This window comes from Pongo pygmaeus, chromosome 7, assembly GCF_028885625.2.
Source record: "Pongo pygmaeus isolate AG05252 chromosome 7, NHGRI_mPonPyg2-v2.0_pri, whole genome shotgun sequence".
In the NCBI taxonomy this organism is placed as follows: Eukaryota; Metazoa; Chordata; class Mammalia; order Primates; family Hominidae; genus Pongo; species Pongo pygmaeus.
The window spans coordinates 81,784,509-82,072,866 of NC_072380.2; the positions used below are offsets into that span (position 1 = coordinate 81,784,509).

The 288,358-nt window shown below is 40.9% G+C and overlaps 1 protein-coding gene, 1 long non-coding RNA gene and 3 pseudogenes across 4 annotated transcripts; 3 read left to right on the forward strand and 2 right to left on the reverse strand.

Moving 5' to 3' along the window:
* Positions 1-4,789: 4,789 nt before the first annotated feature.
* Positions 4,790-166,866, reverse strand: SLCO5A1 (solute carrier organic anion transporter family member 5A1). The gene is made up of 10 exons (XM_054498563.2): positions 166,683-166,866; positions 163,584-164,982; positions 97,536-97,668; positions 91,236-91,453; positions 73,883-74,047; positions 40,829-41,027; positions 19,963-20,122; positions 17,162-17,403; positions 14,426-14,490; positions 4,790-11,108 (listed from the first exon to the last, which is right to left on the reverse strand). The coding sequence occupies exons 2-10, from the start codon at positions 164,488-164,490 to the stop codon at positions 10,651-10,653; spliced, it is 2,547 nt and encodes an 848-aa protein (XP_054354538.2). The 5' UTR covers positions 164,491-164,982; positions 166,683-166,866; the 3' UTR covers positions 4,790-10,650.
* On the forward strand, positions 129,578-134,504 carry LOC129042864 (thioredoxin-related transmembrane protein 1-like; annotated as a pseudogene).
* Positions 165,947-186,363, forward strand: LOC134740016 (uncharacterized). 3 transcript variants are annotated; one of them, XR_010127225.1, is made up of 4 exons: positions 165,947-166,046; positions 174,683-174,778; positions 181,537-181,709; positions 186,068-186,363. It is a non-coding gene; the product is annotated as an uncharacterized LOC134740016 (long non-coding RNA). The 3 variants fall into 3 exon arrangements; XR_010127224.1 differs by lacking the exon at positions 186,068-186,363 and having other exon boundaries at positions 165,947-166,059; positions 181,537-182,191; XR_010127226.1 differs by lacking the exon at positions 186,068-186,363 and having other exon boundaries at positions 165,947-166,059; positions 181,631-182,191.
* A 3,310-nt stretch (positions 186,364-189,673) lies between these two features.
* On the reverse strand, positions 189,674-190,987 carry LOC129042090 (BAG family molecular chaperone regulator 4-like; annotated as a pseudogene).
* An 83,566-nt stretch (positions 190,988-274,553) lies between these two features.
* LOC129042475 (syntenin-1-like) lies at positions 274,554-276,265 on the forward strand (annotated as a pseudogene).
* The last annotated feature ends 12,093 nt before the right edge of the window (positions 276,266-288,358 follow it).

The following is a 288,358-nucleotide window of genomic DNA, read 5'->3' on the forward strand; positions in this document are numbered from 1 at the left end:
AAAATATCCCCAGGGAAGACGTTGCTAATCCAATGGGACGCTTGTCCGTTAAGCTAGAGCATTTGTGGCCTTACAAGCCTTCTCAACACAGCCAACTACTTCTCCAGCCAGCTCTGCTGTTGAACAAGCATTGGTGTGCGAGACAAAAACCAACTGTCCCTACCCAAATGAGATTATTTCTGAGACCCTCCTGGCCTTTTAAAAATAACCAAACAAATACATGATCATCAGCATGTGCAGTTTTGGTACAGAGAGAAGGAACGAATATACTCCATCCCTTTGCCAAATATATCTAAATATGTTGGCTTTTTAAAAAAAAAAAGTGTTTTACATACTTATTTTTCAGAGCTCGTTTAAAACCCTCCATTCCCCAAATTAGTCCAATTCTGCCTGATATTTCTGAAATGTATTTAACAGAAAACAAAGACCTTCAGTTGATAATTAAATTAGGTATTCATTAAGCAATTAATACCTGACTATGCCCTAACACGTGGGGCTTTTAGGCCCCCAGGATTCATAGAAGCGGCTGTGAAAGCTGCGATAGTCCCCAAGCCCCTTTCCCGCCTTCTCCCTCTCCCAACTCCCAGCACATCCCACACTCACTGCCTGGGGAGTCTTCCACTGCCTTGACTCAGATCTCAGCCTCCTGCTCAGAGGCCTTCAGTGCTTCCCGACGCCCTCCGTGTTCTGGACTCTAAGCCACAAGAAGCCCCAGCCTCCCACCCAGCTCCCACTCCCGCTCCTGCTCCCACCCTGCCTCACCTGTCTCTCAGCTGCTCCTGGGTTAGCGCCGCCTTCCCAGGCCGGAACTTTCACTTCTCTTTCCCCTCTTGTTTATAATATCTACCCCCAGCCCCACCTCAACGTGGAGAAATCTTGTCCCTCCTTTAATTCCCATATCAGTTCAAAATTTACCTTTTCCTTTTGTGTACACTTTCCTGGATAGTAGTTCCGACCCCTGGAACTACTATCTCCCCTATTTGACACTCTCCTCCCAGTAAGCAAATGCTGATGTTGTACCAAGTCTGCGGCCAATGGAAGAACAATCACTGGCCACACGTATCACCTCACCCTTCCCCACTGCTGACCAAGAAACTGACCCTCATGTGACCATCGTTGGTTGTGGTCTAGTTAACTCACCTTTCTCTCAGTGGTGTTGTTGACACTGGGCACGTTGCCAGCACGGTACCTTGGGCCTTGTGGTGACCCCACTGCTGTTTGAAGTTAAGTAGAGAGAATGACTTTTAAAAATCAAATTTTCTCTGTTGAGACCACAGAATCCCTGAGCCCTCGTGTTGGGGGAAGCACTACAGAAAGATTGGAGACAAAAGAATCCGCACTACCTCACTCTTCAGCTGGCGAAGGTGTTGCCTTCTGTCTGAATTTCCTGGTCCTCATATCAGTGGGCCTCCTTCTGGCACTCAGGTCCAAAATCTGCATCCACCACCGGGCTCCCCATTCCTTCCCTGACCTTTCCCCACTTTCCAGCCCCAACAGGGCGGATGACTCAGAACTAGAGCGGAACCAACCGAACCTCTAGTAAGTTTCAGCAGGAGAGGGGTCATGGACCGACCCTGCCACCCTAATCTGCTTCCCCATCACTAAGAGCATCACCCCATCAAGCCCAAGAACCAGAAGACACGAGATTAGCATGTGTTTTCCAAAATGACCACTAGGTGACAGTCTAGTTCAACTAAAGACATCTTTGGCTCCAGGACCTACCCCTGCAAAGCAGCTACTTTGATTTCTAAAGTAGCAGTGCACCTCTCGGTGCTACCATTTTGACAAGAATACAGCTAGAACAGCTTGATCCATGGCAGACTTGCCCTTTCTTCAGTGCTTAGGATCTTAGCCATTCCAGCAGGCGAAAGAACAGTTTTTGCTTACTTCTGATTTATGTTGGTATTTTAAATTGGAACTGCATCAAACTTTGACGTTTCAATTCAAAAGTGAGCACTGAATATCGATCTCCCTGCTTTCCAAAGTCTTTGTGCAATTAAAAATGTTTTTTAGCTCTTTGTGCAATTAAAAATGTTTTTTAGCTCCCATACACTGAAGCAACAGAGGCCATCTCTGCCTAGCTGGCAATTTTGCAAAGAAGAGCGAAACTAGATGCTTTTTAACAGCTCTTAAAACACTGAGGTTGTACCAAGTCTGCTGCTAAAGCAAGGACGACAAGTGACCATGTTCATAACCTTTCCCCCTCCTCATTTCTTAAAAAGAAACATTTTCTAACGTGCCTATTTAAAAAGCCCAATACCCAAGGACTTCATGTCTAAAACACCAAAAGCAATGGCAACAAAAGCCAAAATTGACAAATGGGATCTAATTAAACTAAAGAGCTTCTGCACAGCAAAAGAAACTACTATCAGAGTGAACAGACAACCTACAAAATGGGAGAAAATTTTTGCAATCTACTCATCTGACAAAGGGCTAATATCCAGAATCTATAATGAACTCAAACAAATTTACAAGAAAAAAACAAACAACCTCATCAAAAAGTGGGCGAAGGATATGAACAGACACTTCTCAAAAGAAAACATTTATGCAGCCAAAAGACACATGAAAAAATGCTCCTCATCACTGGCCATCAGAGAAATGCAAATCAAAACCACAATAAGATACCATCTCACACCAGTTAGAATGGCGATCATTAAAAAGTCAGGAAACAACAGGTGCTGGAGAGGATGTGGAGAAACAGGAACACTTTTACACTGTTGGTGGGACTGTAAACTAGTTCAACCATGGTGGAAGACAGTGTGACGATTCCTCAGGGATCTAGAACTAGAAATACCATTTGACCCAGCCATCTCATTACTGGGTATATACCCAAAGGATTATAAATCATGCTGCTATAAAGACACATGCACACGTATGTTTATTGTGGCACTATTCACAATAGAAAAGACTCGGAACCAACCCAAATGTCCAACAATGATAGACTGGATTAAGAAAATGTGGCACATATACACCATGGAATACTATGCAGCCATAAAAAAGGATGAGTTCATGTCCTTTATAGGGACATGGATGAAGCCGGAAACCATCATTCTCAGCAAACTATCACAAGGACAAAAAACCAAACACCGCATGTTCTCACTCATAGGTGGGAATTGAACAATGAGAACACATGGACACAGGAAGGGGAACATCAGATACTGGGGCCTGTTGTGGGGTGGGGGGAGGGTGGAGGGATAGCATTAGGAAATATACCTAATGTTAAATGACGAGTTAATGGGTGCAGCACACCAACATGGCACATGTATGCATATGTAACTAACCTGCACGTTGTGCACATGTACCCTAAAACTTAAAGTATAATTAAAAATAAATAAATAAAAATAAAATGTTGAGAGAGAGAAAAAAAAAATAATAAAAAGCCCAATACCGAACACAGATCTACCTATATGCTGAAAGTGTGGGAAATTTAAGAAATTTAACAGAGATCCTTTTGCCTAACTTATGCACACATAATTGAGCAGAAGATGGTAGATTCAGGCAGAGGTTACTACTTGCTCTTTGCATAAACGGCTGCCTTGATGAATGTAGAAAGCCATGCGGGGAAGTCAACACTGACACCTATACTCCCCTCCCCCAATAACTCATGTAGCTTAGGCCACTGCGACCCTTTAGATGAGCCGTGCGATGAGGGAATGAAAAGTGGAAATCAGTTATGCTGCTTCCCACCTACAAAGTGCTCAAGGCAGGATTCTAAATATACCCACGTTGTGCTTCGGTCCGTGAGTTATGACTTCCTTACCTCCTTCCACCTCTCACCCCAAAGTTTTAGATGCCATTGTGTTTAGAATACTCTGCTGCTAGTCAATAGAGACCCCAGATCCAGGGGTTTTTTTCTCCCTAAGTGGATCTGAGCTCAAGTTCTTCTTCTTTCTAACTTAACTTTTAAGTTCAGGAGTACGTGTGCAAGTTTCTTACTCTTGTCTCAGAGCACTGGCTTCTGGGCCACTTCAGCAATGAATGATTAGTTTGCTATTCAGTAGCATACTAGGAGACAGGAGGAAGGGAGCTTTTCAGTGCTTTCCGGACCAAGTTTTGATATTCACGCCTTTAGAAATTATTCCAGTTTTTGGAATAATGAGTTGGACTTCTTTGGAAATTATTCTTAACCTATCAAAGTCAATCATGTGGCAAAGAATTATACCCGCTGAATTCTTACCATTTACTCCTCTATATTTTCAGGACCTCAGGCTCTTAGGCAGAGCCATGAGACTACTTAGGGAGAATAGACACATGGCACTTCCAGGCTGAGAAAGAGAAAAGCTCTTTTGCCATTCTCTGGGCATTTCCTTTCTTTGCCCCAGCAACCAAGATTAACGATGAAAGTTCCAGGTGGTGCCACTTTAAGATGGTGGAGCCTCTGTCAGCCTGGATCCCTGAAAGACTATGTGGAACAGAGCCATAATAGATATGTAAGTGAATGAGAAACAGACCTGTGTGTTATGAAGCCATTGAGATTTGAGGGTTAATATGTTATTTAAGTATAACTTAACAAATCATATTCAAGGTACATAGCTCTGTGTTCTGAAAGTCTGTTTTGAATTTCAATAGGTAAGTGATGAATTACTTAAAATTATTCTCTTTGGAGACTCAATTAAAAAAAAAAAACACGCTATGGCTCTTAAAACTATACTCCTAAAACTTTACACATAGAACATTCTGCTTCAATGTAGAGTCAACAGTTAGGTAAGGAGTTAATGATGTAGGAGGGGTGGACAATCACATTGGTCTCATTGCTTCATCCCTTCAAACAACAAAGTTGTAGAAACAATTTCATTTCAGTCCAACACACTTTATTCATTTTTAACTTTTTTCTTAATTTTCAATAATCAAGTATTCAAGATGCTGTAAACCAAGATTTATTAGTACATCGACAACAGATTTCATTAAACACATGGAAATTATACATCTTTTAAATTACCTTAAGAAGTCTCCAAATAAATATCATTTTAAAAATCACAAAATCAAACTTCTTTATGCAACAGTGCAAAACAACCTTTCATCACAAACATACCTCTACACAAAACACACACACACACACACACACACAGAACACACACTCCACTAAGAACCTAATGCCAGTTTAGTTGACACAGTATTACATTTCCTTAAACAAAAGAGTCAGAGCCTGACCTGCCTGTTTCATGATTCTAAATTAACATTTGGGGTTTGGGGTAGAGGTATGTATTTTAAGAAAAATGCCCACTATTTGGTACTACTCTTACCAATTATCAATTACCAATTGCCAATAATTGGTACTAGTCTTACCAATGATTCTTATTTTTCATTTCTAGATACAAACTTTAAACCTCTTTTGTTCACCCCTTTGGTTTAATGTGTCCCTGCAATTACTTTAGTTTCAATAATATTTTCTCCTTCAATTTTAACATGTAATGATAGGATACCAGAAAAGATAACACCTTCAAAACCCCAATGTTAAAAATACCTTACATGGGTGTAAGCTTTTTGGAGAAGAAATAAGAAAAGGTTATCTGAAATATTTTTTCTACCTCTCTCTGAAATTATTTTTGGCGTCTGATTATTCTTGCTAAAATAAATATCAAAAGCACTGAGTATTCCATAGAAATGTATCCCCCCTTACACGCTTCATTTTTGCAGCATAGAGTTCATGGAGTAACTGTTGAAATGAGAGTAATGGATGCTTGTTTTCTGGAAAATTCTTCAGATTTCCAAACACAAATTACATGCAGCCCCTTAGCAGTGAAATACTGTGAATTCAGTGGCGCTTCTTAGTGGTGAACATGCATCATTAAATACTTTTTAGCACCAAGGCATTTTTTTTAATGTTGCAAAAGCAAACACCTAGGGAGGGTTTTTTGTTTTCTGTTTTTTGTTGCTGTTGTTGTTGTTGTATTTGACCCTTCCTAGAGCTGAGTAAAAATGAAGTCTTTAAAATAAAACCTCCTCAAACATACATAGATCTGATTCTAATGCAACAAGAAGTTTGGGACAGATACAGCCAGCAGCATCCCAAAAGATGAAGAAGAGAAAAAGACAAAAAGATAAAGTGCATGAGGCAACTACCTTTGCCTGCCAGCCGCAGCACTCTCTTATTATGGAAGAGAAAACACAAATGTGTGAAAGGCTACCTACTAGTCTGTATAACAGAGAACTAGCAAACCTGCAGTTTAGGCAATTCTGGGATTATAGAGTATTTTGGTATCTATCTGCTACTTAGAATACCCAGTATGCACCTACATATCAATAGTTATATTCATGTGCTGTGTCATCTCTGATGTTTTAAGTACATACACGATCACAAAATATAATTGGCTACCACCCGAGGCTTGGGCTTGCCTCCTGCTCCTGGGTGCACTAGGGAATTCCCATCAGTGCTTCAGCTCCATCTAAACTTTAAAGTTTCTCTTTGGTACATGCATGGTTTCTACAAAACAGGGCCAAAAAGACACTTTCTGGCTCCAAGTCCACCAAAGAGCGCAAGCTGGAATTGTGGACTGATGAAGAATTTTCTTGGTGGTTAGTGAACATGGAGGACCACCATGACATCCATGAGGCCTTACTCCAGGTAATTCCCCCTTCTCTGAAGGCTGACATTTCCAAGTGCATGCCACTAAAGGTAACAATGTCACAGCGACTAAAGGGAACAATCGGGATCAGTGGTTTGATATGTATTTTATGTGTTCATTTAAAACCCTTATTAGGAATCTTAAAACTCATATTCATCAAAAAACTAATAGAGATGTTAATATTCTGAAACAGGAAAATAAAAAAAAAAAATACACTTGAAATCCCTAAAGCTCAGATTCAACAAATCTGAACTACCTTTCTTCATAATGTTTCATTTCAGAAACTCTGCCGAGACCCGATGTTAACACGAAGACTGGATTTGTTCTGTATTAAATATGAACTATAAATAAATATTTGAGGTATGTTATGACAAATAACTTCAATATAACACTTAGCTAAATAAATGTAAATTAACCTTGAAAATCTAAACATTAAATCTTGATATTTCCTACAGATGTTTCCTACAGTTTTTTTTATTTACACGAAAAAACCCCTCTACTTTTCATAAACGGTAATATATCAAAAAATTGAAATGCTTTAATCTCACGATTTTATAGTCACACCTTGCCTTTGTTAACCAAAAGCCATTGTATACATTGCGTAGTGTAAAAAATGAATAATGGAGTGAGAGAAATCTATGTCTGAATCCTGACTTTGCCATTCTGTACAATCCTAAATGAGTTCTTTTACCTCTCTGAGCCTTGGTTTCATATTTTTTTAAAAAAATTATAAAATCAGCCAGGCATAGTGGCTTATGCCTGTAATCCCAGCACTTCGGGAGGCCGAGGTGGGTGGATCACTTGAGGTCAGGAGTTCAAGACCAGCTTGGCCAACATGGTGAAACCCTCTCTCTACTAAAAATAGAAAAAAAAATAGCTGGGTGTGGTGGCACACACCTTAATCCCAGTTCCTCAGGAGAATGAAACAGGAGAATCACTTGAACCCAGGAGGCGGAGGTTGCAGTGAGCCGAGATTAAGCCACTGCACTCCAGCCTGGGTGACAGAGCAAGACTCTGTCTCAAAAAAAAAAAAAAAAAAAAGAAAAGAATCAAATCTTTGCAAGGTAATTAAGAGGATCAAAATGAATGATGATGTATATTAAGTGCTTGACAAAATGCTCTACAAATCATCAACACTCAACAAATGCTAAATTGTTTCCTCTCTGTTCCTCCTTTCTCTCCATCCCCAACACCTTGATTCTGAATTACTTTTGAATATTTTCAAGAATTAAATCCACCTATAAAGAATAAGGACTTAATGCTAATGAAAATAACCAAAGAATGTGCTCCAACCACCCATCTTACCTCCTGGGAGTTTCTAAATTAATAGGGTGAACTCAAGGATATTGTATTTGCATATTAAAGCTAAATAATATATGAATTTACAATTTATAAAGGAACAAGATGACCTTTTCCAAAACAAGTAATTTGAAGCCTAACCTCATGGAGAGTCTTCATTAAAACTTCTAATAGGAGCTGTGACTACAAAGTAATGGGATCAATTTATTAAGAAACATATAAGACCCTATATATACAATTAAATGGTATCATCTACAAAATAGTCACTTCAGTTGGCTATGTAATATTCCAATGATGCTAACATAGCCCCAAGTATTTTGTGAACCACTCTTAATTGGTACATATTCCAAAGCTTTATTTTCTCATGATTTTTACTGCTTAGTCTACATTCACCAACAACACATTAATGAAATACCTGCTATTTATAAGGAGCAGATACTTGAGGAAGTACAATATTAACACTGTGGTGCACATTTCAGGCCCATTTCTTTGAGTTCTGGCCCAATCATCCCAAAGGATTTTATGGAGTGGCAGATGGTAATCAGGTAATATGACACCTGAAGATACCTGGCACTGATCAGTGATCGCCAAACTGGATGACTGTTCAAGGCAGCAAAGGGAGTAAGGGGGCTCTCTAACTACCCTGTGCTGAGTCCAGCAATCTTAGCTACCAGAAAAAGTGCCAATCCCACCAAAATTATCTCAATGCATTATCTTAATGATCAGAAGAAAATTAAGAAAACACCACACCTCTCCAACCCACATATCTTTAACTCCCACACCAAAGGAAACTTTCTCCTTTAAAGGATCAAAGCTCTCCCATAGAGGGTAAAGGGGAACCCTGAGGCCCCAGAGGAGACACTAGTTCAATCAGCAAGATTTTCTCAATCAGCAAGAATTTTTGAATACTTCCAACATATGCCACATTGGCCAGAGTCTGACAATTACCAGTGCAATTACAGTCTTAACCAAGCAAGAATCCTCACCTCCCTGAGAGCCAAGCCCAGGAGCCAGAGGGAAGTCCTCAGCCCCTGAGACCACTAGCTCCACCCCTTGTAGACATTGTTCAGTCTAACAGTGTTAACACAAACTGCATGCAACCAAGAGAACTGTTCGACCAATGTCATTCCTAGGAAGAGAGGGAAACAGCCTTATACCCAGGAATATTTGCACAATTCCACCTGTGCAGTCAAGCAAGGATGGAGAGCAGAAGCCTGAAAATCATGGAACAGTGTGTCAATCACATCTCTTCTGGGGATAAGGGTAAACCAGAAGAGAAAAACATTTCCCTAATTAGCCCTCCATGACCATAGGCTCCTTGGCAGAAAAAGTTCACAATTATATCAGCATTTGGCCCTTACACTCCCTCGCAGCCAGAACCCATGAGCTAACTTGCTATCAATCCGTTAGCGCCGTCAGGAAACATCTATCTTAAGAGCCATGTAGAAAGCACTCTCTATGATGCTTACTTCAAAGTGATGTGCTGCGAGGTACTGAAAAGAATGATGGGTAATGAACCCAAAGTGCATTTAGGAACAGAAAAATCCTCTCTTAGAATCACTGCCAGAAACTTACAGTAAGAGGGAATCAAAGGGTAGTGTAAAACGATTCTATCTCTGATAAAGTAGGGTTCTTTCGGATGGACTGGTTTATTTTACATAATTTTCAACAATTACTTAAGATCATATTCTATTCCAGAACACAGATCTCCCTCCTCCTGTATTCTAAGTGATTTTCATATCCCAGGCACAGATTTCCTGATATAAGTATGCATTTTCAGGAGCAACCACAGCAATTTTCTGTCCAGAAAAAAAGAAAACCACACAGATTTGCCAGTGCTTTCAAGATGTAACTAAAATACCCAGGTGGGACTTTTCCCAGTGACTTTGTGGGCCCGTAGAGCTAAAGAAAATTTCCGCAACAGTTTTCTTGGATGAGAAAGCCGTCATTTTCTTTCCTTATTATGCATTTCAAATTACAGTTTCTAGCCATATTGTTTAGCACACTAGTTTTAATGCTCCTTACGAAAGAATACTGGAGTACATATTTAAGCTACCAGATTTATGATTCAGCAGCTTCTTTATCTTAGGATGGAGCAGGCAGACTGAAAGAGAATGTGTCCTATGACCTGAAGTAGCTGTTCCTTCTATCACACTATGCCTATGGTTCCTCTGAAGCATTTGAAAAATTCTACCTGATTTATAACTGCTATGGCTTAAAATGCTATCAACAGTACTGGATGGAAAGTTCAGCTTCCTCTTTTCAGAAACATATCTGCTTTATTCCGTGAAAGTAAACGTAACATGCTGCACATACATTTTTCCAATCAAATTGCATAGTTGAGACAAATTCATTTGTGCTTTGTAGCAGAACTCACAGTAGGTGTTCACATCCAAAAACTTTGATTTGGAAATGCCAAGTCCTGGGCAAGCTCACCTTTGTTTGGAGTGTTAGTTAATGATATGCACCGCCATTCCCCTTCCCATGATTTTGCTAACCGTGTACCTCAGCCTATACCGTAGGGGAGCATGAGCTTTGAATTAACACAACGGAAATGGGAACAAATCTAGCTGAACGTCTCCTTCATGGAGAGAAGCGGGGAAAGGCTTTCAGTCTTGTTGAGGTATCCAGCCCTCAATGAATAGCGGCTGTGTATACTGAGTTTTGTTGGTTTGAGGATTGTGTCTGTAGAGGTTAAAAAAAAGAAAGAAAAGAAGGCACAGTTGTTTCTCAAGTCGCCATTTTCAACTCAACCAACAAAACTAAATTCTTCCATTTTCAAGCTTCAGGAGGGCGGCTCCAAGGCAGCGGGGCTCTCTTCCAGCCCCGGGTCCGCAGAGGAACTTATTGCTTCTGGGAAGGGCCCCGGGTAGGTCTGTGCTGCGCACTGGATCCCTTTTTGCAGACCAGTCTCTTCGTGGAATTCTCCCTGGGTGCTGAAAGCTGGGCAAGATCTAGTCCGGGCATTGTCGGGGTGTCCCACTCTCTCACTCACGGTGCTCAGGGGGAATTCTCTCCACCTCCGCCTCTGCAGTCCATCCTCCTTGTATTTTATGGAGTACCAGGCCAGAAAAATAAAAATAAACCCAACGAATTTGAGGCCGGCAGCCAAACCAAAATACACAAAACGAAACGACGTCACGTTGTACTCCCAGCAAGAACCCTGCACACCACATTCCTGTTGCCAGAGCATGCAGGTGGTGTCAATGACTGCTCCAAAGTAGATTGGAGTAGGAATGTATGCTAGAGGGGTGGAGAAGAAGGAAATACGAAGACTTAGCACATCTTACAAGGGAGAACAGATTTGTAAATTAGCAAGGTACTTGTGTGCTCTAAAATCAGTTGAGGGGAGGGATTTTCTTGTGTTACCAGATTTTTTTTAAGACACATCATATTTTATCACAATATATTCATCATAAAAGCATTCACTATATGATAAACACTTAAAGTCGAGTTTGCCACCCAGAATGCGCTGTTGATTTTTAGGATCAAATCAACATGTTGTGCCATTTAAATATATACAATTTTGTCAAGTATATCTCAATAAAGCTGAAAAAAGGGGTATTGCTAAAAATACAATTAGAGAATCCTTTTAATCTTAAAAATTGGATTTTGTCATTAAGTATTCAACAGGCTATACTAGAACGCTTTATTACCCACCAAAATTCAATACACTTAGTTCTTGTGGGTTGGGCTTTAGTCCTCAGATGCAGGAAGAGTACAAGAAAAGCAGCATCTCCTATGAGTCAGAAACCACATAAAATGGCAACTTTGTAAAAGCACTTATAAATCTAAGAAATTATATATATAAAGGAACTTTATTATGGCATAAATTTCATCTTTGAAGTTTATGAAACATCTGAGATGAATAGTAGCTTCATTGTCTGGGCTATGACATAGACATTTCCTTAATCCAATGAGAAAAAAAGTCTACCTAGTACATAGACTCCTGTATCACATGCTACTCCCTTTACCAAAATGTTCCCCCAACTCATTCACGTTGCAAATATCTATGCCCCCTTTAAATTCCTGACTTACTCAGATGCCATCATATTCTCACTGCATTTTGGATCTACCTCCATTTTATTAACTATCACATAGTATTTTAAATGTTTACAAATTTGTCACTCCATAAGCTTCTTCAAGGCAGGGGCCATGCCTTTTATTCTTTGCATCCCAAAGACCTCAATAAAAATGTACAGAAGATAGCAATGGGAGGGAGGAGGGAGGAAGGAATAAAAGAAAGAAAGGAGGAAGGGAGCTAGGGAGAGAGAAAGGAAGGCAGAGAGGATAGGCGGGCTGATAACCCAGGAAGCTGTGAGTGATGAGGATGGGCGGGCTGATAACCCGGGAAGCTGTGAGTGATACGTTTTCAATAAGTTGTTTTTATTTAAAATAAAGTCTATTGGTTTAATTTTAATATTATTAAAGTTTTTAAAACTCTTTTTCTGCTTCGGAATTTGGGGGAAATGAAAATTGGCTTATTGGCCCAACTAGACTTTTTCACAATGCATAGAAGTTAAAATAAAGTTGAATTAAATAATAAATGTCTGAAATGTTCTCCCTCCACTTATTCTTGATGCTGTGGCATACATCTGTTGACTCACCTTTACCTCCAAATCATATCAAATGACCCCAACTCCATGGCATCAGAGAGGGGCAAAGCAAAAAGAAGAAATTATCTTTTTCTGGCCAGGCATTGTGGCTTACATCTGTAATCCCAGAACTTTGGGAGGCCAAAGCGGGTGGACCACCTGAGGTCAAGAGCTCAAGACCAGCCTGGCCAACATGGTGAAACCCCATCTCTACTAAAAAAAAAAAAAAAAAATGCAAAAATTAGCCAGGCATGGTGGCAAGTGCCTGTAATCCCACTTACTTGGGAGGCTGAGGCAGGAAAAACACTTGAATCCTAGAGGCAGAGGTTGCAGAGAACTGAGATTGTGCCACTGCCCTCCAGCCTGGGCAACAGAGCAAGACTCAGTCTCCAAAAAAAAAAAAAAAACATATGTATATACATATATATTTCTTTTCTTATTCAATTACCCCTTTGGTTAACAAATCTCCTTATTTCTAAACCTTATTTCTAAATAATACTGTTTAACTTTTAACAAGATCTATAAGACAGACTTTTTTTTTTTTTTCAGACAGAGTTTTGCTCTTGTTGCCCAGGCTGGAGTACAGTGGCTCCATCTCGGCTCACTGCAACCTCCGCCTCCCAGGTTCAAGCAATTCCCCTGCCTCAGCCTCCTGAGTAGTTGGGATTACAGGCAGGCACCACCACACCCAGCTAATTTCTTTGTATTTTTAGTAGAGATGGGGTTTCATCATGTTGGCCAGGCTGGTCTCGAACTCCTGACCTCAGGTGATCCACTTGCCTCGGCCTCCCAAAGTGCAGGGATTAAAGCATGAGCCACCGCACCCAGCCTAAGGCAGACTTTTTCACTATATCTAAGTGTGTCAGGATTTCCTTTAAACAGCATGTTTTTTTAAAAATGATAGCCTCAAAGTTTTATTAGTACCCAAAAAAACAAGCCACTCATTAAATGGAACTAGAAGCATTTTCCTCCTGGGGCTTATTGAAAATGCTCATTCTTGGACTGGGCCATCAACCACAACATATGACAAATGGAGAATGTCAGGGGATTAATGCTTCAGGGGGTCAGAAGATGCCCTTTTTAAACATTACCTCTTCAAAACTGAAATAAGAAATTTGAATCAAAAAACAATTTTTTTGTCTTGTAGACAATGACACTGATTACTGAGGAGAAAATAACAGCTGAAGAAAATGACAGACTGCCACTTAAGAAAAAGAAATTATAAAAGGAAAAATAAGCTTGACGACAAAGACGTCAATTAAAAATACATTGAAATTGATCAAAGGAACATTGTATTTTACATGCTTATTCCCCATTGTCTCAAGAACTCACAGAGTGATGTGGTGTTTGTAAAAATAAGACCCATGTTCCACCTGCACAAATGTACTCTGTGGTTTATCACATGGACACAGCACTACTGAGCTTCTCTTGTTGATAAGTAAATACTTATAAGGCAGTCCATGTATGTCACTTTGGGGACCTTTCTTTTCCTTTCTAAAGTTTTTTCTTTTTCTCAGAAAACTTGATAGGTATACTCTTTGTTTAGTCCAGTAAAATTACTATAAAGAAGTAAGGAACTGAAAACTTCACAAATAAAGACCAATTTCTACTGCTTTCATAGGAAAAACAGCATAAAGGGGTCAAAATGCTAGGATTACAAATCCTTGACAAATTGTTTGATTTCCTATTTCTTACTGTGCAAAACTCTGGGGAATTTTGTCCAAGTTTATGTTCATAATGAAAAAGAAACTAACCTAATGTTGGTTTTGTTTTGTTTCATCAAACAACAGAACCTGTCAGCTTCTAGTTCAAATCAGAAAACAAGGAAGTTGTACCCTCACCACTAACCTGTAAAATCTTACTCATGGTAATAAATGATCATGACTTGCCATTTTTAAAGAACAGTGAAAATCTGCCATCTGCAAAGAGGAACTAAGAGGCACACTTGGAAATTCAGGGACGTACCAAGTGTTCGCAACAAAACAAACTGCATTCCCAGCGCAAAAGGTCTCTCCTCATCTTCTACGGACCTACAGTGAAGGGAAAGAAGGAAATGTTTTTTAAATAGTAGCCCCAAGAAAATGAATGTCAAATCAAGTCGGCTTTGTGCAGAGCCAGGGACTAAAGATGCCATGCCAAAATATTTAATTCACTATTTTTTACTAACAATAGCCACACAAGATTGCTGATGGCTAAATCCCTGAATAAAGGTCTTCCCAATGTAGACATCAAAGAAACTCTGACTAACTCTAATTGTTTCTACATAAATACTGGTAGAGGGTTAAAGGCTTTTGGCTGAAGAAGCTGAAATGCCTCTAACTGAGCTTCCAAAATCAGATCCATTTTTTTAAATTATAGAATTTCATCCTAAATACTGCGTGGTTGTTTTTTGTTTTTGTTTTTGTTTTTGTTTTTGTTTTTGCCTGTGTGCCTGCATCTTCCAGAGTGGTAGATGTGTACATTGAAAATTACTCCAATAATTCTTCCAAAACAGGAAGAAAGAAGAGTAAAGAATAAAAGTATATTAAAAAAATGTGTAGGAAACAAGTCAAACATCAGAGGAAGCATAAGCCCTCCAACCACGTCTTTTTTTCTTTTTTAAAAACTTATACTCCAAGTTATTCCCATGTGACAGGAAGATTGGAGTCTACTGGTTTTGTAATTAGCAAAGATTAAAGGGCTCCTTTTCTGAAATTTTAGGTTAGAAGCCAGCTGGAGATTTGCCATGTATGAACACTAAAAGAAAAAGTAGCCTATGGGTTATTTAACATCTCTTGAGGAATTAAAGTGCAAAGAATAAGATTATTTGAGTAAATTTATGAACGATTCATATGTCTTTTTAATGCTGCAGTACCTTAACCTCTCCATCGCATACCCATGAGAGTATAGTATATAATGGGAACTTTCCCAAGACCAGTGCCCTTGTCACCTTTTCCCCAATTTCTTTATTTCTCATAGCAATTTGCAAAGTGCTGCACACAGGTTGTTATTCCATAAATATCTGCTGCTGGAAGAATTGAGTAAACAAACCAGTGGGCCTTTCATGCGCTACTCTCTGGCTGTCAAGGAACAGCTTTGCTGGGAAATGCCTGATTCAGCATCAAGTGGGAAGGAAGCCAGAACACATCTGGTGCAGCCCACTGCCCTTGCTAAGCAATGACATCTCAGCAGGTGCTTCCTGCAAGGTGCCCAGCATTGTGGCATCTGAGGAGCCTGGAAGAAGAGTAAGAACTGACTCCCTTTCTTCACTCCTTCCCTGCACTGCACCCCCTAATCCCCCTGAAGCTGCCCAGACCCATGGGTGTGCTCTTCTGGCTTCACCACGCTGCCCAGTTCCTTTGTCCACTGCAGTCCTTACTGCAAATATCAACACACCGATGTGAATGTATCAGTGTGGCAGGCCTCCATAACAACTGTTTCAGTATAGACTGAGTGTTTAAGTTAAATATTAAAAGCCAGTGCCCTTATACAAATGCTGGAATGTAACAAAAGTCCACCAAGAGTTTTGTCCAGGTCTTTCCTGGGCCTTAAAGCACGACAAAATAATGAACAAATTCTTAACAGGATCCATTTAGGATTCAACAAGTTTTATTGGGGGTCTGAAAAAAACTCCCTAGGCCTCCATAAACAAGTTTATTGGGGGTCTGAAGGAACTCCCCAAACCTCCATGATTTAGCAGGAGACAAGATAAGGGTAATCACCCCAGCACCTGGGCCCATTTAGATTAAGTAAACTTACTGAGGCTCCAGAACAAGGTCTTCAAGATTCAGACCTTAGTTATAAATTAAAAGAAATTAATCACTTATGTCTTTAGATGAATGCACACTTACATGTAGACAGATAGCTTAGAATGTATATAAGCTCTAATAAACTTTGTAATTTTGAGTTGGTCTGTTATTTCCAGGCCTTCTCCCTGTAACTGGTTACAGAAATAAAAACTCTCTTCCTCCCCTGTTCATCTGTATCTCGTTATTGCAGTGCAAAAAATAGCAGTCCAACCCTCATTTTGGTCCAGGAACACCAGTGCCAACATTTTTAATAGGACAAAAGTAGCTTCCATGTCCTCTTATAAACAAAAAATCCAAACAAGGTATGGCAAAGAAAGCACAGCCTGAAAAACTGAAAAAAAAAAAAGAGAGAAATCACATTCCCCAATATGCCCTTTTCTTGACTCAACTCCGAAATTTTATATGATAGTGAAATTAATGATCTCAGCATTTCAAATTGCAGGCCCAGCATAAATCACCACTGATCCTGAAGGTAGTAACTATCTATAAGGTTGAAGATAATAGCCTTTGCTGTATGCACGACTTAGCAACTTTCTCAAATTACTTCCTGCCCTCCTCTGGGGTCCAGCTTCTCATAGCTGACAGAGTGATGACGACTTTCAACTCCTGAAGTTGAACCTCGTAGGGCAGAGACTTCAGGAATCAAAAACATCAAAAGACGTTTCATTATACAGTAAGAATATAATCCAACTGAATGAAGAACTTTCCAAAGTGTGAAATGTTACAACCTTCCTTTCCCTTCCCAACAGGGAAAAATCCCTCCTAAGTTCACCAGGCAAATATCTGAGCACCCTCCTGCACATGCTAATTTTGCTTTGCTCTCTGATTTACCACATAAGCCCTTTGTCCTGGATTATGTGCTCTGGAAATTATAAGTACAGAACCCACCCCAGAAGTTGAATGCTGTTCTCACCTGAGTGTTACTATGATAGCTGATGGTTGGGCACATGCTGTGATGAAGGTGACTATGAAGAGAAAAACTAAGAATGGGATAAGGGTATTGCAGGTCCGTTTACATTTCCCAGACACAGCATAGCCGTTCTCATTGAGATAAGTCTTGACAATAACCACACGGAGCTGACTGCGCTGTCCCACGGTGGGCGGAGTGATCACTTGTCGACTTTGGACACAGGTGCATTCTGTATAATTCCGTATCTAAATGAGCAAAATAAAGATGAGTTGTGTGCCCCTCAAAAGCTAACTGTGGCATAAGAATATTAAGACAAAGTTAAGTAAAAGTACTCTAAAATAGCTCGAATATTTTTTCAAACACAAAATATTTCATTGAAAGTACCTTCCTCATTGGTAACAGTAAGGATCTCAAGTGTGTATCTAACAGAATCAAAGTCTGCTGGTCAAAATTGTTTAAACCTAAACTTTTCTAAGAAGCTTTCAACATTCAATACCATTCACATTCCGCAGGCTCATTTTTGTCATCATTATATTCTGCCTCCATTGCTGTTAACTCTTGGGCTCTCCAATTAGAGAAGCCCCTCAAAAAACAGAACCAAACCTTATTTTTCTTTGTGCTCACAGAGCACCCAGCACAACGCTGGGCACACAGTGGGCCCTAAAGTAAACATCTATTAAATGCAGAGAATTCATAATGCAACCGTGATGACTTTAGCACCAATAATAGTGAACATCTCATTGGTGTTCCATTTTCTTTTCTTTTTCAACTTTTATTTTAGATGCAGGGAGTACATGTGCAGGTTTGTTACACGAGTCTATTGTGTGATGCTGAGGTTTGGTGTACAGATGATCCCATCACCCAAGTCATAAGCATAGTTCCCAACAGGTAGTTTTTCACACCTCCCTCCCCACCTCCCCCCTCTAGTAGTCTCCAGTGTCTATTGTTTCCATTTTTGTGTCCATGAGTACCCAATGTTTAGGTCCCACTTATAAGTGAGAACATGTGGTTATCTGGTTTTCTGTTCCTGCATTAATTCGCTTAGGATAATGGCCTCCAGCTGCATCCATGTTGCTGCCAAGGTCATGATTTTATTCTTTTTTATGGCTGTGTAGTACTCCATGGTGTATATTATCACATTTTCTTTATCGAATTCATCACTGATGAGCACCTAGCTCCATGTCTTTACTACTGTGAACAGTGCTGTGATGAACATACAAGTGCATGTGTCTTTCTGGTAGAACAATTTGTTTTCTTTTGGATACATACCCAGGAATGAGATTGCTGGGTTGAGTGGTCATTCTAAGTTCTTTGACAAATCTCCAAACTGCTTTCCAGGGTGTCTAAGTTAAGGTACATTCTGGTGCTTCCATTTTTAAACTTCCTTTTAGTCCCTTTAGTTAGCTGGTGCCCTACACCCTATAGAAGAGCAACCAGCTCCATGGATGTAACTTGGCTACTACAGCCCCCACCCAGTACTGCTCCTGGGCTCTGACAGAGTCAGACTAAATGGACATCAGCTGGCCTTCATTGCAACCTTTGAATACTTGAAGCAGTCATAAGAAAAAATATGAAGATGGGGCACTGTTTGGCTATCATGCTCAAAAGACTGTTGGCATATTTTAAAGGATGAACACTCACTCTCAAGGAAGGACTTAGCCACCAAGAGAACAGATCTAACCCTTTCAACATGGCGACACAGTGGAGTTCACCAATTATACAATGGGGAACAAACAACAGGAATTCTCAATTTATCATTGCAGTTTAAAACTCAGACATCAAAAACAATATCCCCAAAACATTCAGTGGATGGTATAATCCCTTATCACCTGCACAGAACAAGCACATGCATTTTAACCTTTTAGTGAAAGCAACTTCATACAATCTGTTCTTCACAAGGAATCAAAATGGGCTCAATAAGAAACTGTGTAGAGGCCGGGCACAGTGGCTCACGCCTGTAATCCCAGCACTTTGGGAGGCCAAGGCGGGCAGATCACCTGAGGTCGGGAATTCGAAACCAGCCTGACCAACATGGAGAAACCCCGTCTCTACTAAAAATACAAAATTAGCCAGGCGTGGTGGCACATGCCTATAATCCCAACTACTAGGGAGGCTGAGGCAGGAGAATCACTTGAACCTGGGAGGCGGAGGTTGAGGTGAGCCAAGATCATGCCATTGCACTCCAGCCTGGGCAACAAGAGCAAAACTCCGTCTCAAAAAAAAGAAACAGTAGAATATGAAAACCTTCTCCCATAGTATTACAGCCCATTTATAATCTACAGGAAAGGGAATTCTCAAAATAGCCTATTCTTGAACTGTCAGAAATATCTTTACTTTGAAAGTTTTTTTTAAGCCTGAACTGAACTGATAGTCTCTGAAAAATGGCCATCACCCATCTTCACAGACTCCAGTCAGGGGAGGTGCTCTCCTATACTCTTTTATCAGCACCAAATGTGGTCATCTTGACCTTCAAATCCATCACAAGGGCCCTGTCAGAGAAACAAATGGCAGGCCTAGAGCTCAACCTTATCAAGTTTCACCGAGTTGGCACAGAATATAAAGTAGGAGAAGGCTGATATGGAACCAAATCCCTGCACCCAAATGTTCCAGTCATCCCTGGAAAAAAAAAAAAAATAGCAATGCATAATTTTCTTTCCTCTAGGTTTTCATCAGAGGTATTTTGTAGGTTACTTGGAGCTTCTTGAAAAGAAAGACTGAAGTCATTGTAGCTGCATATGAATTTCATCACATCCTTGTCACAGGATGTTGGACTAACAGAAGAGGAACTTGTGAAATATACTCACCCCAGTGCTAAGATTACCACTATTAACACAGCCAGCCAGACAAGGGTTAAAGTATGTAATTCCATCTGATCCACAGACTGGCTCATACTCGTGTATTTTACAACCACAATTAACGTTGCAGCTTCCTGTCAGATTCCTATGGGGCATGGTGAGAGAAGGTCTAAGAGAGAAGAGAAGCAGATCATGAGCAACACTTACCAAAATAAAACTCATAGGAAAGGTCTTGAAATTAATAATTTGTCCATTTTAGAGAAAATATTCTTTCCATTGAATCAAAGCCATGATACCCGAAGTAGTCATCCTCAACAATTATTTTTGTGACTTAAAAACAAAACATAAAGAAAAATGTTTCAACTTTCTGGTACTACAGATTCAATGCTTTTTATCAAATTACTGCCCCACATCCATTTCACCCTCCCTCTTGGTGCTATGAACCTGGTCTCAACATCTGGGCTCTGCAATTCTAACCCTAATATAACTACTCACTTACTGTAGGCACCAGGCTCTACATCTTAACAAATCTGTACGTCAATTTCTTTATAAAATGGAGGAAATACTTTTTAGTATTGAATCAATAACATCACTGTGAGCACATGATCACAGTTAAAATCCACCTATCCCAGTTATTAATATACGTTCCTTTGACCAAAAACTTGTATTCTAGAATAAATTATCAAAGAAAAGCATGGGGCTCTAGACAATCAAAATGAAGTATTTTCAAAGATGATTAGGAATCACATTGCTAGTTTGATTTAAACAACCAGAGAATAAAGATTAAGCCGTTCTTCACTCAGGATTGCCCAGGTGTGGATCCACAATCAAATATTGTGGGTTTCTTTTCTTGAGATCATGGTGTCTGATACAAAGAAATGATACCATACGAAAAGTTTGAAGAAAATAAATTCAGGCAACAAATATACAGGGAAGGAAAGGCAGGTAAGGATATAGGCCTGGGGAGAGGAGTGTAAACAAACAGCGGTGGAAGAGCAGAGGAGCACCTGGGGGATCCACAGGAGAAGGAAAGGGGCTCTGTACTGCTCGTACCCCATGACGGCTTTTGCTTTTGTGACCACCAGTTTTGTGTATCACTGATAAAATGTTGTTCCCAAGACTATATGAGTTAGCAACAGCAGATCCTTCATCCAACCAACCATTTGTCCATTATCTACCCATTTAACAAATATTTTGGAATGTCTGTTATGTACCAGGTCTTATCTTTTTTTAAATAGATTTAGAGGGGGTAAAAGTACAATTTTGTCATGTGGATATATTGTGTAGTAGTGAAGTTTGGGCTTTTAGTGAACCCATCACCTGACTAATGTACATTGTACTCAATAGGTAATTTCTCGCCCCTCAACTCCCTCCCTCGCCACCAAGACTTATCTTTTTTTTTTTTTTTTTTTTTTTTTTGAAAAGGAGTCTCACTCTGTCGCCCAGGCTGGAGTGCAGTAGCGCGATCTCCGCTCACTGCACCTTCCGCCTCCTGGGTTCAAGCAATTCGCCTGCCTCAGGATCCCGAGTAGCCGAGATTACAGGCGCCCAACACCACGCCCAGCTAATTTTTGTATTTTTAGTAGAGACGGGGCTTTACCATGTTGGCCAAGCTGGTCTGGAACTCCTAACCTCGTGATCCACCCACCTTGGCCTCCCAAAGTACTAGGATTACAGGCGTGAGCCACCATGCCTTGCCAAGACTTATCTCTAATGACGATGCTAGTACTACTTACACAGTAGCATAGCCCATCCCAACCATGCGTGTTAATTGGTGTTTGTTCAAAAGTTTGTTCAAAGGTTTTTCTCCTGTGGCCTCTTTCCAACTTTGATAATGAGTCCTTAAATTTTAATGGGGGAAACAAATTCAAAACAATATTAAAGTCTTATCAAGAAATCCTAACAATGCAAAAAGCAAATAAATTCTGTTTTTCATTCATGTCACTCCACAGAAAAAAATTATCACAAGACTCTAATAATCATTACATTCACAAACTCCTAGTGTCATATCATCTTAAAGTTTGTATATACCTAAAAAAAATATTATTCTAGACTAGTGAGTCTCCACTGAGTCAATTTTGCCCCCCCAGGGGACCTTTGGCAACGTCAGGAGACAATTTGGTTCTCACAGCTGAGGGGGAGCTACTGGTATCTAATGGGCCACCAGTTCCTACTGAGGTAGAAGATCAGCGGGGTCTGCTTTCTGAGCCCTGGTCACAACCCTGCTGATCAAAACAGGATGTAGCAAAGAAACTGGCCAAAACCAGGAGAACCAAGATGGCAACCAAAGCGACCTCTAGTTGCCTTCATGGCTCATTACATGCTAATTATAATACATTTGCATAAGACACGCCCACCAGCACCATGGCAGTTTATAAATGATGCCATGGCAAATGGCCCAAAAGTTACCTTATATGGTTCTGCGAACTCTCTGCCCCTTTTCCAGAAAGTTTGTGAATAACCTTGCCCCTTATTTTGTATATAATTAAGAGTGGGTATAAATACAGCCAGCCAGCAATCCACAAGTGCTTCTCTGGGCTCTATGAAGGAGCCATTTTGCTGTACACTGCTGCTCTAATAAACTTGCTTTCTTTCACTGCCAGCTTGCTCTTGAATTCTTTCCTGTGCAAAGCCAAGAACTCCCCCTAGCTGAGACCCAATTTTGAGGTTTTGCCTGCATAACTACAACGCACAGGAAGGCCCCCACCACCTCCCATAATAAGGAATTATCTGGCCTAAATGTCAATAGTGCTGAGGATGAGACGCTCTGTTCTAAACAACTTTCACACTGTTCAAGGAGGCAAAAAGCTTTCCTGAGTGTAGGAAACAAGCACAGTCCCAGGTCACCCTGGGGTATGTTTGCTTTTCTTAGGAGATCATGGTGTCTGATACAAATAAATGCTGCAAAATGAAAGGCTCTAAGAAAATCAATACATGCAACAAATATAAATAGCAATGAAAGGAAGTGGGCATTCATGAAAAAGTTATTAGGAGAGAAGGTGATCACGGTACACACACAAAAAGCTGGTGACATGGTTCATCCTTTACACTGTGCTGAAAATCATTTTTAAAAATAATGATGTCCTGTCTGATTGTCATTCACTCACCAGAAAACATACTGGATTCTAATAATAGCACAAATGTTTAAACCTGAGTAACACTAAGCAATCTCTCATTAGCCCGAAGTGAGATTAGCATCATGAGATCACAAAATGCACAAGGGCTACTTACTGAAGGCTGCTCTCATCCTTGTGCAAAAGGACTGTACAGCACCTTCCCAACAAACAAAAAGCATTTCTGGCAAGACATAAAATGCACAAGGGCTTCTTACTGAAGGTAGTCCTCCAAATAAGAGGATCATGTTAACTCAAGAATCAATGTAAATGTTAATTTTGAGTGAGGCACGGGGCCTCGATAGCAATACTTTATAACTGGGTGGTCCACAATGTAAGCCTGAGAGTCACACATTTCATCTTACTATAAAAATCATGGAATTACAGAGCTAGAGAGATGGAGGGATCTCTGAGATTATCTGGCAAATTTGCTAACTTTAAAGAATGGGAAACTATAAGAGGTACCATGGCAAGCCCCACAATCATTGAGGCCTCAAGAAAACCAGCCCTGGGGAGGCAGCAAAAGAGAAAACAAGTAAAAACAACAACCTTGTTGTCCAATCTTTGTTAAAGCAATCACTCAGGGATCGATGCTTATGTAAAGTAATATATAACAGCAAGACAGATGATTGTTAAACATAATTCAAACACTTTCTTCTATAGGGTCATTATAGCTAAGTATGTAAGAACACAGTGGCCCTCAAAAATCACATTCACACCACAGCAATTGTGTCCCATCACCCTACCCCAAGACCTAAAGAACACTTGAACTTCCCCATCTAAATATACTTGTACTACATACTTCTACTGGTCTCTATAAATCAAAGAGAAGTCCCCCTTTTTAAGGGACTTCTGCCTCCTTTTGAGTTCCTCTCTATTAAAAGATGTGACAAGTAGAAATCCATACATACTATGCTCATGCCACGTGGACTAAAAGAGCATGATTCACACAGCAAAAAAAAAAAAAAAAAGAGAGAGAGAGAGAAAACCTCTTTAGCAAAATATACTAATAAACTAGAACAGTATCTTTCTCATAATTTCTTAATCTTCATCAATTTATCTCAGTCTTGAAGAAGACTTCAATGAGAATGTTTCTTTTCAATGCCACTTAAATTTTTGGCTTCATATTAGAACCCTTCCTTGTCTATACAGAGCTATGCAACTTCAGGTTTATAAATATTATCATCATCATCATCATCATCATTATCATTTAAAACTAACATCAGCAGAACCCTATTTTTATTCCATGTATTGCACCCTGAGATCTCAACATAAGTTGTCTCATTCATTCCCCATGAGAATCGTCATTATTATTGCCATGCTTCCATCTTTCAGACGAAGAAATTGAGGATTTGAGAGGATAGGCACTGCCAAAGTCACACAGCTAGTAAGGGTCAGAAATGGATTTAAACCCAATTTTATCTTTCACCACAGTGTGCATCTGTAAGCCCCAACACCGGCAGGGAAGCTTTGTGTAACTGTCCCTAGTTTTACTCCTCTAGCACAGGTCTTCTGGGTGGCTTATTTTGCTTTCTTCTTCCTGGAGAAAGCTCTAATGCAGTTTTTCTGGCACTCTGCTTTCAGTGTTCCTAAGTGTGAGTCGGAAAGAGCTGGGTTCGATTTCATATCCACAATTCACAAGTGCTGTGAATTTCAGATTTTATATTTGTAAAACAGATATCAAAATGTCAGTATCACACGGTTGTTGTGGGGGATTAGGCAGGTGAATGTATGGCCAGTGTCCAGCATTGTGCCTGGGACGTAACACACGCTAAGATATTGGTGTGCTATCTTTCCGCACTTAACAGAAGCATGAATGAATAGCAGTAACACAATCACAAACGTGAGGCGTGCAAAAGGTTACCATGACATTTTTCCTTTCAAAAAGGATAAAGTAGTTTTTAAATTTACTCTTACAGAGAATGGTGGGAAAAGAACTAGATGGAGATCTAGTTTCAGGCCTGCCATTTAGTAGCTATGTGACCTTGGGCCAAATCTTTTCATCTATGGCTATTAAATACCCCTCCTGACCACACAAAGGAGAGTAAGATTAATCAACAAAGTGCAGTATGTGATAGCATATGTGCTAGCATAGGTTTAGAAGAGGACTATATTCAAGGAAATTGTGATTACTGCATCTAATTGTTATTTTTATCATTAAAGCTCCCTTCAGCTTTGTAGACAACAAATTTAAACCAGGTATAACTTGAAGCTTACATGTAATAACCCACAATGTGTACAAACTATCTCTTTAAGTCCAAAATCATTTCAAATAAAATAATATGTCACTTATATGGCTTTTCAAAATATCCTTATTTATTATTAAAGTAATACATACTTATTGTAGAAATTTTTTAAAATACACAAAGACAAAAAAATTAAACTCATGCATAGTGCTAACACCCAGAGATATCCACTTTTAATGCTTTTAGTATATTTTGTTCTGGTGTTTTTTCAATGTACGTATAGATTAACATTAATAACATATTGCTACCAAGATTGTATGTAAAGTTTTAAATTCTATTTTATCTCCTCCTAACATTACATTATATTGTTAATATGTTAATATAACATATTTTAACATATATATAATTTTAACATACATATAATCATAATATAATATAACACAACATATGTTAATATAAGGGTATAGAAAGGTAAACTTCGTCCTAAATTTAATGATACTCACAGGCATTTTTGAAATAAAAACTTATCATGTTTTAAGGGTATATATCTTAAAACATGATACCTTGCAGACTTCATGTTGATTTGTTTAGCTCTTGGTTACAAAATTTCAAACTTGGCAGAAAGAAAATTTGCTTATACTTTTTATCCCCCTGATACTCCTAAAACGAAGTAAAACAAATGTTGTTTGTGTCTCCAAATAGAGCCAAAAAAAAAGATGAACTCATATATTTACATCTAGAAATGAACTCTAAGACTATAAATAAAAGGAGCTGGGATAATCCAAAAACATGTATATCTATGCTCTTTTCAGCAAACTTCTTTTCCCTCTAATTCTCAGAAACTTCCGTTAAAATTAGTAATATCTACAATAAATGATTTTGAATGGTGCTAAAATATTTAAACAATAGAGAAAAAACTCTTAAGTAGATTAAGCTACCCATGAGACACAGGCAAGGAGATGAATGGTTTGAATGATACAATTGGAGGATTTAGGAAGGACATGGCCAGAAATGCCAGTCAACTGGGAGGGCTGGTCAACTATCTAAAGACACCATGTTGTCCTATGGTAAAATTAAGTGTGGTGAAGAGGAAGCTGAGTTGTGCATGTGGCAAAGGTCTGAATTAACAGACTGTATTTATTTAATTTCTATAGTCTGAATACGATGGGGCAATAAAGCTATATTCAGAGAAGATACTTTAGGGAAATATTTTGGAGCTGGGTGGGACTGAGTGAATCATCCTGTCCAACAGTCTCGGCCAAGAGCAGAAAACTGAGAAAACTCTTCCTGGTCATTTGGTAGCTCAAGAATCACCCCTGGAAAAAGAATCACACCCTGAGCTCAGTAGCTCAAGTCACAAACCCAGATAATATAATAGATTTTGCTTTAAGTTCAAAAAGATGGTAATTGATAAATGAAAGATAGTCGTTGACAGTAAGTAAGTACTAAGTGATTTATCAGCACATAGCACTGGTTAAAAAGTCTTTACACAGACATCAGACTTAACCCCATTTAAAAAAATTATTTGAAGAAAAGGCAGAGTGAGGGGCAATAACTCACATTACACAATGGATTTATGTAAAGCATCACTTAACCAAAGTTTTCGTGGTCAATGCCAGCTCTTTTGGGTCCAAAGTGATTTGGACACACCTGTATGAAGTACAGTCTGGCAGCCACAGAGAGGAAGCAAAACACATTTCTTAATTAAAACTGGAGGAAAATTGTGGGTGCTAGGAACGTAATTATGTGAGTTGGAAATGGGCCAGGATTTTGCTAGAGCTCTCACGATCTTTCAAAATGAAAACTCATCATATTTTTAAGTCTGAAGTTTCTATTTTATTTTATGGTGGTTAGAATACCTAACATGAAATCTACCTTCTTAACAAAGTTTTAAGTGTACAATACAGTATTGTTGACTCTAGACATGATGTTGAACACCAGATCCCTAGAGCTTATTCATCTTGCTTGATTGAAACTATATGGCTCCTGATTAGTAACAACCCATTTCCCAATACCCCCAGCCTTGATGACCACCATTCTAACTCTTTGAGTCCATGAATTTGACTCTTTTAGATACCTCATGTAAGTGAAATCTGTGACCAGCTTTTTTCACTCAGCATGATGTCCTCAAGGTTCATCTATGTTGTTGCATATTGCAGAATTTCCTTCTTTTTTAAGGCTGAATAGTGTTCCATTGTATGTATATAGTCATGTGTCACTTAATGACAGGGACACATTCTGAGAAATGCATCATCAGGTGATTTCATCACTGTACAAATGTCATAGAATGCACTTACACAAACCTAAGTGGTCTAGCCTACTATACTCCTAGGCTATACAGTATAGACTATTGCTCCTGGGCTACAAACCTGTACAGCATGTTTGTGTACTGAATACCGTAGGCAATTACAACACAATGGCAAGGAGTTGTGTGTCTAAACATAGGAAAAGTACAATAAAAATAAAGTATAAGGCCAGGCGTAGTGGCTCACAACTGTAATCCCAGCACTTTGGGAGGCCGAGGCGGGTGGATCACAAGGTCAGGAGATCAAGACCATCCTGGCTAACACAGTGAAACCCCGTCTCTGCTAAAAATACAAAAAAATTAGCTGGGCGTGGTGGCAGGCGCCTGTAATCTCAGCTACTTGGGAGGCTGAGGCAGGAGAATGGCATGAACCTGGGAGGCGGAGCTTGCAGTGAGCTGAGATCGTGCCACTGCACTCCAGCATGGGCGACACAGTGAGACTCCGTCTCAAAAAATAAAAAAGTATAAAAATAAAAAATGATACACCTGTATAGGGCATTTATCATGAATGGAGCTTGCAGGACTGGAAGTTGCTCTGGGTGAGTGAGTGAGTGAGTGAGTGAGTGGTGAGTGAATGTGAAGGCCTAGGACATGACTGTGCACTGCTGTAGTCTTCATAAACACTGTACACTTAGGCTACACTAAACCCATTAAAAACCACTGTTGTTTCTTCAATAATAAACTAACCTTAGCTTACCATAATTTTTTTACTTAATACACTTTGTAATTATTTTTTAGCTTTTTGACTCTTTTGTAATAGCACTTAGCTTAAAGCACACATTGAAATGTGGTGCAAAAGTATTTTTTCTTCATATCCTTATTCTATAAACTGTTTTCTTTTTTTGCCGTTTTAAACTTTTTCTTAAAAACTATGACACAAACACACACATTAGCCTACACCTACACAGGGTCAGGATCATCAGTATCACTGTCTCCCACCCCTACATCTTGTCTCAAGATCTTCAGGGACCATAACATGCATGGAGCTGTCATCTCCTAAGATAACAATGCCTTCTTTCGGAATACCTCCTGAAGGACCTGCTGGAGGCTGTTTCCCAGTTGACTTTTTTAATAAGTAGAAAGAGTATGCATTAAAATAATGATTAAAAGTATAGTATAGTAAATGCATAAACCAATAACACAGGTGCTTATTATCAAGTACTATGTACTCTACACAACTAGATGTGCTGTACTATTGCAGGACTGCCAGCATAGTAGGTTTCATTACACCAGCATCACTCCAAACTCGTGACCAACGCATTGCTCTTCGACCTTATGACTACAATATCATTAGGCAATAGGAATTTTTCAGCTCCATTACAATCTTACAGGATGACCATTGTATATGTGGCCCATCATTGACTGAAACGTTGTTATGTGATGCATGAACATACCACATTTTCTTTGTCCATTCACCTGTCTATGGACATTTAAGTTGCTTCCATATCTTGGCTATTAAATCTGAATTTTCTAAGAAAACCACTAATAACACATCAGGTTCATTCTACAGAAAGACTGTGATTCCATTTTGGCTTCACAGGAAAAGCTCATTCTCCAAAAACATCCCAACCCCATCTCAGGCACTTAGGTGACTCATGAGTACTTGATACTAATCAAAGATGGGTCAGTCATTAAGTCCTTTTAATGTTAGAAAATTCACCATGCCCGTAAACCTGAAGCCCTTCACATAAACTTTAATGAATGGAACTGCCTTATATAGCATGCTTTCTTCTTTGTATTTTTTTCTTCTGTCAGAATAGTGTAATAATCAAAAGTATTGCAGCATTGCATCCAGAATCAAAGAAACCTAATTTCAAACCCTAGCTCAGCCATTTTCTAGCTGTGTGACTTCAAGCAAGTTATTTAACCTCTCTGAGAATTTATCCTCATTAATAAGGAGAAAAATATCATTAAATAGTTATTTATCAATTGCTTACAATTTATGCATTTTATCCCATTTTATCCTCCCTATAATCCTAAGAGATGAGTACTATAATTGATCACATCTTAATGTTGAAGAAATTGAGGCACAGAAAGGTTAAAGAATTGGCCAAGTATCTTACTCAATCCTCACATCAGTCCAACTAGATAGATACTATCTGTAGTCTCACCTTAAAGATGTAGAAACCAAGCCCAGAAAAGTCAAATAATTTGCCCATACCCAGACAGCCAGTATGTGGCAAGGCTCAGGTGAAAATCTAGACTGGCTGATGTGAGAGCCACAGAACAAATGCTGTAGGCATGCACAGCATGTAGCATGATACCTGTAACTCAGCTGCTTTGAAATATCAGAAAACCATGCAGTATTGAGAAGTAGATACATCCCCAATAGCTCATTCAGCAAGAAGGTTGTTTGTGCATGCAGGTGCATACATGCATGAAATACACAATTTAAAACAGCACCTCAGTGAGGTGTTCAGAAAGAATGCAAACTCTGACATAAATCATCTAGATCTGATTCAGCTCCACTCCTTATTAACTGATGAGTTTGTATAAATCACTTAATTTCTAAGCCTCAGGTTCTTTAACTAAAACATAGATAATAATATAAACAGTAGAGGGATGTTGTAAGCATAAGACATGTGTAAGTGCCAATCACACTGAATCAAACATGTACCTTACAAAGACTCCTCTCTTCTCTGCCACTCCCTTTGTCTTTCTCTTTATTGACTTGAAAGGGAAAAAAGCCACATGCAAGTCTTAAAATCATGCAGAACAAGGAACAGTTTTTACTAGGCAGGCAAGCCACATACTGTTGAGCAGGTTGTACACTGCACAAGGGCACGCAGACAAAGGAGCAAAGCTGAAATGTAGCTCACACCCTGCTTGGAGAAAGGATTCCATTTTTGTTCACACAAAGGTGTCTGCTACTCTAAAAGTGGCACGCCTATACAGCTGCACCACCCAGTAGTGTTTTCATTAACTCATTCTAGACTATATTCCTAGGACTTGGGAAACCAGAAAAATTCTCCATGGAAACTGAGTTATTCTTTTGCTACAATTTATAAACTTCCTTTAAAGTCAGACTGCAAATACTAAAACAATTGGGTCCTTGCAGCAGCTTCCAGCACTCTTAATCAGGTTACTTGTTCTAGATTGAATACAACTAAGTGAGAAAAGGTGTACCATAATTCATGGATTAGATAATAAAGATGTAAATTTTCGTCTAGTTCATAACAGTTGCAGCCTCACTATATGAGTAATATCCCTGAGCAGAGATAGGTGTGAGACATTCATTCATCTATTAAAGAAGAAAATGGAATTGTTCTGCATGATCCAGAAGGGAAGGGAGAAGAGATAAGAAACTAACTTTTTTCAGCATAGACAAAGTGCTAGATTCTGTGCTAGGAAATATGAGAACCTTCCTTATATCATCCTCATTATCAAAACTACAAATATTTGTTTAAAATATTCACATGATTTAAACTAAACGTTGCCAGGCGTGGTGGCTCACATCTGTAATCCCAGCACTTTGGGAGGCTGAGGCAGGAGGATCACCTGAGGTCAGGAGTTCAAGACCAGCCTGGCAAACATGGTGAAACTCCATCTCTACTAAAAAATACAAAAATTAGCCAGGCATGTTGGCGGGACCTGTAATCTCAGCTACTCAGGAGGCTGAGGCAGGGAGAATTGCTTGAACCCAGGGGGCGGAGGTTGCAGTGAGCCAAGATTGTGACACTGCACTTTAGCCTGGATGACAGAGTGAGATTCCATCTCAAAAATAAAAAGTAAAAAAAATGAAAGGTTGAGGATGAGAGAAAGAGACATTGACTTCTCTTTTTTTTTTTTTAACCCTTCCGCGCTATTTTAATGTTTTCAACCAAATGTATGAGCAATTATGCTGGTAACCAGGAGAGATGAACTTTAATTGTGCTTGTAACCAGGAGAGATTGACCAATTTTATATATGAGAAACCCAAGACTCAACAATGTTATGTAATTCTTTTGCAAGGTCACACAGTTAGGAAATGATGGAGCCAGTACTTGCCTTTGAAAACAATACTGTGTTGGACAAATGAGTTTGAGGGGATGGAAGAAAGAAGTTCAGAAAGTTCATTCTTCATAACCTCATCTGTAACTAACATGGGCTACTAGGTTGTCTGCTAAGAAAAACAAGACCAGGGTACGATAAAGGACTTGAAGAAATGGGTTTAAAAATAAAAACAGGGCCACCATCAGGGGCACGAGAAAGAAAGCTGACTGGGACGAAGTAAATGGATTGCTCAGCAAAGATGAGGGCCTGCTAAAATTGGAACTCATAAATTTGTAATGGAGCCAATCAGCACATTATATAATTTTTTCCCAGTAGTGCTGGGCAAGCCCAGCAGCAGTTGATTCAGGATGGATGAGGTAGGCGTGGTGGTAAGCAGGGGCTTTAAGAGTCTTGAGGAAATTTGCTGTTTAAAAGCAGGTGAGACATGGACTGTGCCTTCCGTTCCCTTCTGAGAACACACTTGAAATAAAAGCAGAGTAGGGTTAAAAGGAAAGCATGACACCAAACTTCACAAAAATGGCAAGTAGATAGGCATGGGTTTATGTGAGACAGGCAGAGGCCGCCTTGGAGAAAGAGGAGCCAGCCTGCCCGATCGAATCTCCACGGCTTCTGAGTTCAAAGTGAGCAGACGTGACAGAAGGCAAAAATGAGATGTGGAGAAAAAACTGTGAGCCTCCCTGGAGATCTAAGGAAGAGAAAATTGTATCAGTGAGCCCTTCCATTCTCATTTATCCATTGCCTCCCATCTCCAATTTACGGCCCAGAAATTCATCAGGAAGTGCTTCTTTAAGGAACCTGGAAGAAATTTCAAAAGCTAAACTTCTACTCTAGATGTTGAGAACTCTGAATAGAATCCCCTCATTCTTGTATTTGAGGTAGAGGGAGAGGAAAGACACCATCTGAGATATGCTAGGCTGAGTATTGTCACCTGCAAAGCCCAGAATAAACAAACAGAAAAACTGATTCTTTAAAACAAAATGATAAAATGCAAAGCATAAAAACAAAGTTAAAAAAAAGATTCTAATTATATGTGCAGAGAGATCTGAGAAGACATTACTCCATGAAACAACACCAGAATGCTATGAAAAGGGAACACTCAGAATACAGCAAAGAAAAAAATCCTCAAAATAAAAAATGTACATAAAGATAGAAAACGAGGCTTAAAAAAAATCTCTAATAGCAAAAGACAAAAGCATGCAATATGAGAGAATAAACTAAACACACAGGCAACCAGTCCATACGTTCCAACATCTGACTAACAAGAGTACTAGAGAACACAGGGAAAAGAGAAAACAAGTTTAAAAAAAAAAAGGCGTGTTGCATTAAAAGGGTCAGAAAGTGCCTAGTACAATGAATGAACAAAGCCCTGTGCCGAGGCATTCATTCATTCGTTCATTCATTCATTCACACAACAAATATCATACATGTTTTAGATGGTGAGGATGCAACTGTTATATAGATAGCTGGGCGGGACATGGTGGCTTATGCCTGTAATCCCAACTACTCGGGAGGCTGAGGCAGGAGAATCACTTGAACCCGGGAGGTGGAGGTTGCAGTGAGCCGAGACCGTGCCACTGCACTCCTGCCTGGGCAACAGAGCGAGATTCTGTTTCAAAAAAGAAAATTTTATATATACATATATATACAGATCTACGAACAGTGCCCAAGGAGCTCATATTTTAGACAGAGGGGACAAAAGCAAAGCAAATCATTAAATGAGATAATTTCACATAATGTTAAGAGCCATGAGGAAACTAAGGAGAAATAATGTAATCAAGAGTGGGGGGACAGCGGGCTCCCCTAGATTGGGCAGAGATGGAAAGCCTCTCTGAGAAGGTGGCATTGGGATTATAAGAAGGATCCAGCCATGACAAAATCTGAGGGTAAAGCATTCCTTAATGAAATTTCATAACACCTTGAAAAAAAGTATTCTGAAAACTTCCAAATAAAGTTAGCTACAGAGAAATGAGAACTAAGGCTGAAATTACATTTCTTATCAGCAACAGAACATGCTAGATGACAAAGCAATGGTTTCAAAGTCCTCAGAAAGATTTTTTTTTTTATTTTTACTTCTTTGTTTGTTTTAATTTTTCTTCACTTATTTTAGGTTCAGGAGTACATGTGCAAGTTTATTATATAGGTAAATTATGTGTTAAGCGGGTTTGGTGGACAGATCATTTCATCACTCAGGTAACAGCACAGTACTCAGTGGGCAGTTTTTCAATCCTCTCCCTCTTCCCACCCTCTGGTGTTGACCCCAGTGTCTGTTGTTCCCTTCTTTGTGTCCATGTGTACTCAGTGTTCAGCTTCTAAGTGGGAACATGTGGTACTTGGTTTTCTGTTCCTGTGTTAGTTTGCTTAGGATAATGGCCACCAGCTCCATCCATGTTGCTGCAAAGGGCATGGTCTCATTCTTTTTTATGGCTGCATAGTATTTCATGGTGTGTATATACCACATTTTCTTTATGTAGTCTCTTATTGATGGCCATTTAGATTGATTCCACGTGTTTGCTATTGTGAATAATACTGCAATGAACAGATGTGTGCATGTGTCTTTATGGTAGAATTATTTGGATATATAACCAGTAATGGGATTGCTAGGTTGAATGGTAATTCTGTTTTAAGTTCTTTGAGAAACCATCAAACTACTTTCTACAATGGCTAAACTAATTTACACTCCCACCAGCAGTGTATAAGCATTTCCTTTCCTCCACAACCTTGTCAGCATCTGTTATTTTATTACTTTTTAGTAATAGCCATTCTGACTGACTTGAGATGGCATCTCACTGTGGATTTGATTTGCATTTCTCTAGTGACTAGTGATGTTGAGCATTTTTTCACATGCTTGTTGGCTGTGTGTATGTCTTCTTCTGAAAAGTACCTTCTCATGTCCTTTGCCCACTTTTTAATGGATCTGATAATTTGCTAACCTAGAATTCTATGCCTGCTTAAACTTTCACTTCAATGTGAAAGAACAAAGATGCTTTAATATGCTCACAGGCTCAGAAATATTTCTTCCCATGTAGCCTTTCCACGGAAGTTATCTGAGGTTTTTTTCTGGCAAAATGAGGAGTTACCAAATAAATAAACAAACAAAAACTAGTGGATACAACTGAGGAAACTTCTGAAAGGAGGTCCCGGGATGTAAGTTATGTCAACTGAACAAGCAGTCCAAAGTGAAGCAGAAGGATGGAGTTCAGGAAAAGAGGAAGATTCAGTAAAACAGAAAGCGTGATTGAGAACTTAGAAAAACATATGGGCATGATCAACGCAAGTAACAAGAGAAAGAAGAGGCCCTTAGACCTCGAGGACAGTAACACAAGAAAGATATGGTCCATCTACGATACAATTTTAAGCAAATTCCCATCTCTTCTCTACTTAGGTAACCGCTCCTTCCCTCATACTCCCTGTTTTCTGGAGAAAATGAACCAAAGGCTCTGACATAAGAGCACCACACATAAGGGAGAAGTTCGGTGAGATGCTAGAATGATGACAGGGAAGTTAGGTAAAAGCCTGCAAAATGAACAGTGAGGACCCAGGCCCATTCCCCCAACTCTCAGCTCTAGGATGCCAGCAGCGAGGCTTACAAGCCTGTAGTCCTCCCCAGCAGGGCCCCAGCAGGAGAGAAAGGAGCATTAGTCTCTTGAGGAACTGAAGCACCTCAGAGGTAAGCCCTTGGGTTCTGACACTGCAGCACCCTGATGAAAACTCCAGTTGTATCCACCTCCCACAGCGAGACCCACCAGATGACAAGCCCTACCCTCACACACACACAGCAACTGCTCAACTTTTTAAGTTCTCATTCTTCAATACCAAGAGCAAGCTAAGGACCATCAGAAATTTGAACAGAGCTGCTAACACAATCAAGACAGCAAAATAAAGAGAAAGTTAGGCACTCATAGGACACAGAGACAAATTAGGAAAAAAAGGAAATCTAAATAATGTTGGAAAAGTAAGAGAAAATATTAAAATATTAATTTTAATTAATTAAAAATATTAAAGCAAGAAAATATTAAAGCAAGATGGTTAGAAACAAGGGACATTCTGAAATCCAGCAAGAATTTTGAAATTAAAAATATGATAGGCTGGGTGAGGTGGCTCACGCCTGTAATCCCAGCACTTTAGGAGGCCAAGGTGGGCAGAGTGCTTGAGCTCAGAAGTTCAAGACCAGCCTGGGCAATATAGAGCAACCCCATCTCTACAAAAAATTATCCCAGTGTAGTGGTGGACACCTGCAGTCCAAGCTACTCAGGTGGATGAGGTGGGAGGATCACTTCAGTCCAGGAGGCAGAGATTGCAGTGAGCCATGATCGTGCCACGGCACTCCAGACTGAATGACAGAGCAAGACCCTGTTTCAAAAAAATAAAGATGACAGCCAAAGTAAAGAATTCAACAGAGGACTTAGAAGATAAAATGCAAGAAATCTTTTTTAAAAGTAGAACAGAAAAGGACATATGAAATGGTGATAAATAATAAGGAAAGGAGGATATGAGAGTAATTTGGCTGTGACATCTGCCACCACATTGATTGTCAGGGTTGATTCAACTGATCTGGCTGAATAGACGGGTGTCCCCCTGCCTCCCTCACTGCTCCACCTGCATCCCTCCTGAAGCTGCACACTTGGTCAAAGAGGGCAACCTTCTCTGATAGAGGAGGATCATTCTTTGGTCAAAGGCATGCAAAAAGTTGCCAGTATCCCCAAACAAGAATAAGAAAAGGAGAGGTCAATGAAGGCGAGAATGAGAAAAAATGGCAAGGAGAAAAAAGAAATTAAAGTTTAAAAACAGACCTGAAAAATATAGTCTCCAGTCACAAAGAGCTCACCATGTGCCTAGCAAAAAATCAAAATGATCCATCTCAAAACACATCATAGTAAAATTCTGAAATACTAGTAATAAAAGGAAGCTCCCAGGAATGAAAAATACATCTCATACAAAGCATCGGGAAAAAGAAAAGCCAGACTTCCAAAAAGAGCATTAGAAATTAGATGACAACGGGGCAAAAACTTCAAAACTCTGAGTAAAAATGACTCATCCAAAATTTCAGCCAACTTGGCAATCAAAGGTAACAGTGTGTATGTGTGTGTATATATTTATATATAATATTTATCAATATATATAATAAAAAGTCTCCCAAGAAACCAAAGTTACAGCCCATACAGCCTTTTTGTAGCTACTGGAGGATGTGCTCCATCAAAATGAGGGAGTAAATCAAAAAAGAGGACTCCACAGAGTCCAAAAAACAAGGGATCAATACAGAGAGAGGCAAAGGAATTCTCAGGATGACAGCCGGGCAGCCAGCCTAGAAACATTGTGTCCAGATGAGAGTAGGGGGACTGTGGGCCCTGATGACTCCAAGGAGTGGGGAAATGGAACCCTGAGCTCATCAGATAGGTGGAAGGTCATGTTGAGATATTTTTTGAGCTCTCAGAGGGTGTGGGAAACTAGATGCAGATTCAAAGAAAACAAAGTAAATGAAAATAAGGCAATTATTAATTCCAGGAAAATCAGTGTTACACAAATAAGGAAATTAATCATGATGCTGTAAACCAAAAATAAAATTCTAAGGCCCCCCAACCAACTGAATGGACTTCCTTCTCAGCCAGGGCTATTTAAAATTTAAACTGAGATATTAGTTCAGACCAGGATGGGAAGTGGGGAGTCTGGCATGCCTCATTATACCTCTCCAACATTAACATCAACACAGACTTGAAGTCTGATAAGAAACATTTTACAGTCTATTCTCTCTGAAGCCTGCTACTGGAAGGCTTCCTCTGCAAATAAGAACTTGGGTCTCCACAGTCCTTTATCTTAACCCAGACATTCCTTCCTATGGATCCCAGGTCTTTAGATAAACTCAACCAGTTGTCACCCAGGAAATTTTTTAATCTACCTAAAAGCTGGAGGCCCCTGCTTCGAGTTGTCCCGCCTTTCTGGACCAAACCAATGTACTTCTTAAATGTCTTTGATTGAAGTCTCATGTCTCCCTAAAATGTATAAAACCAAGCTGCACCCCGACCACCTTGGCCACATGTTCTCAGGACTTCCTGAGGGCTGTGTCCCAGGCCATAGTCATTCATATGTGGCTCAGAATAAATCTCTTCAAATATTTTACAGAGTTCGACCCTTTTCATTGACAATACACATGTCATAAATTTAACATGAAAATACCAAAAAGGATTTGACCACAATTTGTAAAGATAAAGTGAAGCTCCTCATTTGCCAAGCTAGGAAGTCACAAATAACACCTTAGTTTGATTAATTTATATAGTATTTCTGAAAATACAGAGATACATTGCAGAAGAAACAGCTAAAAAGAATTTAAAATTATTGCCCCTGCAAATCAGAGTTAGTCATAAGACTGCTGGGTTTTTGTTATGAACTTTTTAATTCTATTTATGTTCTCTAATTTTAATAAAAAATAATTTGATAGAAATAGAAATTATTCTTAATTTATTAGTGATGACTAATGACAAGAGCTAGCCTTCAGTGCCTCACACTGAGCTGAGAGCTTTACATGTGTTACACACATAACCCTTGCCCACAACCTTCTAAGATTGCTGCTAACATCACTCCAATTTACAGAAGTAGATATTGAGGTTTAGCGTTAAGCAACCAGCCAAGCAGAGTCAAGATCCAAATTCTAATTCCACTCCAGAGCCTGAGTTCTTATTCTATACTGCTTTTCCATTTTTCAAGACTTTATTGTTTGTGCCATCCTATTAGGCACTATCAGGAAGCCACATACCCGCTACACGCATCTTACACACACACACACACCGATGTCTTCTGGCAGAAAAATAACTCCCAGGACAAAAGGTGGCACAGTATTCTGTAATATAAATAAACTCTGATTTGTTATTCCTTCTCCTCACCCCCAAACATACTAAATTGGCTAGATGAAATCAAAGCTTTTGTTATTCAAATGCAAAGTGGAACATTTTAGAACATAAAACTCCACTGAGAAAAAAAAGGAAACAGAAGTGTTTCTTGGCACCAAGCACCAAAACTTGGACAATGAAGCTCTGTTAAATGAACAGATCCTAACAAAATTACATGTGGTTAAGAAGTAAATGTTGGCTGGGCACAGTGGCTCATGCCTGTAATCCCAGCACTTTGGGAAGTGGGGGCGGGAGGATCATTTGAACTCAGGAGTTTGAGACCAGCCTGGGCAACAAAGTAAACCTCGTCTCTACAAAAAATACAAAAAATTAGCCAGACATGGTGGTGCATGCCTATATACTCTCCCTACTTGGGAGGCTGAGGATAGAGGATCCCTGGAACCTGGGAGGTTGAGGCTGCAGTGAGCCATGAGTACACCATTGCACTCCAGCCTGGGAGACAGAGAGAGACTCTGTTTCAAAAAAAAAAAAAAAAAAGAAAAGAAATAAAAGTTAAGGTTTCCATAACTCTCACAGAGAGCTTTCCACCTTGTTTTGGTGAGGGTGTGGGGAAAACAGCACTCATACCCATTGCTGGTAAGGGCAAAAATTGGTACAATACCTGTGGAGGTAATTTGGTACTATTTATTCAATCTCACTTCTGAGAATTTATTCTGCACATAGAGAGCACACAAGAGACACAAGAGAAGTGATAAATGCCTTGAAGTTATTTATTGCAGCATTGCTTTTAACAACTAAAAATTAACTGGGCACGGTGCCATGTGCCCATAATCCCAGCTACTTGGGAGGCTGAAACAGAAGGCTCACTTGTGACCAGGAGTTCGAGACCAGCCTGGGCAACATAGTGAGACCATGTGTATAAATACATAAATAAATAAATACAATTAAAGATTACGAACAACCCACTGCCCACCAAATGGGGGCAGGTTAAATACAAAGTGGAATACAATGGAACGTTATGCAGTGGTTAAAGGCAGTGCTTATGGGCACAGACACTGTAGCCAAATTGCTTGAGGTTAAGTCTTGGGTTCTGGGCAGTGCTGCACTGGAGGCAGCCACTCTGGGTGACAAGATTCTACTGTGAAATTCTAAGGGATTTTGTCAATTGTTTGTTTAACACAACTATTTTTAAAAATCAAATGATATAAACATACAATTAAATGATATTAAAGACAAGGATAATAAATATGTAAAACTCATCACCTTCTAATTATTTTACTATTATCTATGCTCTTGCCTAGGCGATTTAAGTCTATTCTACGTGTATGATAGAAACATTATACAATGGTGTGTGACTGAGCACCTCCTCCCAACTCGGTGTTCAGGGTCGACAAGTTGGTGACATGAAATCAGCCACAGGGATGTATTTACATCTCAGAATTGCCAAATGCCACAAATCAGGGCTTTTTTTTTACTTTTTACTTTTTGTATAAATGGGTTATCACTATGTTGCACAGGCTGGTCTTGAACTCCCAGTGTCAAGTTATTCTCCTGAGTCAGCCTCCCCCAAGGGCTGGGGTTACAGGTCTGGGCCACCGCACCAGCCATGAGCCTTTTTTAGAGAGCCATTTAAACATTTGTCAGCAGTCCACTGGTTACATGTGATCAGTACCTCCGTTTTGCTATCTGTAAACTCAGGATGATAACAGCACCTATTTGATAGGTTATTGAGAGGATTCATGGATTAACATATGTAAAGCACTTAAGAGAATGCGCAGCCTACAATACAGTCATGGTAAGGGGGAGTTATGCTTCAGATTGTTACTACCAGTACAGAAGGATCTCCAAGCTATATTGTTCCATTTTTTAAAAGCTTAGCAAAGCATGTACGAATGCTCTATTTTAGATACAAAAGAGGGACAATTGAAAATACATATCCACAACATCTTAAATAAAGAAGCCTTGGAAGGATATGCAAAAAAATGAATGAAAGGGGTTACCTGTTTCATCTTCGGTTGGAGGAATGGGAAGAGCTAGGTGGATGGAGGACTTGGGTAACAGCAAGAAGTTTCATTGTACCTTGTATTTTCATTGAATTTTATGTTTTTGAGCTACAGAAACACATTCTCTATTAAAACATTATAATAAAAACTGAAGAATTTTCATTAATCCAATAAGCATTTCATCCTCATCTGATGTAATTAAAATGCTATGAAAGTCCCTCTGTGAGGGTCAGAAGGGGCACAGAGGAAGACGAGACCCTGGCTTCCGCCCTGCAGGAGTGCATGCTCCACTTGGAGAGGCAGAGCACACAGAGCACACACAGGGAGAACAGCTTGGAGGGAGGGGTATGATTCTGACTGCAGATGCACAAACTCCATGGGGCTTTGCACCTCCATCGTGCAGACAACGACGCAGCTCTTAAGAGGTACTTACCCTGTTGTATAAGGGATGTTTATGCCCCCTAGATTAATGCTTTCACATCCAACAATAAATAGGGTTGAAAAACACAGTAAAGACACACCACTGCAGATCATTGCTAGTTTTGCAGATTCTCTGGCACCAAGTTTCAATTTTTTTATAATGTAGCCTCCGAGGACAATACCAACACCAGCACTGGGGACGATAATAACCCCTGGGGAGAAAAGAAGGAGAGGATTAATTTGAACTCGTGTACACTATTATTCATCTTATCTATTCTGTCTCTTGCTCAGTAGTACTAAGGTAAAAAATCAAAAATTACTATAATCAATACATCTTCATTGTATGTGATTTTATAGTATAATGTTATTTTCAACACACACAATCAACAACGGACTCACATCCAGATTTCAATAAAAACTTTTATACAGCAATAAAATAAAGACAAGCAATCCATTACAAAAGTGAGTAAAACTTGAATAAGTTCTTCACCAAAGACAAAATCCAGACAAACAATAAACATGTGAAAGGGGGTCAACCTCATTACACAGAAGGAAATACAGATGATGCACCTAACACATAGAAATGATAAATACTCAGTGACAGGTACCCTAAATACTCCAATTTGATCATTACACATTATATGCATGTCACAACATTCCACATGTACCTCATAAATACGTACGAATGTAATGTATAAAATAATTTTTTTAATTTAAAAACCACAGTGAAATACCACTACCTACCAATCACGTTCGTGAAAATTGTAAAGTCTGACAATACCACACGTTAAAGATGTAACGTATTGGGAACTCTCAACACGTTGGCAGGATGTAAATCTCAACACTCACTTTGAAAAACAGTTTGGCATTATCTGGTAGAGTTGAAGATATACACGCCCTGTGGCAATCAATTCCATTCTTGGATCTATACCCTGAAGAAACTTCTGCACATGGGTACCAAAAGAAGTGGACAAGATATTTGAAGTATTATAATAGTAAAAATATGGAAATAAACCAAATGTCCATTAATAAATATATCATATATGTTATGCCTATATAAAGGAGTGCTTTTATACACTCATTAAATGGAAAGAAACGTAGCTACACACAACTTTGTATGAAGAATAATACAAAGACAATGATGAATGGAAGGAACCAAATGCAACAGAATGCACATGACATCACTACATTGGTATGAAGTTCAACAACTTGTAAAACTAAACAGCATTGTCTGGGAATGCACAAACAGGTAGTACAACTATGAAGAAAACCCAGGAGTAATTAACATAAAAGCCAATAGTAGACGGATTCATGGTATCAGGAAGGGATGCAGGAGGTTCCTCTGGTGCTGAAAAATACTTCATGCCATGACCTGGGTAATAGTTACTGCTGTGGTCTGAATGTTTGTGTCCCCAGAAGGTTCACATGATGAAATCCTAATCCCCAGGGTGATTAGGAGGTGGGGCATTTGGAAGGTGATTAAGTCACAAGAGTGGGAAGCCTAATGAATGGATTCGTGCCCTTATAAAAGAGGCCTGAAAGAGCTACTTCACCTTTCCATGTGAAGTTACATGGTGGGAGGTCACATGTGAGAAGACAGCCTTCTATGAGAAATTGGGCCCTCCTTCACCACACAGGGCCAGGGCCTTGTTGTTGGACTTCCCAACCTCCAGAACTGTGAGAAATAAATTTCTGTTGCTTATAATCCACCCAGTCTATGGTAATTTTGTTATAGCCACCTGAATGAACTAAGACAGTTACACAGTGTTAACTTTATAATTATCTCTAAATTATGTTTAATGTACTTCGGGGTATGTTATTTTTCACTGTAAAAAAAATAAAGAAATTGGCCAGATGCAGTGGCTCACGTCTGTAATCTCAGCACTTTGGGAGGCCGAGGCTGGTGGATCAGTTGAGATCAGGAGTCCGAGACCAGCCTGGCTAAAATGGCAAAACCACGTCTCTATTAAAAGTTCAAAAATTAGCCAGGGGTGGTGGCGTGCACCTGTAATCCCAGCTACTCAGGAGACTGAGAACAGGAGAATCGCTTGATTGAACCCCGGAGGCAGAGGTTGCAGTAAGCCAAGATCATGCCGCTGCACTCCAGCCTGGGTGACAGAGTGAGACTCCATCTCAAAAAAATAAAGAAATCATCATGGTGCCTGCCCCCAAGAACCTTACAATCTAAAAGAGAAACAATCAACTTAATAGAAATTAGAATACAATAAAATAATTATATGAAGTGCAGAGAGAGAATCTTCCCTGGATGAAATCCGGGAGGGTTTTACACAAGTGGCAGTATTTGAGTTGACTCTCAATAGATGAGACAGAATCTGCCCAATGGACCAGCACAGAGAATATCCTACACAAAGAAAATATCTGCACAAAGGAAATACATGCACAGAGGCATGAAATAACGAAATTGAGGATTCAATGCAATCCAAAATATTGAGTATGGAAAGGAAGCAGCTGGGAGGTGGAAAGACCTGGAGAAGAGAGGTAGGGAAAACGGAGATCGTGAAAGACCATGAAAAGGAGCTCAGGTTGTATTTCTGATAATGGAGGCCACTGAAGAACTCTGAACTAAGGTTGACAGGATGGAAGCTGTGTATTACAAAGATCAATCTTGAAATGACACGCAAGACATTTCAAAACTCAAGTCAGAGAAGTGGTCAGGAGGATGACCGCAAAGGTCTTTGTGAGCCACAGTAGGGCCCTACAAAGATGGCCCAATAAATTAGATAAGGACAGGGAGAGAGGAAGGATGACTGCATGACACCAGATGAAGGAAGAAATCTGGAACATGGGGAGGAAATGTGTGTGCAGAGCAGCTCAACGGCCCCCATTGTAGACTTGTTGATTGTGAAGGGCCTGAGGAACAATCAGGTGAAATGCCTCACCCAGTTGTGTCTGTGGGCTGCAAGATCAACAAAGAGCTGGCTGGGGGATTTACAGCCAGGAGATGAATTCATGGCATAAATGAGATGTTCCAACAAGACGGTGCAGAGTAAAACAAAAGGGTCAAAACCACAACATTCAGACAAGCGCCAATGTTAATGGGGTATCATAAAAAGGTGAGCCCACAGAGCAAGTTGAAAATGAACAGCCACAGAGGCCAGAGGAAATGTGGGGAACAAAAAAAGTCAGAAGCAGGAAAAACTTGGGCTTTGGATTCAGAAAGACTGGAGTTCAAATCCTCACTCCATCTTTTGTAGCCATGTAATCATGCAGGCTTCCTAAACTTTCTAACTCAGACTTCTTTGCCTTGTCATGGAGATGTCTTCCTTTTACCTTAGCCTTAGAATGAAGATTACAGGCACTATCTATAAGTAGATACAGCATATAGTATTTGGTACATAATATAAATTGTAGTTATTAATTAGCCAGGCGAGATGGTGGGTGCCTGTAATCCCAGCTACTTGGGAAGCTGAGGCAGAAGAATGGCTTGAACCCAGGAGGCAGAAGTTGCAGTGAGCCAAGATGCGCCATTGCACTCCAGACTGGGCAACAAGAGCAAGACTGTTTCAAAAAAAAAAAAAATCGTAGTTATTACCATTACAACTGTGCCATAGAAAACCAAGGAGAGAGGACAGGCACAGTGGCTCATGCCTGTAATCCCAGCACTTTGGGAGGCCGAAGTGGGCAGATCATTTGAGGTCAGGAGTTCGAGACCAGCCTGACCAACATGGAGAAACCCCGTCTCTACTAAAAATACAAAAATCAGTGGGGCTTGGTGGCGCATGCCTGTAATCTCAGTTACTCCAGAGGCTGAGGCAGGAGAATTATTGCTTGATCCCAAAAGGCGGAGGTTGCAGTGAGCTGAGACTGCATCACTGCACTCCAGCCTGGGTGACAGAGTGAGACTCCTTCTCAAAAAAAAGAAAAGAAAAAAAAAAAGAAAACCAAGAAACTAAGGAGAGAGTTTCAAGGAGAAAATAGACAATAGTATCAAGTGCCTTAGAGAAGTCCAGTAAGAAAGACTGAAGTGAGACAATGTGTCACTGGACCTCTGACAAGAGCAATTTTAAGAGCGTCATGCAGGTAGAAACCAGACTGCAATGGGTTGAGTAGTCAGTCATGAGGCCCTAGAGTTTGAGAATCCAATCAGCTCTTTCTAGAACTTTGCATGTAAAAGGAAGAAGGGATATGGGTCTGGAATTAGACTGGGAACAAGGCAGGATTGAGGTTTGGAGGGTTTTATCTGTTTGCTAGGATGCAGAGAGGACTTAAGCACATTTATATACTGAGGAAAATAAACTAAAAAGGGAATGAATGGTTGAATGTGGAGGGGAAATTTCAGCTAATGACAATGCAAGATCCTTGAGAAGTCAGGATAATATAGAATTAATAGCACAGATAATCAACTTAGCCCTGAATAGGGGGAGAGAGACTCCTTTCTCTGGGCTAGAACAGGGGATAAATCCGTGGGTGAGTAGTAGCTTTACAATGTTAGTTTTTCTGTTTTATTTTTCCATTATTCTGTAAACATAATGTAATACATATTGTAACAAAACAGTTGAAAAACATAGAAAAGTAGGAAGGAAAACAGAAAAGCAGGAAGGAACAAAAATCCACTGATTGCATTCTGGCATATTTCATTGCAGACGTTTTTCCTCCGAGAATTCATAACATGCTGTAGATTCATTTTTTATACCTTTGATTTTTGTTGGTTTTTTTTCTGTACAATTGAAAACAAAACCACCTCTTAGAAGGAAGAGATATTGAGAACTTTAAATATGGCCAAGGGTTGGAAAAACCATGATGGGAAAGTGAAGTCAGCACTACTAAGAATATGTAATAGAGGGTAATACGGGTCCAGACGATATTGGACACCAGAAGCTTGCAGCTGCATTCACTTGCACGGTTGCATGCTCCGGCATGTTCAACAACTCACAAAGAGAAACAGAGGAAAACTGAGATTAACTTAAAGTCAGTTTTGCCTGGCAGCCAGTGTTCGTCCTGTAATCTTCACGAGTTCTGTGAAATCGGCAACGGCTTTTTTTTTTTTTTTTAGACAGAGTTTCACTCTTGTTGCCCAGGCTAGAGTGCAGTGGTGTGAGCTCGGCTCACAGAAACCACCGCCTCCCAGGTTCAAGTGATTCCCCTACCTCAGCCTCTCAAGTAGCTAGGACTGCAGGCGCTGGCCACCACACCCGGCTAATTTTTGTATTTTTAGTAGAGATGGGGTTTCACCATATTGGCCAGGCTGTTCTCGAACTCCTGACCTCAGGTGATCCACCCACCTCGGCCTTCCAAAGTGCTGGGATTACAGGAGTGAGCCACCGCGCCCGACCGGCAATGGCCCTTTTACAGATGAGATTGAAGACTCAGAGAAGTGGCCTGCTCTGTAGTGCACAGCACAAAAAGGGGAGTTTGGATTGAAACTGACATTTTCTGTTCCCAGCCCCAAGCTAGGCCCACATTACCACAGCTGCCTCTTACACCCAGCAGGTCCCTGGAATCTCACCCAGAGCTCTAGGGTGAGATGAGCTGGAGAATAAAGTACCCTCCTCACCAAGAAAACGTATACATGCTATCAATGTGATTAATTTACCTTTAGAATGAAAACGTTTTATTCATAAAATTTCAATTTCAACTAAGCAATTATGGAGTCGCAGATACTGTACTACAGCCTCAGGATAACAACAAATCTCCATGCTGGTAGCTGAGTCATAATTAAACAGCAGCATAATTTATTTGACTATGCATCCTAATCAGCATTAGGCTGTCAAAAATAGAACATTTGTCATCGGTAAATATGAGGGCACACCAAACTCAGTGAAGACCCATGAAAATGTTCTTCGGCGCCCCCATCATCTGGATCTCGCTGCACTATGAAAACAGAAAGGTCTGACCACTCATTTACGCGAATATGGACATCGCTCGGATCTCCGGTTAGAGAAAGATCGGAAGTTTGCTTTGGGGAATTATACGCGTCTTGGGACGAGCAGCAGGGATGGAGTCGGACAGTTCAGAACCTTCATACTGCCCCCCACTCAAAGCCCCTGGCTCCAGGTACAGCAGCTCTAGTAGTTCCGGGTGAGTTTATGGAGCGGCTGCGAGTCAGTTTCTCCACCCACCACCACGCGCCATCCAGGCCTCCCCGCCTGCCCACTCCCTATTGGGGGTGGAAAAGATAAATAGAAAAGATGGGTTCTCCCGGCAGAAGTTACGGTCCTGCCGCTAGCCCTCTCTGAGCTCAAATTCACATCCATGGCTGGGGCCCTCCTTCCCTTCCCTCTGTCCCCAGGCCCCAAAGAGTCAGCTCGCCGCTCCGTTGCCCCTCTCACCTCTGCGCACCTCACCTCTCTGCGCCTCTGCCCCGACCCTGCCGGGTTCCCAGCCTCGGAGGAACCCCCGAGTTCCTGCTCCACGCGCCCTCTAATGGCCAAGACCTGGGGAGCGCAGGAGAGAAGCAGGTGGGGAAAAGGCCATCAATGGATGGATACCCAAGGACACTTCCATATGTTCGGTGGGGAGGGCAAGGGGGGCAGAGCGTGGGAAGATGCACCAAGCCCAGGCACCCGAGGCCCGAGGTGCCAGCCGTAGAGGAGAGAGCCCAACGCAATTCCATATGATCAAGAAGCAGATCCAGGTAAGACTCTGGGCTATGTAGCCAGATTCCCTGAATTCAAATCTCAGCTCAGCCACTTACAAGCTGCGTGTCTTCAGGCAAGTTACTGAACATTTCCAGGCCTCGGATTTTCTCCTCTCTGAAATGTGGATTATAATAGTATATTCTTCATAGGATTGTTAGGATTAAATGAATTAAGACTTGTGAAAGGCTTCAAACAGTGTCTGACCAACAGCATACACTCAATAAATGCTGGCCATCATCATCTTCTTCATCATCATCATTTTAACGAGTATGAACTTCATTATCTGCCTAATATTATGAGTTTAAATTTGCACACATATATTGGAATTATAATTAGGCAAATTCCTATATGCTATTTAATCTATAGAATTGAATTTAAGCAATCTATTAGTGGCCCAACATAAACCTCTATGTGTTCTTTAAATATACAAATCTTTGATATTTACTTACTATGTGTTCTTAACACATAAAACTCTGTTAGATATTTAGCAGCAGGTCTTTTATCTGAATCTAAAGAACTCACTGCAACATTAAGTGCTGACAATGCAGAAGATTCTGCTTTGCTCATAAAAGGTCTGGGAATATCCTGCTGCTTTCCAGCTGGAAATCTTTTATCTAGTCATTTATCCAAGCAAACAGACATTAATTGTCCTACTTTCTTTCTTTCTCTGTCAAGCACTATTATGCCGCAACATTAGATTTTGACGTTTTTATTCTGGACCCCAATATTACTTTCCTTTTGTGGCTGCATGGAGCCAAAGGGTCTTTATGAAAAATTAATATTTATTTAATTACCAAATATAAAAGCTAATGACTGAATTTTTCCTCTTTCGCTCCAATTTTTGCCAATTTGTATTGTAAATAGACACAGAAAATATACGTGAGCTTAAAGCATGATTTGGAGCACAGGAAAACCTGAACCAAAGGAGAGAACAAAATTAGGCAACCCATTCATTATCAAGAATGTATTATAGGTTCAGGGAGCTTCAATTTTGCTGTTGTTGCTATTGTTAAGACAGCAACAATGTGCTTTTATGGTACCCAGCGCTAGCCCCTCTCATCACACCTGCCACTCCTATTGTGTTTATTTTCTATCTTTCTGTTATCTTTCTTTAAGGTTCTTGTCTATATTTTCAGTATCTTCCTATTTATTTAGCACTGACCAACGCCTAGTGTGTGTTTGGATGAAAGAACAAACATTCATTTTGAACTTATTATATAAAATCTTATATAACTTTGAATTTATTATATAAAATCTTCAAGCGATTTGCTCATTAATTTCTGTTTTCATTTATTCCTGGAACTAGGTTGCATCCCATTTTACAAATAGATAATCTAAGATCTAATTTGAGGTTAAAATAAATTGCTAAAATCAGTTTAAAACTGATAAGCACTAAATATCTAGATGGTGCCTGAAAAATCTCACTTTTACCAAGATTCTGAATTGAACATTATTAGCAAAAGTTTAAACTGCCAAGCCACCAAAGGAAATGCAGAGTACAATATCAGTCTCCGAAACCTCTTATCTGTTGTGAAATTACAGTGGTGCAGAATATCCCACCATGGTGACTTACATTAATAAAGACAGGCTCTTAGACTCTTAGACATTGTCATTTCTTTGCTCTAGTTTCACTGCCCTTTCTGTGTTTTCCATGTCCAAAGTTTTCTTAAGTTCTGTTGAAAATAAATGGCTTGCAAACATGAGACTATCAATAATTAAGGAATATCATTGTAAGCCATTATGACATGTGGATTCTGCTGTTGCCTGGCTGGGCACATGGGACGGACAAGAAAGCAGAATGAGTACCTAGAAAAGAATAAAGTGCCATTTATTCACTCATTCATTCTCTCTCTCTCTCCCTCCCTCCTCCCTTTTTCTTTTTGTGTGCAAGTGCACACACACACACCCACAAACAACTGCATACACACACAGATGTTGATTACATGCCAGGTACTGTGATAACTGCTCTAAATATAGTATCTCATTTAATTCTCAAATGTTACAGATTTTTATGCTCTGAACCCAAAGTGTGTCTTACAATCAATAGTATGCACGCCTTATGTCATAATCTAATTAGAAGCATTTTTCTTTCATAGTAACTCAAAATCATGGTGCACCTTGCAAGCAAAAGTGTGACAGATTGGAAGGAATACAGCATTCTCTCCACATCACAGAGGAAGAAACACCTAAAGAGTTCTAGAGCAAGGAAACTGACTCAAGGTTATTTCACTTCTCTAAAGCCTAAGCTTCTAACCCGATGATTCAAAAAACATCTTTTCCTCTTGCTCAGAATAAATAATTTTACCCTTTTAAGCTTCCATTTTCTCTTGCAAACATTTTCTTATAGGAAATAAGTATCAATTACTGTCAGAAGGAAACTACTAAAAAGATTATTTTAAAAACCCAAACCTTGAAGCTAGCAAATTTTAACTGATCTGAGAAGAGACAGTATGGTAAGTACACATTCTCACAAACTATAAATGACTCCACAAAGTTTAAAAGCACAGTATATCTCTTTCTCTTTCATATATCTCAATCTTACTGTTGTAAAAAATTTCAGCAATCCCTTCATAAACAATGAACAAGATGTATCATTAGAATTAATTTAAGGTACCTTTTTCTTTGAACTCAGTGGCTGTTTAAGGCAGAGAACAAACTTTTTCTTTAAAGCCATAATATTTCACAGCATAGCTTCAAGCCAAAACTTAAAGGAGGGATAGCAAATCCCTGTTTGGACTTAGGATTAGGAAAGGCAGCCTGCATGCGTTGAGCATTTGTTGCAGTCAAAGCTGCCAGTACCTGAAGATGCCTTTAGGCAGAGTAGAAGAACTTACAGTAAGTTCTTTTAGGAATTCTCTTGAGGCAGATAAGCTGGGGGCATAGCTCACCTAGCTCAAAGCTGCTGCACCCCAGCTGTCTCAAGTTTTGCCCCTCTATAACTTCAGTTAGAGAAGACAGAAGTAGACTTCATCAGCCTCAGTTTCCTCTGTCAGGTTCCCTGTGACAATCATAGTGTGGCTCCCATGGGATCACTTACAGCTAACCCAAAGAGAATGTCCTTGAATTTCTAGCGTAGCCTTGCTGAAATTTTTAGTAAAGGCTTTCAAAGGAATTACACACTTCTAAAAACCTTAGCCTTGATGACTTCAACAGGGAGATATTTATATAAAGCCCGTATTTAACTCCTCTTAGGCCAAACGGATCTCATTCACTCATGATAACACTTTCTTCAACTCTTTACCAACACAGGGAGACACTGTGCAGTAGGAGAGAAATATGAGAACCCCAATCTCAGGATTCAAGGTCTGGGGATCACTGAAGGAAAGGTAATAAAAAGGAACATTCAACAGTGAAAACAACTATGCTTTTCATTTCGGGTTTCTGTAAAGCTCTGGCTGAAATAATGCATAAAAGAGAATGCTGAGCTGTTTTATGAAAGGGATTCAAAAATCAAATCAAATTAATATTTCATCTTTGATGGCTTACAAACCTAAAAGAATTTTCTGCATCCACGCGATAAACCCACAGAGGGCAAAAACCACTTGAAACGATGAAATGCAAAAATCACAGTATTTACTTCCGTTTTCCCTAGTGCTGGGAAACTGAAGGTGAAAACCGCTAAGCAAACTACTGGAAAGGTGGGTAGGGGGCCTTTGCAGAGGAAATTTCGCAGGAGAATAATAGTACCTTATTAACTTTTTCAGCTATCAAAATAAGCCTCAAACGACGTTGGTATCAATTTTCTGTACTGGGTTTCCATTCATACAAGTAAAGCCCACAGATGTGGCCCATGCCAAGTACAAAACCCTCTTTGGAGGCCCTCTGGGCAAGATCCATTTTCTGTCAGCAACTTTCAACTTCTCCTCTGTCCATTGTTGTCCAAATCCAGCAGCCCTCGGAGCTTTTCCATCGAGACAATTCATCATCATGACTCCCACTAATGGCAGAACTGCAAAACCCTGACAAAGCTATCCTTCCCCTGGGAGAAGTAAGCAGACTTTTCAAATTCTGTATATGGAAAAAAATTTGAGACAAACGTCTGCACATCTGAACTATACCTATTAGAGCGCCCTTGCCCCACTAAGGCCAGGTGGAAATTTTGCTTTTGAGAAACCATATTAATTCTGCCGAGTGAATAGGGAAGACCAGAGCAGCCATTTCATAAATATAGTCAAATCACTAATTAGACATATTGTGTTTCTTTTTTTTCATTGACAGCTTCTCTGAGCTACAATTCACGTACTACACGATTTGCTTACTTAAAGTGTACAGTTTAATGTTTTTAGTATATTCACAGAAACATGCAATCATCACTAAAATTTTAGAACATTTTCATTGCCCTAAAAAGAAACGCCATACCCATTAGCTATCACACCCAGCCCTCCCTCGCCCTCCACTGCTCCAGCCCTAGACAATCACCACCTAATATCTACCTCCATAGGTTTGCCTATTTGAGACCTTTCATATAAATGGAGTCATACAATATGTGTGCCTGGCTTCTGTCAATTAGTATGTTTTCAAGGTTCATCTGTGTTGAAGCACTTGTGAGTTATTCATTCCTATTTATGACCAAATAACATTTCATTGCATTTCTAGATCACATTTTATTAATAATATTTACCCATGCATTGGTGGATGGACATATGTGTTGTTTCTACTTTTTGGTTATTATGAATAATGCTGCTATGAACATTCATGTACAAGTTTTGTGTGAGCATATGTTTTTGTTTCTCTTGGATACATGCCTAGAAATGGAATTACTGGATCATATGTTAACTCTGTGTTTGAGGAAGTACCAAACTGTTTTCCAAAGTGGCTGCACCATTTCACATTCTCAGCAGCAGTGTGAGAATTCCCATTTCTACACATCTTCACCAACTCTTGTTATTATCACAGATAATATTTGATTTTAGCCATCTGAGTGTGAGGTGGTACCTCATTGTGGTTTCGATTTGCATATCCGTGATAACTAACAAGGTTGAGCATCTTTCCATGTGCTTATTGTTGGACATTGGTACATCTGTTTTGGAGAAATGTCACTTAGATACTTTGCCCATTTTAATTGGCTTTTCTTTTTATTATTGAGTTGTAAGAGTTCTTTATGTGTTCTAAATATAACTGCCTTAGCAGATATATGATTTGCAAATATTTTCTCCCATTCTGCAAGCTGTGTTTTTCCTTTTTTTTTTTTTTTTTAAGACAGGGCCTTGCTCTGTCACCCAGGCTGGAGTATAGTGGCACAGCCATGGCTCACTGTAGTCGCACTCTCCCAGGTCCAAGCATTTCTCCCTCCTCAGCCTCCCAAATAGCTGGGACTACAGGCACACGCCACCACCCCCAGCTAATTTTTGTATTTTTTATAGAGATGAGGTATCCCTGTGTTGCCCAGGCTGCTCTCAAACTCCTGGGCTCAAGCGACCCTCCTGTCTTGGCCTCCCAATGTTGGAATTACAGATATGAGCCACCATGCCTGGCCCATTTTTACTTTTTTGATGGTGTCCTTTGATGAACAATAGTTTTAAATTTTGACGAAGTCCAACTCATCTTTTTTTTCTTTGGTTATGTTGTCTAATGCAAGGTCACAAACAGTTATGCCTATGTTTATTTCTGAGAGTATTATAATTTTAGCTCTTACATTAAGGCTTCCAATTTATTTTCAGTTGCTTTTTGTATGTGGTATGAGGTAGGGGTCCAACTTCATTCTTTTGCATGTGGCTATTCAGTTGTCCCAGCACCATTTGTTGAAAATACTATTTGTTCTTCATTGAATAGCCTTGGCACTCTTGTCAAAAATCAGCTGACAATAAATATATAAGGTTATTTCTGAGATCTCAACCCTATTTTACTGATGTTCTTGTCTGCTTTAATCCCACACCATACTGTCTTGATTACTGTTACTTTTCAGTAAGTTTTGAAATTAGGAATTATGAGTCCTCCAACTTTGTTCTTTGTCAAGATTGTTTTGGCTATACTCGGTACCTTACATTTCTATCTGAATTTTAGAAGCAGCTTGCCAATTTTTGCAAAGAAGCCAGTTGGAATTTTGGTGAGGATTGTATTGAATCTGCAGACAGATCAATTTAGGAAATATTGACATCCTAATAATATTAAGTCTTCCAATCCATGAACATGCAATATCTTTTCATTTATTTACATTTTCTTTAATTTTTTGACATTTAATTTTTTAATTGATAAATAAAACCTGTATACATTTATCAGGTACAGCATGTCATTTTGAAATGAGGATACATTGTGGACAGCTACATTGAGCTAATTAAAATATACGTTATTCCACATACTTATCTTTTTTGTAGTGAGAACACACAAAATCTACTGTTAATTTTCAGGAATGCACTGCATTGTTATTAACTATAGTCACCATGTTGTACAGTAGACCTTTTCAATTTATTCCTCCTACATAACTGAAATTTTGTATCTTTTGACCAACATTTTCTTTTACTTTTAAGCAATGTTTTGTGGTTTTAAGAATGTAAGTTTTACAATTCTTTTGTTAAATCTGCTCCTAAATAGCTCATTCTTTTGATGCTAATGTAAATGAAATTGTTTCCTTAATTTGATTTGTGATCCATTGCTAGTGTATAGAAATACAATAGATTTTTGTATATTGATCTTGTAAGATCTTGCAACCTTGTTGAACACATTTATTGGTTCTAATAGTTTTTATAATTAATTCCTTAAGATTTTCTCTATAGAAGATCACATAATCTGTAAATACAAATAGCTTTACTTCCTCCTTTCCTATCTGAATGCCTTTTATTTCATTTTCTTCCTTAACTGCCCTGGGCATAATCTCCAGTGTAACAAAGAATAGAAGTAGCAAGAGCAGACATCCTTTCATTGTTCCTGATCTTAAGGAGAAACAATCCAGTCTGTCACCATTAAGTATGATGTTAGCTGTGGGTTTTCCATAGATGCCCCTTATCACATTGTGTTTTTAATCTTCAATTACTTAAATGGTAGTTGAGCTAAAATTCATTTTTGGGTTATTTACAAACATGTTTTTTAAAACAACTTTCAGAAAACTTACAAAAATATGTAATTTTTAAAGTATATATTTAATTTAACAGAAAACATATATTGAGCATCCACTCTGTGCCAAGGCCTGTTCTAAACTCTGGAGACACATAGGGAATAAAAGTCACTAAAATTCCTGTCCGTATTGAGTTTACAATCTAACTTGAGAAACAGACAAACCAATAATTAAGCAAATTGTACAGAATGTTAGAAGGTAAAAAATACTACAGAGAAAAATGCTCAGCGGAGTAAGGAAAATGAGGAGTAGGGAGAGGAGTGGCATTTTTAACTGAGGGATCCTGGGTAAAGTCTCATTGACAAGGGGCCATTTGAGCAAAAACCAGAAGGAGCAACGTGACCACAGCATTAGAGGGATTACATGATACTCCAGTTGTACACTGTCCCCATCTATTCATTAAAGAAAGTTTACCAGGAGTCCAGGATAATAAAAATCAAAACATTTTGTAACAAGAAGAAACTTCAAAAATTAATCAGTTCACCTTACTCTCTGAATAAGATAACTTAAGCCAGAAAGAAATAACAACTTTGGACAAGACAGTGACAGACGGGTTGAAAATCTTAACCAGTATGCTAAATACTGCACTTTTAACCTGAAGATTTTGTTTGTTTGTTTCAAAAGACATGCACAATTCCACCAGATAATGAAATCCACAAAATAAGTTTTACAAACGCAAACATACTCTAGGAATCTAATGGTCGGAGCATCTGTGGAGAACATCAACCCTACTGTCTATGAGAACTTAGGTTTCAGAAATCCATTAATTAATCAACCTTATAGAAACTAGTCATTGTGAAGTAGGAAATTAAGAAAATAACAGAATAATAGCATAAGTAATAATAGTAAAGATTATAGCAATAGTAAGAGAAATAACAATAGCTCATAGAATGAATTGCTGTATTAACCAAGGCTAAAAAGAATTTAAGTAGCCCCCCCGAAGTTAAAATTAGAAGAGAATATTAACTGTCTCTCCCAAGAAACATTAACCATATCTACCCTCCTCATATTTTGTAGGCTCTGTGAACTCCTGTTCGTTTCTTCCCTGCACAGCTGCAAGATCACAAGACAGAGACACATAACCTGCAAACCAAGTTTTCCCAGACATGTAAGACATGTTGCAAAAGTGTCACAGCAGCCTTTGTTCTTGCTTCTGTAAGTCTGCTTCCTGCTTCACGTAGTGCCCGCCTCAAAGTGCTTAAATTCATTTTATTTGTTCTAGGCTCAGACTTTCAGGACATATGTCTGCAGAGCCGGTGTACACATTAAATAAACACTTTCTTGCTCTCCATTCAGTCTCTCCAATTCCTTAGTTTCCCGCAACAATTGCGTAGAAATTACTAGAAAGGAAACAGATGACATGGTTCCTGTGTGCCTACAAAAATTTAAATTTTATTAGACCCATCTCTAAATCTTTCAGCAAATCATCTAATCTTCTCCCTTTATTGCTCAGACCTTATTTATTCTTGGTTTTTAATAACAAAATCACATATTTTCAGATAAAACTTCTCTTTGGAAGACAACACTATAACTTGAAAAGCTATAAGAAGTAAATGCAATAAATATTTAAAATTTAGCCCCAAAGATACATGTGAACCAGCAAAGGAAGAAAATACAGTGTAGCAACTGTGAATGTAATGTACCCCCCACTGACAACCATGGGCTTCTTTAATGGCGTGATGGTCACTGGTTCACCAACAACCCCAGATATTATACTAGGAAGTCTTCACCAGGACCAAAGGTAGCCCTGAATCTTTTCACATTTTTATTTTCACCAAAATGAAGACTATATGAGGCACATGCCAAATAAAGTATTAATATTTCTGTACTCAACGTTGCAGGAGAGTGGCTAACATCTTAGATAATTAGATGGGAACTGAGAGCGGCCATGTAAAATCAGGAAGTGGATAGAACAAAAACAGGACAATTTAATAGGCACAACTCAAGTTTCAATCCACTGGAACAAGAGAAAACATCATGTTTTAGTATTTACTAACATTTTTAAATCTATTACTACATCATATGAAATAAAGTGTTTGCACTTTTTGTTTGTGTGTTATCACAAAATCATAGAATTTGGAAGAGCGCTAGAGCAGAGATTGCTACTTACTCTCCAATGACTACTCTTTTTTTTTCCTAAAGCAAGAGTTGACAAGTTTTTCTATTAAGGGCTAGATAGTAAATATTTTCTAATTTGTGAACCAGACAGTGTCTATTACACTAGTCACCTCTGTTGTTGTAGTGTCATGGACATGTGTAAACAAATGGGCATGATTGGGTTCCAATAAAGTTTTATGGCTAACTTTGGCCCAAGATCCGTATTCTAGAGTAACAGCTTGACTTATGGCTGCCTGGAATAGACTACATTTCCCAGCCTCCCTTGCAACTAGGTGTGGCCATGTGGCAAGTTCTGGCCAATGTGATGTAAGCAAAAGTAGTACATCCATGCTCTTTCTCCTTCCTCCTTCCATTTTGCTGCCTGAAATGCAGACATAATGACTGGACTGCCACTTTGGACTATGAGGACAGGAGTCTGTGATGGAGAAGAAATTGGAAGCACTGTGGGTGATTACAGTCCCTATACCAGCCCTGAGCTATGTCCAGAATTTTATGTGACAGAAAAATAAAGATCTCTTTTGTTCAAGCCTCTGTTCCTTTGAGTCTCTGATATTCTCAAAAAGTATATAATCTTAAATTAACACAAGAGCCCAGAGATCATGTATTTAACTACCTTGTGTTATAGATGATAAAATAAAAGTGAGACTCTGGAAAGATGAGTGATTCGCCTCAAATCATTGGCTAATTAATGCCAGAGCAAGGCCTAGACTGTTTTCTGATTCTAAATCCAATGCTTTTTCTAGATTTATATGAGGCTAGTGCTCCCATAAACATACATTTAAATTACAAATGTTTGTTATTTTCTTTGTGAGATCTTTTCAGTCATTTAAGCCACTTCATTTTTGAAGGAACAGGTGCTCAGTTTTATTCTAAAAATGAAGAAAAAATGTTTTTATTTATAGAAACTTACTTTAGGATCAATTCTTTCAAATCCTATTTATTTCAGAAAGGAAGATATTTTAGACTAATTTTCCACCTAAAACAGCAGGAAACTCAAAATTCCTTTCAAAGGGTTTATCCCCTTATTGTCTTCAATCCTGAGGTACACACCAAAAAAATAAGTGCTATGATTAAAAGATGAAATGTATTTATAAGCCAGGCATGATAGTTCATGCCTGTAATCTCAGAACTTTGGGAGGCCAAGGCGGGCAGATCACCTCAGGTAAGGAGTTCAAGACCAGCCTAGCCAACATAGCAAAACCTCATCTTTACTAAAAATACAGAAACTAGCCAGGCATGGTGGCACATGCCTGTAGTCCCAGCTACTTGGGAGGCTGAGACAGGAGAATCGCCTGAGCCCAGGAGGTGGAGGTTGCAGTGAGCTGAGACCTACCACTGCTCTGCAGCCTGGGTGACAGAGCGAACACTCCATCTCAAAAAAACAAATAAATAAAATAAAATAACAAATGTGTTTATGTTAGAGTGAGCTGACTTCAACTTTAACCAAGATTACCAACAACAACCTAAACCCATGGAGGGAAATAAGCCCTTACGACTTTTTCAAAGCACATTCACATCAATTATTTAATTGATCAATACAATAGCTCTATAAACAGGTATTATCTGCTTATACAGATAAGAAAACAGACTGAGAAAATGAAATGACAATGTAACGATCATAATAAATGTATGGAGTACTTCAAGTCTTGAAGTACACTTAATAGTATTTAATCTTATGGATTATTATTTATTCCCATTTTTTTGTATAAGGAAACTAAGATACATGAATGACACACCTTGTCCAAGATCACAAGCGAACAAAACAAAGACAGGACAAAAATCTGATTTCAAAGGCAGAGCTCTTCCAGGTCTGACATGAGAAATCTGTTGCCTAAGTTCCAGGTCCATTGTTCCTTCTAAAACTGAAACCTAGTCTCTTAACTCTTACTCATTTTTTCAGTTAGTTACACTGTCTCCTAAAACAAACTCAGATCTTCAAGACAAAAATGATGAGATTTGTTAACACGTGCATGGTGTGTGTATGTGTGTGCGTGAATATTTGTGTATGCATGTACGTATTGTGTGTGAATGTATACATACATATGTAGGAACATACATACCCATCAATGAATTTGGCTGAGACAGAGATGAGGTAGTGACTGACTATTCTTGATGCATAATTTAGCCACAATATATGAGACTATAGTAAATATATATTCTTTGGCAAGTTATTGGCATTTTAAGTTTACTCATGTTAGTATAAGACACAACAAAATAAACTTACTGAAGAATCTAGATTTTACATTGACCACAACATGGAAAGTATAGCACAAGACCAGAGCTTTTATTTTCAGCTATATTGAAGTATTTGTAAAGATGCATTTGTTTTGTGTAACATTAAAACTATTTTTTTGTTCTGTCTATGAGGTAGTTTTTGTTAATAATTTTAATGTTGTGCATGATGAATGTTTGAATACAAATTAAACACATTTCTTTTTTTATTTTATTTATTTTTTTTAGACAAGCTCTCACTCTGTCACCCAGGCTGGAGTGCAGTAGTGCGATCTCGGCTCACTGCAACCTCTGCCTTTTGGGTTCAAGCAATCCTCCCAACTCAGCCTCCTGAGTAGCTGGGACCACAGGCACAAGCCACCATGCCCAGCTAATTTTTTTTTTTTTTTTTTTTTTTTTTTTTTGTAGAGATGAGGTCTCACTACGTTGCCCAGGCTCGAACTCCTGGGCTCAAGCCATACTCCAGCCTCAGCCTCCCAAAGTGCTAGGATTACAAACATGAGCCACCATGCCCAGCCCAAGTTAACATCTTTCTCAAAATCAAAATTCACTTATCCTTTATATCCCGCAAAAGAAAAAAAAAATTTGAAGTGAGAGGAAAAGGTTCATACTTTAAAAAACATGAACAGGTTTATTAACTAATAGAAAAGGAAGCTAATGAGAGCTGTAAACATCTCTTTCCTTGAAGTTTTTCCCCAGGAAATAGGATAGGTGCTCATTTGTGTAACAACAATTTTAGTATGCATTTTTTTTTTTTTCAGAGACTGAGTTTTACTCTGTCACCCAGGATGGAGTGCAATGGCGCAATCTCGGCTCACTGCAACCTCCGCCCCTCAGGTTCAAGCGATTCTCCTGTCTCAGCCTTCTGAGTAGCTGAGGCTACAGGCATGCACCACCATATCCGGCTAATTTTTTGTATTGTTAGTAGAGATGGGGTTTCCCCATGTTGGCCAGGCTGGTCTCGAAATCCTGACGTCAGGTGATCTGCCTGCCTCAGCCTTCCAAAGTGCTGGCATTACAGGCGTGAGCCACCATGCCCGGCCCGGTATGCTTTTTAGAAACAGCACTATATGCCAGTTGACTTAAAGGATACTACAATATCTAAGCATTCAATTTTTGCATTTAATATACAAATACCTATTCAATTTTTTACATTTTCAAAAGGGTTTGGTATTTATACAGTACCTATTTCAAACAAATTTAAGGAAGATATTGCTAAATAATATCTTTTGAACTACTGAATAATGTATCACTGAATAATGCTGAATAATAATATCACCGAACTACTCTATATAAAATGAGCATACACAAATTGTCTCTTGCACAGGTAATAAGGGAAGTGTGCACCTATGTTTCTAAATAACCACTTTAATCAAAAATCGAACATAAATTATATTCATCTTTATTGCAAATAGAGATAGGAGAAGAATTTCAGTACAATGACTTGAAAAAATTAACTATTAGCCTGAAATCTAATCAGACTAACAGTAACATATCCAAATAAACCCAAGTTCTCCCTTCTGGACAATGGAAAGATGCCTCACCAGGAAGCTGAGCCTGGCAGCAAAGCTAATTTGCTGAGGTCCATTGTGAGATGGTTCAGCAAAAGGACATTACTTCCATTTCTAATAATGTCTAAGCACATGTTTCATTCTTTAGAAAAAAGAGTAAGGTATTTCCTGCCTGTGTGGTAATAACTCTATCCTGGCCACATTTAAGGGCCAGAATATTCATTAGCTCAGGATGTGATCTTTATGAGTAAACAGAAAGCATCTCTGGGGAAATAAGAAGTGGCAGTATGAGCTAGGAGTCAGAACAGTTTGTCACTAGCCGCAGTGTGCCACTAACTGTGAGGCAATGGATGCTTGAATTCACACCTGTGTCTTTATTAATTATCTACTTTGTCTCTTACTTTTCCCCTTCCCTCATCTCTTTCAATAATAACCCTGGTTCTCTTGTCATTTATATGGAGGATGGTCTATCTGATAAATAGGGAGAAAAGCCAGGGTCATTCTCATTAATAATTAATATTTGTGTTGTTCTTTACACTTAAGTAATTTTTAATTTTTAAAACTTCAAAAACCCTCTAAATGGATACAGTTATAGCATTTCACAGCCAGTAAAACTGAAGCCAAATTAGTTGACTCACTCAAGGCTACACAGATTGTAAGGGGCAGAGGCAGATCTTGAACCCAGAACTTCCGATGCCAAAACCCACAACCTTTCTCCTATATCATATTGGTTCAGTACAGAGCAGGTAGGGATCACTCATTTTAGCAGGTATGGGCCTGCTAACACGCCCAGTAAGAAGTTTCTGGGTTCTCAAAAGCAGAAATTTAACCATCGAGCTACCTTCCTCCTGTAAAGTACCCCCAGAAAGGCAAAAAGTGAAGCAATTCAACCTCAGTTCCATCTCATGTACCGAGGGAGAAAAAGAATAAAGATGTATGTATGTATGTATGTATGTATGTATACACAAAAGAAATTTTAACTGCCAGGAAAAGGTATAGATCCAAAGTAAAGTGGTAAGATAGTGATTAACTTGAATGCCTGGAAAAAGAAACTACTCATAAAAATCAGAGGATTTTGTAAGTCGTGGGGGATGGTGGGATGTTTGTTAGTTGCCCTTTAGTGAAACATTGTCTAATTCAAATCCTCATTGTAAAGATGCAAACCCTAAGGGTCAGGAAGATGAAAGTTTTTATTCATTACTTCATCAAATCTATTGGGCATATCTTTGTTGATTGAACCAAGGATAAGATGCACTCAGTAGCAGAAACGCTCCTACATCTGCTTCTGACTTCAGTGTTTCCTCTGGATTTTCAGTCTTTTTGAAAAGCTTTCTAATCTTTCTCAACCTGACTTTTATTCACAAAAAATCCTTCTCTGTGAACAACACATAATATTTTTTATGACTAAGGATCTCGAGGGGCTCTGGGCTATTCAGAGCACCGTGCTGTGAGCATAGATGTGGTAATATGGAGAGCACCGAGGTGAATGTCCTCAGAGCCCAGAATATATCCTCATAAGTAGGTCATGTTTGTCTTTGTTTTTCAGTTGAGCGTGCACACATGTGCTTGGGAAACAAATCCCAGACATACGGACTGTGCTATTAATCATCAAAGATAAGTGAAGCAAAAAACATTTTAGTTAATTGAAAGATTTAGTCAACAGACATTTTCCTGCACTGTGCCCAAATATATAAAATTAAAACACTTAAAATTTCTTTTTTCCCACTAAGAGTTGTGAAAAGTAGCCATTTATATTGGAAAAATAAATGCAGAGTAAATAAATCAGAGATATAAACATTTGGCCCTGACCCTACACTGATTCAGCTGATACACGTTTAAAGCAATTGTATTGTTATCATTGATATTACATCTCCTAGCCTCCTTCAGTTCAGATGAGATTATTCCTCAGCCTTTCACTTCAGTATCAAGTCTCTTGCTTTCTCTTTCATTTTCCTACCTCCTTTTTTTTGGGGGGGGGGGGCGGGGACAGAGTCTCACTCTGTTGCCCAGGCTGGAGTGCAGTGGTGTGATCTCGGCTCACTGCAACCTCTGTCTTTTGTGTACAAGCGATCCTCCCACCTCAGACTCCTGAGTAGCTGGGATTACAGGTGTGCGCCACCACGCCCAGCTAACTTTTATACTTTTAGTAGAGAATGGGGTTTTGTCATGTTGGTCAGGCTGGTCTCGAACTCCTGGCCACAAGTGATCCACCTGCCTTGGCCTCCCAAAGTGCTGGGATTACATGCATGAGCCACCATGCCCCAGCTCTACCTCCTATTAGCCACACTTTTTCTTCTTCCTCTTAAAATCCATTCCCTCCAGATAATCTTTCTTACGAATGTTTTCCACATGTCCTAAGTCCTGCATTTACTCTTCTGCCTTAGATTCCTCTTCCTGGAAGATCTCATAAAGTGAGCAATACATTTATTACTAATAGCTACTTTCCAGGCACTGTGTGAGGCCCACAACATACATTCTCTCATTTAATCCTCAGAGCCTTTGCTACCCATAGAGGTTAATGAGTTGGTCCAGGGTCACAGGCAGACTACAAGGTTCACTAGACTGTGAGGCCTTGAAGGTGGGACCCGTCTGTGTTCTCATATGGCTTCCCTGTGCATAGTGCCAGCATAGCAAAATCTTTATAAATAGTTGTGCATGGATGGGTGGGTGGGTGAGTGGATAGATGGATGAGTGGGTGAAGGGATGGCTGGATGGATGGGTGGATGAAAAAACAGAGGAAGAATTTCAATAAGATCTGTCTCCTAAACTGACCCTCTTAACTTCTATGCTATATGACTTATCTAATACATGAAAGTTGGAGAAGAAAAAATTGACACAATAAAAATTCCAAATTGCAAGCAGCTTCTCTGAGGACCCGTTCAATCTGTATAATATAGACCTATAATGGATTGTGAGGTGTGTTTCTTGCAAAAATTGCTCTGCCTGCCTCATTTTCATCAACTCTTCACTGGAGAGAGAAGGACTCCCTCCCACTGCAGTAATGTGGCGAAGACTGCAAAGCATGCACGGAAGGCACCTCACTAACGCCGTGCCTGGCTCAGAGTGGAAGCCTAATAAAGTTCACCGGTTTTTACCATCATAGCACAGGCTCCACTGAAGGAAAGATGTCAGTTTGCTTTGGATTCCCAAAAGCTGTAAGGCTTTTTAAAGTATTTTCACAAAGATTCATTCTTTTGATCTTTATAAGAATCTGAGGGTAAATGCTAAATCTTGGGCAGGAAAGAGTGTGGGAAGGATGAGGCCTGAGTATTATGTGACAAAAATATTCACAGCCTCTCAGTCTCCTTTCTCTTTCTGGAATCAGCTTCTCTGCCATCGCAAACGCAAACTATATGCTGGGCAATCAGATAGTTTAAAAGGAACCAGTATAATGTATTAGACAAATGGGTTATTTAGTATGAAGTGACTTATACCTATCACTATCATGTCACAGCAAAAGAATGAAAACAACCAAACCCCCATCATTAGGGGACTGAATAGACTTCACACAATAGAATACTGTGCAGCTATCCAGAAATGAGCAAGGTCTCTAGACTGTATGATACAGAACAGGGCATATAGCATGCCAACCTTTGGAAAGAAAGGTGAAAAACACTAATGTAAAATACCGACACATATATTATATATATTGCATATGTAATACATGTATTTACTTATGTATTTAAAAAGAAATAAAAAAAGGATAAACTAATTTTTTAAATGGCTTCCTATAGAGAGAGGAAGAGAATTGGAAGAAACTGGAATGGAATTGAGGCCTCTCTGAATATACTTTGTTTATAGTTTTGACCTTCAAACCATATAAATGTTTTATATAATTTTAAATACAAATTTAACTTTAAAATTTTAAAAAGGTAATTCTAAAATTAAAAACCAAAAACAAATTAAAACAAACATCACAATATATCAGATATAACCAAACAGAGAAGAATTACTTCAAATAACTTCAGAACAGTATTTTGCACATCTGCAGTAAGAAATGGCCTTTGAATAAAAGAAACTTCAAAAGTCTAAAGCTGTATTTAGTATTTTATGATTAACTTCTGTGCTATACGTCTTATGGTTTATGGTTAATAAATAATATTGAGAATTGGTTTGAAATTATTATACATACATACAAACACACACACTTGAATAAAATAATTATGTTAAAGTCATTAGAAAAAAGATTTTTATCATTAAACAAGAGATTAAAATATAATATCAGAAAAGGTAAGTAATAACTGTAATATTAACATTTGAAGTGCAAACATCAGTATAATCTCATGACTTTTTTTAATTAGAAAAAGTCCAGAAACAATGATGATCTTGTAGCAATGAGCAATGGGCAACCCGAGCGTCCAGATGATGGTGTCCAAGTACCATTTTCCTGTCAAAGAAACCAAGATTCCTTGTAGATATACGACTGATCCGAGGTCTAGGGCAGGAAATGTGGAAGGTAAGTGAGTCACCTTTTGTCATGACAGAAACCACAAAGACTACTGAGGTAGAGCCAAAGGACACAGGTGCTGACTTTAAGGGGCTCCCAATGGCCAAAGACTGGGCAACTGGAGCATCAAAAAGTATGATAACTTCGCTGGGTGCAGTGGCTCACGCCTGTAATCCCAGCACTTTGGGAGGCCGAGGCGGGAGGATCATGAGGTCAGGAGATGGAGACCATCCTGGCTAACATGGTGAAACCCCGTCTCTACTAAAAATACAAAACATTAGCCAGGCGTGGTGGCAGGCGTCTGTAGTCCCAGCTACTTGGGAGGCTGAGGCAGGAGAATGGAGTCAACCCGGGAGGCGGAGCTTGCAGTGAGCCGAGATCGTGCCACTGCAGTCCGGCCTGGGCGAAAGAGCGAGACTCCGTCCCAAAAAAAAAAAAAAAAATGATAACTGCAATGGAGTAAAGCACATCAAACACCTAAAAATGAGTTCATAATACTTTTAACAAATTATTGGCCACTACATAAATTTGCTAGAATATAAATTTTTACTCTGAAAACTAGTAAATAAAGAGAAAGAATCACATAAGAAATTATGGTCATAGGGGGAACTGGCCAAACAAGAAGCTGCTCATTTGGTGAACTGATTTGGAATAATTCAAAGAGAGAAAGAGAGAGCGTGTGTGTGTGTGAGAGAGAGAGATTCGTAATATGCTGCAAGCATGGACATCCCTCCCTAAACCTCCTTACTGTCTCCTGCCCCAGAAAGTTTCCGCTACTTTACTCCTATGATCAAGATGAAAATAGTCACTTCTTACCATTTTATATGACTGTATTACCTCTCTTCGCAGGTGGGATTTAACAAAAAGCCCTCCAATTACCACTGTAAAGTAGACCAATACAATTTGTTTTAAAATCAGAAAACCTAACAAGATTTCCTAAGGGAAATTTAAATTTAGCACAGTTTCATAACAGAAAAAGAGGAGAAACTGATTTTTCTTGATTATCTACTATATACCAAATGCTTTAAGATCTAATTAGCTCACTTAATATTTTACAGTAGCCCTGGGGAATGATCACTCACATTTTACAAATAAGAAACTGAGACTCTGAGTCGGTAAGCAACTTGGCTAAAAGCATACATCTAGTTAAGTCACAGATCTGGGATTCAGAGAGGTCTGGGTACTACATTAGGCTGTCCACAGCAAAACAAAACAGATAATATTGATTCTGGACATGGCCAGAGTTTGTGGGGATGAAACATTACTACAAATACCAGAGTGATGAATTGGTTAATAACTAGTCCCTTTTAAGAAAACAACATAACTCTATAGGGAAGGTAAGAATAAATGTGTATTTGGTACACACGGTTTTGGGAAAGTTATTTAATCTAAGATTTTAGGGAAGGAAGAATTATAGAGTTCATTTCAGTTCAAGTTATTATTTTCTAGACTAGAAAACAGACCTGGAGAGAAAAACACTGTCCACCTTATGTACTGCGAAAGCCCTAGGAATCCCTGTGAGGAGTAACTACACAGGCCTGGAATTAGCCTGAGCTGTCCTGCCGAATCATCAACGTGCATCTGCAGGGCACTGACTCCTAGTGAAGGCACAAAACATGTTCATGAACAGTGTTGCCTTATAACTATGGGTCCGAAGTGGTTGAGGATGGTTTGTGCCAGCTTGTCAACATTGTTTACTGACAAAAATGAGCATGAACTCTGTAATTTCTTCCTTCTCTAAAATCTTAGATGAAACCATTTTTCCAAACATGCTCATTTCATGTTTATCGTAACCGGTCTCACTAAGACCCCTGGGGAGCTCGGCTGTTGAAGCTGGTTACATAGCAGGAATCTATGGGACCAAGAAAATACTAAAAATATTTAAGCATTTTAAATATTTTAAAACATAAAACACCACTTTGGATTCTATGGTTCCTGGGTCATCCATACACACATATCAGTGGTGCCTGGTATAAGAGAGAAAGTGGGTCCTGCCACCCCCTTCTGAGGGGGACAAGTGGATCCTGCCTCTTGCTGTAAGATGGCCTGTGGCTGCAAAGTATTAGGTTGATGCAAAAGTAATTGCAATTTTTTTTTTTTTTTTGAGATGAAGTCTGGCTCTATTGCCCAGGCTGGAGTGCAGTAGCACAATCTCGGCTCACTGCAACCTCTGCCTCCCAGGTTCAAGCGATTCTCATGCCTCTCAGCCTCCCGAGTAGCTGGGATTATAGGCACGTGTCACCACGCCTGGCTAATTTTTCTATTTTTTGTAGAGACGGGGTTTCGCCATGTTGGCCAGGCTAGTCTCAAACTCCTGACCTCAAGTGATCCACCCGCCTCGGCTACCCAAAGTGCTGGGATTACAGGCATGAGCTACCACACCCAGCCAGTAATTGCAGTTTTTGTCATTACTTTCAACAGCAAAGACCGCAATTACTTTTGCACCAACCTAATACATCTTTACTTTAATGCTGATGCCATGTAGTATCCTTTCCTGCAAGAAATGCCAATGTGTTTCTTATCATTTTGGGTCCTCTGAGTCTTAAAGACATTGTTAAAGAGCAATTGAACCCTGTTTAACTACCATCATTAGAGCACTGGCTAAGAACCTGCCACATGGTAGACACTCAAACATTCCTTAAATTAGTTGATTGATAAATAAAGAGAAGCTGAGTGTTCTGACTTTTTGTCCACTATAAGCTCTTACAAAAGTTCTCATTAGCACTGAAGAAAAACAAATGTAATTCAGCATGATATTAATACATACCTCTCTCCCCAAAAGACAAAGAGCCTATAATTTTCACTTTTTGTTCCTAATAGCTTCTATTCATCTCAATAATGATTAAAATGATATAAGTGGGAAGACTTTAGCAGCTGCTACAAAATGTTGGTTTGCAAGTACCTTTCTCCTGTCTCAGAGCCACCATGCTTGAGTGGTGTCAGCACATGTCTCAGGGCGAAGTGTCATTACCTGACCTTGGAAATGGCCAGCGATAGTGGACATCTACACCTAAAACCCTTAGATTTGTATTTAAATGCTTAATCTCAACATTAAAAAGAAAAATCTGTGTATATGTTTACAAAGTTAGTACAAAAATTTTTTAAAATGCTCATAAAATTATATAAAAGCTGTTGATGCTCTTAGAAGAATGAAAAAATCAAAGCCCATTCATATGTCTCTTACATCTAAAGATGAAGTGATTCCCAAAGGCTGCAATTTAAGTTCAGTGGCACTGCGGCAAATCACTTCAACCAAATCCCAATTCAGTGGCTGAAGATGGATGGCAAATATTTGGTTATTTAGACAACAATAAAAATTACAGTAATTTTTTAAATTACACCCCAACCTAATTCTTTTACCACAGAAGTAAGTATCTCAATTATTCTACAGTGAAAAACAAAATGGAATTTTCCAAGGCTACTTCCCTTGTAAAGACAAACCAATAGCTCTAACTCTATAATTCTACACATCAAAGGGCAAGAGCCCAAGCAAAGGCAATGCTGAAAGATCACAGTGCTCTGAAAACAGACGTTGTGGACCATGGCTGAGTGGATGGAAGTGGAATCCTAAAACCTTTGGAATATTGTCTTCTTGGAAATAGTGAAAAAACTAAATCAAAATGATGACAACAGCATATACATATTACGATATTTCAGTAAAAATCACATAGCGAGGCCGAGTACAGTGGCTCACATCTGTAATCTCAGCACTGTGACCCCAAGTGGGTCAGCAGAAAGACCATGAGCAGGGAGAGGTGGGCAGATCACAAGGTCAAGAGACTGAGACCATCCTGGCCAACATGGTGAAATCCTGTCTCTACTAAAAATACGAAAATTAGCTAGGTGTGGTGGCGCATGCCTGTAGTCCCAGCTACTTGGGAGGCTGAGAGAGGAGAATCACTTGAACCCGAGAGGCGGAGGTTGCAGTGAGCCAAGATCACGCCACAGCACTCCAGCCTGGCGACAGAGTGAGCCTCCGTCTAAAAAAAAAATCACGTAGCAATATTTATGTACTCCAAGGAGTACAAGACTGTAGCATCCAGTTCTAACACTTACTATTTGCCTTTAAGCAAGTTACTTAAACCCCAATGGGCCTTTTTTCCTCATCTGGAAAATTGGCATAATTAATAATATCTACTTCATAGGCATTAGTTACATAGATTAAATGATGTTACCCATATAAAATTGCTTAGGTAGAGCCTTGGACTTAGTAAACACTCAGTACATGTCAGCAGTGTTTTTATTATCATCGTTATTATTAAAGAAATTTTATTCTCAGACCTATTCAAAGTGCACAACTTCAGATGTAAGGTACTATCATCATAAATAATAATTTTCTTTACTGTGACATGGTCAGGTTGTATTTTTCCATTTATATTGTTGTACCTATTTGAAGTTAAGTAAGCTTCAAAACAAATCACTATTCACTACTTCATTTGATCCTCACAACAATGCTGACATAGAGAGAGACAGGGGAGAGACTATCCTCAAGTTACAGATAAACTCCAGTGTCAGCTGAAATTTAAGGAGGAAAGTGACTTGACCAAAGCCATTCAACTAGTTACCGGCAGTGAATGGATTCCAAGGGCACCCTGTATAACTGCTCCTTCAGGGTTGATACGGTTTGGCCCTGTGTCCCCACTCAAATCTCATCTCAAATTGTGATCCCCATAATCCCCGTGTATCAAGGGAGGTTCCAGGTGGGAGGTGATGTGATCGTGGGGGTGGTTCCCCCATGCTATTCTCATGATGGTGAGAGTTCTCACGAGATGTGATGGTTTTATAAGGCAGTTTTTCCTGCTCTTGCTCACTCTCTTTCACCTGCCACTATGTAAGACGTGCCTCTTTCCCTTTCGCCCTGACTGTAAGTTTCCTGAGGCTTCCCCAGCCATGCAGAACTGTGAGTCAATTAAACCACTTTTCTTTATAAATTACCAAGTCTTGGACATGTCTTTATAGCAGTATGAGAACAGACTAATACAAGGGGTCATCCCATCATTTCAGGCTTCTCCAAAACACCAACTTCATAATATTTAACTACTTTCAAGAGAGAAATGTGACCCCAAGTGGGTCAGCAGAAAGACCATGAGCAGGGACAGTGCACTGTGACACAGACCCACTGTTCAGTAGAAACACACTATATACCAGAGGAGTGAAGTGAGGTTGACTCTGGTATTGCGATGATGTCCTCGTCAGACATTGTTGTCACCACCTCCCGCCAGGCACAAGCGTCCTCAAGTGATTACAGCATGAGAGAAGTGGAGCTGAAGGTCCCTGAGCAGATTTCCCACCCTGCATCTGCTTGCCTTTGGAGCTCTATTTCTGACCTAGGGATAAACTCTCCCCTCCACCCTCCTCTGCCACTAGAGTAAGCTTTATCCTCCCCTGCTGCTTTGCCTTTGCTCAAGCTGGTCCTCCACAGGAAATAAACACCTTTTCTCCAAACTGCAAATGGGCAGATTCTACTTTCCCTTAAAAACCTAGTTAAAAGCCGTTGTCCATGAAATGCAACTCAGCCACACTGCCCCATCAGCGAAAATAATCTCTGTGATCCAAATTTTCTGTTAATTTATTTAGACAGCTTTTTCTAATGTATTTCATAAGTTTTCTCTCTCCTCTTAGATGTGTAAGCAACTTAAGGCCCTGGTGCGAGTCTTTAGATTTCCCCAGCCACACACCAGGCACAGTGCTGTGCACACAGCTGGCATTCAATGGCAATGTGAACGAGTGAGCAATAGAAGGCCAGTCCTTCCGTAGGTGTTTGGTGCTTCCTCTCTATCCATAACACAACGCAAACAAATTGCAATGAAGGTCAGGGTATGTATCTAAATAATTTTTTAAGTGAAAAGAGAATTTGAACTCAAAAACTTTGTCAGATGATAAATTCTTTTTCAGATATATTTCTTAATTCCCCATTTCAGTCTACATGCATTAAAAAAGGGATTCAGAGAACAAAAGAGCTCAGATTTTAAAATTTCTTTGAAAAATGAAATCTATGCCCAGAGAGTAAGAATGATTAAACTGATAACAATTCGAAAAACCAAGAGGAGTTTTAACAAATTTACAAGAAGAAAACAAACAACCCCATTGAAAAGTGGGCAAAGGACATGAACAGACACTTCTCAAAAGAAGACATACATGCAGCCAAGAAACACATGAAAAAAGCTCAACATCATTGATTATTAGAGAAATGCAAATCAAAATAACAGTGAGATGCCATCTCATGCCAGTCAGGATGGCGATTATTAAAAAGTCAAGAAACAACAGATGCTGCCAAGGCTGTAGAGAAATAAGAACGCTTTTACACTGTTGGTGCAAATGTAAATTAGTTCAGCCATTGTGGAAGACAGTATGGCGATTCCTCAAAGACCTAGAACCAGAAACACCATTTGGCCCAGTGATCCCATTACTGGGGATATACCCAAAGGAATATAAATAATTATATTATAAAATACGTGCACACGTATGTTCATTGCAGCATTATTTACAATAGCAAAGACATGGAATCAACTCAAATGCCCATCAATGATAGACTGAGTAAAGAAAATGTGGTACATATGCGCCATGGAATTCTATGCAGCCATAAAACAGAACAAGATCACGTCATATGCAGGGGCATGGATGGAACTTGAAGCCATTATCCTCAGCAAACTAACGCAGGAATAGAAAACCAAATGCCGCATGTTCTTGCTTGTAAGTAGGAGCTGAATGGTAAGAACACATAGACGCAGGGAGGGGAACAACACACACTGGGGTCTGTTGTGTGATTGAGGGGAGAAAGAGAGCATCAGGGAAAATAGCTAATGCATGTAGGGCTTAATACCTAGGTGATGGGTTGGTAGGTGCAGCAAACCACCATGGCACACGTTTACCTATGTAACAAACCTGCACGTACTGCACATGTACCCCAGAACTTAAAATTTTTTAAAAAAGAAAAGAAAAATCAAGAGGAGTTTTAAAAATAATTATCATCTCTGTTTAATCTTACTGCAATTTGACAGGCCCCCCTCTACTCTTAATCAATCTTAATATCTCTTGACTATTATTATTTGATGCCTATCTATACAGGAAGAAAAAATATGTGACCTGGAAATAAAAAGCTTTTTATCAGAAGAAGTGGAATAGCAAACATTGTATAAACTGCATTGGCTATGATCAAAACAAACAAACAAACAAAAGTTGCTGATGACAAAATCAGAATGGAAGTGGCATTTTTGAGATATTGCTTCTTTAACTCTGACATTGGAGCATGGGATGAACACTGTGAGTTAGCCTTATTCAATCCTGCACTTCCCTGGCCAAGTGGGACACATTTAGTGGCCACTGCCTCAACCACACTGCTGTGGAAGTCTGCAGCCGACACCCCAGCTCCAGCTGAACCCTTTATTCTGTTTTTCCACAAGTTGTCTGTCTAGCCTCGGCCTCTACCAGTAACTAAGAGATGGCTTTAGCCATATGCATTCAAGGTGCATTAGTGCCCACGCAGCTCAGCACTGCACTACTCTCCCTCTAACTCTGGGGTGAAAATGGTGCATCTGCAGAGAAGTGGGATGATCTAGGCAGCTCTGCTCCCTAGTCTGGCTGGAACTGGGGCACACAGTATGGCTTCCCTATGTGTAACCTGGGAAACACTGTTTATGAAAAAGATGCCTCTAAAAACATCGGGTTTCATGGCCAAATGACTTTGGAAAAGGCCGTAGTCTTAGTCGTCTTCTGGGAGTTTCACGATGCATATCGGCATATTAAAGGAAATGAAACGGCCTGCAGTAAAGAATCCTATGATACTTTGTTTAACTCAGCAAGTTCCAAATTTATTTTATTATAAACTGTCTTCCCACTAACACCTTTGAATATTGAAACTTAGTTTGGGAAATGCTGGAGACTACCCTACAATTAACAGCTGTGTGGCTTTGAATCTAACTACAAGACAACTTTTGCTTTCCCTGTCCAAAAATCATTGCTCAAGAAAGGGTTAGGGGAAGAGTTAAACTACAAGTGGAAGGTTTAGATTTTCTCACAACCAAACTATAAAATAATCTGGAAATTTTACCTTAATATAGGAAAACACATATTTTTGCAACCAAGATCAAGAAAAACATATTTTAAGTCACAATTACAATAGTCCACAGCAGTGTATTCTTTATGAAAACATGTGCTAGCCACGGCCCACAACCCAATGCTGTATGTCTTTATATGTATAAGATGAAGTAAAGAACAAAGTGATTACCCAAATATTTCAAATCAATTTCTCTTTCTACAGTGATGCCTGTTCATTTTCAGATAATTCAAGTTTACTGGATTTGAATGTGGAATTGGAGAACGTAGGAGCCTAAGTCACCTGAAACCTTATATAATTCTACACTATTTAAATATACTTCAACTATTGAAATATACCTTATTAAATAAATTAAGCCTTTAGGAAGATATGGCCAATCAGCCATCTTTGATACCACTAAGAAAATATCTACAATATTACATGATATAATATACTGAAAATTCCTCCAATATCTGAGAATTAATGTTTCCACATTTCTAAGCATCCAATTTATTACGAAAGAAGATTTTAAACACTAAGTACTATGGGTATATGCATCAAAGTCTCCTAAAAATCAGTTTGCCCAGACATCAAACATCTAAAATAAAATTCATACATTTCCTTTTCAACTTCACACATCTCCAGTAATTCAAATAAAATCTGTTCACATTTCTGAAGGGGAAATCCTGCTACCATGAAACTGATCTATATTTCAGGTTATCAATTTTTTTAACTTAACACTTTAAAACCCATGCCAACCCATAAAAAGATCTATTTAGATGTAAATTTGAATGTCATTGCCTATTTCATTTTTTAAACTGAGAACCATAGAAATATAAATACGCAAAATTCTCTCCCTTCCCAAAACACAGTTGGGAAATGTGTCACATAGTAATACAATCTGAATCAAAGAGAACACTTTCCAGGATTTCCTCCTCCTAAAATCCGGGGGGAAAGGCGGCTGTTAATGAACTAGCTTAACACTTTGATGTTAGATTGAACTTTCTCTTCACCCATTGTATTTCACGGTCAGAATGATCATGTTTTCAAGCAGCCCTAGCGGCAGTGCCTTACCAGTGTAGATGCTGGCATTGGAGGCTGGGATACCAAACTGTGACTCGATGAACTTGGGAATGAAGGTAATGAAAGCAGTTACAATGGCACTCTCAGCTGTGTATGACAAACTCACAAAAAGGAATGTCATGTTGCTTAAGATCCTGACAGCTGCTCTTGGTAGGTCTACAAAATGACAAAAATGACAAATGAATGTTATAAACAATGGATGGAAAACAAAATAAAACTGAATTGTTTTTGAAATGAACTGGAAATAGCCATTCAGCAACATTTGCCACCAAAGAATAAAAATAGAAAGATCTGATGACGATTAGAAACCATCCTCTTTAAATAGATTTTGTTTTTGTTTTTTTTTTAACTTTCAACGAAGATATGGAAATTAAGTAAAGTACCTAAAAACATACCCATACACAAATATCCTTACAAGCAGTACCCAACTGATAGTTCCTGTTTCAAAAACTGTTAGAATTATTTGCATTTCTTCAGTAATTAACGCAATGTTATTTATTGTTAAGGCCTTAAAGTCCGCTAGATGTGTAAAGTGCCTGGAATGCAGCCTTAAATTACAATTTCCACTTCTCCCAAGTAATATTAAAATGTAGCTATTCTGCTTCTGTGGGCATCTACATGATGTTATAATTCTGATTGTCAAGTCTCATTATGAAACAGGAAATAGCCACAGTTTAAAAAGCTAAAAGAATGCAGCCATCAGGTCAGACACTCTGAGGTACTTGAATTGGGGAACAAAGATCTCCAAAGAGGAAGGAGAGCCGAAAGGTGGGGGTTTAGCACCTGCTGAGCTGCCTCCAAGAAAGAAAGGAAAGCCTCACCCTTGAGTCTAGGCATTTATTTCACAGAACCTGCCATCTATGCGCTTCAAGGTATATGTGCAAGTATTTTCATTGGAGCATAATTTATAATACCAAAAATGTAGGAGGGGGGAATCTACATTTCCATCAATGGGAAATGTTTAAATAAATGATGGCACAGCCATATAATGGAAAACTAGACAATAGTTAAAACTGAAATAGAGCTGTATGTACTGGCGTAAAAGAACTCCAAGAAATATTTGTATTAATGTGTAAAGCAAGCTGCAAAAATAGATGTACATATGTGTGTAATTCTATTTAATTAAAAATCAAACAAACCAAAACAATGTATTTTATATGGTCAAATATATACTTCTCAATCATACTCATCCTACAGCCTCTTGTAAACACTGTAAATTAAAATGTCATATCCAAAATTTAGAACTTAGAAAGTTAAGATTACCTATCAACATTTAAAGATTCAAATTAAGCTTAGCAGTATATTAAAAGCCAATGTGTTGACTCTAAAACATCTGGGAAAAATATATAACACCAGACTATTAAGGGTTTATGTTCTGTGAATTAATGTACAATTATGTAATCTTTATGTATCTTCATAGAAAAGATAAGCTGCATTATTTTCGGCAATACAGTCATCTCAGAACGGTTATCTCTTTCAACATAATAAAGCCATTTCATTAAAATTAGCCAGGAACTTTTATTAAAGCTATAATTCATAGCCTCCTATTGACCAAAATTTGAAACTTAGAAAGTTAAGACTGCTCACTACCATTTTAAAATTTAAACTAAATTTAATGTTCTATATTTTAATTTAATTTCTAAAGTTTAAATTAACAATTTAAAAGAAAAATTAAGATGCATGCTTTATTTTTTTACATGGATAAACACACCAGAGAAAAACATAATCAAAGTGCTTCATAAAATCATCCTACAGCCTCTTGTAAACACTGTAAATTAAAATGTCATATCCAAAATTTAGAACTTAGAAAGTTAAGATTACCTATCAACATTTAAAGATTTAAATTAAGTTTAGCAGTATATTAAAAGCCAATGTGTTGACTCTAAAACATCTGGGAGAAACATAAAATAAATTTTTAACATAAGAAAGTAACATACTATCACATGACTATTTTAAGAAATACTAGTTACATTGAACGGGTTTTTCTTCTATAGCCATTTGGCATGATAAAATAGCCTTCTAATTTCAAGGGTAACTAAAAACATGCATGATGGTTCTCTCTTCTTTTATTAAAAAAGTCTGCTGTTATCTAAGAAGAATTAGCAGAAGTTCAGACCTTCAACGACTCTAAGTTCCTTTCTTCTACCTTTCTCATCTGCTTTACTGGGGCTGAGCTTTCAGCCTACAGCCCTCCAGGAGTTGGGGTAGGAGAATAGTATACAGGGTTGTACCTTTGGTTGGTGGGACGGGGTGATTTTTTTACATCAAAGGAGACTTAGCAAGTTATAAACACATTGAAAATAATGGAAATCAGTTTTCTAACTGCCAAAGAAGAGAGTTACAAATATGGAAAGGGGGATCGTTCTACATCAGATTGGAACTGGAGGTACTGGTATGAATTCATGGTTCAGATAGACAGATAGATAAATAGATTAGAGGAAGATAGATACATGGATGATAGACTGTGTGTGTGTTTGTATGTGTCTATAAATATAGGTCCTTCTCTGTTTGCTCACAAGGCTTAGAAGTAATGACACCCTGGTAGGAATGCATCCACCTGGCACCCAATTCTTGGTTTCTAAAAACCATCTTCTACTAAAAGGAACAAGAGTTCCCTGGAAAAATGTCTAACTTTACAACTGGAGCAGAGATAATACAAGATAAGCCTAGAAAATCCTGTTGAACAAGAAAGCAAAAATGTGCTCATGGAATGGTGAGGACATGTCAGAAGGACACAGAAGACCGCTTGAAGGATTCTCAATAGCCCAATCTGGGACAATTTGACCTCTGTAGATGCTAAACCAGTAAGCAAAAATCTAATAGGAATGAGATATAGTTGGTTTTTATTATCCACAGATTCCATATTTGCAAAGACACCTACTTGCTAAAATTTATTTGTAACCCCAAAAATTAACACTCGCAGCACTTTCACAGTCACGTGCAGACCAGAGAAAAATTTGAGTCATCCAATGCACACATTCCTAGCTGAGGTGGAAAAAGGTGACACTCTGCTTTCTTGTTTCTGCTCGTGTATTGTAAACTCATGTCCTTTCCATAATACATTGTCTCACAGGTTTTGCATTTTTGTACTTTTTGTTGGTGATCTCATTGTTTAAAATCCCTTGTGCTGCAGTGCTGTCTAGGGTTCCTAAAGTGCAAAAGACTATGATGTGCCTTACGGAGAAAATACTCATGTTAGATAAGCTTCCTTCAGGCATGAGTTACAGTGCAATTGACCATAAGTTCAATGATAATGAATCAACCCTATATATTAAATAAGTAGTCTTTAAACAGAAAGATACATAAAGCAAGGTCATGTATTCATTGATTGGTTGAGGATTATGTTGTAATAGGAAGCCAACCCTGTACCCTCCGTAGGAGCGAAGTTCAGTCCAGGCTAATCCAGTGTTCACAGTGACTTTATAGAATATAGCTGCACAAATAATAGGTGTCAACTGTACTTACATTGCCTCAAAATATTTCCCCACAAAGTTCTTTTTAATTACTCATTGATTAAAAATATATTATACTTATTAACTTTAGAATGAAGGAACCTGGCAAATACTATCTTATCCCAGTGATAAAAGTTAGCCTACTAGTGATAGAGCAAATTAACACTATGTGTCTCTGTTCCTATGTACTGAGCATAGCATCATTTCAGTGGTGTGCCTGCAAACATGCATAAATCAGGAAATATCACCAAATCCAAATTGAAGGATAGTCAAAGTTAATGGATATACAAAGTTACTTGCTTGTACCTTTTTTAAAAGATCAAGGTCATAAGAAACAAAAAAGGATGAGTAACTGATTTAGGTTGAAGGAGACTAAAGGGCACAAAAACTAAACGCATGTGATCCTGGATTGAATCTTGGACATCATGGGCATTACTGGGACAATCAGCAAAATTTGGCTGGGGCCTATGGTGTAGATGGTAGCACCAGATCAATGTGAATTGCCTGATTCTTATGGCTGTCCTGTGGTTATATAGGAGAGTGTTCTTGTACTTAGGAAACATACACTGAAGTATTAGGGACAGTAGAGTACCATAACCCTCAATTTCTCAGAAATGTTAACAATTGGGGAATCAGGATGTAGGGTACACTGGTGCCCTGTGCTATTTCTATAGCTTTCATGTAAATTCAAAATTATTTCAAAAACACAAAATTTAGAAGACTAAGTTAGCAAAGAAATTGTTAAACCTTCCTAAATTTGCAACCAAATACTTAATTTTTATGCTACTGAATATATTTTAGATCAGTTTCTTGGTGTCATTTATAACTGTGTCATTGTAAAACCAAAAATGCAGTAAAAAGCATGATGAAGGAGAGATGATGAAATAATGACAGTGATTATCATTTTTTGATCATTTAATGCTAGGAAATCTTACAAATTCAAGCTGGCACTAAAACCAGGAGATGCCTTAAACAGTAGTAAAGTAGGAATAAAATTCAACACAAAGCACCAAAATTCAAGAGGTTATAATTTAAGGTGGTCTATACTCTGAAATCACCTTTAAAAGAAGTGTTAATAGCATTGGCAGATCATTTGCTCCTTCCAGGTGCACACTGATGACAGTATAGGCGGCCCCATCATCATGTGCACGGGGACCTGGTGTTAAATTGTACTCCAATCACAACAGAGCTATGCTGCAATAAATCTGGTGCACCCAGGTACCTCCAAAGCCTTTGGTCAAAATTCAGAAAATCTGAGATAGGTGGTGTGGGTGGATTCTTTTTTTTTTTTTTTTGAGACGGAGTCTCGCTCTGTCACCCAGGCTGGAGTGCAGTGGCATTATCTCAGCTGACTGCAACCTCTGCCCCCAGGGTTCAAGCGATTCTCCTGCCTCAGCCTCCCGAGTAGCTGGGATTACAGGCGCGTGCCACCATGCCTGGCTAATGTTTTATATTTTTAGTAGAGACGGAGTTTCACCATGTTAGCCAGGATGGTCTCGATCTCCTGACCTCGTGATCTGCCCACCTCGGCCTCCCAAAGTGCTGGGATTACAGGCATGAGCCACCATGCCTGGCCGTGACTGGATTCTTATGGAAGCTGATAAGGGATGGTGTTTAGAAGAGACTGGATCAGTCTCTCTGAAGGCAGAGGCCGTAATTTATTCTCCAAACCTGTTGATCACAGCATGATATAAGGCAGAAGGTATTGATATGTTTGTAATTTTTTGACCATTAGCCAAATGGGTTCCAGCATGTGTGAATATTTTATGATCATTCGTAAAATAAGTCATAATTTAAAGTCTGTATTTGATGAAGTTCTTTATTTTTGTTTGTTTGTTTGTTTTAGATAGAGTCTCCCTCTTTCGCCCAGGCCAGGATGCAATGAAGTGATCACAGCTCACTGCAGCCTCAAACTCAGGGCTCAAGAAATCCTCCCACATCAGCCTCCCAAGTAACTAGTACTACAAAAGACCTTTATTTGGATGAGCAAAGCTTAAACAAGCACCAACTTCAGCGAACCTGAAAGGTGCAGTCATCTTTTCAAGTGGGCAGAGAGATGAACTTCCTGGAAGTTTATTTAGTCTGATAAGAAGTATATCCCAGGCTGGAGAGGGCTCTGCAAGTCCCTGTCACACTGAAAGACCCATCCTCTGTGGCTCCTTATACAGAAGCTGCAAGGTTTTTACCATAGGACCTGATATCCCCAAATGAGCTGATTGGACCAGGGAAGGAGGCGGGACTCAGAGGTGCTATCTACAGGCAACCCAACAGCCACCAGAGGCCTAAGGCACCCTATGTGAGCAAAGACTGGCCAAAAACCACTTGACTTTGTTTCCCTTAGAGTGTTTGCATTGGAGACTATAAAGGGCTAATTAGGCATGGCGTATGAAGATTGAGTGAGAGATAAAAGTAAGAAAAACTGAGCCTGGAGCCACAGTGGAGTCTGCAGAGTGACTGTGGAGCTCAATGGCAATGGGCACATCCCTATCTGCCAGGGTCCCAGCCGCTGGGGCTTCTCCTCTCCCCTGGAGCCTTGCACCAGAACCCCAGTATCTCAGGTGGCTTGAACTGGCTTCTGCTCTTTACAACCTGAAAGGATCTATATCATGTGTTTTTGCTGTTGTGTTAGATTACTGAAACAAACTTTGTTTTAATGATATATTTGAAAAACATATGCCAACAAAGGGATTGACCAAGCATAAAAAGCATAAGAAGAAGGCCCAGCTACCATGAACACCACTGAGTGCACCATGCCTGTGAGACCGGGCTGCTGCCTGCCCTTCCACTCTGTAGTCCTACGGTTGCCCTGCCCCAAGCTTCATCCATAGCATGGTCTTCTTCATCTCCGTACTACTTGTGTTATTCCCCACCTGTCTCCTTGGCAAATGTCAAACTCATCCATCAACTTTCAGGATTGGCTTCTGCCCCTGTAGGAAGCATCCACAGCTTCTCTAGACAGTCTAGGGGGCTCCCTCTCTGTGATCCCATGTACTTGGTCCATAGCTCTAGTCATCAGTTCTTAGGTAGCTGCTTGTGTTTACCTGTCTGTTCCTTTCAGGAGACTATAAAAGCTATGACTGCAGGACCTTGGGGTATCTGTACATCTTCAGCTCCCAGCATTCATCCGGCCTATAGGAGGCACTCAAAAAATATACTTGGAATGCATTTACTAACATTCTTTATTATATCACTGCAATAATTTGTACTAAAACAATAGCCATATACTTGTGAAAAAATGAAGTCCATTCCAAAGAGGCATAATTTCCTCCTGGGGAGCAGGTTAGGAGCTAAGAAAGCATAAGTCATAAGATGAAAAGTGGTCCACAGTGGTGAACTCACTGAAAATAGAAAATTATGCTCCTTTTAGAACTATGGTTCTTTAATGCTAAAGAATCCTTAATGGCGTCAGATAAGATTATAAACTAAAATGTCCATTAAAGAAGAATTAAAATACTAACAGGAGAAACAGAAAATATACAACATTGTCCTTTATCCAGCATATCTGGGAAAGAGGTATGCTTAATTTTTCAGATATCTGAGTGATTGCCTCTTTAAGCAACAAAGCTTTAAATATTTTTGTTGTATTAACTGGTAATACTAGTGAATGCATAGCATAATCTGACATTTTCTTCAAGATTCAAAGTCATAATTAGGAATACTAATTTCTGTATGCTAATTAGTTTTTCACCATCTTTTCTAACCTTCATTAATTTTCTGATTTTTTTTTCTGGTTGCAAGAAAATTCCTTCCCCAGGATGTGTTGTTTGTGTGTTTGTTTTTACCCACCGACATTGTGCATCCACACCAACGTTTCTTTTATGTCCTTCTAAAGAGCCCTTCTAAAAGTAAACATAAGCTATTAATTTTGTTCCTTTTACATCTTTTTTTAAAATTTAAACTGGGGATGGGATGAGGACTAGTGCTTGTTTTATTATTATACAAAATAGATAAGTTAGTATTACTATGAAGCAGTTGACTAAATTTTATTACCTCGAAATGTACATTTCTACCCAGGTATAAATCATGAGTATTAAATACCAAAAAAACATACTGGCCCCTCTTAATGCTTTTCATAATTTTTGACATGGATATATCCAGACATACTAACATTTATTTAAAATTTAGTAGCCCAGGCAGTTTATTTTCCTAATGTTTAAATTCCACTAAAATACATACCCTTTTAAAAAAATAATTTATTGTGCCAAAACTCACAGAATATAAAATTAACGATTTTAGAGTAAAAATGTTAGTGGAATTTAGTACGGTCACGATGTTGTGCAACCACCACTTCTATCTAGTTTCAAAATATGAATACTTTCTTACTATTAAAAAAAGTTAAGCATTTTATTTTCAGAAATGGGATTGGAATTCACTTTTATTTTATTCTCTAAATTTTCTGTCATGAACATGTATTACTGTTAGGATCTTGTTTTAAAAGCTGCAATTTTAAAAGGATGCAGAAATGTGTCATCCCTGAAAGTCCTCCCTGACTCAGGCAGCCAACACGGATTCCTTCCTCCTCTTCTTTCCACCTCCTTAGAATGTGCATACCTCCATTTTAGGACTTAACATATTAATATTGTGTCTACTTTCCTTTCTGCCTCCCTTTGAGGGCAAGGTCTGTAACTTTTCATGTATGAATCCTGAGTTCTTAGTCCTGTAGTGATTGTCCAATAAAGATATTTGTGAAAAAGAAAGAAAAATTAAAAAAGAGAAATTTCCTTAGGATAGATATTGCCAGGCATTTATCTCAATAATTAAATTATTGGGTTCCATTTGGAAACCCGTCTAGTCCTTTCCTAAAAGTCTTAAATAACACCCATTTCTTATATAACAGTGCATTTTGAGAGAAGAGTGATCGAACAAGCAGATAAAGGCAGCTTAAAGGGACTAAAGTCAAACAAGGCATAAAATTCACACTGGGCACAGAGACCAAGAGTGAAGATGAAAGCAACCAGAGTGGAAGGTCATATTTATATAAAAGATGGGGATTTTTATTGATAAATTTTAAAAGAACGTGACACTGCCAAAACACAGGGTGCTTTGCAAAGCACATGGGCAGTACCAAGGCCTTTGCCTTGAGGGCATAGGAAAGGCCTCCTCAAGGGGGCGGAAGAAAAGTGGTGTAATAAAGAAAGACAGAGGGAACACCACATGATAATTATGGCTGAAGGAGGCCAGTGAGCAGATACTCCAGCTAGAACACATAAGCTTCTATATTAATCATGTTTGTAAATTTCTATATTTTATAATGCTTTGACTTCTTAAAAAGCTTGCCAGCCAGCGAGAGACTGCCCTCCCAGGACTATCGCCACTACTTAGAGATAGCATTGGGCTCAGCCACCACTGCAAGCATACCCTTCATAAGCAAACCAACCAATCCCAAGTTGGTAGCCCCAACCACCTCCTAATCTAACTCACACACACTTCACCTGTCCTAAATTGCCCAGGGTCAGGTACCAGACAACTGGAGATCATCCTTATAGCCCAGAGCCTATGGACATTATTCAAACTAGCCAATCCTAAGCTCTTTCGCAAGGAGATCCCAACAAAGGCTGTGGCCTAGACTCTGGCCTCGCTCCAATTCTGCCTCCTGACCAACCTGATGCTCCCCCCTGTGGCCCTGCATGGCAGGACATGCCCCCTTCTCTTAGGAAGTGTAAGTAATTTATTCTACCAGTGGTATTAACCTCGTCACATCATCACTCAGACATCTCTATAAGTTAAAATCCCATGGGTGCAAATTATTCAACAGCCTTTAACATCTCATGAAACTCCTTGATCCTCTTCTTTTATAAGTACTTAAAGTGCAGTTGGCCCTCCATATCCATGGATTCTGCATCCATGGATTCAACCAACCACAGATTGAAAATACTCAAAAAAAAAATGAATGGGTGCATCTGTATTGAACACATCAGACTTTTTTCTTGTCCTTATTCCCTAATCAAGACCATATAACAACTGTTTACATAGCATTAACATTGTATTAGGTATTATAAGTAACAAGAGATGATTTAAAGTATACCAGAGGATGTGCATAGCTTATATGCAACTACTGCACCATTTTTATATCAGAGACTTGAGCATCGTGGATTTTGGTATCCACCAAGGAGTTCTGGAACCAATCCCCCGTGGATACCAAGGGATGACTGTATTTAAATGTTCCATTATCTCTAATCTTGCAGTTCCTATCATTTTTATTCTTTAAAGCCTTCTGGTGCATCAAAAAGCTGGTGAAAACATATGATCGTCCTGCAGTGAAAACCTTAGTAACTTTTATGGCCTGTGAATCTCGCATGATCCTGTATGTTCTTGAGCATTTGGCAGATACAACTTTTCCATGCCTGTTATCCAGAAGAATCAAACTATTTTTAGTCAGGGTTTTCTGTAAAAGCAAAACCAAGACTGCTTATCATATGCAACATGGCCAACACAGGACCTACGTGCCCTCATTTCCTGCTCATTTTCTTTGAAAGAAATGACCCCACGGGTTTCCCAATTATAAGGCCCCATGAAGGTACTCTAAGTCCTCCCTCCCCTCCAAAACACACTGGCAAATGGCATTTGCTGCTTGCCTGGAAAAGACAGGAGCTAGATGGCACTAACACGCCACAGTCACCTCACAGCTTAGCACATCGAGCCTGAGACACTTGCCTACGACAAGGGGGTATACATGGCTGCCAGGGCCTAAAATACGTCATTAGTGGCTCCTGGCCACAGTACTACCTTGCTTGTTTAAATCAGCACTCATGAATATGTTCACATATCTTTCTAAGGAGATGCTACTTTGATGAGTCACCCCACAGTTATTTTAATGAGTATAAAGAAAGAGCTTTCTTTTTTAGGGATTCTCTGCCTGGACTGTTACCATTTACCTTTCACCTCCTAAGCTGCAAGTCCAAATCTAAAGATGTGGCTTACCACCAGAAATCATACATACAATAAAATAATAGTCAGACAGGAAAGAAACAAAGAATTCGATACACAGAAAACATAAATAGAGCAGAGCATCCAAACTGGGAGAAAGAATTAAATGTGACCATAAGACTTTTCCTGGGTTTTAGATTTGACTCTGACTTTCCTGGCCATCAAAGCAAAAAGCTGTATAATCATCATTATCAGAAACACAGAAGCATTCTACTTTCTTCCTGGAAAACAAAGTTTTTCCTAACTATGTTCTGGAGCTGTGGTTTTCACAGTGCAGTTCCTGGACCAACAGCTTCAGTATCATCTGGGAAATTGTTAAAAAATGCTAATTCTCAGGCCGCACTCCAGACCTACTGAATCAGAGACTGTGGACTGGGGCCTAAAGACCTGGGTTTTAGGGAGCCTTTGTGGTGATGCTGACGTAGGCTAGGTTTGAGAACCATTGATCCAAAGAAAGGGGTTTTATATAAAGGGCACTGAGCAACCATCCTATGGCAAATATGGGGAATTCAAGCAGCAGCTTTCAATAAAACTGCAAACACAAAATTAAAGTGTAATTTAGCAAAGGCAGTATGCAAGAAGACTAAGAGCACAGGGCCCAGGCATGTAGCTTTTAGTGATCCCTCTTTGCTGGGTCAAAAACTGACCTGAACACATTCATACTATACTTGTTCCAAAACACCTAGCAAAGGAGCATATGCAATGGTTCTGGGTGTTCTTAGGCAGCTCAAGTTCAGAATCTATTCCTTCTGCTTCTCTCAACTAGCTCCTCTCCCCATTATCTGAGGTTCAAACCCTATAATCACGTCTGGTATCTCTCTCTCCATCATTCCCATATCAGTTGTCACATCCTAAAGAAGTGACCTGTTTCACCGGGCGCAGTGGCTCACGCCTGTAATCCCAACATTTTGGGAGGCTGAGGCAATGGATCACCTGAGGTCAGGAGTTCGAGACCAGCCTGGCCAACATGGTGAAGCCCCATCTTTACTAAAAATACAAAAATTAGCCAGGTGTGGGGGCGGGCACCTGTAATCCCAACTACTCAGGAGGCTGAGGCAGGAGAATCACTTGAGCTTGGGAGGCAGAGGTTGCAGTGAGCAGAGATCATGCCACTGCACTCCAGAGCAAGACAGAGTGAGACAAAGCGAGATGGTCTCAAAAAAACAGAAAAAGAAAAAGAAATGACCTCTTTCTCTCATTCAATAATTCATTCATCAAATATTTATTATGTACCTACTAGGTGGTATAAACTTAGCAGGAAATGCAATGGACAAAAAAAAAAAAAAAAAAAAAAAAAATCCCTGTCTTCATGGAGCTCACTTTCTCATTGGGGAGACAATAAATAAGTAAGTAAAATTCATGGTAGGTGAGTGACGGGTGCTAAAGAGAACACTAAAGGCAGGATGGAGGTAGGAAGCCTTGGAGGAGAGGTCAGAGATTTTTAACAGGGTGGCTAAGGAAGGCCTCACTGAAAAGGGGCCATGTGAGAAGTGCACTGAGGAAAGTGAGAGAACATTCCCAGCACAAGTGTGGCAAGCGTAAAAGTCCTGGGGTGAGACTGTCTGGCACGTTTGAGGACCAACAATGAGCCCAGTGAGGCTGAAGCAGAACACACAATAAACAAATGGGACTGAAGGGAGATAAAGTCAAAGAGGTAACCAGGGGTTAAATCATAGGTCATAAAGGAGTGGACTTTTCTATGAATGAGCTGGGAGACCACAGAGCTTTGAGCAAACGAGTGGCATTTTAACATTTCTGGCTGCTGAATGGAAGGCAGGTAGAAAGGCGGCAAGGGTCGAAGCAGCAGGGCCAGTTTAGCAGGCTGCTGTCCTTTCCTTCTCTACTAGTCGAAACCTCTCCACTGGGCTCTGTCTGCAGCTGTCCATCTGCACCCCTTCCTGACAATCTGCTCCTCCTCCTCCCTAATCTACCTCTTTGAGTGCTACCAAACACCAGCTCAAACCTCCCCATTCCCCATTAGAAAAGAAATCGAAGAACGCACACTAGAACTCACGTTCTCCACCGTATGCCCTGCTTGACCTTCCCAACCTCATCTCCCAGGCCTCTGCCACATATATCCAACACACCAACCACAAAACGCTTGTTCAGCACTTTCAAATACATCTACACAGTCCCAGCTTCTGGCCTTTGCTCTCTCTGCCTGAACTTTCCTGACACCCGCCTCCACCTACTGAAATCCTCCCAGTCTTTCGAGGTTCATCTCAAATGCCACCTCCTCCATATAACTTTTCCTGATCCCTCAACTGGATGCTCCTTCTGCAGCCTTGAACCTCCACACCATTGCACCTGTTCTCTTTTTATGGCCTTTAATACATTTCCATCTGTATTTGTCCTGGCTCCCTCAGTGGACTCTAAGCTCTTGGAGGGTAAACCATGGCTCACTCAACTTTATAACTAAAGCATGGAGTACAGCACCCTCTTACAGAGTGAACATTCAGTGAATTCAATGATGCCAACATTATCCTTCCATGAGCAAAATTCTCCAACTTTCAGTGGCCTCTATAAATCAGTTTATCACCTCAGGGTAGCTATTTTATTTAGTTAGGATTTTAAGTATATTGCACTCTAGCAGACAAAATTCTAGCAGAGAAAAACCTGTTACATTTTATGCTTAATTAATAATACTAAGCAATTAAGCTTCAAAGATTAAGAAGTGGGCATAGAAAGTAAAATCATTCTTATGATTAACTGCCACCAAAAGTTTTTTAGATAGAAGGCTGCCCAGTTAAATTTGGAATGCTTTAAAATGCTGGACCTCAAACCTCAGGAAAACGGATTCACTTAGATATTTTAAGTGTTTATTTTTATTGGTAAGATTTTTGATGGAATCAATGTTAATTTCTTTGTGGAATGTAATGCAGATATACTGAGAATTCTACTTTCCCCTTTGTGGTGTCTTAAATCAGCGTTATTCCTGCATAATTTATAATAAGAGTATGAAAACACTGAGTCAGATTTTCTCAATGTCTGTCATTAAAATGTGGAGGTGGAGTATATTTTCTTCTATCATTCTCTGCAATAGAACTTCCCAAAAGGGCACCATTCTGTATGGCTCAAATAATTTTCTTTTTTTTTTTTTTTGTGAGACGCAGTCTTGCCTCTGTCACTCAGGCTAGAGTGCAGTGGCACAATCTCGGCTCACTGCAACCTCCACCTCCCGGTTCAAGCGATTCTCCTGTCTCAGCCTCCAAAGTAGCTGGGATTACAGGTGCTCACCACAACGCCCATCTAATTTTTAAATTTTAAGTAGAGACTCGGTTTTGCCATGTTGGTCAGGTTGGTCTCGAACTCCTGACCTCAGGTGATCTGCCCACGTCGGCCTCCTAAAGTGCTGGGATTACAGGCATAAACCACTGCACCTAGCCAATAATTTTCTGTTTAAGGAAGTATAAGTTACCAACTTCTACCTCCTCTTTGAAGGTACTAATATTGGTATCCAAATTTCAAATATAAAATAAAGACCAAAAGCCAAGCGTGGTGGCTCACACCTGTAATCCCAGCACGTTGGGAGGCTGAGGCAGGCAGATCCCTTGGGCCCAGGAGTTCTAGATCAGCCTGTGAAACATGGTAAAACCCCATCTGTACAAAAAATGCAAAAATTACCTAGGTGTGGTGGCACAGGCCTGTAGTCCCAGCTACTGGGAAGGCTGAGCCAGGAAGGATCACTTGAGCCTGGGAGGTTGAGGCTGCAGCGAGCCAAGATCACACCACTGCACTCCAGCCTGGGTGACAGAGAGAGACTCTGTCTCAATAAAATAAAATAGAATAAAAATTTTAAAAATTAAGACCAAAAGAAGCCCGACTCCAGAAAATAGAAGGGAAAAAAGATCTGGGACTCAAACTCAGTTTTAACTCAAAATGGACTTTTCTATGAATTATTTTTTAAGGCAAGACCTCAATAATAAATCTCAGCTTTGTTAAAAAGTAACCTCAATAATAAATCTCAGCTTTGTTAAAAAAAAATGTTAATAGCAGAATGATTCCTGGGGATTTAATTTGTCCTTTGGAAAATTATATTAAATATTAGTCACTTTCTTCAGGTGATATGTATTAGATACACTAAAGGAAATCAATGTATACAAGATAAAAATGAATTAATTTTAAATATTCTAATTGAACATCATTTTATATCATCAATGTCATTTTTAGCAAAACATTTTCAGTATAATTCAATTAAAACAGCATTTCTTTCTAACAAGATAATGTGTCTCTTGAAGTTCCAGTCTTGATATGATTAGAGAATCCAGTACAAGTGGAAATAAGAAAATGAATCAGCTGTGTGTCCTAGTCAGGAGGTTTGGCTGCAGAAGTAGGATCAGTCATGATAATCAAGCAATAGGGTAAAAAAAGGAGACTTTATCAAAAATACTAACAGGAAAATCAGAATATAAACAGATTTTATAAACCAACTACCCATCACCATTCAAAGACTCCTTTTATTCTTGTTTTTAAAAGAAAATATCTTGAACCATCAAATTGAGCATAGAGAAGACAGAGAAAAGCAACCCCTGGCAGTACAAGAAGATATCCCATAAAACAGTGTATATATTCAATTTCCAAAAATCATTTTTGGATTATCAATGGCCCTGATCGCTTTTGAACTTGCATATCTAAGTATGGGTTCCCCAGGAGTAGGCCCTGAGACAAGAGTTCGCATCTAAGTAATTTATTTGGGCAACTCAGGGAACACTGGGTAGAGAGTGTGGTCGAAGTGCACTGGAAGGGAGGAGAGCCCACGAAAGACACAGAAACACACCTCAGAATTGCCTCCCCCAAGAGGGGCAGGAGCTGCGGTGTTTATCCAGTCATCCAGTTAAGACTTGTCTGGGGCATGGGAGGCCAGGGGTTTCATTCCTTGGTACCTGAAAAGCCCCTCAAGCAGGAGCCAAGCAGTTTTCTCAGCCCACAGAGAAAAACCTTCAGGCAAATAATTTCAGTCCTGGCAGTTAGTGGGCCTCTGCCATGAAAACAGTAGGGTCCAAAAATGTGGACAGGGCATTGATAGCATTGTCTACACTGCATCTTCCAAAAGAACTTCATTCCCAGCAACAGTTGTATCTGCTGTTGATGTTTGATATCAATCTTCTCCCCGCTTTTTTCTACTGTCCAATAGATCATATATTTCATATTCAAGTCACCTAACCCTAAGCTATAAAACATATAATTTTATCTTACATATGACTTTATTTCTCCCTTTGAGTCTACTTTATAGTCTCCATAAATGAAGACTCAAAGGCTGGCCAGGTGCAGTGGCTCACGCCTGTAATCCCAGCACTTTGGGAGGCCGAGGAGGGTGGATCACCTGAGGTCAGGAGTTCGAGACCAACCTGGACACGTGGTGGAATACCATCTCTACTAAAAAAAAAAAAAATACAAAAATTAGCTGGGCGTGGGTGGGCGCCTGTAATGCCAGCTATTTGGGAGGCTGAGGCAGGAGAATTGTTTGAACCTGGGAGGCAGAGATTGCAGTAAGTGGAGATCACACCACTGCACTCCAGCCTGGGTGACCTATCTCAAAAAAAAAAAAAAACAAAAAGAATCAAAGATTATTGCTATGTTTTAAATTCTTTGACATCAACCTTATCTCAACTGAGTTGTGAAAAAAAAAATCACTCTTTTGATAGTAGCCATAATGGTCTACAATAGATTCACAAAAATGTTGGGCTGGTGCACATGGGAAGAGATCAGGCCATGCCAGCATCCAGAGGATGTTTTATGTTATTACAGCATAAGAAGTCATGTACAGTTCCAAAAGTGCACACTGTCACAAAATCATGGGAAGGGAGAGGGTCACATCTAAAATGTAACTGGAAAGAAGCATTTTCAATGAAATAGCACTTCATTTGCTTTCAAAAAATATAGTCTTTAAAAATGGTCCAATCTAACTATTATTGTTCTTAGGCCATAGGGACATGTCTGTAACATATGAGTAAATTTATTCCAGGCTGGAAATGTTCCTGTTTGGCCACACTGTGTATACAGTCAAAATGAGATGATAATGTGCCTAGGTAAATTTTATCTAACACAACCTTGACTGATGAAAGCACTTGATAAATATTATGCTTCATAATTTATATCAAAAAAATCAATTCAGAGAATGTTGGAAACAAAACTAAAACTAATGGGAGTGTCATAGATTTCTGGAATTGAAGGGACTTATTGTCATTCAACAGATATATGAAATACTGAACAAATATTGTCTGGTCATGATCACTTCAAATTGTTTAGGTTATAGATTGCCTAATCTAGTTTAATATAATCAGTATTTTTAAGAGAAATAAAAATGAAAAAAAAAATAAACCATATATCACCAAAACCTTCTGGATGCTTTTACACTGCATTTGGAAGTCCGTCCCCTGGCCACCCTTCTCTGGAGCCACATGCAAGCATTTGACACAGCTGCTAAGTGAGATCCCTTTCTAGTGGTAGGTATTATACTTATGTAGGCATCAAACCACACTGCCAAAGCCACTATTCCCCTGAAATAAACCCTCCATGGCACAATGCACTTGATTTTTAATATTTTAAAAATCAGACATCTCTAATTGTAGTAAATAACATATATAGACATCTGTTTCTTTATGATCTAAATCAGTGCTTCTCAAACTGTGTGTGAGGAAAAACCATTTTTTTTAATTATTATTTCTAGTCTGTCATCTACTAATACTTTTGCAAAATACACAAATGATGAATTATTTAAAAATTAATTTTTAAATAACATACAAAATATAACCTTAATTTTTAAATTATTCTTAGATGCAACAGACAAAAAAAATGACTCTGTCAAGTTTCTAAGAGTTTTGCAACACTTACTCTCAATCTTAGTACTTATCTGGCCACAGGTCAACCACAGACGGTGGGTAGACAGCATGGGCCTGGGACCACACTATGAGTAGCACTGATCAAAGCGCCATGCATGTATTTATTCAAGAGGTATACTTTACCTCTGACATCCTTTCCAAATCCCATCGAAGAAACTTTTTTGTCCACTTGTTCACTGTTGTTTGATTTCTCCTTCAGAACATCGTCATCACTAACAGCATCAACAGAAAATTTTTTCTTTTTCTTTTTCTTGTGTCGAGGTGGAAGCTTTTTTGGGAAAGTAAACATTGGGAATATCACAAGAAACATTGCAATGGCACAAAGGAGGAATCCACTCCACCTAAAAAATTGGAAAATGTGAATAGCATTTACGGCTTTTCTTTTGTGAGTGAGAACAAATTAGTAAAGTAGAAGTTTGTGGTGAAAAAATTCTGGAGAAAACTTTTTATAATCAACTGTAAAGCAGTAGGAAGTTGAGCAAACTAAGAAAATGAAGGAATTCTCCCTTTCTGTGATATAAATGAGAAATGTACTCAATAATTATACCAGTGTTATACTGAATATCATAATCAGCAACCTGATTAGAATTTCATTCAAGTATTTTTGAGCACCAATGAGTTAGTTCTGCTAGCATTGCTAACCTTCTACAATGTGTATTTTATGATAAATCCCTAAATTATAAATTCAATAGAAAAATAATGTGGACAATAGCATGTTATGTGGACCAATATAGACATTTTTTTCTCATAAGAAAAGCATTAATATCCCATGTGAAATATGTTTTAAATTACTGAGAATATTCAAATATTTTTCTGCAAACACTTAAGAATGTATTGACCCGGCCGGGCACGGTGACTCACACCTATAATTCCAGCACTTTGGGAGGCCAAGACAGGAGTTTGAGACCAGCCTGGCCAACATGGTGAAATCCTGTCTCTATTAGAAATACAAAAATTATCCGGGTGTGGTGGTGGACACCTGAACCCCAGCTACTCAGGAGGCTGAGGCAGGAGAATCACTTGAACTTGGGAGGCACATGTTGCAGTGAGCAGAGATCAGGCCACTGCACTCCACACTCCAGCCTGGGTGACAGAGTAAAACTTAAAAAAAAAAAAAAAAAAAAAAAGGAATGTATTGCTGCCCATTTAGCTGGCCTTCACAACACTTCACCAAGTATGAGGGTTACCAACAAAGACATTTAAACTTAGTCCTTGCCTTCAAGAACCTACAACCTGTTCATAAGCAAGCTAAAAATATAAGAAACAACCTCTAAGAAATGCAAAATGTATATAATTAAATATTAGATTATATGGTACAGATTATGAGTGCTATCAAAATTCAGAGAGGGGAAATTAATGTGTATCGGAAAGCTTCCCAAGAAAAGTAGAACAGGAGGTATTAGACTCAGAATTCTGTCTTGAAATTCACCTGAGGTTGCCACGTTGCAGAGCACTAGGAAGCAAATACAGGGAGTAGAATGAAATTGTAGTATTAGAGCCCTGGGCTTCTTGACTGCATGATGCCCCATGGGGCAATTTCTCAGTCTCCTTTCAACCTTTCCTTAGCAATCAGAGGTCTCTGGTGCTCCCTAACAGGGTAGCCATGTTCTAACTATGATTCCTCACCTCCAAACTCTGCCATTCAAGCTTCCAAGTTCATAAATGCTCAACACATTCCCATCAATTGTAACCAGAATGCAAGCAGCATCATAAGTATTAATGCTGAATTCAATCAAGTAAGAATATAATCCACTGCAAAGTGAAAATTCATTTTTTAAAATAATGTTTCTATTAAAGTGCTGTTATCAGCTGCTAAAGGTCACAGTTGAGAGAATGATTCCTACAATAAGTCATTAATAATTTAGTGCGCTATTTTCAAAGATATTTAAAGTTACATTAAATGAAGATTTTAAGATAGTCAGGAAAGGGCTTTATTTTGAGAAGTTTTTTCGGGGCAGACTTCCAGCAATCTCTGTTATTCAGAATGTAATCACCAGCCCAGTGCCTGACACAGATTAGGTACTCAAAAAAATCTGCTGAATAAATAAATTGAAAGAGACAGTTTTAATTTTTAAAATGTCAGCTGGTTGCGGTGGCTCACACCTGTAATCCCAGCACTTTGGGAGGCCGAGATGGGTGGATCACCTGAGGTCAGGAGTTCGAGACCAGCCTGCCCAACATAGTGAAACCCCATCTCAACTAAAAATACAAAAATTAGCCAGGCATGGTGGCAAGTGCCTGTAATCCCAGCTACTCGGGAGGCTGAGGCAGGAGAATGGCTTGAACCCAGGAGGCGGAGGTTGCAGTGAGCCGAGACCTTGCCACTGCACTCTAGCCTGGGCAACAAGAGTGAAACTCTGTCTCAAAAAAAATAAAAATAATTAAAAAGGTCATCTGTCTATAGAGACATAGCTATGATAATGCCTGGCCCCCCTCAATACTTGGCTGCTTATGAGGTCCTTACCCATCAGGCACTGCTCACTTGCCTCTGGAGCCTCTCTCCACGAACTCTCCATTCCAGTCCCCTGAATCCCTGCACCTCCCTGAGCTCTCACACTCTCTCCAGAAAAGGGCAGGCAGTGTAGTGTAGGGGACAACTCATGGGCTGTGGCTTCAGGCAGACCTGGGTTTGTATCCTGTCTTTACCACTTGCTTACTATAGGATCGTGGGAAAATTATTTTGCTTTTCCAAATCAGCCTTCTTATCTACAAGAGGGGTATTAAGTATGTTTGGGGATCATCAAAATTAAATAAGACAATGTTATGATGGATGTCATAAAACATCTGTCCCCAAATTAGCAATCAGTTCATGATAGCTAGTTTTGTGTGGCTGGTTTGCTTTTTAATTAATTATTTATTTATTTTGATTTTTTTCTTTAGAGACAGTGCCTCACTGTGTCGCCCAGGCTGGAGTGCAGTGGCACGATCATGGCTAACTGCAGCCTTGACCTCCCGAGTTCAAGTGATCCTCCCACCTCAGCCTACCAAATAGTTGGGACTACAGGCACAGTGGCTAATTTTTTATTGTTTTGTAGAGAAGTGGGGGGGTCTCACTATGTTGCCCAGGTTGGTCTTGAACTCCTGGGCTCAAGTGATCTGCCCGCCTCAGCCTCCCAAAGTGCTGGGATTATAAGCGTGAGCCACCGCACCCGGCAAGCTTTTTACATAGCATTGCACTCAGCCTCCCTGCCCATCCCAGCCCCAGCCATTGACTTAAGATTATATGCAAACATTAAAAATTTACTCATAATAGCCCAAAGTGAAGGTGCATAACAGGAAGGGGAGAAATATCGCAAATAAACAAAAATAATACAAAAATAATATTAAAGTGTGGGGTCACTTCAAGGCAGAGCAAACCAACTCGCATTATTCAACAGTCTCAACATCGATACAACACATCATATAATAATGATGCTAAAGAGGACTCTGAGAAAAGCTGAGACAAGAAAGTATGCAGTACCTGTTGGAAAAAGACACATCAATAATAGCTACACTTGAAAAGCCAAGCTACCTAAATCCCTTTCATGAACCATGACTCAGAGACCATTCACTAAGGGGGCCAGTTAAGAGAATGAACTGAGAGCTCTGCTCTGGAGTCAATTTCTTTTCCCAGCTCTCACTGACTCTGAGGCTTATGGAAAATTATTGAACTCCCTGAGCATCAATTTCCTCAGCTGCAAAATGTACATACCAGTGTCTACCTATGGTTGTTCCAAGGCTTAAATGAGAATGTTTGTAGAGCTTAGTATAATGCTTGACACAAAATAAGCACCCAATACATTTTAGCATTATTTATTCATTCCTTCCTTCCTTCTCCCTTTCAGCACGTACCTATTGAAAACTTATCACTGCTGCTAGACATCGTATAAAATAACATTGCATCAAATAACTATGTCTTTGTTCAAGGTAGAAGTCTGTTACAAGCAGTTACTCAATAAAATTCAAATTCATGTTTAAATAGACCCTCATTATATATTTCTATATTGACAATCTTTATCATGTATAGAACTAACATTGAGCCATTAAAAATGGATAAAATTACTTGAGCACTGATTAAATTCAAAGGACTGAATAGCTAACACGTACTGTACAGCAGGAACAACTTAGAGTGCTAGACATGTAAACTCATTCATTACTCACAATGACCCTATGATAATAAGTACCATAACTACCTTCTTTTATGGATTATAAAAACTGAGGCATAGAGTAACTTCCCCAAGGTCACATAGGTATCAGGTGGCAGACTAGGGTTTAAACCCAGGGGAATATGGATTCAGGGTCTATACTCTTCATCTCTCAATTTTATTATTTATTTATTTATTTATTTATTTATTTATTTATTTTGAGATAGAGTCTCGCTCTGTCACTCAGGCTGGAGTGCAATGGTGCAATCTCAGCTCACTGCAACCTCCGCCTCCCAGGTTCAAGCAATTCTCCTGCCTCAGCCTCTCAAGTAGCTGGGACTACAGGCATGCACCACCACACTCGGCTAATTTTTTTGTATTTGTAGTAGAGATGGAGGCTCACCACGTTAGCCAGGGTTATCTCGAACTCCTGACCTTCAAGTGATCCACCTGCCTCAGCCTCCCAAAGTATTGAGATTACAGGCATGAGCCACCTTACCCAGCCCTCATCTCTCAATTTTGCTGCCAACTGGACTAACATCTAAAAACAGTTCAAAAGACAGCATAAAGCACCGGTAAGACTAAAGCTCCTGCCTTCCCTCCTTCTCCCTACCCGAGCTGGTTCTCCCCATCTTTCCCTCCAGATGTTTCCCTGTCACTGTGCCCTCCTTAAGGACCTCTAAATAGAACACAGAACATATGCTGGATGTTCATAAATAGAGTTAATTAATCTGGTTTTCTGACAATGAAAAAAGTCTCTACTCTGATTTATTTCTGAACTGGAAAGAAAACAGACAAGACCAAAAATTTCACTATGAGTCAAGAACTTAAAACTCCCGTGTTATTTCCCTAATGCTGACAGGGGAACTCCTTTCTGTATGATTTAAAAATTCTACCAGACATAACACTTCCAGCTTCAAAGAGCATTACTTATGAAAATAGGAAGTGTGTATAACAATTAATATCTGTTAGCTGCTTTGAAAATCAATAGTGTTAAACATTATTCCTACCAACCTCGGAGTTATGATGTTATTATCATGTAATGAAACACAGAGAGAACCAAGTACTCTAAGACATTTTTTAGAAAGTAATTACTTTCTCCATGTGTGTCTATGTTCCAAAAAAAAGTGAGTGAGTAATTACTTGGCACATATCTTTTCTAATACTGAAGTATTCTCTCTACTATAAAGTGAAAATGCCTTATCAATGTATATATATTGCTAATTCCCATGAAATGAATTCAGGACACCAATATTTTCAGTTAGTGCTTGCAATTGTGAAACATAACTTATCATGTTCAAGTTGAGGACTGCAAGAACTCAAACACAACTCTGTTATTTGGATAAATAACATAACATCCAAAGTTGAAGTTCTCATTCTGAGTCCCAAGCATTACTTATTTTGCAGGACAATTAAGTCCCAGCAAGCGAGAAAGCAGCTAAATCTCTAGCACATGTGAGGAAACAAAATACTAGCAAGAAAAAAGGGTCACTGAGAGTGTGACAATGGAGAAGCAGGACTGGTATTCCAGGCAGTGGGAGAGGGTTGTAAAGCAGACACACAAATACAATAAGAAAGTGAAAACAATGTATTTTTTTAAGGCACAGAAAAGATACTGAAAGGTATGATTAAAGTCAGCAGGAAAGTCCCCACACAGCCACAGCAGTCCTTTTCCTTCACTCTGCTATAAAGGAAGCACCCCAATCCTAAAGAATGCGGATTAAGCCAGTGTCCCCAAACCCTCTGTATAAGCTCCCTGCTATAAGAAGTTACCACACACTTTGTGGCTTCAGGCAACACAATGTGATTCATGTCACAGTTCTGGAGGTCAGAAGTGTAAAATGGTTGAAAGCGCTGGAGGCTGGGGGAAGAACCCATTTCCTTGCTTTTCCAGCTTCTAGAGTCCACCTGCATTTTTGCTCGCAGCCCCTTCCTCCATCTTCAAGGCACATCACTCCAACCTGTGCTTTAATCATCGAATCTCCTTCTCTGATTCTTGCCCTCCTGCCTCCATCTTTCCTTTGATTACACTGGGCCCACCCAGGTCATCTAAAATAATATCAAAGTCCTTAATCACATCTGCAAAGTCCCTCTTGCCATGTAAGATAACATATTCATAGGTTCTGGGGATTAGGACGTAGCTTTCTTTGGGATGTTATTAACCTGCCTGTCACCCCTTCCCAGGCACCTTTCAGCTATTTTTTGTCTCCCTATTGGAAAAATTTTAAATACAAGTATACCATGACTTTAACTATTATTAGTAAGAACTGAAATTTAAAAATTAGAAAACAGAACTTACCAGTTTCCAATGAAACGAGGGTCATTCTGGTCAAGGTGAACAGGATTTCTGGGATCAACATAAAAACCAATAAGAAGTCCACCTAATAAATATCCCACTGCAGGGCCAAGTGCTCCCATGACATACATGATGGCTGAGAAGACAGAAGGGGAAATGTGAAATACAGCGACGTTTGATTACATGTTAGGAGTTCTCTCATTTCACTCTCATACCATAGACATCTCACAGTTCAATCCAGTTAACTTCCAAAAATGGGGACCTTCGGAGATTTGTGCCCATGTTTGCATCTTGGTTTTGAAGCTTGCCCTTTATTTACCCATCGTCCTCTTAGAGCATAAGAATAATTGGGAAATCTTTTTGGTGGCTTTTGTTTTGTTTTGTTTTGTTTGTTTCTTTCTTTCTTTTTTGAAACAGAGTCTCCCTCTGTCGCCCAGGCTGGAGTGCAGTGGCGCGATCTCAGCTCACTGCAAGCTCCACCTCCCAGGTTCATGCCATTCTCCTGCCTCAGCCTCCCGAGTACAGTGCGACTACAGGTGCCCGCCACCACACCCCGCTAATTTTTTGTATTTTTAGTAGAGATGGGGTTTCACCGTGTCAGCCAAGATGGTCTCAATCTCCTGACCTCGTGATCTGCCTGCCTCAGCCTCCCAAAGTGCTGGGATTACAGGCGTGAGCCACAGCACCCGGCCCTGTTTTTTAATGTAAGTGTTCAGGCCCCACTCCAGAACCACTAAATTCTAATTTCTAGAAATAGAGACCCAGGCTAGTTAATGAGGCAGTCACTGAATAACCAAGAGAAGATTTTTTTTTATGTCTAAGATAAGGAAAAAAAAAGAAAAAAGTAGGTGTCACTCGTCATAGCTAGAAGATTCTAGCAGGATGAGGGAATTCAAGGCCAGATTTTGCTATGAGGCTGGATTCAGCTGAATTGACAAAACTGCTTAAGTGTCCTCAGATTGCTAATATTTTTTCAAACCACCATGTCAGAATTAAATAAGATGTTACAATGCATTCGGTTTACTGTTAATTGAAGTATCTTATTCAAATATGAATAAATCTGCCTAAATGGCATGGATCAAAAGTTCCAAATGAAAAGCACCAACCACAGATGAACCAGAAAATAATTTTTTAAAGCACATGCCCAAGGGGGGTGGGGAGAGCATGTCTCGCTGCCAGTGGATCAAAAAGTTGTCACTGTACCCAAAAATCTTGCCATCAAAATGGGCGTATAGGCCGGGCACAGTGGCTCACGCCTATAATCCCAACACTTTGGAGGCCAAGGCTGGTGGATCACCTGAGGTCAGGAGTTCAAGAGCAGCCTGGCCAACATGGTGAAACCTTATTTCTACTAAAAATACAAAATTAGCTGGGTGTGGGGGCACATGCCTGTAATCCTAGCTACTTGGAAGGCTGAGGCAGGAGAATCGCTTGAACCTGGGAGGTGGAGGTTGCAGAGAGCCAAGATGACGCCATCGCGCTCCAGTCTGGGCAACAAGAGCAAAACTCCAACTCAAAGAAAAAAAAAAAAAAAAAAAAAAAAAAAACAGGCCAGGCGCAGTGGCTCACGCCTGTAATCCCAGAACTTTGGGAGGCTGAGGCAGGTGGATCACTTGAGGTCAGGAGTTCAAGACCAGCCTGGCCAACATGGTGAAACCCCATTTCTACCAAAAATACAAAAATCAGCTGGGCATGGTGATGCACACCTGTAATCCCAGCTATGCTGGGTGGGAGGCTGAGGTGGGAAAATCACTTGAACCTGGTAGGCAGAGACTGCAGTGAGGCGAGATCACACCACTGCACTCCAGGCTGGGAAACAGAACAAGACTCCAAAAAAAAAAAAAAAAAAAAAGGGGGTGTATAGCAAACAACAAATTCATTAGCATTCCTTTAATTTTTTATTTTTCAATTTTCACTTTTATAATTTAAAATTATAAAGTAAGTAATATTTTGCCAATTTTAAAATTTTAAGATAGGATATGGAATTCCTTGAGAATCATAGAAAAATCTAGCCATATTCCAAACCTAATTTTTTCCTATTTGAACTCAGTTATTTGGGGACAAATCAATAAACACTTTTTTTTTTTGAGACGGATTCTCTGTCGCCCAGGCTGGAGTACAATGGTGTGATCTTGGCTCACTGCAACCTCTGCTGCCCCGGTGCAAGCGATTCTCTTGCCTCAGCCTCCCCAGTAGCTGGAATTACAGGCACCTGCCATCGCACCAGGCTAGTTTTTGTATTTTTAGTAGAGACAGGGTTTCACCATGTTGGCCATGCTGGTCGCGCACTCCTGACCTTGTAATCCACCCACCTCGGCCTCCCAAAGTGCTGAGATTACAGACGTGAGTCACCACACCCAGCCAATAAACACTTTTAAGGCACTGTTGTGTACAAGGCCTGGTAACAAACTCAGACGTTAAGTGTTCCTCATTTCCAATGTCATCATACATTGTTAACCACTGAGTAAATAAGGAAGCTTTGCCATATCCTTTAAAGTTACCAGAAAGCAAACTGAAAAAATTAGAATGGCTTCACCTTACTTTATCATTCACACCTAAATACACTTTGAATGATTTTGTACCTCCTGTTACTTTTAACCACAAACAGCAAGACAGTAATTTAACACCTGCTCTCACTTTTCACACTATTTCAAAAGAGAAAGCACAGTGTTTATTTTATAAAATCATCTGCTTATAACAATAAGACATTAAGTTCTTTGACTCTCCATCTGTGTTTGGAAATGGAGAATGGAGGCAGAGCCACAAGTAATTCGTACTTTTTCAAAAGCATGCTTCTTATCAATAAAATTAGAATTTTGATAAAGATCTCGTTAATCTCTTTGTTTGTAGCCTAGACTGTAACTCAGGAATAGAAAGTACTTTTTCTGTTGTAGGTATTCCCATCCGCATATGAAGATAACACTTATGTTTACACCTCCAGACAAACCAGCATCATTTACCGCTTAAAACTGTAATGAAGCCAAAATGTGACATGAATCATTCTCCCAAAATAGTTCTTCTGGCATGAAAGAGGCTATCTTACAAACACAGACAGGGAAAAGGGTATTTCCCCCATAGTGTTTATGCCAGGGGCACCTGAGTGCAACATCTTGGAGTGGCAAGCGGGATTGTGCAGGATGTGTACTGGCAGACACACAATATCCAGTAAGAGGAAAATTCATTAAATAGCATTCACCAAAAAAACCCTTAACTACTCCCTAAAATATAGATAAAGCTTTTTAAAATTCAGAAAGGTAACCAGAAACATTTATTTCTATTATATAGCAAGCAAGTCCAGTGGAATCACTCCCATATATATCTGTGTGCCTGTGTGTATATATATGTATGTATATGTGTGCCTGTGTGTGTATGTATATGTATGTATATGTGTGCCTGTGTGTATACAGATACATATATATACACACACACACACACACACACAGGCACACATATACATACATATACAACTACATATATGTGTATATGTGTATATATTACTGTATATTGCAATTATATATGTATACATACACATATATAACTGTATATTACAGTTATATAAGAATGTGTGTATATGTATATTACTCTGTATGTGTATTTTATACATATATACATATATACATACACACACACACAGAGGCACATATACATATATAATTCTTGACCTGGTCCCATTTAGTAAATAAGTCATTCTCTGGGAAGAAATATTTCTGGCTAGAAGAAGCCTTTCTGGCTACTGCACTAACATTAGTGGATTAACCAATGGTTCTCATTCAGAGCTTATAAGAGAAGTAAATTGTTGAAGCAAACCCGTACCACTCAACTCTTCCAGTCGAAAACTCTCAGTCATTCCTACTGACTGAAGGTAAAGGTCTAAACTGTCCTACTTGGAGTTCAAGTGCAGGATAAACCAGCCTCCTGCTACCATTCTATCTTAAAACTATAAGATCTAAAGCCTGTACTCCAGGCCCCATGCTCAGCACAGGCCTAGGTGGAACCAGGTCCTTTCCTTTGCTGACCTCACCATACTCTCCCTGGGCCTTTCCAACTTTCTGAATCCTATCTATTCTTCAAGGTCCAACCAAGTCCAGGCCTGACTGTCCTCCCCTAAGTGGCCTCTCTCCTCAGAATCCCTGTAGACTCTTTTCTGTCTATTCTAGCAGCCCTCACACTCCATCATGCATCTCTAGAAGTAAAAGCTTTTCAGCATTTATCTTGAATGGAAGTGTTTTCTGTGTAATGCGTAGGTACTATTAGTCTCTCTCTCACAGCTGACTTCAAATGCATCAGTAAATCCTGTTGGTTCTCCCATCAAATTATATCCAGCATCTAGCCCCTTCTCCTCACCTCCATAGCTAATACTCTGGTCCAGGCTCATCTGGAAAACTGCCCTAGGCCTTCCAGCTGGTCTCCTGGCTTCTGCCCTTACTTCCCGACAGCGTATGTCAACACAGCAGCCTTAATATCCTCTAGAAACATGAGCCAGATCATGTCACTTCTTGGCTCACACCCTCCAGTGCCTTCCCATCCCACTCACAGCACGAAACCCATGTGTAGCTACAGGGACCTGCCGACACATTGGCACCCTCTCCTTTGTCTCCCCGCTTCATCTCTCATCACTCCCTGTTCCCTAGGCTCCAGTCATACTGGTCCCCTCATTCTTTAACCTTCCAGGCACATCTCCACCTTAGGGTCTTAGCAGTTGCTCTGTGTGCACATGTGTGTTTGTGTGTGTGTGTGTGTGTGCATGCATGTGTGTGTGTGTGAGTGTGTGTGGGTGTTTTGAATGCTCTTCTGCCACATGGCCACACGGTTCCTTCACTCACTCCCTCCAGGTAGTTACTCAAACAGTTCCTTCTCACTGATGCCTGACATGGCCACCTCAACTAAAAATTAAAGACTCTTTGCCCAATTCTTACCACCCCTTTTCCCGCTTTATTTTTTTCCTTAGTGTATATCGCCACCTAACACTACATATTTCCTTTGTCCATCTTGTTTATCATCTGTCTTCCCCAACTGGAACATAAGCTCCTCAAGAGATGCTGGTCAGTGGTGCTCACTGCTGTGTCCCCAGTGCACTGCGCGTGGAGGAGGCACACAGCCATCTGCACTCACATGCTTGTTACTCTCACTGCTCCCATTCAGCCAGTGAACGCTCTACTGTCATGAACAACAGTAGATGTCATGATGAAACTCTTCCTCAGTGTACACCAGCTACTGACATCTTAGCTAACAACAGCAGATATCAACCCATATTTCATGCAGTGAACTTGATAAATTTCGTGTTTTTTGACTGTGTCCCAACAGATCTGATTACACGTCATTGGTTTTCTCTCTTGATGAAGAACTTGGAAGTTTGGGCTATTCAATGAACCAGTAATATAAATATAAATAGAAGTCCCAATCTGTCCTTCCTGCACCCCATTGGATTATCTTACAGGCAATGGAGTGCCCACTCCCCTCTGAGAGCACGCTAAATCATTCCATTCATTTGAGATTAAATGTGCCCTACTTTTTATTTCTATTTATCCTGTCAAATATTTATATCTTATCTTTTCAAGAAACTCTGCATCCTTGACAGCAGAAATCACATCCTACATAGTACTACATAGTGGATAAGGCACAGACTCCAAAATCATGTGTTCAAATCTCAGCTCCAATTCTCAACAATCTTAGGACCTTCAGCAAGTTGCTTAAGCTCTCTGAGCCCGTTTCCTCATCTGTAAAGCTGAGATGATAGAAGTATTTACTCACAGGTTATCATAGGCATGAAAGGAGTTAATACCTGTAAAGCATGTGGAATGCCTGGCACACAGGCTATATAAAAATAAGCTGTTTTAGGCCAGGCATGGTGGCTCATGCCTGTAATCCCAGCACTTTGGGAGGCCAAGGCTGGCAGATCATGAGGTCAGGAGTTCGAGACCAGCCTGACCAACATGGTGAAACCCCATCTCTACTAAAAATACAAAAATTAGTCAGGCATGGCAGCAGGCGCCTGTAGTCCCAGCTACTCAGGAGGCTAAGGCAGCAGAATCACTTGAACCCGAGAGGCAGAGGTTGCAGTGAGCCAAGATTGTGCCATTGCACTCCAGCCTGGGTGACAGAGTGAGACTCCATCTCAAAAAAATAAAGAATAAACTGTTTTAGGCCAGTTGTGGTGGCCCATGCCTGTAATCCCAGCACTTTGGGAGGCCGAGGCAGGCTGATTGCTTGAGCTCAGGAGCTCAAGACCAGCCTGGGCAACATGGCAAAACCACATCTCTACCAAAAATACAAATATTAGCCAGTCATGGTGGCACGCACCTGTAGTCCCAGCTACTCGGGAGGCTTAAGTGGGAGGATCACCTGAGTTTGGGAGGTCAAGGCTGCATGAGTCATGATCATGCCACTGCACTCCAGCCTGTGCAACAGAGTAAGACCTTGCCTCTTTGGACATGGGAGGCATTCAATATGAATTTTTTATGGATTGATTACATATCATGATCAAAAGAATGACCATGACCCTTATTTCTTATCCTATGTCTCTGGTTCCTCCTTTCTCTGGATGTACCTCCTCCCAACCTTGGCAAGATGTACAGGTTACACATCAAAGGAATGCCCATCACTTGCCCATAGTCACAGACTTAGACTTATATAGATTTAGACTGTATTGGTCATCTCAGGCTGCCATGACAAAATGCCACACGCTGGGTGGCTTAAGAAACTGACATTGATTTCCTCAGTTTAAGAAGGTGGAGTCTAAGATCAAGGTGCCATCGGCACTGGCTTCTGAGGAGGCCTCTCTTCCTGGCTTGCGGTTGGCTACCTTCTTGCTGCGTCCTCACCTGGCCTCTCTCTACACGAGCAGGAAGAGGGCACTGTGGTGTCTCTTCCTCTTCTTATAAGGACCTCATAGATTAGGGACCAGGCACATGACCTCATCTCACTTTAACAACCTCCCTAAAGGCTCCACCTCCACATATGATCACACTGGGGGTCAAGGCTTCGACATATGAATCCTTGGGGGACACAATTCAGTCCCTAGCAGATACCGACCCACCTGAAGCCATATCATTCCTCTTTCCCTTCTCTTGCTATTACTTCACTGCTCATCTAACATGTCTGTCCTCACCTTGACCACAGCCTGCCTCCCCCGGCCTTGGACATGATTTCTCTCCTGACTGTGCTTCCACCTCGTTCACTCAGTCAGCACCCTGACATCTTCTGGTACCATCCCTTCAGGCTTGATCGAGTCCCCAGAGTCTGCTGTCTATGTGCTGGTCGCATGGTCATTGTTTCTCCAGAACATCCTGTGCACACTTGACCTAGAGCTAGCTCAGTGACCCACATGGGCTACACTCGCCATCCTTGAAAGCCTAGTGCTTCACTGAGGACTCGCCTGACCCACACAGGCCACAGGAATGTCTGTCCTAGGTGCTCGCGTCAAGTATTATCTGCACTGCCCACTTTATTATGTTGTGTGTTATCACTACACACCCATTCATCACTTTTCTTCATCTTTCCAGCTAGGTTAGACAGACTTTGAGGGCAGGCAACATGAATCACACTTTTCTGAATCTGGCCCAAAACCTAAAATACCGAACTGTTGACATAGGAAGCACTGAAGTGAACATCCTCAGATCAGACCCCAGCCCCCACACCTGTGCCATGTCAAAAGTTACTCTCTCTGAGCCCTAATAAGATTATGCATATAACCTGCTTAATATAATAAACATAGAAGAAATATTAAGTTGGATTTTTATGTTTAATAATTACCTATTAATTCTCTAATAACTATTATTAAATATTAATTTTGTATAGATCACATACATACATTATTTAATACATGACATACTTAACACCTTTATGTTATCTTAGTAAGTTATCTCTTCTGGATTCATTATTTTTGATCCAGGAACTGGTTTTTGTGACAGGCTGGGGAGATGGGAGTTGGGAAAGAGAACATCTGGCCTTTCTTTCCTTGCAGAAAGGCCAGTGTAGGGTATGTTTCTGGAGTTGAACACATGTGTGTCTATGCCTGTTGCTATAATTATTTTAAATTAAACTTTAGGGTTTTTCCTAATGATTACTAAATATAAGATGAATTTATTTAGGGAGAACTCTCAAGAGCACAAAAAATAATTTTTAAAAAATCACCATAATCTCTACTACCCAAATAATACCATAGTAACAATAACAATAGTAATAAATATTTCATACTATTCATATATTCATCTACTGTATAAACTTTTTAAATAGTTAGAATTACACAGTAATTATTGTTCCATAATTATGTTTTTTCATGTAACTATCTCAAGCTTTTTCTATGTCAATAAATATTCTTCTATAACATTTGCTATGTCTAAATGGTGCCTCATCGGGTGGTTATCTCATACTTCATAGCCAATCCCCTATGGACACCAGCTTTATGCTGTTACAAATATCTAGCTGAGATTATTGCTCTGAAGATTGTATGACCTATTTGAAGCTTTATTATGCATATGCTGCAAAGAACCAGGTCCCGTCTGGGCACAGTATCTCACACCTGTAATCCCAATACTTTGGGAAGCCGAAGTGGGAGGATCACTTGAGCCCACGAGTTCAAGACTAGCCAGGGCAACATAGTGAGACCCCATCTTTATTATTTTATAATTAATTAATTAGTTAATTAAATTTTTTTAATGAAGCAGATCCCAACGTAAAGATTGCGACACCCACCCACATATACATACCCCATCCCTGCCGCAAATCCATTCCCAGCTCAGCTGTGTACTTTCGTGGAGTTAAGAAGCCACTTATGATGGGAAGGGTTTCTGATCTTTTCAGACCCTTCCAAAAAGGCCACCTTCAACAGGGGAAGCCAGCTCTCCATCTCACCCTGGCCTTGGACATCACAGCTGCCTCAGCCAAGAGGCGGCTCTCAAGAAGCCTGGCCCTGCCACAGCTTCCTAGCTGCCTCCTCACTGCCCCCGCCAGTGTTTCCTGCACTGATCTGCCCCAAACTCCTGGACCTTCAGAACTTGCATTTCATTTTCTTCTTAAATTACTCTTCCCCTTATTCTATGATCACTTCTGCTTTTGACATTAAAGCACATTAACTGCTATTTTTAATTCCATTTACCAACACATTTTTAACTTTCTCCTGCAGATTTAACCTTTATTATACTCTAATCTCTCTTTCACTTTTAGCTTTTGATCTTACTTTATTTTATTTTAGATGGAGTTACACTCTTGTCACCCAGGCTGGAGAACAGTGGTGCTACCTTGGCTCACTGCAACCTCCGCCTCCCGGGTTCAAGCTATTCTCCTGCCTCAGCCTCCTGAGTAGCTGGGATCACAGGTGCCCACCACCACGCCTGGCTAATTTTGTATTTTTAGTAGAGATGGGGTTTCACCGTGTTGGCCAGGCTGGTCTTGAACTTCTGACCTCAAGTGATCTGCCCACCTCACTCTCCCAAAGTCCTGGGATTATGGGTGTGAACCACCATGCCCCGCCTGATCTTACATCATTTTAAATGTATTTTATCTTTTAAAACATTTCATGGGGTGTTATATTTTAAAAATTAACTTTCATGTTTTTCTTTTGAATGTGTTGTTACTTTCTGTCTCTCATACTTTTAAGTTTGCCTACTTTTTTAGTGCTGTTTGTATTAGGCCAAATTTATTTGTAGCAATTATCTTGATTTTAGAACTTTAAACCTTTGTTATATTCCTTAATTTTACCTTATTTTTAGTGTTGGATGGTTTTTCTTTCCTTTTTTAGTCTTCTTACGTGATCTTGTTTAACAGTGTTTATCTTACTCTTCTCTTATGTGGTGCATATTTTGTGATCAGTTTTGGTGATCGCTCATGAGAAGCTGGGTGCAGCATCACACCTCTTCTGGGCATATCTTGCCCAGAGGTCTCTGTCGCTGCTGCCCCAGCTGCCCCTCGGGCTCATCCAGTGGGTGAAGGATGGTAGCCTAAGAGGCTTAGAGTTAATTCTCTCCAGGACTCAAGCTCACTCGGCACATGGCATGTTTGATTAGCTGGAACCCATGCTTGCTCTCTAACATTATCCAGTAATGAGAAATGTGAATTCTAATCCAAATTCTCTGATGAATAACTGCTGACACTAAGACGAGCCAGAGGGCTCTTTGTTCAGCTCCAGCCTGGCCCTGGGGAGGGTCCTATGGGTTGACCTTCCCAATGGCTTCTCCAGAGATGGGGAGAAATTGCACCCTGCAACATTCTCTGGGAGCTACTTCACCACTCATCAAGGCTGCCGCCCCCATTCCTGGCAGAATTCAGAGACGTTCCTCCTTCTTAACCACAAAAACCCAACAGGGCTGCATCAGGGATTATCTCAAACAGAGTTGTTCCATGGGATCTGTTGCAACCTCGGGGAACAACTCTCTGAACTCTACAATCTATATTGAATAATTCAACCTGCCTGGAAATCTATGCCCCTGAATCACATGAAATAATTCTGGCATATAATCCCAGCACTCTGGGAGGTCAAGGCAGGAGGATCACTTGAGTCCAGGAGTTCAAGACCACCCTGGGCAACATAGTGAGACTTTGTCTCTACAAAAAATTTAAAAATTAGACAGGTGTGGTGGCATATGCCTGTAGTCCCAGCTATTTGGGAGGCTGAAGTGGAAGGATCCCTCCAGCCCGTGGGGTGATGGGGGTTGAGGCTGCAGTGAGCTATAATTGCACCACTGTACCTCAGCCTGGGTGACCGAGTGAGAGAAAAGAAAAAAAAAAAGGAGGGAAGGCGGGAGGGAGGAGAAAAGAAAGGAAAGGAAAGGAAAGGAAAGGAAATGATTCTGGAGCTCCTAACCGTGGTCAGCCAGGGAGCCATGGGCCTCCCTGGACCTGGGAAACTGAGGGGCCCAATCAAAACCAGCATCATGTAGGGCTGCATAGTCACCTCCTTCCTGGCCTCATGCCCTAAAAGGTTGAATACAGATTCATAATGCAAGGTCAGAGATTACCCACTCATCCATGCACTCTGTGATGCAAGGCACTGGGACAGGGAGGGGTCACTGCAAAGGTGAATAAAACTGATGCACTGTCTTCCAGGAAAGAAACATGTAAAACTCACCATGATCCAAGGTTCAGTGAGTAGGTGCAACAAGCACCAATAATATGCTGTGGACTGTGGGAAAGGAATGATACATTGTAATTAGTTGGGGAGGGAGGACAGAGAAGGCTTCATGAATGCTAGACACTAAAGGCTGAGCAGCACACATGGGCAAAGGCACACAGATTTGAAAGTCATGGTGTATTCAGGGAATTGCAACTGACCACACTCACGGAGAGGCAGAGAAGAGTGACCACCATCGCCTGCACCCTAGGCCCATCTTGTGGCTTCGATGCACACACAGCTGTGTGCAGGCTGCCAGTCCCTCTTCTCTGCGTGCCCTAGAGGGTGACGGCAGTACAGAACTGGCTCCCTCTACCATGCAATAGCATTTGGAAATGGTCTTCTGTTGTTTCCCAGATGGCAGTAGAAGAACAAGTCACATCCACTGTGCTATTGAGGGCAGGCTCCAGCATCTAGAACGGGGAGTCCAGGCGCTCATCCTCGGGTTTCCTGAACACTTGTATCTTTCCTCCCACACCCTCTTCCCTCTCTGCTTTTGCACCAGTCATTGGGATTCAGTTGAGAGTCCAGAGTACCAGAGGCTGTCCAAGGCCCCTTTGTCCACCTCATTCCTGTTGTCCCCATCTCTTGGAAGTGGAAAAAATTCCCCTTCTCATTCATTCTCTCTGTTTTGGGGCAGAATTCAGTGAAAGAAACACCACCCTCAACTGTGGTGGACATCTTTTCTTTCTGCTTATTGAATTTCTATAGTAAAAGCAATTCCATTTTCCTTTGGGGGTCACCCCTATTGCACACAGTCCTGATAGCCTGTCATTCATGGGGCCCCATCCTCCATGATTCATCAGTAGACAGGTGACCAACCCAGGCCACCCAGATGCCCTTCTCCCTGGAAGATCTTTCCTCAGATGCCCACGGCTCACTCACTCCCTTACTTCTTCCAGATCTCTGCCCAAATATTACCCCTTACAGAAGCCACAGTGTTCCACACATCTACACATGGCACCTGCCACCTGCTTCCATTCTGCTGTCACCCACCCTGCTGCAGTTTTCATTAAGGTGCATATCACTGCACTGCATACATTTATATATCTGTTCATTATCTGCCTCTCCCACTGGAATGTCAGCTCAATGAGAACAAGGACTGTTTTTCTCACTGATGCATTATCAGTGCCTAAGCAATGTTGACTGTAAGCACTAATAAGCCTTTATGGAACGGAGAAGGGATGAAGACATGGACTTTGAATCTTGGGTAAAATAACAGAAGCAGCTGCAGCTTCGTCCTTACAGCAGAGCCTTGAAGAGTCATCCATAGGCTCCTGGTGCTAGACCCTCAGGGCTGCCCTGCTGCAGTGAGCATCTCTACCTCCTCCAATCCCACCCCAATAGAGTCCTTGATTTACAGAGTTGGTCCCTATGGTTTACAGTCACAGATCCCTGACTCTTACCTTCTCCAGGCTCTCCACAGGCCACTACCATCCCAAGGTGGGTTTGCTGGGTCCTCACAGCCTCCTTATAACTGACCTAGATTTACTGTTCCCTCATTTGCACTTGGTCTCTAAATTGTCACCTTCTGATTCCAAGTCACACCCCACCCCCAGCTCACTGCTCATTGCCCATGGCTCCCCCATATTCCCTCTGGTGTGTAACCCACTTTCTCAGCTGCCACACATGGCAGTGAACCCTGCTTAGAGCTGTGCCCACAGTGGTTTAAGGTTACAAGCTTAATATAGGTCCAGTCTCAGGGTCTGGGACTGCACCCAGGGTGGTGCCACAGAAAAACATTTTATGCACATGCCTAAGTCCTCAAATGACTATTAACCCTGGTGTGGGGCATAATGATAGGAGGCCACCCTCTTGTATGTGTTTGGTGACACAGCACTGCAGATAACAAGAGGACATGAAGAATAATCCACGTCACCACAATACCGCAACAGTGATACCAACTCTCTTTCAACTTGCATATTCCCTGAAAAACAGCCAAAGTACTTTAAAGCACCAGAGCACTGTATTTAAAGAAAAGTATTCCAACTCATTCCTTCCACTCACAAGCACAGGCAGATAAGAGGCCTTTGATCTCAGTTATTTTGAGCAGCAATTTTTTTTATTTTAAGTGATTCCGTTATTTTGACACAGGCCTGACAGCAAAAGAACAGCTGCCACGGCAGTCAGGGAATAGTCTATCACTTTGCTGAAACATCCAGAGAGCATCTCAGGTCACAAATGAGAGGGGAAGAGGGTTTCAGTAGATTTAGAGAGTTTTCTCCTCGCTGCCACAGAGAGAAATCATTGGTTGAAATTCACTAACTTCCTTTAGAAATATTTTCAAAGTAATTTGAAAATTATTTAGAGAATAATGTGTTCCCTAAAAAGGAACTACAAATGTATAAGAAGCAGCCAGTTATGCTTACTTAGTATCTGGGGCATGGAAGGGGAATGGGTTTAACGTGCTGTGGCTTTAAAACAACAGATTGGCACATGTATCCATATGTAACAAACCTGCACATTGTGCACATGTACCCTAGAACTTAAAGTATAATAATAAAAAAAAATCAGATTGCCACCTGTGACTGACTGCTGTCTATATACTTCATCAGATCTTCAGGAAGGAGCACAGGGTGTTATCAGGAAGACATGAAAAATATTAGGCCAAATTTTTTAAAGTATATTTTGGAACAAAAAATTTTTCATAAAAAGTTAAGAATGAATCCCCTTAGAACACAAACAGAAAATGGATGGGACTTATCAAAACATAAATGAACTCATGAAAAACTTTAACCTCACAAGTTATCACAGAAATAGAAGCTGCAGCTGGACACAGTGGCTCATGCTTATAATCCTAGCACTTTGGGAGGCCACGGCGGGAAGATCACTTGAACTCAGGAGTTGGAGACCAAGCTGGGCAACATAGTGAGACCTAGTTCTCTACAAAAAAAATTAAAAATTAGCCAGGTGTGGTGGTGGATGCCTGTAGTCCCAGCTACTTGGGAGGTTGAGGCAGGAAGATGGCTTGAGCCCAGCAGACTAGGCTGCAGTTTGCCATGATTGTGCCACTGCAATCCAGCCTGGATGACCAAGACCCTGTCTCAAAAAAAGAAAAAGAAAAAAAGCTGCAAACAATGAGATACAATTCTAATTTAATAAACTCACAAAGACTGAAATAATACTCAGTGCAGAAACAAAATCAATGAGTTAGTTATTCTTGTCCAATGCTGGTACAAAGTCACACGATCAGGCTTTTGGACACTAATTCCCATATATATATCATGGTAACATTTATCACTATATTATGTATATAATAGAAACAACATTAATAATAAAGTGATTGTTAACTAAATTTTGAGAAAATGTGGCTATTAATTTCAGTGTTTATGAAGAATTTTTATAGCTTGAAGAAATACTTATTTTAAAATTTAAGTGAAAATGAAGGATACAAAATTCTTTTAATAATGTGGTCACGATTATATAAACCTTCAAAAAAAGATTGGGGTGGGTGCTCAGACCTGTAATCTCAGCATTTTGCAAGGCCAAGGCTGGCGGATTGTTTGAGCTCAGTTCAGGACCAGCCTGGGCAACATAGCAAGAACCCATCTCTACAAAAAATACAAAAATTAGCTGAGCATGATGACATGCACCCATAGTCCTGGCTACTCAAGAGGCTGAGGTGAGAGGATCACTTCAGTCCAGGAGTTTCAGGCTGCAGTGAGCCGTGATCATGCCACTGCACTCTAGCCTGGACGACAGAGTGAGACTCTGTCTCAAAAAAGCAAACCAACCAAAGAAAAAAATATATATCTAGCAGGAAACAATTGTAGAAAATATTTCTGAACAGGCACTTTACCAAAAAAGATACATAAATGGCAAATAAGCACATGAAAGATATTCAGCATCATTAGTCATCAGTAAAGTGCAAATTAAAACCACAGTGAAATACCACTAAACACCTATTTGAAAGGTTAAAATTAAAAAGACAGACCATACCAAGTGTTCTTGAGGATGTGATGCAAACTAGAACTGTCATACCCTGCTAGTGGGAATGTAAAATTGGTACATCCACTTTGGAGAACATTTCAGTAGTGTCTTAAGGAGTCAAACATATACATATCACATGATTCAACCATTCCACGCCCAGGTATGATCACAAAAGAAATAAAAACAAATGTCCATACAAATGTTCATAGAAGCCTTATTTGTAGTAGTGAAAAACTGGAAACATCCAAAACATCTATCTAGAGATGAAGGGATAAACAAATTATAGTATGGTCATACAATGGAATACTACTTAGCAATACAAAGAAATGAACTATTGATACTTGCTGAAATGTGGAGAAATCTCATAATAATTATGTTGAGTGAAAGAAAGCAGACATAAAAGAGTACACACTGGATGATTCAATTTATGAAATTCTAGAAAACGTGAACTATCCCATAGTAATAAGAAACCAGAACACTGTTACCCGGGGACTGAGGAGGTCAGGCGGAAGGAGGGATTTAAAAGAGGCCCAAAAACACTCTTGGCAAAGTTGGATCTGGATCTGTTTGCCATCTTGATTGTGGTGATTGCTTCACTGGGGTGTGTGTGTGTGTGTGTGTGTGTGTGTGTGTGGTGGTAGCAGTAGTCCCCACTTATCCTTGGTTTCACTTTCCGATGTATCAATTACCCGCAGCCAACTGCAGTCCAAAAATATTAAATGGAAAATTCCAGAAATCAACAATTCTTAAGTTTTAAATTGCACGCCATTCTGAGTAGCCTGGTGAAATTTCACATTGTTCAGCTCTGTCCCCACCTGGGATGTGAATCCTCCCTTTGTCCAGCGTCCCGACGCTGTCTATGCTACCCACGCATTAGTCATCAACATCATCTGCTCCTGACATCCAGCCAGAAGCAGACGGTCCTTCCTCTGAGTGTCGTTAGAAGGTCAACTGCCCACAACTGTCAACTGTGCCTACGTCATTCATCTCCCTTCATCTCATCACATAGACATTTTATTATCTCACATCACCACAAGAAGGGTGAGTACAGTACAATAAGATATTTTGAGAGAGAGACCACATTCACATAAATTTTATTATAGTATACTCTTGCAACTGTTCCATTATTGTTGTTAATCTCCTACTGTGACTAATTTTATAAATTAAACTTTGTTATAGGTATGTATACATAGGAAAAGACAGTATATATAGGATTCAGTTCTATACGAGGTTTTAGGCATGCACCAAGGGTTTGGGGGTATCCCCTGCAGACAATGGGGGACTATTGCATATTTACATATATGTATGGGTGTGTGTGTGTGTGTGCGTATATGTGTTAAACATTTTCAAATTGTATATTTAATTATGTACAGTTTATTTTATGTCAATTTTATCTCAGGAATAAAAGGAAGGACCAGATATCTAAAAGTGGATTCTGGAAGTGGTTGCACAACTCTATACATTTACATCGCTGAGTTGTATACTTAGAGTAGGTAAACATGGTATGTAAAACATGCTTCCAAAAAGTCATTAAAAAAACAAAATAGACTAAAAGGAAATGCATCCATGTGTTAAAAGTTGTTAGCTCAGGTTAGTGAAATTACAATGGGGGTTTTTTGGTGTTTTCCTTATAACTTTTCATATTTTCAGGTTTTTCTAATTGAATACATATTAAAATAAGCAAAAAAATTAAACATATCTTTGGGAATTAGTAGTACCTTTATATTATTCAGCTGCTAATACTCCAGCCATCAAATGTGCTATCTTTGTATAAAGTTAGGACAAATCAGTATTTTTTAACTTGAAGGAGGCCTTTACAGGTCAATGGACTTGTTTTATTTGTTCTTATGTCTAAAGCATTTCTTGCAGGGGCACCTGACACATCCTGAACATCAATAATCTCTGAGGAATGTATGTACAGGACAGTATTTGTAAAGCAACCCTCCCATTTTCTATAAGATTGATCTGCCTAGTACTTCAAGATGACTTCTTATAGGCCAAACTATTATAACAATTCAAGGGTTAACAAACTACCAGCAGATCTGGCAAATACAGTTTTATTAGAAAACAGCTATATGGATTCATTTATGTATTGTGTATGGCTACTTACACCAAAATGGCAGAGTTGAGCGACTGCCAACAGACATGGTACAGCCCACAAAGCTTAAGATATTTACTATCTGACTCTTTATATAAAAAGTTTGCTGGCCCTTGTAATAAACCTTTGTGGCAGTCTTTTATTAAGCATTTACTGTGTTCCAGGTATCAGCAAAATGTTTGCATACATTATTTTAATTTTCACCACTAAGGTAGTTATAATTATTTAAGCTACGACTATAAACCACAGAAGTATGGGTAAATTTTTGTTTAGATGCATATCTGAAAAAGCCATTTCTCTATAAAGTTTATAGTTTTAACATGTTAACTATGTAGAATAAAATTATGCACAGAAATCAAAAGACTATTTGCATAAAAAGAAAATTTATTTGTAAAATCAATTTTTCCAGAGCTGGCAGTATCTCAAAGGTTCAACTTATAAAGGCATAAACCCAAAGCAGTATTTTAATTGAACTATAATTCATGCTGAAATAAAATAGAATCATAACTGTTATTTAATGACTACCTTTCAGAAACTACACTAGATACTTCACATTACTTGTGCCATCAACACTAACAACCTTATGGAAAAAAGCATACTGTCATTTTCAATTTACACATGAGAAAGCTGAGTCCCTGAGAAGTTAAGAAGATAAGCAATTAGTAAGTGGTAGAACCCACATTAGAACTTAACTCTATCTGAACCCAAAGCCTGTCCTCTTTTCATTTAAGGGCACATTTCTCCAAAACACAAAAAGTATCAAAATTTTAATTATAAGAAGCTTAATTAAACTAAAAAGTTTCTGCACAGCAAAAGAAATAGTCAACAGGGTGAACAGTCAACATGCAGAACAGGAGAAAATATTTGCAAAATTATATATACAACAGGGGACTGAAATCCAGAATTTATAAGGAACTCAACTCAACAACAACAAAAATAATTCTATTAAAAAGTGGGCAAGGACATGAATAGATAATTTTCAACAGAAGGCATATAAATGGCCTACAGACATATGAAAAAAATGCTCAACATCATTAATAATCAGAGAAATGCAATTTAAAACCAAAATGAGATATAATCTTACACAAGCCAGAATGGCTATTATTAAAAAGACAAAAAATAACAGATGTTGGCAAGGATACAGAGAAAAGGGAACTCTTATACACTGTTGATGGGAATGTAAATTAGTATAGCCACTATGGGAAACAGTATGGAGATTTCTCAAAGAACTAAAAATAAAACTAACATTTGATCTAGCAATCCCACTACTGGGGTATCTACCCGAAGGAAAGGAAATCAGTATATTGAAGGGATATTTGCCTTCACACGTTTATCATTGCACTATTCACAATAGCAAAGATACGGAATCAACCAAAGTGCCTATCAATGGAGGACTGGATAAAGAAAATGTGGTACATATACACAATGGAATACTATTCAGCTATAAAAAATAACATTATATCTTTTGCAGCAACATGAATGGAACTGGAGTCCATTATCCTAAGTGGAACAAGCCAGACACAAAAAGACAAATAGCACATGTTCTCACTTACAAATCGGAGCTAAATAATGTGTACACATGGATGTAGACTGTGGAATGATAGACAATGGAGATTTGGAAGGGTAAGGGTGGATGGTGGATGATGAGCGATTACTTAATTGGTACAATGTATGTTATTTGGGTGATGGATACCCTAAAAGCCCTAATTTCATCACTATGCCATCTATCCATGGTATTACCCAATTACCTAAGACACCATAAAATTATGCTTGCACCCCATAAATTTATACAAATAAAAAGGAAGCATACAGGGCTCTGCTACTGAAAAAAAAATCACATCAGAGCTGAAAATCTCAAAATATTTTTGGAGCTGTTAGTAGCAGGAGGCTTAAAAGCATTCTAAATGAAAAAGAAGCTCATTATTAGATTTCCTTTTGCAGTTTCATCACTAATAGGCTTCCATAAGGATGGCAGGGAAATGTACATTATCTGGAAAATACATGCCAAATATGTTGCATGCCGTTTACTTCAGTAATTACGGTGAAGCCTCAGAGGAGCATACCAGCTGTTAAGAGCAGCTTCAGCTTACCTCCTGGGAAGGCTAAGTCACTGCCAGGAAGCACCTTCCAGGTCAACAGGCATCTGTGTGACACACTATACTTTCCAGGCACTTGAAGAAGCATGATTTCCGGAAAGATCCAAGCTCAGAGCAACACCAAAGCACAACTGGAACAATGTCTTGTGCAAAGTCCCTGCAGTCATTGGCATCACCATAGCCATCCATTGGATTTTATAGACACTTGAGTGATATAAACCCTTTAGGACACCTTTAATGCTACCCTGTTTTTTGCATCAATCTGCAGGAATTAGTCTTGGTACACTTTAAGTAAGGCTGCCTGCACTAGGGTTCCTTGTAAAGTTTATTCTTGAATTCAGAGACATATTAGTAGTCAAAGTCAACAGTCATTGAGAATAGAACTGTTACTATAAGATAACATTGGGCATTTGTTGTCTGTAAGATACTGTGCTAAGGCCTTTATATGTATTTTCTTATTTAATCTTCACTTCACCCTTATGTAGTGGATACTATTATTATCCTTTTTTGTTTTTGTTTTTTGTTTTTTGTTTTTTTTGAGACAGAGTTTCACTCTTGTTGCCCAGGCTGGAGTGCAATGGCACGATCTCGGCTCATCACAACCTCCACCTCCCAGGTTCAAGCCATTCTCCTGCCTCAGCCTCCCAAGTAGCTGGGATTACAGACATGCACCACCACACCCAGCGAATTTTGTATTTTTAGTAGAGACGGGGTTTCTCCATATTGGTCAGGCTGGTCTTGAACTCTCGACCTCAGGCGATCTGCCTGCCTCAGCCTTCCACAGTGCTGGGATTACAGGCATGTGCCACTGCGCCCAGCCTATTATCCTAACTTAAAGAATTTTTCTTTGTCACCATTTCATCAATGAAATAATATAATAAATTCATCTGAATTAAGAATAGATAACATCAAACACCAGGGCCTGTCAGGGGGTGTGGGGCAAGGGGAGGGAGAGCAATAGGACAAATACCTAATGCATGTGGGGCTTAAAACCTAGATGATGGGTTCATGGGTGCAGCAAACCACCATGGCACGTGTATACCTACATAACAAACCTGCACATTCTGCACATGTATCCCAGAACTTAAAGTATAATAAATAAATAAATAAACATCAAAAATTATAAGTTATATAAAAAGGTTAAAAAAATAGATAATCCAGCCTAGCACAGCGGCTCACACCTGTAATCCCAAGACCTTGGGAGGCCAAGGTAGAAGGATTGCTTGAGCCCAGGAGTTCAAGACCAGCCCGGGCAATATGGCAAGACCCCATCTCTACAGAATTAAAAAATTAGCAGGGTGTGGTGGCATGCACCTATGGCCCCAACTACTCAGGAGGCTGAGATGGGAGGATATCTTGGGCCCAGGAGGTCAAGGCTGCAGTGAGGCATGTTCTTGCCACTGCACTCCAGCTTGGGAGACAGAGCAAGACCCTGTCTCAAAAAAAAAAAAAAAAAAAAGTAATCCCTTTATTTTTGTTATCTAACAATAAGAAAGAGAACTTACAAATACAGTTTTACTTACTAAGTTAACATGCCTAAGCCTTTTGTATTTTTTCTATCACACAACACTTCAATTTATAGCAGTAGAAAAAAATTCTCATTTGGAAAGGTAGAGTAGTCTACGGTCTACTCTTATGAAAAAGACAAAAGTGCCAAATGACCCATCTAATACCAGGCATTTTGTTTTAAAAATTTTTTAAGTAATATTCAGTTTCCTTAGGGCAATTATGACTCAACTCATATTCAAGAGGTTCGTAAGAGTATTGGCTTCAGCATCAGCTGTCTGTGTAGGTCTCTATCAGGGACTGGCTCTGTGATCCTAGACAAGTTACTTAATCCCACCAGATGTGCTTCCTCATCTACAAATAGTAGATCATAATTTATCTACTTCCAAGAGTTATTGAGGGGAGTAAATGAAACAATGTACATAAAGCCCTTCACACTAAATGCTCATCAATGTCAGCTATAACAATGATCATTATTGTTATTTCTATTATTATATATAACTTTATAGTTAAAATTATTATTCTGAGACCTTGCCAGACTTTAAAGTGTCTTCAGATTAATGGGTACAAAAAAATATAGAAAGAATGAATATGACCTACTATTTGATAGCATAATAGGATGACTATAGTCAATAATAACTTAATTGTATATTTTAAAATAACTTTTAAAATGTGATTAGATTATTTGTAACTCAAAGGATAAATGCTTGAGGGGATACCCCATTCTCTATTGTGTGCTTATTTCACATTGCATGCCTGTAGCAAAACACCTCATGTACTCCATAAATATATACACCTACTCTGTACCCACAAAAAATTTTTTAAATGATTTTTTAAAAATAAAAATTTTAAATTTTAATTTTAATTAAATTTTAATTTTTAAATTTTAAAAATTAAAAAAGATCTTCATAAAAGGATGATGATGATGTCAATTTTATGGTTAAGTGTATTTATTTTGTTACCAAAGTCTTTGAAAATGGAATTTGCATATCTGGTTGTCAGATAATTGGAATTACCCGAAACACCCTATTCCCTAATGATTAATCAATCAGTAGTTATTTGGTGAAGTTATACTTTTAAAATATCTTATGTTAAATATTATGAGTGAAAAAGAGAGCCATGCCCCTTCCTAAAAAGAGTGTGTGACCTATATGGAGAATGAAATGATAATTGCGGTGGAGATACATCATTATACATTTGTACAAGCCCATAAGATGTACACCAAGAATGAATCCTAGTGTAAATTATGAACCCTGGACGACAAGGATGTGGCAGTGTAAGTTCATCACTTGTAATGAATGTACCTCTCTGGTGGCACTCTTCATAATGGAGGAGGCTATGCATGTGTGAGTCTGGGAATACATGGGAAATCTTTGTACCTTTCTCTCAATGTTGCTGTGAACCTAAAACTCTAAAAAATAAGATCTTTTTTTTAACCTAAAAAGCTACACCTAGATTAAAGTCTATTTTTTAGAAAGGCAAGGCCAAAGTTTGGGAGAAAATATTTGCAAAGACTCATACCCAGAATACCTAAAGAGTTCTTACAATTCAATAATTAGAAGATTAAAACACTAATAGAGAAAGGGCAAAAATTTTGGACAGTTGTATCACCAAAGAAGGTATCAAGATGGAAAATAGTCTACGCAAAAATATTTAACACCATTGATCACTGGATAAGTGCAAATAAAAGCAATGAGATACCACTATCACTAGAATGACTAAAATTAGAAAGACTGACCATATTAAGTAGTAGCAAGGATGTAGAGCAACTAGAACTCTCATACATCGCTGGTGGGAATGCATAAAAGTACAGCCATGATGGAAAATAGTTTGGTAGTTTCTTAGAAAGTTAAACATACAGGGCAGGCGCGGTGGCTCACGCCTGTAATCCCAGCACTTTGGGAGGCCGAGGCGGGTGGATCACCTGAGGTCAGGAGTTTGAGACCAGCCTGGCCAACATGGTGAAACCCCATCTCTACTAAAAATACAAAAATTAGACAGGCATGGTGGTGTGCGCTTGTAATCCCTGCTACCCAGGAGGCTGAGACAGGAGAATCGCTGGAACCTGGCAGGCAGAGGCTACAGTGAGCCAAGACTGTGCCACTGCACTTCAGCCTGAGTGACAGAGCAAGACTCTGTCTGAAAAAGAAAGAAAGAAAGAAAGAAAGAAAGAAAGAAAGAAAGAAAGAAAGAAAGAGAAAGAAAGAAAGAAAGAAAGAGAAAGAAAGAAAGAAAGAAAGAAAGAAAGAAAGAAAGAAAGAAAGAAAGAAAAAGAAAGAAAGAAAGAAAGAAAGGAAGGAAGGAAGGAAGGAAGGAAGGAAGGAAAGATGGAAGGAAAGATGGAAGGAAGGAAAGAGGGGGAAAGAGAGAGAGAGAGAAAGGAAGAAAGGAAGGAAGGAAGGGAGGGAAGGAAGGAGAGAGAGAGACACAGAGAGAGAAAGAAAGAAATTTACCATATGACCCAGCAATTCCATTCTTAGATTACCCAAGACAAATTAAAATACATGTTCACACAACTAGTGCTAGAGAGCATCTCAAGTGGTTTTGGAGGCAAGAAGGGGGTGGAGATTGCATAATTGCACAAGCAGACATTTTGGGTGATGGAAACATTATCATGATAGTAGTGGTAAATATAGGACTATAGATATTTGTCAAAGCAACCAAATTCTAGACTTAAATTTAGTAAATCTTGTTGTATGTTAAAATTATATCTCAATAAAATTGATGCAAAAAATATAATTATTGACATAAGTTATTCTATGATAAATGCCTAACAGTGGTTCCAATAACTATAGACTTCAGGAGACAGGAAAGGAAGAAGAGAATGAATACTTATAAAGTGCTTCCTGTGTGCTTTTTAAACACAATAGTAAATCCCGCCAACAAGTTATCTGAAATGTAAGTTTAGTTAGTTTGCACTTTGAAGAAGCTGTCTGATCTTTGAAATAGTAAGAAATGTACCCAAGTCACAAAACTAGTAAGCAGTAGATTCAAGCCCAAGTCTGTCTGACTTTGAAATCCAAGTACTACACTATACCACATGGCTTCCCAAGTAATTTAAATACAGCCACAAATGAAATCACACTTTAACCCAACAAACATCAAGAGCAAACCCTCCAAAAGAAATCAAACCACCATTGCTGTTCTCCTAGCAGAAGGATATTAATATGTGCAACAGCCAAATAATACATAAGAAATCTCAACACCAAGTCCTAATCTTTTAAATAGAGAATCCTGAATAGTCATAGAAGCTATTATAATTTTCAGAGCAAAGTTATTATAGAGATGTTTGCATAAATACACTACGTGAAATTTTCAAATTTACTTATACATTTTATCAAATTCTCAAGGACATTTCTGGAGTAATCTCATCACTTATAGAGCATTAACTCTGACGCCTGACTACAGATGACATAGTTATTATGTAATATTTAATAGTTCAAAATGGGAAGTTAATATACTTCTAAAAATACCAAAGAAACTAGTATATAAAAATGTCAACTGTGATCACCAAAAATTGCTTCTAGTTGTGTCTAATTATCTCATACTCTCTTTAAGAGTTCTGCATTTCATATCAGGGATGGCCTGAATAAGTAACATTATTTCATATGTGACAACTGTTTAGCTTATTGTCAATGATACAGATTTATCATGATCTTATAAACCTCATGATCCATCCAATCCCTCAATTTTTAACTACTTTCAGGAAGTTTCACCAATAGATAAATATGCTGAGGGACAAAAAAAATACTAGGAGCATTTTAAAAAATAATTATATGCTGTCCCTAACAGGTTTCAGTGTTTAAGCTATAACAATTAATGTGACGTACCAAATTTTCACAAGTGCAATGCATCTTAGCAGCTCATCTAATGGAGTTTGGGTAATACTATTCATTAGTAAGAACCCTTAGAAACAATCCATGATTTTGTTCTCCCCAAGAAAGTGATTTTTTCATGATTTGGCAAATGTGGGCACACACGCACAACAACAACAACTTAATAGTTGTTTTTGTAGTCATCTACAAAATGGAGAGCTAAAGTATGTACTTGGTCATCTAGAATCCCTCAAAAAATTATCTTGCGTAGAACTGTCTAGGTAATTGAGGAAAATGATGTCTATGTCAAATATTTGGAGAAAGCTCTAAATTAATGAATAATTTGACTACTTAAACAGCCTGAAAGAAATTAAGTAAAAGCCTTGACAACTCAGTTTAACAAAATAGGGAATAGTTAAGGATCCATTCCAATAATTTTGGAAGAAAGAGTGAAGATGCACTTAAAATGTTAGTAGATTGAATTTGCAAAGCTGTCTGCATGTCAAAAGGCAAGGGAACCCGTTTGTAACCCAGGGCTGAGCAGCTGCCCCCTGCTGACTTGTCATCATCCCTTCCCCACAAATGCAGCCAGAGTCCCACATCATCACCCACAGCATGAAATCAGAAGGAGTCTTACGTCATTTCAACTCGTGGCATCTAGCACTGACATATCAACCTCTTCTCACAAAGAGTAACTTTATTCTTTCCAACTTCTGATACATTTCCGACCAATCAAGATTCAGACCTATACATGCCCTAAATTGACATACCATTTTCCCACATTGGAAGTGCTTCAAATATATAACTTTCTCTTTATGCCACATGATCGTTGCAATTGAGTAGTATCCGGCCACTGACCCAAAAGAAGCTGTTAGTTTTGCAGACAGCCCTAGTTATCAGCATCCGCATGTGCTTATGTACCATGGTAATTAATCAAGGTTGCCCGGATTGGATGATAACATGACTTCAGGTCCACAATCCCTCAGCCTAAACCCTTAAAGCTGGATGTGTCTTGGAATTAAGAATTTTTCACATTTTACAAAAGTAAAATGGTGCCTGAGGCTGTATGTTATGTAACATCCCAATGAAGTCTGGAATGGCATTCCAAAATCAAGTACACTAACATTTCTGCAACAAACGAACGAGTATTCACACTAAGTATGATTTTGAAAATAGCCTCAAATCAGGTCAGATTAGGCTTTGCCATCATGTGAGTTATGAACTAACAATTGGATCTCAAAGCTTTTAGCAGAATATAGAAGTAATAGCAGAGGAATAGTAGCAGTGGAAAACAATTATGAGAACTGGTACATGCAAACAGATGCCAGGCACTAGCTATACATGATCTCCTTAATCTCCCCAACAACCTTGAGGTCAAAACTACTTTCAAGAGGGTGTTTTACACAAACTGACTTAAAAACACTCTTTTTACAATGTACATGATATATAAATGTTTTAAACCCCTCTCCCAAATCATGAATCAAACCCAATTTTGTTATTAGCCCATTCTTTTATTGGTTTTCTCATTTTGAATGACATTTCTGTTCTTGATTATAGGATTTTAATCTCATTAGAGTCCTACATAACAAATCCAGAGGTAGATTTAAAGGAAAAAAATCACACAATTTCAAATTATTTCAGGAGGGCAACCCTGAGATTATTCACTAGTTCAGCAACTCAAACCAAAATTACACACTAACAATTACCCCATTAAGGAGCTTTGCTTCCTTTTGTGAAGCATGCTTATCCCATAAGTGTGAAATTTATGTTTACCATTACAAGGGAAAACTTGATTTAAAAAAAATAAAAGACTGTACGAGAGCTCAAGGTGTTAATACAGAATTGGATGGTAATCTGCTGAGTCTAGGACTTGTATACTGAGACCTGTGCAAATCTCATTACCCATCTTAGCCCACCGTCCCCATATGCAGCTCAAGTGGCCCTCAGTCTTCCTAGCTGTGTATTCTACATTTAACTTATTAATTTGGATTCAGTCTTATCCAAATCATGCCAACTCAGCTTGCAAACTCCTCACCCAGATTACATCTTGTGGAGTTTTTATAAACATATTACTCTAAGAATTACTAACATCATAGTATATGAGGCTAGAGTGATATGATAATCACCCCTCATATCTCCAGTAAACAATTCACTCTAACAACCTTGGTATAAACTGATTATACATGTAATTATCATTTTTAATGTTCATCTTGTTCAAACAATGAATTAGATACTATAACAATATAATGCATTAGCATTTTATTCTTTAAGATGCTTCCCTACTGTGTACCTTAATTAAGGAACAAGGAAAGCATCCCAACTAAATTTATAGTCTTAGTATAATCTAAAATTATCTTCTCACAAATATGAAAGTCTTTGCTATTGCAAATGTCTTAGGTTGAGTTCCTTCAGAAGCCAAACCTAAAAGATTTGAATGCAAGTAATTAGGCATGATTCTGGAATCCACGTCTACTGTGCTTAAGGATACCACACCCTGTGCTGATTCGTCTAAATACTGTCTCTGAAATATCCCCAAACATATGTATTTATTTCCACACATATAGTCATCTGTTTCAGTATTGTGTGTGTGTTCATCCCCCAAGAAACAGAACGCATTCTCAAGCAGTAAAACTGGCCCAGGATACAACACTGTGCCTCTTGGCTAATGGGCCTTAGCTACTACAGAGCACCATCACCTTCAGCCAATCTACCAAAGCAAATATGTCTCCATATTGTTGGCTTCTCTTTTGTCCATTTATTTTGTGTTTTGTGAAAAATTTTGACCCATACTGTCCCAAAAATCAGTATGCAAGTAACAGTGCTGGATGTGTGACAAAAATTAAAACCTAGGAGAATCAACCTGAACATTGAAAGGCAAGACATTTTAGCTCCCTAGGCAAGAAGTGTTATCTCCCTTGAGGCATCATCAAGTAAGTGGTCAAAGACAGTAAGGGTCTTCTATGTGGAATCATAAAAAGAGCTCAAATATTCAGAAAAAGAATGAAACAGTGGTTACCACCTGTTGGGTGGGGGAGTGGTCGGGGAATGGGAAATGCAGGTCAAAGAATTCAAAAGAGCAGATGTGTATGATGAACAAGTTTAAACATCTATCGTACAACATGAGAACTAAAGTTAATAAAATTATATTGTATATCAGGGTTTTTGTTAAATAAGTGGATTTTAGCTGCTGTCTTATCACCAAAAATTAACTATCTGAGATGATAGATATGTTAATATCCTTCACTACTGTAACTTTTCTATTAATATATGTATCCCACAACATGTTGTAAACCTCAAATATATACAATAAAATTTATTTTAAAATAATAAAAATATTGATAGTACAACAGAGTGACTATATAGTCAATAACTTAACCGTACATTTTAAAATAACTAAAAGAGTGTAATTGGGCCGGGCACGGTGGCTCACACCTGTAATCCCAGCACTTTGGGAGGCTGAGGCGGGTGGATCACCTGAGATCAGGAGTTTGAGACCAGCCTGGCCAATATGGTGAAACTCCATCTCTACTAAAACTACAAAAATTAGCTGGGCGTGGTGGTGGATGCCTGTAATCCCAGCTACTCGGGAAGCTGAGGCAGAAGAATCACTTGAACCCAGGAGGCGGGGTTGCAGTGAGCCGAGATCATGCCACTGCACTCCAGCCTGGGCAACAGAGCGAGACTCCTTCTCAAAAAAAAAAAAAAAAAGGAGTGTAATTGGATTGTTTCTAACTCAAAGGATAAATGCTTGAAGGAATGAATACCCCATTCTCCATGATGTGCTCATTTCACACTGCATGCCTGTACCAAAGCATCTCATGTACCCCATAAATATATACACCTATTATGTACCCACAAAAATTAAAAATGAAAAAATGTAATAATAATAATAAATACTTAAAAAGTGGGAGAAACATATTTGTAACATTTATCTCACCTAAAGACTTAATATCCCTAATAAATTTTAACTATTAAAATTGAGGAAAGAGAGCCAGGTGTGGTGGCACACACGTGTAGTCCCAGCTACTTGGGAGGCTGAGCTGGGAGAATCACTTGAGCCCAGGAGTGTGAGGCTGCAGTGAGCTATGCTTGTACCTGTGAATAGCCACTGCATTCCAACCTAGGCAATATAATGAGACCCTATCTCTAAAATAAAAAAATAATAATAATTGAGGAAAGAAACTATGATACATGCACACATCAAAATAATATGCAGTTTTAAACTACAATAAACAAGAGCAGTATAAACTAAAAACAAAAAGAATCAAGGACAGTGAAGGTGAAGGTCAGCAGTCACGTGGGATTGATGAAGGGAGCCCGCTGACATTCTGAGGGCATCATAAACACAACTGCTGCCCAGGAAGACTGAGCAACAACTGGGTGAGCAGAACCAGAAAGAACAAAGGCTAGAGGCACATCATGACTTCAGGGGATTTGAAGAGAACAGAGAGCTGTTGCCAGGACTGCCATTGAACAAACAGCATATTCCCTTCCAATGTTACTTACATAGAAAGAAGGAAAGGAGGGAGGAATGGAGGGAGGAGAGGAGAAAGGAAGGAAGGGAGGAGGGAAAAGAACAAAGGGCTGGAATTTCCCCATTCTGCTGGCTGTCAGAGGGTGCAGAGCTGAGGCTTCTTGTACCTGTACCTCTGTTCCTGCAGCCTAAAGATCCTCTGATCACGTCCCCTTGCTCCCTCATTCTTGGCTAGCTGAGCTCCCATCACCACCAACCACCTGGGTGTTCTAGGGTACATTTCAAAGGAGCAGAGACTGGGGGCAAGAACATGCACAGAGCCACCCAGCATGATCACTCTGCAGGGACAGAGAAACGTGAAACCTCTGCAAAACCAGAATGGCAGCAATCATGATAAAATGAGTAGACACTGTAAATCCAAGACATGGATGTACTGAGTCAGGAGATAAGAGATTTGAGGGAGGGACACTATGTTATTAAATTACAGTCATTAAAAATTGTGATTTGTTTGTTTAGAAGAAAAATATTAAATTCATGACAAATATTTAATACATTTAAAAATATCTGAGATGTAATATTTCCCTCCTTCCAAGTCTGCAGTGCTGCTCTGCAGTTTTCATTTGACACAGCAAGTGCACACCATGTGCCAGAGGCTGTGTTAGGCACTGAGATCGTGGAGACGACTGAGAAATAGTAACTTCCCTCAAGAAGCCCAGAGTCCGGTGTGACAGCATCCAGGTCATTAACAACAGAAGCATTTGCTCTGAAACTAGGATTTTACTAACTGAAGTGTTATTTCATTTTTAAAATCCTATACCCAAGAATTTGAAGACCTTCTCTAATAAGTGAATTACAGAAGGCTTGCTTTGGGAGATACTCAAGCAAATATTGATCTGACCATTAAAAGAAGCTCAGACTATCAGGATAAACAACATTATAAATAGTAAAGTCAAAACAAAGTCAACAAGGAAAAGATCCAAGTCAAAATTCTGTCTTTGCTTTTAAATAAAATGAAGTATTTTTATTCTAGCATCTATTTTGATCAAATATTAGATATATTAATTCATCTGTCAATATCCTAGCTATTACCCATCTTCTTCTGTAGAGCACTGGGGTGTTAGAAAACGTAAGCACCCTTAGAAATACTATAATTTAGTTGGAGAGAAGAAACAGACAACAGAAATTTTAAAAGATATAGATTAATACCATTTCAACATAAGAAAATCTCAAGCCAGTGTGTGATTACTGGCCAAACAGAGTAGTGCTATTGCAATTCACAAAGGAAAAAAAAAATGAACATTTCAGACAAATGTATATTAAGGCAAGATCTTGAAGGACAAGTAAAATTTGGACATAAAGGCGGCAGGAGGGCAAAAGTGCTCCTGTACAGAAATATGGTAGGAAAAGACCGTAAATAAGGTAAGGAGTGAATTATCTGAGATAGCAGAGATGAAGTAATGTGGACAGCTTTCAATGTCGAGCCAGGAAATTGGATTTTATCCTCGGCAATGGGGAATATAAGGAGCCTATGCCAGTGTTTGAGCAAAGGAATGATATAAGGTGGTATTTTAAGAGCATTTGTCTGGCTTTACTATGTAAGAACTAAAAGGAAGCCAATGGATAACAGAACTTGATAGTCCAGACATGAAGTGGTAAGGATCAGAAGTAGGCTGGGACAGTGGACGACAGTAGTGTGAGAGGTTTAGAAAAGATTCATAAGACTTGACAAGTTATTAGAGACCAGGAGATTTGCTGGTCTCAACAATAGGTGGCCAAGGGAAAAAAAAATCATTAATGAAATTAAAGTCAAGATGCAAGACGTTTCAAAGTAGATGAAAGCTAACGGAAATAGGTCATAAAACTGAGGTAAAAGCACTAATCATAGGACTTAATGTAGTGAGTGGTATACACTCTTTGGAAAAAAAAATCACAGTAAATATACTGCTTTGGGGATTTTTTTAGGTTTTTGTTTGTCTGTTTGTTTTTGTTGTTGTTGTTGTTTGGTTTTTTTGTTTTTTGTTTTTTGTTTTGAGACTGAATCTCACTCTCTGCCCAGGCTGGATGGAGTGCAGTGGCATGATCTCGGCTCACTGCAGCCTCCGCCTCCTGGGTTCAAGCGATTTTCCTGCCTCAGCCTCCCAAGTATCTGGGATCACAGGCACGCACCACCACACCCAGCCACTTTTTATGTGTTTTTAGTAGAAACGGGGTTTCACCATACTGGCCAGGCAGGTCTCACACTCCTGACCTCAAGTGATCCACCTGCCTCGGCCTCCCAAAGTGCTGGGATTACAGGCGTGAGCCATTGTGCCCAGCCAATATATTGTTTTTAAATAATTTTTTTTTCTAACTATAAAGTAACTTAAGTTCAGTGCACACAAATTTGGTATCAAAAAAAATCCAAAGAAATAAAAGTCATTCAGAACCCTACTACCCAGAGATGGCTACTTTCACACATGTTTATCCTTTGAGTCTTTTTTTTTCCTGTGTCAATAAAAATAATAATAATAATAGAGCCGACATGGTGGCTCATGCCTGTTATCTCAACACTTTGGAAGGCTGAGGCAGACGGATCAGCCTTGGCCTATCCTCTTGAGGTCAGGAGTTTGAGACCAGCCTGGCCAACATGGCAAAACCCCTCTCTACTAAAAATACAAAAATTAGCCAGGTGTGGTGGCTCACACCCGTAATCCCAGCTACTCGGGAGGCTGAGGCACAAGAATCACTTGAACCTAGGAGGCAGAGGTTGCAGTGAGCTGAGATCGCCCTGCTGCACTCCAGCCTGGGTGACAGAGTGAGACTCTGTCTCTAAATAAATAAATAAATAAATAAATAAATAAATAAATAAATAAAATTTTAAAAAATGAGAGGGAAAGGGAGTATGGGAGAGAGAAGAATGGCTAAGATTTATTGACTGCCTATTACATTCCAAGCATTAGTCTAAGGTCTTGACATATCTTAACAGTTATTCTTTGCAACAACTCTATGAACTAGATAATATTACTACCCCCTTACACAGATGGAGAAACCAGGTCCCAGAGAGATCAAGTCTGCCGAGGCTACCTCACTTGTTGTGAGGTGGGTAAGCAGCAGATAGGCGCCCTCTGGGAGTCATGGTTTCCCTGGCAGTCCTGCTGCTATTGCTTTAGAGGGCATGGAAAGAAACAGAACAGGAGACAGAGAGATGTATGCATTATCATGGATGAGAACTGAAGACAGTTGCTGAAAGGAGACTGGATGATAGAATTTTGTGCCCTGTGGTACCCTGCTTGTCAAACGCTTCCACCAGAATGGGAAAGTTTTGCTGAATGGGGAGAAATTATTGAGGTTAATGTAGCAAAAGTAGATGTCACAGGGCAGCCAGGACTGAGTAGACAGTTCATCATAACTGCTCTCCTACTATTTATCATTGTAAAGATGGTGAATTTAGAAAGCATCAGGGTCCAAGGACTAAGAAGGACTTCAGAAACTTTGTAAGTGATGAAAAGTGAAAGAGTATTGAACCAATTCCATCATGGTTTGGTTCAGGTTCTTTTCTGATGAGCAGTATGTCAGCACTCTTTCAGCTCTCTATGTGGATCAGGATTTGTCATAACTATTTTATTGAAGACCTTAGATTACCGGTTTGGAAATTGTATACAGTTTTTGCTTTAGCAATTCTGCTTTCAGGGCTGTTTTTAGGACTCTATGATATTTGTGGCAGATTGCCTTTGTCCTTCAAAAAGGCGCAGACTGCAGCCATACTTGTCATATTAGTTCATTCTTGCACTGCTCTAAAGAAATAGCTGAGACTCGGTAATTTATAAAGAGAAGAGGTTTAAGTGGCTCACCATTCTGCAGGCTCTACAGGAAGCATGACAGCTTCTGCTCAGCTTTGGGGGAGGCCTCAAGAAACTTACCATTGTGGCAAAAGGCAAAGGAGAAGCTGGTTCTTCACATAGCCAGAGCAGGAGGAAAAGAGAGAGGGAAGAGGTGCTACATACTTTTAAACAACCAAATCTCACAATAACTCACTCAATCACTATCATGAGAACAGCACTGAGGGGATGGCACTAAACCATTCATGAGGGACAACCCCTGTGATCCAATTACTTCCCACCAGGCCCCACCTCCAACATTGGGGATTACAATTCGACATGAGATTTGGGCGAGGACACAGATCCAAGCCATATTACTCCACCTCTGGCCCTTCCCAAATCTCACATCCTTCTCACATTGCAAAATACAATTATCCCTTTCCAACAGTCCCCCCAAAGTCTTAACTTATTCCAGCATTAACTCAAAAGTCCAAAGTTCAAAGTCTCATCTGAGACAAGGCAAATCCCTTCAGCCTATGAACGTGTAAAATCAAAAACAAGTTAGTTACCTCCAAGACACAATAGGGTACAGGAATTGGGTAAATACTCCCATTACAAAAGAGATAAATTCAGTAAAAGGGGCTACAGATCCCTTACAAGTCCAACAAGTCCGAAATCCAGCAGGGCAGTCATTAAATCATAAGCTCCAAAAGAATCTCCTTTGACTCCATGTCCCACATCCAAGGCACTCTGATGCAAGGGGTGGGCTCCCAAGGCCTTGGGCAGCTCTGCCCTGTGAATTTAAAGGATTCAGTCCTCAAAGCTGCTCTCATGGTATGGCATTGAGTGCCTGTGGCTTTTCCAGGCTAAGGGTGCAAGATGACAGTGGATCCACTATTCTGGGGTCTGGAGGATGGTGGCCCTCTTCTCATAGCTCCACTAGGCAGTGCCCCAATGGGGACTTTGTGTGGGGGCTCCAACCCCACATTTCTCCTCTGCACTGCCCTAGTAAATGGTCTCCATGAGAGCTCCGACCCTGCAGCAGGCTTCTACCTAGACATTCAGGCTTTACCATGCATCCTCTGAAATCTAGGTGGAGGCTCCCAAGCCTCAGCTCTTATGCTCTGTGCACCAACAGGGTTAACACTGCATGGAAGCCTCCAAGGCTTACAGCTTACACCCTCTGAAGCATCAGCCCAAACTGTACCTGGGACCCTTTGAGGCATGGCTGAAGTTGGAGCAGCCAGGATGTGGAAAGCAGTGTCCCAAGATTGTGCAGGGCAGGGGGGGCCCTGGGTCTGGCCCATGAAATCACTCTTCCCTTCTAGGCCTCTGGGCCTGTGATGGGAGGAGCTGTCATGAAGGTCTCTGAAGTGCCTTCAAGGCCTTCTTCCCATTGTCTTATCTATTAGTATTTGTCTTACTTTTAACTATGCAAATTTATCCATCTTGACTGAATTCCTCCCCAGAAAATGAGAGGTTTTTTTTTTTTTTCTACCGCATGGCCAGGCTGGAAATTTACCAAACTTTTGTGTTCTGCTTCCTTTTTAAATATAAATTCCAGGGCCAGGTGCAGTGGCTCACACCTGTAATCACAGCATTTTGGTGGGCTGAGGCAGGAGGATCACTTGAGACCAGGAGTTCGAGACCAGCCTGAGCAACAAAGCAAGACCCTGCCTCTACTAAAAATACAAGAAAATTAGCCAGGCGTGGTGGCATATGCCTATAAACCCATCTAATCAGGAGGCTGTGGTGGGAGGATAACCTGAGCCTGGGAGGCAGAGGTCTACAGTGAGCCATGATCATGTCACTGCACTCCAACCTGGGGAACAAAGCAAGATTCTGTCTCAAACATTTTATATATATACACACAAACACATATACATGTATATATATTATATATGTATATATACTTGTGTATGTATATATATATTTTTTTTCAAGTTTCAGGTCATTTCTTTGCTCACACATATGAGCATAAAATGTTAGAAGCAGCCAGGCCATATCTTGAATACTTTGCTGATTAGAAATGACTTCCACTAGATACCCTAAATCATCTCTCTCAAGTTGAAAGTTCCACAGATTCCTAGAGCAGAGGCACAATGCAGCCAGACTCTTTGCTAATGCACAGCAAAAGTGACCTTTACTCCAGTCTCTAATAAGTTCCTTATCTCCATCTGAGACCTCATCAGCCTTGACTTTATTGTACATATCACTATCGGCATTTTGGTCACAACCATTTAACAAGTCTCTAGGAAGTTCCAAACTTTCCATCATCTTCCTGTGTTGCGGGAAGTCAGGGACCTCGAATGGAGGGACCGGCTGAAGCCATGGCAGAAGAACATGGATTGTGAAGATTTCGTGGACATTTGTTAGTTCCCCAAATTAATACTTCTATAATTTCTTATGCCTGTCTTTACTGCAATCTCTGAACATAAATTGTGAAGATTTCATGGACACTTATCACTTCCCCAATCAATACCCTTGTGATTTCCTATGCCTGTCTTTACTTTAATCTCTTAATCCCATCATCTTCGTAAACTGAGGAGGATGTATGTCGCCTCGGGACCCTGTGATGATTGCATTAACTGCACAAATTGTAGAGCATGTGTGTTTGAACAATCTGAAATCTGGGCACCTTGAAAAAAGAAAAGGATAACAGCAATGTTCAGGGAACAAGAGAGATAACCTTAAACTCTGATTGCCGGTGAGCCGGGCGGAACAGAGCCATATTTCTCTTCTTTCAAAAGCAAATGGTAGAAATATTGCTGAATTCTTTTTCTCAGCAAGGAACATCCCTGATAAAGAGAATGTGTCCCTGAGGGCAGGCCTCTAAAATGGCCACTTCGGGGGAGGTGGCCGTCTTTTGTGGTCGTCTTTTAGGGATGAAATAAGTCCCAGTCTCCCGTAGTGCTCCCAGGTTTATTAGGACAAGGAAATTCCCACCTAATAAATTTTGGTCAGACTGGTTGTCTGCTCTCAAACCCTGTCTCCTGATAAGATGTTATCAATGACAATGCGTGCCCGAAACTTCATTAGCAATTTTAATTTTGCCCCGGTCCTGTGGTCCTGTGATCTCGCCCTGCCTCCATTTGCTTTGTGTTATCTTATTACCTTGTGAAGCATGGGATCTCTGTGACCCACACCCTATTCGTACACTCCCTCCCCTTTTGAAAATCACTAATAAAAACTTGCTGGTTTTACAGCTCAGGGGGCATCATGGAACCTGCCAACATGTGATGTCTCCCCCAGACACCCAGCTTTAAAATTTCTCTTTTGTACTCTTTCCCTTTATTTCTCAGACCAGCCGACACTTAGGGAAAATAGAAAAGAACCTATGTGAAATATTGGGGGTGAATTTCACCCGATATCTGGCTGAATTTCTCCCAATACCTGTCTTCTTCTGAGCCCTCCAGACTCTTTCAACCTCTACCTATTACCCAGCTCTAAAGTCACTTCCACATTTTCAGGTAACTATATGGCAATGCCCCACTCCTCAGTACCAATTTTCTGTATTGGTCCTTTCTTGCACTGCTCTAAAGAAATACCTGAGACTGGGTAATTTATAAAGAAAAGAGCTTTAATTGGCTCATGGTTCTACAGGCTGTAGAGGAAGCATGACAGCTTCTGCTTGGCTTCTGATGAGGCCTCAGGAAAGTTACAATTACAGTGAAAGGCAAAGGGGAAGCTGGCACTTCACATGGCCAATGCAAGAGGAAGAGAGAGAGGGAAGAGGTGCTACACACTTTTAAATAACCAGATCTCATGATAACTCACCCACTCACTATCACAAGAACACCACAAGAGTGGATGGTGTTAAATCATTCATGAGTGACCGCCCCCATGATTTAATCACCTCCCACCAAGCTCCACCTCCAACACTGGGGATTACAATTCGACATGAGATTTGGGCAGGGACACAGATCCAAGACATAGCACCAGTCCAAAAAATTATTACCAGAATCTTCTCAACCTTTGAACAATGTGGAGGAGGAACACGAGGTGGATGAAGAAATTTCCAAAGAGCAAACTGAAAGTAAAGAAGGATTAAAGAAAGGCTTTCCATGGAATGCCATACATTGGCCATGGATAAATCCTAACTTTTATAGTTATCTTAATATTATGATTTTGACAAAAATAGAAGATTAATCATTTCTTTTGGTTTGAAGTGAAATGTTACTCGCTTGTCTATATATTGCAGGGCTCAGAATAGACTGTCATTAGATTGAGAGTCTACATTCAGAACATAAAAGCACTAAGTATAAAAGTTTGAAATATGATTTAAGCACAGTTTGGTGGTTTAAATAGTTCTTTAACTTTCAAAAAATCTGTTGCCAAGCAATAAGATTTGTGTGTGTTTGTTTAATAATAACCTGTTTCAAGTCTGAGTTTTGAAAATTTATATTTTACAAGTATTACGTTATTGGAGGTATTTAAGAAGCTTACTTTAGAGAAAAAGATTTCTCATCTGGTACAATTTTTCTTTGTTTCACTGTATGAAAAGAAGAAGATATTTCCCACAAATAAAAATAAATATCCCACAAATGGGAACTTTGCCCATTGTCTCAAGAAATGTGTATTTCAGTGACAACTCTGTGGTCTTTTTAGAGATATAATCAATTTTTTCATACTTTTAGATTATGCAACTAAAAAAAACTGCCTTATATTAATTACAGTTTTCTACACACAGTAATGCAGGATACGCTATTGATTTAAGAAGTTTTTATTTGTCCATAATATTCTCTTGATTCCTATAAAGGTTGTATTAGTCCATTCTCCCACTGTTAAAAGGACTTACCTGAGACTGAGTAATTTATAAAGGAAAAAGGTTTAATTAACTCACAGTTCAGAATGGCAGGGGAGGTCTCAAGAAACTTAAAATCATGGTAGAAGGAGAAGCAAAAATGTCCTTCTTCACATGGCAATAGCGAAGAGAGGTACTGAGCAAAAGGGGGAAAAGCCCCTTATAAAACCATCAGATCTTGTGAGAACTCACTATCACAAGAACAGCATGAGGATAACCAATGATCAATTACCTCCCACTGGGTCTCTCCCACAACATGTGGGGATTACGGGAACTACAATTTAAGATGAGATTTGGGTGGGGACACAGCCAAACCATATCAAAGGTTGATTTCCTTTTTTGTATTTTTCTTATTTACTATGGATTTCATTTTTTATTTTTTGAATTAGATAATAATTTCCTGAAAATATTTTTCATGTTTTGGTAAATGGTATTTTTTGTTGTTGTTTCAAACTAAAGTTTACTGAAAGATCCATCAAATTGAACTATCTGTTGATAATTTGAAATTTAGGTCACCTATTTCAGATTTTACATTATTCTGCTGAACTTCTACTTGAACTTTTTGTCATTTTTCTTTTTTGGGTGTAAAGGTGAACATTCCTGATTTATCTGATTTGGAAAAGCCTTGGTATTTTACATTTTGAAAATTCACAGATGCTTGACTTTTTTTTTTTTTTTTTTTTTTTTTTTTTGAGACAAGGTCTTGCTCTGCCACTCAGCCTGGAATGCAGTAGCACAATCACAAATCACTGCAGCCTTGACCTCCCAGGAGGAGGAGGAGGAGGAGAGGCCTGCCCAAACTAGCATACTGCCTCTTGCATGATGTGCTTTATAGCTTATACCAGTTTGAACAGATAACAATGGAACACATAACAATGGAACACATTCATTCATTCAGTCTTTAGCCAAGTCTCTAAACTTTGCTACTCTATATGAACAGCAGAATTCCTTAGGAAAATCTCACCAAAGGCTTACCAACTGGCATCTTTTCTTTAACATAATTATTTACCAGATAGCTGCTCTCCCTTTGATTCACTGGGATTTCTCAACTTATTGAATCCAGTAGTCAGCATAGGCTACATTATGCTGCAGTAAGAACCAGGCTTAAATATCTTAGGGCTTATAATCACGAAGGTTTATTCCTTGGTCACAATTCATAATCCATTCAAGAGTCATCTGGGATATCTGCTCCATGACTTCTGACTCCAGAACCCAGGATGATGGCACCAGAATGTTGCCACCCCTGTGAGAGAGGAAAAGGGTGTTCCCCTGGCAGTTAAGTGTTCCAGCCTGGATATATCCCTTGCAGAACTACATGGAACTGTTTGGCCACAATTTGTCACATGGCCCCATCCAACCCCAAGGGGGCCAGAAAGTACATTCCTACCCTGGGCCCAGAATGAGGAGAACCCACACTTGTGAACAGATAATAATGGAACTTATACAACTTCATTCTTTCTTTAAACAATCCCCAAACTTTGCTGCTCTATAGGAACAGCAGAATTCCTTAGGAAAATCTCACCAAAGAGCTCCCAACTGGTATCTTCTCTTTAACATAATTATTTACCATGACTTTACCTTACCTGTACACAGCTCACATCCTAAGTCCTCAGAACCCTCAGGTCCCAGCCACACCTTGACCAAGATTCTATTGCTAACATCTCTTCAAGGCAAAAATTGTCAAATACAGACATCTTAAATTAGTAGAGCTGTAAAGACCTTAAGGAATATTTGGATCCCTCCTATAGATAAAGAAACATCAACCCGAAGTAACTCTTATAGCTAGTAAAATACTAAAATTCAAGAGTCTTTTTTTTCCTAATTATTTCCTCAACAATTCCTCGGAAAGCAAACAAGAAAAAGATAGATTTCACCTGTTGTGAGATTTACTGTTTGTATTCAAATCAACTACGAATTTCATAAAAACTGAAAATTGATGCTAAAATATTTTACAGCAAAGTACATTACCATAGATCTGTCTTTCTCCGTTGATTTTTTTTTAACGAACATTTTATGATTTAGAGTTTTACATTCTCTGACAGATTTTATTTTAATTACTTGTCTGGGAAGTATATTCATTTGAAAGCAAAAATAACCTAGATGGTGGTATTTGATGAATGTATTTATGTGCATCTCCCAGTGCTTTTCCTTTGGCTTAGCTGACACAAGTTTCCCTGGTCAAAAAAATCAGTAGTCACTCACCCAGAGTGACTCCAGGATCCTCAGAGAGCAAACAGTGCAATCTCTCATTTTGGCTGAAGAAACTAAGACCCACCGAGTTCAGGCAACAGAGGCCAGGTCCCACATTCACAAAATGCAAGAGCAAAGTCTCAAACCTCATCTTCCATCTCCAAACTCTGTGTTCCTTCCACCACCTTATGTCGCCTCAAGCTTTATTATTTGGAACAGGCTATTTTATTTCTCTGCTCCTCAGTTTTCCCAGTTAGAGAATGAGAGAGTAGGACTTGCTAGATTGAGATTTCCCAAATGTGTTTCAAAGAACATCAGTCTACGAGGTGATTGTGGGAGTAAAATTTTCATGGTCACATAAATTTGAGAAAAAAAATACCTTATCCTTCTCCTGGAAATTAATAATGGGGATCAGCACAATAAAAGGCTTAGGAAAATTCTTCAATAAAGAAAAACGCTTAATGTTGGCCGGGCGCAGTGGCTCACACCTGTAATCGCAGCACTTTGGGAGGCCGAGGTGGGAGGATCGCTTGAGTTCAGGAGTTCAAGACCAGTCTGGGCAACATAGTGAGACCTCATCTCTACAAAAATAATGAACAGTATTAGCCAGGCGTGGTGGCACATGCCTGCAGTCCCAGCTACTAGGGAGGCGGATGTGGGAGGATCACTTGAACCCTGGAGGTCAAGGCTGCAGTAAGCTGGGATTGCACCTAAGCTTGCTCTGTAGCCTGAGCAACAGAGCAAGACCCTGTTTAAAAAAAAGCACTAAAAAAAAAAAAAAAAGTTTTGATGTTGTTGAAACAAACATTTCCTGAACGTGTCTGGTCACAGGAATATTTTTGTGTGTGACTCTTACCAACATTGTGCCGCCCGCTCTGACCACTCTCCCTCGCTCAACTCCCAGTAAGACCAGCCTCTTCCTGCTGAGGCTCCAACACAACCAACATCTTCCTACCTCAGGCCTTTACCCCTGCCAGTCCTCTGCCTGGAGTCCTCATCTCCTCAAAGAGATCCTCCCTGGCCACCACTCTCCTACAAAGAGACCTGCTTTGTTTGCTTTTTCTTCATAGCCCCTATCCCAGACAAACATTACATGATATATGTCTGCCTCTTGCACCAGCATAGAGGCTCCCAGAGGCAAGAACTTCATCTTGTGCATCAGCATAACCTCCAGCACCCACAGCACTGTCTGAGAACAGCAAGAATGAGTAAATATTTGTTGAATAAATTAATTAATGAACCAATGAATGAAGCCTGTGAACATCATGTTCTAGAGAACATACAGTATTATTGGCTGGGCGCAGTGGCTTAAACCTGTAATCCCAGACCGGCCTGGGAGACATGGTGAAATCCCGTCTCTACTAAAAATACAAAAAATTGGCGGGGCGCAGTAGCTCATGCCTGTAATCCCAGCACTTTGGGAGGCCAAGACGGGTGGATCATCTGAGGTCGAGAGTTCAAGACCAGCCTGGCCAACATGGTGAAACCCCATCTCTACTAAAAATACAAAAAATTATCTGGGCATGGTGGCGTACACTTGTAATCCCAACTACTCGGGAGGCTGAGGCAGGAGAATCACTTGAACCTGGGAGGCAGAGGTTGCTGTGAGCCAAGACCGTGCCACTACCATCTAGCCTGGGCGACAGACCGAGACTCTGCCTCAAAAAAAAAAAAAATTAGCCCAGCATAGTGCCAGGTTCCTGTAATCCCAGCTACTCGAGAGGTTAAGGCAGGAGAATCGCTTGTGAGCTGAGATCATGCCACTGCACTCTGTCTCAAAAAAAAAAAAAAAGAACACGGAGGCTTGTTACCAAACCAGGGATATTAGCATAGCATCACTGGACCCCTTTTTAGAAATGCAAATTCTCAGCTCCCCTCTACCTTCTTAGGGGTGGAGCCCAGCAATCTGGGTTTGAACAAGCCCTTTAGGTGATTCTGAAACTCACTAAAGTGTATGGCTGGGTACGGTGCCTCACACCTGTAATCCCAACACTGTGGGAGGCCATGGTGGAAAAATTGCTTAAGCCAGGAGTTCAAGACCACCTGGGCAACACAGCAAGATTCTGTCCACAAAATTGAAAAATTACGCTGAAGCCAGAGGGTCGCTTGAGCCCCAGAGTTTGAGGCTGCAGTGAGCTATGATCATGCCACAGCACTCCAGCCTGGGTGACAGAGCAAGACTCTATCTCTAAAAAAAATAAAATAAAGTTTGAGTTCCACACTCCCTTCCTCACCTCTCCACTGGGGAGAGGGAAAGAGAGGAAGAAATCTGAAAGAGCAGCCAAGAAAAAATCTTGAAAAAGAAGAATTCTAACTATAGGAAAAGCAGGTTAGGAAAGAGTTGCCTTCCTTGTGGGAGCAAGCGAGAGACCACGCAAAAGTTAAGTCTGACTAGATATATGTGAGTTTTTCACTGTCCTCTGAGACTAGACATTAGAATTCTCAAGAAAGGGCATAAGATAAAATCAGTCTTAGAAGCAAGACATTTTTGCTAAAATCTAAAATCTATACCTTAAAAATTACCCAAGTTCTAAGCTTTTTGTATTTCCTTTTTTGTTGTTTTTGTTTTTGTTTTTAGAAGGAGTCTCATTCACTCTGTCACCCAGGCTCTAGTACAGTGGCGCAATCTCGGCTCACTGCAACCTCCGCCTCCTGGGTTCAAGCAATTCTCCTGCCTCAGCCTCCCAAGTAGCTTGGATTACAGGCACAGGCCACCATGCCCCTGGCTAATTTTTATATTTTTAGTAGAGGCGGGGTTTCACCACGTTGCCCGGGCTATTCTCAAACTCCTGACCTCAGGTGATCCACCCACCTTCGCCTCCCAAAGTGCTGGGATTACAGGCATGAGCCACCGTGCCCAGCTGCTTCTTGTATTTTCTGAGTTTATTAATTTCTCTGATGCTCTTATTAGTATTTGTGTATGCCTTTTTCAGCATGACAAGGAAAACAAAGGGAAGGTGATTGGTAATCTGTTTTGGTTATTAGCACACCAAGCAGGAGGCTACCCACTCCACCTTACACCCAGCACATGGGAATTGTGCTGAAATAAAAGGGGGACATTCCAAGGGAGAGGTGAACACACATGTCAGAGTCCTATTTGTGAGTTTCTCACCCAAACTGCAGGCCAGGCTTCTGCCAGAGAAATCTTGACACTTCCAGATTCTCCTGGATGAAAGAAGTGAGTGAGCTCTAACAACTCCCTGTGCTTTATTAAGATAAATATGTTCACAAACCAGGTGTTAACTCCTTCCTGTTATCAGAGAATGACAGTCATCGTTCAGGTTGGGGTGGTCCTGTAGGCAGCAATGATTGAGCATAAAACGCAATGGAGTGCACATCCGAGATAACTTAAGAATCACTATTCAGGCCATTCTCCATTGAAGCAGAAGGTGACAGGCTGTGTTCCAAAAGATTGTTTGCCATGAGCCACACCCTGCCAGCCACTAGCCTACTAGACTACTAGCAACCAACCTTTTTAAAATATAGCTTGGAGTAAAGGAGGATTTCTAAAACAAACCAAAAAACTCTCACAGGTAAATCCCAATGGCTACTCTAATGTTCTCAAATAAATTGCTACTGGCTCCCCTGAAATCCCCCAGGAGGGAGAGAGAAGAGAGGAAGCAGCTTCGGTTCCTTTTCCCCAAGACTCAAATGGGCTTCGGTAGAACCTATGGTCCCAAGTTAAGAGCTATTTCTAATTCCACTCAAGAAACCACTCAATTTGAAACCACTCAATTACATTAAATATATTAAATATGTACACAAAGCATATTAAAGTTATATTAAAACGAGGCAGAGGGCAAAGATACAGTGAATTATGGTGTGAGAATTCTTCACGCCTACTTTTATGGAATTCCAAACATATTTCCTGCAGGTATAAAATTACAAAAAGTCTTAGATTGCCAAATAAGGCCACAGCAGTCGACTCAACATACAATAGTATACACCAGAATTCCAATATATGCACTAGAAATACAGCCCCCTTCTCCCACTTAACAGCATCCAGAAGTTTCTCTTCATATAATACATCTGCTGGGAAAAAGGCAACAAGGCCCACAGCAGCGTTGGGGAGGCTCAGGGTCCTAGATCACAGAAGTTTCCGAATCGTGGAGGTTGGTGTAAGAAGCGAAGCATGACAGATGAGAAGCATTATTAAGGAAGACTAAGCCATAGTCATTCCTTTGAAAGGAAACTCTAATTTCTCACTAGGATTTCTCCAAGACAATAGTTTCCAAATTTAGCAGATCAATAGGATCATCTGGATGCTTTTAAAAAATGCAGATTCTAGATTCTAGCGCCTGCCCACAGTCCTATTAAATTAGACTCCCCCAAACCCCGCCAGAAGAAGGTCCATGAATCTGCAATTTGAAGGATGTGCTTCAGATGATTATGATGTTCATACATGTGTAAACATCCACTCTAGGTTTTTGATCATGAACTAACATTACACATTACACATCACAGTTCTCAAGCATCCTTTAAGCCTTGGCTTACACATCGATTCCTCTTAATGATCTTCCTATTTAAGCACCATTCCCCAAATGCAATATATAGTTTCCTTGATTTATAACACTTGCCCTGATTTGTAATTCCTTATTGTTTACTTGTTTATTGTTTGTCTTCACATGAGAGTCTAAGTTCCACCAAGGCAGTCCTGCTTCCTGCTAGGACCCAGCATCTAACACAGAGCATGTGTATATCATCTTTGGTGAATGAAAGTACACTGTAGCCATTGATCTTGTTACATCTGATCTCCACGTGTATAACATAGGTGGAGTAGAAGTTATTATGCCTAAATTAACAAGATGAACCAGAACAGTTGAGTGAATCAAGACTGCAGAGGAGCACGTGCAGGAGCAAGCCTAACATCCAGGCTCAGGCTTCCAGAACCACCTCCACTCCCTTCCCACTATCTCACCCACCTCCCTTTAGAGAATATCAAACCTTGGCTCCAGTTTATTAATATCAAACTCGCTGAAGAGCTGGTGCTATGTCTCAAGGTCTTATATTTATTTGCATGGCAGACAACTGTGCAACTCAGAAGCATAAGACCCCGGGAGCTTCTGGACAAACCTTGAACACATTCTATGCATTTAACAAAGAAACAATAAACATGATGTAGAGTGGGAAAACAGAAGTTAATTAGAAAATCTTGGCTAATACTGCCTAAGCAATTTACAGATTCAATGCTCTTCCTATCAAACTACCAATGACATTCTTCACAGAACCAGAAAAAACTACTTTAAAATTCATATGGAACCAAAAAAGAGCTCAATTAGCCAAGGCAATCCTAAGCAAAAAGAATAAAGCTGGAGGCATATTACCCAATTTCAAACTGTACTACAGGGCAACGGAAACTCAAAACACAGAGAGAACCATTTACTGGCCACATCTGTGATCAGTGAGAAATAAACATCTGGAATCAGAATATACATGTGTGAGGGGGTTTTTTACATTTTATTTTACTTTTAACTGACATAATAATTGTATACATGTATGGGTACAATGCAATGTTTCGATGGATGTACACATTGTGGAATGATTAAGTCAGGATAATTCGCATACCTATTACCTCAAATATTTATCATTTCTTTGTGGTAAGACATTTAAAATCCTTTCTTTTTGTTATTTTGAGATATACAATACATTATTATTAACTACAGTCATCAAGCTGTGCAATCAGACACCAAAACTTATTCCTCCTGTTTAATCGAAGTTTTGTACCCTTAACCAGTGCCTCCCTTTTCCCCGTCCACTCCTGGCCCTCTCCCACACAGCCTCTGAAACCACACTCTACTCTCTACTGCTATGAGTTTGACTTTTTTAGATTCCATATATAAGTGAGCTCATGCAGTATTTGTTTCTCTTTACCTGGCTTATTTCACTTAATATAATGTCCTCTAGGTTCATCCATGGTGTTGCAAATGATAGAATTTCCTGTTTTTTGTTTGTTTGTTTTGTTTTTTTGAGACAGTCTCACTCTGCCGCCCAGGCTGAAGCAGTGGCCCGATCTCGGCTCACTGCAGACTCCACCTCCCAGGTTCTCCTGCCTCAGCCTCCCGAGTAGCTGGGACTGCAGGCGCTTGCCACCATGCCCAGCTAATTTTTTGTATTTTTAGTAGAGATGGGGTTTCACCGTGTTAGCCAGGATGGTCTCGATCTCCTGACCTCGTGATACACCTGCCTCGGCCTCCCAAAGTGCTGGGATTACAGGCTTGAGCCACCGTGCTTGGCCCAGAATTTCCTGGTTTTTAAGGCTGCATAGCATTTCATTGTGTATTTATACACTGTCCCACATTTTAAAATCAATTCATCCATTGATGAACACTTAGGTTGTTTCCATGTCTTGGCTATTGTGAATAGATGTGTGAGGTTTTTTCTTTTTTTGTAATGAAAGCTTTTTTTTTTTTTTTACTTTTATTTTAGGTTCAGGAGTACATATGCAGGTTCATGTCTTGGCTATTGTGAATAGATGTGTGAGGTTTTTTTCTTTTTTTGTAATGAAAGCTTTTTTTTTTTAACCTTTATTTTAGGTTCAGGAGTACATATGCAGGTTTGTTACACAGGTAAACTCCTGTCATGGAGGTTTGTTGTACAGATTATTTCATTACCCAGGTATTAAGCCTAGTATCCATTGGTTGTTTCTCCCGATCCTCTCCCTCCTCCCACCCTTCACCCTCCAAAAGGCCCCATTGTGTGTTGTTACTCTCCATGTCCATGTGTTCTCATTGTTTAGCTCCCACTTATAAGTGAGAACACGTGCTAATTGGTTTTCTATTCCTGTGTTAGTTTGCTAAGGATAGTGGCCTCCAGTTCCATCCATGTTCCTGCAAAGGACATGATTTTGTTCTTTTTTATGGCTGCATAATATTCCATGGTGTATATGTACCACATTTTCTTTATCCAGTCTATCATTGATGGACATTTAAGTTGATTTCACATCTTTGCTATTGCGAATAGCACTGCAATGAACGTACAAGTTCATTTGTCTTTATAATAGAACAATTCATATTCTTTTGAGTTTATACCCAGTAATGAGATTGCCGGGTCAAATGGTATTTCTGTCTTTAAGTCTTTAAAGAATCGCCACAGTGTGTGAGATTTTAATGGATAAATATGCTCCTGAAAGCTACATACCAAGTCTAAATTTTGATAATCATAACTAAAGGACCCAGGCGTGGTGGCTCATGCCTGTAATCCCAGCACTTTGGGAGGCCAAGGCAGGTGGATCACCTGAGATCAGGAGTTTGAGACCAGCCTGACCAACATGATGAAACCCCATCTCTACTAAAAATACAAAATTAGCCAGGCATGGTGGTGGGCGCCCATAATCCCAGCTACTCGGGAGGCTGAGGCAGGAGAATTGCTTGAACCTGGGAGGAAGAGGTTGCAGTAAGCCAAGACAGCGCCATTGCACTCCAGCCTGGACAAGAGAGCAACTCTGTCTCAAAATAAATAAATAAATAAAGGAATTCATAATAAAGCAAAAGACTTCGTTACAATGTAAAAACTTTACCTTTCCTCCCCCAAAAAAGTATGTATTTTAAGTTTTCATTTTTATATATCAGTTTTTCTTAAAGCAAGACAAGCTTAAAAGTTCAAAATTGAACCAGCATAATCTGATATCAACAGATTAATAAAAATGCACAATAATCAACATGTATTTTTAGCCTAATAACTCAGATAGAGTGACAATTTATCTTTTATGTATCTGAAAAGATATCAACACCGAAGAGGAAAACAAATATTTCTTTTTTAACTTAAATACAATTGCCAACAAAATGTGCAAATGTTTTGTATGGCAGCTAAATTTTAAAAAGAAAAAAGGACAAGCAAGTCATTAGAATATAGTCAAATTTTCCAAAAGAAAATTTGAAAAGATTTAGAATCCTTTGAGTCATTTAAAAGCAGCTTGGTCAGAATATTTAAGCACCCTGACTCCCCAAGGCTACTTACAAGATGATTATTATAATTACCATATCATCATTATTATGCCAACTTTATTATTATTATTATTATTATTATTATTATTATTATTATTATTATTATTATTATGCTATCTTTCATGTATGGAGATACAGCTACCAATCTAAGGAGTGTGGTGTGTGCGTGTGTGTGTGTGTCTGTTTTGTGAGGAGGGGAAAAGGAAGGAGTACTTTTTTTGCTTTGGTTGTGTTTTGTTCTTTGCTAGGATGGGTGAGCATTGCTCTATTACCTGCCTCCTGGAGATCGGTAGCATCATTTGCAAGCTGACAAGACAGGACGAGAGCAGGGGAATATGGAGCACAACAATGGTGAATGACTCACACATAACTCATGGTCATGATCACAAGTCTCACTAACATTGGACTAGCCTAACCCAGTGAGTTCTCCAGCTACAGAGGCAAGATAACCCCCACTCTGCACAGCAAAGCACCAGTGCATGGCTTAAACATCTGATTTCCATGCCAGGACAAAAAGGTTCCAGTGCCCCAGGCCCAGGTGGGGGTCCTGAGAGCTTGAGGAGGCACTGCATTTAGTGGAACTGGCCATGCTGGAGGGTAGAGCCAATGGAGATCAAAGCACAGCATCCTGCAAGAGCCGCAGTTAAGATCCAAGGAAATAGTGCACTAGCATCTGCAGGGACTGGGCTGGGAGAAGGAAGCCAGGTCCCAGGCAGCAGGCATAAGCAGCAGGGCAAAGCAAAATGGTGGAGGAGTGAGGGTAAGAAGCGGAGCCTACAGAGGTCTTCTTAGCCACTTTAAAGCTGTTATCATAGCCTGAGGCCTAAAAGTGGACAGAAAGGAAGCTGGTGGAGTGCTATTCCAGCTCCCACAGTAAAGACAGAAGAAAGTCAAATTCTAATAAACACTGACCACTCAGCAAGTATGTGATATCATGGCGTGAGTGACGTTGACCAATTTCAGGGATCCAAACTTTATTTCAGACATCACTTTCAACTTTTCAGGCAAAATATTTTATAAAAGTAATTAAGTAGAAAAATCAATTAATGAGGTCTTAATTTCCTTTCTTTGCCCATACAAACTCTGAATGCAGCACCAATAGACAATGAACTCACTACAGTTAGAGAAGGAAGAACAAGAGACTTTAATAATAATTTACAAAGTATAATTTGACCTTGGATAAACAAGAATTAAAAGAAATCTAAAATTTCCTGCTCAGCTGCAGCAAGATTGGGTCACATTTCTGTGACACTATGAAACAACCCCTGAAAATGCTTTGTGGCCATGTCTTCTGCTGGTTTTTTATTTCGGTCTACATCTCCAAACACAGTACACACAGACATTCGCATGCACACCCACGAACACAGACTCTGTGCCTCTATGAGAGAAGTTAGGCAAAAAGGCCCATATCTGCATTTCCAGGGCATTGGCTCTCTGCTCCTGTATTCAATCCATCCCACCTTCCCACTTCTAATAAACTGCATAAGCCAACATCTCAGCAGGCGGACTATCCATGAAAGTTCCTGACCCACTCCAGGAACCACAAAGGGCTCTGGAGTTACTCCCATACACAACCAGATCTTGCTGGTTGGAGACATAATCAGAGATTTTAAAGTCCAGAACTGGATAGAGAAAGCATAAAGATAGCCCGTGAGCTTATGTGTTTGGGGCTACCTCCCTGTGCTCCTCAGCAATTAAACTTGATTATAACCAACAGCGCCTGCCATAATTACCAGAAGCCCATAGTAAGAGCATCTCGTGAGGAAGCTATTTATAACCTGAAAGCTTCGTCTTCTTTCTCCCATCTCACTCTTTGCTTCGTAGGGGAGCTCTCAACAGACTCTCCAGACACAAGGAAGCAGAGATTCCATTCATCGCTATGGGGAATGGGGTGGATGCCTAATGGAGAGGCTCGGCCCAGCCAAGAACACTGTGGTGTAACGAAGCCCACATTTCTTGTGCCTCTTGGCTCAGGGTCAACCAAATACACAGCACCCAAGCAAGAGTCGTCAACATGGGTGCGCTGAGCAAGCTTATCATGTGAGGCAGGCAACCCTTTCAGAAAAGCCACAAGAAGAGCTGTACCCTGCCTGCTAAAATGAAAGCTAACACCACTCTCTTCCTGAACAGAATTAAATTTTAAAAGTAATGACAGCCCACATTTTTTGGTGTTTAACCATGTGCCAGGCCAGGCTGTGTTTTAAGTGCATCCTGGACACTGGCCAACATGATCCCTACATTAACAGAGGGAGGATTGGGCAGAGAGGCTACAGAAGCTGCCCCAGGTTGCACCACTGGCCAGGACAAAGTGGGGATTCAAACCCAGGCAGCTGGACCCCAGGGGCCACTCTCTTAACAATCAACTACTTTGAGTATGCTAGCATCTGGATCTAGGCCACAGCAGGTTTAGAAGAAACCAGAGTATAGTTTTGAGAAGACCCTTTGCAGCCCCTCTCATTCGATTCCATCAATTTACAAATGCAAAAACTGAAACCCAGAGTTGTCGAGTGACTTGCTGGAGGTCACGAAGCTCACAGATCACCTTAAATCATCCAGAATAAATGGTGTTAAAGAAACCCTCAAACTAGATTTTAAAGCCCTTGGGAATCAGGAGCTACTTCTTAACGTTAGTTTCAGAAATACAGTATATATGGTATAGCAACTACCCTCTCCCACTATTCCTAACCCTAAGCAAGCTTTCAAAAAAATCATAGCTTAGATTAGAAACCATCTGAGAAGACATGGGTCAAACATTGTACAGAAAAGGAACTGAGGTCTTGAAAGGTTACATGATCTGGTCAAAGTCATGTCAGTAATTGTGGACTAGTTTGTGTCAAATTGCACATTAGTCATCTACGTATAATTTACCATTTCTACAAAACTGGATGATCTGGAAAGTTTGTGTCCTAAATTAATAATTTCCAAAGTATAGTATGAGTCTCATGTAAGTAAATAAATAAGTGCCCCACCAGAATCCATGTGAGGGCCCTGCAGACCTCTCCCTGACAACAATGGCTCTAGAACCTAAAACGAAAGAAAGTGTGTACAGAGGAGAACTTTCCACAACCAAAAAACTGAAGCCCGCAATTTGGAGTAACACTACCCATCGCTCTTCATGGCTTGCATTCACTACCACTGCCCTCCACCAATCCTAAGTGAAGAAATTCAAACTAATTTCTTTTGAGAGTTTAACAATAACAAAATAACTGGAGACATCTTAGCAGCAAAACCAAAATTTGGAGCCATTAGATTTATGTATATCTTTAAGTAAGTCTTTCTCATAGGTAATTTTTCAGATTTCTTTACGAAGATTTTTCATCTTGTTAAAAGTTGCTGCCGTTCTCCACCTAAGGGAAAGCCATTAAAATGAAGTTCAAATCAGGATACATTCCCTTTCCAGCTGAAATAAAACACCAGAGACGTAAGCAAATTTCTAGACAAAATACTGGCAAATATCTTTCCCAAAAAAATGTAAAGACATTCTGCAAATGAGGATTGTTGGTCCGTCATTATATATTGATCAGAAATTTACAGCCAGGAAGTCTAAGATCAGGGACTTACTCATGCAGTCTTATTCACTTAAATTTCTCAGTTCTCTTTATAAAAAAAAAAAAAAGTATCTTAAAACTTCTATGACCTTTGTAAGAATTTAAAGTGAAAAAATTAGGAAAACACCTGACAAAACCAAGACTCATTAAAGTATTATTGCTAAGAATTCCCACATGCTGGAATGCCAGGAACTGTACCATTCCATTTCAGACACTTGCAAATTATATAATTTCATTCTGCTGAGAATATTAATTACATAAATATGCTTTTTATTTTTAAGCAGGGGTAACCTGCCCCTGTCTTTCTAAGTTATATTAGGGAACAAAGATTAGCGTTTTTGCAGGGTGACAGTTTAACGAGCAGTCGTAACTCCCTAGAGGGGAAGTAGACTCTGAATTTACCATCAGGTAATTCACAGCTGCCAGGAAAAAGGAGCAAAAGGACTACCTGATTCCCCAGGGACAGCTGTCCTACGACAACATCTCTCAAGCCGCGGGGAGATGGAGAACATGCTCAAGGGATGGGCTTCTAATGGCTCAAGGACTCCTCTGGAGACCTGAGTCCCGAGTTGCAGAAAAAGACCACATCAAGTCGGACTGAACAAAGCACAGAACCAAAGTACTAGAACACTTAAGAGGCGATAGGAATCTAAGAAACCCCTAGCCTTACCCCTTTGTTAAAATAAAAAAAACTCAGCCAAAGTCACACCAGAAGTTTATGGACTTTTCCCTCCCCTCTTCATAACGCCAGTGGTTAAATCCTTAGCTTTGGAGGAAGACCTGAATTGTGGTTTTGTCACTTTTTAGATGACCTTCAGCATCTTATTTAATTTCAATTTCCTCATCTATAAAATGTGGGAAATAGGATAACTACTACATAGTCGTTCTGAGGATAAAACAAAATAATAAAGTATTTAGACCAGAAACTGTAAAAAACTATAAGAAAAAAAACCATAGAGGAAAAACTACATGACATTGATCTTAGCAATAATGTTTTGAATATGACCCCAAAAGTGCAGGCAACAAAAGTAAAAGTAGACAAATGGGATTACATCAAAATAAAAAGCTTCTGTACAGCAAAGGAAACAATTAACAGTGTGCACAGACAGCCCACAGATCGCGAGAAAACATCTGCAAGCCATACATTCAAAATGTACAAGTTCAAATACCTCAATAGCAAGAAAACAAAAAATTTAATTAAAAAATAGGCAAGGGACTTGAATAGACATTTCTCAAAAGAACACATACAAATGACCATCAACATGAAAAGAATGCTTAATATTGCAAAGAATTAGGGAAATGCAAATTAAAACCACAATGAGAGATCAACTCACACCTGTCAGAATAGCTATTATCATCAAGTTTTGATGAGGATGTGGAGAAAGGGGAAAACTTGTACACTGCTAATGGAATATAAATTAGTACAGCCATTATGGAAAGCTGTATGAAGGTTTCTCAAAAAACTAAAAATCGAATTACCGTATGATCCAGCAATCCCACTGCAGGGTGTTTGCCAAAATACCCAAAGTGACTTACCAAAGATTTGAAATCACTTTGTCAAGGAGATATTTGCATTCCCATGTTCACTGCAGCACTATTCACAATAACCAAGTTATGGAATTAGCCTGTGTCCATCAATAAATGAATGGATATAGAAAACTATTCCACCTTTAAAAAAAAGAAGGAAATTCTGTCATTTTTGACAACATGGATGGTGTTAGAGAACATTATGCTAAGTGAAATAAGCCAGGCACAGAAAGACAAATATCACATATTCTCACTTATGAAATCATGTTCACTTGTGAAATCTAAAACAATCAAACTCATAGAAGCAGAGAGTAGAGTGATGGTTACAGAGGTTGTGGGATGGGGGAAGTGGGGAGATGATGATTAAAAGGGTACAAAATTTCAGGGAGGAAAAATGTTTTTAATTTCTATTCCACAGTATGGTGAATATAGTTAATAGAGTGTGGTACATTTCATAATTGTTATAAGTAAATTTCAAATGTTTTCACCATAAAAAGGCTAAGTATTTGAAACGATAGATACGTTCATTAGCCTGAGTTAATTATTCTGCATTGTATTCATAAATCATAACATCACCTTGTACCCATAAATTTATGCTGTTATAAGTTATCAAATTACAATTTTAAAAATTAAATAAAGTGTTTAGTACAATACCTGGCATATTTCAAACACTCAAAAATATTTGCTGTAAAAATAGTCCTTGTTAGACCTCCACCTATGAAACCATATCACAGTTGTTGGGTTTTTTTGTTCGTTTGTTTGTTTTAGTTAAGCTCTCATTTGTTTTTAAGAAAAACTCTAGGTCTTATAACTCCTCATTAAATCTATCCTACAGCTCCTCTTGATGTCCAATTACTTCATTGATGAGCTCTGCTTTAGAATGCTGATTAACTGCTTTCTAATTTTCCACAATTCCTTGTCTTGATGTTTTCTTATCCTAAAGTCACCACAACTAAAAGAGGGGTAAGATATACACACACACACACACACACACACACACACACACACACACACACACACACACACACACACACACACACACACACACACACACACACACACACACACACACACACACACACACACACACACACACACACCATTCCCTCTTCAAGGATTACAGTATTCCCAACACACACACACACACACCATTCCCTCTTCAAGGATTACAGTATTCCCAACTCCAATAATATGGTCCAGGAAATTCCCATGGTTAAATTTTTTTAAGCTGATGGGAACTAAATTAACTAAAGAAACCATGAAAGCCCTAATATTTTTGCACCCACTAAAAATAATCTACTGGAGCACACCATAGTATCTTCTCTAAACCATTAACAGCACAGTATAGTATAGACACTACAGTATCTACTGAGCAACAATGTAGCAATGAGTAACACACAGTTAATTTCTACTTCCTATCCCTTGCTTGTTAGAAGACTTTCTTACTTACGAAGACCTTTTTCCTAAGTCTCCTCCATCCATATATTAAATACTTCTCTGATTCTATGATCTAGAGATTTTTGACTTCTAGTTCCAAGATATAAGGAACTCAAGATATTGAGTAACTTGAAAGTTTAAGGTGAAAAAAAGTTTAGAGCATCACTACTGGCAATGTTTTATTGGATAATTATTGGATACTGAGGGCTCATTCCGGACATCGTAGGATGTTTAGCAACATCCCTGGCCTAAACACGATGAAATACCACAGACCCTCTCCAGGTTGTGACAATAAAAATTACTCTAGACATTGCCAAATGTCCCCAGAGAGCCAAATCATCCCTGATTGAAAACCACTGTTTTAGAATGACTTGAAACTTACAAAGTTTTCCACAGGAACTGAAGTGAAGAACCTGCAACACCTGAGTATTGTAAAATTGCCAATGGTAGTTGAAGAGGGGGATCGGGCAGCTGTGGGACCCCCATCTCTTTTTTTCCAGCAAAAGGAAACTGAAAACACAGGAAACAGGGTGCAAGCACTGGCTACTGCAGGAGCACCCAACACAGCAGAACACATTGACATGAACCCATAGTCTCTACTTCCAAGTATTCCAATCTCTTTCCCCAGAAACACACAGTAGAACAACTCAAATCCACAGGTATGTTTCTTCACCTTCATTTCTCTCCCTGAAGGCTTTGATCTTAACACGCCTACTCTAAAATCCACTTTCCCTTTATTTTTCTCTTCCCAAGTCCCTATTTCTTCTTTTTAAAATTATGCCCAAAAGAAATGACTTGAAATTCCCACACACCTGAGAAAACAATTCTCATAACTGAAGTACAGACTCACATTATTTAACATGTGCTAGAATGCTGCATAGGCTGGGAGAAGTGACTTTACGATTCAAGGACTTGAACTTTTTAGAATTTCCATTTGTATCGGAATTATTTTTTAATTCAGGTGGATTTATAGTTGAGTTCAGACTCAAGGCAATTTGACTGTATAACCTGGACAGATCTCTTAATTTTTAAAATCATCTTAATCATGTGTAAATGTATACAGTGGTGTTAAGTATACTCACATCATCGTGCAACAGGTCTCTCTGAACTTTTGCTAAAGTATTAATAAAGCTCTAAATCCATTAAAGAAGAAGCCCCTCCCAATTTTCCCCTCCCCTTGGCCCCTGGCAATAACTATTCTACTTTTTGTTTCTATCAATTTGACTCTCATATAAGTGGAACTATATAGTATTTGTCTTTTTGCCACTAGCTTATTTTCACTTAGCATAATATCCTCAAGGCTAATTCATGTTGTGTGTCAGACTTTCCTTCCTTTTTAAGGCTGAATAATATTATATAGATATATAGATATCACATATTGATTATCTATCCTTCTGCTGATGAACACTTGGCTTGCTTCCGCCTCTTGGCTATTGTGAATATGCTGCTATGAACACTGGTGTGTAAATATTTCTTCAAGACTCTGCTTTCAATTATTTTGGATCTATACCAGAGCTGGGATTGTTGAATCATATGATAACTCTATTTTTAATTTTTTAAGGAACTATCATACGGTTTTCTCTTGCCCAAATCCTTTCATCCTTTGGAATCTGGTCTTCCTTGCCTGCCAAATTATCATTTTCACAAATGAGGTTAAATGAGATGATCTCTAGGAAACATCTTGGCTTGAATAGTACCCCTGGAGAGAACCTCAGCCAGCCAGGCCAGTATGCCCCTTCTCTGTATGATCAAGTCTTTGCAATGGAAAAACTTCTGATCCTTATTCTCCAAAACCATTTTCAATATAGATCTTACATTTGTCTGTCACCAAACTCCCAATTCACTGCTAACATTTCTAGATTGTCTTTAAAGAAAAAAGCAGAGCCAAATGTGTGGATTTGTTTGCTTTTCCCCCACCAAGGGGCCTTAGAAGGTGAGCTCACCTAGGGTTACATGGCTTGCAGACTCACCTCCGACATCAAGAGTTCTACCAAAAGGGAGAAACTCAACTGCACAGAGCCTTCTGAGTCAGGAGAAGACAGAAAGTGGCACTTCTTTTGGTGAATACTATTCATCTCAGGTCATTTCTCTCACTGAACTTATTAGTTATCATATCACCCAACTGTGAAATTCTAAGAAGTAGCCACAGTTTATGAAATACCCAAAACTGACATCTACTTTCACAAATGTAGTAAGATATTTTTCCTGAGGAAGTAGAACTACAATTAGCCCCTGATTTTACCAGCAGTGGCTCCAACCCCAAATCCAGAGAGAGAGACTTCTTGCCACTAAAAAAGGGCCAAATATCTCTGGTCTTTCGATCCTTGCTGCTCAAAATGTGGCCCTTGGATTAGCAGCAATGGACTCCCCTGGGAGCATATTAGAAACACAAACTTTCAGGTCAAAGCCGGGTTTATAGAAACAGAATCTGCATCTTGACAAGATCCCCTGAGAGTCTCACACACATTCAGGTTTCAGAAGGACTGTTTCAGACCACATAGATAACAGAATTCATATCAATGTGAGAGGAGAGATCAATAAAACCCTATTTGAAAACTCTACCATAAATGCTACTAAAAAGGCTGCTCTCTGTTATTTGCAGGTGGGCTGAATAAATCAATGTGCACCCACTGTCTTTTCCACAGTGAGGCACTAAAACCCTTTGTTTTGCAGTTAGACCCTGAAATGGATTTGTTTCCCAGCATGGTGGATGAATTTGTCTTAGAGGCCAAAAATGACCACCACACAGCTGATCAAAATTCAATCATTGCTGTTGTACAGAAGACTTATCTGTGGCACAAATTAACTGTCTCAAACACACACAAAACTCATGAGCATCCTAACAAGAAGCTGATGCTCTGTGGTCTTCCACTCATGGTGCCACATCATTCAAGGTGATCTGTGTGTCCTGGAATCATCCGCTCAAATCTCTCAATCATCATTCAGCCTCATATTAGTTTTCAGTGGAGATTTTTTTTTATTTATTCATGATTTGCACAGCTGCTACTTCCAAAAAGGATTTTTTGTGGTTTACAAAGGTAAACACATTGTAAACAAGACAAGAAAAATTAAAGCAGCATTTTAAAATGGGTTACAAGTCTTAGGAGGCAATGTGTATTCCCACTCTCAATGTCTCCTTTCTTACCTTCTCTCTGCCTCCACTGCTCCTCCTCAGGAAGGGAGAAGGGGATTAATGTGACTGATGAATTTGGAATAAACCGGGCATGCTCAGCACAGCTCCTCTTTTTTGCCTCTTGGGAGTAAGTATGCACGCAGGCAGTGAAACTTTAGTCCTGCTCATTCCTGGCCTAAGTACCACTGAGACACCACCGCCACCCCCTACTCCACGTGGGAGACCCCAGGCAGCAACATTGCTTGAGTCCAGCATTGCCCATGGCTAGATGGGCAAGCCTATTTATTTCTGCTTTTATTAGAAAGTCCACTTGCACAAAGATATGAGCTACATTCTGCAACCTCACTTCTATCAGTTTTTAAAAGTGATATTTTGGCCTCCATGTGCTCCCTTTGCCATATTTCTCAATTAATTTAGAACTCAAGGTGGGGAAAGAGGTGCTATTTACTGAGCCTCTTTAAAATCCCAACAAAAAGAATCAGAAAAACTAATGCTACAGGGTGCTTAGGATAGTTGCTAATATTGGTCAGAAAAAAACAGTTCTGGGCCAGGCACAGTGGCTCATGCCTGTAATCCTAGCACTTTGGGAGGCCAAGGTGGGCAGATCACCTGAGGTCAGGTGTTCGAGACCAGCCTGGCCAACATGGCGAAACCCCGTCTCTACTAAAAATACAAAAATTAGCCAGGCACGGTGGCAGGCACTTGTAGTCCCAGATACTCAGGGAGAGTGAGACAGGAGAATCGCTTGAACCTGGGAGGTGGAGATTGCAGTGAGCCAAGATTGTGCTACTGAACTCCAGCCTGGGTGGCAGAGCAAGACTCCATCTCAAAAACAAAACAAAACAGTTCTGAATTTTCTGCCTACTAGGGCAACTGTGTGAATATGACTGGTGTGGTCGATATGATGGGAGTCATTCAGCACTTACTCCACCCTCCTCTCACCTGTCTTCCTCTTCCATGTAGCCTGGAAAATCTAAAATCTACCTTCTCAAAATCACGTTAACTGGAATAGGCCAGGTGACTCCGTTTGGCCAATAGGACATCCTCTAGAGGAAACAGGTACTGCCTCTTCCACTTTTCCCTTCTTCTGTGGGAACAGGTGTGTGATAACTGAGACACAGCAGTCATCACTAAGAACAGCCCAGGAGGAAGAGAGGAGGGACCTGGCAGCACTCAAGGCTGTACCAGCCCCTGACTGCCCACCCCAGCTGGCTTATTCAAGACAAAGAAACCCCTAACTTGTCAAACCACTGGTACACATGGTTATATGGTTCCAGAGAACACTGAACTGAAAGATACATATATGTATCTTTCATTGTATATATCACTATAAATAAAATTGTATAGATATTGATCTGTAGATTGCTCTATATAACATTGCAGAAATACTGATCAAGATTGTTCCATAGGCTGGTCACAGTGGCTCACACTTGTAATCCCATCACTTTAGGAGGCTCAGGGAAGAGGATTGCTGGGTCAGGAGTTCTAGACCAGCCTGTGCAACAAAACGAGACCCTGTCGCTACAAAAAAAATATTTAAAAAATTAATAAAGTTTAAAAAAAGATTTTTTCCATACAATATTTCTCATATTCGGAGAAAAAAATCAAAAAGAACAAAATATATCTATACATATATTAAAATCATATATGTGTGTATAGACATATACACACATATAGACGTATATACACATATTTGTATATAGACATTATATATGTGTATATATATAGACATTATATATGTGTATATATATAGACATTACATATGTGTATATATAGACACATATGTGTATATAGACATTATGACCTTATATATGTGTATCTAGATACACATATATTATGTCTATAGACATTATATATAGACATATATATGTGTATATATGCATGTGTATATATGCACACATGGAATCCCACCTGGTCTTCAAAATGTTACAGCAAGAGAAACAAATGTAGTAATCCCCAGGCAGAAACAGAGGCTGGGAGAAGCCAAGGGGTTTGTCTGAAGTCCCATGACCAGTTGTTGGTAGAGTGAAACTAAAATGCAATTTTTCTGCCACTTTTCCAGTGCTCTTTCTAAGGCATGGGGCCAATTCTAGCCCTTCTCTGTCATGTGAAGTCAGGGCTGGCAGTTAATAGATATATATATACACATATATAATGTTTATATTACTAGAAAATCTTGAAGAAATACAACTCAACTAATTTGAAGCTCACTGTACTTTTAGAAGACTAAAGAAATGTGTTAAAAAAAAAAATTAGCTGGGCATGGTGGCGCACCCCTGTAATCCCAGCTACTCGGGAAGCTGAGGCAGGAGAATCGCTTGAACGTGGGAGGTGGAGGTTGCAGTGAGCTCAGACCAGCCCACTGTACTCCAGCCTGGGTGACAGAGTGAGACTCCGTCTCAAAAAATAAAATAAAATTTGCAAAATGAAGAAGAACAGGAAGAGGATGAAGAAGAGGAAGAAGAAGAGGAAGAAGGAGGAAGAGGAGGAGGAGGAGAAGAAGGAGAGGGAGAAGGAGAAGGAGAAGAAAAGAAGAAGAAGAAGAAAATAGGCCAGAATAGACCAGGCACAGTGGCTCACACCTGTAATCCCAGCACTTTGGGAGGCTGAGGAGGGTAGATCACTTGAGGCTAGGAGTTCAAGACCAGCCTGGGCAACATAGCAAAACCCCATATTTACAAAAATACAAAAATTAGCCATGCGTGGTGGTGCACACTTGTAGTCCCACCTACTCAGGGAGGTTGAAGTGGGAGGAACACCTGAGCCCAGGGAACTTGAGGCTGTAGTGAGCCATAATTACACCACTGCACTCCAGCCTGGGCAACAGAGTGAGACTTTGTCTCAAAAAAAAAGAAAAGAAAAGAAAAGAAACGAAAAACAATATGGCCAGGTGCTGTGGCTCATGCCTATAATCCCATCATTTTGGGAGGCCAAGGTGGGTGGGTCAACTGTGGGCAGGAGCTAGAGACCAGCCTGGGCAACATGGCAAAACCCATCTCTACCAAAAATACAAAACTTAGCCAGGCGTGGTGACAGGCACCTGTAATCCCAGCTACTTGGGAGGCTGAGGCAGGAGAATCACTTGAACCAGGGAAGCAGAGGTTGCAGTGAGGCAAGATAGTGCCACTGCACTCCAGCCTGGGGGAACAGAGCAAGACTCTGTCTCAAAATAAAATAAAATAGAAAATAAAAAATAAAAATAAAAGCAATAATAATTACTTCCAAGTATGTCCTGAGACCTGTCCTTGTTCACCATAGATCCTGCCACAGTCCATGAGGACAGATGTAGACCCACAGTGGTGAAATGGCACACCACAAGCCCCTCAAACTTCAAAGGAGCTTTTACTGTCTTATACTAGGTGCAAATGTGCATTACTTAAATGTTCATACATTAAAGAAAGATGATCATCAAACGTTGGCATGCAGAAAGTCCTCATGATAAAACCTTGAGTCCTGAGAAAATTTAATTAAACAGGTTATAACATTACTAAAACACTGATGTGTTCCTGTTCAATGTTTCCCAGGAGTGCTCTCCTATACAATGTTTTAATTTCCCATGCAATGTTTCTTTTCTTTTTTCCAATTTTAGAAAAGATACATTTAAGGGTTTTCATACTTGGAAAGAGCAAACTATCTCTCACTCCCCTCTCTGCCCACACCCTAGGATAAGTTTGAATTTTACTTTGACAGAACAGAGCACCGTCCCTTACAGTTTGCAGAACACTCACACACATGGAATCCCACCTGGTCTTCAAAATGTTACAGCAAGAGAAACAAATGTAGTAATCCCCAGGCAGAAACAGAGGCTGGGAGAAGCCAAGGGGTTTGTCTGAAGTCCCATGACCAGTTGTTGGTAGAGTGAAACTAAAATACAATTTTTCTGCCTCTTTTCCGGTGCTCTTTCCAAGGCATGGGGCCAATTCTAGCCCTTCTCTGTCATGTGAAGTCAGGACTGGCAGTTAATGGGACACACTAGGGAGGTGGAAGAGCCAGCACCCACCCTGCTTAACTGATGGCTGAACCATGCCAATCATTATTGATCCTGAATATCGCCCAATCAGAGTTGTGGCTTTGTATTCTAGATATGCATCCTTTTCTTCCTTTTCCTACCTAGCTCGGCATTCTTACCCTTTTCCCTGTTGAATTACAAATGTCTTGCCCCCAAAGGATCACTTTTCTCTCTCTCCTTATATGTAAGATATAATTACAAATTATGGTCTAGTTGCTAACCTTGCTTCTTATTACTACCTACAAAGCTTTCTCTATGCTCCTAGTCAATACTAAGCCTCTCTCCTTGCAGAAGTTAAGGCATTTAGTGGCTATAAATGCTGCTGTATCTCGTCTACAACCACATCTCTTCTACAGTTAAAACTGCCAGAATGTTAACATAGAACTTTCAAAAGATTAAGACATACAATTACCTTCCATTTCAGTGGGTTTTATGTTGCTGCAGATATTTGTTTCTGCTCATAATTACTAACCTACTACCTGATTTTTTTCTTTCCTCTGAGGTTATAATGAGAAGTTAGAAAAATGGACAGGAAGATTAAGAAAGGGGTGGGTGGTGAAAAATGTAATGCAATAGAACAGCTTTGTGAAAAATAAGAGAGATATTTTAAGCTGTTATTTATTGGGAAATGTCTCACGTCGTAATTGGTCAATACTGCTCATGTTCTAAGGATATAATAGTCTCTAATTTGTATGGAGGTAGTCTATCAAACCTACTTTAAAAGGTTTAGAGAATAATCTTATTTTGATCATGTTTTGATGACTTTAAGGCAATTCTACATTCTGCATTCTTCTGCACTGTTGGAAAACTCTGCTGAACATGGCACATCCCTCGGTTACAGTTGGTTCTCAGGGCTTCTTGCCAAAGAGCCATGCACTGTAGAAGGAAGCTCAAGGTCCCTGGGGTCAGAAAGACATGGGGTTGAGGCCCTTAGTAAGTCACTTAAACTCTCTGAGACTGTTTCCTCATCTGTAACATAGGGAAAATAATCTCCATCTTTTAAGGTCATTGAGAACATTAAGTGAAATAATATATTTAAGATTTCTGATACTCAAACTACTGTAGCTCCTACTGAGATCCGTTTAATAGAAAGCAGAATTCTCCTAGGTTTCTTAAAGAATGTGTTCTAACGCATTCATCATTAAAAAAAAAAGAAGCCATTTAATCAGTATCTTTAAAAAAGAAAAGAAGTGCCGAGCGCAGTGGCTCATGCCTGTAATCCCAACACTTTGGGAGGCCAAGGCGGGTGGATCATGAGGTCAGGAGATCGAGACCATCTTGGCTAACATGGTGAAACCCCATCTCTACTAAAAATACAAAAAATTAGCTGGGCATGGTGGTGGGCACCTGTAGTCCCAGCTACTCGGGAGGCTGAGGCAGGAGAACGGCGTCAACCTGGAAGGCGGAGCTTGCAGTGAGCCGAGACCGCTCCACTGCACTCCAGCCTGGGCAACAGAGCGAGACTCATCTCAAAAAAAAAAAAAAAAAGAAAGAAAAGAAAAGAAGGAGGAAAGAAAGTGAATACCATTTCTATTCCTTTCCTTCCCTTGCACACATCACTTTACACCCCTACCTTGCATTGGCAGTATTGCTTTACACTAAAAACACCTCAAATGCTGGGACTGTGTCTCACTTTTGGTCTTCCCAAAACTAGCAGAGTACCTAGCACAGAATACGCACTTCATATGCACTTGCTATTTTTCTTCTGGATGGGCAACCACTACCAGAAAAGTTAAATCTCAGGGCTGTTGTTAGTGGATGTTCTCCCTTTTGATAGGGTTCTGCCTGTAATTTTGACAAAGCAAGTCCGCATTGATGCTACCAAAAGTGGGTTGAAAGGGAGATCCAGGTTTTCAAAGTAAATAGAGGCAAAGATCAGCAAGAATATGAAAAACAACTGGGATATTTACACAGAGTCCAGGTATCACTCTACAGATTGATTATTATTTTCAAAGTGAGAAATGTATCTTTACAATGGAAAGACCCACCAATCACTCACTCAACCAAATGATTAAACTTAACATCACTAGTGAACAGCAAGGTGCATGTAATATAAAACACCCAGCATTGCCTCTGACATAGTCAGACCAAAAATGTTTTGTCTGAATTTAATCAAGTCTCTAGACTGATCTTCTAGTATACAAGAAATACAGGGAATGGAGGAGCAAGGTAAGTCACACCATGAGGAAATGATCAGATACATCTAGAATGTGGAACATTAGCCTTGCCCCTTCAAAAAGTCTATGCCATGGAAAAAGAAAAAACTTGAGGCACAGTTCTGGATTATAGAAGGCTAAAGTGGCTAACAGCCAAATGCAATGCATGAATGAATCTTGATTAATTCCTCATTTAAAAAATTATTATTAGCCTGGGAAACATGATGAAACCCTATCTCCACAAAAAATTAGCTGGGCATGGTGGCACAGGTCTCTAGTCCCAGCTACTTGAGAGGCTGAGGTGGGAGGATTGCTTGAGTCTGGGAGGCAGAAGTTGCAGTGAGCTGAGATTGTGCCACTGCACTCCAGCCTGGGTGAAAGAAAGACTCTGTCTCAATCAATCAATCAATATAAAAGACTTTCAGAGGACAATTGAGGAAATTTCAATATGGCCTGAATATTTAATGATATTAGGGAATGATTATGAACTTTCTTAGGATGTTGATGTTCCTCCAGTTATGTTAAAGAATATCCTCATTTTTAGAAGATGCCCTAGCAGTGTCTGCAATTACTTTTAGAAGGCTTAGCCTCCCATCTCCCAAAATATATTTCTATACACACATACACTCACACACAGGTTGATAAAGCAAGCATGACAAAATAAACAATCATTGGATCTATGCGGTGGGTACACTGGTGCTTATTATACTATTGTTTCAACTTTTCTGTATGTTTCAAATTTTGTCTTAATAAATGTTAGAAAACAGAGAGGCAAGATAATAAGCAAGCTATTCTTCTCTACCCAGAAAGGAAATTTCTTTCTCTTGCATGTAGTGATAAAAATAAGTTATAAAACTCTTTTTCTGACCCATTGAACCAGTTAGTGGGGATTACTGAGGACTCAAACACCCCTCTATAACAGCTTTTGGGGACAGTAACTATACCGAGGACAAAGTATAGCCCTCTTACATTGGATATCACTTACACCGTCCTTTGAAAATCTTACTATTCCCAAATCAAGGATCCTATCAGCACATCGCTAATAAATTGCTAAATATAGCTAGTATTTGCTTATTTATCATTTTAATTTTTTTAAGAGATGGGGTCTCACTATGTTTCCCAGGCTGGTCTCAAGCCCCTGGGTTCAAGCAATCCTCCTGCCTCAGCCTCCCAAGTAGCTGGGACTACAGGCGCACACCACCACACCCAGCTTCCATTTCAGTTTTTTCAGTAAAGTAAAATCCTTTAGCTTGTTTAGGTTGCACTCCAGTAGAGAAATAGAAAAACAAAAATCTCATCTGGTATGACAGCCATTGATCCTTCTTGTAGGTTCAAATTCATCCCTTAGAAGTTCAGTTTTTAAGAACCAGCTACTACAGGGAGGTATTAATAACCTCGAATCTCTAGGATGTAAATTTTCATACCCTCTGCAACTGCTGCCTGGCCTCACATGAGCCCCCTGTGCTTAACTCAAGCACCCCTGTCCACTGATGCTGACTTATGCAAGTCAACACACCAAATCCCACAGCCACGGCTTTTCAGAAAAATAGGAATGGATTCTTCTCCCAAGTTCATACAATTGAGGGTTTTTGACAGCAATAAAAATAGCTTTGGATAAACCTTATAACCTGTGGTGTTGCTTCTTCATAAACATAAGCCAGTCATTTCACATTATTCAAATTTTTGTTGTTGTTTTTAGATAGTGGTGCAGGTGACATAGAAGAAAAACAGGTATGAATCCCAGCACTTTGGGAGACCAAGGAGGGTAGATCACCTGAGGTCAAGAGTTCAAGACCAGCCTGACAAACATGGTGAAACGCCATCTCAACAAAAATTAGCCAGGCATGATGGGTACCTGTGATCCCAGCTACTCGGTGGCTGAGGCAGGAGAATCACTTGAACCCAGGAGGCGGAGGTTGCAGTGAGCTGAGATCATGCCATTGCACTCCAGCCTGGGTGACAGAGCAAGACTCCGTCTTAAAAAGAAAAAAAAAAAAAAGAAACATAGGTATGAAGGCAATAAAGCATGATGTATGTAGTCTGGCCACACCACCATCCCTGCTGCTCTGGACAGAAATCAGAAGCAGCAGCAGATAGAAGCAGAAAATCATCAAAACTTTACACACGAGGTACTGCTATTCCTTCCTCAACAAGTGTATTAGAATATAAACTTGACAAATTAGAGCTTTTCCATAGGTAGGTAGCACCAGAGAGAAGCATCACTCCACAGTTTAAAGTTTATGTTACTTGGGAAAAGACAAACATGAAGTATGAGTCTGAAAATTAGTTTCAAGAACTCTCAACTAATTGATTCTCTCCCAAACTGAAAACACACTACAGCAAGGCTAAAACGTAAAATAAAGTGAACTTTAGTCTATAATATACATGAAAATGTGAAAGAACATGTTTCCTTTTGATTTTTGTAAGGAAAGTAAGTTTCAGTGTGAGTGAAACGTATCTGAGAGAACAGGAAAGTCTTACCTAGGTACAAGGAGGAGTTTTCTTTCTTGACATTGTCATCTAAGTAGGTTGGTCCCAGGGTATAAATAGGTGTGGAGCCCATTCCAATGAGAATCTGCGCGCAAATGAATAAAGCCACGTAGACCCAGTGATTATTTCCTCCCGAGTCCTTCGGACAAGCTGGAGGCTCCAAAGTGGCTGTGGAGTTGCCACCCTGACACAGGCCGTCGTTGGGGGCCGAGGCGTTCAACTCTTGGATCTGGTAGGGGGGCGAGATGAAGTGAGGTAAGGCGAAGAGGGCTGCCCCGAAGGCGATGAGGAGTCCACCCACAGCCAGCCACAGGGGCCGCCGACCCCGGCCTCCGAAGTAGCTGACGAACACCACCACCACCAGGTTCCCGATGTCAAAGCAGCTGACCAGCAGCCCCGACTCGGAACTCTTCAGACTGTAGCGCCTTTCAATGGTGGTAATTACGCTGCTCAAGTACCCAGAGACCATTAACGCCTGGATGAAGGTCAGAAAGCACATGCACACCAGGAAGCAACGGGAATCCGTGAGGACCACGTAGAGGCACCTTCTCTCCTGGAGCGTGGCCAGGGCGGAGGACACCGAGAAGGTTTTGCTGAGGTCCACCTTGTGGTTACAGTCCCCGAGCCCCGCCGAAGTGGACGGGGCAGAGGGACTGGGGGCCAACGGGTTCGGGCCTTGCTTCAACTCCTGGTGGCCCGAAGAATCCGCACAGCCAAAGGCCAGGTTGGCGTCTCCACTAGTGGGACTGAGGCTCGGCCGGCAGGAGGCGCTGCTGAGGACCGGTAAACTCTTAGACCTGAAGGTCTCCGGCTCGCACCTCTCTTGAACAGCTTCTGCCGTGGCCGGCGCCTCCAGCTGCTCTCCCGCCCCGGGCTGCAGTCCAGTGCCTTCGTCCATGGCGCTTAGAATTCAGATTTGATAGCTGATGGCACCCAAGCACTCCGGCACGTTTCGTCCACCGGCACGAGGGGCCGAAGCCGGGCCCACTCAGTCTTGCCCACCTGGGACTGGGGCTGGGGGCGCAGGGCCGCGCAGCAGGGCATCCTCACCAGCTGCGAGGCGCCCAGTGCATCCTGATCACAGACGCGGCTTCAAGGCTCCGCAGCCGCGTGCCACGGGGGGCAGGGGTCCGCGCGGTCCTGCGATGAGCCCTACTCGGCGTCCCTCTCCGGGCGGTAGCTTGAGGCAGGCGCCTCGCGCGTCCCGGGCTCATCCCCTCCGCCGCCGCCGCCGCCGCCGCTCGGCCCGCGGCCAGAAGCGAGTGCACCCCGCGCCGGGGGTGGGGGGCACTTAGCGCTGCTGTCCGCACAGCATCCCACCTCGCTGCGCCAGGGGTACCGGGTCCTCGCCGCCTGGGCTCGCGGCACCCTCGGGAGTGAAGCTGCCGACCTGCAAGGCAGAAAGAGGGCGGTCAGCGAAGAGCGGCTGCGGCTTGGGGCTAGCGTCCCAGCGCCCCGGAGACCAGCGTTAGGTGACCCCGAACGGTCCCTAGAGGGATGGAGGAGCGAGCCAGGAGCGGAGCCCCGGAGGACTAGGCAGCAGCCGGCTGCAGTCTCCAGTCCTGGAACAATAAGCAGCAGGCGGTCGGCGGAGACTCTCCCTCATTGTCTGCCGCGGACCTGCCCCCGTCCCGCCCCTTTTGCCTTAAACATTGCATTTGCTTTTATATGTTAATAATTATCAACCTGGCAGCTCTGACTCAGAGGCAGTGTCTTTTATTCAAGTGAACTAACTGCAGCCTTTGCGTACTCCTACTCCATTACTCAAAATAGAAAATGCCCGAAAGAACAAAGGAAACTTTTTCACAGACACACAATGTATTCCCTGCCCCAATTTTTCTAAAAGGATAAAAGAGGGTGGGGGTAAACTACTAGTGTAGAAATGTGTGTGCACACTGGTGTGCGCTGGCACGTGTGCGCGATTAGATTTGAATCTGTCTGCTCCACCAGAGACACGCATTCAAAGCCGAAGGCAGCAGCAAAAAGGTCAACATGCTTGCGTCTTTATTCCCGACACCAAAAATAACCCCCTGCCCGAAAGAACTCTTCAATTACAAACACCAGGGGCATTCGAGGCTGTGGCCCGCACTAAGTCCCAGAGCGCAGTATCAAACGAAACCGAAAATCCGTCTGCTTTGCCGAGAGCTAAGGAAGCCACAACCAAACAAAGAGATCCCGGCACGCTGTCAGAGCGCGCGCGAGGAGCCCACGGAGCCGGCTGGGCGCACGCGGGCCGGCGGGGAGGTGTGCTATTGACTGAGCGCACCCCGCTAGCGTGGGCCTGGGGAGCGTGCGCGCGTGCGCGGCCACACACACACACACACACACACACACACACACACACACACACACACACACACACACACACACACACACACACACACACACACCGGCGTATTGGAACCTCTCTCGCGATCCCGCACCCAGCTTGAATTCAGCGAGAATCGAAAACAGGTGTGCCCCCGGGGTAAGCCCCCGCCCCTAATCTTGGGGACCCCCACTCCACTCCTCCAGCCTGGGGCGAGGACCGAGGGCGGAATATGCACCAGGTGGGAGAGAGCCGAGCTTCACTACACTGGGTTTCATTTTGCGGCGCGCCTTTGTGATGCTGCTGAGAAAAGAAAGGAGGAAGGGCAAGGGAGAAAGGCAGAGAGGCTGGGCGGCCAAGGGTGGCCGCTCCGGCATCTCCCTCGGCTGTGCTGGGCCAAACCCACTCCCAGATTCCCGGCCTGCCAGCCACTCACAATCCCGGGCTTCCCCGCCCCTGCCTTACCCAGGCGCCTTCCCAGGGAACCCCACCAGCCGCTGCGTGAGGAGCCGGGGAATTCCAGCAAACTCTCGCCGCGCGCGGGGGGCGTCCGAACCCCCTGCCTAGGCAAGCGCCCTCGCAGCAGCGCAGACTCGGATGGACACGCGGATCCCGGCAGGGAGCTCTTGGAGCAGGCGTGGAATCCCAGGGACACCCCCAGCGCGTACATCACATACACGCACATCCTACACACACACACACATACACACAGCCCGTGGGAGGACAAAACCGCCGGCGACAGCCCGCCGCGCTGCCCGGGCGCTCAAGCCGCCGCTACTCACTAGCGAGTCTGTCAGTCTGTCTGCCTGGCTGAGTGGAGCGGCGGGAGGGGGGCACTGAGCTACGGGAATAGTTGGGAGCCGCGTGAGGAGGCAGCCTCGGTCCAGCCGAAGAGAAATCAGTGAATGAGACTGTGACTCAGGCTGAACTCTTCCCCCCACCCCTCGCCTGTCACCCAAGCCTCTCCTCGGCTCCAAACAGACACACGCGCACAGAGACGCGCCCGGAGAGGAGCAGCCGAGGGCGCAGGCGCGAGGGCAACCACCCATCCCAGCCCTCCCACAGCCAGCCACCCCGCTGCCCTTCACCTGCGGGGCCGCGGAGACCGAAGAGCGCTGAAGCCCCGAGGGAGCTGGTCTCTAGAAAAGTCAGCGGCTGAGGCTGACAGCCCACTCTGAATAAGTAAATCATTTCTGATCGTTTATTCCGTGCCTTGGGCACACAACATGTCTCATTCACCATAGTAGATTCTGGGACCAAAGATAAACATGACAAGATATTTGGTCGGAGGAAACCTCTGGCTTGTGGGGGAAATACTCATGTAAATGGCTTAAAACAACGTGGTACATCTATGCAGCCTGCTACTGGAGAAGCCAATATCCATTAGCCTTCATTTCCACGCAGCGGGAAGAACAGAGGCACGGGGGCATGGTGCTGCCAGTCAATAGGTAGATGAGCTTCCTAGAAGATTGCAGGGATGGGGCAGAGGACCAGACTGCAAGAGTGGCTGAGTAGGAAAGGGCACTACGGGTTTCCTAAGTTGAGTACTGTCAATAATGTGGGGGCAGTGACGTTCTGACTTCCTCACCAGAGAGCTGGCTTTGGCAGTGACAGGTAGACAGATGTGAGGCCACACTGCGGGCACAGAGGTGAGTTGGGAGGCAGTCTGAAAGCAAAATGTGATGAGGCATTGGCAGGGGGCGTGGAGAGGAGGGAACTGGGCAGCTGATGCAATCTGCAAGAGAAGAAAACGGGCCGAGGTAGGATGACTCCCAAGTTTCTAGCAGTAAGTTGGGTGACTAGGTGCCTGACAGCCAATAAAAGCACAGGTGGAGAAACATGCTTGAGGGGAAAGATGGTTCTCATCTACATGTGTTGAGTTTGAAATGTTTGGGGGACATCCCAGTGTACATGTCCCATAAGCCACTGGACACACAGGAGGTTTGGACTAGGAATATTGATCAGTAGTCATCAGCCCAGAGGTGGGATGAGAAAGGATGGAATGAGTAGGGAAGATCATCCAAATTGTGAAGAGATCTAGGAGGAGAGGGTACAACCAAAGGAAGGAGACTGGAAGCAAGGGTCAGAGAGGTATGGGACGCATCAAAAAAGCCAAAAGAGCAGACGACTGTAAGAAGGGAAGGGTCAGATGTGTACAGGCTGCAGGGAAGACAAACAGGATGATAACTGGAAACAAAAAGAGTATCTGAGGGCACTGGTGACCATTGACAGAGCAGGATAGTGCTCTAATGGAGAAAAGGAGGTTGCTCATAAGTACTAGTGACCATGCTGGCCATTGCTGCCAGGTCGAAGCCCCTCCACTGGCCCTTGGCCTTACCCAATGAAAGCATTGTCTCCATTTTACAGATGTGACAAGTGTAGAGAGGTTAAGTAACTTTATATAGGCACACAGCTACTCTGTAGACAATATGAACCAATGTGCTCCAAAAGACTATGTTCTTTCTTAACCTCTTAACCCTGACTCTCTACTCTCTCTCCTGCCATTGAATAGCATCCTGACTCGTCAATGCACCTTGATTCTTTTGATTATCTCCCTTTACTCCAACAACCATCGTATCTACAGCGATCCTTAGAGAACAATTAAGGCCAGCTGACAGTAAAGAACAGTCAGTGTGTACTTGAAATCCAGGCTGAGACAGCATTGGTCTTCTGGCAGCTGCAAGACTGACCTATCAACTGAGGCATTTCTTCATTCCTTGCCATTGTCTCCTCCTCTTGAGATCGCCATCAGGCCCAGCCACTTTTCTACAAACAGGCAATAGGACTCCCGCTGCCACCCTGCCCAGATTTTAGTCCTCTATTGCTGATAAAGTGAGCAAAGATATGTGGCACTTCCTGAACTCAAATACTCTTCTGAGCTGATTCTAAATCCAAACAGAATCAACCTACCTCCTATTACCTCCTTCTAAGCTCTGTGCTCCATTCTCTCATTTCAGTCTCAGCTCCAGACATCAGCAAATTCAATGTGATACATCAGGTGCCATCACAGGACTTCCCTACTTGAAAATCAAGCAATCGTGTCCCTGAAACACACTGTCTTTATTCATGCTCAATTACCATAAAGTAGATGCAACTCTAAGAACTTATGGATTTTTTTATTGACACTAATAGATCATGATTTACAGCAAAATTTTAAAAGGTCCAATTTTACTCACATAAGAAACAAGAAGAAAACATTCAGCAAGAAGCATTTCTTTTGCTTGATCTTTCCCAGTTAAATATGACTTTGAAAAAGAAGAGCACGCCTCATTAGCCGTAATTGTCTGATTAATACAAAGAAATGGACTCATATCACGGGGTTCCACTACCCCTATGGTAGTGTTTACTACCCTTATTTCACTCAATGATTACAGTTACTTTGACCAGAATGCCTACCTTGTTTGGCATTTTGGGAGAGGAAGCATATGACTGTAAACCCTCTTCAAACTTTCAGACTTACGTTTGCTTCTTCTAAGTCCATCGACTTTATACATAAATGACTTCTTTTTAAAAATAAATAAATAAATAAATGACTTCGTTCCTGATCTTCGTATAACAAGCATGTAGCCTTTGCAATTCCAGGGCAGTCTACAGGTTTAAAATCTGGCCGTCCTGGAGAATGGGCAGAAGAAAGCTGAAGGGAGCCTTTTCCCACAGCCCTTCCCTTCCTTCTTAAAGAAGGTTCACTTCAGAGGTCTCCCAGATACAACAAGAACTGAGTTTTTGGTTCAGAATATTTTGTGGGTGCAAAACATAATACATAGTTGCCAGTACCATAATTGAATTAGGTGTTGGTTGTTCAAGAGGAGACACATTGTATCTTTAAGGTAGCCCCTTAATAGGACTTGGCATGTATATCCTTCCTTAGAAGTGAATTTCAGGTTGGGTAAAACCTGAGAAGGAACAGATCTGGCCCTGGGGTACAATGAATGCAGGCAATCCCTCCAGCCCTGGTGACTTGAGGGCCCTGAAAGTGCTAAAGGAATACTCCTTTGCATTCCTTTGCTTGTTTGTTGGACCAACTGTGTCCAAACAAAGAGACTTAGCACTGCAAGTCCCACACCCCCAGGAAACCACAGTTCCATGAACACCTGGAGGCTTGGCTCCCTATAAAGAAACTGCCACCTCCCTTAATATAATTAAGCCAGATTAGTTGGGTACTGTGGCTCACAGCTGTAACCCCAGCACTTTAAGAGGCTGAGATGGGAGGATCCCTTGAGAACACATTTCTAGTAAAAAAAAATTTTTTTAAATAGCCAGCCATGGTGGCATGTGCCTGTGGTCTCAGCAACTCAGGAGGCTGAGACAAAAGGATCACTTAAGCTCAGGAGGTAGAGGCTGCAGTAGGCTGTGATTGTGCCACTGCATTCCAGCCTGGGCAACGGAGCAAGACCCTTCTCAAAAAATAAACAAACAAAAACCAACAACAACAAAAAATTAAGACAGGCCAGGTGCAGTGGCTCACGCCTGTAATCCCAACACTTTGGGAGGCTGAGGTGGGAGGATCACCTGAGGTCAGGAGTTCAAGGCCAGCCTGACCAACATGGAGAAACCCATCTCTACCAAAAATACAAAATTAGCTGGGCGTGGTGGCACATGCCTGTAACCCCAGCTACTTGGGAGGCTGAGGCAGGAGAATCACTTGAACTGGGGAGGTGGAGGTTGCAGTGAGCCGAGATCGCACCGTTGCACTCCAGCAGGGTAACAAGAATGAAACTCTATCTCAACAACAACAATAATAATAATAATAATAATAATAATAATAAAGCCAGATACTCCAAGGCTAGTAATGGAGGGAAACTTCCCTGTGAAGAGAAGACAGTTGTCTCAAAAAAAAAAATCATGTTCCCTTGAAAGATGTTTCATAATTACCACCAATGCCACCTTGGCCTGGAAAAGAAAGAGGTCGGATGGGAAGGGGAAGGAAGCAGGTTAGAAGAGGCAGTCCTCCATGGGCTGTGAGCATCTCTACATGTTTTTCTTGGGTGCACCTAGAATGCAAAGCCCTAACCACTTCTGAATGCGGAAAAACTCAAACTGCATTATCTTCTGCTCTCATACCACAACAATCAACACAGAAGACTTCTGTGATCAGATGTTGGCGGGCAGTCTACACCAACAAACAAGCAATCAGTTCTGCAGAAGACACCAGCTGGGCATCCTCCAATTCAACTCCGTTCTGACACTATCTACCTCAAGATAGCATCACATCCCAGAGGTTGAGGGCTCATTCCCACAAAACTGCCTCCTCTCTCCCCTAGACCCAGTGTCAAGTCTGGGCCCCCAGAACATCTGACCAACTAGCTTCAATTTGGGATTCCCACAACCCCTCTTTGGGTTTGATTAATTTGCTGGACAGGCTCACAGAACTCAGGGAAACACTTACATTTACCAGTTTAATACAAAGGATATCAGAAAGAACACAGATGAAGAAGTGCACAGGGGAGGTATGCGGGGAGGTACACAGAACTTCCATACTCGCTCTAGGTGCGTCACCCCTAGGAAACCTCCACATATTCAGCTGTCCCAGAAGCTCTCTGAACCCTGTCCTCCTGGGCCTTTTTTGGACACTTCCTTGGATAGACATGACTGAAGACAACCACGTCAGACGGTGATTGGACAAAAAGCAGAGGATCTAATACTGATAGACTGAGTGGGGGAAACCCAGCAAGGCCTGTCTGTCCATATTCTCCTTGGCCTGTCTGTGCTGCATTTGTTCCTTCAGGGTATGGGGCAGGACTGCCTCTGGGATGAGGGTCTTATGACCTCTGATCAGAAAGACTACCTTGGAGCTGGGTGCGATGGCTCACGCCTGTAATACCAGCACTGTGAGAGGCCGAGGCGGGTGGATCAACTGAGATCGGGAGTTCAAGACCAGCCTGACCAACATGGAGAAACCCCATCTCTACTAAAGATGCAAAATTAGCCGGGTGTGGTGGCACACGCCTGTAATCCCAGCTATTCGGGAGGCTGAGGCAGGAGAATCGCTTGAGCCTGGGAAGCAGAGGTTGCGGTAAGCCAAGATCATGCCACTGCACTCCAGCCTGGGTAACAAGAGTGAAACTCTGTCAAAAAAAAAAAAAAAAGAAAGAAGGAAGGAAGGAAGGAAGGAAGGAAGGAAGGAAGGAAGGAAGGAAGGAAGGAAGGAGAAGGCAAGGGAAGGGAAGGGAAGGAAAGGAAGGAAGGAAGGAAGGAAGGAAGGAAGGAAGAAAGGAGAAGGCAAGGGAAGGGAAGGGAAGGAAAGGAAGGAAGGAAGGAAGGAAGGAAGGAAGGAAGGAAGGAAGGAAGGAAGGAAAGACTGTCCTGGGCAGAAGAAGAGAGGACAGGGGAGGGTCAGAAAGAGATTGTGTTTCCTGAGGCCTGCTCCTGAGGCCTGCTTCTGAGGCCTACAGTGCCCAAACATCAGAACAGATGACTGTTATAAGTCAGGAGCCATGGATGAAAACCTATATGTGTATATGTATGTGTGTGCATGTATGTGTAGTAATGTCACACCACTCTTTACCCAGGCCATTTCTCAGAGTTGTGTTTGCAGCCAGCAACCTGGAGGGATGAGGTAATATTTACCCCTGGGCAAAGAGCAGTCTTGCTGCTTCTGCTTATTGAAAAGCAATGTATCCTCTAAGCTCAGTGCTCCTCTCCCATGATGCAACCCATCATGTGCACAGGCATCTATAGTGAACTCTTTGCATCACCCTGTGGGACTTGTGGGGCATGGGGAACTGGCACAAGCATCATTCTCACCCTCTGGCTGCTGCCTTTGCCATAAGTGATAATATCCTTTGTCTCTGACCCTGGAGTCTTTTCTCCCCAGTATCCATGAAACCCTAGCTGGATAACTTGTCATCTTGGAAGAAGGCTAAAATCATAGACCCTACACAATTCTTGACCGGCACTGCCTAATTTGATGCTGCCACTGAGATATTAGCTTCACTTATACTCTATGGTACAGCTGATCTAAGGTCTGAGCTTTTAAACAGGTCTTTCCTCAAGGCTAAATGCTAATAAAGGAAAATAAATTCATGTGATAAAACAAAACTAACTGTGTTAGATGTGGTTGATTGGCAGTCAGTGTGCACTCCCTACTTTTCTGTTCTTCCTTAAATGGCAGAGTTTGGAAAAGCTATAAAACTACCTTTTTCAGATTCCCTGTGTATCAGGTTCTGGATAAGAACTGATGTACTCTGGCACGTTTGGGAAGGTAGGGTGAGGCACAGGCCATATCCTTGGTGGCTGTCTATGCCAGCAAGCAGGTCATGGAGACATGACATTTTTCTGCTTTGGTATTCTTTTGTCCAATTCCAGCTTCTAGATGTTAAGAGGCAGCTGCAGTATTGGCTGCTTTCTGATTTCTGGTTTCAGCCACTACACGACGTCCTGAAGTCAAGAGACCAGTGAATGCCTTTGACTCCTCATCCTGCAGATTGTAGCAGAAGTACCAGCTTTTCTGGCAGGACGGATCTGCAGTGTTACAGCATCACTCCTGGTGATCCACTCTAGAGACCATGTGTCCAGATCTTCTGGATATTCTGTAAGCCCCTAACCTCCTATAGTGAATCCCTTTCTGCCTAAAAATGCAAAGTGGTTGCTCTATCCTGTCCCTGGACAAGTATCAAAATACTAGGTCATCAACTAGAAAATTACAGCTTATCAGTCACACTCTGGGGTCCCTCTGCCTTGCTGTCAGCTTGCCTCTCTATAGATGAAGTCCCTTTTAGGATCTACTTCAAGGACAACCCTGAATTATAGACTTCTCAAAATCTAGATCCAGAGAGCAAAGCCCAGAGAAAGCTGGAATTTCTCTCTCCATCCTACTTTCTGGGTTTCCATTGCCTATCTGAGGACATGCTTCTTTCCTAGATCCATAGAAAGATCTATGTTTCAGGGGAACCTAAAGGTGGTGATCTTATCCCAGAGCATAGAAGATTAACACAAGATGATACAAAACAACACAATCACTGCAATGACACACTGTCGAAACCCCTCTACGAAGCAGGTGCGATGGCACCAGGTTATCATTTTCTTACATTATGGAAAAGAACAGATACTCTAACAGTTCTAAATGTATCATTTTAGAACTGCTGTTATCCTTCCTGACTTCCCCACCCCTCTTCAGAAGGCCTGCTTCATTTGTAGGACAGACAGAATAGAATGATGACAAAGAAAGATCCCAGCTAAGTATGGTGGCTGGAGCCTGTAATCCAAACTACTTTGGAGGCTGAGGCAGAAAGATTGCTTGAAGCTAGGAGTTCAAGACCAACCTGGGCAACATAGCAAGACTCCTATCTCTTAAAAAATACATTAATTTAAAAAAATTGTAAAGGACTTCATAGCAAACCAACATGATTAAATCTTTGTGGTGAGTGTGTGGGTGTCACTATACCAAATTTCATTACAAGAAAGACATCATCAATTTTAAGATGCACCATTATTTCATGGACCACTAAGAAGGAAAAAATGCTGCCAATTAAATGGCACACACCTTAATGATTAAACAGAGAAAAGAGGACTTTGTTGACAAACCACATAAATTTAGTCCTGGCTCTGTCACTTATGGCAGTATGGATTTGGGCAATTCCCTAAAGCTCTTTTTACTCAGTTTCCAAGTTGGGGTTAAACACAATACCTATTTCAAAGCATCAAATGGGATAACACCTGCAACATATGCTTCAAACATACACACAGACCAGTGCCTGGACCAAGGCAGGTGCTTAAATGCTAGCCATCGTTATACTTATGCCATGCTATCTTTTGCATTCATCTTAATAATATTATTTCTCAGGGGCGGTTCCAAGATGGCCGAATAGGAACAGCTCCAGTCTACAGCTCCCAGCGTGAGTGACGCAGAAGACGGGTGATTCCTGCATTTCCAACTGAGGTACTGGGTTCATCTCACTGGGGCTTGTCAGACAGTGGGGGCAGGACAATGGGTGCAGCCCACCGAGGGTGAGCCAAAGCAGGGCGAGGCATCGCCTCACCCGGGAAGCGCAAGGAGTCAGGGAATTCCCTTTCCTAGCCAAGGGAAGCAGTGACGGAAGGCACCAGGAAAATCGGGTCACTCCCACCCTAATACTGCACTTTTGCAACGATCTTAGCAAATGGCACATCAGGAGATTATATCTCATGCCTAGCTCGCAGGGTCCCACGCCCACGGAGCCTCGCTCATTGCTAGCACAGCAGTCTGAGATCCAACTGCAAGGTGGCAGCGAGGCTGGGGGACGGGCGCTTGCCATTGCCAAGGCTTCAGTAGGTAAACAAAGCGGCCCAGAAGCTGGAACTGGGTGGAGCCCACCACAGCTCAAGGAGGCCTGCCTGCCTTTGTAGACTCCACCTCTGGGGGCAGGGCATAGCCAAACAAAAGGCAGCAGAAACCTCTGCAGACTTAAATGTCCCTGTCTGACAGCTTTGAAGTGAGTAGTGGTTTTCCCAGCATAGAGTTTGAGATCTGAGAACGGACAGACTGCCTCCTCAAGCAGGTCCCTGACCCCCAAGTAGCCTAACTGGGAGGCACCCTCCAGTAGGGGCAGACTGACACCTCACATGGCTGGGTACCCCTCTGAGACAAAGCTTCCAGAGGAACAATCAGGCAGCAACATTTGCTGTTCAGCAATATTCGCTGTTCTGCAGCCTCCTCTGCTGATACCCAGGCAAACAGGGTTTGGAGTGAACCTCCAGCAAACTCCAACAGACCTGCAGCTGAGTGTCCTGACTGTTAGAAGGAAAACTAACAAACAGGACATCCACACCAAAACCCCATCTGTACGTCACCATCATCAAAGACCAAAGGTAGATAAAAACCACAAAGATGGGGAAAAAACAGAGCAGAAAAGCTGAAAATTCTAAAACTCAGAGCACCTCTCCCCCTCCAAAGGAATGCAGCTCCTCACCAGCAATGGAACAAAGCTGGATGGAGAATGACTTTGACGAGTTGAGAGAAGAAGGCTTCAGACAATCAGACTTCTCCGAGCTAAAGGAGGAAGTTCGAACCCATTGCAAAGACGATTAAAAACCTTGAAAAAAAGATTAGACGAATGGCTAACTAGAATAACCAGTGTAGAGAAGTCCTTAAATGACCTGATGGAGCTGAAAACCATGGCAGAAGAACTATGTGATGAATGCACAAGCTTCAGTAGCTGATTCGATCAACTGCAAGAAAGGGTATCAGTGATTGAAGATCAAATTAATGAAATGAAGTGAGAAGAGAAGTTTAGAGAAAAAAGAGTAAAAAGAAATGAACAAAGCCTCCAAGAAATATGGGACTATGTGAAAAGACCAAATCTACGTCTGACTGGTGTACCTGAAAGTGACAGGGAGAATGGAACCAACTTGGAAAGCACTCTGCAGGATATGACCCATGAGAACTTCCCCAACCTAGCAAGGCATGCCAATATTCAAATTCAGGAAATACAGAGAATGCCACAAAGATACTCCTCAAGAAGAGCAACTCCAAGACACATAATTGTCAGATTCACCAAAGTTGAAATGAAGGAAAAAATGTTAAGGGCATCCAGAGAGAAAAGTTGGGTTACCCACAAAGGGAAGCCCATCAGGCTAACAGCGGATCTCTCAGCAGAAACTCTACAAGCCAGAAGAGAGTGGAAGCCAATATTCAACATTCTTAAAGAAAAGAATTTTTGACCCAGAATTTCAAATCCAGCCAAACTCAGCTTCATAAGTGAAGGAGAAATAAAATACTTTACAGACAAGCAAATGCTGAGAGATTTTCTCACCACCAGGCCTGCCCTAAAAGAGCTCCTGAAGGAAGCACTAAACATGGAAAGAAACAACTGGTACCAGCCACTGCAAAAACATGCCAAATTTTAAAGACCATTGGTGGCTAGGAAGAAACTGCATCAACTAACAAGCAAAATAACAAGCTAACATCATAATGACAGCATCAAATTCACACATAACAATATTAACCTTAAATGTAAATGGGCTAAATGCTCCAATTAAAAGACACACACTGGAAAATTGGATAAAGAGTCAAGACCCATCAGTGTGCTGTATTCAGGAGACCCATCTCACATGCAGAGACACACATAGGCTCAAAATAAAGGGATGGAGGAAGATCTACCAAGCAAATGGAAAACAAAAAAAAGGAGGGGTTACAATCCTATTCTCTGATAAAACAGACTTTAAACCAACAAAGATCAAAAGAGAAAAAGAAGGCCATTACATAATGGTAAAGTGATCAATTCAACAAGAAGAGCTAACTATCCTAAACATATATGCACCCAATACAGGAGCACCCAGATTCATAAAGCAAGCCCTTAGAGACCTACAAAGAGACTTAGATTCCCACACAATAATAATGGGAGACTTTAACACCCCACTGTCAACATTAGACAGATCAACGAGACAGAAAGTTAACAAGGATATCCAGGAATTGAACTCAGCTCTGCACCAAGCAGACCTAATGGACATCTACAGAACTCTCCACCCCAAATCAACAGAATATACATTATTCTCAGCACCATATCACACTTATTCCAAAATTGACCACATAGTTGGAAGTAAAGCACTCCTCAGCAAATGTAAAAGAACAGAAATTACAACAAACTGTCTCTCAGACCACAGTGCAATCAAACTAGAACTCAGGATTAAGAAACTCACTCAAAACTGCTCAACTACATGGAAACTGAACAACCTGCTCCTGAATGACTACTGGGTACATAATGAAATGAAGGCAGAAATAAAGATGTTCTTTGAAACCGATGAGAACAAAGACAAAACATACCAGAATCTTTGGGACACATTTAAAGCAATGTGTACAGGGAAATTTATAGCACTAAATGCCCACAAGAGAAAGCAGGAAAGGTCTAAAATTGACACTCTAACATCACAATTAAAAGAACTAGAGAAGCAAGAGCAAACACCTTCAAAAGCTAGCAGAAGGCAAGAAACAACTAAGATCAGAGCAGAACTGAAAGAGATAGAGACACAAAAAACCCTTCAAAAAAATCAATGAATCCAGGAGCTGGTTTTTTGAAAAGATCAACAATATTGATAGACTGCTAGCAAGACTAATAAAGAAGAAAAGAGGGAAGAATCAAATAGATGCAATAAAAAATGGTAAACGGGATATCACCACCAATCCCACAGAAATACAAACTACCATCAGAGAATACTATAAACACCTTTATGCCAATAAACTAGAAAATCTAGAAGAAATGGATAAATTCCTGGACACACACACCCTCCCAAGACTAACCCAGGAAGAAGTTGAATCCCTGAATACACCAATAACAGGTTCTGAAATTGAGGCAATAATTAATAGCCTACCAACCAAAAAAAAGTCCAGGACCAGACAGATTCACAGCCGAATTCTACCAGAGGTACAAGGAGGAGCTGGTACCATCCCTTCTGAAACTCTTCCAATCAATAGAAAAAGAGGGAATCCTCCCTAACTCATTTTATGAGGTCAGCATCATCCTGATACCAAAGCCGGGCAGAGACACAACAAACAAAGAGAATTTTAGACCAAAATCCTTCATAAACATTGATGCAAAAATCCTCAATGAAATACTGGCAAACCGAATCCAACAGCACATCAAAAAGCTTATCCACTGTGATCAAGTGGGCTTCATCCCTGGGATGCAAGGCTGGTTCAATATATGCAAATCAATAAATGTAATCCAGCATATAAACAGAACCAAAGGCAAACACCACATGATTATCTCAATAGATGCAGAAAAGGCTTTTGACAAAATTCAACACCTTTCATGCTAAAAACTCTCAATAAATTAGGTGTTGATGGGATGTATCTCAAAATAATAAGAACTATTTATGACAAACCCACAGCCAATATCATACTGAATGGACAAAAACTGGAAGCATTCCCTTTGAAAACTGGCACAAGACAGGGATGCCCTCTCTCACCACTCCTATTCAACATAGTGTCGGAAGTTCTGGCCAGGGCAATCAGGCAAAAGAAAGAAATAAAGGGAATTCAATTAGGAAAAGAGGATGTCAAATTGTCCCTGTTTGCAGATGACATGATTGTATATCCAGAAAACCCCATAGTCTCAGCCCAAAATCTCCTTAAGCTGATAAGCAACTTCAGCAAAGTCTCAGGATACAAAATCAATGTGCAAAAATCACAAGCATTCTTATACACCAATAACAGACAAACAGAGAGCCAAATCATGAGTGAACTCCCATTCACTATTGCTTCAAAGAGAATAAAATACCTAGGAATCCAACTTACAAGGGATGTGAAGGACCTCTTCAGGGAGAACTACAAACCACTGCTCAAGGAAATAAAAGAGGATACAAACAAATGGAAGAACATTCCATGCTCCTGGGAAGGAAGAACCAATATCCTGAAAATGGCCATACTGCCCAAGGTAGTTTATAGATTCAATGCCATCCCAACCAAGCTACCAATGACTTTCTTCACAGAATTGGAAAAAACTACTCTAAAGTTCATATGGAACCAAAAAAGGGCCCGCATTGCCAAGACAATCCTAAGCCAAAAGAACAAAGCTGGAGGCATCACGCTACCTGACTCCAAACTATACTCTGAGGCTACAGTAACCAAAACAGCATGGTATTGGTACCAAAACAGAGATATAGATCAATGGAACAGAACAGAGCCCTCAGAAATAATACCACACATCTACAACCATCTGATCTTTAACAAACCTGACAAAAACAAGAAATGGGGAAAGGATTCCCTATTTAATAAATGGTGCTGGGAAAACTGGCTAGCCATATGTAGAAAGCTGAAACTGGATCCCTTCTTTACATCTTATACAAAAATTAATTCAATATGGATTAAAGACTTATATGTTAGACCTAAAACCATAAAAACCCTAGAAGAAAACCTAGGCAATACCATTCAGGACATAGGCATGGGCAAGAACTTCATGTCTAAAACACCAAAAGCAATGGCAACAAAAGCCAAAATTGACAAATGGGATTTAATTAAACTAAAGAGCTTCTGCACAGCAAAAGAAACTACCATCAGAGTGAAGAGGCAATCTACAGAATGGGAGAAAATTTTTGCAATCTACTCATCTGACAAAGGGCTAATATCCAGAATCTACAATGAACTCAAACATACAAGAAAAAAACAAACAACCCCATCAAAAAGTGGGCGAAGGATATGAACAGACTTCTCAAAAGAAGATGTTTATGCAGCCAACAGACACGTGAAAAAATACTTATCATCTCTGGCCGTCAAAGAAATGCAAATCAAAACCACAGTGAGATACCATCTCACACCAGTTAGAATGGCGATCATTAAAAAGTCAGGAAACAACAGGTGCTGGAGAAGATGTGGAGAAACAGGAATGCTTTTACACTGTTGGTGGGACTGTAAACTAGTTCAACCATTGTGGAAGTCAGTGTGGCGATTCCTCAAGGATCTAGAACTAGAAATACCATTTGACCCAGCCATCCCATTACCGGGTATATACCCAAAGGATTATAAAACATGCTGCTATAAAGACACATGCACACATATGTTTATTGCGGCACTATTCACAATAGCAAAGACTTGGAACCAAGCCAAATGTCCAACAATGATAGACTGGATTAAGAAAATGTGGCACATATACACCATGGAATACCATGCAGCCATAAAAAAGGATGAGTTCATGTCCTTTATAGGGACATGGATGAAGCTGGAAACCATCATTCTCAGCGAACTATCGCAAGGATAAAAAAACCAAACACCGCATGTTCTCACCCATAGGTGGGAATTAAACAATGAGAACACTTGGACACAGGAAGGGGAACATCACACACTGGGGCCTGTCATGGGGTTGGGGGAGGGGGGAGCGATAGCATTAGGAGATATACCTAATGTAAATGACGAGTTAATGGGTGCAGCACGCCAACATCGCACATGTATACATATGTAAGAAACCTGCACGTTGTGCACATGTACCCTAAAACTTAAAGTGTAATTAAAAAAAAACAAATATAGGCAAAGAATAAGACAGAAAAATAATAATAATAATATTTTTTCTCTCTGCTTGTTAGAGGGCAGGGGATCCTGTATCTTTTGTTTCATGGAGGTCACACACTTCTCTAGGATTAGCTCCAGTCTAGAAAATTATTGCCAGGCCAATAAAACATCCTATCTTTGGAGGTCCAGTATTTGGTTGATTTTGTTTGTTCACCTTCCAATCACCAGAATCCGCTTCTTATCAATAATTCCACCACCGCTCAAGAATTCACAAAAGTAAAACAAAAATGATCTCACTCATTTACCATATTAGCACTACATATTTCACAAACATGATTTCATCTTCACTATCAGGGAGGTATTACCAAACCCTTTAATAGAGGAGGGAACTGAGAATCAGAGATGATCACCAACTTGCCCAAATTCACACAGCATAGAAAGTATGGAAAGCGAGCCTAATCCAGACCAGCTATACTCCAGAATCTACACTCCAGAATCTACACTCCTAGCCATCTTGCTCAATTTTCTCCAAAAAATGCTGTGATCCTTTTAGGAGCTCGTCTATTGATTAAGATAAAACATTTCTCTGTAGTGCAATATTTAAGTACGATGAAGCAATCCAAATGCAAATAATACATGCTATAGTTTTGAATAAAGATACAAAATAAGCTACCCCATACAACCAAGATCTCTAATGACTAGGATTTGGCTTATTACAGGACTGCCGAAGCTGAAAGTAACTAGCCCTGGTTTCATTTCCAACTCATGAATTTTTCTCCATCCTTCTCTGCTCACCTGTCCTTTACTACACAGTGAGCCGCACTACTGGAACAAGCTTCCCTTGAGGTTCACCCTCTGAGCACCACAGCCCCTCTCCAGCCTGCATTCCACTGTAAGGTTGAGAAATATCTGATTGTTAGTGATGAGAGAGAAAACCTAGCCTCATTCTCTGGTGGCCTGTCTTGCAAAAGAGAGACGAAATCAAACCTGGCTTCCTGAGATTCCAAATCACAAACATCACATACTAGATTTTTTTTTTAATAAAATCATGGGGCCAGATGTGGTAGCTCACACCTGTAATACCAGCACTTTGGGAGGCTGAGGCAGAACAATCACTTGAGGCCAGGAGTTTAAGACCAGCCTGGAAAACAAAGGGAAACCCACTTCTACAAAAAATTTAAAAATTAGTCACATGTGGTAGCATGAACCTGTAGTTCCAGCTACTTGGGAGGCTGGGGCAGGAGGATCGCTTGAGCCCAGGAGCTGGAGGCTACGATGAGCCATGATTGCACTACTGCACTCCAGCCTGGGTGACAGAGGGAGACCCTGTTTAAATAAATATCATAGAAAGGTGGGGAACTCACTCAGAGTGTCCCATATTGTCTTTTTCTTTCTTTTTTCAAAATTAAGAGACAGGGTCAGCAAGGCACAGTGACTCACTCCTGTGATCCCAACACCTTGGGAGGACGAGGTGGGTGGATCACCTGAGGTTAGGAGTTCAAGAACAGCCTGGCCAACATGGTGAGACCCTGTCTCTACTAAAAACACAAAAATTAGCCAGGCATGGTGGTACACAACTGTAATCCCAGCTACTCAGGAGGCTGAGGCAGGAGAATCGCTCGAACCCCGGAGGAAGAGATTGCAAGTGAGCCAAGATTGTGCCACTGCATTCCACCCTGGGCAACAAAGCAAGATTCCACCTCAAAAAAAAAAAAAAGAGAGAGAGAGAGATAGGGTCTTGCTATATTGCCCAGGGTGGAATGCAGTGTCTACTCACAGGCCCAGTCCCGCTACTGATTCTGCTCCATATCTGACCTAAGCCAGTTCGCCCCTCCTTAAACAACCTGGTGGTCCCCCACTCCAGGAGGTCACCATATTGATGCCGAACTTAGTTCAGACACCCAATCGCTACAGCACACTACAGCTCAGAACTCCTGGGCTCAAGCAATTGTTTTGCCTCAGCCTCTCGAGTAGCTGAGACCACAGGTGTGCACTATTGAGCCTGACTTCCCTTAGCATATCTTTTCAAACAGCCTTTTCTTTGTATTGAGATACCTGAAAAGGGCTCTTTACAAAATCCACTCGAATTCCCTTCTCTCCTCTCTGTTGTCCTTTATTATTGATGACATTTTTGATAATTATCTGATTATAGAAAAACTCCAAAAAGCCAGGATGAAGTGCTGATTTTTGTTTTGTTTTGAGATGGAGTCTCACTCTGTCACTCAGGCTGGAGTGCAGTGGCGCAATCTTGGCTCACTGCAACCTTCGCCTCCCAGGTTCAAGTGATTCTCCCTGCCTCAGCCTCTCGAGTAGCTGGGAATACAGGTGTCCGGCACCACACCCAGCTAATTTTTGTATTTTTAGTAGAGATGGGGTTTCACCATGTTGGCCAGACTGGTCTCGAACTCCTGATCTCAGGTGATCCACCCCTCCTTGGCCTCCCAAAGTGCTGGGATTACAGGTGTGAACCACTGCGCCCATCCAAAGTGCTGTATTATTTTACTCATCACTGCTATTGGTTTTAGCATATGCATACACAGGTGCCTGTACTTTTGACCTGACATCTATGCTCCATTCTCTTTGGATTTCAGGGATACATGACAATTGTTCTAGTTCTTTTGCTGTAACTGATGAATACAAAATAACCCCATAGTAGAATGTACCATCTAGAACATCAAGAAAGTGATTTTACAGGATTTAGCATTCCATTTGGGGGCTGCAGAACCTGTCATCAGATAATGGGATTTGAATGATAAATGAACTGGCTCATGTCAATCCCTTTGTGAAAATTAGAGCTTTTAAAGTCTAGGTTTAGCTTGCTTAAACCGAGAAATGGCCAGGCAAATAGTCATGTCAGTAGAAATATAACATCTAAAAATCAAGATCTTTTTCCTTTCCTTCAGTTGTCATTATTTGTGAAATTTCACACCAGAAGAGAATGTGATTTTTTTTGAACCAGAAAGAAATATTGTGAAAATTAGCTCGTATTAGACCTGTGATGAATCTTCAACTCTAGAAAAGACAAAGAAATGTGCTCTAAGAAGAAATAAGAGGCCGGGTGCGGTGCCTCAAGCCTGTATTCCCAACACTTTGGGAGGCCAAGGCAGGCGGATCACTTGAGGTCAAGAGTTCGAGACCAGCCTGGCCAACATGGCAAAACCCCGTCTCTACCAAAAATACAAATATTAGCTGGGTGTGGTGATGCATAATTGTAATCCCAACTACTCAGGAAGCTGAGGCAGGAGAATTGCTTGAACCTGGGAGGCAGAGGTTGCAGTGAGCCGAGATCGTGCCACTGCACTCCAGCCTGGGAGACAGAGCAAGACTCTGCCTTAAAAATAAATAAATAAAAAGAAGAGATTTATAGGTAAACAAAAACATGCATTTTCTCTCTGTACTATGTGCATTCTTCCCCAATCTTCCCTAAAGAAAATATCCCCTGGGAAGAAAGGTCTGAAACCTTGGAAACTATTTTTACTAGTCTTAGAAACATACATAACAAATATGCAAAAACATGAACAAGCAAAGTAATCCAAGCTATTGAAAACCTAATAAGATTAGCTTACTCATATGCCTCTAAGACAGAATGCTATCAGCCTTCTGCGATTATAAGACCAAGACTCTGACTTCTGCCAGGCACAAAACCCATGGAGGGAAACACGCTATAGATGAAGAAAGGCTTGAGTTAGACCCTGAAGAGTAAGCAGAATTTTCACATCTGTGAATAGAACCCACGGCCTCCGAGACAGAGCAACCCCTGATAAAGGAGACCAAAACAGAAGCACTCTTGGGCAGGATGTCTCGGGGATGCTCAAATTGTTGGGAAAGTTGGAGCATGTGAAGGGGAAAAACAGGAAGGAAGATAGAAAAGATCGTCTCCCTCGTCTGAGAAGTTTGGACTCTGGTATGTAGACAATAGAAACTCATCAAAGATTTCTACGCAGAGCAGTGACAGGATCAAGCAGGACTTTATGAAAACTGATTTTTCAGGATAAAGCTGGGAGGGATTGAAATAGGATGGAAACTGCAGGTAGAAAGACCACTTTCAAAGCTATTAGAACAGTGCAGGCAAAAGACTGAACCATGACCTTTGGCTCAGCTATGTAAGTCAAAACTAGGTATGGGACCACTGTTATTTTCTGATGTCAAATCAATGACTTCAGATTGGAGGGAATTTAGGAATTGTTTTGCCAAAAATTCACAAACCTGTGGCAAAATCAGACTGGTGGTAAAGGGCACGTGTGTGTGTGTGTGTGTGTGTGTGTGCACGTGTATAAACATGTATACAAATATACATATAATTTTTTTAGTTTTCCGAATTAGTTACCCAATTTTTAAAATTGGGAGATTTCAGATGAAAACCCCAGATTTCTGGATTTTTGAAATTTGTCATTGTCATATTGGGCTCAAAGCCTCCACCTGACCCTCACCTTGCATAATCCTCTTAAGCTTCATTTAGTCCCATTCCTGTCCTGCCGTTCATACCCCAATCTTAAAGATGAAGACACTGAAACCCAAGGAAGGTAAGGAATTTTCCCAAAGTTTCACTGACAGTTGGTGGCAAAGTCTGCAAGGATGATGTGGCATAATGCCTGTCCCTTTCCTTACAGCAACTTGACATATATGATCTCTGTTCCTCATAAGCCCTTAAGAGTAGACATCATTATCCTCATTTTGTAAAAGAGGAAATGGGTTGAAAGATTAGGTAACTTCCCCAAAGCCACATAGCTGGTCAGCGGTGGAGACAATGTTCAAACCTAGATCTTTCCAGGTCTTTCTTATTACACAATTAGTGTAAGATTCTGAAACCAGACAAACCTGCTTAAAATCTAGACTGGCCATTGACTGGCTGTGTGACGGCAGGGATGTTACTCAACCTGTCTGAGCTTCACATTTTTGGTTTTCAGACTGAAATGAGCATGTGTCTAACACCAATTAACACATGTTAATTATTTTACAGTCACAGTTGCTTTTTGAGAAAAAGCACTGTTAATGGATTTGATCAGATACTTTGTGTTGTTGGCTCTGAAAATCTCTTTAATCCCCAAAATATAAAATCTAACCCCAAAGATAGTGTCAACCACTGATAGTATTCTAAAGATTGTGCCATAAGATCTAAACCTTTTTCCAAAAGTTCCAAAAAAATCAGGGGTAACAGTAGCAGTGTTGGCAGTAGAACTCTCACATAAGAGACAGGGATGGAGGCATATGTGCCCCATGGCTCACTCCTCCTTCTACTTTCCTTGCCAGTGTTCCTGTTTGGCAAAACCAGCAATATCTGGGCCCCACACTACAAAAGGACCCAGAAAATATAGTTTATAGCTTCCTAGCCCCTTTGATACAGAAAAGCATGCAAGAAAGGTGGACCAGTCATCTGCATCTGTCACAAAATTGCCCTAAGAACCAGCTTGTCAGCCATAGAAGAAAACTGTATCTCATTATTTTATGGTCACATTTTGCTTTTTGAGAGAAAGCACTGTGAGTAGATTTGATCAGATACTTTATTTGTATTGTTGGTTCTGAGAATCTTTTTAATCCCCAAAAAATAAAATCCAACCGCAAAGATAGTGTCAACCACTGATGGTATTCTAAAGATTGTGCCATAAGATCTGAACCTTCTTCCAAAAGATTCCAAAAAAACTGGGCTTAACAGTAGCAATATTGGAAGTAGCATTTAGCATCCTACTTTGAAAGGGACAGTGCTCATTAGGATAGAGACATTCTAAAGTGCTTGCTTTTTAATCAGCCTTATTAGTCACAGACATACCTCACTGGAGTTACCCTCCAGCTTCCTCCAAGGAAGACAGCCAAACACCTGATGGTGAGCAAAGCCGTTACCATCGTGACTTCCTGCCAGAATTCTTACCACCATCAACCTTTCAAAAAAGGCCTTTGATTAGTGGATCTTGCAAACAAAAGCACTGTAATGATTCAATACTTACACGGAAATCCTCCCATAAAACAAGTATGCTTCAAAAAATCACATTGCCTTAACAATGACCATGTTCCCCTTCGGTTGAATTGGCCTCTTTTGTAAGATTCTAATTACCCAAAATTAGGGTTTTTTGGATTTTTTGTTCGTTTGTTTTTGTTTTTTGTTGTTGTTTTGTTTTATCATGCTAGGACTGGGTAACTTTATTCAAGACTTTGACAAAATGATCCCCAAAGTAATATAAATGTAGACACTTTAAAAAGTCCAGATGTGAAATTTCAAGAAAACTTTGAATTCAGTCCTAGTCAATATTAAGTCAAAAGTTGAACCAATTCTACAAATCATAAATACTATTTTCCTTCTTAAGTTCATATATTTTCTGAGATAGATTGCCAATTTAGTTTTCTTTGATATTGGTATTTGGAATAATTTTAACATGGTTTAACATCTTTAAGTTCTAAATCTATACTTATCTTGAATATCTTATTATAATTAAAAATATAAATCCAGAAGTGACAACTCTTCCTTACAGAAGAATTCCAATTAATAAATGTAGAAGGATTCAGAGAAATAGAAAATCACCATTAGAACACCACAGTAGTAATTGCCACAAGCAAGATCTGCCAATGGATAGTAAAATGAGCAAAAGTTTAAGCAGAAACAGGACATTTGCATAGTTTCAGGGTATCTCCAGCAAATATTCAATAATTACGAAGAAAACATAATAAGTTTACAGTAGCGAATCCTAGCAGACACCACCTTAGCATAGTGATCAAGGTTAACAACACCAGAAATGCATTACAACATCAGGTATCCCCTGTTATGATACACTGTCACAGACTGGAAGACACAACATAGACATGACAGTTAAATGCAAGGCTGGGTCTTGGAACAGTAGAAGGACATTAGTGAAAAGACTAAAATCTCTATTTTTTAAACTTTATACTGTAGTTAGTATTATATCAAGGTTAATTTCTTAATTTTGACAAATGTTCTATTGTTATGTAAGATGTTAACATAAGGGCAAGGTGGGTGCAGAGTATACAAGAACTCTACTATCTTTACAACTCTTCTGTAAGTCTAAAATTGTCTCAAAAACTTAAAAAATAACTGTTAAAAAACACACATATATGTATATGTGTGCATAACATGTGTACATATATATAATCAAGACTTCAAGGAAATTGGCATCTTGGGCACTCAGTCAGTAAAACAGTAGTGTTCTCTTCCGAATTATTTATTGTCTTACTGGTAAGTTAGCTTTAAGGTCCTTCACCTTCTAGACTTTTAATCTCAAGTATAAATTTCTAATTTTCATAGACAAGCCCTTTTAAAAAACATTCCTATGTTAGGCCAAAAATAAAATCCCAGAATAAAACTATCACCATATTATCTTATAAAATTACTCATCCCAACCATAAGACCCAACCAGTATTCTTACGACATTTCCTCTCCTCATCTAATATGTTTGTGTTGGTTTGGTTTGGTTTATGAGTGGAGACAGCTAATAGATTTAGTATTTACTCATAGGCCTGACAGTCTAGGGGAAAAAAATTATCACTTGGGTATCTTATGAAGAAACAGCTGTTTTTCCAAGAACCAATATTGTGTACCTCAGGCATAAAAAGTTATTTACCTAAGTCTCTTCTATCTAACAGCATAGAACTACCCAAGCAAGGCCAGCAAAGACTCTTTCAATATCCCTTTCTTAAATTAGGCTCTAAAATGACTGTTGATAATGGTAATAAATGTCTTTTTATTAAACAGGCAATTTTATCTTATGCAATTTAGGGAAGTAAAGATGAACATAAAATCTACCTTTAAATGAAGAAAATAATAATTTCCCCCTCTAACTATGGCTGATTCATTCCCTGAGCATGAATCCCCTTTTACCCTCGTTGTTTTTAACTGTAAACTGAGCTGAAATCTGCTCATAGGTGAAACTAATATTTTAGATGGAGAATGATATTACCAAGTAATCATATTTATTACTTTTTGTAGGCACCATTTCTACTCGCTGCGGCATTTAATGTTTCATCTGTATCTCTCTATCACAATGCCCTCTGTAGAAGCAGCAATAGTGAAAACATAATTACACTTTGGGGAAAAAAAAGACAGGTAATTTTTAAGTAGATCTTTATCCAAATACAATAAAAAAGCAAAAAAGAAAAATGTCCGTAAACATTTTCATTTTATGTCAATGCCATTTCCAAATTCACCTTCCGCTACTACCACGAATAGCAGAAGTGGTAAAAAAAAAAACCTCTAACCTAATGATCTAACAAAAAGAGAGACAATTTACTCACTACACATTGCAGTATATTCAAGTGGTGAAAAGATATAAATTCTTTCAGAACTGCCATACTCTCTGGCTGTCAATATAGTCTCTTGAATAATTATATTAAACATATTACTACAAAATGTACCAAGAAGTTGAGAATAATACTATATTTGTGAACTGCAAATAATAAAACAGAACAGAAGTCCAAGAAGGCTAAAGTCTAAGCTGTAATTACACATGAAGTGTTTGTTGAAAGCAGTCACAATGTACGAAAATGTGACAAGATATCCAGATGTTTAAAAAAACACATCCTGTTTGTCTCAGATTATATCTAGTTTCATCTTGTAGGTTTCTGATAAGCCTGTTACGTAAAGTGTGTTTCCCTCCTGCTGATAAGAAGCAGCTTGCAGATATCCATAAATTTTTTAAGGAGTGAGTCTACTTGGCAATATTGGTAACTCCATAGTTTCCTATTACATTCATTCGTCTGAAAACTGAAAACAACTCATGACTAAAATATTCTTCCATTCCTTTGCCAGTTTTTCAAGTTTAAAATCAAAGGAAAGTTGGAATGTATTGCTTCTTGTCATCAACAGGCATTTCAAAAAGAGGGTAACTAACCAAATCAAGTGTTCTTTGGTCAAGTTAGTAACAGGCTTTCACTTTGTTCTAAATCCTTTCATAATTTTTTTTTCTAATTTTTCCAGTATGGCCTGAATCTTGCAAACAGCCTCTTTTCTGGCCTGCCGTACAGAGCCCTGGCCCCCAGTTTCAACTGAATCTAGTTCCAAAAGTTCCTTGGTTAGCATTTCTTCCAGAAGCCAGTATGCTTAGCCTGTCTTTTTTCCTACAAATTATTCTACTTCTTGTTCAAGATACTGGACCTTCTCCAGCACATGTATGATTTTTTTAATATTCGGAGGAGTACTTTCATCTGAAGGTACACATTCTTCAGGAAGACTGCTACTTTAATCTTGATTGTTGGGATGGTCACTGGTGGCATTACCATACAGCTGAGGCTCAGCACTATATTGGACTTAGGAATCCAAAAGATCTGAATCATTCTTGTTCACTGTCCCAGAGGATTCGTACTGATGGACGCTGCAAGGGAAGCTGTGCCGGTTCATGCTTTGATCTGATTGGCTATAGGGGTATGAAGAATCCTAGGGCTGCTGGAGTGGGGGTGTATGCTGGAGTGGGGGTGTAGGGGGTGACTGAGGAGAGCCACTGCTAGGCCATGGTGAAGTACTTTCTGTCATGTAGAGATTGTCAGGTGGTGCTGAGGGCGCTGACGAAGGCCAAGGATAACTGCCACCCATTCCATAAGCACCAGGAGAAGCCCACGCGTTCTCTTGTGGTGGTACAGTTTGTCCTGATTGTGGAACACTACGATTACCATCTCCATAAGGGTAATGGGGCAGGGTCATTCCAGGGTTCTGTGAAGCTGGATACCCTGCAACCTGCCCCCTAAGAGCGGGTACTTCAGTCTAACAGTCCTGCTGGGGATAGACTCGAGAGACTGGAGTTGGGCTGTGCCAGGGGAACGGTAAGTACTTGGAACTTCCGTGGAATAACTGGTCTGAGTATAACCAGGTGCATAGTAGGCCCCTGAGTATGAGGCAGTATTTGCCCCAGGGCCTGGGGGGTATGTTGGACCGTATGCTCCATTTGTATAAGAATTCAAACGTTGGTGGCTTCCTCCGGCTCGACCAGGCTCTGGCCAGGCTCCTCCAGAGGGATAGTAGCCATCGCCTCCTCCGCCTTCTCCCAGCCAGGTGGTCTCCGCCGGGCCAACCCCGCGCACCCACCAGGAAATGGCAGGCTGGGGAGGTTCGGGGTGAAAAGGGTATAAAGGTGGAGGTGGCTGCACCGGCACATCTCCACCCCCAGGCCCGTAGTAGCGGCGGTAGGACAGATAGTCACTGGGGCCGTAGCCCAAGCGCCTCAGGGCCGACATGGGCTCCGCTGCCCTGAAGTGCTTTCCGCCCCCCACGGCCGACCCATCGGGCAGGCCAAATTAAGTTTTAATTTATACAAGCCACTGCATATTCTCAGACAGTGTTTAGAACTTGTGTGATTTTGCTCTCACAATACAAAATTTTGGATAAGATCCAAAACCTTACTCAGAATTCAGACTTAGTTCTCTTTTCAGATTATGGATTTCTCTTTACAGATGCATAGAGAAGTAATTTTAAGGCCAAGCATGGTGGTTCACACCTGTAGTCCCAGCACTTTAGGAGGTCAAGGCGGGCAGATCACCTGAGGTCAGGAGTTTGAGACCAGCCTGGCCAACATGGTGAAATCCCGTCTCTACTAAAGATACAAAAATTAGCTGGGCGTGATGGCACTTGCCTGTAATCCCAGCTACTCAGGAGGCTGAGGCAGGAGAATTGCTTGAACCCAGGAGGCACAGGTTGCAGTGAGCTGAGATCATGCCACTGCACTCCAGCCTGGGTGACGGAGCAAGACTCCATATATTAAAAAAAAAAAAAAAATGAAAGAAGGTTTCAAGTCTACTGTATTGGTCAGGGTTCTCCAGAGAAACAGAGCTAAAGGAGATATAGATATACAGATTCAGGTACAAAGAGATAGAGATATATAATTTATATAAGGAGATATACTATGATGAATTGGCTCACATGATTAAGGAGGCCTAGAGGTGCTGAGATCTATAGTTGCCAAACTGAAGACTGAGGAGAACTGATGGTGTAGTTCTGGTCAGAGACCAAATCCCTGAAAACCAGGAGAGTTGACCGTATAAGTCCAAGTCTGAAAGCTGGCAAGCTCAGGCCCCAAGAAAAGCTGAATTTTTAGTTCAAGTAGTAGGCAGGAAAAGACTAATGTCCCAGTTCGAGAAGTCAGGCCAGAAGCATTTCCTTTTGCTCAGCCTTTTTGTTCTAGTTGGGTCTTCAATTGGTTGAAAGAGACCCATTCACATTAGGGAGGGCAACCTGCTTTACTCGGTTTACCAATTCAAAGGTTAATCTCATCTGGACACATCCTACAGACATATTGAGAATACTGTTCGGCCAAATTTCTAGGAGTCCAATGACCTAGTCAAGTTGACACACAGAATTAACCATTAAGTATACTAAGCTAGAAAATCCTTCCAAATGTTACAGTTCACATATGATGAAATCTTAGCAGAGATTTTCCCAAATTTGACAACAATCCTAAAAACATATGTGATATTATGAATAAGGAAGTGTGAAACTGAAGCAAACTCTTTTTTAAGATTTTTAAAAATATAGAGACAGGGTCTCACTATGTTGCTCAGGCTGGCCTCAAAATCCTGGCCTCAAGAGATCCTCCTGCCTCAGCCTCCTGAGTCACGGGAACTACAGACATAAGCCACTGCGCCCAGAAGAAATAAACTTAGATAAAAAAGAATGAAAAGGAACAAACAAAGCCTCCAAGAAATATGGGACTATGTGAAAAGACCAAATCTATGTCTGATTGGTGTACCTGAAAGTGATGGGGAGAATGGAACCAAGTTAGAAAACACTCTTCAGGATATTACCCAGGAGAACTTCCCCAACCTAGCAAGGCAGGCCAACATTCAAATTCAGGAAATACAGAGAACACCACAAAGATACTCCTCGAGAAGAGCAACCCCAGGACACATAATTGTCAGATTCACCAAGGTTGAAATGAAGGAAAAAATGTTAAGGGCAGCCAGAGAGAAAGGTCAGGTTACCCACAAAGGGCAGCCCATCAGACTCACAGTGGATCTCTCAGAAGAAACCCTACAAGCCAGAAGTGAGTGGGGGCCAATACTCAACATTCTTAAAGAAAAGAATTTTCAACCCAGAATTTCATATCCAGCCAAACTAAGCTTCATAAGTTAAGGAGAAATAAAATCCTTTACAGACAAGCAAATGCTGAGAGATTTTGTCACTACCAGGCCTGCCTTACAAGAGCTCCTGAAGGAAGCACTAAATATGGAAAGGAACAACCAGTACCAGCTACAGCAAAAACATGCCAAACTGTAAAGACCATCGATGCTAGGAAGAAACTGCATCAATTAACGGGTGAAATAACCAGCTAGCATCATAATGACAGGATCAAATTCACACATAACAACATTAACCTTAAATGTAAATGGGCTAAATGCCCCCATTAAAAGACACAGACTGGCAAATTGGATAGAGTCAAGACCCATTGGTGTACTGTATTCAGGAGACCCATCTCACGTGCAGAGACACACATAGGCTCAAAATAAAGGGATGGAGGAAAATCTACCAAGCAAATGGAAAGCAAAAAAAAGCAGTGTTTGCAATTCTGGTCCCTGATAAAACACACTTTAAACCAACAAAGATCAAAAGAGACAAAGAAGGCCATTACATAATGGTAAAGGTAATACAACTATCCTAAATATATATGCACCCAATACAGGAGCACCCAGATTCATAAAGCAAGTTCTTAGAGACCTACAAAGAGACTTAGACTCCCACACAACAATAATGGGAGATTTAACACCCCACTGTCAATATTAGACAGATCAACGAGACAGAAAACTAACAAGGATATGCAGGACTTGAACTCAGCTCTGGACCAAGCAGACCTAATGGACATCTACAGAACTCTCCACCCCAAATCAACAAAATATACATTCTTCTCAGCACCACATCGCACTTATTCTAAAATTGACCGCATAAATGGAAGTAAAACTCCTCAGTGGCCAGGCGTGGTGGCTCATGCCTATAATCCCAGCACTTTGGGAGGCTGAGGCAGGTGGGTCACCTGAGGTCAGGAGTTCGAGACCAGCCTGACCAACATGGAGAAACCCTGTCTCTACTAAAAATACAAATAAAGTTAGCTGGGCATGGTGGCACATGCCTGTAATCCCAGCTACTCAGGAGGCTGAGGCAGGAGAAGCCCTTGAACTTGGGAGGCGGAGGTTGCAGTGAGCCGAGATTGCGCCACCACATGCGAATCTGGGTGACAGAGCGAGACTCTGCCTAAAAACAAAACAAAACAAAACAAAACACCTCAGCAAATGTGAAAACAGAAATCACAACAAACTGTCTCTCAGACCACAGTGCAATCAAATTGGAACTCAGAATTAAGAAACTCACCCAAAACCGTACAACTACATGGAAACTTAACAACCTGCTCCTGAATGACTACTGGGTACATAACTAAATGAAAGCAGAAATAAAGATGTCCTTTGAAACCAGTGAGAACAAAGACACAATGTACCAGAATCTCTGGGACACATTTAAAGCAGTGTGTACAGGGAAATTTATAGCACTAAATGCCCACAAGAGAAAGCAGGAAAGATCTAAAATCAACACCTTAACATCACAATTAAAAGAACTAGAGAAGTAAGAGCAAACAAATTCAAAAGCTAGCAGAAGACAAGAAGTAACTAAGATCACAGCAGAACTGAAAAAAAAAATACAGACACAAAAAACCCTTCAAAAAATCAATGAATCCAGGAGCTGGTTTTTTGAAAAGATCAACAAAATAGATAGACCCCTTGCCAGACTAATAAAGTAGAAAAGAGAGAAGAATCAAATAGATGCAATAAAAAATGATAAAGGGGATATCACCACTGATCCCACAGAAATACGAAGTATCATCAGAGAATACTATAAGCACCTCTATGCAAATAAACTAGAAAATCTAGAAGAAATTGGTAAATTCCTGGACACATACACCCTCCAAAGACTAAACCAGGCAGAAGTTGAATCTCTGAATAGACCAGTAACAGGTTCTGAAATTGAGGCAATAATTAATAGCTTACCAACCAAAAAAAGCCCAGGACCAAATGGATTCACAGCCAAATTCTACAAGAGGTACAAAGAGGAGCCGGTACCATTCCTTCTGAAACTATTCCAATCAACAGAAAAAGAAGGAATCCTCCCTAACTCATTTTATGAGGCCAGCATCACCCTGATACCAAAGCCTGGCAGAGACACAACAAAAAAAGAGAATCTTAGGCCAATATCCCTGATGAACATCAATGTGAAAATCCTCAATAAAATACTGGCAAACCGGATCCAGCAGCACATCAAAAAGCTTATCCACCACAATCAATTTGACTTCATCCCTGGGATGCAAGGCTGGTTCAACGTATGCAATCAATAAACGTAATCCATCACATAAACAGAACCAACAACAAAAACCACATGATTATCTCAACAGATGCAGAAAAGGCCTTTGACAAAATTCAACAACCTTTCGTGCTAAAAACTCTAATAAACTAGATATCGATGGAACGTATCTCAAAATAATAAGAGCTGTTTATGAAAAACCCACAGCCAATATCATACTGAATGGACAAAAACTGGAAGCATTCCCTATGAAAACCGGCACAAGACAAGGATGCCCTCTCTCACCACTCCTATTCAACATAGTGTTGGAAGTTCTGGTCAGGGCAATCAGGCAAGAGAAAAAAATAAAGGTATTCAATTAGGAAAAGAGGAAGTCAAATTATCTCTGTTTGCAGATGACATGATCATATATTTAGAAAACCCCATATCTCAGCCCAAAAATCCCCTTAAGCTAATAAGCAACTTCAGCAAAGTCTCAGGATACAAAATCAATGTGCAAAAATCACAAGCATTCCTATACACCAATAACAGACAAACAGAGAACCAAATCATGAGTGAACTCCCATTCACAATTGCTACAAAGAGAATAAAATACCTAGGAATCCAAGTTAACAAGGGATGTGAAGAACCTCTTCAAGGAGAACTGCAAACCACTGTTCAGTGAAATGAAAGAGGACACAAACAAATGGAATAACATTCCATGCTCATGGATAGGAAGAACCAATATCCTGAAAATGGCCATACTGCCCATTGTGGAAGGTAATTTATAGATTCAGTGCTATCCCCATCAAGCTACCACAGACTTTCTTCACAGAATTGGAAAAAACTACTTTAAAGTTCATGTGGAACCAAAACAGGGCCCACATTGCCAAGACAATCCTAAGCAAAAAGAACAAACCTGGAGGCATCATGCTACCTGACTTCAAACTATACTACAAGGCTACAGTAACCAAAACAGCATGGTACTGGTACCAAAACAGATATATAGACCAATGGAACAGAACAGAGCCCTCAGAAATAACACCACACATCTACAATCATCTGATCTTTGACAAACCTGACAAAAACAAGAAATGGGGAAAGGATTCCCTATTTAATAAATGGTGCTCAGAAAACTGGCTAGCCATATGTAGAAAGCTCAAACTGGATACCTTCCTTACACCTTACACAAAAATTAACTCAAGATGGATTAAAGACTTAAATGTTAAACCTAGAACCATAAAAACCCTAGAAGAAAAACTAGGCAATACCATTCAGGACATAGGCTTTAGCAAAGACTTCATGACTAAAACACCAAAAGCAAAGGCAACAAAGCCAAAATTGACAAATGGGATCTAATTAAACTAAAGAGCTTCTGCACAGCAAAAGAAACTATCATCAAAGGGAAGAGGCAACCTGCAAAATGGGAGAAAATTTTTGCAATCTATCCATCTGACAAAGGGATAATATCCAGAATCTACGGAGAACTTAAACAAATTTACAAGAAAAAAACAAACAATCCCATCAAAAAAGCAGGCAAGTATATGAACAGATACTTCTCAAAAGAAGGCATTTATGCAGCCAACAGACATATGAAAAAATGCTCATCATCACTGGTCATCAGAGAAATGCAAATCAAAACCACAATGAGATACCATCTCATGCCAGTTAGAATGGCGATCATTAAAAAGTCAGCAAACAACAGATGCTGGAGAGGATGTGGAGAAACAGGAATGCTTTTACACTTTTGGTGGGAGTGTAAATTAGTTCAACCATTGTGGAAGACAGTGTGGCAATTCCTCAAGGATGTAGAACTAGAAATACCATTTGACCCAGCAATCCCATTACTGGTATATACCCAAAGGATTATAAATCATTCTACTACAAAGACACATGCACATGTATGTTTATTGCGGCACTATTCACAATAGCAAAGACTTGGAACCAACCCAAATGTTCATCAATAATAGACTGGATAAAGAAAATGTGGCATATATACACCATGGAATACTATGCAGCCATAAAAAAGGATGAGTTCATGTCCTTTGCAGGGACATGGATGCAGCTGGAAACCATCATTCTCAGCAAAATATCACAAGGATAGAAAACCAAACACCACATGTTCTCACTCATAAATGGGAGTTGAACAATGAGAACGCATGGACACAGGGTTGGGAACATCACACACTGGGGCCTTTTGGGGGCTGGGAGCTAGGGGAGGGATAGCGTTAGGAGAAATACCTATTGTAAATGATGAGTTGATGGGTGCAGCAAATCAACATGGCACATGTATACCTATGTAACAAACCTGCACATTGTGCGCATGTACCCTAGAACTTAAAGTATAATATTAAAAAAATAGACAGAGAAAGAGACAGGGTCTCACTATGTTGCTCAGGCTGGCCTCAAAATCCTGGCCTCAAGAGATCCTCCTGCCTCAGGCTCCTGAGTAGCGGGGACTACAGACATAAGCCACTGCAACCAGATGAAATAAACTTTTCTAAGCTAGCAATAATTTTAAAAATTAATCAACCATAAAAGAAAAGACTAAATTTTTTATTGTCTCTATAGAAAATATTGCAAAAATTTCAAAGTCAAGAGAATTAGCCAAAGATGAAAAATAAATAAATAAGAAAATACTGCAAAATTGATGTTAAATGAAGAAATAACCAAAGAATAAGCAGTCAAGAAATGCAAAAGAAAAAAGTATACAAGACATGTCTGGTAGTTAATTAATAAAAATATTATCTTATATTTCTGGATTTTTTTATGTCTGATAAATCTGTTGACTCTTTAAAAATTTGTAATTTATTGGGATTTCTTTTTCATTCTAAATAAATCTTTTTTATACTGAATTTTGTGTTTGTAATTTTGTTTTTTTTTGTTTGTTTGTTTGTTTTTTTTTTTTTGAGATGGAGTCTTGCTCTGTCACTAAGGCTGGAGTGCAATGGCACTATCTGTAAGGCTGGAGTGCAATGGCACGACCTCAGCTCACTGCAACCTCTGCCTCCTGGGTTCAAGTGATTCTCCTGCCTCAGCCTCCCAAGTACCTGGGATTACAGGCACCTGCCACCACACCTAGCTAATTTGTATTTTTAGTAGAGAGGGGGTTTCACCATGTTGGCCAGGCTGGTCTCGAACTCCTGATCTCAGGTGATCCACCCACCTTGGCCTCCCAAAGTGGTGGGATTACAGGCTTGAGCCACTCACTGCACCTGGCCTAAATTTTGTATTCTTTTTAGTAAAGATGGTCCCTGACATTGCTTAAGGCCCATGAAGTTAGTCTCTTGACGGGCCTACATCATTTCATGGAATAAGATTTTCAAGCTGAAGGCCCTTGGATCTCTGGAAATGGGGCCTGCCATGGTATTTTCTAGACGTTCCCCAGTTGACTCTATTGTACATCCAAGGTAGAAAATTGCTGTTCCAGCCTAATCTCTTCATTTTACAGATATTGAACCTAAAGACCAGGGAGAGGCTGGAGCTTGTCACAAGTCTCAATGAGTGTGAGGTAGAACTGACCTGAGACCAGGAATCTCCTACACTCAGACCAGAACTCAACAATAGTCCCTTCCTTGTTCAGTTTTAGGAATGATCACAAACAGTATTTCAGTAGATTACCAGTAGTGCACACTCTCAAAGGTTTGCTGGCCAGAGAGAGGAAGAGGGATGTTCTCAAATCCTGAAGCAGAAAATATATTGTTTACATTCAATTTTCATTCTTCTGTGGCAACACAGTTAAGCCCATGGAGTGGTTTAGAGACAAAGGATAGAACGTGAAGGTTTATGATCAGACTTAAAACTACTGTGTTGCCTTAAATGTTAAGGTCATTCCAGACTAAAAGCTCCTAAATATAGGTGTTCTATTTTAAGCAAAATAGTCTATTCTGTTTCCATAGCTTCATGTAAAGTTTGTTCTACACATTTTATTTTTTTAAGGCCCTGTTTAGGCCCTATTATTTAGATAAACAAAAGTCACTAGCACATCCTAGGACTAATTCCCATTTAAATGCTGAAGAAGAAATCATAACAGCCTCTCCCTCCCTGAATTTCCAAGGCTGAGAATCACCAGACCCCAGTGATTTTCAATATCCTATCCAGCATAAAAACTGTTTTGTTCTATAGAGTAAGGCAAGCCTATCATTTCCTTGGTGTTGTTATTATGACTTAAATTTTAATGGGAGTCTACGGTGGATGGAGCACAGTTAGGTTTTTTGTAACAGTTAGTATTCTGTAAATGGTTTTAAATGGTCCCTTTATTGTACATAGCAATTTTTAAAAAAATATTTTAATATGTATTGCTTTTTTTTTTTGGAGATGAAGTCTTGTTCTGTTGCCCAGACTGGAATGCAATGGTGCAAGCTTGGCTCACTACAACCTCTACCTCCCAGGTTCAAGCGATTCTCCTGTCTCAGCCTCCTGAGTAACTGGGATTACAGGCTCATGCCACTACACCTGGCTAATTTTGTATCTTTAGTAGAGATGGGTTTTCACCATGTTATCCAGGCTGGTCTGGAACTCCTGACCTCAAGTGATCCACCTGCCTCTGCCTCCCAACGTGCTGGGATTACAAGCGTGAGCCACCATACCTGGCCATACATCGCATTTTAATAATTAATCTCATGCTGTCTCATTTCACAGTCTGGAAATCTTATGTATGTATGCCTTCTTGCATAATGAGAGTATCAATCTTCAGCTTTGCATCTACCAAAGTATTATGCACCTAATAAACTGTTTATAAATATTTGTCAATTGAATAAATAAAAACTTTTTTATTTTTGAGACAGAGTCTCACTGTGTCACCCAGGCTGGGGTGCAGTAGTGCTAGCTCGGCTCACTGCAATCTCGCCTCCCAAGTTCAAGCAATTCTCCTGCCTCAGCCTCCTGAGTAGCTGGGATTACAGGTGCCCCCCACCACACCTGGCTAATTTTTGTATTTTTAGTAGAGACGGAGTTTTGCCACATTGGCCAGGCTGGTCTCAAACTCCTGACAGGTGATCCACCTGCCTCGGCCTCCCAAAGTGCTGAGATTACAGGAAAAGCTTAATTTTTTACCAAAAGAAATCTACTTATAAAATCCTGTCTGCAGGCAATTGCTTAAGATATTTATTCTCACAAAGTGAAACATAGTCTACATTAATGGAGACATCAACACTAATCTGGTCACGTGAGAGTTATGGTTGATTTTTACTCTTCCTTAACTACCCCCATCCTTACACTCACAGTGCTCTGCATCCTCAGTATCTCTCTTACCCACCGCTATTTTCCTTTCCTACTACTGCTGCCATATCTAGGCTCTCATAGTCTCTCTCCTGTTCCACTAGAATATCTTCTAAGCCCTCCATTCTCCTTGAGCTCCTCTCCAATCTTCTTACATGCCGCTAGATACGTTTTTCTAAAATCAAAACATCTTCTCATCACAATATCCCTTCCGTCTTCCTCCTGCCCTCCCTCCATGACTCCCATTTGCCCACAGGGGAAAATATAAAGTTGTCCACCATGTGATCTTTATCTGCTTCAACAGCAACTCTCAAAGTTTCACACACCTACACCTCCTATGCCACAGCCATATTAAACTATTGGCAGTTCTTTAAACTCTCTTATAAGCATTGCTCTGCCTAGACTATCCTTCTCCCCACTGTCCGCTTAACTAACCCACTAGCATCCTTTAAGACACTGCACAGCGGTCACCTCCTCTCCGAAGCTTAACCTAACCACAGCCCTCTCTGCAACCACCAGGAGTTGACCACACACCCTCCTTATTCCCCCACCAGGCACTCCGCATCCTCAGCAGAACATGATTTTCTCATTTGTTTGTGGTCCACATCCTCTTCCTCAAGGGAAAGCTCCTGAGGACAAAGTTTGCATCCAATTCATTTCTGTGTCCACAGTGCCTAAGTCAGGACTTGGCAGGTGGTAGCATGGTAAGGGATGGCCTTGGCCCTCCGAAAAACAAGGCCCCAAGGAAATGAGATTCAATGATTGGAAAGACTTCAGCTGGAGAAAGACTTCACGTGGAATACAGCCCGGGAAGACCTGAATGGGGAACTGCAGTCTATGGCCCTGACAACCAGGGCACAGCTTAGAGATCGTTGGTGAGCTCTGCCTAAACCAGGGAGGTACACAAAGTGGGAGACAAATGCAGACAAGCCGATTCGACTGTCACAGGTAGTTCCTGCATCTATGGCAACTGATCCCATTGTCCAAACTCCCACAGAGTATCAAGGAGCTCACGGAGCCCCTGGGATTTTCAACCACTAGAAGCTGTTGATCAAGGAGACACTGACAAAGTAGACGTTGTAGCAGCCAGAAGAATAAAATGGAAATTAGTTGATTAACAAGTCCTAAAGAACCAGAGCAAGCCGGGCATAGTGGCTCACTCCTGTAATCCAGCAGTTTGGGAAGCTGAGGTGGGTGGATCACTTGAGGTCAGGAGTTCCAGACCAGCCTGGCCAACATGGTGAAACCCTGTCTCAACTAAAAATACCAAAAAAAATTAGCTGGGCGTGCCAGCTACTTGGGAGGCTGAGGCAGGAGAATTGCTTGAACCTGGGAGGCAGAGGTGGCAGTGAGCCAAGATCACCACATTCCAGCCTGGGAAACAAGAGCAAGAAGAAAAAGGAAGGGAGGGAGGAAGGAAGGAAGGAAGGAAGGAGAGAAGGAAGGAAGGAAGGGAGGGAGGGAGAGAGGAGGAAGCTTTTGGAAGAAACTCTTACCATATTTTTGAACCGGGTGAGGGGATCAATGATAACATGGGGAAATATCCTTTGATTCTCCCAGTTAGGAGTGAGGGCAGGGGAAATGAAAGAGATTAAACTCAACTTCATTCATTGTGACCCATCCTTGTGAGCAGAGCTCATAAGACATTGAAGGGAGGAGAAGGCTAAAACTCGTGGCTCAAATAGACCCCAGGGGATTCTCGATTAACATTCATTAGCCTGGAAAAGTGAGAGCTGGTTACACTGCACACAGTAAGCAGTGAAGTCATGCAGTATCTCAAAATCATTTTTCCGTGGCAGGTGGACTTCCCAGGCAGCTGTGAAGATCTGTTTTTGAATCATGTGAGCAGAAAATGTCATGACCCCACAGTAATGATAGAGCAACAAAGGAAAACGATCTCTTTTGGGTGTTTTTAAAGGGCTTAGGGTGCCCTTTGGCTCTGTCTAGTTCCAGAAATTACACACTCATGATAACTGCTAAGTAGCCTCAAACAAAAGAGCCCTATTTTCCATTCTTCATCCACTCTTACATCAATTTGTAGAGGCAAAAATAGGAAGCTGTTATAATACAGGGAAGAGAATGCCCCGGGCAAGAACATCAGTGGAAAAACATACTACATTTAGGTTACAAAAATCACAGTGAATAGTTTATACAGCATAGACAGAAATAAAAACCACCATTTAACAAACTGGCAAGTAGGCCCAACCATTTTTAAAACAAAGCTGTTCAATGGTACTAATGAATGAACCTTCATTAAGATAGAAATAGCCCACATCATCTGCTCTTCCTTTTAATTAAAAGCACTGTAAGCAGGTTAGAAGAAAAGTCTTCCCTAATTTTTCAGGATAATGATTATCGTTACTGGATTACCATAGTAATCTCCCAATTAACACCTTAGACCTTGAAAAGCAAAATTGTGAAAAGATTTTGCAATTGCTTAGGTCCATATGTAAAGCAGTTCCTGGACATCTCGAAGTACAGATAAATGGTGCCAGATGCAAAGCCAGACACAGGCTGTTTTGCGGTTCGTTATCTTTATTACCTATCGAGACAATTCATGAAGATTTTGGGTGAAGGTTAAAATTTAAAGTCTTTGCAAACACTTTAGACAAGCTTTTCAGAGTTTTTTAAAGTTTGACAAATTCTGTTAATTAAGCTATCAGAGAAATAACTGTCTGGAGTCCAACAAAATAATGTACTCAAGCATTTGTGAACAATAGCATACTGTAGAGACATATCCCCACTGTTAATAGTCCCATAGCTTTCAAAGTTCTTCTGAAATAGTGGGACGGAAGAAGAAATAGAGGCGGGGGGAAAAGAGGTGTATCCTATACGGTCATCTTTTAAAAACTACCTCCCCAAAATATATGTATACATACGTACATACATACATACATACATACACATGTGTATATATACAAATATTCTCCTATTTAATATGAAGAAAAAAACGGGGCAATGAGAAATGCTCTCAAATTAAAATATGGTTATAATCCTTCTGTAACTGTCGTTCTAAAAATAAGACTCAAAAACAAGCTCCATGTATTTTCTTTTTTTTTCTTTTTCTTTTTTTTTTTTTTTTTTTTTTTGAGATGGAGTCTCCCTCTGTCGCCCAGGCTGGAGTGCAGAGGCGCGATCTCTGCTCACTGCAAGCTCCGCCTCCCGAGCTCACGTCATTTACCTGCCTCAGCCTCCCAAGTAGCTGGGACTACAGGCGCCCTCCACCTCGTCCGGCTAATTTTTTTGTATTTTTAGTAGAGACGGGGTTTCACCATGTTAGCCAGGATGGTCTTGATCTCCTGACCTCGTGATTCGCCCCCCTCGGCCTTCCAAAGTGCTGGGATTACAGGCGTGAGGCACCGCGCCCGGCCGCTCAATGTATCTTCTACAGATAATTTAGATGCCCAAGGTGTTTATGGTACATCAAAAAGAGGTTTTTTGTTTGTTTGTTTGTTTTTGAGACGGAGTCTCATACTGTCCCCCAGGCTGGAGTGCAGTGGCGCAGTCTCGGCTCCCTGCAAGCTCCACCTGCAAGTTCCGCCTTCCATGTTCACGCCATTCTCCTGCCTCAGCCTCCCGAGTATCTGGGACTACAGTTGCCCGCCACCATGCCCGGCTAATTTTTTGTATTTTTAGTAGAGACGGGGTTTCACCGTGTTAGCCAGGATGGTCTCGATCTCCTGACCTCGTGATCCGCCCGCCTCAGCCTCCCAAAGTGCTGGGATTACAGTCGTGAGCCACCGTGCCTGGCCCAAAAAAAGCTTTTAAGCTTAAAAAAAAAGAAATCATAAAATTTTGCTTTTTATTTATTCAGAATTCTGAATCTGGTCACCTTGCACTTGCCAAAGAAAAATATTGAAAGCAAGGTTGTAGGGGGTCGGGGTACATGCAGATAGAAACGCTAACCTCCTCTGCTACCAGTAGAAAAATTAGATTAGACGCAATTTAAACACTTAGTAAATTATCTCCACACTAACAACTATAAATGTGATGTTCTTTATAAAAGGCCAAGACTCAGAAAGGGGAGGAGGAAGAGAGGAGACGGGGAGAAAGAGAGATCACTGTGCACATGTCGGAATCAGCAGCCGTATTAAAATGAGGGAACAGGGGAGGACGCACTGAGTCTTCCAGCCGCTGGCACTTGGGGGTGGTGACTGAGGACAGACATAAAAGCCTTGGAATTAACTAGTCCTAAAACTTCAAATGGCAGTCTGGCATCCAGTTGTTTTTGGCCACAGAACTAACTCAGCCTTCCAAGTGCTGGGGAGGATTTGATTCTCTCCTGCAATTTCCAGTGACCTTGAGAAGTGTGGAAGCGAATCAGGACTCCAGACACCTGAGCACGCTGATTTTAAGTAATTGCCATGTGTCAACAAATTAATCAGTTAGAATGTGACCCATCCAAGCGGGTTATCCCCTAATCTTAAGTAACAAAAGCAGAATCCAAAAGATGCGACCAGTGATTAGAACTGATTAGACCTAAACATAAATCTAGGCATACCTAGGAGGGCATTCGCAAAATAAAAATAGTTATGTTGAGGCCATGGAATAATATGACTTTTTCTTTAATTTTTGTTATGTTATTTTTGCCATTTCAAAAGCGACAAGGAAAGGTTAAGAGATAAATGATAATCTATAAGAAAATATTTGAAACTTATATCACAAAGAACTAACATACAAAAGCTCTTAGAATTTCAGGGGAAAAAAGACAAAGATACCTATAGAAAAAGGTTTTAAAAACATAAACAGCCTGTAGTCCCAGCTACTCAGGAGTCTGAGGCGGGAGGATCGCTTGAAGCCAGGAGTTCAAGACCAGGTAATATAGTAAGATGCCAGCTCTAAAAAACAAAATATAAAGAAATCTCAGAAAAAGACAGGTCATTTGCTTGTTAACATGTGGAAAAGATGCTTAACCTCAATTCATAAAAGAAATGCAAATTCAGAATGCAGTGAGATATAATTTCTCACATGTCAGACTGGCAAAAATCCAAAGGTCGACAATTCATTTGGCTGATAAGCCTGGGGAAAAACCAGCTCTCTCATACATTGCTGACAGGAATAAATTAAAGAAGCATTTACCATTAGACCCAGCAATCTCACTTCTAGGAATCTATCCTGAATCTACATAAATACTAAACAAAATATTAACTGGGATAGTAATTGCAGAGCTGTTTGTGACAGCAAAAGATTGGAAACAACCCAAATGTTCACCAATTAAAAAATGACTGAATAAACTACCCCCACAATGAAGTATAGGCAGTCGTGGAAAAAATAAGTATCGATAAGGGGTAGTTTCCAGTACATATTAAGTGAAAAAAAAATGCACTACAGTTGCATTAGTCTGTTCTCACACTGCTAATAAAGATATACCCAAGACTGGGTAATTTATAAAGGAAAAAGGGTTAAAAGTTTAGCATGGCTGGGGAGGCCTCAGGAAACTTACGATCATGGCAGAAGGGGAAGCAAATGCGTCCTTGTTCATATGATGGCAGGAAGGAAAAGAATGAGTGCCCAGCAAAGCGGGAAGCCCCTTATAAAACCGTCAGATTCCATGAGAACCAGCTCACCAGCGTGAAAACAGGATAGGGGAACCTCCCTCCATGATTCAATTACCTCCCACCAGATCCCACATGGGGATTATGGGAACTATAATTCAAGATGAGATTTGCACGGGGACACAGCCAAATCATATCAACAGTGTACATAAAATGCTATATTTTATATAAGAAAAGAGGTAGACTGGGCACAGTGGCTCACACCTATAAACTCAGCACTTTGGGAGGCTGAGTCAGGAGGATCACTTAAGCCCAGGAGTTCAAGACCAGCCTGAATGACACAGGAACTCTACGAAATTTTTTTAAATATAGGAAGAAAGAAAAAAAGAAAAAGAGAGGGAGGAAGGAAGGAAGGAAAGAAGGAAGGAAGGAAGAAAATAGGTAAAATAAGACTATATATACACAATGTGTGTATTATATATACACACTATATATGTGTGTTTTTAATTTTGCTTATTTTTCCAGAAACTCTAGAAAGGTACATCAGAAATGAATACTAATAGAGCTAGTTGTATGGGGGTTAGAAAGTGGGGAATAAGGAGAAGGATAGAGATGGAAGTAAGACTTTTCTGAATATGCCTTTTTATATAATTTTGAGTTTTTGCCTACTTAAGTGTTTTAAATGTTCATGAAATAGATAAAATTACATCAAAAAGGGAAAGAAACCCTAAAATTGGGAAAAAGAAAACTTAATTCTATATCCAGTGAGCAACATACTGACACAAAGCAAAAATTCATTTCAAGTGATTTTTAGACACCTTTTGGACAGTTCCTTCTTTAGTGGAATGTAGTCTAAAAATAAAGAACTACCTAAAAAATTCTCAAAATTCGCCTCATATTTTTATTGCTATAATGATGTGATAATATTGACACTGTAATTTTGAAGCCCTTTTATGTGTCTACTAGGATCAAGCAAATAAATATGCTAATCTTATTTTTTCAATTTCCAATTTAAAAAGATATAAATATAAAATCAATAAGTTAAGAAAACCACATTGATTTCTTTTTTGAGACGGGGTTTTACTCTGTCACTCAGGCTGGAGTACAATGACAAAACCACAGCTCACTGCAGCCTCAACGTCCCAGGCTCAACTGATCCTCTCCCACCTCAGCCTCCCAAGTAGCTGGGACCACAGGTGCGCCCCACCATGCCCAGCTAAATTTTTATGTTTTTTTATAGAGCTGGAGTCTTACTATGTTGCCCAGGCTGGTCTTGAACTCCTGGCCTCAAGCAATCCCACCTTGGCCTCCCAAAGTGCTGAGATTACAGGTGTGAGCCACCACACTTGGCCAAAATGTTTCATATAGCTTTATTAAAATATGATTCATACCCCATAAAATTAATCTTTTAAAGCACAAAATTCATTCCACAACCCATTTGGTTTTGTCAAAAGACAAAAAAAAGTACAAAATTCAGAGCCGGATATGGTAGATTGCACCTGTAAGCCAGCTACTTCAGGAGGTTGAGGCAAGAGGATCGCTTGAGGCCAGGAGTTCAAGACAAGCCTGGGCAACACGGCGAGATCCCATCTCTAAAAAAATTAATAATAAAGTACAAAACTTACTGATTTTTGTTATATTCACAGAATCATGCAACAATCACCACTATCTAATTTCAGAACATTTTTTATCACCCCAAAAGAAAATCTCATACCAATCAGCAGTCTCTCCCATTCCCTCTCCCACTTACCTACTTTCTGTCTCTATAGATTTGCCTATTCTAGACATTTTATATAAATAACATCAAACAATATTTAGACTGTTGTAACCGGCTACTTTGACTTTGCAAAGTAAATCTGTCCTAGTTTCCTGTTGCTGCTGTAACAAATCACCACACATTGGGTGGCTTAAAACAATGGAAATTTATTTTCTCTCGGTTTTCAAGACCAAAAGTCTGAGCTGAGCACGGTGGTTCATACCTGTAATCCCAGCACTTTGGGAGGATGAGGCAGGAAGATTCCTTGAGTCCAGATGTTTCAGGCCAGCCTCAGCAACATAGTGAGACTCTATTTCTACCAAAAAAAAGAAATTTAGCTAGGTGTGGTGGTGCATGCCTGTGGTCCCAGCTACTCAGGAGGGCTGAGGCAAGAGGACTGCTTGAACTCAGGAGGTTGAGGTTTCAGTAAGCCATGTTTGCACCATTGCACTCCAGCCTGCATGACACAGGGAGACCCTGTATCAAAAAAAAAATAAAGTCTAAAATCAAGGTGTCAGCAGGGCTGCACTCCCTCCAAAAGCTCAAATAGATGGACAATCTGTTCCTTTTTGCTTTTCAGCTACTGGTGGCTCCAGGCATTCCTTGGTTTGTGGCCAAATCACTCCAATCTCTGCCACCATGGTCACATTGCCTTCTCCTCTGTCCTCTGTGTGACTCTTATAAGGACACTTGTCATTGAACTTCTGGCCTATTTGGATAATCCAGGATAATCTCAACTCAAGATAGTCAATTTAAGTACATCAGCAAAGACCTCTTTTCCAAATAAGGTAACATTCACGGGTATGGTGGATTAGGATATAAATATATCTTTTGAGGGAGGCTTATTCAATCCACTACAGTCTATCCTCAGACTTTCAAAAGTTCACATCTAACCTACTTGCAAAATACATTCACCCATCCCAAAATCCTCAAAAAATCTCAATGACTGCAGCATCAACACTAAGTCCAAAATCTCATCAGCTCAAAAGTTTCAAATCTTGGTATCTAAGTCAGGTATGAGTCAGACTCTGCATATGAACCATCTTGTGGAAAAATTCTTCTCCATCTGTGGGCCTGTGAAATGAGAATACTACATATATATATTTTTTGAGATGGAGCTTCAATCTTGTTACCCAGGCTAGAGTGCAATGGTGTGATCTCAGCTCACTGCAACCTCCATATCCTGTGTTCAAGTGATTCTCCTGCCTTAGCCTCCCAAGTGTGTGTGTGTGTGTATATATATATATATTTTATATATATATATATATAAATCCTCCTTAATTGATGGACATCTGGGTTGTTTCTACTTTTTGGCTGTTATAAATAATGCTGCTATAAACATTCATGTATAAGTTTTCTTTTGTGGATATATATTTTCATTTCTTCGAGAATATAACTAAAAGTGGAATATAACTAAAAGTGGAATTTCTTCGAGAATACAACTAAAAGTGGAAAACAGTTTGGCAGTTCCTCAAAATGTTAAACATAGTTGCCATATGACCCATATGACCGGGTCATATGACCGGGTCATATGGGTCATATGGCAACTATGTTTAACATTTTGAGGAACTGTCAAACTGTTTTCCAAAGTTGGTATATCATTTTGCAATACCACCAACAATGTATAAGCATTCAAATTTTTCTGCATCCTTGTAAGTACTTGTTAATCTCTGTCTTTTACTTTAGCCGTCCCAGTAGGGATTAAGTAGTATCTCAATGTGGTTTTGATTTGCATTTCCCTAATTACTAATACTGCTGATCATCTACCAATTCATGTGCTTATTGGCCATTTGTATGTCTTCCATGGAGAAATGTCTATTCAAATCCTTTGCTCATTTTTTTTTAAGACAGGGTCTCGCTCTGTCACCCAGGCTGGAATGCAGTGGTGCAGTCATAGCTCACTACAGCCTCTGTCTCCTGGGCTCAAGTGATTCTCTCACCTCAGCCACCTGAGTAGCTGGGATTTCAGGCATGCACTACATGCCTGGCTAATTTTTTTGTTTTATGTAGAGACGAGTTTTCTTTGTTGCCCAGGCTGTTCTAGAACTCCTAGCTTCAAGCCATCCTTCCGCCTCGACCTCCCAGAGTGCTGGGATTATAGACATGAGCCACTGCACCTGGCCTTTTGCCCATTTTTAATTAGATTTTTTAAATTGAGTTTTATTGTTGAATTGTATATATGTATATATTCTTGATACAAGTTTCTTATCAAATATGATTTATAAATATTTTCTGATAATGTGAAACAGAATTGAAAGTTAATATAAACTCATGATTTCTCCCTGTTAACATATTTTGTAGCCCTGTTCATAGATAGAGCCTAAAGTCAATGAGACTCAAGTGAAAATGAACCCACTGTGATGGTTAATTTTGTGTCAACTTGACTAGGTTAAGGGATACCCAGATAGCAGTAAAATTTTATTTCTGGGTGTGTCTGTGAGGTGTTTCCAGAAGAGGTTAGCATTCACATCAGTGGACTGAGGAAAGAAGATCCACCCTGACCAAAGTGGGCATCATCCAATCCACTGAGCACCTAAATGGTACAAAAAGGCAGAGAAGGGCAAATTTTGTGTCTCTTCTTGAGTTGAGACATCCATCTTATCCTTTCCTTGGACATTAGAGCTCCTGGTTTTGGGGGCTTTAGACTCTAGGACTCACACCAGACTCCTCCTCCCCCCAAATCTTAAGCCTTTGGCCTGAGACAGAGTCTTGCCATTGGCTCCCCTGGTTCTCAGACCTTAAGACTCAGACTGAATTACACCAGCAATTTTCCTAGTTCTCCAGTTTGCAGAAGGCAGATCATGAGACCTCAGCCTCCACAATTATGTAAGCCAATTCCCATAATAAATACACACACACACACACATCCTACTGGTTCTGTTTCTCTGGAAAACTCTAACACATCCACCTCCCACACAGATCCTTTTCCAAAAACTTCCCCAAGACTCCTTGAAGAAACAGTGATTCCACCTGTAGGTCAAGGAATGAACAAGATATAATTCCAGAAAGCAAAGATGCTACTAAAGACTAATGGGAAACGGTTGAGGGGACACATGAAAAGGATCAGACACCACTGGAAGCATATCCATGGCCAAATCTGGGACAATACAAGAATTTTCTTAAATTATAACTATAGCTTATTATAAATATTGGATACATCAAATGCTTGAGTCCGAAGTAACACTAAAGGAGGGAGAGAGAAGAGAACTCATTCGCCATTGGAGGTGACTGTTAAACTAACTTATTTCTCTAAAAATCAGTAATTAATGTGGAAAAATAAGTATTTATGCTATCTTTTCAAGAAAATCAACATTTCATCCCCAATTGATGGTGGAAAGCTCTCTTTTACAGAAGAATGCCAGATAACAAATGTAGGAGGAATGAAACAATTGGAAATTCACTGTTTTCCAAACCCTAATAAAGACACTGATTCAAGCAAGGATCATCAGTGCATACTAAAAAATATAAGGTGAAAATGTTTCTGCAACAGGATAGTCACAAGGTGCAAAAGTGTCACCCCACATATTCCTTGCTAACGGTAAAGGGGAAAGTCCCTTAATAACAGTAAGACCTGATGATCATCACCTTGACCAGGTGATCAAAGTTAGTATGGCTAGAAGTGAAACAACTTGATATGAGGCAATATGAGATACACAACATGACCTACGAATGAATTCTTGCAAAAAAACATTTAACCTAAGTCTGAACAAACCATTCAACCTAACTACTACTTATACAAATATAGAAGAAATACACATGCATCCGTCAAGGTTCTAGAAGGAAACAAATGGCATGCTGAAATTACTATTCAAAAAAGTAGTAAAGGGGGTACTTCTGCCTCTAGTCAAGATGGGCTGGCAAAGACCAGATTTATTCTCCTGCCTAAAGCAACCAAACAGTGGACAAAATACACAAAACGACAGTTTGCAAGATACTGAACATGAGGTAACGACAGATAGTAAGCCCTGAAAGACAGTATTCCAATTTTGAATTTATTGCCTCTTGGCTCCACATTTGCCCTTCCTTGCATAATCTACAAAAATGGGCATAGGCCCTTTATATGTTTTGCTTTGTCAGCTGACTAATGTTAAGTTTTGTCAGTGGAGGGCATAGAAGAGACATTGCAGGGAGAAAGTGTTTTCTTTGCTGGATCAGGTGTGCTTGCTGAGCAGGTCACTGCAACACATGCAGCTCCCCTAGTACCCAGGCTCTAGCAGCACAGGCAACTGCATCTACAAAAAAAATCCTATAGCTAACACGATACTTAATAGTGGAAAACTGAATGCTTTCCTCCAAAGATGAGGAGCAAGGCAAGAATGTCTGCTCTCACTATTTCTATTCAACACTCCCTGGAAATTCTAACCTGTAAAATAGTTCAAAAAAAAGAAATTTAAAAGTTTCCAGATTGGAAAGGAAGAAGTAAAATGGTCTTATTTGCAGACAAAATGATTGTATTAGTCCGTTTTCACACTGCTATAAAGAAAAACCCTCACGCCTGTAATCCCAGCACTTTGGGAGGCTGAGGCGGGCGGATCACGAGGTCAGGAGATTGAGACCGTCCTGGCTAACACGGTGAAACCCCATCTCTACTAAAAATACAAAAAATTAGCCAGGCGTGGTGGTGGGCACCTATAGTCTCAGCTACTCAGGAGGCTGAGGCAGGAGAATGGCATGAACCCGGGAGGAGGAGCTTGCAGTGAGCCGAGATTGCACCACTGCACTCCAGCCTGGGCGACAGAGCAAGACTCCGTCTCAAAAAAAAAAACAAAAAAAAAACCCAAGACTAGGTAATTTATTTAAAAAAGAGGTTTAATTGACTCACAGTTCCACATGGCTTGGGAGGCCTCAAACTTACAATCATGGTGGAAGGCAAAGAGAAAGCAAGGACCTCCTTCACATGGCACCAGGAGAGAGAAGAGTGAGGAGTGAAGGGAGAAGAGCCCCTTATAAAACCATCAAAACCATCAGATCTTGTGAGAACTCACTTGCTATCACAAGAACAGCATGGGGGAAACCGCCCCCATGATTCAATCACCTCCCACCAGGTCTCTCCCTAGATATGTGGGAATTATGGGGATTACAATTCAAGATGCGATTTGCATGGGGACATAGCAAAACCATATCAATAATCATCTATGTAGAAAATCTGATGCAATCTCCAAAAAAAAACTACTAGAACTAATAAGTGAGTTTAATAAAGTTGTAAAATAAAATATGTATTTACAATAGTCAATATTATTTATATTAGCAATGAGTAATTGGATGTTAGAATTTTAAAACAATATCATTGACAATAGCACTTAAAAATTAAATATTTGGGGATAAATCTGACAAAATTTTTACCTGTACACTGAAAATTTACAAAACATTTCAGAGAGAAATTAAAGAAGACCTAAATAAATGGAGAGATATGGGTCCAAAGACTCAAGATTGTTAGGATGTCAACTCTCCCCAAACTGATGTTTAGATTCAATGTAATCCCAGTCAAAATCCTAGCAGGCTTTTATGTAGATTAACAAACTGATTTTAAAACTCATATAGAAATGCAAAGAACAGTCGCTTCTCGGCCTTTAGGCTAAGATCAAGTGTAGAAATGCAAAGAACCTAAAGTAGCCAAAACAACTTTGAAAAAGAAGAATATATATTATAGATTACAATCTAATTCAACTAATCAAGACAGTGTAGTATTAGCATAACAACAGATAAATCAATGGAACAGAATAGAGGGTCCAGAACTAGACACACACTTAAATGAACAAATGCTTTTCAACAAAGATATAAAAGTAATTTAGTAGAGATAGGGTAGTCTTTTCAACAAATGCTGATGGAATAATTGGATATCCACATGCAAGAAAATAAACTTTGGGCCAGAAGCGGTGGCTCCAGAGTATAATCCCAGCACTTTGGGATGCCAAGGCAGATGGATCACTTGAGCCCAGGAGTTTGAGACCAGCCTGGGCAACATGGCGAAACCCCATCTCTACAAAAAAAAAAAAAAATACAGAAATTAGCCAGGTATGGTGGTGTGCACCTGTAGTCTCAGCTACTCTGGAGGCTGAGGTAGAAGGATCATTGGTGCCCAGAAGGTTGAGGCTGCCCTGAGCTGAGATCGTGCCACTGCACTCCAGCCTGGCGACAGAGTGAGGCCTTGTCTCAAAAATAAATAAACAAGCTTTGTTTATACCTTGTACCGTATACAAAAATTAATTCAAAATACAACATAGCTGATATGGTTTGACTCTGTGTCTCCACCGAAATCTCATTTCAGATTGTAATCCTCAGTGTTGGAGGAGGGGCCTGGTGGGAGGTGATTGAATCGAATCATGGAGGTGGTTCTCATGATAGTGAGTGAATTCTCACAAGATCTGGTTGTTTAAAAGTGTCTAGCCGGGGGGAGGGGGGAGGGATAGCATTAGGAGGTATACCTAATGCTAAATGGCGAGTTAATGAGTGCAGCACACCAGCATGGCACATGTATACATATGTAACTAACCTGCACATTGTGCACATGTACCCTAAAACTTAAAGTATAATAATAAAAAAAAAAAGTGTCCAGCATCTCCTCCTTTGCTCTCTCCTGCTCCACCATGTGAAGATATGTCTGCCTTCCCTTTGCCTTCTGCCATGATTGTAAGTTTCCTGAGACCTCCCCAGCCATGCTTCCTGTAGAGCCTGCAGAACTGTGAATCAATTAAACCTCTTTTCTTTATAAATTACACAGTCTCAGGTAGCTTTTTATAGCAATGTGAGAACAGACTAATATAATTGACCTAAACATAAAATCTAAAGCTATAAGACATTTAGGAGAAAACCTTCATGACCTTGGGTTAAGCAAACATTTTTTACATATAACACCAAAATCATAATCCATAAAAAAACAAACCGGTAAAGTTGCATTTCAATAATAAAAACATCTTCTCTATGAAAGACACTGATTAAAAAGAATAAAAACATAAAGACCGGAAGAAAATATTTTCAATCCGTATATTTGGTATAGAACTTCTATGAAAATATGTAATGAACTCTTAAAAATCAATAATAGAAAACAAACAACCCATTAATAAAATTGGCAAAATATTTGGAAAGATACTTTACCAAAGAGGACCTGCTTATGGAAAAAAAAAAGAGAAGAAGAAGAAGGGGGAAAAAAGCACATAAGGCCAAGTGCAATGGCTCACGCCTATAATCCCAGCATTTTGGGAGGCCGAGGCAGATCACTTGAGGTCAGGAGTTCGAGACCAGCCTGGCCAACATGGTGAAACTCCATCACCCTGTCTCTACCAAAAATACAAAAATTAGCTGGGCATGGTGGAACATGCCTGTAATCCTAGCTACTCTGGCGGCTGAGGCAAGAGAATTGCTTGAACCCAGGAGGCAGAGGTTGCAGTGAACCGAGATGGCACCACTACACTCCAGTCTGGGTGACATAATGAGACTCCATCTCAAAAAATAAATAAATAAATTTTTAAAGGCACATAAAAAAGATGTTCAATATCCTTAGTCATTAGACAAATTCAGTTAAAACCTTGATAGGATATCATTACACATCTATTAGAATGTCTAAAGCTGAGGCTCTTACACTGCTGGTGGGAATGTAACATGGTGCATTCATTTTCTGGTAAAGCTAAACGATCAACTACCCTATGATCCAGCAATTGCACACTTGGACATGTATGACAGAGAAATTAAAAATTATGTATACACAAAAATCTGTACACAAATGTTCATAGCAGTTTTATTCATAATTGTGAAAAACTGAAAACAACCCATTTGTCTTTCAACAGGTGCATGGCTAAACAAACTACATATCATGGAATACTACTCAGCAATTTAAAAAGAACAAACTATTGGCCAGGCGCGGTAGCTCACACCTGTAATCTCAGCACTTGGGAGGCCAAGGCAGGCAGATCTCTTGAGGTCAGGAGTTCAAGATCAGCCTGGCCAACATGGTGAAACCCCGTCTCTACTAAAATTACAAAAATTAGCCAGGCATGGTGGCATGCACCTGTAGTCCCAGCTACTTGGGAGGCTGAGGCAGGAGAATTGTTTGAGCCCAGGAGGTGGAGGTTGCACTGAGCCAAGATCACACCACTGCACTCCAGCCTGGGCAACAGAGGGAGACTCTGCCTCAAAAAATAATAATAAATAAATAAATAAATAAATATATAAAAAGAACAAACTATTGATAAATGTAACAACTTGGATGAATTTCCTGGAAATTACACTGATTGAAAAAAATCCAACCCCAAAGGTTATAAATTGTGTGATTCCATTTATATAACATTCTCAAAATGACAAAATTATGAAAATAAGGAACAGATTAGTTGTTGCCAAAAGTCAGAAATGGGCAGAGGGCGGGAGTGAAGGGTAGGTGTGGCTATAAAAGGGAAATGTGAAGGATTCATGTGGTGATAGAACTCATCTTTATTCTAATTGTACTTATTTCAAAATCTTGGTTGTGACATTTTACTTAAGTTTTGTAAGATGTTACCACTGGGGGAAACTAGATAAAGGGTACACCAAGTCTCTCTGTATTAACTCTTAAAATTGCATATTAATGTACAGTAAGTAACCAACATTCCGTGGGGAGAAAAACATTAATTCCAGGTTTGGGGCAAGAAATAAATAACATCTATTCTTGGAACAACTTTTAACACATAGCAAGGAAGCGGTCAAATATTACTAGGGTAACGTCAAAAAGACACAGAGCCAATTTGAAAAGGCTCCTACTGGCCAAAGAAGAATATAAAAATCAATAAGAAAAATAACTGCAACAGATTGAAATATATTTGATATATTTCAATCTCTCAGTTCACAATGACACTTTTTTTGAAAGGTGTTGTTTAAGGATACCAGGGAACTAACTTATTTTGAAAACTGATAAAAGACTCAAATATTTTTCTTGCTATTTCTATATGAATTGCAGCATTGGACAACCAGATAGAAGATAAGGGGAAAATTATCTTTATGGAAGTATTGCAGCTAATAAATTTTATAAACTAGATTAGAATATCATACTTTTGAAAGCCCTAATGAACTAATAGATAACCATTGAGCATCAGAGTCTGCTAACATCCCCCAAAAATAGATAACTAATTATTAAGTGACTTCTAATGAAAAAAACCAACACCAGCTATGAATGATCTTGCCAACACAAATCCAATCTGAATCTGAGCATGCCTCGAGATGCAACTACCAATTTAAAGCAAATACAGGCCCATGGGGTAGCCCTGCTCTGCAAGGAACAGTAAAAAATAATAATAAAATAAAAATTAATAAAATAAAATAGATAAAGCAAATACAAAGGACTAAGGACCATGTTAAACTATACCTTAGCAATGCAATCAGAAGCATTTCCACTATGGGAAACCATCAGCCAAACAATCTAATTTATTCAAAAACTGGAAGAAAAGAAAAAGGAGATAAAGGGGGCCTTATAAATTAAAAAATGCCGGGTTCAATTAAACTAACTATTTATTTATTTATTTATTTATTTTGTTCATAACATTTTATTTAAAAAAAGTTAGGAAAAGTGAGACTGTGGCATTGTCGGTGTAGCAGGGTGGAAGCACTCCAGCCCATGCTCTGGCCAAACCCACTTCAGTCTTACATGGATGCTGCCTACCAAATTCAGGAACAGGGCCCCAAATTCCCTTTAAGGCCAACCAGATTCCCCTGACACCCCATCAAGCTTTTCCTGCCCTGTTCATCTGCAGGTGAACCCCAGATCCTGCCCACCCCAGAATATGCCAATTTTTATTATCTAAAATGGAGCATACAGACTGGTGCTCCGCAGAGAAGCCCGGGAACTCCAGGTCATAGCTGAAGCTGCAGTCAGACCCGCAGGCTCCCTTGAAGCAGGATGGTTCGTGATGCCCTACTCAAACAGGGTAAACTAACTATTTAAAATGTTGTTTACATATGTGAGACAACTGGAAATTGTCTCATACATGTAAAATTCACCCACTGATGGATATTTGATGATATTAAAGAATTATTGTTGGCGGGTGCGGTGGCTCACGCCTGTAATCCTAACACTTTGGGAGGCCGAGGCAGGCAGATCACGAGGTCAGGAGTTTGAGACCAGCCTGGCCAAAATGGCGAAACCTGTCTCTACTAAAAATACAAAAATTAGCAGGGCGTGTTGGCAGGTGCCTATAATCCCAGGTACTTGGGAGGCTGATGTGTGAGGATCGCTTGAATGCGGGGGACGGAGGTTGCAGTGAGCTGAGATCACGTCATTGCACTCCAGCCTGGACGAAAGAGCAAAACTCCGTCTCAAAAAAAAAGAAAAAAATTATTGTTAAGCTTTTAGGTGTAATAATGATAGTGTTATTATGTTTTTTAAAGTGTTTTTATCTTTTAGGAATGTATATGGAGATAGCTACAGATGAAAATGATATGATGCTTGGGATTGCTTCAAAATTCTACAGGAGGGTTAAGTAGCTAGGAGTGTGGATGGACATGATTGAACAGCGGCTGCTGGCTGGTGGAGCTGAGTGCTGGGTATGCAGGATCAGAGGCTCCACCAACCAGCAGCCACTGTTCAATCATGTCTACTTTGGTGTATGTTTGGGTATACTTACTTTTGGGTATGTTTGAAATGCTCCAAACAAAAATGTTAAAAAAAAAAGCAAGTGGCCACACAGCGTGGCTCATGCCTGTAATCCCAGCCCTTTGGGAGCCCGAGGCAGGTGGATCCTTTGCGCTCAGGAATTCAAGACCAGCCTAGACAACATAGCAAGACCTCATCTCTATAAAAAATACCCAAAAAAAAGAAAAGAAAATAGCCAGGCAAGGCGGTGTGCCACTGTAGTCCCAGCTATGTAGGGAGCTGAGGTGGAAGGATTGCTTGAGTCCAGCGGGTTGAGGCTACAGTAAGCCAAGATCATGCCACTACACTCCCGCCTGGGTGACAAAGTGAGACTCTGTCTCAAAAAAAAAAAAAAAGGCCACGTGCAGTGGCTCATGCCTGTAATCCCAGCACTTTGGGAGGCCAAGGCAGTTGGATCACCTCAGGTCAGGAGTTTGAGACCAGCCTGACCAACATGGTGAAACCCCATCTCTACTAAAAATACAAAAATTAGCTGGGCCTGGTGATGCATGCCTGTAATCCCAGCTACTGGGGGGGCTGAGGCAGGAGGATCTCTTGAACCTGGTAGGCAGAAATTGCAGTGAGCCAAGATCACGCCACTGCACTCCAGCCTGGGCAACAGAGCAAGACTCTGTCACAAAAAAAAAAAAAAAAAAAAAACTAACAAGACATACCAATTGAAATGCAGAAATTTTGCCTGAACTCTGATCAAAAGTAACACAGTTTTAAGACACATTTTTGAAACAATGGAGAAATTTAAATATGTGCTAAATGTTAGATGACATTAGATTAGAGAATCCCTGTTAATTTTCTTAGATGTGACTATGATGCTATGGTGATGTAGGAGAATTCAATTATTATCAGAAGGGACATAATGAAGAACTGAAAGGGGAAATGCCATGTTTCAGGAACTTTCAAATGTTTCAGCCAAAAAATAAAAACAGTGATTTGTACACCAATGTTCATAACAGCATTATTCATAATTGTCAAAAGGTGGAAACAACCCAAAAGTACATCTGCAGATGAATGGACAAAAAAAATGTGTGTGTACAATAGACTATTATTCAGCCTTAAAAAGGAAGGAAATTGTGGCACATGCTACAATATGGATGAACCTGAAGACATATGCTTCATAAAATAAGCCATACACAAAAAGATAAATATTGCATGATTTCAATATTTGAGGTACTTAGAGTAAGCAAATTCATAAAGGAAGAAAGTAGAACAGTGGTTGAATAGTTGTTAACAGGGGCTGGCAGGACAGAAAATGGACTTAGTGTTTAATGTAATGTACAGTTTACCACATTTTAAAATGTTTTTAAACCAAGATAGATACGAAGCAAAATAACAAAGTGCTAACAACTGTTGAAGATAATTGGTGGATCTATGAGTCCTTATTATACTCTTTCAACATTTTGTGTATTAGAATTAATTCTCTTAATAAAAACGTTTGAGTTTTGTTTTGGTTTTTTTGTTTTGTTTTGTTTTGTTTTGTTTGTTTTGGAGGATGAGTCTCGCTCTGTCGCCTAGGCTGGAGTGCAGTGGCGCAATCTCGGCTCACTGCAGCCTCTGCTTCCCGGGTTCAAGCAATCTCCTGCCTCAGCCTTCCGAGTAGCTGGGACTACAGGTGTACGCCACCACACCAGGCTAATTTTTGTAATTTTAGTAGAGATGGGGTTTCACCATGTTGGCCAGGATGGTCTTGATCTCCTGACCTCGTGATCTGCCCGCCTTGGCCTCCCAAAGTGCTGGGATTACAGGTGTAAGCCACCACTCCCCGCCAAACTTTTGAGTTTTTAAGAAAAGCAAAAATATTGACACAAGAGAAGAGAGAAGGAAGTAGACATAATTAAAGTAGGAGAGAGAGAAAGAGAATAAAAAAGAAGAGAATTCCCCATTTGTGATACTAATTATTACAGAACTAAGATTCTCTACTATACAGACTCTCCTGTGCAACTGGGGAGCAGGTACTCTTCAGCCAATACCTGCAGAGGCTACGCAAACATGCCCCGGCAAGAGCATCTCCACACAGGACCAGAGCAGAAGACCACGCAGCCTTTGCCTGCACAAGGGTACCACATAGTAGACATCAAAGATACATATATATAGATATATAGATATATAGATTCTTATAGTCTTCCAAAAGAGAATAAGTATGGGCTCATAGAGACTCTGTAAATTAGGTTGACATTATTCCTTTCCTAAGAAAAGGAAATAAATAGGTCGGGAGTAGTGACTCACACTTAACAATCCCAGCACTTTGGGAGGCCACGATGAGAGGATCAGTTGAATCCAGAAGTTCAAGATCAGCCCGGGCAACATATCGAGATCCTGTCTCTACAAATCATACAAAATTTAGCTAGGCATGGTGGCGCACATCTGTGGTCCCAGCTACTTGGGAGGTTGAGGCAGAAGAATCACCCGAGCCCAGGAAGTTGAGGCTGCAGTGAGCTATGATTGTGCCTGAGTGACAGAGTGAGACCTTGTCTCCAAAAAAAACAAAAAGAGAGAGAGAGAAAAGAAAATAAACATTCAGGTCGTAAAGGGTTAAATCTTGGAATTGAATATTATATAGTATTGTTTTTGTTAACAAAGCCACTTTGTGCTGAATCATAAAAAGATTTTTCATATGGAAACATTTGATATGATTTCATATTACTTTTATTCTTATTTCTTAAGAAACTAGAAATCATTTCTAAAAAGATATATTTAATAACCAATTTGTGTTTTTCATATCACATATCACCATGAATGTTAAAAATTACAGGTCTAGGCTGGGCGCAGTGGCTCATGCCTGTAATCCCAGCACTTTGGGAGGCTGAGGCAGGAGGATCACCTGAGGTCAGGAGTTCAGGGGAACAGCTGGCCGACATGGTAAAATCCCCTCTCTACTAAAAATACAAAAATTAGCCGGGCATGGTGGCCCTCACCTGTAGTCCCAGCTACTCAGGAGGCTAAGGCAGGAGAATTGCTTGAACTCAAGAGGCAGAGGTTGCAGTGAGCCGAGATCATGCTACTGCACTCCAGCCTGGGGGACAGAGCAAGACTCTCTCAAAAAAAAAAAAGACAGGACTTGCTTAAGTATGTTTTAAATTACTTTTTTTTTTTAATGTCCTGATATCCTTGCCTTCCAAAATACATTAGCCATTTTGAAGATCACACAATACTTCTGAGATTACATTTTTCAGTTGTCAAAGTGTCACTTACTGAGTTGGCATTGGTGTATAGGGCTTGGTTATGTCTTGTCTTCCCAACTCCCTCACCTCTAATCTGGGAGCTCACCTGATTTTTGGCAGAAAACATTTCAGAAGGCAAAGTAAAACAAAGGCAACAGGAAAAAAAGAAATAGGAAAAAAAAAATCACTGAAAACCAGACTTACTGGTAAAACTACAGCAGCAGCCATAAAGTGGTTTGTGAATACAAAGTGCCTGAACGTTAGTGGCAAGTACATTTATTTAATTGAAGTAAAACTCATAAACAATAGATGATATTCCCAAATATTTTACTGGCTTAGGGAATTCTTAATGAGAGAAAGCATCCCAGTTTGCTCAAACCCATAATTAAAACATATATTAAACAAAAACTCTTGTTCACTTTAAACAACACCCTCCCTTAAATATCCCTTGTTATCAGAGTTCAGAATTACATGAATCAACCTAGAAAAGGATAAAAGCCTGAGCTCACTCGCCATGCATTTTAGCCTGAGGGGTTTTGGCAAAAGATTCCCAGAAAATCGCTCATCCGACTGAGAGATTAACCCATTTATAAATGCGTCCTGTCGTCACTGAGTATGCAGAGTTTTTACTCACTTAATGAATACTGGTCTAATGCAAATTTGTATAAAGTTAAAAATAAAGGGCCCCATTTAATCCTCATGGAGACTTTTTGTTTTGCTTCCCAGTACAGGACTGCTGTGGATATGTCAATGTTACTTCCAGAATGATAGATACCTACAGAATTATTCAAACATTCTAACGATGATAGCAGAAGAACAACGAACTCCATGTTCATTGCTCAGACCTTGTGCATTAGAACTCTTAAGTTTAAAAAAAAAAAAAGTAAAAGATGCCATCTAAATGCACAATTGACAGTGGTCAAAAATATGCATTCTAAGCAAGCCAATTAAAAAAAAAAGCTAACATTGAATTGCAATGAATCAAGACCACAGAGTTTGGAAAAGCCATAGAAGCCATTCAAAATATAAGACGATTCCTAGACTTTGAATTCCTCCAGGAAATGTACCATGTTGTATCCAATTTGTATTCCTAATGTTTAGCAGGGCACCTGGCACATGGTAGGAGGCTGAACAAATAAATTAATTAATGGGTTGACTCTCTATATTGTAATAGAGACTGTAATATCCAATCTCCACTTCTTCCATATAATTGATTGCCAAATTTGTAATGAGCTACAGGAATGCCCAGAATCAAGGCTGTATTTCCCAGGCTCCTTTGAAGCTAGATGTCACCATATAATTAACCTCTGCCCAAAGGGATAAAAGCAGAAGGCCGGGCATGGTGACTCACGCCTGTAATCCCAGCACTTTGGAAGGCCAAGGCAGGCACATAACTTGAGGTCAGGAGTTCAAGACCAGCCTGGCCAATATGGTGAAACCCAGTCTCTACAAAAGAAAAAGAAAGAAAAAAATACAAAAAAGTAGAAGTAGAGAGCAATTCCATCACGTTGGGAGGACAAGGTGGAAGCATTGCTTCCCAGGAATTCAAGACCTCCCTGGGTAACACAGAGCAAAATCCAATCTTTACCAAAAGGAAGGAACATTTAATTAGTTAGATGTGGTGTCACATACCTGTAGTCCTAGACACTTGGGAGGCTGAGGATGGAGGATCACTTGAGCCCAGGAAGTCAAGGCTGCAGTAAGCCACGATCACATCACTGCACTCCAGTCTGAGAAACAGAAAGATCTTGTCTCAAAAATAAATAAATAAAATACAAGTAGGATGCTTCATTTTCTTCCCTGCTTCATTCTTCCTGTTGGTTGGAATGCAAACAAAAAGTCTGGAGCTCCAATAACCATCTTGGATACCAAGTAGTGACCCAGAGAACGAAAGTAATCCATAGTAGAGCCACAAAGAAGTGAAGCCTAGATCTCTGACCCACGGTATTTTGTAACACTGAAGACCTTTCAAATGCTTGACTGAGAAATAAACTTGTATTTTCCCAAACTGCTGATATTTGAGGATCTCCTTTATTTATAGCTGAATCTAATGCTAAGCAATGCATATGCTTTATCTAATTACTTCTTTACTGTGTATTTAGCTAGATTTTCATTTTTACCTCAAATAGTGCCACAGCCATGTTCCATGTTCCATAACACTTTCTCTGTAAAGGGCCAGACCGTAACTATTTTTAGGCTTTGCAGGTCACATATGATCTCTCTCTCTCTCAAATGTTCGTCTTCTGGGTTTTGGGGGGTTTTGTTTTTACACCTCCTTAAAAATGTAAAAACTGTTCCTAGCTCAGAGGCTTTACAAAGACAAACTGCACTCAGGCCGCATTTGGCCTGTGGGCCACAGTTTGCAGATCCAGGTTTTATGGCAGTAATGCAAATGTTTTTTCTAGCCTCTGAACTCACTATACAAACAAAATTTTACTGGTATCCTAATATGTAACACAGGGCAAAATTTGATCTGGCTATGTGAGAGGCAGGAGAGCTTGAATCCTCCTGCAAATTATTCTGTTTCTTTTTCTCCTCTTTATCCTCACCCCTCATCCCCACATCTCCTTCTCCTAAATGGGCTTCACCAATCTTCAGGGTTTCTCAGAACGCAATTTGAGAATCATTCATCCATGGCCAGGCATAGTGGCTCATACCTGTAATCCCAGCACTTTGGGAGGCCAAGGCAGGTGGATCATTTGAGGCCAGGAGTTCAAGACCAGCATTGCCAACATGGGGAAGCCTCATCTCTACTAAAAATACAAAAATCAACCAGCCATGGCAGTGTGCAACTGTAATCCCAGCTATTTAGGAGGCTGAGGCACAAGAATCACTGAAACCAGGGAGGTGGAGGTTACAGTGAGCCAAAATTGTGCCACTGCACTCCAGCCTGCATGACAGAGCGAGACTGTCTCAAAAAAAGAAAGAAAATCACTCATCCATGACCTAGGACTTGGCAGTCTCTGTCATCTATTTATTCATGTGTTGTAGTAAATCTAAAGCAGAGTTTTTAGGAAAATCTTAGATATATCACTAGGTTATCTTTCAGAGGGGGAAGTTGTGTGTAAGGGTGTGGGTATATAAGGATATATACATTCCTGCACACATAAGTACATACTTATTTATTTTGATCATAAGTGGGAAATAGGCTATTTTCAACAAAAAAGTCTAATTGCCAGTAATTATCCCTATAAGTGAAGATGAGTGACACCACCATTCACATCAGTAGGGAGATAAACTTTATTTTTTGAGACGGAGTTTCACTCTTGTTGCCCAGGCTGGAGTGCGATGGCGTGAGCTCAGCTCACTGCAACCTCCGCCTCTTAGCTTCCCAAGCAATTCTCCTGTCTCAGCCTCCCAAGTGGTTGGAATTACAGGCATATGCCACCATGCCCAGCTTTTTTTTTTTTTTTTTTGTATTTTTAGTAGAGACAGGGTTTCACCATGTTAGTCAGGCTGGTCGCAAACTCCTGACCTCAGGTGATCCACCCACCTTGGCCTCCCAAAGGCCTAAAATTATAGGCATGTGCCACCATGCCCAGTCTGGGAGATAAACTTTACACTGTTTTTTTCTGTTAACAAATGCTGATGATGGAGGGAAAGCCTACTTAAAACTTTGATTATGTTAAAGAAGAGATTAACGAATTTCCTCATCTGTTTTATTTTGCTTATAATAAAATACCTGAAATTGGGTAATTTATTTTAAAACGGAATTTATTTCTTACAGTTCTGGAGGCTAAGTCCAAGGTTTAGGTGCTTACAGTTCTAGAGGTTAAGTCCAACGTTTAGGTGCTACAACTAGAGAGGGCGTTCTTGATTGCAGAGGCTCTCTACAGAGTCCCAGGGGTGATGCAGGGCTAAAGTGCTAGCTCAGGTCTCTCTTCCTCTTCTTATAAGGCCACCAGTCCTCTAATGATAACCCATTAATCCATGAATGCCCTCATGATCCAATTACCTCTTAAAGACCCCACCTCTCAATACTACCACTTTGGGATTACATTTCAACATGAGTTTTGGAGGGGGCAAACATTTAAACCACAGCACAGACTTAATCAACAGAACATCGTAGTGAATTCTTGGATATTTGGAGATAATGATAGAGGTGTTTGCAAGAAGGCTGGGAGCCTAAAACTGCACAGCATGAGAAATGAACATAAATTTGAAGGGTGCTGAGGGCTCCTCATGCAAAAGGAGAATGAAAAAAAAAATGCGTGAGAGAAGTTCCTAGGAGAAAACTGCCAGTGAGAAATAGGCCAGTGGTGAGAAATGACCAGTTGCTGGAATTCTTAAGAGTAGAGATACTCATTCTAATTTGTCATTGTTTGCTGCTCTCGGAGTGTTGATGTGCAGCCCTTCTTTAATGCTCCCAACTTTTTTTTTTAATTGATAAGGGGTCTCACTCTGTCACCAGGACTGGAGTGCAGTGGTATGATGTCAGCTCACTACAGCCTCTGCCTCCCAGGCTTAGGTGATCCTCCCTCAGCCTTAGCCTCCTGAGTAGCTGGAACCACAGGTGCACATCACCATGCCCAGCTAATTTTTTGTATTTCTGGTGGAGACAGGGTTTTGCCATGTTGCCCAGCCTGGTCTTGAACTCCTGGGCTCAAGCAATCTGTCCTCCTCGGCTAAAGTGCTAGGATTACAGGTGTGATTAACTTTCGATAAAATGAGTTACACATAAGGCTTATGTGGATGATAGAGTAAGGAGAAGCATAAGGAAAAGGTGATGCATTACGTCTCTTTGGTGTAGTATATGAATAGTATCGACATAAAAAAGAGAGAACACATGAGGCAATAAGGTGCAAAGCTGAGAACAAACACTTAACGCAAGCAAAAAATTGGGGCATGGACCCTCTACAATTCTTTTAAGATATTCTTGGGGAATGTTTCAATGTTTTGACCCTGTTTCAATAAATAAATAAATAACACGAGCAACACACACACAAACACACACAAAATTGAACTTCTAGAAATACAAAATACAATAATAGTATTTAATACTCACTAGTTATGTCTTAAAGTAAAATAAATAGAGAATTAATGAACTAGAAGGTACCTCAGAAGCCAGACTACAGCTTGGAGAAAAAAAAATATGTAAAATATTAAAGAGAGGGGAAGAAACATGGATATAGAGAGAGAAGGTTTAAGCCACATTTAATCAAAGTTCTGGGAGAAAAGGAGCAGAAAAATGCAACAGAGGTAATACGTGAAGAGAGAATGGCTGGTAATTTTCCAAAATAATCAAATATACCAATACACAGATTCAAGGAACCCAGTGTATTCCAAGCAAAATAAACAAAAACAAATCCACCAATAAATACATCATAATAAAATAGAAGGCCAAAACAAACCCCAAAAAATCTTAAAATTGACTAGGCGTGGTGGCTCACGCCTGTAATCTCAGCCCTTTGGGAGGCCAAGGCAGGTGGATCACGAGGTCAGGAGATCGAGACAATCCTGGCTAACACGGTGAAACCCCGTCTCTACTAAAAATACAAAAAATTAGCCGGGCGTGGTGGTGGGCACCTGTAGTCCCAGCTACTCGGGAGGCTGAGGCAGGAGAATGGCGTGAACCCAGGAGGCGGAGCCTGCAGTGAGTGGAGATCGCGCCACTGCACTCTAGCCTGGGTGACAGAGTGCAACTCTGTCTCGAAAAAGAAAAAAAAAAATCTTAAAATTACCCAAGAATAAAGACAAGTTTAACAGAGTTAGACCAACAGCCATCTTCTGAACAGCAACAGTGGAAGCCAGAAAGCAGTGGAATCCCTTCAATGTTATGGAAAAAGTATAACTATCAATTTAGATAGAGTTCTATACTGACCAAAGGTAGCCTTAACAAGAAGAAAATAAAGACATTTTCAGGCAAACAAAAACAGAATTTACCACCAGCAAATCTTCACTAAAGGAAGTTCTCATAGTTTTACTTCCCATGTATAAAGAATGTGATACCAGGCTGGGTGCAGTGGCTCACGCCTTTAATCCCAGCACTTTGCGAGGCTGAGGCAGGAGGATCATCAGGTCAGGAGTTGGAGACCAGCCTGGCCAACATAGTGAAACCCTGTCTCTACTGAAAAATACAAAAATTAGCTGGGATTGGTGTCGCGCACCTACAGTCCCTGCTTCTCAGGAAGCTGAGGCGGGAGAATCACTCGAACCCAGGAGGCAGAGGTTGCAGTGAGCCGACACCATGCCATTGCACTCCAGCCTGGGTGACAGAGTGAGACTCTGTCTCAAAAAAAAATAAAAAATAAAAAGAATGTGATACCAGAGGGAACATCTGGGATATAAGAAGGTAAAAATAACAAAGACCATGGTGAACACGTGCTCACATGGAAACAATTGTTAAGTGAATAAATAGCCAGCAAGGAATGCATTAGGCTATAGACTGAGTGGTGTCCCTCAGATGCCTGCAGTCCCTGGCCCCAAGAACTTTTGTCCGTAAAAGAGGTGGGTTACCTTTCAAAGGCCTAGAAAGTGGATATAATCAGTGAGTATAGAACAAGAACTTCCTTCAATCCCACCAACTGCACGAAAAGCAGCTAAATACATCTGTGAAAAAAAATTAAAAATAAATAAATAAAAGAAAAACAGGGCTGGCTCGGTGGCTCACGCCTGTAATGCCAGCATTTTTGGAGGCCAAAGTGCGTGGATCACTTGAGGTAAGGAGTTCGAGACCAGCCTGGCCAACATGGTGAAATCCCTTCTCAATTAAAAAATACAAAAATTAGCTGGGCATCGTAGCGCATGCCTGTAGTCCCAGTTGCTCGAGAGGCTGGAGCAGGAGAATCACTTGAATCCGGGAGGCAAAGATTGCAGTGAGCTGAGATTGCACCACTGCACTCCAGACTGGGTGACAGAGAGAGACTCCATCTCAAAAAATAAAAATAATTAAAAGTAAGAAAAGCAGTTAAAAAATAAGAGCAAAAAGAAGGGGTCCCTGATGGAAATACAAGGAGAAGGGCTGTGAATAGCCACATCTGAAGCTGCAAACTCCAAGAAAGGGCTTGAGCACCCAATGGAAGAAGGGAAGGAGCCAGAGGGGAACTGGGACTCTAAACATCTTGCATTTGTTACCCACGGTAGTGTAACCATGAGGAAATAGGGGTTCACTAGTACCTTCTTCCTTTTTTTTTTTTCCTTGGGATAGAGTCTTGCTCTGTCACCCAGGTTGGAGTGTAGTGATGTCATACTGAAGCCTAGACCTCCTGGACTCAAGCAATCCTCCCACCTTAGCCTCCCGAATAGTTGAGACTTCAGGTGTGTGCCACCACACCTGACTAATTTTTGTATTTTTTGGAGAGACAGGGTCTCACTACATTGCCCAGGCTGGTCTCAAACTCCTGGCCTCAAACAATCCTCCCACCTCAGCTTCCCAAAGTGCTGGAATTACAGGCATGAGCTACTGCACTCAGCCAATATCTTCTTCATGCAGCTAAGAAAACAGGTTCAAAGGGTTATCTGCCTAGTGTCACCTCACTAGCTTAAAAGCTCAAATCCCAGCTCTACCACTTACTAACTAAATAAATTACTTGCTATTTATGAGCCTTAATCCCCTTATATGTAAAGTGAGGATAACCCTACTACCTAACCATATAATGTATGAGATTTAATAGTGGTTGGGGTTGAGTATTCATCATATGACGGGCCCTGAGATAAATGCCCTTGGAGTATTAGCTCATCTAACTGATTAAGTCATGGCAACATGTGGCCAAATTGAGACGCACTCCAAGCCTTCAGATTCCAGTCCTCATATCTTCACTACACCAATGTTGGAACAAACGAATATGACATTACACACACACTTCCCATAGAATTCTTAACAAAATAAATCTATGGGTTTCACATTAATAAACATACTTTATGCTGGGTAAATATAGTTGGAAACTAAACACAACTAAAAACAAAAAGTTTCCAGAAAACTATGTAAATGACTTCATATAGGGGGAAAAAATCTCTTTCGGTTCAATTTCCCGAGTTCCATTTAATTCTATCTGCTGCATTGATACTGTCTGCATGAAGGTTTTTGCATGAAATTACAATGGCTAATGCAATGCGTAAAGACTGGGTCTCCTTTAAGAGACCATTTCCTCCTTGGATGATGACAACACACTCGGCTGCCCATGATGTGAGCCCCAGAGTCTGGCTAATTTCACATTATTTTTACCACTTTCTGGTTTACAGATACATCTTATAATGTCAGCAATTTGAAGTCACATTTCGTTCTTCTCCTGGAATTCAGTACACACAGAATGTATTATTTCCTAAGTTCTTGCCTCCCATTTGAAACTTAGAAAAATTCTGAGCTTAGCCACAATTATGATTTAAAAGGTTGAAAAAGATGTGGAGAGCAATTTAAGAGGACATATATTATTCAGAGTAAAGCAGAAATGATTAAAGCCATCTCCAACTGTATGAAGTGTTCTTTCCTTGGGCTCCTGACAAGCTGTTCTCTCAAAAGATCACATTTGTAACACCAAGTTTTTGGGCAAAATGTTTATAGCCTGACTTCTTGTCAGATCTGAAAACATTCCATAGTCAGACATACAAGCAGACACTGGTGGTTGCCTATATTCACAGTCATGCCTCCACTTTCTGCCTTGCTAATAGCATCTCAATTTCATTCGGGTAACACACACCCATTATTTCACATGAGTCTAAACTCTTTCCTAACCGTGACTGGTTTAATCATACTCTTATTTCCCTCGCCCAATAATTGGTTTAGATATGAGCATGTGGCATCATTCTGACCAATGAGACATGAGGGAAAGTCTACTGTGGGAGGAAGGAGGGTTTCTGGAAAAAAATTTCCACTGGTAAAAAGAGACAGCTCCTCTTCAACCACTTAAGAGTTATCTTAGGCCAGGCGCAGTGGCTCAAGCCTGTAATCCCAGTACTGTGGGAGGCCATGGCGGGCGGATCACGAGGTCAGGAGGTCGAGACCATCCTGGCTAACACGGTGAAACCCCCGTCTCTACTAAAAATACAAAAAATTAGCCGGGCATGGTGGCAGGCGCCTGTGGTCCCAGCTACTCCGGAGGCTGAGGCAGGAGAATGGCGTGAACCTGGGAGGCGGAGGTTGCAGTGAGCCGAGATCGTGCCACTGCACTCCAGCCTGGGCAACAGAGAGAGACTCCGTCTCAAAACAAAACAAACAAACAAACAAAAAAAAGAGTAAAAGAGTTATCTTCTGAGCCAAGTATGATGGCTCACGCCTGTAATTCCAACACTTTGGCAAGCCAAGGCAGGAGGCTCTCTTGAGCTCAGGAGTTCAAGACCAGCCTGAACAACATAGGGAGGCCTTGTCTCTACAAAAATAAATATTAAAAAAATAGCTGGCCATGGTGGCACACACCTGTGGTCTCAGCTAGCTACTCCGGAGGCTAAGATGGGAGGATCACTTAAGCCCAGGTGGTCAAGACTGCAGTGAGCAGTGATTGCCCCACTGCACTCCAGCCTGGGCAATGGTACAAAACTCTGTCTCAAAAAAAAAAATTAAATTAAATTAAAAGAAAATAAAATAAATAAAAATAAAATAAAATAATAAAAATAAAATAAAATAAAAATAAAAATAAAATAAAAAATAAAAGTTATCATCTGTATATAAAGATGAGAATATGAGGTCGGGTGCAGTGGCTCATGCCTGTAATCCCAGCACTTAGGGAGGCTGAGGCAGGCAGATCACCTGAGATCAGGAGTTCAAAACCAGCCTGACCAACATGGAGAAATGCTGTGTCTACTAAAAATACAAAATTGGCTGGGTGTGGGTGGTGCATGCCTGTAATCCCAGCTACTCAGGAGGCTGAGGCAGGAGAATCACTTGAACCCAGGAGGTGGAGGTTGTGGTGAGCACCATTGCACTCCAGCCTGGGCAACAAGAGTGAAACTATGTCTCAAAAAAAAAAGAAAAAAAGTTGAGAATATGAAACTAGAGCAGTCATGTGGACCAAAAGAAAACCAACCAAAGTCATACTCAGCAGAGCCAACTCACTGAGTATGAAAGTCCTTGATATTGCCTTTGACTTTGAGTCATTGAATTAACAAACCCAAGAATAAGAATAGACTTATTTTTATTTGAGGGGATCCATTTTTCTTATTGTTTAAGTCAATTGAGAAAGATTTCGTAGTAACATACCAAACACACCCAATTCAAAACCAGAAGCTTACATGTCACTCCTATATTCTAACCCTTCACTACATATTATCAAGTCTTCTTAATTTCTCCCACCCAGCTGTTCCTTTCCTTAAACTTCCCATTGCCAATCTGAGCTCTTACATAACACTTCGCTTCTGGATTACTTAGTAATATAACTTCTTAGCTCTTCTCTAGCCTTTAGTCTCAAATGTTTTCAGGTTTAATATTTCTCAAACACAATGACTTCCTGTGGCAAATGTTTGAAGGCTCTCAATTTTGCACAATGAATGTTGGCTGAATTCTTCACCTAGTTTTCAAAGCCTTACATTAGACTTTAGAGTACCTGATTAGCTAACCCAACTTCACTCTAGGAAGACTCATGCCCTACTGAGCAGTACATGTAACACATTACTAAATGCCAGTGTTGGTCATTCCCTAAGAGCAGCTGGCAGCCCTGGGATGGCTGTTTCTGGAGGTCAGGTGCCCTTTGCCCTGGAAGTAGAAGCTCGGCCTCCCTCACATTTCAGCTGCTGTCAATGATTTGTTTCTCTCTTAAGTTTCTTCACCTTTTAGACTTCTTATGCCTACCTTGTCTTTCTTTTACTTTACATTCTTATTTTTTATGTTTTGATGACTTTTTAAAGTTTATTTTTGAAATTTTGATACTTTTTTCAAAAAAATATTTTTATTCTCAACTCTCTAGCTTTATTTTTAACATATTTCCTTCTCACTTTCATACTTACCTTTTCATTTCAGTAGTTCTAGCTTTCCAGGTCTTTTAACTCTTTTACATCACTCTCATTTTCAAAATGTCTTAACTCTTTTACCTGTCTTAAACTTTTAGTGCTTAGTATTCTTTTTTATTTTTTTCTTATGATCCTTAATTTTAACTCCTCTAGCTTTTTACCTCTTTCTATTTTACTTTTTTATTCCCTTTCTCTTTCCAATATAATTTTCTTACTTATGATTGGTTTTTCTGGGCTGGTTCATTGTTTGTTGAGATGGAATCTCACTCTGTCATAGGCTGGAGTGCAGTGGCGCAATCTCAGCTCACTGCAACCTCTGCCTCCCAGGTTCAAGCGATCCTCCTGCCTCAGCCTCCCGAGTAACTGAGATTACAGGTGCCCGCCACTGCGTCCAGCTAATTTTTGTATTTTTAATAGAGACAGGGTTTCACCATGTTGGCCAGGCTAGTCTGGAACTCCTGACCTCAAGTGATCCACCTGTCTCGGCCTCCCAAAGTGCTGGGATTACAGGCGAGAGCCACCGTGCCCAGCTATGATTGGTTTTTCTTATGGCTACCAAGAAATGTGACTAGAAGTTTGCCATTGAACAAAGCCCACAGTACAAATAGGGGAGATTAGAGGTCTTCTTCCCTCTGTACCCCAAGAACCCACACTGTGGTCTTGTACACTAGCCTATCTTGTATTTCCATATTGTTTCACCTCCCTTGGCAGGCCCCAAGATGATTTCTTATAATAAAGTTTCCACTCCTACTCCCTCCCCTTCTTTCTTTCTTCTTCACTAAGAAGAAGAAAGAAGCTTTATCATGATAAAGCTGAGATGCCAGACACCCACACACACTCACACACATGCCCCACTGGGCACTAGACTATTTTCTCAAATAAGAACTTACAAGCTAAGTCAGCTGAGTAGTTCTCTCCACCTACAATATCAGGCCCTAAGGGAAAAAGAGGGCCTGTTTTACCACACATCATGGAGAAGTTCCCTAGGCACTGAGAAGTCACTAAAGCTAGAGCCTCTTGTGCCTCTCTTCCAAAAACAGAACTGGACAGTCTTCTAGGGCAATTCAGCTCCTGGGAGGTTCATCTACTCATCTATCCATGCAACAGGTATTGAGCGTCTTTTATATTCTAGACACCGGGGATGCAGCACTGAATGAGGCAGATGTGGTTTCTGCTGTTCTGGTGATTATATTTTAATGGAAGAAGAAAGACAACAAGTATATAAGTGTGCAGAATAAGTGCATTGAAGGCAAGAAAACAGGATGTTGTGCCTAGAAGGGATGATGGGAGATATCAAGGTAGATTCTCGGAGAAAGCGACACTTGAGGCAAAACTTGAGTGAAACAATAGAGCCAACCATATGAATATCTAAAAATGGCAGAAAGCTAAACCAGTTTGCATTCCCACCTACAGGGTACAATGGTTCCCTTTTCTCTACATCCTCACCAATACTTACATATCTTATATCGTTTTTTTTTTTTTTTTTTTTTTTTTGAGACGGAGTTTCACTCGTCACCCAGGCTGGAGTGCAATAGCGCAATCTTGGCTCACTGCAACCTGTGATTTCCTGCCTCAGCCTCCCGAATAGCTAAGATTACAGGTGCCCACCACCAAGCCCAGCTAATTTTTGTATTTTTAGTAGAGACGGGGTTTCGCCAAGTTGGGCAGGCTGGTCTCAAACTCCTGACCTCAGGTGATCCACCCACCTCAGCCTCCCAAAGTTCTGGGATTACAGGTTTGAGCCACCATGCCAGCCTTATATATCTTTTTGTTAGCAGCCATCCTAACAGGTGTGGAGTGATATCTCATTGTGGTTTTTAATTTGCGTTTCCCTAATGATTAGAGACATTAAGCACTTTTTCACGTATCTATTAAGCATTTTTTTATATATATATTGGCCGTTCATATGTCTATGTAGATCCTTTGAGCATTCTTTTCTTTGTTGTTATTGTTGTTGTTGTTTGTTTGTTTGAGACAGTCTCGCTCTGTCACCCAAGCTAGAGTGCAGTGGCATGATCTCGACTCACTGCAACCACCACCTTTCAGGTTCAAGCGATTCTCCCACCTCAGCGTTCCAAGTAACTGGGATTATAAGCACTTGCCACCACACCCGGTTGATTTTTGTATTTTTAGTAGAGATGGGGTTTCGCCATGTTGGCCAGGATGGTCTTAAACTCCTGACCTCAGGTGATCCTCCCACCTCAGCCTCCCAAAGTGCTGGGATTACAGACGTGAGCCACCACACCCGGCGCATTCTTTTCTTTTCTTTTCTTTTTTGAGACAGAGTCTCGCTCTGTCACCCAGGCTGAAGTGCAGTGGTGTGATCTAAGCTCACTGCAACCTCCCGGTTCAAGCAATTCTCCTGCCTCAGCCTCCTGTGTAGCTGGGATTACAGACACCTGCCACCATGCCCAGCTAATTTTTTGTGTTTTTAGTAGAGACAGGGTTTCACCATGTAGGCCAGGCAGGTCTCGAACTTCTAACCTCAGGTGATCCATCCACCTCAGCCTCCTAAAGTGCCGGGATTGCAGGCATAAGCCACTGCACCCAGCCCCATTTGTCTATTTTTATTTTTGTTGCCTGTTCTTTTGGAATCCTATCTAAGAAATCACTGCCCAGATTAATGTTGAGCTTTTCTTCTAGTAGTTTTATGGTTTCAGCTCTTACATTTAAGCCATTTTGAAAATAGATGGAGATTCCTCAAAAAAACTAAAATTAGAATTACCATATGATCAGGAATCCTTCTTCTGAGTGTAGACCCAAAGGAATTGAAATCACAATGTCAAAGAGTTATCTGCATTCCTATGTTCATTTCAGAATTATTCCCAATAGCCAAGATATGAAAGCAATCTAAGTGTTTATCAACAGATGAATGGAGAAAATGTGGTACGCCAGGCATGGTGGCTCACACATATAATCCCAGCACTTTAGGAAGCCAAGGCAGGTGGATTGCTTGAGCCCAGGAGTTCAAGGTCAGCCTGGGCAACAGGGTGAAACCCCATCTCTAAAAAATAATACAAAAATGAGCGGGGCTTGATAGCACATGCCTGTGGTCCCAGCTACTCAGGAGGCTGAGGGCTAAGGTGAGAGGGTCACTTGAGTGAGCTGAGATCACACAATTGCACTCCAGCCTAGGCAACAGAGCAAAACCCTGACTCTAAAAAAAAAAAGAAAGAAAAGAAAATGAGGTGTAATACTCATGTAAGAAAAGAAAATGAGTGGAATACTACACAGTCTTTAAGAAGAAGAAAATTTTTGTCAGTCACAACAACATGAATGGAACTGGAAGACATTATGGTAAGTGAAATAATCCAAGCACAAAAAGACAAATGCTGTATCATCTCACTTATATGTGAGATCTAAAAACATCAAAGGCATAGAAACAGAGACTAGAAAGGTAGTAACTAGAGGCTGCTGGGGAAGAGGAGGGATGGGCAAAAGGAAGGTATTAATCAAAAGGTACTAAGTCTCAGACTGAAGAAATAAGCTTTAGTAATCTATTGTACTGCATAATGACCACAGTTGGTTTTTTGGTTTGTTTTTTGTGTTTTTTTGAGATAGGATCTTGCTTTGTCACCCAGGCTGGTGTGCAGTGGCAGGATCACACCTCACTACAGCCCCAACCTCCCAGGCTCAAGTGATCCTCCCACTTCAACCTCCCAAGCAGCTAGGACTACCAGCATGCACCAACATGCCTCACTAATTTTTTTTTATTTTAAATAAAGGTGGGTTCTGCTATGTTGCCTAGGCTGCTCTTGAACTTCCAGGGTCAAGCAATCCACTTGCCTCCCAAAGTGCTGGCATTACAGGCATAAGCCACTGCACCAGACTGACCACAATTTTTTTTTTTTTTTTTTTTTTTCAGACAAAGTCTCGCTCTGTCACCCTGACTGGAGTGCAGTGGTGCAATCTCAGCTCACTGCAACCAGGTTCCTCCTCCCAGGTTCAAGCAATTCTCCTGCCTCAGCCTCCTGACTAGCTGGGATTACAGGCACACGCCACCACACCCAGCTAATTTTTTGTATTTCTGGTACATATGGGGTTTCACCATGTTGGCCAGGCTGGTCTCCAAATCCTGACCTCAGGTGACCCACCCGCCTTGGCCTCCCAAAGTGCTGAAATTACAGACGTGAACCACCATGCCTGGCCCACAATTTTTTTTTTTTTTTTTTTTTTTTTTGAGACAGAGTCTACCTCTGTCTCCAGGCTGGAGTTCAGTGGCACGATCTCGGCTCACTGCAACCTCTGCCTCCCAGGTTCAAGGGATTCTTCTGCCTCAGCCTCCCGAGTAGCTGGGATTACAGGCACGCGGCGCCACGCCCAGCTAATTTTTGTATTTTTAGTAGAGATGGGGTTTCATCTTGTTGGCTAGGATGGTCTCGATCTCTTGACCTCGTGATCCGCCCACCTCAGCCTCCCAAAGTGCTGGAATTACAGGTGTGAGCCACCTAGCTGGCCCACAGTCATTAATAATTGTATATTTCAAAACTGCTCAAAGAACCAAGTGCAGTGGCTTATGCCTGTAATCCCAGCACTTTGGGAGACCAAGGGGGGTGGATCACTTGAGGTCAGGAGTTAGAGACCAGCCTGGCCAACATGGTGAAACCCTGTCTCTACTAAAAATACAAAAAATTAGCTGGGCATGGTGGCGTGTGCCTGTAATTCCAGCTACTCAGGAAGCTGAGGCAGAAGAATCACTTGAATCTGGGAGGTGAAAGTTGCAGTGAGCTGAGATTGCACCACTGCACTGTCCCGCCTGGGCGACAGAGTAAGACTCAGTCTCAAAAGAAAAAGATTGCTAAAACGATATATTTTTAACATTCTCACCAAAAGAAAAAAAAATGATAAGCTGGTAAGGTAATGGATATGTTAATTAACTTGATTGAATCTTTCTGCAATGTGTACATAGATCAAAATACCACATTGTACCCCATACATATACATAATTATTATTTGTCAATTAAAAATAAATAAATAGGTGGGCATGGAGGCTCACACATGTAATCCCAGCACTTTGGGATGCTGAGGGGGTGCGGATCACCTGAGGTAGGGTGTTCAAGACCAGCCTGACCAACATGGAGAAACCCTTTCTCTACTAAAAATACAAAATTAGCCAGGCGTGGTGGCATGTGCCTGTAATCCCAGCTACTCGGGAGGCTGAGGCAGGAGAATCACTAGAACCTGAGAGACAGAGAGCCGAGACCGCGCCATTGCACTCCAGCCTGGGCAACAAGAGTGAAACTCCGTCTCAAAAAATAAATAAATAAATAGGCCGGCAGGGTGGCTCATGCCTGTAATACCAACACTTGAGGAGGCCAAGGCAGGCGGATCACGAGGTCAGGAGTTGGAGACTAGCCTGGCCAACATGATGAAACCCCGTCTCTACTGAAAATACAAAAAAATTAGGCACACGTGGTGGCAGGCCCCTGTAATTCCAGCTACTTGGGAGGCTAACACAAGAGAATCGCTTGAAACCGGAAGGCAGAAGTTGCAGTGAGCTGAGATCGCACCACTGCACTCCAGCCTGGGAAACAAGAGTGAAAATCCTTCTCAAAAAAATAAAATTAAATTAATTAGTTAATTAACATGAAGAAAAATAGAAAAATAAATTTAAAAGGCGGAAAGTTACAGCAAAAGCAACTGCAAAGGGCTTGAGGTGGGAACAAGATTGGCTTACTGCAGAAGGAGACAGAAGGCCACTAGGGCTCAGAGAATAGAGAGGAAGGGGAGACAGGGAAACGTGAAGTTAGGCTCGGCCACCCCAAAGGCCAGAGAACAAGCCCTGCAGTGTGAGGAGGTCCTAGCCCACCAGATAACCTCTGGAGTCTCTTGCAGGACACTACAAGGAGGAGTTCTTGCCACAGAGACAAACCTGCCCCATTCTGCACAGCCTGACTTTATACTGTCCCCCAGACTCAGGAAGAGCCTCTGTACAGCCCTCTCCTACCACAAGGACCAGATTTTCAGGCCACTCCCAACTTTACCCAACTTACCCTTCCCAAGAGTAGGCTTGGGAATCCTTCTTGGACTGACTCAACAGCGAAGCCCAAGCCACCACAGACAGCCTGGCCATAAAGACCTGCAAGTCCGACTCATCTCCAAACCCACTTAGGGGGCATGGGCTTGGCTTGCCTGATTTGGGGGAAGCCATTCCCTGCAAAGAACAGCAGCTTCTGTGTGTGCCGAGCTGTCTGTGCTGTATGATAAGGTAAGTGGCTGCACATGTTTATATTCTGTCTGTCAAGTCTGTGTAATGTGGTTCTCAATGACTAAGGCTCCTTTTCTGCAAGAGGGAGTAAAGAGTGAAGACCCTAAAAAAAAGATGCCCTTGTTAATTTTTCAACATTATTTCATTTTATTATCATATGCTTATCAGACTGCCAAATTCAAAAACAGCCTTCTCCAATATTTGGAGTTTTATTTCTCCAAATGTATTAAGAGCTTGAAGGAAAGGGAAAAAAAATTATCCGTGAAACTTAATGACATCCTGCAGTTTAAGAATCATTCAGCGTTTTCTTTTTTTTTTTTTTTTTTTTTTTTGAGATTGAGTCTCGCTCTGTCACACAGGCTGGAGTGCAGTGGCGCAATCTTGGCTCACTGCAACCTCTGCCTCCTGGGTTCAAGTGATTCCCCTGCCTCAGCCTCCTGAGTAGCTGAGATTACAGGCATGCACCACCACACCCGGCTAATTTTTGTATTTTTAGTAGAGATGGGGTTTTGCCATGTTGGCCTGGCAGGTCTCGAACTCCTGACCTCAGGTGACCAGCCCACCTCAGTCTCCCAAAGTGCTGGATTTACAGGCATGAGCCACCATGCCTGGCCTCATTTAGCATTTTCAAGAGTCCATTTGGGAGGCCAAGGAGGGAGGATTGTTTGAGCTCAGAGGTTCAAGATCATCCTGGGCAACATGAGGAAACCCTGTCTCTACAAAAAATACAAAAATAGACGGGCATAATGGCATGTTCCTGTACTCCCAGCTACTTAGGAGCCTGAGGTAGGAATATTGCTTGAGCCTGGAAGATTGAGGCTGCAGTGAACCAAGATTGCACCACTGCAATCCAGCCTAGGTGACAGAGTGGGACCCTGTCTCAAAAGAAAAAAATAGATTCCATTCCAATATGGCCGAATAGGAACAGCTCTGGTCTGCAGCTTCCAGTGTGATTGACACAGAAGACAGGTGATTTCTGCATTTCCAACTGAGGTACCTGGTTCATCTCATTGGGACTGGTTGAACAGTGAGTGCAGCCCACGGACGGTGAGCCAAAGCAGGGCAGGGCATCACCTCACCCAGGAAGCACAAGGGGTCAGGTGATTTCCCTTTCCTAGCCAAAGGAAGCCATGACAGATGGTACCTAGAAAAACGGGACAGTCCCACACAAATACTGCACTTTTCCAACGGTCTTAGCAAATGGCACACCAGGGGATTATATCCCATGCCTGGCTTGGTGGGTCCAACACCCACGGAGCCTTGCTCACTGCTAGAGCAACAATCTGAGATCGACCTGCAAGGCAGCAGCCTGGCAGGGAGAGGGGTGTCCGCCATTGCTGAGGCTTGAGTAGGTAAACAAAGTGGCCAGAGAAGCTCCAACTGGGCAGAGCCCACCACAGCTCAGCAAGGCCAGCTGCCTCTGTAGTCTCCACCTCTGGGGGCAGGACATAGCTGAACAAAAGGCAGCAGAAACTTCTGCAGACTTTAACATCCCTGTCTGACAGCTCTGAAGAGAGCAGTGTTTCTCCCAGCATGGTGTTTGAGCTCAAAAAATAGACAGACTGCCTCCTCAAGTGGGTCCCTGACCCCCAAGTAGCCTAACTGGGAGACACCTCCAAGTAGGGGATGACTGACACCTCACACAGGCAGGTGCCCCTCTGGGACAAACCTTCCAGAGGAAGGATCAGGCAGCAATATTTGTTGTTCTGTAATATTTGCTGTTCTGCAGCCTCCACTGGTGATACCCAGGCAAACAGGGTCTGGAGTGGACCTCTAGCAAACTCCAACAGACCTGCAGCTGAGGGACTTGACTGTGACAAGGAAAACTAACAAACAGAAAAGAATAGCGTCAACATCAACAAAAAGGACATCCACACCAAAACCCCATCTGTAGGTCAACAACATTAAAGACCAAAGGTAGATAAAACCACAAAGATGGGGAGAAACCAGAGCAGAAAAGCTGAAAATTCTAAAAACCAGAGTGCCTCTTCTCCTCCAAAGGATCACAGCTCCTCACCAGCAATGGAACAAAACTGGATGGAGAATGACTTTGATGAGCTGACAGAAGTAGGCTTCACAAGCTCAGTAATAACAAACTTCTCTGAGCTAAAGGAGGATGTTCAAACCCATCGCATGGAAGCTAAAAACCTTGAAAAAAGATTAGACAAATGGCTAACTAGAATAAACAGTGTAGAGAAGACCTTAAATGACCTGATGGAGCTGAAAACCATGGCACAAGAACTACGTGACGCATGCACAAGCTTCAATAGCCAATTTGATCAAGTGGAAGAAAGGGTATCAGTGATTGAAGATCGAATTAATGAAATAAAGTGAGAAGAGACATTTAGAGAAAAAAGAGTAAAAAGAAATGAACAAAGCCTCCAAGAAATATGGGGCTATGTGAAAAGACCAAATCTATGTTTGATTGGTGTACCCGAAAGTGATGGGGAGAATGGAACCAAGTTGGAAAACACTCTTCAGGTTATTATCCAGGAAAACTTACCCAACATAGCAAGGCAGGCCAACATTCAAATTCAGGAAATACGGAGAACGCCGCAAAGATACTCCTTGAGAAAAGCAACCCCAAGATGCATAACTGTCAGATTCACCAAGGTTGAAATCAAGGTTGAAATGAAGGAAAAAATGTTAAGAGCAGCCAGAGAGAAAGGTCGAGTTACCCACAAAGGGAAGCCCATCAAACAGTGGATCTCTCAGAAGAAACCCTACAAGCCAGAAGAGAGTGGAAGCCAATATTCAACATTCTTTAAGAAAAGAATTTTCAACCCAGAATTTCATATCCAGCCAAACTAAGCTTCTTAAGTGAAGGAGAAATAAAATCCTTTACAGACAAGCAAATGCTGACAGATTTTGTCACCACCAGGCCTGCCTTACAAGAGCTCCTGAAGGAAGCACTAAACATGCAAAGGGACAACCCATACCAGCCACTGCAAAAACATGCCAAATTGTAAAGACCACTGATGCTAGGAAGAAACTGCATCAACTAGCAGGCAAAATAACCAGCTAACATCATAATGACAGGATCAAATTCACACATAACAATAATAACCTTAAATATAAATGGGCTAAATGCCCCAATTAAAAGACACAGACTGGCAAATTGGATAAAGAGTCAAGACCCATCAGTCTGCTGTATTCAGGAGACCCATCTCACATGCAGAGACACACACAGGCTCAAAATGAAGGGATGGAGGAAGATCTACCAAGCAAATGGAAAGCAAAAAAAAAAAGCAGGGGTTGCAATCCTAGTTTCTGATAAAACAGACTTTAAATCAACAAAGATCAAAAGAGACAAAGAAGGCCATTACATAATGGTAAAGAGATCAATTCAACAAGAAGAGCTAACCTTCCTAAATATATATGCACCCAATACAGGAGCACCCAAATTCATAAAGCAAGTCCTTAGAGACCTAAAAAGAGGCTTAGAGTCCCACACAATAATAATGGGAGACTTTAACACCCCACTATCAATATTAGATCAACAAGACAGAAGGTTAACAAGGATATCCAGGACTTGAGCTCAGCTCTGCACTAAGCAGACCTAATAGACATCTACAGAACTCTCCACCCCAAATCAGCAGAATATATATTCTTGTCAGCACCACATCGCACTTATTCCAAAATTGACCACATAGTTGGAAGTAAAGCACTCCTCAGCAAATGTAAAAGAACAGAAATCACAACAAACTGTCTCTCAGACCACAGTGCAATCAAATTAGAACTCAGAGTTAAGAACTCATTCAAAACTGCACAACTACGTGGAAACTGAACAACCTGCCCCTGAATACTGAATACTCCTTACTACTGGGTAAATAACGAAATGAAGGCAGAAATAAAGATGTTCTTTGAAACAAATGGGAACAAAGACACAACATACCAGAATCTCTGGGACACATTTAAAGCAGTGTGTACAGGGAAATTTATAGCACTAAATGCCCAGAAGAGAAAGCAGGAAAGATCTAAAATCAACACCCTAACATCACAATTGAAAGAACTAGAGAAGCAAGAGCAAACAAATTCAAAAGCTAGCAAAAGGCAAGAAATAACTAAAATCAGAGCAGAACTGAAGGTGATAGAAACACAAAAATCCTTCAAAAAATCAATGAATCCAGGAGCTGGATTTTTGAAAAAATCAACAAAATTGATAGACCACTAGCAAGACTAATAAAGAAGAAAAGAGAGAAGAATCAAATAGACGCAATAAATAATGATAAAGAGGATATCACCACCGATAACACAGAAATACAAACTACCATCAGAGAATACTATAAACACCTCTACGCAAATAAACTAGAAAATCTAGAAGAAATAGATACATTCCTGTACACATACACCCTCCCAAGACTAAACCAGGAAGAAGTTAAGTCTCTGAATAGGCCAATAACAGGCTCTGAAATTGAGGCAATAATTAATAGCCTACCAACCAAAAAAAGTCCAGGACCAGACGGATTCACAGCCGAATTCCACCAGAGGCACAAAGAGGAGCTGGTACCATTCCTTCTGAAACTATTCCAATCAATAGAAAAAGACGGAATCCTCCCTAACTCATTTTATGAGGCCAGCATCATCCTGATACCAAAGCCTGGCAGAGACACAACAAAAAAAGAGAATCTTAGGCCAATATCCCTGATGAACATCGATGCAAAAATCCTCAGTAAAATACTGGCAAACCGAATCCAGAAGCACATCAAAAAGCTTATCTACCATGGTCAAGTTGACTTCATCCCTGGGATGGAAGACTGGTTCAACATATGCAAATCAATAAACATTATCTATCACACAAACAGAAACAATGACAAAAACCACATGATTATCTCAATAGATGCAGAAAGGGCCTTCGACACAATTCAACAGCCCTGCATGCTAAAAACTCTCAATAAACTAGGTATTAATGGAAGGTATCTCAAAATAATAAGAGCTATTTATGACAAATCCACAACCAATATCATACTGAATGGACAAAAACTGGAAGCATTCCCTTTGAAAACTGGCACAAGACAGGGATGCCCTCTCTCACCACTCCTATTCAACATAGTGTTGGAAGTTCTGGTCAGGGCAATCAGGCAGGAGAAAGAAATAAAGAGTATTCAACTAGGAAAAGAGGAAGTCAAATTGTACCTGTTTGCAGATGACATTACTATATATTTAGAAAACCCCATCATCTCAGCCCAAAATCTCCTTAAGATGATAAGCAACTTCAGCAAAGTCTCAGGATACAAAATCAATGTGCAAAAATCACAAGCATCCTTATACACCAATAACAGACAAACAGAGAGCCAATTCATGAGTGAACTCCCATTCACAATTGCTACAAAGAGAATAAAATACCTAGGAATCCAACTTACAAGGGATGTGAAGGACCTCTTCAAGGAAAACTACAAACCACTGCTCAACAAAATAAAAGAGGACACAAACAAATGGAAGAACATTCCATGCTCATGGATAGGAAGAATCAATATTGTGAAAATGGCCATACTGCCCAAGGTAATTTATAGATTCAATGCCACCCCATCAAGCTACCAATGACTTTTTTCACAGAATTGGAAAAAACTACTTTAAAGTTCATATGGAACCAAAAAAAAAGCCCACATTGCCAAGACAATTCTAAGCAAATAGAACAAACCTGGAGGCATCACACTACCTGACTTCAAACTATACTACAAGGCCACAGTAACCAAAACAGCATGGTACTGGTACCAAAACAGATATATAGATCAATGGAACAGAACAGAGGCCTCAGAAATAACACCACATATCTACAACCATCTGATCTTTGACAAACCTGATAAAAACAAGAAATGGGGAAAGGATTCCCTATTTAATAAACGGTGCTGGGAAAACTGGCTAGCCATATGTAGAAAACTGAAACTGGATACCTTCCTTATACATTATACAAAAAGTCATTGAAGATGGATTAAAGACTTAAATGTTAGACCTAAAACCGTAAAAACCCTAGAATAAAACCTAGGCAATACCATTCAGGACATAGGCATGGGAAAAGACTTTATAACCAAAACACCAAAAGCAATGGCAACAAAAGCCAAATAGACAAATGGGATCTAATTAAACTAAAGAGCTTCTGCACAGCAAAAGGAACTACCAACAGAATGAATAGGCAACCTACAGAATGGGAGAAAATTTTTGCAACCTACCCATCTGACGAAAAGGATAATATCCAGAATCTACAAAGAACTTAAATAAATTTACAAGAAAAAAAACAAACAACCCCGTCAAAAAGTGGGCAAAGGATATGAACAAACACTTCTCAAAAGAAGACATTTATGCAGCCAACAGACATATGAAAAAATGCTCATCATCACTGGTCATCAGAGAAATGCAAATCAAAACCACAATGAGATACCATCTCATGCCAGTTAGAATGGCGATCATTAAAAAGTCAGGAAACAACAGATGCTAGAGAGGATGTGGAGAAATAGGAATGCTTTTACACTGTTGGTGGGACTGTAAATTAGTTCAACCATTATGGAAGACAGTGTGGCGATTCCCTGAGGATCTAGAATTAGAAATACCATTTGACCCAGCGATCCCATTACTGGGTATATACCCAAAGGATTATAAATCATGCTACTATGAAGACACATGCACATGTATGTTTACTGAGGCACTATTCACAATAGCAAAGACTTGGAACCAACTCAAATATCCATCAATGATAGACTGGATTAAGAAACTGTGGCACATATACACCATGGACTACTATGCAGCCATAAAGAAGGATGAGTTCATGTCCTTTGCAGGGACATGGATGCAGCTGGAAACCATCCTTCTGAGCAAACTATCACAAGGGCACAAAACCAAACACAGCATGTTCTCACTCATAGGTGGAAATTAACAATGAGAACACATGGACACAGGGCGGGGAATGTTATACCTGGGGCCTGTCATGCGGTGGGGGACAGGAGGAGGGATAGCATTAGGAGAAACACCTAACGTAAATGACTAGTTAATGGGTGCAGCAAACCAGCATGGCACATGTATACCTGTGTAACAAATCTGCACTTTGTGCACATGTACCCTAAAACTTAAAGTATAATAAATAAAAAAAGAAATAAAGAAATAAATAAAAGACTAGTTCAAGGGTTTATCTTTCAACTATCTTAATTGAATAAGTCTAAGGATAATGGCAGTTTGTGCTCGTTTATGGAATTAGTAATCTTACATGAACAGGGATCGCTAAAGAATTGATCTTGTTCTCCAACAGCATAGACATTCTGTGGCACCACAGTGAACAGGATATTTAAAGTTTTCTAAAGGCATTTGATATTTGTCAGACACCAGGCAAGCTGCTAACTTGAGGCATTTCACAACTTCAACATTAGATAGCTACATTCATTTCAATGATGTAGGCTTTGCAAAGCTAAATTTTTGCCAGTTCCTTTGATATAAATTAAAAAAAAATCAGGCCAGGCACAGTGGTTCATGCCAGTAGTCCCAGCACTTTGGGAGGCCAAGACAGGTGGATCACTCGAGGTCAGGAGTTTGAAACCAGCCTGACCAACATGGCAAAAGCTTGTCTCTACTAAAAATACAAAAATTAGCCTGGCATGGTGGCACATGCCTGTAATCCCAGCTACTCGGGAGGCTGAGGCATGAGAATTGCTTGAACCCAACAGGTGGAGTTTGCAGTGAGCTGAGATCACACCACTGCACTCCAGCCTGGGCAACACAGTGAGACCCCATCTCAAAAAAATAATAATAATCACATAAAACTGAGTGTAGAACAAGAAATGAAGGTGGCTGTCTTGTCTGATTCCAAAATTTGAGAAGTTGTGCAGGGCCCAAGAAGTACACACATATTATTAGTAATTATGGTTATTTAAGAATAAAATAATTTTTTATTTCAATTTATGAGTTTAATAATTTTCAAATGGCTACCAAATACTATTACTTAGACCTAACTACTTAACAAGTGAATACTCAGGGCACTGTGAACTGAAAAATTTCGAAAATCTCTGCCCTATGACTTTGTCTTAAAATAAAATGTCAATTTTATGTGGCATGTGTTTTATTTTACAACGTATGTTAGTAATATTACTAAGGTCTCATAGCCTAGGCAACATAGTAAGACCCCATCTCTGCAAAAAAAAAATTAAAACATTAACTGGGCATGGTGGCACACACCTCTAGTCCCAGCTGCTCAGGAGGCTGTGGTGAGAGGATCGCCAGAGCCTGAGAGGTCAGGGCTGCAGTTAGGCATAATCATGCCACTGCACTCCAGTCTGGGTGACAGGGCAAGACCCTATCTCAAAAGAAAAAAAAGGAAAAGAAAAATAAGTCATCATAATGTGTCTGAAATTATGCTATGTGTCTTAGTACACTTTGTGCTGCTATAACAGCATGTCTGAGAATGGGTAACTTACACAGAATAGAAATGTATTGGCTCACAGCTCTGGAGGCTGGGAAGTCCAAGAGCGTGGTGTTGGCATCTGGTGAGGGCCTTCTTGCTATGTCATCCCAAGGCACAAGGCAAGAGAGTAAGAGAGGACAAGAGAGCAAGAGATAAAACTCACAGCCTCAAGCCCTTTTTAAATCATCACTAGTCCATTCATGAGGATGGGGCCTTCATGATCTAAACACCTCACATTAGGTCCCACCTCTCAACACTGTTGCATTGGGGATTAAGTTTCCAACACACGCTTTTTGAGGGATGCTACATAGCACTACAATAAAAGGTATGAGACTTCTTATGCAGTTTAAGAAGTTTATTGACTTCAACCTGATTATACAGACTTGACCATTATGGAACGAATGTTTGCAACCCTTCATATTCATATGAACCTAACCCCCAATATGATGGTACTTGGAGATGGGGCCTTTGGGAGGTAATTAGGTCTAGACGAGGTCATGAGGATGAGGTCCTCATGATAGGATTAGTGCCCTTAAGAGAAGAGACACTACAGAGTCCCCTTTCTTTCTTTCTTCTTTCTTTCTTTCTTTCTCTTTCTTTCTTCCCTTTCTGTCTCTCTCTCTTTCTTTCTCTCTCTCTTCCCTTCTTCCTCTCCCTCTCTCTCCCCAGCCTTCTGCAATTCAGGAAGCAGGCCCTTACCAGAAACTGGACACTGCTGGACCACGATTTTAGACTCCCCAGGTTCTAGAGCTCTGAGAAAAACAGATGTCTATTGCTTAAGCCACCCAGTCTGTGGCATCTTAGCCTGACCTAAGATATGACATTCTGAAGGAACATTAGAGGCAAATCACAGAACTACTTAGAGTGGGTCAATCTGAGGTGGAGGTTGAACTCAAATAAAAAGAAGGACTTTAATCAAACTAAGTTAACATTCCTTTCCTTAGATGAAGGGAAAATAAGATGGTGATAAGCAAACCTGACTAGAACCTGCCAGATGCTGTCACAGGAGTGACAAGAAAAGTGCAGGAAGCAAGAGTGAATTACACCTTCCCAAGTGCCATGCTGTATCTCAGTTGGGCATGAAGCACAGTGCCCAACAAATGCTACATACTCAAAAATATTAGTAAAATGAATGTGTAAATCAGTGACCCCAGCTGGGACGTTTAGGAGGTATAAGAAGCTCATTTGTGTGAAATACATTTTAAATAGACAAAATATATATATCATTATTAGACATTCTTTGAAAGTTATTTTGCCTTTTTGTTTTTAATAGAGATAGGGTCTCACTATGTTGCCCAGCCTGGTCTCGAACTCCTGGGCTCAAGCAATCCTCCCGCCTCGGCCTACCAAAGTGCTGGGATTATAGGCATGAGCCACCATACCCAGCCGAAAGCTATTTTGTGATTTGCCCTCATAAGTATATATTTCTTTTAACAGTTGATTATATACACAATGCTGTGTTTTAACAGTGTGGTCTGTGACAAACTGCAACAGAACCATCTTGGCTTCCTGGCCCCCTCCATGGCCTCTCAAATCTGAATCAGCCTGGGAGGTCAAGAGGCCCTAGGCAACATGGGGAAACCCCATCTCTACAAAAATAAAATAGACTGGGCGCAGTGGCTCAGGCCTGTAATCCCAACACTTTAGGAGGCTAAGGTGGGTGGATCACTTGAGGTCAGGAGTTCGAGACCAGCATGGCCAACATGGTGAAATCCCATCTCTACTAAAAATACAAAAATTAGCCGAGTGTGGTGGCATATAGTCCCAGCTACTTGGGAGGCTGAGACAGAAGAATCGCTAGAAACTGGGAGGTGGAGGTTGCAGTGAGCTGAGATCTTGCCACTGCACTCCAGACTCAGCGACAGAGCAAAACTCTGTCTCAAAAAAATAATAATAAAAATAATAAAAATAAAAATAAATTAACCAGGCATTGTGGCATGCACCTGTAGTCTCAGCTGCTACTTGGGAGGCTGAGGTGGGAAGATCACTTGAGCCTGGGAGGTTGAGGCTGCAGTGAGGCTGCAGTGAGCACATCACTTAATTCCAGCCTGAGCAACAGAGTGAAACTCTATCTCAAAAAAAATGAAATTAATTAATTTTTTCTGTGTTCTTGTTGAGCTTCAGAAATACCTAGAAAATATTTTTAAAGAAATGCTTATTTTTATTTTTATTACCAATGAAATGTGTGCCCATAGTAGAAAATCTAGGAAATATAGATAAGTGATAAGAAGGGAAAAATAATCAGAGATGACCACTGCTAATTTTTTGGAATATTCCTATTCAATAATTGTAGGGAGAGATAAAATTTTTTTATAAAACTATAATAATATTATCTATAGCATGCTGTAATCCGTTACTTTTTTTCACGAGTGAATATATCTTTTTTATTTTATTTTATTTGAAACAGGGTTTTGCTCTGTTGACCAGGCTGGAGTTTAGTGGCACAATCACAGCTCACTACAGCCTTGACCTCCTGGGCTCAAGTGATCCTCCTCCCTCAGCCTCCAGAGTAGCTGGAATTACAGGCACATGTCACCTTGCCCAGCTAATTTTTTAATTTTTTTTTGTAGAGATGGAGTCTCACTATGTTGCCTAGGCTAGTCTTGAACTCCTGGGCTCAAGAGATCCTCCTGCCTTGGCTTTCCAAAGTGCTGGGATTACAGGTGTGAGCCACCACACCTGGCAATAATAATAATAACTTTAATTTTAAAAGTATAAATAATGGTAAATATTCTATTGGTAGTTAACTGGACCCCCAATTCTCTATAATGGAATTTTTTGTAGCAATCATGCACTTGATATTGCATTTGATTTGTAGAATTAACATTTTTACATTGACAGGAAGCACAAAATAATAGTAAATTACTCAAGAGAAGAGGTAGTTTGTTAAACTTTGAAGCATTCGCCAAAGAAAATGTTCCCTACACGTGAAAGTTAATCAGAGTGTGGACAGCAGTCTTCTGCAGTGTGTGTATGAAAAAACCCTGTCATCAAGAAACTCACAACTTCAGGTCAGGTGACAGAATGTCCACAGTTAAATATATTCAGCAGCCGGGCACGTTGGCTCACGCCTGTAATCCCAGCACTTTGGGAGGCCGAGGCAGGTGGATCACAAGGTCAGGAGATCAAGACCATCCTGGCTAACACGGCGAAACCCCGTCTCCACTAAAAATACAAAAAATTAGCCAGGCATGGTGGCGGGCGCCTGTAGTCCCAGCTACTCGGGAGGCTGAGGCAGGAGAATGGCATGAACCCGGGAGGCAGAGCTTGCAGTGAGCCAAGATCGTGCCATTGCACTCCAGCCTGGGTGACACAGCGAGACTCTGTCTCAAAAAAAAATATATATATATATATGTATATATTCACCAAGCAGGCACAGACAGCAGAGCATAACCAGAGTAAAGGGTGAACAGTGAGTGAAATCAGGAAAGCTTTGTTAGAAGAGGTTAATTTGGCACTGGCCACTGCACCCTCCCCAAGCCCTGCTCCCCTCTGAAATGCCAACAAGCACCCACCAACATTAACCATGAACACTGGGATAGACAGGCCAGGTCATTATTACAGAAAAAGAAAAAGAAGTTCAAGTTTAACATCAGGAAAGGGGAATTCCAGTCACAAGGCTTAAGGCACACTTCATATTGGCAAAATGTATCATCCACGTAGAAGATATAATCATCCCTGGCCCTTAAAAACTCTACTACACAGCATCCAAAAATAAAAAGCAAACAAATACAAGGAAAAATTAAGACCCACCATTACTTTATGGGAGCTCTCTGTGCCCCCTGCATGGAACTTTTTGGTGTTTGTGGGGATTTGGGGCGGTGGGTTTGTTTGTTTTTGAGACAGAGTCTTGCTCTGTCACCCAGGCTGGAGTACAATGGTGTGATCTCGGCTCACTGCAGCCTCCACTTCCCAGGTTCTCCTGCCTCAGCCTCCCAAGTAGCTGGGATTACAGGCGTGCACCACCACACCTGGCTAATTTTTGTATTTTTCCTGGAGACAAGGTTTCACCATGTTGGTCAAGCTGGTCTCAAATTCCTGACTTCTGGTGATCCACCCGCCTCAGCCTCCCAAAGTGCTGAGATTACAGGCATGAGCCACTACATCCAGCTGGAATTTTTTTTCATCCTCTGCCTATGAGTTTGTTTACTATTAAGTACAAATATCTAAAGTAGAAGAACTCTGTCTATATATTTAGGATTCTTGAGGTCCAACATGTATACAACCTAGGAAATAGTTCTCTTCGAAAACTACCTGGCTGGGGCCAGGCACAGTGGCTCATGCCTGTAATCCCAGCACTTTGGGAGGCCGAGGCAGGCAGGTCACGAAGTCAAGAGATCAAGACCATCCTGGCCAACATGGTGAAACCCTGTGCCTACTAAAAATACAAAAATTTGCCGGGCATGGTGGCACCCGCCTGTAACCCCATCTACACAGGAGGCTGAGGCAGGAAAATTGCTTGAACCCGGGAGGCTGAGGTTGCAGTGAGCCGAGATCACGACATTGTACTCCAGCCTGGGCAACGAGAATGGAACTCCGTCTCAAAAAAAAAAAAATACAAAATACAAAAATTAGCCAGGCATGATGTCAGGTGCCTATAATCCCAGCTGCTTGGGAGGCTGAGGCGGGAGAATTGCTTGAACCCCGGAGGTGGAGGTTTCAGTGAGCCGAGATCGTGCCATTGCACTCCAAATGGGACGGTAGAGTGAGACTGTCTCAAAAAAAAAAAAAAGAAAGAAAGAAAAGAAAACTATCTCAAAGGAACATAGTTTTTTCATTTGTCATTAAGCATATAAGCGTCAAAGGACTGTCAAGTTGAAGCCAGATATTTGCAAATTCAGCTTGTGCTCTGACATGCTTGAGATATTTAATGAACCCCAGCAGTATTCTCTTAACAGATTCAAATCAGAAGAGTGAAGAAAGGAAGGAGGAAAAGAAGTCAGGAAGGGAGTAAGGAAAAAGAAAGAAACCTTCACCAAGTAGCAAGACACCATGCGAGTTGCTTTCATAAATATGAGTTCTAAATTACATACCTGTTAAGTCAGAAATAGTCCCTCTGACATTCATCACAATGAGCACGGCCAGATTTTTTTTTAAGCCCTAAAGCTTTGAACATGAACTAATTTGTCCTCTAAATCCAGGTCTCTCTTAAACAAATGATGTTAATATTCTAGAGGGTTATGAGATCAAGATCTCTGTGTGCAGTCAAATTCCTCATCCTGCCTCAATTCCAGAATAAATATCCAGGTATCCAGCCTTTAAATCCTTTGCAGTGAGGTTGCAGTGAGCAGGAGAATCACTTGAACTCGGGAGGTGGAGGTTGCAGTGAGCCAAGATCATGCCACTGCACTCCAGCCTGGGTGACAGAGTGAGACTCTGTCTCAAAAAATAAACAAACAAACAAAAAAAAGTGTGTAGCACTTTCCCTTTCTCTCTCTGTCTCTCCTGCCCCGCCATGTGAAGATGTGTCTGTGTCTGCTTCCCCTTCGCCTTTCACCATGACTGTAAGTTTCCTGAGGCCTCCCCGGTCATGCTTCCTGTACAGCCTGCAGAACTGTGAGTCAATTAAACCTCTTTTCTCAATAAATTACCCAGTCTCAGGTAGTTTCTTATAGCAATGCAAGAATGAACTAATAAACCATGTTATCTATATATTCTGAATTTGTATAAAGGGAGAATTGTTAGTTAAAAGAGCTAGAAATGTTTGCTCTTTCAGAAGGCGGACACGACTGACTTCATAGGTTTGAAAGACTGTGAGGCAGGGTACGGTGGCTCATGCCTGTAATTTCAGCACTTTGGGAGGCAGAGGCAGGCGGATCACGAGGTCAGGAGTTCAAGACCAGCCTGACCAATATGGTGAAACCCCATCTCTATTAAAAATACAAAAATTAGCCGGGCTTGGTGGCACGTGCCTGTAGTCCTAGCTACTCAGGAGGCTAGGCAGAAGAATCCCTTGAGCCCGGGAGGTGGAGATTGCAGTGAGCCGAGACTGTGCCACTGCACTCCAGCCTGGGCAACAGAGGTCAGACGGAGATACGGAGGTCTCAAAAAAAAAAAAAAGAAAGAAAGACTATGATGCTAGAGATTAGCTTTACTCCTTGTACATCCAGAGGGCAAGGCAAGGACATGAAGGTGGCAGGGGACCATGTATTAATTTATTAATTAGGACTCTTCCACAATGGAATGGGCTACTTAGTGAGATGTACCCCTTCATGGAGAGTATTCACGGAGAAGCTGGAAGATCATTGTTCTGCCTGGATTAGAAGGATCAAATAGACCAACGGTTCCCAAGTACCTGTCCAGGTATGACAACATTTCTACTGATCAATGACAAAACAATAAAAAAATAAAGAACAAAGAACAAGGTCATGAATTTTCCCTAGAACTCACTTGATTGAATTAAAAGGATTGCTCTTAATTCTAAGATTACTCAAAATTAACCTTTCCTACTTTTTCATTGGTAGAGTATCCTCTCTTCTAGGAAATGATGGTGGCAGGAAATGATGATAGCTATTGCTTTTGTAATAAACTGACTTGACAGAAGAAACAATAGCATCAATATGCTGACTACACCAATTTTGTCCTGTTAGTGGTTCATCGAATTCAAATTGGGGAACTAGACTAGATGAACTCAGAGTTGATCCAGTTGTTGAAGCCAAAAATGCAAGGGTCATCCTTGAATCTTCTCCTTCTCTCCACCCAACACCCAGCCATCAGCATGTCTTGTTGATTCCATGTCCACAACATGTCCCCAAAGTGACCATTCTCTCCTGCATGATGACCCTAGCCCCCATCGTCTCTCTTACCAGGACCAGTGCAACAGGTTCCTGACCCCACTCCCTGGTTCCACTCTTTGCCCCTTACTGTAATTCATTCTCTGTTCAGCAACTAGACCAATTTAAAATGCAAATTAGGTCATGATCTCCTCCTTGAAGCCCTCAAATAGCTTCACATTCCACCTAGAACAAAATCCAAATTCTTTACTATGGCCGGACATGGTGGCTCATGCCTATAATCCCAGCACTTTGGGAGGCTGAAGCGGGCGGATTACCTGAGGTCAGGAGTTCGAGACCAGCCTGGCCAACATGGTGAAACCCCGTCTCCACTAAAAATACAAAATTACCAGGCATGGTCGTGCATGCCTGTAGTCCCAGCTACAGCCATGCACCACCATACTTGGGAGGCTGAGGTAGGAGTATCGCTTGAACCCGGGAGACACAGGTTGCAGTGAGCCGAGATCACACCACTACACTTCAGCCTGGGTGACAGAGCAAGATTCTGTCTAAAAAAAACACAAAAAACAAATTCCTTACTATGACAGGAGCCCTACAAGACCTTGGCCCTGCCTCCCACACCAGCCTCAGTTTATCCTTTTATCCCCCTTGGCCTTTCAGTCCCTCAAACACAGAAACCTGGACTCTGTGTTAGGATTTGGAATCGTTGTTCCTTGTGATTTGAATGTTCTTCCCCCAGGTCTTCCCAGGGTTGATTCCTCCCCCTGACCATTCTGACCTCAAATATTACCTCCTTAGAGAAGTCTTACAAGACCATGTGACTTTAAGCAGCCCTCCCTTACCCCTCTGCATATATATATACATATATATAATTTTTTTTTAAGAGACAGGGTTTTACTATGTTACCCAGCTATAGTGCAGTGGCTAGTCACAGATTCAATCCTACTACTGATCAGCACAAGAGTTTTAACCTGCTCTGTCTCCAACATGGGCTGGTTCACCACTCCTTAGGCAACTGGGTAGTCTCCACTCGGAGGTCACCATATTGATGCTGACTTTAGTGTGGACATCCAATGGACATAGCACACTACAGCCCAGAAATCCTAGGCTCAAGCATCCTCCCCGCTCAGCCTCCCATGGAGCTGGGACCACAGGTGCATGCCATTACCCCAAGTCCCTCTTTATCAATGAGATACAGTTTTGTTCTTGTTTTCTTGTGACACATATTTATAAAATTGAAATTGTCTTTGCATGTTTCTTGCCTGTCTTCCCCCAATGAGGAAAGCTCCCTAAGGGCAGGAGCCACATCTGCTTGCCCATTTCTGTCTTCTCAGCTAAGGGAACAGTACCTGGCAGTTGAATGAATGAATAAAAGGTACTCTCCAACTCTAACTTTCCAGGACCCATTTTCTCTTCCAAAATATCTTTCTATGAGCAAATACGCTTAAAGAAAGCATTACTGTATTTATTAAAGAAAAGAAAGCAGATCAGGCACAGTGGCTCACACCTGTAATCCCAGCACTCTGGGAGGCTGAGTCAGGTGGATCACTTGAGGTCAGGAGTTTGAGACTAGCCTGGCCAACATGGCAAAACCCTGTCTCTACTAAACATACAAAAATTAGCCGGGTATGGTGGTGCATGCCTGTAATCCTAGCTACTCAGAAGGCTGAGGCAGGAGAATCACTTGAACCCAGGAGGCAGAGGTTGCAGTGAGCTGAGATCATGCCACTGTACTCCAGCCTGGGCAACAGAGCGAGAATCTGTCTAAAAAAAAAAGAGGCCGGGAGCGGTTTCTCATGCCTGTAATCCCAGCACTTTGGGAGGCTGAGGTGGGTGGCTCACGAGGTCAGGAGTTTGAGACCAGCCTGGCCAACATGGTGAAAGTGAAACCCCGTCTCTAGTAAAAATACAAAAATTAGCCAGGTGTGGTGACGCGTGCCTGTAATCCCAGCTACTCAGGAGGCTGAGGCAGAAGAATCGCTTGAACCTGGGAGGCAGAGGTTGCAGTGAGCCAAGATTGCACCACTGCACTGGGCGACCGAGTAAGACTCCATCTCAAAAAAAAAAGAAAAAAGAAAAAAGAAAAAAAAGCAATATAATGTCTAGCTCTGATCCAAATCAAAATATAATTTGTAGTAATGTTGCTGTTTTGTTTTATGGTGAGATGGGGGTTGTGTTAACTTTTTCCTCTAAGAACAAGTGGAACCAATGCTCAAAGAGAAGAAAAATATGAGAGTTTCTCAAAAATGCTGATGTCTCCAAATGTACTCAGAGATGGACTAAGAAATGATGTAAGAATTAAAATACCTATCACAATAACTAGCATTTAGATTATTCCATTCTAGGCACTGTCCTAAGCACTGTCCGCTAATTTGTTTAATCCTCAACACAACCCTATAAGAAAGATACTATTATTATCCTTATTTTACAGGGAAGAAAAACTGATCAATTTAGCTTCAAGTTATCTACAGGAAAAAAAAAATGACCAAGATACTGACATTGTTTCTTGCACTTTATGACTTTCATTAGTTGGATCAATGCTCATTCCAATATTTTTTCTTTCCAGCTTCTCTCGGCATGGTTGCAAAAGTGGAGAGAGGGGAAATCTTCATTCCTTTCTCATTCAAAGATTAATTCCAGTAATATATATAATGTACTATGTCCTGTAATTTTTTGTAATGATGTCAATTTTTAACTTTTGTGAGACAAGTTATGCAATAAACATAGCCAAAAAGGATGCACAAAATAAAGTGCAATAGCTACAGGAAAACGGGAAAATTATGCCCATTCCATTTTCCATTATTGCAGCAATCTGTTGAAAAGCAGCCTCTTCAATGTGCAGAGGGTCAGGATTTTGTCAAGAAAGAACTACACAGCTGCTCCCAATCTGGCTCCAAGCAAGGACCACCTGAGAGCTGACTCTGCTGAGCGAGGCCCCAGCTTCCTTTAATTGACTCTCTTCTACCCCATTCGTTAACATATGTCACTCTACAAGACCAAGAAGGAAAGCACTCCTTTTTTAAAAGTGCCTCTACACTCAGAAGGATAACCCTTAGAGTCTGGCCTGGATAACACCTTTTATGTGGCAGTGCACCGCAATATGGCGTGCTAGCACCTCTTCATCTGGAGCTCCATGGCATATGGCTACATGCAAAAGAAAAAAACAAAAAGAAAAAAGATATTCCCAGATTAACTGGCTCATCGGGTAGGAGTGACACATGCAGCAAGGTGAGAAGGGTGCAGGGGATCAGCATTCAGATGTGTGACATTTTTCCATTTCTCTAACAGTGAGAGACCCTCATCAAAAAAAAAAAAAAAAAAAAAATGAGAAGTTGCAGGCCTTGGACAAGTTCACAAAGGCTACAGTGATTGAGTGGGTAATGCTGGTGTGTCCTGTTGTCCTAAGAACAGGAGAAGCTGAGGTCACAGCTTGGCCTCTGAGCTCATGCTGAACTGAGAGTTTAAGAACCAGCTTTCAGATCAATTTCTAAATGGGCAAATTTAATGTATTGCCATTTAGAGCCAAGAAACAAATTCCTTTTATAGAATGCATTTGTGTTCCAGGGAGACGCCGTGCGTGTTGGCTTCAAATTACTGACTGGCTTTTGCTTCCCAAGAATTCAACATGCCATTTTAAGCTTATCTCTGTCTTTTTAAAGACAAATTTTAAATTTATTTTTAAAAGTAAATGGTTAGTGCTGATGGTTGCACAACAGTATGAATGTGCTTAGCACCACTGAACTATATACACTTAAAAAATGTACTTAACACCATTAAACTATATACACTATATATGGCTAGACATGGGCCGGGCGCCGTGACTCACGCCTGTAATCCCAGCACTTTGGGAGGCCAAAGCAGGCAGATCACCTGAGGTCAGGAGTTTGAGACCAGCCTGGCCAACACGGTGAAACCCCGTCTCTACTAAAAATACAAAAAATGTAGCCAGGTGTGGTGGCGCATGCTGTAATCCTAGCTACTTGGGAGGCTGAGGCAGGAGAATTGCTTGAACCCGGGAGATGGAGGTTGCAGTGAGCCGAGGTCGCCCCACTGCACTCCAGACTGGGCAACAGAGCAAGACTCCATCTCAAAAAAAAAAAGAAAAAAAAGGCTAGAAATGGTAAATTTTCTCTTATGTATATTTTACCATAATTTTAAAATGTTTTACTTGGGAAAGAAAAAGTAGAAAGTAGATGGAAACATATTTGAAAGTTTCAGCTTTAACAATAAAGTGCAAAGACATTATGCTGACAATAGTAATTTTACATAAATATGTATACTTAAATATTAAATAACAAAAGAGCAAACAAGGAAGACAGTGAGTAAAACAAATCTGAAATAGTTTGTTTTCTTGCATAATGTTCCCATGGGAACCCACAATGTTCACTAAGAAAGTCAACATGGAGGCGTTTTTTAATGAAGGTTGGGTTCAAAATACTGAATACAACAAAAAGTTAATTGAGGAATAGTAATAAATCAAATATCTTAAATTTTTGATTACTTTAATTGTCTAAAATAATAGGAAATATTGCGTTTCAATTAAATTCCAAATCATTTTTTAAATCCCTTAAAAGTTGTCAGATTTGTTTGGAATCATCAATAGAACAGAAAAAAGTAAAAAATAAACCCAGACTTATATAGACATTTAGTATATGGTAAAGGTGGACTTTCAAATAAGCAAAGAAAAGATAGGTTAACCAATAAATAATATTGTGACAATTGAGTGGCTATCTGAAAAATTAAAATTAAGAATAAGAGATCCCTACCTTATCCTACATAAATTCTAAATGAATCAAAGATTTAAGTGTAAAAAAGAAGAAACCATAAAAGTATAAGAAGAAAACAAGTTTAAACACTAGAGGAAATAATTTTTTAAAAAAGAAAGAAAATACAGAGAAAACATGGCTGGGAGCAGTGGCTCATGCCTCTTATCCCAGCACTTTGGGAGGCTGAGGCGAGGGGATCACTTGAAGTCAGGAGTTCGAGACCAGCCTGGCCAACATGGTGAAACCGCCCTCTCTACTAAATATACAAAACTTAGCTGGGTGTGGTGGCATGTACCTGTAATCCTAGCTGCTTGGGAGGCTGAGGCAGGAGAATCACTTGAACCCGAGAGGCAGAGGTTGCAGTAAGCTGAGATCGCACTACTGCACTCCAGCCTGGGCAACAGAGCGAGACTCAGTCTCAAAAATAAAAAATAAGATAAAAATAAATGCAGTTTGATTTTTTTTTTTTTTTGAGACAAAGTCTCGCTCTTGTCACAGCTGGAGCCGACATCACTGTGTTGTTTCCAAGGAAATCAAGGGAGACCCTGGCAGATCCACCAAGAGAGGAAGCTGAAGCAGCCTTACCAGGCAAACGTGGCCAGGGCAGGCCGTGTGTCCCTTCCATCTCTCAGTGAGCCGCAGAACAGTTTAACAACCATAAGACAGAGAGGAAGAAGTTTTGTCCTTCAGAGAGTAACAGAAAACACTTGACATGGTTCAGACCCAAAGATTAAAAAACTGAGAGGCCAGGTGTGGTGGCTCACGCCTGTAATCCCAGCACTTTGGGAGGCCGAGGCAGGCGGATCACGAGGTCAGGAGATCGAGGCCATCCTGGTTAACATGGTGAAATGCAGTCTCTACTAAAAATACAAAAAATTAGCCGGGCCTGGTGGCGGGTGCCTGTAGTTCCAGCTACTTGGGAGGCTGAGGCAGGAGAATGGCCTGAACCTGGGAGGCAGAGCTTGCAGTGAGCCGAGATCATGCCACTGCACTCCAGCCTGGGTGACAGAGCAAAACTCTGTCTCAAAAAAAAAAAAAAACTGAGAAAAGAATTTTTATTTCCCAGAACACTTTTGAGAGATTAGTATGTTATAATTATTGATAATGCACTATTGTTAAGTGTATTTATATTACTTTTTATTAGCATACATGAAATACTGGTATACACAAGTCAAAATAAAACAACAAACTGCTTACAAGGTCTTTCCCTAGCCTACCTTTCCAGTCTTTTTTGTTGAGACGGAGTCTTGCCCCGTCACCCAGACTGGAGTACAATGGCACGACCTCGACTCACTGCAACCTCCGCCTCCTGGGTTCAAGCAATTCTCCTGCCTCAGCCTCCCGAGCAGCTGGAATCAGAGGCGACTGCCACCACACCCAGCTAATTTTTTGTATCTTCAGTAGAGATGGGGGTTTCACCATGTTGGCCAGGCTGGTCTCAAACCCCTGACCTCAGGTGATCTGCCTGCCTCAGCCTCCCAAAGTGCTGGGATTATAGGCATGAGCCACCGTACCCGGCCTATGTTCATACTCTTAACTAATGCTCTTTGTACAAGTATTTTCACTGGAAACAACAAAATGTCTGGCCAAAGAACTAAGTATAGTCATGTACCACATAACAGCATTTGGGTCAATAGCGGACTGCATATATGACGGTAGTCCCATAGATTACAATACAGTATTTTTATACTGTACCTCTCTATGCTTAGACATGTTTAGATACACAAACGTGATTACCACTGTGTTACAACTGCCTACAGTATTCAGTAATGTGGTGAAACATATAAATGGTGTTCCCATAACGTTCCCGTAACATGGACATGGCGATCCCATAAGATTATAATAGAGCTGAAAACTCCATTACAGCACAACGATATTGTAGCACAATGCATTATTCATGTGTGTTGTGCTGATGTTGGTATAAACAAACCTACTGTGCTGCCAGTAGAGGCGTGTAGCACATATAATTATGTATAGACATAATACTTGATAATGAAGATAAATGACTATGTTACTGGTTTATGTATTTACTATAACATACTTTTTTTTTTCTGAGATGGAGTCTCGCTCTGTCACCCAGGCTGGAGTGCAGTGGCGCTGTCTTGACTCACTGCAACCTTCGCCTCCCGGGTTCAGAAAATTCTCCTGCCTCAGCCTCCTGAGTAGCTGGGATTACAGGCACACACCATCACGCCCAGCTAATTTTTGTATTTTTAGTAGAGACAAGCTTTCACCATGTTGGTCAGGCTGGTCTCGAACTCCTGACCTCATGATCCACCCGCCTCAGCCTCCCAAAGTGCTGGGATTACAGGCGTGAGCCACTGCACCTGGTTATAATATACTTTTTATTATTATCTTAGAGTGTACTCCTACTTATAAAGTAATTTACTGTAAAACAGCCTCAGGCAGGTCCTTCAGGAGGTATTCCAGAGGAAGAATACCTTTGTTATCATAGGAGATGACAGTTCCCTGCATGACAGCTCCTACGGTACCCTGAAGACCTTCCAGTGACAAGGTGTGGAGGTAGAAGATGGTGATATTGATGATTTTGACCCTCTGTAGGCCTAGGCTAATGTGTTTGTGTCTTAATTTTTAACAAAAAAGTTTAAAAAGTAAAAATTTTAAAATACAGAAAAAGCTTATAGAATAAGGATATAAAGAAAGAAAATTGGCCAGGCACACTGGCTCACGCCTGTAATCGCAGCACTTTGAAAGGCCAAGGCGGGAGAATTGCTTAAGTCCAGGAGTTCAAGGACAACCTGGGCAACAAGCTAAGACCCCCTCATCACTATTTAATAAAATAAAAAGAAAATATTTTTATACAGCTATACAATGTGTTTGTGTTTTAAGCAAAGCACTATTACAAAATGATTGAAAATTTTAAAAACTAAAAAGTTTATTATAAAGTAAAATGTTAGACTGGGTGTGGTGGCTCATGCCTGTAATCCCAGCACTTTGGGAGGCCAAGGTGTGTGGATTGCTTGAACCCAAGAGTTCGAGACCAGTGTGGGCAACATGGCGAAACCCCAACTCTACAAAAAATACAAAAATTAGCCAGGCATGGTGGTACACACCTGTAATCCCAGCTACTCAGGAGGCTGAGGCAGGAGGATCACCTGAACCCAGGAGGCAGAGGTTGCAGTGAGCCAACACTGGACCACTGCACTCCAGCCTGGGCAACAGAGCCAGATTCCATCTCAGAAAAAAAAAAAAAAAAAAAAAAGGTAAGTTACAGTAAGCTAAGGTTAATTTATTATTGAAGAAAGAAGAGTATTTGCCTATGTCCATACCACCTTGACTATAGCCAATCTCTTCTGATCTCAGAAACTAAGCCAGGTCAGGCCTGGTTAGTACTTGGATAGGAGAATCCTAGGACTACTGAGTACTGGAGGCTTTAAAAGAAAGAAGAGTGCTGCTTTATAAATTAAATTTTACATTAATAATAGTAATAAAAATTTATTATTAATAGTAATAATCATTTGTTATTAATAATAGTAATAATTTATTGGTAGTAATAATAGTAATAATTTGTTGTTATTATTAAATGATTTATTATAAAATATAAAGTTACTCAACTCACCCAGAACAACTTCCAGTCCTGTGAGTTCCATTCATGGTAAGTGCCCCCTATACAGGTGTACCATTTTTTGTCTTTTATACTGTATTTTTACTGTACGTTTTCTAGTTTGGATACACAAATACCATTACATCACAGTTGCCTACAGTATTCAGTATAGTAACATGCTGTACAGGTATGTAACTATATCACAGAGCCCAGGTGTGTAGTAGTCTATACCATCTAGGCTTGTAAGTGTACCCTGTGATGTTCACACAATGACAAAATTGCCTAATAACTCATTTCTTAGAACATGTCCTCATCACTAAGCAACACATGACTGTATGCATACACACACACACACGTATGTATGTATGTATGTATGAATGTATAATTTAAGGAGTCAATTAACCGTAACAGGCAATTGACAGTAACAGTTAAGGCCATGGGACCTGGGGTCCTGGGTTTGGAATCCCCACTCCATCACTTACTATGTGACCTTGAGGAATTTACTTAATCTCTCTAAGCCTTAGTTATAAGACCCAAGTTTAAGAAATACTACTCTTGGCCGAGCACAGTGGCTCACGCCTATAATCCCAGCACTTTGGGAGGCCGAGGTGGGTGGATCACCTAAGGCTGGGAGTTCGAGACCAGCCTGACCAACATGGAGAAACCCCATCTCTACTAAAAATACAAAATTAGCTGGGCGCGGTGGCTCATGCCTGTAATCCCAGCTACTCAGGGGGCTGAGGCAGGAGAATTGCTTGAACCTGGGGGGCGGAGGTTGTAGTGAGCAGGGGATCACTCCATTGCACTGCAGCCTGGGCAACAAGAGCGAAACTCCATCCCAAAAAAAAAAAGAAAGAAATACTACTTTTAGGTCTGGGTGCGGTGGGTCACACCTGTAATCCCAGCACTTTGAGAGGCCAAGGTGGGCAGATCACAAGGTCAGGAGATCAAGACCATCCTGGCTAACACAGTGAAACCCAGTCCCTACTAAAAACACACACACACACAAAATTAGCCAGGCATGGTGGCGGGCGCCTGTAGTCCCAGCTACTCTGGAGGCTGAGGCAGGAGAATGGCATGAACCCCAGGAGGCAGAGCTTGTAGTGAGCCGAGATTGTGCCACTGCACTCCAGCCTGGGCAACACAGCGAGACTCTGTCTCAAAAAAAAAAAAAAGAAAAGAAAAGAAAAAAGAAATACTACTCTTCAGTTTATTTGCTTTGTTCATCAAATATTTAGTGAGATTCAATTATCTGTCAGTGCCCGGAGAATAAGGTGAACCAGGTCCCACCTCCATAGAAATCTAATGTGCAAACAGGATTTATGCACTCTAGGTACAGTCTAAGCAGGGTCTAGCTAATCGTCAAATAACCTTCAAATATCCAATACATATTTCCAATGAGACATGACTTTTGCAAGTGTTTTATGGGATCACAGTTGTGATGGAAATAGGATTGAGTTAATATTAGTATTACCTAGCATATGGTAAAACTATGATTATGAAGAAGATGTTATTCATGCAATTGTTTAAATTTCTGTGAAATGAGCCTATGTCCTGGATCCCGATTTTTTTTTTTTTTTTTTTTTTTTTTTGAGACAGAGTCTCGCTAGAGTGCAGTGGCGCGATCTTGGCTCACTGCAACCTCCACCCCCCGGGTTCAAGCGATTCTCCTGCCTCTGCCTCCCAAGTGGCTGGGACTACAGGCGCCCACCACCACACCTGACTAACTTTTTGGATTTTTAGTAGAAACAGGGTTTCACCATATTGGCCACGCTGGTCTCAAACTCCTGACCTCATGATCTGCCCGCCTCAGCCTCCCAAAGTGCTGGGATTACAGGTGTGAGCCACTGCACCCGGCAGATCTCAAATTTTTTTTAATTTTTATTTATTTAATTGTAGGGAAAAACCTTGTTTTTAACAAAAGCATTTCCCCTTGACTGATTAAGTACCCATATAGTCAAAATACATGGGTACTTAATCCTGGGGATTTTGCCAGGCTTTAGCCATAGCGCTGGACACAAAGTCTCACTATGCATTTTATGTTTACAGTGCTGTTGCTATACTCAAAATAAAAAATACAAAAAGAAGGAACAGAGCTGAATATATAGCCACCTCAGGAGATACTTAAGATTGTTTTTATTTATTCCTTTTTAATAAACTTATAATGTGACTTTCTTAAGAGTGGCTTGCTTTACTAAATCAATACTCAGCAAATATTTGAGTATTCGATAAACAATATACTAAATGCTAAAATGTAGACTTGGAAGTGGGGCAAATTTGAAGATTCCAGGCAACTGGTTCCCAGTTAATAGAGGTTTTAGCTGGGCACGGTGGCTCATGTCTGTAAGTCCAACACTTTGGGAGGCCGAGGCAGGTGGTTCACCTGAGGTCAGGAGTTTGAAACCAGCCTGACCAACATGGTGAAACTCTGCCTATACTAAAAATACAAAATTAGACGGGCGTGGTGGCAGGTGCCTGTAATCCCCCCAGAAAATGGAAACCCTTCTATCTTTGTGAAAATTATGTAAAAATGACTTCCTCTTGTTAGTGGAGCAGGCTGCCTGCCTTCCTCCGGCTGTACAGAACTATGTCGGACTGTAGCCATGCAGGAGCCTTTTCTACCTAGCAACCAATAAATAAAAAATTAAAAAAAAAAAACAAACCTTTGTCATTGGCCAGATCTCTATTTGGAAATAGGCATAAATTCACTAGCCTTACTTTAGCTACTGGAATTGCATCTTAGCAGAGAGAGAAGGAAAAGAACACAGCTTTTTAGAACACATTATGCATCTAACTAGTGTGAACTTCACAACAGACTAGTCATAGCTGATAAGTGAAGACGAAGAAAAAGCAGTACTTAATGACACAGCACATTTACCTCTTTAATTTGCAGAAATGTCTGGTGTTGTCCTAGTTCATGTAGCCCAAAGTGGGACAGGGGATAGATTTTAAAAAGCAACAATGCTTTGGCTTGATATTTTGTTTAAAAACAATGTTAGCCAAGCGTGGTGGCTCACTCCTATAATCACAGCACTTTGGGAGGCTGAGGTGGGAGGATCACCTGAGACCAGGAGTTAGAGACCAGCCTGGGCAACATAGTGAGACCCTGTCTCTACAAACAAACAAAAAAATTAATTTAAAAATTAGCAGGGTGTGGTGGCTCATTCCTGTGGTCCCAGCTACTTGGGAGGCTGAGGTGGGAGGACTGCTTGAGCCCAGGAGTTTGAGATTGCACTGAGCTATGATCTCACCACTGTACTGCAGCCTGGGTGATGAAGATAGACCCATCTCTAAAACAATAAAATAAAATATTTTAAAAAATAAAAAACAATGATGTGAGCTCATCCAGAAAAAGTTTGTAAAGAAAGCCCTTCAGGTGTCCTGTGTTGGCCAGCTCAGAATGAGGGAACTAGCACCAATACTTTGAATTTTCCTTCCTAGGGCTCCTTTTTAAGGCTTTCAAAGCAGCTTTACTCATCTCATATTCATCTTCCCAAGAACCCTCTATTGGACTAGTAGAATTTATACAAGAAACTTGGCCATAGAGGGATTTAGTGACTTGTCCAAGGTCAAAGTGAGTCTTCAACAAGTCCAGGAATCAAGTCCAGGTTTCCAGCCCTACTGGCAGATCCCCCTTCACATACTGAAAAACATTCTTTCCTTCACCCATCCCTTGCCCTGTTCTATTCTCAGACTGTGTTGATGCCCACGCTGAAAATAGAATCTCCCTACCACTGCCAGAGCTCTTCTCATCACTGCCGGGCAGTGGGAGAGTTATAAGAAGGTGGCAATGCCCCATTCGGGCTTATCTCCAGAATTGCCCCCAATTATGACTGCCAGATTTAGCAAAAACAATAATATGAGATACCCAGTTAAATTTGAAATTCAGATAAGCAAAGAAAATTTGTTTAGGATAAGTATGGCACATGCAATATTTGGGACACACTTACACAAAGCATTTGTAACTTATCTAAAATTCAGATTTAACGGGATGGGTCACGCCTGTAATCCCAGCACTTTGGGAGTCTGAGGCAGGTGTATCACCTGAGGTCAAGAGTTCGAGACCAGCCTGGCCAACATGGTGAAACCCTGTCTCTACTTAAAACACAAAAATTAGCTGGGCGTGGTAGTGCACACCTGTAATCCCAGCTACCGGGAAGGCTGAGGCAGGAGAATAGCTTGAACCAGGGTGACAGAGGTTGCAGTGAGCCGAGATAGTGCCACTGTTCTCCAGCCTAGGAGACATAGCAAGACTCCGTCTCAAAAAAAAAATGTAACGGGATGTCCTGTGTTGTGTCTGGCAGTCCTGCCCCCATCCTTCCCCACATCTACCCTGGCACCCACACACAAGATTATCTCAAAGGTAACACCCTCACCCAGGACACAAGGAGCAACACACAGATGTCCTTCCTTCCAAAACCTAAGAAGGTTCTTTTCAACTCAGTTATGCAAAATGATTCTGCAATCAATACCTCAGATAATTAGGCTCCTAGGTATTTTATAGACTTTTTTTAACTGCAATGATATTTATGGATTTTTTTCCAAATACAAAAGTAATATATGTGTATTTCCAAAGATGGCTGCAACTATGTCTCCCATCCCACTTTTCTACAAAGTGACAAAGGGGTGGTGTCTGTGTCCCTTTCCTCATAAATATGGACAGGCTTAAGACTTGTAGAAGTTCAAACTGAATATGGATGGCTTGAATATGGGTAGGTTTGTGACTTGAAGTATGGACTGGCTTGTGACTTGCTGAAATTCAACTTCTATTGAGCTGTCATGAGAGTCCAACTACACCAAGGCTAGCACGCTGGTGGTAGGAAGCCAGGCTACATGGAAAAGCCACAGGTAGGGGCTGCAGGAGGCAGACCAGTCTTTTTTTTTTTTTTTTTGAGATGAAGTCTTGCTCTGTTCCCCAGGCTGGTGTGCCGTGGCGCAATCTCAACTCACTGCAACCTCCACCTCCCAGGCTCAAGAAGTTCTTATGCGTCAGCCTCCTGAGTAGCTGGGACTACAGGCATATGCCACCACGCCCGCCTAATTTTTTGTATTTTAGTAGAGAAGGGGTTTCACCTTGTTGCCCAGGGTGGTCTTGAACTCCTGAGCTCAGGCGATTCATCCACTTCGGCCTCCCAAAGAACTGGGATTACAGGCGATGTCAGAGATCCTATATATCTTTTTGTTTTGTTTTGTTTTTTTGAGACAGAGTTTCACTCTTGTTGTCCTCCCTGGCTGGAGTGCAAGGGTGCGATCTCAGCTCACTGCAACTTCCGCCTCCCGGGTTCAAGTAATTCTCCTGCCTCACCCTCCCAAGTAGCTGGGATTACAGGCATGCGCCACCACGCCCAGCTAATTTTGTAATTTTTTTTTTTTTTTTTTTTTTTTTTTTGACATGGAGTCTTGCTCTGTCACCCAGGCTGAAGTGCAGTAGCACGATCTCAGATCACTGCAACCTCTGCCTCCCGGATTCAAGCCATTCTCCTGCCTCAGCCTCCTGAGTAGCTGGGATTACAGGCACCCGCCACCACGCCCATCTAATTTTTGTATTTTTAGTAGAAACGGGGTTTCACCATGTTGGCCAGGCTGGTCTCGAACTCCTGATTTCATGATCTGCCCACCTTGACCTCCCAAAGTGCTGGGTTTACAGGCGTGAGCCACTGCATCCAGGCTAATTTTGTATCTTTTTTAGTAGAGACGAGGTTTCACCATATTGATCAGGCTGCTCTCGAACTCCCGACCTCCGGTGATCCACCCGCCTCAGCTTCCCAAAGTGCTGGGATTACATGCGTGAGCTGCTGCACCTGGCATCAGACCAGCCTTTAATGTCCTCCTAGCCCAGGTGTTAGGCAGGTGAGCAAATTAGCCTTCTGATGATTCCAGCCTCCAGCTGTTTAGTCACTTCCCAGCTAAGGTCTGAGACAGGATGAAGCAGAAACAAGCCATCCTCACTCTGACCTTCCAAATTCTTGATTCCAGAACTTGTTGACATAATAAAATGATTGTTCTTTTATGTCACTAAGTTTGCAATGGTTTCTAATGCAGCAATAATAACTAGAACATAAAACCTGCTTGTTGCAGAAACTTCAAAAAAGAAAATAATCGCCTGTAATTCTATATGCAAAGGCAATTGCTTTTAACATTTTGAGCTATGAGCTTCCAATATTTTTCTATGGCCATATGGACACGTTTTTCTACTTAAACAAGCACAGTATTGTAGAACAGGTACCATTCTATGCTCTGATTTTTTACCTTGACAACATTAGTTGAAAAATCAGCCAGGTGCCGTGGTTCACGCCCGTAATCCCAGCACTTTGGGAGGCCAAGGCAGACAAATCATTTGAGCCCAGGAGTTCCAGACCAGCCTGGGCAACATGGTGAAACCCCATCTCTACCAAAAATAAGAAAATTAGGTGGGCTAGTGGCACATGCCTGTAGTTCCAGCTGCTTGGGAGGCCAAAGCAGGAGGATCCCTTGAGCCTGGGAGATCCAGGCTGCAGTGAGCCATGATTGTGACCCTGCACTCCAGCCTGGGAGACAGAGTGAGACCCTTTCTCAAAAAAAAGAAAAGAAAAATCTTTCGATTTTATTGAACAATAGTGTCTTTGACAATAATAACTGAAATAGCTATTACTAAGAATTTACCTTGTTTCTTTCTTCTTTTTTTTTTTTTTTTTTTTTTTTTGAGACAGGGTCTCACTCTGTCATCCAGGATGGAGTGCGGTGGCAAGAGCTCAGTTCACTGCAGCCTCCACCTCCTGGTTTCAAGCAACCCTTGTGCCTCAGCCTCATGAGTAGCTGGAATTACAGATGCACATAACCACACCCAACTAATTTTTGTATTTTTAGTAGAGAAGAGGATTTACCATTTTGCCCAGGCTGGTTTCGAACTCCTGAGTTAAAGTGATCCACCTGCCTCAGCCTCCCAAAGTGCTAGGATTACAGGCATGAGCCACAGCACCCGGCCTGTATTTAACTTGTATCTAATTGTTTATTATTATAAAGACAACTGCAATAATAATCCTTACATATGCATCTTTGCATTCAGATGAAAATATAAAGATAATATTTTTTCCTTAAGATAAACTCCTAGAAATGGAATTCCTGATCAAAAGTCTTGCATAATTTGTAAGGCTTTTGATACATATAAACTTTCCTCCAAAACCAGCTCTGCTTTTTATTAACGGGTTAAATTATTTTATGCTGCCAACAATAGTGCATGATTGCTTATGTTTTCACATTCTCACTAGCAAGAGATATAATGATCATTTTAAATTTTGGCCAGGCACGGTGGCTCATGCCTGTAATCCCAGCCCTTTGAGAGGCCCAGGAGGGCGGATCATTTTAGGTCAGGAATTTGAAACCAGCGTGGCCAACAAGGTGAAACCCCGTCTCTACTAAATATACGAAACAATTAGCTGGGCGTGGGTGGTGCATGCCTGTAATCCCAGCTACTTGGGAGGCTGAGGCAGGAGAACTGCTTGAACCCAGGAGGTGGAGGTTGCAGTGAGCCAAGATAGCGCCCCTGCACTCCAGCCTGGGCAACAGAGCAAGACTCTGTCTCAAAAAAAATAAATAAATAAAATAAAAAATAAATTTCACCAATTTCATGAACAAAAATGACAATTCAGCTGGACACAGTGGCTCACACCTATAATCCCAATACTTTGAGAGGCCAAGGCAGCAGGATGGCTTGAGCCCAGGAGTTCACAACCAGCCTGGGAAAGATAGTGAGACCCTCACTCCAGCCTAGGTGACAGCCTGACGCCATCTCAAAAAAAAAAAAAAGATAGACCCGGTCTCCAAAAAAAAAAAAGAAAGACAATTCATTATTACCAGGGTAAACACTGCTTACCTGTTTATTAGCTATTTTTGTTCCTTTTTTGGCATGAAGTGCCTCATCTTGTCCTTTGCCCATTTTTCTATTGGAAGAGTTATCATCTCTTAGTGATTTGTAAAAGCAATTTCATTATTAATTATACCAATCCTTTCATATATGTAGAAAAAATGTTTGAGTTGGTCATCTGTCTTTTATTGAAGATGCATTTCAAATATCAAACATATTTGAAAGATAAAATAGCATCTGTGAAATTGAATATTATTTTATGTGTGCTTGGCTGTGCCCTAAAATGTCAGCTTATTATCCCTAAAGACATATTTATTGATGTTTATCAAGAATAGAAGTTGGCCGGGCACAATGGCTCACGCCTGCAATCCCAGCACTTTGGGAGGCCGAGGCGGGTGGATCACCTGAGGTCAGGAGTTCAAGACCAGTCTGGCCAACATGGTGAAACCCCCTCTCTATTAAAAATACAAAAAATTAGCTGGGCATGGTGGCAGGCACCTGTAATCCCACCTACTCGGAAGGCTGAGGCAGGAGAATCACTTGAACTCAAGTGGCAGAGGCTGCAGTGAGCTAAGACCATACCACTCCACTCCAGCCTGGGCAATAGAGCGAGACCTCGTCTCAAAAAAAAAAAAAAAAAAGAATATGAAAAGAGGCCACGTGTGGTGGCTCACACCTGTAATCCCAGCACTTTGGGAGGCTGAGACAGGAGGATTGCTTGCGTCTAGGAGTTCAAGACCAGCCTAGGCAACATAGTGAGACCCTGTCTCTATATTTAAAATATATATATAGGAGAAGAAATCAAACACAAAAGAAGTGGAGACAAGCAAAAAAAAAGTACACACTGAAACCAACTCTAGGGGCTGGGCATTGTGGCTCACATTTGTAATCCCAGCACTTTGGGTGGCTGAGGTGGGTGGATCACAAGGTCAGGAGTTCGAGACCAGCCTGACCAACATGGCGAAACCCCGTCTCTACTGAAAATACGAAAATTAGCCGGTGTGGTGGCGCATGCCTGTAGTCCCAGCTACTCAGGAGGCTGAGGCAGAAGAATGGTGTGAACCCGGGAGGCGGAGCCTACAGTGAGCCGAGATTGCACCACTGCACTCCAGCCTGGGCGACAGAGTGAGACTTTGTCTCAAAAAAAAAAAAAGAGAAGAAAAGAAACCAAGTGTAGCACTCTAGCTGAAACAAAAAAGGAAGTGGTGAAGAGCACAGACTTTAATAATAATAATACCAATTTTATTATATTATATATTGCAAAATATTATAATTGTTATATTTATGTCATAAATAGAATGTACTATAATATTTACATTTATATTATAGATATGATATATAGTCATTGTATTTTAAAAGTATATGTATTAAATATATTATTATATTTAATATAATAATTCTTAAAATAACTAACCTTTATTCAGCATTTTACTATGCACTTTATATGCATTTTGTCATATAGTTCTCCCAGTAACCCTTTAGAAGCTACTATTAATATTTCCAACTTATAATTGAGGAAGTGAGGCCTAACAGAAGTCCAATGACTAGTAAATGCTATCGTTGGAGGCCCGGTCTCATACCTCAGCCTGAATTCTCAAACACTAAACATTACCACCTCCCCTGGACAACTTGCCCAACTTCTGCAAATCTCACCTTCCGTACTTGGTCTTTTGAATATGAAATGACATCATGCACATGTGGTGCTCACACAGGCCTAGCATACAATAAATACACCCTCAACAAAGGTGTGGCATCACCCTGATTGTCTTCATCACCACATGGCCTCTAACACACCTCAAGAGCTGCCCCAGCATATCAATGCACCTTTCTATACCAGCGGACATTTTTTCCTAATCATGCCTTACCATGAAATTTTAATACTACGGATATACCATGTATCTCTGTAAGTACTGTGGCTTTTTGGAAGCCACAAACCATTGTAATATCTGTTGAAATAAATATCTGTGATTTTTTGTCCCTTCTCTCCCCAGAATTAATTCCCACCTCTTAGTAAAGATGCTCTCCCCCCCCAACCTCTCAAATCTCCCTCCTGAGAAGGCTTGGTCTATGTTACCTGGAAGTCCTCTGATGGGCCTGTCTTTCATGTCAAGACCCACACCCTAATGTGGTTCCTCTGTACAACATTGCCTATGCAAGCCACAAGCAGATGCAGGACCGTCCACTTAAAATCCAGCCTCAATTCAGACATGTAAAAGCTCCACAAAAACAAATACACAAATTAAGGCAAACATATTGATCACCTATTTTTTTCGTTCACTTTTTTTTTTTTTTTTGAGATGAGGGGATCACCCTGTCACCCAGGCTGATGTACAGTTGTGTGATCTCGGCTCACTGAAGCCTCGACCTCTTGGGCTCAAGTGAGTTTCTCACCTCAGCCTCCTGAGTAGCTGGGCCTACAGGTGTGCACCACCATGCTATGGGCACATACCACCATGCCTGGCTAATTTTGTAGAGATGGAGTTTCACCATGTTGCCCAGGCTGGTGTTGAACTTTGGGGCTCAAGCAATCCTCCTGCTTCAGCCTCCCGAAGTGCTGGGATTACAGGCTTGAACCACCACACCCAGACTTTCCTTCACTGTTAAAGAGAAAAGAATTATTACTGATGCCAGGCAAGGTGGTTCATGCCTATAGTCTCAGCTACTCCAGAAGCTAAGATGAGAGTATTGCTTGAGCCCAGGAGTTACAGCCCAGCCTGGGCAACACAGTGAGACTCCATCACTGATTATTATTATTATTATTATTTTTGAGACAGAGTCTTGCTCTGTTGCTAGGCTGGAGTGCAGTGGTACAATCTCGGCTCACTGCAACCTGCACTTTCCGGGTTCAAGAGATTCTCCTGCGTCAGCCTCCCAAGTAGCTGAGACTATTGCCATGCACCACCACACCCAGCTAATTTTTGTATTTTGGTAGAGATGAGGTTTCACCATGTTGGCCGGGATGGTCTCGATCTCTTGACCTCGTGATCCACCCGCATCGGCCTCCCAAAGTGCTGGGATTACAGGCATAAGCCACTGTGCCCAGCCCCGTCACTGATTGTTTGTCTGGGTTAAATCAACATGACCTTCCATGTGTTTTACACACCATTATATGATATATAATCAATCTAATTATGAAAACTGATTAAGAAGTGATGCTACATAATAGCTTAGAGTTATTAAACCATTGACTAATGAGTCTTCTGCATTCCCTGCAAGACCACAAATTTTTCAGCATTCTACATTTTGTTTTAAATAATCTAATTTTCTGCTCAAGGTCAGAAAGATCCTGTGTTCATTAATTGGGATGGAGTAGATCTTTGCTGAGTATTAAGAAATAAAAATGATCATTGAGCAACTAGGAAAGAGGATAATCCATTGCTGAAAATAGTGTCCTCAATCAGCTTGGAAGGTTCACTATGGAAGAAAATGTACCCAGGCAAACATCCAGTGACTTACCACCTCGCCAGAATAGTCCTCCTACTGATGTGTGTTTTGGACTCCATACTTTTTATACCAAACACAGCCCTGCCTCACCCTCAAATTCTTTCTAGTGAATTATGCTTTGGTAGCATGACTTCAGTCTACAACAAGGAAATATTAAAAGAACCACATGGCATTCATATTTATCATAAGAATATTGTAGAGGATGTTGGTCACTGCACAATACGATGTCTTCTACTAGACAGTAGAAATTATCTTTGGTTTCAGCCCCAGGGATAGTTGTACTTCCCCTTAGCAGCCAGTTTATTTTTAGATACACACCATGAACCATAGATTCTTGGCATTTGCAGATTTGATCTTTGTACGTTCAACTGTTCAAAAGAGGCATGTCAGTTGTTTAACTCACAACCACTGTAAAGCCAGGATGTGATATGAAACTCTTGCTAATGAGTGAACTGACGTCTCAGTGCACGTTAGGACAGCTTTGGTGTTCATCAGCACATGCTGAGGGATCGTCACTGTTCTTCGCCACACTGTCCTGTCTGATTACACCATCCTCCTCGGGCTGGCTGCTAAAAAGCTCAAAGAGTTTTACGCCCCCCTTCTGACTGTACATTCTGGGCTCTAACCTCATTCTTCTTAACGATTCCATCCCAATACAAATAAGTTAGAGTTTCTAGGTGCCCTTCCCAAGGGCCCAGTGGTCTGCACGGCGTCACTTCACCCTGAACAAGGTCACCTGGAAGCTGGGCTCAGCAACAGGACAAAACTGAGCGTCTCACCCCTGCTCAGAGCTACCTCACGAACAGAAATGTTCGCCTCATGGGAAGAACTCCGTCTTGGTGGAAGAGAGAGATGAGGGATGAGGGATGAGGGAAAATAGGAGGAAGTGAAATACTCGCCTTTCTCCCACATTAGGAAAAGCGGTCATTTTCCTGGCAAATGAGGGAGAGGGCCAACTCCAAACATCAAGTGTTGAGAATTACTTCTGGGTATGTCCAGCAGAGGGCGCTCTGGTATAAGTAGAAAGAACAGCAGAGTCAGCCACTCCTGGGGAAAATCCGGAGGTTTAGGTTGGTTGCCTGGCTAGCTCCAGAACTGGTATACAGGGGCTTGGGACAAAAATGGAAGCCCGAAGGAATTCAAAGGTATGCTTACATAGGAGGAGATAGCGTGCAATTGCCCAGAGAAATCCTTGCAGCTTCAACAGCCCTTCCCAACAAGCCACCCCTTAGAACAGTCACCAAAAATAGGTAAAATATTTCCAGCTATGAAGAATTCTTTTAGGCGACGCCGTGACGCGCCTCGGGAACGGTCCTCGGCGCGCACCGCTCTCTTACCCACGGGCCTCAGAAGTCGGTGCCAGTGATCGGAGGCGGCAGCGGCAGCGAGTGGGTCCTTGTGAGCTAGAAGAATTCTGCAAAAATGTCTCTCTATCCATCTCTTGAAGACTTGAAGGTAGACAATGTAACTGAGGCTCAAACTGCTTTTTCTGCAAACCCTGCCAACCCAGCAATTTTGTCAGAAGCTGCTGCTCCCATCTCTCAAGATGGAAATCTCTATTCCAAACTATATCCGGAGCTCTCTCAATAATACATGGGCCTGAGTTGAAATGAAGAAGAAATCCGTGCAAATGTGGCCGTGGTTTCTGGTGCATCAATTCAGAGGCAGTTGGTAGCAAGACCCTCCGGTATGATCTGTATGGTGGCTCCTGTAACTGGTAATGATGCTGGAATTCGTAGAGCAGAAATTAAGCAAGGGATTCGCGAAGTCATTTTGTGTAAGGATCAAGATGGAAAAATTGGACTCAGGCTTAAATCAATAGATAATGATATATTTGTTCAGCTAGTCCAGGCTAATTCTCCAGCCTCATTGGTTGGTCTGAGATTTGGGGGCCAAGTACTCCAGATCAGTGGTGAAAACTGCAGAGTGGAGCTCTGATAAAGCGCACAAGGTGCTCAAACAGGCTTTTGGAGAGAAGATTACCATGACAGGACAATTCCTGACAGGCCCTTTGTACAGACGATTACCATGCATAAGGATAGCACTGGACATGTTGTTTTATCTTTAAAAATGGAAAAAATAGGCCGAGCATGGTGGCTCACGCCTGTAATCCCAGCATTTTGGGAGGCCAAGGCAGGTGGATCACGAGGTCAGGAGTGCAAGACCAGCCTGACCAACATGGTGAAACCCCCGTCTCTACTAAAAATACAAAAATTAGCCGGGCATGGTGGCGGGAGCCTGTAATCTCAGCTACTCAGGAGGCTGAGGCAGGAGAATCACTTGAACCCGGAAGGCGGAGTTTGCAGTGACCCGAGATCAGGCCACTGCTCTCCAGCCTGGGCAACAGAGTGAGACTGCGTCTCAAAAAAAAAAAAAAAAAAAATTAGCCGAACATGGTGGCAGGTGCCTGGCTACTTGGGAGGCTGAGGCAGGAGAATCACTCGAACCCGAGAGGTGGAGATTGCAGTGAGCTAAGATCACACTGTTGCACTCTAGCCTGGGTGACAAGAGCAAGACTCCATCTCAAAAAAAAAGAAAAAAGGAAAAATAACATCCACAGTGATCCACAGTGAAAAACAGCTCTGCAGCTAGAAATGGTCTTCTCACGGAACATAACATCTATGAAATCAACAGACAGAATGTCATTGGATTGAAGAACTCTCAAATTGCAGACATACTTTCAACATATGGGACTGTAGTTACTATTACAATCATGCCTTCTTTTATCTTTGAAATTTTTTTTTTTTTTTTTTTTTTTAGGCAGAGTCCCACTCTGTCACCCAGGCTAGAGTGCAATGGTGCAATCTCAGCTCACTGCAACCTCTGCCTCCCAGGTTCAAGCAATTCTTCTTCCTCAGCCCCCCAAGTAGCTGAGATTACAGGCACCTGCCACCACGCCCAGCTAGTTTTTGTATTTTTAGTAGAGACGGGGTTTCGCCATATTGCCCAGGCTGATCTCGAACTCCTGACCTTATGATCTGCCCACCTCGGCCTCCCAAAGTGCTGGGATTACAGGCGTGAGCCACTGCACCCGGCCGTGAGCATATTATTAAGCGGATGGCACCAAGCATTATGAAAAGCCTAATGGATCACACCATTCCTGAGGTTTAAAATTCACGGCACCACGGAAATGTAGCTCCAGTTTCATTCTTTGGCAACTTCTGTATTATGCACGTGAAGCTTTCCTGGAGCCAGCAAGCATATGCATAAGGACCTTTCTATCTTACATTATGGCTGGGAATCTTACTGTTTCATGTGATACCTTGTTCAGATTTCAAAATAGTTGTAGCCTTATCCTGTTTTAACAGATATGAAATTTTCAAGAGATTACTGACATTCCTAGAATAGTTTCTCTACTGGAAACCTGATGCTTTTATAAGCCATTGTGATTAGGATGACTGCTACAGGCTTAGCTTTGCATGAGAACCAGTACCTTTCTCCTAGGTAGTGAGTAGTGCTATTCATATTACTTTAGTTCTATAGCATACTTCCATTTTTAACATGCTACCATAGTACATTTAGAATGATTGCCTTTGAGGTCAGGTGTGGTGGCTCATGCCTGTAACCCCAGCACTTTGGGAGGCCGAGGCGGGGGGGATCACCTGAGGTCAGGAGTTCAAGATCTGCCTGGCCAACATGGTGTAACCCTGTCTGTACTAAAAATACAAAAATTAGCCAGGCATGGTGATGCATGCCCGTAATCCCAGCTACTTGGGAGGCTGAGGCAGGAGAATCACTTGAACCCAGGATGCGGAGGCTGCAGTGAGCCGAGATCGCACAACTGCACTCCAGCCTGGGCAACGGAGTGAGACTCTATCTCAAAAAACAAAAAAAAAGTTGCCAGTACCACTTTGTGAGAAACCAATCACTATATATTTCATGTAAAAATTATTACCCTAAACCAGGATAAACTTTTGACCCCTCTTTTGTTCATTTGTGGATTAAGTGGTATAATACTTAATTATGGCATTTGACTCTTAAGATTATGTAACCTAGCTACTTTGGGATGAACTTAGAATATTTTTCTGGTAATTTGTTTCATTTCCTGATTCCTTTTGCAAACAAAATGGTAGTGACGCTTTATCCCGATTTTTTTCTTCTTTTTGGTTTATGCCTATTCTATTTTAATTAAATATGTATACATAAAATTTTTTTAAAAGAATTATTTTATAAATAATTTTCCCCAACATGTCCCATTATACCATCCTTCCATACTTCAGGCATTCACTTAATAAGCTCATTTTAAGGCTGAGTGTGGTGGCTTACGCCTGTAATCCCAACACTTTGAGAGGCCGAGGCTGGCAGATCACCTGAGGTCAGGAGTTTAAGACCAGCCTGGCCAACATGGTGAAACTCCGTCTCTACTAAAAATACAAAAATTAGCTGAGCGTGTGGTGCACACCTGTAATCCCAGCTACTAGGGAGGCTGAGGCAGGAGAATCGCTTGAACTCAGGAGGCGAAGGTTGCAGTGAGGCAAGATCGGGCCACTGCACTCCAGCCTGGGCGACGGAGCAAGACTCTGTCTCAAAATAAATAAATAAGCTCATTTTAAGTGCCTTTTATGGGCAAGGGAGATGCTAGATGCTGGGGAGATTTGAAAGGTGTGAATCCAGTCTCTGTCTATAGTGAATTTATGATCTAAAAGTGGAGATTAGACATACACAAATTATCATATTCTACAAGCCAGAATGTGGCCAACACCATCAGAGGGGCACAAATAGGTTACAGCAGACAAGGAAAGTTCACATGGAACTGAGAATAATGAAGAAACATTCGAGGTTCAGTGCTCGCCATGCCGCTCCCAAGCCCAGCCAGTATTCTAGGAGAGGTTTCAGGCACCTACAGATGCCCCATGATTAGAGGCATCAACTCCCCTCATAGGCAAAACCTGATAAAAATCATCACCATTAGCCCTATAGCACTTCCAGACTTGACACTAGAATCTTGTGTATCTTCAGTCCTCAGTACTGCCCTACAAGGTAAACAGTATTAATGTCTCATTGCAGACAAAGACACTGAGGGCAGAGGTCATGTATTAAATGTTACATCATCAGAATTTGGACCTACATCTGTACTGAAGTCAAAACTCTGCACTGTTCTCATTACTCTATTCTGCCTCTCTCTCTTTTTTTTTTTTTTTTTTTTTTTTGAGAAAGAATCTTGCTGTGTTGCCCAGGCTGGGGTGCAGTGGCACCATCTCAGCTCACTGCAACCTCTGACTCCTGGGTTCAAGTGATTCTTCTGCCTTAGCCTCCCAAGTAGCTGGGTACTACAGGCATGCATTACCACTCCCAGATAATTTTTGTATTTTTAGTTAAGACAGGGTTTCACCATGTTAGCCAGGCTGGTTTCAAACTCCTGACCTCAAGTTATCCACCTGCCTCAGCCTCCCAAGTTGCTGGGATTACAGGCATGAGCCACTGTGCCCAGCCCATTATGTCTCTGTCAAGCAAAATACTTCCTAGGAATTGTATTTCACTAAATGACAGTGTTTTGAAGAAGAAATTAAGAGACAAAGGAGCAAAGCCTTGGTAAATGATGGGCCTTATGGGGAAGAAGGAAAGAGGTTTTGTTAAGATGGTCCAGCCGGGCGTGGTGACTCACGCCTGTAATCCCCGCACTTTGGGAGGCCGAGGCGGGCGGATCACCTGAGGTTGGGAGTTCGAGACCACCCTGACCAACGTGGAGAAACCCCGTCTCTACTAAAAATACAAAATTAGCTGGGTGTGGTGGCCTGTAATCCCAGCTGCTCTGGAGGCTGAGACAGGAGAATCGCTTGAACCCGGGAGGCGCAGGTTGTGGTGAGCTGGAGATGGCGGCATTGCACTCCAGCTTGGGCAACAACAGCGAAACTCCGTCTCAAAAAAAAAAAAAAAAAGATGGTCCTGATGTCACATCCCACAGGCACACAACCTCACAGCCTTCTCTGTCACTCCTAGGTCTCTTAGGCTACACATTTTTCCTCAGCAAAACCACTAGTTATCAGCCCCCTTTGAACATTAATAATAGTAATTTTCAGATGGCCTTAAATGAATGTCTAGTACCTTCGTGCTGAAAGCCAAGCGTATGATAGGAAAATGCTGAACATCTGTTTTCTACAAATCCTGTAGGTGGCACCCGTGTACTGGTTTCAAATGAAAGAACGCGTTGACCTTTCAGGAATCATACTAGGCACAGATGCATCTTACGTAATGACTCCTTTTATTCTAAGAGAGAAAGAACATAGCCTCACTCCCTGGGCCTTCATCTAAAAATTCTGCCCTTAACAAGGCTTGTATCCATCTGGAGCAGACCTAACCCATGCCACCGCAGACGTGCCAGCTCCCAGGCACCTCTCTAAGGCCAAACAGCCATGTGACCTTGAGCAGGCTCTCTTAGAGTCCCTGCTTTCTCATTTAGAAAATAAGAAGGGTGGCCGGGCATGGTGGCTCACACCTGTAATCCCAGCACTTTGGGAGGCCGTGGCGGGCGGATCACGAGGTCAGGAGATCGAGACCATCCTGGCTAACACAGTGAAACCCCGTCCCTACTAAAAATACAAAAAAATTAGCCAGGCGTGGTGGCGGGTGCCTGTAGTCCCAGCTACTCGGGAGGCTGAGGCAGGAGAATGACGTGAACCTGGGAGGCGGAGCTTGCAGTGAGCCGAGATCGCGCCACTGCACTCCAGACTGGGCGATAGAGCAAGACTCCATCTCAAAAAAATAATAATAATAAATAAAATAATAATAATAATAATAATAAAGGTGAGGTCAGGCACGGCGGCTCACGCCTGTAATCCCAGCACTTTGGGAGGCCAAGGCGGATGGATCCCTTGAGGTCAGGAGTTTGAGACCAGCCAGGGCAATGTGGCAAAACCCAGTCTCTGCTAAAAATGCAAAAAAAATTAGCCAGGCATAGTGGCGTGCGCCTGTAATCCCAGCTACTCAGGAGGCTGAGGCATGAGAATTGCTTGAACCTGGGTTGAGGAGGCTGCAGTGAGCCGAGATCATGCCACTGCACTCCAGCCTGGGTGACAGAGCAAGAATCTAATAATAATAATAAAGTCCCCTCTAATTTATAAATGTTACTTTGTTCTCTCCCAAAAGGAATCCTGAATGATCCCTTAGTAAAAGGAAAGAATTTGTGAAATCATAGTTGAAAGGGACTATGAGGGGAATCCAGCTCAAAAAGCCATTCCGCTCTTGGAAATTTTCTGCTGTATCTCTCCCAGAAAATTGTGGTCCTCCAGGAGTCATCAGTCCATTACATCACACAACAACCCGTACTGTGTGGGCTTCCAAGCCTTGGCCCTAATCCTACACCCTCAGGTAAGCCTCACCCCTGCTCCAAGGGCCACTTTCTATATTCACACACTCAAGCACGCACACACCCAGTTTGTCTTTGTCCCTTTAAACTCTACTACCTAGAAGTGAGTGAAACGCTTCAGGTAAAGTTTAACTAAAGTGGAGTAGAACAGAACCGTCAACTTCCTTGCTCAAAATATGTACTTTCATTTCAAATTATTAGTAAACTCCTAAACAACTCAAACCAACTAAAACTGCTTCAGCTACATGATCCAATACGGTAGCCACCAATCACATGTGATTATTGGGCACTGACTATATGGCCAATGCAACTGAGAAATTGAATTTTTAGGGTTTTGTTTTGTTTTATTTTGGGGGGGGAAATGGAGTTTCACTCTTGTTGCCCAGGCTGGAGTGCAGTGGCGCAATCTTGGCTCACTGCAACCTCTGCCTCCCGGGTTCAAGTGATTCTCCTGCCTCAGCCTCCCGAGTAGCTGGGATTACAGACGTGCACCACCATGCCCAGCTAAATTTTTTTGTATTTTTAGTAGAGACAGGGTTTCACCATGTTGGCTAAGCTGGTCTCAAACTCTTGACCTCGGGTGATCCACCCACCTCGGCCTCCCGAAATGCTGGGATTACAGGCGTGAGCCACCACGCCCAACCAAATTTTTAGTTTTATATCAGTTAAATGTAAAAAACAGACTCAATTCAATTCTTAAATATATATATCAGAGACAAGGTCTCTTCTTTATCTGTGGAGAAGATAAAAAATAATAATAATTTTTCAAAATAAAAAGAGGCAAGGCACGGTGGCTCAAGCCTGTAATCCTAGCACTTTGGGAGGCCAAGGCAGATGAATTGCATGAGACTAGCCTAAACAACGCGGCTAAACCCCATCTCTACAAAAACAAAAACAAAAACAAAAATTTTTATTAGCCAAGCATGGTGGCACACACCTGTAGTCCCAGCTACTTGCAAGGCTGAGGTGGGAGGATCACCTGAGCGTGGGAGGCAGAGGTTTAGTGAGCCGAGGCTAAATCACTGCACTCCAGCCTCAGCAACAGAGTGAGACCCTATCTCAAAAACAAAAAACAGAGAGAGAGAGAGGGTCTCACTCTGTCACCTACACTAGTCTCAAACTCCTGGCCTCAAGTGATCCTCCTGCCTCAGCCTCCAAAAGTGCTGGGATTCACATAAGCCACCAAACCTAGCTGAAAATCTTTTTATTTATTTATTTATTTTTTTTAGACACAAAATCTGGCTATGTTGCCCAGAGCAGCCTCAAACTCACTGGGTTCAAGCAATCCTCCTACCTCAGCCTCCCAAGTAGCTGGGACTGTAGGTGCACACCGATGTGCCTGTTTTTCTGTGTGTGTGTGGTTGTATTTTTTTTGAGACAGCATCTTACCCTATTGCCCAGTCTGGTCTTGAACTCCTGGGGTCAAGCAATCCACCTGTCTCAGCCTCCCAAAGTGCTGGGATTACAGGCATGAGCCACTGACCCCAACCTTAAATTTAGCTTTTGAATGGAGATATGCTGTACATATAAAATATACACTGGATTTCAAAAACCTTATATAAAAATGTAAATATATCAATAATTTATACATGTTCAACATGTAATCAATATGAGTATTTTGGATATATTTAGTTCAGTAAAAATATATTATTATAATTAATTTCATCTGCTTCTTTCTTTTTTTTTTTTTTTTTAAGGAATCTACTAGAAAATGCAAAATTTATGCATGGCTTGTATTCTTTTTCTATCAGATCATGCTGCTCCAAATTATTCAAATTAGCTACCAGTCTGTGAGTCTTTCTCATGCAAATTTGTCCAGTTGAGTTTTCAGATTCCATCGTAGAGCCTTATACTGATTTCCTTTACATTTCTATTTCTTAGATCTCACCTATCATTCTAGCCAGGCAATATGATCTGATCTTTTAGAATTATGATGCTATATATTTACAACCCCCTTCAACTTCATGTTATTTACAATTTGATAAGTAGACTTTATTTATACTCATCCAAGTCTTTGATTAAAATGTTGACAAGAGCCGGGTGCGGTGGGTCATGCCTGTAATCCCAGCATTTTAGAAGGCCGAGGCAGGCAGATCACTTGGGATCAAGAGTTCGAGACCAGCCTGGCAAACATGCAAAAACCCATCTCTACTAAAAATACAAAAATTAGCCGGATGAAATGGGATGTCCCTGTAATCCCAGCTACTCGGGGGGCTGAGGCAGGAGAATCATTTGAACCTAGGAGGTGGGGTTTGCAGTGAGCCAAGCCCACACCACTGCACTCCAGCCTGGGCAACACAGCGAGAATCTGTCTCAAAAAAAAAAATAAAAAATAAAAAATGGTGACAAGGCCAGGAATGGTGGTTCGTGCTTGCAATCCCAGCACTTTGGAGGCCAAGGCGAGTATACCACTTGAGACCTGGAGTTCGACACCAGCCTGGACGACATGGCAAAACCCTATCTCTACTAAAAAATACAAAAATTAATCGAGACCATCCTGGCTAACACAGTGAAACCCTGTCTCTCCAAAAATACAAAAAATTAGCCAGGCATGATGGCAGGCGCCTGTAGTCCCAGCTACTAGAGAGGCTGAGGCAGGAGAATGGCATGAACCTGGGAGGCGGAGCTTGCAGTGAGCTGAGATGGCGCCAGTGCACTCTAGCCTGGGTGACAGAGCGAGACTCCATCTCAAAAAAAAAAAAAAAAAATTAGCTGGGCATGATGGCATGTACCCGTAGTACTAGCTACTCTAGAGGCTGAGGTGGGAGGATCACTTGAGCCTGGGAGACAGAGGTTGCAGTGAGCTGAGATCTCACCAGTGCACTCCAGCCTGGGTGACAGAGTGAGACCCTGTTTCAAAAAATAAAATAAAATGGTGACAAAGCCAAGGGTAAAGACATTACTATAAATCATTTTTCATGTTAAAAGTGAGCCATTTATTAAGGATTATTCTGTTGAATTTTTTTGTGGGTTTTTGTTTGTTTGTTTGTTTTGAAACGGTCTTACTCTGTCAACCAAGCTGCAGTGCAGTGGTGTGATCTCAGCTCCCTGCAGCCTCAACCTCCCCAGGCTCAGGTGGTCCTCCCTTCTCAGCCTCCCAAGTAGCTGGGACTACAGGCACACACCACCATGTCCAGCTACTTTTTGTATTTTTTGTAGAAACTGGGTTTTGCCGTGTTGCCTAGGCTGGTCTCGAACTCCTGAGCTAAAGCAGTCCTCTAGCCTTGGCCTCCCAAAGTGTTAGGATTACAGGCGTGAGCCACCACACCCAGCCCTACATTCCATTTTCAGAACACTTAAATTGTTAAGGAATCCTTCCTTGTGTTAAGTGGAAATCTGCCTCCTTACAACTTCAACTCATTGGTCTTCTTTCTACCCTCTGAGTTCAACCTAATTCTTCTTTCACATAATAGTTATGTATCTAGGCCGTAAGTGCCACCTTAATTCCATTCACATCCAGACTATCCCTGACACTTTCCTTCTTTATATGGCATGGTTTTCAATCTCTTTGCCACCCTGGATGCCCATCTCCAACACACTCTAATGAGCTCATCTATGTCCTTCCAAAAAATGCAGTACCCAGTACTGAGCACAGGATTCCTGCAATGCATGGCCTCTTTTCTTCCTGACACTATACTTCCTGTAACATAGTATAATGATGTGAGGCAGTCACATTACACTGTTGACACATTCAGAACTTGCCATCTACTAAAATGCATAGATGATTTCATGAATTGATATTTACTACATATGTACCACCAGCCATCTATGACAGGCAATACCGCTCAATGTGTCACATTGTTTCCTGTGTTAAGTCATGTTTGGCCTAAAGCTGGTTCCTTGTGTATTTTAAGTTCGGCCTAAAGGTATCTCCATACATAGTGAACTGTAACCTCACTTGATGTGTAAACAGACTATAACACACTCTTGTGCCAGTCACTGAGTTTGGGCCAGTCACAGGCTGCCAGCTGTTCAAACCGTTTTCAAATAAGGCAAACACTGAGCTGTAACCAATCTGGCCGTATCTGTACCTCACTTCCGTTTTCTGTAGGACATTTTGCTTTTTCTGTCCATAAAATCCACCACATGGCTGCGCTGGACTTTCTGAGCCTACTCTGGCTCGGGAGGCTGCCTAACTCAATATTGGTTCTTTCTCAGTTAAACTCTGTTCAATTTAATTTGTTTAAGGTTTTCCTTTCTTTTTTTTTTTTGAGACGGAGTCTTGCTCTGTCACCCAGACTGGAATGCAATGGTGCTATCTTGGCTCACTGCAACCTCTGCCACCTGGGTTGAAGCGATTCTTCTGCCTCAGCCTCCAAAGTAGCTGGGATTACAGGCATGAGCCACCAGACCCAACTAATTTTTGTATTTTTAGTAGAGACGAGGTTTCACCATGTTGGCCAGGCTGGTCTCGAACTCCTAACCTCAGGTGATCTGCCTGCTTCGGCCTCCCAAAGTGCTGGGATTACAGGCATGAGCCACCATGCCCAGCCTAGGTTTTTCTTTTAACACCCGAAAGTTAGAAGTATTCTCAGGTTCCTTCTCAACACAATCTTCAATCAGCCACTGACAGCTGATACACAAATAAAGCCTATTTGACACCTAAGTGCCAAGTTATTAATATTTCTACACCCCCCCCCATACTTCTGCAGCTGATTTTTTTCTGACAAATCAAGGGCCTTGACATTTATCCTCAATTGCATTTAGTGATACTTGATTTGGCCCATCAAGTCCACTTTTATTTTTTATTATCTGCACAACATAGTGCTTAACAGAACATCTATGACTCGGTTCAAATGTTTCCCTTCTTCATCTTAGTTTGCTTTTATTATTGCTCCCTAATGGTTACTGGAAATTATCTATTTTATTATTTGATGTATTTATTGAATGAAGTTTTATGTTCTCTTTAGTTTTAAAGTATTTTCACTTCATATTAAATTAGCTGCTTTTTAAATTTTATGTGGAATGCTTTTTATGTCCATTTCAATTATAAACTTTTATTGAGAATCTATGGGCTACAGAGCAGTAGCCATCAATATGATCTAGAAAATGTGCATCACTTGGGATACCATCTGCTAATTTCAGCAAAGAACCTATCCCTTCTCTTAAACTGGACCGATCTCAATTCATCTCAGTAATTTCTTGCCAGCTTCTGTAGGCTCCATGACTATTAATACCATTTTCCTGTTTCATTTTCATTGGCATAGAAGCGGGCTGTATTGTATACCTGAAATTTACTAAGTGGGTAGATCTTAAGTACTCTCACCACAAATAAAGAAAAAGCAGGCCAGGCACAGTGGCTCACGCTTGTAATCCCAGCACTTTGGGAGGCTGAGGTGGGCGGATCATCGGAGGTCCGGAGTTCAAGACAGCCTGGCCAACGTGGTGAAACACCATCTCTACTAAAAATACTAAAATTAGCCGGGTGTGGTGGCGCATGCCTGTAATCCCAGCTACTCAGGGGGCTGAGGCAGGAGAATCGCTTGAACCCGGGAGGCGGACATTGCAGTGAGCTGAGATTGCACCATGCACTCCAGCCTGGGAGACAAGAGAGAAACTCCATCTCAAAAAAAAAAAAAAAAAAGAGGACGGGCGCAGTGTCTCACGCCTGTAATCCCAGCACTTTGGGAGGCTGAGGCGGGCAGATCACGAGGTCAGGAGATCGAGACCAGCGTGGCTAACATGGTGAAACCCCGTCTCTACTAAAAATACAAAATATTAGCCAGGCGTGGTGGTGGGCACCTGTAGTCCCAGCTACTTGGGAGGCTGAGGCAGGAGAATGGTGTGAACCCGGGAGGCGGAGGTTGCAGTGAGCCAAGATCGCACCACTGCACTCCAGCCTGGGTGACAGGGTGAGACTCTGTCTCAAAAAAAAAAAAAAAAAAGAAAAGAAAAAGCAAATGGTAAGTGAGGCGATGAGACGTTAATTAGCTTAATTGTGGTGATTATGCACAATGTATATGTATATCAAAACATCAAGTTGTACACCTCAAATATATATAATTTTTGTCAATTATACCTCAATAAACCTAGAGAAGAAAGAAGAAACCAGCCAGGCATGGTGGCTCACCCCTATAATCCTAGCACTTTGGGAGGCCGAGGAAGGCAGATTACCTGAGGACAGGAGTTCAAGACCAGCCTGGCCAACATAGTGAAACCCCCATCTCTACTAAAAATACAAAAAATTAGCCCAGCAGAGTGGCATGCGCCTGTAATCCCAGCTACTCGGGAGGATGAGGCAGGAGAATCGCTTGAACCTAGGAGCCTGAGGTCACAGTGAGCCGAGATCAGGCCACTGCACTCCAGCCTGGGCGACAGAACAAGACTTCATCTCAAAAAAAAAAAAAGAAAGAAAGAAGAGGCCATTAGGGCTTTAGGGCTAGGGAAGAGGACCTGAATCCTTCAACAACATAAACTGGTACAAGCTTTAGTTCTCCCCTGTGGGTCTATGGGATGCACAGCTGGAGGAGTACTGAAAGGACTGTTCTGTTTTTGAACTTCTACACCACAGTCTACACACACAATAGGCAAAGACAAACAAAGAATCACAATATCTTATCTGCAGGTACCCATAAAATTGAAATTGAGGCTCAATGTTCAGTAATGTGGTTCTTCTTAGAAGCAAACAAGATCTTTTGGGAAAGTTATATTTCAGCTCCCTGGCAAGGGGAAAGTCTTTGGTCCTTGAAGCAGTGTTTCAATCAAATGTTATCCTACTGGCTAAATATATAGATTTTTACATATCTAGCTGAACTTCAGTATTATACAACTCCCTCACAAAGATCTGAATGTGTAAGCAGATGTGAGTCACCAAGCACCCTAGCTTACCCATAGACATGCAAACCTAGGAAACAGAATATTACTCTAGAAAACATTTTAGGAAACAGAATATGATTTACATAACTCCTTCATCTCTCCTGTCCTTTATCCAGCCACCGTATTATTGGGGACATGATACTCTGCTAGACAGTCTATACTCTAATTGAAATTACCCAAAGACAACAGTATGATGAAGTGGTTTGAGCATAGAAGCTGCAAGGAGAGATCCATTTTCCAATCCAACTAGGAGGTTAATGATTATATGTCACTTTGGAAAATCATCACCTCTTTGTTGAAATGAAAACTAAAGTCCAAATGCATGTTGCTTTGTGCTGGGTCAGACCCTCTAACCTTTAGGAAGAGAGGTCAAGGCCTCCTTCCCTCCTATATTCCCACCCCTACAAGGAGGTCCTGATAAAGGACAAAATCCTGTCTACCAGATGCATAATTTAGTAACATTACTGGAGGGTAGAACTTTCTATGGGAGCAGAAACAGTGCTCAAAAGACCCTGCCACCCAATAAAACAAGTGCAAGAAAGAGGGGCTTTAGGGACCCTTCAGCTTGTGAGGTGCTCTCACCTCTAACAGGCCCAGCAGGACCCCCGTGGGGCCCAGGTTAGAGGAAGCAAGCCCAGAACAGATGGATTCCAGCTGGTTCTTCTCTGGGCCTTGAGACAGGAGGAAGAAAGTCTGAGGTTTCCATGCTGTCCCCCAAAGCTTCTCAGCAGGAGAAACCTGACAGGGGTTTGGGACAAGTTTTTAACAAGAATTAAAAAGAAGAATATTGCCTGCAGGCACTAACATCTGAGTAGAAGCTGAGAAAGGGGCTTGGATTGTGGGAATACAGAAACCCATCTTCCAAAACGAGGGCCGTTCTGGAACCAGAACCACTGCAGCGAAGGGTAGCATCCTGGCGGGGTGGGCTGCTTTCCCATCTCGGTTCAGCTTTGCACCAGCTGTGTGACCTTGAGCCTCAGCTCCCACATCTGTAAAATGGGAGTCAATAATAGTATTCACCTCAGAGGAGTGAGACTGAAAACACTTGAAGCACAGAAAGAGATTAGCAGGAAGTCTGCAGCAAAGTAAGTGCTCCATCATAT

Bases quoted from the DNA above. Each gene is read 5' to 3' on its own strand.
- SLCO5A1 (XM_054498563.2), bottom strand. From the start codon at position 164,490: ATGGACGAAGGCACTGGACTGCAGCCCGGGGCGGGAGAGCAGCTGGAG. The intron at 41,028-73,882 runs GTAAGGCACTGC...TTTTCTCCCCAG, and splicing joins CAATGCCAGCATCTACACTG to GGGTTATTATCGTCCCCAGT. The intron at 14,491-17,161 runs GTGAGAACAGCA...CCTTCACTGTAG, and splicing joins GCTATCATAGTAACACTCAG to GTCCGTAGAAGATGAGGAGA.